At 44.2% G+C, this 288,358-nt stretch overlaps 1 pseudogene; it reads left to right on the top strand.

Annotated features, from left to right (window-relative positions):
• The first annotated feature begins 120,813 nt into the window (after positions 1 to 120,813).
• On the top strand, positions 120,814 to 122,271 carry LOC100348793 (sister chromatid cohesion protein DCC1 pseudogene; annotated as a pseudogene).
• Positions 122,272 to 288,358: the final 166,087 nt, after the last annotated feature.

The following is a 288,358-nucleotide window of genomic DNA, read 5'->3' as shown; positions in this document are numbered from 1 at the left end:
AATTTCTGATGATTCTTTTTATTTCTGTGGTGTCTGTTGTTACGTTTCCTTTTTCATCTCTGATTTTATTGATTTGGGTCTTTTCTTTTTTTTTTTTAGTTAGTTGAGACAATGGGGTGTCAATTTTGTTTATTTTTTTAAAAAACCAGCTCCTCGCTTGGCTGATTTTTTGTAATGTATTTTTGGATTCAATCCTGTTGATTTCTTCTCTGATTTTAATTATTTCTCTTCTCCTACTAGATTTGGGTCTAGTTTGGTGCAGATTTTCTAGATCTTTGAAATGCATTGAAAGCTCATCTATTTGGTGCCTTTCCAATTTCTTGATGTAGGCACCTATTGATATAAACTTTCCTCTTAACACTACTTTTGCTGCGTCCCATAAGTTTTGGTATGTTGTGCTGTTATCCTCATTTACTTCCAGAAAATTTTTGATTTCTCTTTTAATTTCTTCTATGACCCATTGTTCATTCAGGAGCATGTTGTTCAATCTCCATGTGTTTGCGTATGCTCTAGGGATTCCTGAGTTGCTAATTTCCAACTTCATTCCCCCTATGGTCTGAGAAGCTGCATGGTATGATTCTAATTCTTTTGAATTTGCTGAGACTTGCTTTATGGTTTAGTATGTGGTCAATCCTAGAGAAGGTTCCATGTACTGCTGAGAAAAATGTAAATGCTTTCTGTGTAGGATGAAAAGCTCTGTAGATATCTGTTAGATCCATTTAGTCTATAGTGTCATTTAAATCTACTGTCTCCTTGTTGATCTTCTGTCCTGTTGATCTGTCTATTTCTGAGAGTGGAGTATTGAAGACCCCCAGTACTATTGTATTGGGTTCTAAGTCTCCCTTTAAGTCCCTTAACAAATCTTTTAAATAAACCGGTGCCCTGTAATAGGTGCATATACGTTGATAATCGTTATATGTTCCTGTTGAATTGATCCCTTAATCATTATATAGTGCCCCTCTTTGTCTCTCTTAACAGTTTTTGTGGTAAAGTTTATGTTGTCTGATATTAAGATGGCTATACCCGCTCTTTTTTCATTTCTGTTGGTATGGTATATCTTTTTCCAGCCTTTCACTTTCAGTCTGCATGCATCTTTGTTGGAGAGATGTGTTTCTTGTAAGCAGCAAATAGATGGGTTTTGTTCCTTAACCCAATCATCCAATCAGTGTCTTTTAACTGGACAGTTCAGGCCATTAACGTTCAATGTGACTATTGATAAGTAGTAACTTTGCCCTGCCATTTGCCAAAGATATTTTCTAATATATGCTTTGAATTCCCTGTGATCTTTTGCTGTGAGCTTTCCTTCCTTTACCTTCTTTCATATTGATGACCGTGTTTCTGTGTTTCTGTGTGTAACACATCTTTAAGCATCTTTTGCAGGGCTGGACGAGTGGCGACAAATTCTTTCAATTTCTGTTTGCTGTGAAAGGTCTTTAGTTCACCTTCATTCAAAAATGAGAGCTTAGCAGGATATAATATTCTGGGCTGGCAGTTTTTCTCTCCTAGTACCTGGGCTATATCTCGCCATTCCCTCCTAGCTTATAGGGTTTCTGATGAGAAGTCAGCTGTGAGTCTTATTGGAGATCCTCTGAGAGTAATCTGACGTTTCTCTCTTGCCCATTTTAGGATATTTTCTTTATGTTTCACTGTGGTGAGTTTAATTACAACGTGTCGTGGTGAGGACCTCTTTTGGTCATGTTTATTAGGGGTTCTATGAGCTTCCTGTGCTAGGATGTCTCTGTCCTCCAAACCTGGGAGATTTTCTGCTAGTATCTCACTAAAAAGTCCTTCTAAGCCTTTCTCCCTCTCCATACCTTCAGGAACTCCTAGAACCTGAATGCTGGTTTTTTTAATAGTGTCCTGTAGATTCCTGACAATATTTTTGAGATTTCTAATTTCTTCTTCTTTCCTTTGGTTTGACTGTATACTTTCCTGTTCTCTGTCTTCTAAGTCCGATATTCTCTCTTCTGCTTCACCCATTCTGTTTGTAAGGCTCTCTAATGTGTTTGTCATTTGATCTATTGCATTCTTCATTTCATTATGATTTCTCATCACTATCACAGTTTCATGTTCTACTAGTTGTTTCATTTCATTTTGATTCCTCCTTAATATTTCATTTTCATGTGAGAGATTTTCTATCTTGTCTAGTAAGGATTTCTGTAGTTCAAGAATTTTTTTTTAGAACTTCTTAATGTTCTTATCAATTTTTTAGATCCACTTCTTGCATTTCTTTTATCTCATCATCTTCATAATCTTGAATTGGGGTGTCTTTTTCATTTGGGGGTATCATAGTGTCTTCCTTGTTCTTGTTACCTTGGTTTCTGTGTTTGTTTGACATTGTAGAGATATTCTTTGGTTTCTTTGCTGTGGTGCTTTTTCTCATTATACTACAACTCTAGATTAAGTGGACTGTCTGCTTTTGATGGATCCTTAGAGGCTGTGATGGGTGTGGCCAGAGAGCTCTGTTTGGTTCTTCAGGGTTAAGGTTGTGCCAAAGGTGACTCACCCAGATTGTTCTCTCACTCGCTTGCTCTCTCTCTCTCTCTCTTTTTTTTTTTTGACTCAGTTGGGAAGTAATTCTGCACCGCTGAACAGCTGAGTGGAATTGAGGGTAGTTGATGTATGAAATCAGGCCCCTGTGGATATTCATTTGCTCTACCCCTGGGACCACGCAAAGAGTTTATGCAGCCTCAAATTTCTCCACAGTCTCTCAACGGGTTGCCAAGTTTACCGAGTTTGTGTACTCAGTGAATTCTCTCACCCCCCTCAGATTTTCACAGTCTCAGTTCATTAGCTCCACACTTTCACTAGGTCCTAACCTTCTGTTATTTCTCCCCACCAGAGTCAGGTTTTTCTGCTTGGCTAATGGCAGGCGCCGCTTTACATACGTAAAATGGCACCTGCTCTTTGTCTTGCTCGGCTTTGTAAGGTGAGTGGAGAGAGAGGCTAGTGTCCGTGCCAGTTCCCCTTATTTTATTTGTTTTTTTCTCTCCTCCAGTCAGCCTGGTGAACTTTCTCCAGTGGGGCTTCAGGCCTCATTCCCTCTAGGCTCTTTCTGCTTTTCCTGCCAATGTCTTGGGATACTGAGGTTTTTGTCTCACCTCCCCTTCCAGCGCTGGCGTGCAGATTCTGTGGCTGGGCTTCCATGCGGTGGGTGACCTTGCTCTCCCTGTAGGTCCTCTGTGTCACATCCACTAGATCTGGAAGAGTTTCCTCTGCAATTTTTTCCTGAGCCTTTTCCTGAGGCTACAGTAACTCCACTTTTATTGAACTATCTTTTCCCAGACTATCGGTGCGCACCCTCACTATTCTGCCATCTTGGCTAAATCTTAAAAAAAAAAAATAGCCTGCTGTAGCTGTATTGAATTTTAAATTCTGCCTGCAGTTGCATTTGCATGGGCGGACACAGTGGTTTCACATTTGAGGCCTGACATTCCCCAAATGCCCTGCCATAAGGACTGTTTGAAAAATGCAAACTGGGCTCCCACTATCCCCCACCTCACTCCCACCCTTCTGGTTCAAGATGCAAATACCAGCCTCGACACATCCTCCAACCATTGCCAGTGCCATCACCACCTGCCACAGGGCCCTCTCCAGAACTGAGGTGATGCAGCCATCCTGCCCTTAAAACTCCCAAACCATGAGCTAAATAGATCCCTCTTCTTCCAGTAGTACAAGCTCACTAATTTTGAGCAGGTGCTCAGCCTCATAGCTTTGATGCCTGCCTCCCATATCAGAGCTCCTGGATTTAGATCCCCAGCGCTGGCTGCCAACTCCAGCTTCCTGCTAATGCACACTGCGGGAGGTAGCAGTGATGGCTGTGCTAACTGGGCTCCTGCCACTCATGTGGGAGACCTGGACTGAGTCCCCAGCTCCTGGTTCTGGCACTTGAAGGCTTCTGGGGAAAGAACCCAGCAAACGGAAGCTTTCTCCTGCCCCCAACCTCATACACACAAAGCTGACTCATACAAAATCTGAGTTTATGATGTATTTATGTCTTCTTTTTCCCAAAGCGAATCCTGCAAACTGACTGAGCTGCAAGCCTCACACATTCTCCTGCTGGTTTCCCAAATCTTCATTTTAGTAGATGCTGAGCCATGGCACTGGGGGAGGCCCCTTTCAAAGACAGGGAGCCCCAAACCTCTGAGAGGCAGCTCGACATGATGGACTGGAGAAGGCACCTGGAGTCTTCAGCATGTGCATCATCAGCATGCCATACGTGGTACAGCTCCTCTGGCCCTCCACAAGGCAGCCACTGCTCTGGGAACATCCACTTGGCTGGACCAGTCATGTTTCTCCTTCATTTCATTGAAGGGAGAGACTCTTCTCTTTTAATAACACATGTCTACATGTTCCATTCCAGGGACATTTTTGAGCTTAAGAAAAAAAAAACTTTGAAAATGGCTTTCAGAGTTGAATCATGAATCTTTGTACCTCCCCCACAAAATTGAAATACTGTCTCTTTTTGCGAACTACAGAAACATCAGATGTCTTCCCTCGGTCACCTGTCTGACTGACACATTTTAGGGACAGACAGTGACAGTGCTTGATTTATGCCCTGGTATAGTTTAACAAGCTTTGCGCAGTCATTTGGACATGGGAGTTGCCACAGAGCCACGGATGCAGCTCTCCACAGTCTGAGTGTTTGTTCGCAGTCTCAGCACCTGTGGAGGTGCCGTTCCTCTTCCTGCTGCCCATGTTTTGTTTTCTATCTGCTGATTCCCTTCCCACACCACCCTGGTATTAGCTGTGCTCCATATGGGAGCACTCCACGAGCCTGGTCCTCCCTTTAGTATCATGTCTGTCAGGGCTGCACCTGTGCAGGAAGTGCTGCAGCTTGGGCACTGTTGCCATGTAAATGGGTGGCAGGGCCCTGGATTCTGCAAGCTTCAACAGCACAAGTCAACCTCTCTCCACCTTCTAGGGTCTGCTTCCTCCAGCTCTGCTTCCCCTGCTTCCTCACCCAAAGTCAGGGTCCTTCCCTCCCCCACCCCACCACAGACAATGCCAACTCCTCCCTTTGCAAAAGCCACAGCCACTTCTGCAAGCAAAAATCTAATGCATGATTCATAGGACGCTCTTGACCAGAGAGAGTAGGTGCCAGTGGACAGAATTGGGAGGCCCACAGAAGCACTTTGGTGCAGGGAACATTCTTTCATTGATGAATATCTGTGCTGCCTGGAAGTGCATTAGAAAGAATCAGATGTGCTGCCACTTCTAAAGTAGCTTTTATCACTGTGTTGTCTAGCAACTCATCTTTATATCTCACCATTGTATAACGCTAATCTCCAGGATTCCAGTCTTGTTAACTATTCTATTTTCAAATTGCCCAGTGCCAACACATAATAGGTACTCAATAAATAGTTATTGAATGAGTGTGTGCTGGTGTTTGCCTTTCTGTTTTTAAAAAGACTTTTAAATTTGAACCAATTTATACTTATAAGAAGGCTGCAATATCATGTTTCTGTATCCCACTCACCTGCTTACCCTAATGTTAACATTTTATATATCCATGGTGCAATGATCAAAACCAAAAAGCTAACATCAGTACAGAACAATTAACTCAAGCTATTCACACATTTCACCACTTTCTCCATTAATGTTCATTCTCGGTCCAGCATCCTACATCACATTTACTTGATTCTGTAGTTGCCTCCAATCTGTAACAGTTCCTCAGGCTTTCTGTTTTTCATGAACTTGATACTTTGGGGGATTTAAAAGCATTTGATGAGATGACAAATATGAGGGGGCTTCAGAGTTTATGGAAAATGGAATTAAAAGCTGTTTAGTTTGAGGCCAGCACCATGGCTCAATAGGCTAATCCTCCGCCTGCGGCGCTGGCACCCCCGGTTCTAGTCCCGGTTGAGGGCCGGATTCTGTCCTGGTCGCTCCTCTTCCTGTCCAGTTCTCTGCTGTGGCCCAGGAGGGCAGTGGAGGATGGCCCAAGTCCTTGGGCCCTGCACCCACATGGGAGACCAGGAGAAGCACCTGGCTCCTGGCTTTGGATCAGCGTAGTGTGCGCGCCGCAGTGCGCTGGCCACAGCAGCCACTGTGGGGGTGAACCAACAGAAAACGAAGACCTTTCTTTCTGTCTCTCTCTCTCTTTCTCTCTCTCTCTCACTGTCTACTCTGCCTGTCAAAAAAAAGCTGTTTAGTTTGGTTAGTACATAAACATTTTGAAATCTATACAGTTTTTCATGAAACACCTTTTCCATGAACTTGTTGAATATGTCTGATAGTTGACAGGGCAAGCATTGAAAGGTACAGGTCAAAGAACTGAGCACCAGGCCTGAGTCACCACCTCCTGGCCTCTTGGGTTAATTCCTTCCACAGCATTTTGAAAACCCGTCACTGCAATAACTGAAGCCACAGAGAATTGCCAGGCTATGTATCAAATGGCAGAGTGATGAAGTAAGTTACGACCATAGGAATGCAGGAGCCATTAACACTCAGTCACATTACTTTGTCTAGTAAATGGCTTCGGTTCCACTTGTATACTTACCAAGGACTTAAAGAGTTCATCATTCCCAGTGCAATAGTTTTATTGCACTTTATACTCAAATTATCTCAAACATACAATATATTTCAGCAAAACAAAACAAAACTATGGGTTTCTTGTTCTTTCTTGTACAGCGCCATTCTAAGCGGTCATATCGGTTGATGCAGAAAATCTCAAGGTCGGGTGTGAGGGCTGCGAGGGCTGCATTGTGTGCTGGCGTGCTGGGCTAACCGGGAGCTGCATGCACTGCACCTGCTGGCAGATCCTGGTGCACGGATCTATTTAGTAAAGGTTAGACCCACCGCGGTCACTTCACTCAGGACCGCCTAGCAGGAAAGACAGACACAGGGCAGGGCGTGGGGGAGAGGCTTCCGTGCCCTCTGTGGGCATCACACCAGGAGACTAGGGTTTCACTACAAGGGTGGGGAAGCTCATTTCTATAAAAGATCAAAACGCAGACGAGGCACAGGGCAGCGGGGCACAGGGACGCCTCGAGGCAGGCCGGGGTCCCGCAAGCGACCACTGCCCGGGGCGCCCGCCCTTCCCTCCCCCTCGGCCGCCTCCTCGCCTCACTCAGCGGCTCCACAGAGGCCAGGCCGCTCTGGGCGGCTCCGCCCCTGACGCTGCTGCTGCAGGCCTGGCCAGGGCAGGAGAAGGCGCTGAGGGCTCCGCAGCCTGAGCCAATGAAGCCCGCCGACTGGGCCCCGGGGGCTGGACCAGCAGCTGGCGGCGGCTGGAGCTGATGACAGCCTTCCCGCAATGGCGACTTGGCGGCACTGCTCTGATTGCCTGATACACATGCGCCGGGGGAACCCGGGCCACAGCTGAGGAGGCTGGGGCTCTGCACTCCCACCTGCGCTTGGCGTTTGCACCTCATGAGGGCCGCGGTGACCCCTAGAGACCTGGGCTTGTGTCCTCGGCCCTCAGTTCCCGGAGAGGTCAGGACCTGTCCGGAGGACCCGTTCCACAGCCCCTCGCAACCAGCCGGCCTCCTGCCTCAGTGCTGGAACCTATACTCCACGCCCGTCCTCCCTCCCCATGTATAGTGATGAAACTAAACCATAATGATTGAATAATACACATGTTTGCACGTCTTCAGTGAGAAGAATGGAATTTTTAATAGGGGTAACATTTCCTTTCATTGGGATTCAAAACTACTCCTCCGCCTGCAGCGCCAGCGCTCTGGGTTCTAGTCCCAGTTGGGGTGCCGGTTCTGTCCCGGTTGCTCCTCTTCCAGGCCAGCTCTCTGCTGTGGCCCAGGAAGGCAGTGGAGGATGGCCCAAGTCCTTGGGCCCTACACCCCATGGGAGACCAGGAGGAAGCACCTGGCTCCTGGCTTCGAATCAGCACAGTGCGCCGGCCGGAGCGGCCATTTTGGCGGTGAACCAAGGGAAGGAAGACCTTTCTGTCTCTCTCTCTCTCTCACTGTCTAACTCTGCCTGTCAAAGCAAAACAAAAACTACTGCACCCTGCTCGCCAAAATGGATCGCAAAGGTTCATCCGGAACCAAAAGCCAAACACAACTTGAAAAGCAAAGGCAGTTTTGTTCCTGAAGAACAGTTTTGCGAACAGGGAGACTCGGGTTCCGTTTACTGAGGGGAAGCAAAACTGAAGTTTCGTTTAAGAAAATGGGTCGGGGGACTGGGGAGCTGAGCCGCCTTTGGAGATGAACAAGATGGAGTGAGCCGGCTGTTTGGAAACCGGCTCCAATCAAGCGGTTACAAAAGTTGCAAGTCCGCTCAAACATCCGGGAAAGGAACGGACTGTTCTCTCTGGAATCGCCCAAGGTCTGCTGAGTGTTGACAAAATCTGTAAAACTGTTGCCTTTTACGTTCTCAACGCACTATAGAAGCAGCAACCTGTTCCCCCCAGCACATCTGTAAAGGCCCACACAGGGACTCTGGCTTTCCTCTTCAGCATTCTGCACTCGTGCTGACCCCCACCCCCATTGCTCCCTTTTCCTCAAAGGTCTTCATTGAAGACCATGCAGATGAAGTTATGTCAGGAGTCAGTGTTGCCCACTGCTCAGGGGAATCCCCGGCACGTCATTTCCAGGATGCTACATCCCACGGAAGAAAGATTTGGTGATTCTAAGAGGTGTGCAGAAAAAGGTCTTGAGAGAAAATGCCAACGAGCAACGAAGAAACTTATTTGACTGGGGGCGCGCCCACTCTGAAGAGGAATGTCTTGGTTTAGGCATATGTGTAAAATAACAAGCTTCAGTTTTGTTTTATTTTTTTTTCTGGAAAGCATAGTAGTCAATGCAACTTGTTGGGCAATAATAATATAGGCAAAGATTTTGTTCCTAGATAGACAAAAGTCAGAAAGACAGGGAGTACAAGGTATAATGACAACAAAAATTAGAAAGATACAAAGTGAAACTGTCAGAATCCTTGTTCTTTTTTACTGAATAAAGAAGCTTTCTCTTTGAGTAAGCAGCTAAATAAATCATGTTGGTCTGCATGCTTTGTTACTTCTTATAAACAGCGAGCTTCTGGCTGACTCTACCAGTCTGCACTGCCCCAGAAGTGTTGATATAGATGGATTTGATGTCACACACATTTCTCTTTGTTCTAGTAGGAACATAGAGCAATTCTATTATCTCACTACCTGGGCATTAAAGTCTAATGATTTTTGTTGAGCGGCTATATTCTTGATAATATCTGCTGCTATTTCACCAAATTTTTTTCTTTCTGATAATAGCTGTTCTAGCTGGAGTGAGGTAACCTCTCACTGTGATAAATCATTGCATTTCACTGATGGCTAGTGCTATGGAACATTTTTCATTTATTTGTTGCCCATTTGTATGTCTTCTTTTGAGAAATGTCTGTTCAGATCCTTTGCTCCATTTTAAAGTTTATTTGTTGTTATTGCTATATTTTTTGAGTTCCTTACATAGTCCGCAAATTGTTCATCAAGGAATAGTGTGCAAACGTTATTTCCTACTCTGTTGGTTGTCTCTGCATTGTTTCCTCTGCTGTGCAGAAGCTTCTTGGTTGATACAGTCTTGTTTAGTTTTGCTTCTGTTGTCTGTGCTTTTGGAGTGTTAGCCAAAACATTCTTGCCTATACCAATGTTTGGAAGCATTTCCTTCTAGTAGTTTCATGTCTTGCATACAGGTCTTTGATCTGTTTTGAAATGATTTTTGTAAAGATTGAGAGGTAGGATCTAGTTACAATCTTCTGCAGATGGATATACAATTTCCCCCGCACCATTTATTGAAGATATTGTCCTCTCTGTAATTTATGTTTGTGGTGTCTTTGCCAAGGATCAGTTAACTGTAGCTGTGCATATTTATCTCTGGGATATCTATTATGTTCTATTGATCTGTGCATCTGTTTTTAAACCTGATTACTATAGTTATGCAGTGTGTCTTGATACCCAGGTTCTTTTTTTTTTTTTTAAAGATTGATGTGGCTATTTGGGGTATTTCATGCTTCCACATGAATTTCTGTATTTTTTTTCTAGTTTTGTGAAGAATCTTACTGGTATTTTGGTGGGGACTGTTGAATTGGTAAATTGCTCTGGATAATACAGAATTTGATTCTTCCAATCTATGAACAGGTCGTTTCACTTTTTTGTCTAATTTTTCATTGTTTTTATAATTTTCATTGTAGCAGTCTTTGTGCTTGATTGAACTTATTCCAAGATTTTTTAAAAACTTTAAGGTACACAAATTTAATGTATTTAATATATATATAGACTTAGGAACATAGTGATACTTCCCACTGTACCCTCCCTCTCAACCCTGCTCCCACTCCTCTTCCTCCTCCCTCTCCTATTCCTACTGTTAATTTTTATAAAGATATATTTTCAGTTCATATTCATAGAATTAACCCAACACTAAGTAAAAAATTCAACAAATATGAAGAAAAAAAGGACAACACTATTTATAAAAAAAAAAAAAAACACTCGTCATCTCAAAATGTTGCATTTTAAGTACTATTTAGGTACTTCATTAGTTACCACAGGTCAGGGAAAACATATGGTACTTGTCTTTTTGGGATTGGCTTATTTCGCTAAATATAATGGATTCCAGTTGCATCCATTTTGTTGAAAAAGAAAAAACAGGATTTCATTTTTTTTTCACCACTAAGGAGTATTCCATGGTGTTTGCATAACATAATTTCTTTATCCAATCATCAGTTGATGGACACTGGGTTGATTCCATATCTTAGCTATTGTGAATTTTTAAAGTTATTTTTGATATAATTGCTTTTATAACTTTTTCTTTCCTTCTTTCTTTCTCTTTCAAGATCTACTTTATTTATTTGAAAGAGCTACAGAGAGAGGTAGAGACAGAGAGAGCTCTTCCATCTGCTGGTTCACTCCCCAGATGACCACAACAGCCAGGGCTGTGCAGATCCAAAGCCAGGAGCTTCCTCTGGGTTTCCCACATGGGTTCAAGGGCCCAAGGACTTGGGCCATCCTCCATTGCTTTCCCAGACCATAGCAGAGGGCTGGATTGGAAGAGGAGCAGCCGAGACTAGAACCAGCGCCCATATGGAATGCTGGCCCTTAAGGCCAGTGCTTTAGCCCATTGTGCCACAGTGCCGGTCCCTATAATTTCCTTCTCAGCAAGTTCCTTATTGGTTTGTATAAGTGCTACTGATTTATGAAAGTTGATTTTGTTTCCTGAAATATTACTAAATTGGTTTATCAGTGCTGGCAGTCTTTTGGTGGAATCATTACGTTTTTCTGCATGTAGAATCATATCATTTGAAATGAGGATAATTTGAATGATTCATCAACACATATTGGAATATAATTTTTTTGACAGGCAGAGTTAGACAGTGAGAGAGAGATACAGAGAGAAAGGTCTTCCTTTTTCCATTGGTTCACCCCCCAAGTGGCCGTTATGGCCGGCGCATTGCGGCCGGCGTGCTGTGCTGATCCTAAGCCAGGAGCCAGGTGCCTCCTCCTGGTCTCCCATGCAGGTGCAGGGCCCAAGGACCTGGGCCGTCCTCCACTGCCCTCCCGGGCCACAGCAGAGAGCTGGACTGGAAGAGGAGCAACCAGGACAGAATCCGGTGCCCTGACCAGGACTAGAACCTGGGGTGCTGGCGCCGCAGGTGGAGGATTAGCCTAGTGAGCCACGGAGCCAGCCTGGAATATAATTTTTAATCCTTCATTTTGTTGATGGGATTATATTGATTGATTTATGTGTTTTGAACTATCCCTGGGACAAATATCACTTGATGGTGGAAAATGATCTTTGTGATGTCTTGCTAGATTCAATCTGATAATATTTTTTTGAGAAATTTTCTACCTACGTTCATTAGGGATGCTGGTCTGCAGTTTTGTTTACTTGTCATGTCTTTGGTTTTGGTTTTAAGATAATGTTGGTTTTTTAGAGTAAGTTTGGAAAGTTTCCATCCCTTTGAATATATAGGAGTAGTTTCAGAAGAATTGGTGTTCTTCTTTGGAAGATTTGTGTAACAGATTCAATCTCATTGTTATTTATCTGTTCAATATTTTTGTGGTTAAATTTTGACAGATTATATAGGTTTATTTTTATTTATTTATTTATTTTTTTTTTTTGACAGGCAGAGTGGACAGTGAGAGAGAGAGACAGAGAGAAAGGTCTTCCTTTTGCCGTTGGTTCACCCTCCAATGGCTGCCGCAGCTGGCGCACCGCGCTGATCCGATGGCAGGAGCCAGGAGCCAGGTGCTTTTCCTGGTCTCCCATGGGGTGCAGGGCCCAAGCACCTGGGCCATCCTCCACTGCACTCCCTGGCCACAGCAGAGGGCTGGCCTGGAAGAGGGGCAACCGGGACAGAATCCGGCGCCCCAACCGGGACTAGAACCCGGTGTGCCGGCGCCGCTAGGCGGAGGATTAGCCTAGTGAGCCACAGCGCCGGCCAACAGATTATATAGGTTTAGAAATCTATCCATTTCTTCTAGGTTTTCCAATTTGTTGGCATTTACTTGTTCATAATAATGCCTAATCATCTTTTGTGGGATCAAGAACCTAAAGCATTTCTTCATAAAATTTTAACAGCAGAGGAAACATAGATCTTATTATTTAAACATAATTTGGCTTCCAAGTTCCTACATGATTTTTAATGACAAAAATCATAAGTTAATGGTACTACAGACTTGAACTTAATCCAATTACTGTGTTTAGGAGGTAGGCCTAGCCGGAGGTTCTTAGAAAATTGGGGATATGTCCTCAGAAGGCAGTTCTCATGAGAAGGTTGATTTAAAAGCCTTGTTGGCCATAGATAGCCACTGCTTCCTGACTTGTCACGTGACTTTTGTCTGCATACACTCTGTGATTGCCATCTGCTATCCCTACCAGATGCCCAGCCAAAAGGACCACCTGATTTTAGACTTGAACCCCCACAATTGTGAGCTAAATAAACTTTTTCCTTTATAAAATGAGCTGCATGGCTATTTCATTGTAGTAACTGTGCATTAGTAAGCTTTTTGTTACTTTAAATAAACTACCTGAGAGGAGCTACTTAAGATGGAAGGTTTATTTCAATTTACAGTTTTGGAAGTTTACAATCTAACATCAAATTGCCTCATTGGTTTAGGGAGCTAGTGAGGCTGGAGGGTGGTGGATGGATGATCACATGATGAAGCAGAAAGAATACAGAGAACATGCCCTTCACTTATCATTGTCTACATGTTCTTCCCTTACAAAGCAAGCATGATTCAATCATACGTGTCATTCCATCAGTCTAATATGATCACTTTCCAAGGCCCTACTTGTAGATACAATAATTAAGTTCCATCTGTAATCTGTTAACCATTAAGATATTGAGGAAAAATGTCTCTAATAAATGGGCCTTTCAGAGACATCCAAATTACTATCCAAAATAAAACATTCTGTCCCAGCCCACAAAGATTCATGTCCATCTCACAACATCAAATATATTCATTCCACTCCCATTGCAGGAGAAAGGGTGGGCATGGGAATCTCAGGAGACTCCATTGCCATGCCTGTGATTCTAGCTATCCAAGAGTTTCCAATCATCACAGCTGTAGCTCAGTTGGAGAGCTACTGAGAACATTTACAATAGCTTTGCTTTAGAGAAGGTTGTCTCCTACACCTCCCAAGCTCCAGAGCCCAGGATGACAGTCCAACAGCATCCTAAGAAGAAAGCCATTGTCTGAATTCATACTGTTCTAGGGGTCAGAAACCTGTGAATATCCCATTCCTGAGCATCCCCAGATCCGAGACATTCTACCACACAAGTATGGGGGACAACAGCCTTCAAATGCAACTTGGTCCAGAAGAACAGGTGTGACCCCAGGACCCAAGCCTGCACAGAGCCCTTCGTTATGGGAGGCAGGTGGTTCAGCCAGCATGGGGGGTGCTGTGTGAAGATGTGAGACACCAAGGCACTTGTCTTCTGGGACCTGAAGCTTGTTTCCCTTCACTCACCACCACTGCTTCCCACAGCCAGCTGGCCATGGGCCTGGACCATCATTGGGATTGAGAGTGAGTATCGTACGTCCCCCAGTACAACTTCCATCTGAGGCCGCACATTCATGGTTCCATACTACTGCTGGGACTGAGGACATGTACTGAATTCTGCTGCTGCCTCTTCCCAGGACCAGTTGCTTGTGAGGCCTCACTACCACTTGACCTTAGGGTAGATGGTGCACTCCCTGGCCATTACCTCCTTCCATGGCCATCTATTAGTGGGCCCACATCACTTCTGAGACTAGCTGAAGGCATTTAAACACCCCCTCCCTTGGTCACCACCTCCCCCTGTAGCCAGCTACTGCTCATTGGCCCAAACCACTGGGACTGAGAGTGGGCACTGCACTCCACAGCTGCTGCCCCTCCTGTGGCAAGCTTCTCATCGGCCCACACCATGAGAATAATACTGGGACTCAGACTAATGCTGAAGGTCCTTGCCAACAGCACAGTTGACTTACGCTGCCTGAGGAAGCACATACCATTCTTGTGGTATACCCGCTGTTATTGCTACAGTGGCCACACAGCAGGCTCCCAGATCCACTGTTGTGTGCATTACATTGGCCTGGACTGCTACAATGTTGTCCCCACTGTGTGGTCTCCAGAGACAATGAGTCTTCCTGACTTGCCATCAGATGCATCACATCAAAGACCATAGATTGAAGCCCAAAGAGATACAGGTAGACTACACTATGGCACCTAACTGTAAGGAAAGTGAAGGTACCCCATCAAACTGACACCTCAAGGCACCTTCAGGCATTAGCTATTTTCTATTAAAACCAATGTATAAAACTGATCGAAACAGCCATCTACCAGATGTGAAAATCTCAATGTAGTCACAAGAAAAAATGAAAGAAACAAAGAAATATTATGCCTCAAAAGGAATATAATAACTTTCTAGAAACAGAATTGCTATCCCCAAACCACATTGATGAAATGCATGATAATACATTCAAAAGAATGTTTGAAGGAAGCATTGATATTCAAGAGAGTACAGACAAGGGTTAGCATTGTGGTGCAGTAGGTTAGGCTGCTGCTTGCAATGCTGGCATCCCATATTAATGTGCCAATTTGAGTTCAGCTGCTCTGCTTCTGACCCAGCTCTGTGCTGATGCCCTTGGGAAGACAGTGGAGGATGGCCAAAGTGCTTGGGTCCTTGCAACCCATGTGGGAGATGAGGATGGAGTTCACGAATCCTGGCTTTGGCCTGGCCCAGACTGGGCTGTTTTGGCCATTTTGGAATTGAACCAGTGGATGAAAGATCTTTCTCTTCCTCTCAATCTCCTCCCTCCCCCCTCCTCCCCTGTCTCATTCTTTCAAATTAGTTAATTAATTAATTAATTAATAGTTTTAAAAAGAGAGTACAGACAGTGCAACAAAATCATTCATGATATAAGTAACAAGCTCAGCAAAAACACAGCAATGGTAAAGAAGAACCAAACAGAAACCTTGCAAGTGAAGGATTCAGTAACTCAGATACAAAATACATGTGAAAGCCTTAGCAGCAGCTTGGTTCAAGAGAAAAAAATATCTGAACTTGAAGACAGGTCTCATGAAATGTTCTAGTCAGACACACAGAAATAAAGAATAAAGATAGCCTCAGGGATCATCAGCACAGCATTACATGAACTAATATTCTAATTTTGAGGTCCATGAAGGGAAGAAAATGGAGAAGGTGCATGAAATCTATTCAATGAAAGAGTCCTATGAAATTCCCAAATCATGGAAAAGATACTCTTATTCAAGCACAGGAGTCCCATAGGAGCCAAAATAGACATGAGAAAAAAAGATACTCACCCACAGCATGTGACAATCAACCTGTCAAAAGTCCAAGGCAAAGGTAGAACTATAAAAGGAGCAAGAAAAATAATATCAAGTCACATTTGGGGGAACTTCCATCATACTAACAGCAGATTTTTCAGCAATGACATATTTCATATTCTTAAAGAAAATTTCCTGCAAAACTATCCTTTAGAAATAAGGAGAAATAAAGACTTTCCAAGGCAGACAAGCACTGTAGGAATTCATAATCAAAAGCTGGCCTTACAAAAGGTACTAATTCTAGAAGTGAAAGATAACTACCATCATACAAATATGTGTAAATATTAAATCCATAGGAAGAACAGATGCACAAAAGAGAAACAGAAAAGAATAAATCCTTTTCAATAAAGTAAGTGACTAAACCATGAAGATGAACAGCCATAAAACAAGACTAGAACAAAAGATATTTAAAAATAGAAGAAATTTAGGAAAATGATAGGGGTCTTTACATAATTATAACCTTGATACAGACTGAGTGAATGGATATAAAAATAAGACCCATAGATGGTCAATGAACAAAAAACTCACATTACCAGTAAAGACTCAGATTGAAACTGAAGGGTTGAAGGAAGACACTTCATACAATGGAAATCAAACTCAAGTAGGAACAGCCATCCTTCTGTCACTGAGAACAGATTTTAAGACACAAGCTTTAAAAAGAGACAAAGGTGGCCAGCATATCAAGGGATCAGTTTAACAGGAAACTATTATGATGATAAATATAAAATGTACCTAATTCTGGAGCACCCAGTATTTTTAAAAGAACATTATTAGATCTAAAGGCAGAGATAGAATCTAACACAACAATAGTGAGACATTTCAACATCTCACCTTCATTGATGGACAGGTCATCCAGAAAAACTCAGTGAGGAAACATCCGTGATAAACTGCACTATAGCCCAAGTGGAGCTAACATTGACAGACATTTCATTCAACAGCTGCAGCATTTACATAATTTCCATCAGAACATGGAATAGTCCCAAGAAAAAAACATATATTAGGCTACAAAACAAATCTAAACCAACTCAACAGAATCAAAATCATAACATCAATATTTTCTGAGAAAAACTGAGAATCAACACTAGAAATGGTAGAAATTATACACATACATGGAGATTGAACCACATGGCATCGAAGGAACAGTGGGTCATTAAAGAAATTAAACAAGACATTTAAAAAGATCTCAAAACAAAGAAAAATGAAAACAATATACCAAAACTATGGTACAAAATAAGTACTCAAAGAAATGTTTATAAGAATGGATGCCTAAATTAAAAAATAACAATATATCCCAAGGACCAAGAAAAGCAAAACAACAACAATCCCAAAATCAGTAAAGGAAAGAAAGAGCAGAGCAGAAATTAATGAAACAGAAATGAAAAGGCACACAAAGATCAATGAAATAAATGATTCTGGAAAGGCAAAGTTGGCTGGACTTGATACCAGAGAAACTAGGGCTGGGCTGTTGGTCCCTGGACAAGAGTTTACCAGGGAGAAGGAGTTGATACAAAGAAACAGGTTTATGCAGGAGGCTAGCAGTCTTGGGAGAGAAGCAGACAGCTTTGTGTCAATGCTTTTCCTGTCTTGCCAGTTAACAAGAGCACATTTAAAGGAGAAAAGGAGCTGGAGGAAGTGAGAGGGGATAATGGGCAAACTGGGAAGGCCAGTTTGAAAGCAGTTGGAGGTGGTTCGTTTGATGTAGGGCTTGATTGTTTACAAGGGGATGGTGTGGTTCCTTCCTTAGCTGAAGTCCTGTGATTCTAGCCATTTTCCAGTAGTCAGTCTTCAAATTCTTTTTGTTTTAAATTTTTATTTATTAAAAAAGCAATGACAGAAAGATACTGAGGGAAAGAGGGAGGGAGAGAGAGGAAGAAGGAAAGATCTTCCATCTACTGGTTCACTCCCCAAATGGTGGCAATAGCTGGAGCTGGGCTAGGCTGAAGCCAGGAGCCTGGAACACCATCTGGGTCTCCCACGTGGTTAGCAGGTGCTCAAGAACTTGGGCCATCTTCTGGTTCTTTCCCAGGAGCATCAGTAGGCAAATGGACTGGAAGCAGAGCAGTGGGACTCAAACTGGTGCTCGCATGTGGGATGCTGATGTCATGGGTGGCTGCTTAACCTGCTGCGCCACAGCGCCAGCCCCAGTCCCAAAATTCTTAGGAAAGTTGTATTTTTTTTCTGTTGAATTAAACATAGTTTTAATTAGCCACAAGATCAGAAAATTAGCTTTTGGTAAGCAGAATGTGTAAAGAGGAAATAAAATATATTTACTACAGTTACAGACTAGGAAAAAAAAAAAAAAGAAAGTGAAACCAAGCTGCAAAACAGTGCCTTGAATGCAGACTAGATGCCCTCAGGCCCATCTCCTAGCCTGCCTCCCTTAGTTTCAAGTATCCTTGCCATGCCTTTTGAAAGCATTAAAATTAACTTTGACTTGAGAGAGTGGGACAGCTGGCCCCACAGGCTCCAGTGCCTAGATTCACAAGGTCATTTGCCTCTCTACCAGAGGAAACCTGGATGCCCAGTATTACCTGATGAATCTGGCTTTGGGGAATCCCAGGTCCAGGGCAGTCATAGCCACCTGTATGGATAGCAGGTACATACTTCAACATCATAGAAGTTTCCTGAGTAAGACAAAGAACCAACATCACCCTGAATGGGGAAAAGATGAAAACTTCTGGGGCTGGTGCTGTGGCATAGCAGGTAAAACAGCCACCTGCACCCCTGGTATCCCATATGGGTACTGGTTCAAGTCCCAGCCACTCCACTTTTGGTTCAGTTCCCTGCTAATGTGCTTGGGAAAGCAGCAGAAGGCAGCCAATACTTGGGACCTTGTACCAATGTGGGAGACCTGGAAGAATCTCCTGGCTTCTGGTTTCAGATTGGCACAGCTCCACCCATTGTGGCCATTTGGGAGTAAACTAGCAGATGGAACATTTCTCTCTCTCTCCCGCTCTCTCTCTCTCTGCCTTCAAATAAATAAATAAATCTTAAAAACAAAAAGATGAAAACTTTTCTTCTAAAATCTGGAACAAGAAATGAATGTCTGCACTCACCATTCTTATCCAGCACGATAACAGAAGTGTTGGCCAAAGCAATTAAGCTATAGAAAGAAATAAAAGGCACAGAAATATGTCTGGAGGAAATAAAATTATCCTCACTTGCAGATGATTTGACATATAGAAAAATGCAGCCAAAAGACTATTAGAACTAATAAATGAATTCATGCAGGAAACATGCAGGATTTGAAATCATCATACAAAAATAAACAGCATTTTTATACATCAATAACAAACTTGTGGAGGAAGGAGGAAACTATCAAAGTATTTCTACCTGCAATAGCTACCAAAGCAATCAAATGCATAGGACCAAATTTAACCAGGAAAGTGAATGACCTCTATAATAAAAATTTACAAACACTATTGAAAGAAATTGAAGAGGACCCCACACCCCTGGCCCAGAAGAACATTCTCCTGTGTTCATGGATTGGGAGAAAAATGCAGTTAAAATGCCCATACTACAAAAAGCTGTTTACAGATTTAATATAGTCACCATCAAAATATGGATGGCACTCTTAATGAAAATAGAATAAGCAATCCTTTTTCAAAAACATTTATTTGAAAGGCAAAGTTACAGACAGAGGTAGAGACAGAGAGAGAGGTCTTACATCCATTGGTTTACTCCCCAAATGGGTGCAATGACCAGGGCTGGGCTAGGCTGAAGCCAGGAGCCACTAGCTTCTTCTGGGTCTCCCATGTGGGTGCAGGGGCCCATACACTTGGGCAATCCTCCTCTGGTTTCCCAGGTGTATTAGCAGGGAGCTGGATTGGAAGTGGAGCAGCTGGGGCTTGAAGCAGTACCATAGGGGATGCTAGCACTGCAGGCCAGGGCTTTAACCAGCTGCACCACAGCTTTGGACCCAAAATAAACAGTCCTAATAGTCACAGAAGCAAAAGAGACTCTGAGCAGCAAAAGCACTATTGAGCCAAAAGAACAAGGCGGGAGAATCACAATACCTGATCTCAAAGCACACCATACTATACTAAAACAGCATGGTACTGGCATATAAATGAACATATATAGCAGAATGGAGATCCTGGAGATATATCCACACCTCTACAGCTATGTGATGTCATCAGATTTACCTTGGAGAAAAGAGAGTCTTTAATAAATGGCGCTGTTAAAAGTGAACTCACATGCAGAAAATTGAAATTTGACCTCTAGGTTTCACACCATACAAAGATTGACACAAAATGGATTAAAGCCCTAAATGTGAGACCTGAAACTATGAAACTTCTAGAAGAAAACCTAGGGAGAACACTTCAAGATATCAGTACAGGGGCCGGCGCTGTGGCTCACTTGGTTAATCCTCTGCCTGCGGTGCCAGCATCCCATATAGGTGCCGGGTTCTAGTCCTGGTTGCTCCTCTTCCAGTCCAGCTCTCTGCTGTGGCCCGGGAGGGCAGTGGAGGATGGCCCAAGTCCTTGGGCCCTGAACCCGCATGGGAGACCAGGAGAAGCACCTGGCTCCTGGCTTCGGATCAGCACGGTGCGCCAGCCATAGTGGCCATTTGAGGAGTGAACCAATGGAAGGAAGACCTTTCTCTCTGTCTCTTTCACTGTCTATAACTCTACCTGTCAAATAAAAAAAAATTTCTAAAAGAAAAAAAAAAAAAAGATATCAGTGCAGGCAAAAGCATTTTTGAAACTCCTCCAAAGTACAATCAATAAAAGTAAAAAAATAGGCAAATGGAATTATATCAAACTGAAAATCTTCTGAGGTCAAAGGAAACAATAAACATAGTATAGAGACAACCACAAGAATGAGAGAAAACATTGAATACTGTTCTTCTGACAGAGGATTAACATCCAGAATAAAAAATAAAAAAACTCACCACCAACAACAACGGCAAGAAAAAGTACAGGTAAGAAGTAGGTATAGGATCTGAATAAATATTTCTCAAAGCAGAAATAAACTGACCAACAAACATACAGAAAAAATGCTCACTATCACTAACCATTAGGAAAATGGAAATAAAACCCATATGTGGCATCATCTATCTAAAGGGAAGATGGAAATCTGACCTTTGCCCTTTGCTGCTGGGTGGTGGTCTCCTAGAATGTGCTGCCTGCTGGGATCTTTGCCTGGGAGTTTACCCCCTGGCAGTCCACCACTGTGATTTGTGTTGGGGCCTTTGGAACATGCCCAGTCGCTTCCAACCCCTGAGTAACTGGAGACTGAAGGTGTTAGCTCAAACCTTCAGGAGGGGATGGAGACTAAAGGCAGCAGGTGGTCAGCATGTGGTTGAGCCCTAATTAAAACTCTACACCAAAGAAAGCATCAGATGACCTACTCTCCAGAACCTCAGGTGTTGAGCTGAGGTGGGGGTTTCACATTGTATATATTCAAATGCTTCAAGAGCATCTGTTGGAAAGATAGTGGTGACGTAGTGGGTAAAGCTGCCACCTGCAATGCTGGAATCCCATACAGGTGCCAGTTCGAATCCCAGCTGTTCCACTTCCGATCCAGCTCTCTGCTAAGGCCTGGGAAAGCAGTAGAAGATGGCCCAAGTCCCTGGGCCCGCGCACCTGCATGGGAGACTTGGAAGAAGCTCCTGTCTTTGGATCGGCCCAGCTCCGGCTGTTGCAGCCATTTGGGGAGTGAACCCTTGGTTGGAAGCATTCTCGCTCTCTCTCTGCCTCTGCCTCTCTGTAACTCTGCCTTTCAAGTAAATAAATAAATCTTTAAAAAGTAAAAAAAATAAAGAAAGGATAGTCAGAACTGAAGACGTCCATGGGAACTCTTGAACTGTGGGCTAGTTACAGCAGTGAATCAAGTCTTGTGGTGACTGTGTCCTTAACCTGTGATGTTGCACTGCACTCTGGGCAAAAGATTCTTTATATGGGCTACATGTAGAAATATTTACACTATTAGAAATTGAAATCTAAAATTTTAACTGTTTCATTATAACATAACAATATTAAGTTCCTTGCCTAGTAATATGAATGTAATATGGTTTTATGAGCAGTAAGTATATTTTACCAAGGAAAATTTAGTGAGAATTATAATTTTTCTTCCTTTTTAATTAAAGATTTGTTTATTTATTTGAAAGGCAGAGTTACAGAAAGAGGGAGAAAAGGGAGAGAGACACAGAGAGAGCTTCCAACCACTGGTACACCTACCAAATGGTTGTAATGGCTGAGGCTGGGCTATGCCAAAGGCAGAAGCCAAGAGCCAGATGCCAAGAGCTTCAGGTGGGTGGCAGGGATGCAAGCACATAGGCTGTCTTCCACTGCTTTCCCAGGTGCATTGGCAGGGAACTGGATTGGAAGTGGTCTAGAACAGTTCCTCATATGGGATGCTGGTGTTACAGGTGGCAGATTAACCCACTGTACCACAATGCTGGCCCCCAATATTTTTTCAAATCTATTAGAGTTGTAGCTTAATCAAAGATATCTGATAAAAGAAATGAAAGAGGATCCATGTAAAAAGAAAAAAATTCTGTTTATTTTTAAAAAACTGAACATTGTTGAGATATTATTATCCAAAATGATCTATAGATATATTGCAATTCCTGTGAAAATATCAATATTTTATCCAAAAATAGAAAAATCCATGTTAAAATTAACATGGAATCTTGGGGGACTCTGAATATCCAAATATTCTTGAAGACAATTATGAGTTTCACAGTTGCCATTATCAAAACTTACTACAAGCCTAGTGTGATGCTTATAATAGACATATAGACCAATGAAGCAGAACAGAATCACCAGAAACAAGTCTTCACACATATATTAAAATGATACTTTTATGATTTATTTATTTATTTCAAAGGCAGAGTTACAGAGAGAAAGAGAGAAACGGCTTACTCCCCAGATGGCTGCAATGGCCAAGGGCTGGGCCAGGCAGAAGTCAGGAGCCAGGTCTCTCATGTGGGTGACTCTAAACTTGAATCATCTTCCACTGCTTTTCCCAGCCCATTTGCAGGGAGCTGGATCAGAAGTTGAGCAGCTGTGGCCCAAACTGGTATAAATGAACTGCAATACAATGATAGTTGAGGACTTCAACACCACACTTGCAGCAATGGTCAAATCATCTAGACAGAAAATCAACAAAGAATCGGCAGAGTTAAATTGCACTCTGGGTAAATTAGACCTAACTGACAACTACGGAGCATTCCATACAACAGCTGCAGAATACACATTCTTCTCAACTACACGTGGTACATTAACCAGGATAGGTAATATGTGAGCCCACAGAAAAGCCAACAATTTGAAGAAGATTAGATTCATATCAAGTATCTTTCATGACCACAATTATATAACACTAGATCTCATTTACAGTTAGAATTTCAGAAATACACAAAAATATGTATTTCTTTTAAAAAGCCAATGAGTCAATGAAGAACCTAAAAGGAAATTTAAATTTTTCTTAAGATAAATGAAAATACAACATACTGAAAGCTATGGATGCATTGCAGCAAAAGCAATTCTAAAAAAAAAAAAAAAGATAACAGCAATGAATATCTACATCAGAAAAGAACAGAGACCTCTCACAATGTTGCAACTCAAGGAACTATAAGAAAGGAGGAAAAAACTCACACCAGGGGCTGGCGTGTGGTGCAGTGGGTTAGGCAGCCACCTGTAAGGCTGGCATCCCATATGAGCACTGGTTCAAATCCCGGTTGCTCCACCTCTGATCCAACTCCATGCTAACGCACCTGGGAAAGCAGCAGATGACTTTAGTACATTGGCCCCTGTCACTCACGTGGGAGACCTAGATGGGACTCCTGACTTTGGCCTGACCCAACCCTAGCCATTGTGGTCATCTGGGAAGTGAACCAGCAGATGGAAGCTCTCTCTCTCTCTCTTTTTTCACTTACTCTTTCTATAACTTCAAAAAATAAATAAATAAATCTTTAAAAAAATCGCCTTGGGGCCAGTGCTGTGGCATAGTGGGCTAGGCCTTTTCCTGCAGTGCTGATATCCCATGTGGGCACTGGTTCAAGTCCCAGATGTTCCTCTTCTGATCCAGCTCTCTGCTATGGTCTGGGAAAGCAGTTGAAGATGGCCCAAGTGTGTGGGTCCCTGCACCCACGTGGGAGACCCAGAGGAAGCTCCTAGCTTCTGGCTCCTGGCTTCGGATCAGTTCAGCTCTGGCTGTTGTGGCTAACTGGGGCATGAACCAGCAGATGGAGGATCTCTCTCTCTCTCTCTCTCTCAATCTCCTCTGTCTGTAACTCTACGTCTCAATAAATAAAATCTTAAAAAAAAAAAACCACCTTGAACCAAATTATTAGAAGGAAAGGAATAATAAAGATCATGACAAAAACAAATGACTAGAAAAATAAACACTAGAAAAATAGATTTTTTTTGAAAAAAGAAACAATTGGCAAAACTTTAGATAGACTAAGAAAAAAAGAAGACTCAAATAAATAAAATCAGATATGAAAAAGGAGACATTGCATCTAATATGACAGAAATATAAAGAATCATAAGAAACTACTATAGGCTGGTGCCATGGCTCACTTGGTTAATCCTCTGCCTGCAGCACCAGCATCCCATATGGGTGCCGGGTTCTAGTCCTGGTTGCTCCTCTTCCAGTCCAGCTCTCTGCTGTAGCCCAGGAGGGCAGTGGAGGATGGCCCAAGTGCTTGGGCCCCTGCACCCGCATGGGAGACCAGGAAGAAGCACCTGGCTCCTGGCTTCAGATTGGCGCAGTGCTGGCCATAGCAGCCATTTGGGGAGTGAACCAATGGAAGGAAGACCTTTCTCTCTGTCTCTCTCTCTCAATGTCTATAACTCTACCTGTCAAATTAAAAAAAAAAAAACTACTATAACAATCAATGCTAATGAATTGGATAAATCAGAAGAAATGGATGAAATCCTGGATATGTACAACTTGCCAAGATCAAATTATGAAGAAACAGGAAAAATGAACAGATAAATAATGAGTTAGGAAATGAAAATAGTGATTAAAAGTCTCCCATATAAGAAAGTCCAGGATTCTGTGAAACATATTTTTTTTAAAAAAATTTTTATATGTTTATTTGAGAGGCAGAGTTACAGAGAGAGGGAAAGACAGAAAAAGTCTTCCATCTGCTGGTTCACTCCCCAAATGGCTGCAACGGTTGGAGCTGGGCTGATCAGAAGCCAGGAGCTGGGAGCTTCCTCTGGGTCCCCTACATGTGTGAGGGGCCCACTGCTTTCTGAGGCCATTAGCAGGGAGCTGGATCAGAAGTGGAGCAGCTGGGACTGGAACTGGTGCCCTTATGGGATGCCGGCACCGTGAGGCGAAACTTAGCCTCCTATGTCACTTCATGGTCCCCAGTCTATCAAATATTTAAAAGAGAACTAATTTCAATTCTCAAACTGTTAAAAAAAAAGGAAGAGAATGGAATATTCCCAAACTTACTTTATGAAGCTAGCATTACCATGATATCCAAACCAAAGACACAACAAGAATAAAACACAACGTAAATCATAGAATCTGAATCCAGAGGCACATTGACATGATCATTCACCATGATCAAGTGAGATTCACTCCAGGGATGCAAGATTATTTCAACACATACAACTCAATGAATGTAACACATCCCATTAACAGAATGAAGGACAAAACCACACAATTGTTTCAACAGATGCAGAAAAAGCATGTTACAAATGTCAACATCCTTTCATGAAAAAACTCTCAAGAAATTAAGTACAGACAGAATGGATCTCAACATAATAAAAGTCATACAAACATGACAAATCCACAGCCAACATCATTCTGAATGGGGAAAATTTGAAAGTTTTTCTTTTAATTTCATCACTTAAATATTGCACCAGAAGTGAAAGCCAGAGAAATTAGGCAAGAGAAAGAAATAAAAGGTAGCCACATTGAACAGGAAGTTTATTGTCCCTGTTTTCCCAACATGATCATATTACAGAATACTGAAAAGACTCCACCAAGAGCTGTTAGAGCTAATAAATGAATTCAGTAAAGTTGCAAGATACAAAATCAATAACAAAAATGAGCAACACTGCTGTTCACCAACAATGAACTATCTGATGAAGAAATATCAAAAATCCCATTCACAATAACTTAAAAAGTACTTGTGAATAAATTTAACCAAAGAGGTGAAAGATCTCTACATTGAAACTATAAAACAGTGATGAAAAGAAATTGAAGAATGTACAAAAAAAGATATTCTGTATTCATAGATTGGAAGAATTAATACATTAAAATACCCATAATACTCAAAGCACCCAATATATTCAATGCAATATCAATAAAAATATACCTCACATAAATATAAAAAGCAACACAAAAATTTGCAAGGAACCACAACAGACCCCTAGTGTGAAAGTAGTACTGGACAAAAAGAACAAAGTTGAAGGCATCAGTCTACCCAGCTTCAAAATATACTACAAGGCTTGACCGGTGCCACGGCTCACTAGGCTAATCCTCTGCCTTGTGGCGCCAGCACACCAGGTTCTAGTCCTGGTCAGGGTGCCAGATTCTGTCCCGGTTGCCCCTCTCCCAGGCCAGCTCTCTGCTGTGGCCAGGGAGTGCAGTGGAGGATGGCCCAAGTGCTTGGGCCCCGCACCCCATGGGAGAGCAGGAGAAGCACCTGGCTCCTGCCATCAGATCAGCGTGGTGCGCCAGCCGCAGCACTCTGGCTGCAGCGGCCATTGGAGGGTGAACCAATGGCAAAGGAAGACCTTTCTCTCTGTCTCTCTCTCACTGTCCACTCTGCCTGTCAAAATAAATAAATAAAAATATATAACGCAGTAATAACCTAAAACAGTGTAGTATTTATGTGAATACAAACAGAGAAATGGAACAGAATGGATAGCCCAGAAGTAAAACCATGCATTTCTAGTTAACTCATTTTCAACAATTGTGCCAGAAATCCACAATGGAGAAACGATGTTCTCTTTAATCAAATATCTTGGGAAAAATGGATATTCACATTTCAAAGAATGAGATTAGATCCTTAGCTCCCAGTACTGCAGACATTAAGCCAAAATGAATGGAAGACTTTATTCTAAGTCCAGAATTGATAAAACTAGTAGAAGAAAACATATGGAGAAGTTCTATGCCATTGGTCTGGTCAGTGATTGTTTTAGATATGGCCTCATAAGCAAGGCAACTAAAGCAAAAAGACAAAAATGATTCCATCAAGCTAATAAGCTACACACAGCAAAAGAAACAATCTACAGAATGAAGAGAGAATTTACCAAATATGAATAATAAATATTTGTGACTTATGCTTCTGCAAGTGGGTTAGCATATGAATTACACAAGTTACTCCAACAGTTCAATAGCAAGAAAACAAAAAACTCAATTTAGAGGCCGCACCCATCTCAAGCCTCCAAGGCTCCTCCAACAGCAGGCAGTCCACTTAACACGGACACAGCATAAATAAAAAAAAAAAAAAAAAAGAAAAAAAAAACGCACAGTGACGCAAGAAGAATTAACTATGCCGAGTAACAAACACAGAAATAGAGGGAGCAAGATCAACGATGACACTATGATGCCTCCAAATAAGCAAAACACCCCAAGCCAAGAGTATGAAGATGATGAGATAGAAGAAATGCAAGATACGGATTTCAAAAAATTTATGATAAGAACATTTAGAAGTTTTCAAAAGCAAATCCTTGAACTACAGAAATCCTTAATGGACAAGATTGAAAATCTCTCTCGTGAAAACGAAATTTTAAGGAAGAGTCAAAATGAAACTCAGAAACTAGTAGAACAGGAAAGTGTTATAGTGAAGAGAAATCAAAATGAAATGAAGAGCTCAATAGATCAAATGACAAACACATTAGAAAGCCTTAAAAACAGAATGGGTGAAGCAGAAGAGAGAATATCGGACTTAGAAGATAGAGCACAGGAAAACATACAGTCAAACCAAAGAAAAGAAGAGGAAATTAGAAACCTAAAAAATATTGTTGGGAATCTACAGGATACTATTAAAAAAACCAACATTCGAGTTCTAGGAGTTCCTGAAGGCATGGAGAGAGAGAAAGGATTGGAAGGCCTTTTTAGTGAGATACTAGCAGAGAACTTTCCAGGTTTGGAGAAGGACAGAGATATCCTAGTACAGGAAGCTCATAGAACCCCCAATAAACATGACCAAAAGAGATCCTCACCACGACACGTGGTAATTAAACTTACCACAGTGAAACATAAAGAAAAGATCCTAAAATGTGCAAGAGAGAAACGTCAGATTACTCTCAGAGGATCTCCAATCAGACTCACAGCTGACTTCTCATCAGAAACCCTACAAGCTAGGAGGGAATGGCGAGACATAGCACAGGTGCTAAGAGAGAAATATTGCCAGCCCAGAATATTATATCCTGCCAAGCTCTCATTTGTGAATGAAGGTGAAATAAAGACCTTTCATAGCAAACAGAAATTGAAAGACTTTGTGGCCACTCGTCCGGCCCTGCAAAAGATACTTAAAGATGTGCTACACTCAGAAACACAGAAACACGGCCATCAATATGAAAGAAGGGAAAGGAAGAACACCTACCAGTAAAAGAGCATGGGAAGCTCAAAGCATATACTAGAAAATATTTCCGGGAAAATGGCAGGGCAAAGTCACTACGTATCAATAGTCACATTGAACATTAATGGTCTGAATTCTTCAGTTAAAAGACACCGTTTAGCTGACTGGCTCACAGAACACAACCCAACTATTTGTTGCCTACAAGAAACACATCTCTCTAACAAAGAGGCATGCAGACTGAAAGTGAAAGGTTGGAAAAAGATATTCCATGCCAACAGAAACCAAAAAAAAGCAGGTGTAGCCATATTAATATCAGACAAAATAAACTTTAATACAAAAACTGTTAAGAGAGACAAAGAGGGACACTATATAATGATTAAGGGTTCAATTCCACAGGAAGATGTAACTATTATAAATGTATATGCACCTAATTACAGGGCACCGGTCTATTTAAAAGAGATGTTAAGGGACTTAAAGGGAGATTTAGATTCCAATACAATAGTACTGGGGGACTTCAATACTCCACTCTCAGAAATAGACAGATCATCCGGACAGAAGATCAACAAGGAAACAGCAGATTTAATTGACACTATTGCCCAAATGGATCTAACAGATATCTACAGAACTTTCAACCCTACATCTACAGACTTCACATTCTTCTCAGCAGCGCATGGAACCTTCTCTAGGATTGACCACATACTAGGCCATAAAGCAAGTTTCAGCAAATTTAAAAGAATTAGAATCATACCATGCAGCTTCTCAAACCACAGCGGGATGAAGCTGGAAATTAGCAACTCAGGAAACCCCAGAAAGTATGTAAACACATGGAGACTGAACAACATGCTCCTGAATGAACACTGGGTCATTCAAGAAATCAAAAGAGAAATCAAAAACTTTCTGGAAGTAAATGAAGACAACAACACAACATATCAAAACTTATGGGATACAGCAAAAGCAGTATCGAGAGGCAAATTTATAGCAATAGGTGCCTATACCAAGAAATTGGAAAGGTACCAAATAAATGAGCTTTCAGCGCACCTCAAGGACCTAGAAAAACTGCAGCAAACCAAACCCAAATCTAGTAGGAGAAGAGAAATAATTAAAACCAGAGAAGAAATTAATAGGATTGAATCCAAAAAAAACATTACAAAAAATCAGCCAAGCGAGAAGCTGGTTTTTTGAAAAAATAAACAAAATTGACACCCCATTGGCCCAACTAACTAAAAAAAAGAAGAGAAAAGACCCAAATCAATAAAATCAGAGATGAAAAAGGAAACGTAACAACAGACACCACAGAAATAAAAAGAATCATCAGAAATTACTACAAGGACCTGTACGCCAGCAAACAGGAAAACCTATCAGAAATGGATAGATTCCTGGACACATGCAACCTACCTAAATTGAACCAGGAAGACATCGAAAACCTAAATAGACCCATAACTGAAACAGAAATTGAAACAGTAATAAAGGCCCTCCCAACAAAGAAAAGCCCAGGACCAGATGGATTCACTGCTGAATTCTACCAGACATTTAAAGAAGAACTAATCCCATTTCTTCTCAAACTATTCAGAACAATCGAAAAAGAGGGAATCCTCCCAAATTCTTTCTATGAAGCCAGCATCACTTTAATCCCTAAGCCAGAGAAAGATGCAGCACTGAAAGAAAATTACAGACCAATATCCCTGATGAACATAGACGCAAAAATCCTCAATAAAATTCTGGCCAATAGAATACAACAACACATCAGGAAAATCATCCACCCAGATCAAGTGGGATTCATCCCTGGTATGCAGGGATGGTTCAACATTCGCAAATCAATCAATGTGATTCACCACATTAACAGACTGCAGAAGAAAAACCATATGATTATCTCAATTGATGCAGAGAAAGCATTTGATAAAATTCAACACCCTTTCATGATGAAAACTCTAAGCAAATTGGGTATAGAAGGAACATTCCTCAATATAATCAAAGCAATTTATAAAAAACCCACAGCCAGCATCCTATTGAATGGGGAAAAGTTGGAAGCATTTCCACTGAGATCTGGCACCAGGCAGGGATGCCCACTCTCACCACTGCTATTTAACATAGTTCTGGAAGTTTTAGCCAGAGCCATCAGACAAGAAAAAGAAATCAAAGGAATACAAATCAAGAAGGAAGAAGTCAAACTATCCCTCTTTGCAGACGATATGATTCTGTACTTAGAGGATCCAAAGAACTCTACTAAGAGACTATTGGAACTCATAGAGGAGTTTGGCAAAGTGGCAGGATATAAAATCAATGCACAAAAATCAACAGCCTTTGTATACACAAGCAATGCCATGACTGAGAAAGAGCTGCTAAGATCAATCCCATTCACAATAGCTACAAAAACAATCAAATACCTTGGAATAAACTTAACCAAGGACGTTAAAGACCTCTACGATGAAAATTACAAAACCTTAAAGAAAGAAATAGAAGAGGATACCAAAAAATGGAAAAATCTTCCATGCTCGTGGATTGGAAGAATCAACATCATCAAAATGTCCATTCTCCCAAAAGCAATTTATAGATTCAATGCAATCCCAATCAAGATACCAAAGACATTCTTCGCAGATCTAGAAAAAATGATGCTGAAATTCATATGGAGGCACAAGAGACCTCGAATAGCTAAAGCAATCTTGTACAACAAAAACAAAGCTGGAGGCATCACAATACCAGACTTCAAGACATACTACAGGGCAGTTGTAATCAAAACAGCATGGTACTGGTACAGAAACAGATGGATAGACCAATGGAACAGAATTGAAACACCAGAAATCAACCCAAACATCTACAGCCAACTTATATTTGATCAAGGATCTAAAACCAATTCCTGGAGCAAGGACAGTCTATTCAATAAATGGTGCTGGGAAAACTGGATTTCCACGTGCAGAAGCATGAAGCAAGACCCCTACCTTACACCTTACACAAAAATCCACTCAACGTGGATTAAAGACCTAAATCTTCGTCCTGACACCATTAAGTTATTAGAGAACATTGGAGAAACCCTTCAAGATATTGGCACAGGCAAAGAATTTCTGGAAAAGACCCGGGAGGCACAGACAGTCAAAGCCAAAATCAACTATTGGGATTGCATCAAATTGAGAAGTTTCTGTACTGCAAAAGAAACAGTCAGGAGAGTGAAGAGACAACCGACAGAATGGGAAAAAATATTTGCAAACTATGCAACAGATAAAGGGTTAATAACCAGAATCTACAAAGAGATCAAGAAACTCCACAAAAACAAAACCAACAACCCACTTAAGAGATGGGCCAAGGACTTCAATAGACATTTTTCAAAAGAGGAAATCCAAATGGCCAACAGGCACATGAAAAAATGTTCAAGGTCACTAGCAATCAGGGAAATGCAAATCAAAACCACAATGAGGTTTCACCTCACCCCGGTTAGAATGGCTCACATACAGAAATCTACCAACAACAGATGCTGGAGAGGATGTGGGGAAAAAGGGACACTAACCCACTGTTGGTGGGAATGCAAACTGGTCAAGCCACTATGGAAATCAGTCTGGAGATTCCTCAGAAACCTGAATATAACCCTACCATTCGACCCAGCCATCCCACTCCTTGGAATTTACCCAAAGGAGTTTAAATTGATAAACAAAAAAGCAGTCTGCACCCTAATGTTTATTGCAGCACAATTCACAATAGCCAAGACCTGGAACCAACCTAAATGCCCATCAACGGTAGACTGGATAAAGAAATTATGGGATATGTATTCTTTAGAGTACTATACCGCAGTAAGAAACAACGAAATCCAGTCATTTGCAACAAAATGGAGGAATCTGGAACACATCATGCTGAGTGAAGTAAGCCAGTCCCAAAGGGACAAATACCATATGTTCTCCCTGATCGGTGACAACTGACTCAACACCAAAAAGGAAACCTCCTGAAGTGAAATGGACACTATGAGAAATGGTGACTTGATCAGCATAGCCCTGACTGCTAATGGACAACTTAATACATTATCCCTCATAGTATTTTTTTTTGTCTGTTCTACTTAACATGACTGGTTTAATTCTGTAATTATCACACAGTTATTCTTAAGTGTTGAAAATTAACTGAAATGTGATCCCTGTTAAACATAAGAGTGGGAATAAGAGAGGGAAGAGATGTATAATTTGGGACATGCTCGGGCTGACTTGCCCCAATTGGTAGAGTTGGAAACATACCAGGGGATTCCAATTCAATCCCATCAAGGTGGCATGTGCCAATGCCATCTCACTACTCCAAGTGATCAATTTCAGTTCACAATTGATCATAATGAAAGGACTAAGAGTCAAAGGGAGCACATAAACAAGTCTAGTATCTGCTAACACCAACCGATAGAATAAATAAAGGGGAGAGTGATCCAACATGGGAAGTGAGATACTCAGCAGACTCATAGAATGGTGGATGTCCTAAATAGCACTCTGGCCTCAGAATCAGCCCTAAAGGCACTCGGATCTGGCTGAAAAGCCCATGAGAGTATTTCAGGCATGGAAAGCCAAGACACTCTGGCAAAAAGATCTCTGTGAGTGAGATCCCAGTGGAAAGAACAGGTCTTCAAAGAGGGAGGTGCCTTTCTCTGAAGGGAGGAGAGAACCTCCACTTTGACTATGACCGTGTCTAAACAAGATAAGAGTCGGAGAACTCAAGGGGCTTCCATAGCCTTGGAAACTCATAACTGGTGCATAGGGAGATTACTGATGCCATAAACAGGAGTGTCAATTGGTAAAGTCAACAACAGGAGTCACTGTGCACTTACTCCTCATGTAGGATCTCTGTCCTTAATGTGCTGTACACTGAGGCTTAATGCTATAACGAGTACTCAAACAGTATATTTCACTTTGTGTTTCTATGGGGGTGCAAACGACTGAAATCTTTACTTAATGTACACTAAACTGATCTTCTGTAAAAAAAAAAAAAAAGAAAAGAAAGAAAGAAATTATCAATTCCCAACTTGACTCTCACTGGGATTAAACATGACAATAGGTCTGATCTGATTTCATCATCATTTAAAAAAAAATCATCTATTATTTTTCACTTTATGTTTCTGTGTGGGAGCAAACTGTTGAAATACTTACTTAAGGTATACTAAGCTGATCTGTATATTAAGATAATCGAAAATGAATCTTGATGTGAATGGAAGGGGAGAGGGAGTGGGAAAGGGGAGGGTTGTGGGTGGGAGGGACGGTATGGGGGGGGAAGCCATTGTAACCCATGAGTCGTACTTTGGAAATTTATATTCATTAAATAAAAGATAAAAAAAAATCAATTACTTTGAAAAAAAAAAAAAAACAAATAACTCAATTTAAAAATGGACAAAAGTCCTAAACCAACATTTACTAAGGGAAGACATAGAAAATGCCAAAACATAACGAGAAAATGTTCAACTTCACTAATCATAATGGAAATGCAAATCAAAACCGCAATGAGATATCATTTCACTCCTACTGGAGTGGCTATTACCAAGAAGATGAAAGATGGCAAGTGCTGGCAAGGATGTGGAGTAAAGAGAACACTGTACACTGTTGGTGGAAGTGGAAATTAACAAAGCTTTTATGAACAGTATGGCGGTTCCTCAAAATATTAAAAATGGAACTTCCATAGGGTCCAGCCTTGCACTTCTGTGTACATATGCCGAGGAAATGAAACCAGTAGGTTAAAGAGACATCCACACTCTGTTCATTGCTGTACTATTCACAATAACCGAGACATGCAGTCAACTGTCCATCAACAGATGAAGAGATCATTAAAATGTTGCACATATACACAGTAGAATATTATTCAGCTATAAAATGAATGGAATCCAGTTTTGCAACAGCACGGATGAACCTGGGAAATATTACATTAAATAAAATATGGCAGACACGGTAAGACAAATACCTCATGATTGCACTAAGGTGTAAAATCTAAGACATCCGATCTTGTAGAGGACAGAATAGCATGGTGGTTACCAGAGGCTTGTGTGGCCAGTGGGCAGGGGAAAGGTGGGATGTGGGCGCAAAGAAATATAATTACAGTTAGGCAGGAGAGGTAAAAAGCCCAGCAGAGAGAAATCTAGAGAGACACAAACTAGAAAAGTGATTTCTTGGGACTGGGAGTCAGGGTTGGAGAATGGGGAGGGAATAGTTAGCTGAGAGAGCAAGAGAAAGTGGGAATGTCTGCTAGTGGCTATGGAGTTTCTTTATTTTTTCAAGATTTATTTATTTATTTGAAAGGCAAGTGACAGAAAGGAAGAAACACACACAGAGAGCGAGCGAGTGGGGGGGGGGGAGGGGAGGGGAGAGAGAATCTTCTATCTCTGGTTCACTTCTCAAATGGCAACAACAGCCAGGTCTGGGTCTCCATCTAGGTCTCCAAGGGTGCCAGGACCCAAGTACTTGGACCATCTTCCACTGTCTTCCCAGGTACATTAGCAGGAAGGTGAATTGGAAGCAGAGTAGCCATTACTTAAACTGGCATTCATATTGGATTGACTATATAGACATATGGGGACGGGGGGAGGAAGACCGAGCTGCGCCAGCAGAGAGTGAGGCACTGCTTAGCAAGAGTTGGTCCTGCTAGTTACACTCTGCGCCCCCACCCCTGCAGAGGGATGGATAGGTGGGGGAAGGGCTGCTCCCCGACAGGCTAGGGGGCAGGGGAACAGAGAGGGCGATGTGCAAGCCGGAATCAAACGTGGCCGTGTGGGACCTATGAGAAAGATAATACATACCTATTGAGTCAGCGCCGGGACTAGAGCAGGCATGCAGCTCTGCCCGCCCAGGCGGGGGCGCCGTCTCCAAGGCAAGGCACCTCAAGTGGCAGAAATCCCTGCAAATCAGGAAACACGGAGGTTTGGGGCTTTTGTTTTTTTAGTGTTTTTTTGGGGGGGCGGTATCTTCTTTTGTTTGTTTTTGTTTTGTGAGAGGAACCGGGCGGGCGGGGAGAGCGAGCCCGGTTTGCCATGCATACATCCCTTGGATGCTGGAAGCCAGGCTGTGCTCTCCAGTGCCAAGCATCATGCACCGCTAGGGGAGGGGCCACGCGGGCCGGGCCAGGGTCTCGGGCCTTTCTCCGGAGGAGGGGACATAGGCCTGTCTCCAGACCCCAGGCCAGGCTGGGGGCCACTGGGGGAGGAGGGACGGGGACACGCCCCCCCAGTGTCGCCTGGAGGGAAGAAGTCGGCAGAGGCCAGGAGGGGTCCCTGCATCCGGGCTCCCAGGCCCTAGGACACCTCACGCCCCTCGCCGGTCTCCCCTCTCCTGCCAGGAGGGGTGGGGGTGAGGATGGGGCCGGGGTCCCTCACTTAGTGTTTTAGGTGTAGCTCAACTGAAAAACGTGTGGGACCCCTCCTCCCCCAGCCAGCGCCGCCCCGCCCCCTCCCGCCAGAGCCCTGGCGTCGCCCTCTGAGCAGCTCCCAGGGACCCCCGGTTGCGCCCCGCTGGGTGGAGGGGTGAAAGTGGCAATGCTGGCCCCCATCGGGCTGGGGGGGCCCAGGGGGTTCACCGCTCCAGGATGTAAGGCACTGGCGGAGGAGGCTGGGGGAACAAGCCAACTGCTCCGGAACCCACCCCGGCGCTCCAGCAGGACAGGCCGGGCGCCCAGCGCCACCCCTGGGGTCCAATCTCTAGCTTTGGGGGGGGGGCATAGCGATGATTGGAGGTGGCGGGGGGGGGTGAGATGGACGGGGCTGCGCCGTGGCCACTCGGTGTCCCGGGTGACAAAGGTTGAGGTCAGGCACTTAAACCGCATGCTCTGGCGCCCCTTCCCCAGGGGCTACCTGGAGGGGGCAGCCCTCCCCTCCCACGGGCACCTCCCCCTCCCCGCGGCCCGCCCCGCCCCGCCCTGGTAAAGTGCATTTCTTAGTGTGTGCAACGTGGCTCCCTCCCTGGGGCGCCCAGCCGGGCTGGGGTGTCAATTGCATAGACTTCTCCTCCAAGCAGGATGGGCAGGGCGGGAAGACCCCATCCCCAGAGACGGGGAGAGCAAGCAAGTCCCCGGGTGGGGGAGGGGGAGAGGTGCCTGTGCTTTGACGCCCAGTGATGGGCCCCCGCCGCCCACGGTCTCCCCGCGGACCCCCTCTGCCCGACCCCTGCCCTCCACCAAGATCTCGGCTACCCACGGCTGGGGGCCTTGCCGCGCCCCACCCCAAGTGCCCGCCTCCCTCTAGCCAAGGCCATCCAAGGGGAGACGGGGTGTGGGTGGGGGCGGCCGATGTCCATCAGCATCGCTGGGTGTCCTGATGGCCCAGTCCTTGGGCGCGGGCGCTGGGCGGTGCTCACCTGGACCTGGGCAGTAGGGGCCGGGGGAGGGGCAGGCTCGCGTGCTTCAGTCCTGGCCCTATTGGAGCAGCAGGTGCGGAGATGAGACGGCGCCGGCTCCCGCGGGGCAGCACTGCAGTCCAGTGCCTTGGCTTTCTGTCTGCTCAGCTGGGCGGCGTGGGTGGGGTGGGGTTTTCCTGGCCCCTCCCCCATACGTGTCTCGGTTCAGTTTTTCTCTTCCCCCTGGGTGGGTTATGTTTTGTGTTCTCCGCCGGGCTGGGCTTGCTTGGAAGGGGCCGGCTGTGGTGTCCCCTGGGATTGTTGGTGATGGAAGAGGGGCATGGGGCAAGGATCCTTGCTACCCCATGTACCAGGACTGGGCAGCCGAGGGAGACAGAGAGACGCGTGGTCAGGCCCTGGCACCCCCGACCCGGCGGACTAGGCTGCCAGAAACTCCCATCGGGATCCCGGAGGGGCAGTCCTGGGGCTGAGCGGAAGCCACGGGGCAGCACGGGCTCAGGAGCCGGTGCGGCTGGGGGAGACACACAGATGCGTGGGCCGGGCAGGGTGTGTGTTCACTTGCTAACCCTGGAGGAGACATTTCCAAGGAGAAGGGCCAACCAGGGAGCCCTGGACCAGGGTTCCCGCCCTGCCCCCGGGCTCCCCCCCCCATCTTGTGAAGGGAGGGGCTCCTAGCTGGCAGCAGACTTGCCCAAGGCGACCAGTATGCAGATGGTGAGACCCCCACAAGCCCCGAGGAGGTCGGACCACTTAGCCTGGTATCACAGAGGAGCTGATGAGCCTGGGGCTGCCCAGCAGGGGCACAGGAGACCTGGGGGAAGCTCAGGCCCCTCTCCCTAGACCCCAGGGCCAAGCCAGAGGCAGCTTGGGACCCTGTCTCGACTCCAGGGCTGACCAGAGGCAGCTCTGGCCTGTCTCCCTAGACTCATGGGCTGGCAAGTGGGGGACGTAGGCCTGTCTCCTGACCCCAGGGCTGGCCAGGGGCAGCTCGGGCCTGTCTCCCTCTTCTCCAGGGCTGGGGCGAGGGGCAGCCCCGGGCCCAAATCACTAGACCCCAGGACCCACCAGGGGCAGCTGGGTCCAAAATCCCTACACTCCAGGACTGGCCGGTAGGGGGCTTAGGCTTGTCTCCTGACCCCAGGACTGGCCGGGGACAGCTTGGGCCGACTCCCTAGACCCCAGAGCTGGCCAGGGAGCCTGGGCCTGTCTCCTTCTTCTCCAGGGCTGGGGGGTGGTGGTGGCCTGGGCCCGTCTCCCTAGACCCCAGGGCCGGCCTGTGGTGGGCTTAGGCGTTTCTCCTGACCCCAGGGCCAGCCAGGGAACTTGGGGCTGTCTCCCTCTACTCCAGGGCTGGGGGGGGGGGTGGCTTGGGCCTGACTCCATAGACCCAAGGGCTGGTTGGGGGCAGCTCAGGCCCATAACCCTAGACCCCAGGGCTGGCCGGGGACAGCTTGGGCCCGGGTCTCGACTCCAGGGCTGGCTGGGGACAGCTCGGGCCAGTCTCCCTAGAGCCCAGTGCCTGCTAGGGGCAGGTTGGGCCTGTCTCCCTCTTCTCCAGGGCCAGGGGGGTGGCCCAGACCTGTCTCCCTAGACCGCAGAGCTGGCTGGGGGCAGCTCGTGCTCATCTCCCTTGACCCCAGGGCTGGCTGGGGGCAACTTGTGCCTGGTCGTGACCCCAAGTCTGGTGGGGGGGGGCCTGGGCCCATCTCCCTTGACCCCAGGGCTGGCTGGGGGCAGCTCGGGTCCATCTCCCTAGACTCAAGGACTGGCAATTGGGGGACGTAGGCCTGTCTCCTGACCCCAGGGCTGACCAGGGCAGATCAGGCCTGTCTCTCTAGACCCCAGGGCTGTCCAGGGCAGCTTGGGCCAGTCTGCCTAGACCCCAGGGCCGGCCAGGGGCAGCTCGGGCCAGTCTGCCTAGACCCCAGGGCCGGCAGGGGGCACCTCAGGACTGTCTCCCTCTTCTCCAGGGCTGGGGTGGGGACGGCCCAGGCCATCTCCCTAGACTGCAGGGCTGGCCGGGGCAGCTCAGGCCTGTGTCTCGACTCCAGGGCCGGCCAGGGCAGCTTGGGCCTGTCTCCCTCTTCTCCAGGGCCAGGGGGTGGCCCAGGCCCATCTCCCTAGACCCCAGGGCTGGCCGGGGACAGCTTGGGCTCATTTCCCTAGAGCCCAGGGCGAGCCAGGGGCAGCTCGGGCCCGTGTCTCAATTCCAGGGCAGGCCAGGCAGCAGCTCTGGCCCATGTCTCGATTCCAGGGCTGCTTGGGGTCAACTCAGGCCAGTCTTTCTAGACCCCAGGGCTGGCCAGGGGCAGCTCGGGCCAGTCTCCCTAGACCCCAGCGCCAGCTAGGGGCAGCTTGGGCCTCTTCTCCAGGGCCGGGGGGTGGGGGCAGCCTGGGCCCATCTCCCTAGATCACAGGGCTGGCTAGGGGCAGCTCAGTCCCATCTCCCTAGACCCCAGGGCCAGCCTGGGGCAGCTCGGGCCCGTGTCTCGCCTCCAGGGCTGGCTGGGGGCAGCTCAGGCCTGTCTCCCTAGACCCCAGGGCTGGCTGGGAGCAGCTCAGGCCTGTCTCCCTAGACCCCAGGGCCAGCCAGGGGCAGGTTGGGCCTGTCTCCCTCTTCTCCAGGGTGGAGGTCGGGTGGCCTGAGCCCATCTCCCTAGATCCCAGGGCTTGCCAGGGGCGGCTCAGGCCCTTCTCCTGACTCTAGGGCAGCCAGGGGGTGGCCCAGGCCATCTCCCTAGACTCCAGGGCCGGCCAGGTGGCAACTCAGGCCAGTGTTGGACCCCCGGACTGGCCGGAGGCAGCTTGGGCCTGTCTCCATCTTCTCCAGGGCTGTGGAGGTGGCAGCCTGGGCCCATCTCTCTAGATCCCAGGGCTGGCTGGGGTCAGCCTGGGCCTGTGTTTCGACTCCAGAGACGACTGGGGGCATTTCAGGCCTACCTCCCTAGACTCCAGGGTTGGCCTGTGGGGTCTTAGGCCTGTCTCTCTCTCTCTCTCTCTCTCTCTCTCTCTCTTTTTTTTTTTTTTTTTGACAGGCAGAGTGGACAGTGTGTGAGAGAGAGAAAGGTCTTCCTTTTTCCATTGGTCACCTCCCAATGGCCTCTGCAGCTGGCACGCTGCTGCCAGTGCACCACGCTGATCCATAGCCAGGAGCCAGGTGTTTCTCCTGGTCTCCCTTGCGGGTGCAGGGCCCAAGCATTTGGGCCATCCTCCACTGCACTCCAGGGCCACAGCAGAGAGCTGGACTGGAAGAAGAGCAACCGGGAGGCCAGGGGAGCAGGGTCGGGCCCTGGAGGGCGAGGATGGGAGAAGGGCCCAGGCCCTGGAGGGTGAGTGTGGGAGTGAGGCCGGATCCTGGAGGGCGAGGAGGGAAGCAGGGTCCCGCACTGGAGGGCAACAAGGGGAGCAGGGTCCAGCCTGAGAGGGCATGGAAGGGAGCTGGGTCCAGGCCATGGAGGGCGAGGAGGGGATCAGGCCAACCCCTGGAGGGCGAGGAAGGGAGCAGGGCCTGCCCTTGGAGGGCAGTGAGAGGTGGGGGGCCTGGACCTGGAGGTCGAGGAGGGGAACGGGGTCAAGCCCTGGAGGGCAACAGGAACAGGGCCAGACCCTGGAAGGTAGTGAGGAGATCAGGGCCCTGGCCATGGAGAGCATGGAGGTGAGCAGGGCCAGGCCTTGGAGGGTGAGGAGGGGAGTGGGGTCTGGCCCTGGTTGGTGGCAAGGGGATCCGGGCAAGGAAATGGAAGGCAGTGAGTGGAGCAGTGTAAGGCCCTGGAGGGCATGGAGGAAAGCAGGGTCAGGCCCAATAGGGCAGCAAGCGGAGTGGGGCAAGGCCATGCAGGGCGAGGAGGTGAGCAAAGCCCAGCCCTGGGGGGTGAGGAAGGCAGCAGGGTCAGGCCCATTAGGGCAGCGAGCGGAGTGGGGCAAGGCCATGCAGGGTGAGGAGGTGAGCAAAGCCCAGCCCTGGGGGGTGAGGAAGGCAGCAGGGTCAGGCTCTGGAGGGCAGCGAGCAGAGTGGGGCAAGGCCATGCAGGGCGAGGAGGTGAGCAAAGCCCAGCCCTGGAGGCAAGGAGGTGAGCTGGGCCTGGACCTGGATGACAGCAAGAGGTACAGGGCTTGGACCTGGAAGGCATATAGGGGAGGAGGGTCCATGCCCTGGAAGGCGAGGAGGGGAGCAGGGCCTGGCCCTGGAGGGTGAGGAGGGAAATGGGGCACAGGCCCAGGAGGATGAGGAGGGAGGCAGGGCCCATGCCCTGGAGGGCAGTGATGGCAGTGCCCAAGGGGAGTGGGGCCTGACCCTGGAAGGCAAGGAATGGAGTGGGGCCTAGCCCAGGATGGTAAGGAGGGCTGCAGGGCCTGGCCCTGGAGGGCGAAGAGGGGAGCAGGGCTGGGCCCTGAAGCGTGAGTAGCGGAGCGAGGCCCGACCATGGTGGGCATCAAGGTGAGCGGGCCCAGGCCCTGGAGGGCAAGGAGGGGAGCAGGGCCTGGCCCTGGAGGGTGGCAGGTTGAGCAGGGGCCAGCCCTGGAGGGCGGCAAGAGGAGCAAGGCCTGGCCCTAGAGGGCAACACGGGGAGCAGGGTCCATGTCCTGATTGGCAGCGATGCCAGTTTATGAGGGCTGGGCCCTGCTCCCCTCCACACCTCCAGGGCCTGACCCCACTCCCCTCCTCTTTCTCCAGGGCCAGACCTTCCTCCCCTCCTCGCCCTCCAGGGCCTGGGGCCTTGTGCCCTCCTCACCCTCTAGGGCCAGGCCCTGTTCCCCTCAGGCGTGGCCATTGGGCCCTCCAGAGCATGGGCACTGCTCCACTTTCCTCCCTCCATGGCTGGCTGGGCCCCGCTCCCTTTGCTGCCCACCAGGGCCAGGTCCTGCTCCCCTCCTAGCCCTCCATGGCCCTGCCCTGCATACCTCCATGCCCTCTAGGGCAAGGCCCCACTCCCCTCTCTCATGGCCCTCACTTCTGTCCTGGGCATGGGCCACGCTCCCCTCACTGCCTTCCAAGGTCTGACCCTGCTCTCCTCCTTGCACTCCAGGGCCAACCCTGCTGCCTTCCTCACCCTCCAGGGCTAGGCCCCACTCACATGTATGCCCTCCAGGACCTGGGCCCACTCCCCATGATGCCCACCAGGGTCGGGTCTTGCTCTGCTACTCAGGCTCCAGGGCCCAGCCCTGCTCCCCTCCTCACCCTCCAGGGCCAGCCCTGCATCCCTTCTACCATCCCAGGCTAGGCCCCCCTCCCCTCCTCACCCTCCAGGGTCAGGCCCCACTCCCCTCTGGCATGGCCATCACTGCCCTCCAGGGCATGGGCTCTGTTCCCCTCCTCGCCCTCCAGGGCCTGGCCCCGCTCCCCTGCTTGCCATCCATGGTGCTGTCCCCTCCATTCGTTGCCCATCAGGGCTTGACCCCACTCCCGTTCCTACTCTCCAGGGCCTGACCCCGCCCCCCTCACTGCCTTCCAGGGCCTCACCCAAAAATCCTCGCCACCAACCAGGGTCTGACCCTGCTCCCCTATTCGCCCTCCAAGGCCTGGCCCTACTCACCTCCATGCCCTCCATGGACTAAGACCCACTCACCTCACTGCCTTCCAGGGACTGGCCCTATTCCCCTCGCCACCCTCTAGGGCCTGACCCCGTTCCCTCCCTCGTTCCCCAGGGCTGGACCATGTTCCTCTCCTTGCCCTCCAAGGCCTGGGGTCTGGTGCCCTCCTCACCCTCCAGGGCCAGGCCCTGTTACCCTCAGGCATGGCCATCACTGCCATCCAGGACATGGGCCCTGCTCCCCCCTTTGCCCTCCAAGGCCAGGCCGCTCCTCTTGCCTGCCTCCAGGGCAGAGCCCTACTCCCCCACCACCCTACAGTGCAGGACCCCAGTCCCTTCCTTGCCCTCCAGGGCTGCACCTTGCTCCCCAACTCACCCTCTAGGGCCTAGACCCGGCTCCCCTCCTCGCCCTCCAGGGCCAATCCCTGCTCTCCTCATCGCCCTCAAGGGCCTTAGCCCCGCTCCCCTCCTTGCCTTCCATGGCCCTGCCCCACTCCCCTCGCCACCCTCCAGGGCCAGATCCTGCTCCCCTCCTCACCCACCAGGGCCAGGCCCGCTCATCTTGCCACCCTCCAGGGCAGGATTCTGCTCCCCTGCCACCCTCAAGTGCAGGACCCCACTCCCCTCCTTGCCCAGGAGGGCCAGGCCCCACTTCCCTCCTCAACCTCCAGGGCCAGGCCCTGCTCCACTCTGCACTCCACAGCTGGCTGAGCCCAGCTCCCCTTGCCACCCACCAGGGCCCTGCTCCCCCAGCCTCCCTCCAGTGCAGGACTCTGCACCCTTCCTTGCCCTCCAGGGCAAGCCCTGCTCACCTCCTGGCCCTCTAGGGCCTGGACCCTGCTCCCCTCTTAACCCTCCATAGCTCTGTCCTGCATTACTCCATGCCCTCTAGGGTAAGGCCCCATTCCCCTCAGTCTTGGCCATCACTACCCTCCTGGACATGGGCCCTGCTCACCTCACTGCCTTCCAGGGCCTGACCCTGCTGCCTTCCTCGCCCTCCAGGGCCTTCCCTGCTGCCTTCCACAGCCAGGCCCGGTACCCTTCCTTACCATCCGGGCTAGGCCACCCTACCCTCCTCACCCTCCAGGGTCAGGCCCCACTCCCCTCAGGCACGGCCATCACTGCCCTCTAGAGCATAGGCCCTAGTCCCCTCCTTGCCCTCCAGGGCCTGGGCCCCATTCCCGCCTCACCCTCCAGGACCTGACCCTGCTCACCTCCATGCCCTCCAGGGCCTGGGCCCCATTCCCTCCTTACTCCCCAGGGCCTGAGCCCCACTGCCCTCCTCGCCCTCCAGGGCCAGGCCCCACTCCGGCCAAAAAGGGCCAGGCCCTGGTCCCCCTGCCACCCTCCAGTGCAAGACCCTGGTCCCCACCTTGCCCTCCAGATCCAGGGCCTCTCCCCTTGTCACCCTAAAGGGCCAGTCCCTGCTCCCTTCCTCACCCTCCAGGGCCTGGCCCTGCTCCCCTCCTTGCCCTCCATGGCCCTGCCCTGCTCCCCTTGCTTCCCTCGCTTCCCTCCAGGGCCTCACCTTGCTCCCCTCCTCACCCTCCAGGGCCAGGCCCGACTCCCTCCTTGCCCTCTTGGGCTTGGCCACACTCCCCTCAGGAAGGGCAACACTGCCCTTCAGGGCATAGGCCCTGTTCCCCACCTCACGCTCCAGGGCCAGGCCCCACTCCCCTTGCAGCCCACCAAGGCTGGTCCCTGCTCCCCTCCTAGTCATCCAGTGCCTGGCACCTGCTCCTATTGCCCCCGACCAGGGCCAGACCCTGCTTCCCTCCTCACCCTCCAGGGCCTGGGACCACTCCCCTTGATGCCCACCAGGGTCGGGCCTCGCTCCGCTACTCAGGCTCCAGGGCCCAGCCCTGCTCCCCTCTTCATCCTCCAGGGCTGGGCCCTGCACCCCTCCTTACCATCAGGGCTAGGCCCCCCTCCATTCCTTGCCCTCCAGGGTCAGGCCCCACTCCCCTCAGGCACGGCCATCACTGCCCTCCAGGGCATGGGCCCCGCCCCCCTCCTCATCCTCCTGGGCCTGTGCCCCATTTCCCTCCTTGCCCTCCAGGGCCTGGCTCTGCTCAACTCCATGCCCTCCAGGTCCTGACCCACTCCAGCTCCAATCGCTGCCCTGCATGGCCTGACCCAGTTCCCCTCCATGCCCTCCAGGGCCTGACTCCACTCCCCTCCACTCCCTCCAGGGCCTGGCCCGGATCCCCTCGCCATCAACCAGGGCCTGACCCTGCTCCCCTATTCGCCCTCCAAGGCCTGACCCTGCTGCCTTCCTTGCCCTCCAGGGCCAGCCTCCGCTCACCTGCATGCCCTCCAGGGTCCATTACAGGACCCTGCTCCCTTCCTTGCCCATGAGGGCCGAGCCCCACTTCCCTCCTCAACCTCCAGGGCCAGGCCCTGCTCCACTCTCCTTACTCCACGGCTGGCTGGGACCAGCTCCCCTTGCCACCCACTGGGCCCTGCAACCCCCGCCTCCATCCAGTGAAGGATACCACTACCCTCCTTGCCCTCCAGGGCCATGCCCTGCTGCCCTCCTGGCCCTCTAGGAACTGGACCCTGCTGCCCTCCTAGCCCTCCATGGCCTTGCCCTGCATACCTCTACGCCCTCTAGGGCAAGGCGCCATTCCCCTCAGTCATGACCATCACTTCCCTCCTGGACATGGGTCCCGCTCCCCTCACTGCTTTCCAGGGCCTGACCCTGCTGCCTTCCTTGCCCTCCAGGGCCTGGGCCTTCTCCCCTTGATGCCCATCAGGGTCAGGCCTCTACGCTACTCAGGCCCCAGGGCCCAGCCCTGCTCCCCTCCTCACCCTCCAGGGTCGGGCCCCACTCCCCTCAGGCATGGCTATTACTGCCCTCCAGGGCATGGGCCCAACTCCCCTCCTTGCCCTCCAGGGCATGGGCCCCATTCCCTCCTCACCCTCCAGGGCCTGGCACTGCTCACCTCCATGCACTCCAGGGCCTGGGCCTCATTCCCTCTGCACGCTCCAGGTCCTGACCCCACTTCCCTCCTTGCACGGCATGGCCCTGCCCCGATCCACTCGCTGCCCTCCAGGGCCTGATCCCATTCCCCTCCATGCCCTCCAGGGCCTGACCCCGCTGCCCTCCCTGACTTCCAGGGCCTGGCCCAGATCCCCTCACCACCAACTAGGGCCGGCCCCGTTCCCCTACTCGCACTCCAAGGCCTGGCACTGCTCACATCCATGCCCCCCATGGTCTGGGCCCCAATCCCCTCACTTCCTTCCAGGGCCTGGCCCTGTTCCCCTCGACACCCTCCAGGGACTGACCCCGCTGCCCTGCTAGCCCTCTAGGACCTGACCCGCTCCCCTCCTCGTTCCAGCGCCTGGCCCTGCTCACATCCATGCCCTTCATGGCCTGGGCCCTGTTCCTTCCTAGCTCTCCAAAGCCTGGGCCCAGTTCCCTCCTCACTCTCCTGGAACAGACCCTGCTCCCCTCCTCACCTCCAGGCCTAGGCCCTGCTGCCCTCCTCACCTCCAGGGCCAGTCCCTTCTCTCCTCAGCCATCAGTGCCCTCCAGGGCATGGGCCCCACTCCCCTCCTCACCTCCAGGGGCAGGCCTGCTCCTCTTGCCAACCTCCAGGGCAGGACCCTACACCAACCCCGCCTCTCTCCTGTGCAGGACACCACTCCTCTCCTTTCCCCAGAGGGCCGGGCACTGCTCCCCTCCTCGCCCTCTAGAGCCTGGACCCTGCTACCCTCCTTGCTTTCCAGGGAAGGGCCTTGCTCCCCTCCTAGCCCTCCAGTGCTGGGCCCTGCTCCCTTCCACGCCTTCAGGGCCTGGGCCCCGCTCCCCTTACTCCCCAGCAGGGCCTGACCCCGCTCCCCTCCTTGACTCCCAAGGCCTGGCCATGCTTACCTACATACCCTCTATGGACTGGGCCCCGATCCCCTCACTGCCTTCCAGGGCCTGACCCTGCTCGCCTCTTTGCTCTCCAGGACGTGGCCCTTCTCACATCCATGCCCTCCATGGCCTGGGCCCCGTTCCTTCCTAGCTCTCCAGAGTGTGGTCTCAGTTTCCTCCTCACCCTCCAGGACTGGACCCTACTCCTCTCCTCACCTCCAGGGCCTGGGTCCCGCTCCCCTCCCTTACCTTCCAGGGCCTGGCCCAGATCCCCTTGGCACCAACCGGGGCCTGACTCTGCTCCCCTCCTCACCCTCAAGGACCTGGCAATGACACATCCATGCCCTATGTGGCCTGGCCCTGTTGCCTACTCAACCTCCAGGGCCTGGGCCCTGATCCTCTCGCCACCATCCAGGGCCAGGCCCTGCCCCCCGCTTGCACTCCAGGGCTGGGCCCCCTCCGCTAATCGCACCCAAGGACCAGGCACTGCTCCCCTCCTCACCATCCTAGGCAAGGCCCCACTCCTTTTCTTGCCCTCATGGCCCAGGCAGTTTCCCCTCCTTGCCCTCCAGGGCTTGGCCCACATCCCCTCTTGCCCTAAAGGGCCAGGCCACGCTCCCCTCATCGCCCTCCAGGGCCTGACCCAGCTCCCCTCATCGCCCTTCAGAGCTGGGCTCTGCTCCCCTCATCACAGTCCAGGGCTAGGCCCCACTCACCTCGGGAACAGCCATCACTGCCCTCCAGGGCATTGGCCCCGCTCCTCTCCTCGCCCTCCATGGCCATTCCCCGCACCTACTGCCACCCTCCAGTGCCAGGCCCAGCTCCCCTTGCTGCCCACCAGGGCCAGGCCCTGCTCCCCTCCTAGGCCTCCAGGGCCTGGCCATGCTTCCCTCCTCACCCTCCAGGGCCTGGGCCCACTCACCTTGACGCCCACAAGAGTCAGACCTGGCTCCCCTACTTATGCTCCAGGGCCCAGCCCTGCTCCCCTCTTTACCCTCCAGGGCCAGGCCCTGCACCCCTCCTTAAAATCCTGGGCTAGGCCCTCCTACTCTCCTCGCCCTCCAGGATCAGGACCCACTGCCCTCAGGAATGGCCATCACTGGCCTCCAGGGTATGGGAGGCCCCTCGCCCTCCAGGGCCTGTGCCCCATTCCCTCCTCGCCCTCAAGGGCCTGGCCCTGCTGACCTCCCTGCCCTCCAGGGCCTGGGCCTCATTCCCTCCTCACCCTCCATGGCCCTGCCCTACTCTACTCACTGCCCTCCAAAGCCTGACCACACTCCCCTCTTTGCTCTTCAGGGCCTGAACCCGCCCCCCTACTGCCTTTCAGGGCCTGGCCTGGCTCCCCTCCTTGCCCTCCATGGCCTCACCCCTCTCTCCTGCCTAGACCTGCTCACCTCCATGCCCTTCATCGCCTGGGCCCCAATCCCCTCACTGCCTTCTAGGGCCTGGCCCCATTCCCCTCGCCACCCTCCAGTGCTGGATATCACTCCCCTCCTAGCCTTCCAGGACCAGGCCCTGCTCTCCACCTCACCCTCCAGGGCCTTGGCTTTGCTCCCCTTGTCACCCTCCAGGGCAAGGCCCAGTTCCCCTCCTCACCCTCCAGGGTCTGGGACCTGCTCCCCTCCTTTCCTCCAGGGCTGGACCCCGCTCCCCTTGTTGCCCTCCAGGGCGGGACCCTGCTTCCCTCTATGCCTTCCATGGCCCTGCCCTGCTCCCCTTGCCGAGCTCCAGGGGCTTACCCTGCTCACTTCCTTGCCCACTAGGGCCTGGGCCGTGCTCCCCTTGCTGCCCACCTGGGCCACGCCCCGCTCCCCTCCTCGCCCTCCAGGGCCGGGCCCTACTCCCCTCCTCACTATCCTGGGCCAGGCACTACTCCCCTCCTCACCATCCTGGGCCATCCCACTCCCCTCCTCCTCCTCCAAGGCCTGGGACCTGATCCCCTCGCCGCCCTCTAGGGCAAGGCCCTGCCCTCTCCTTGTCCTCCAGGACCAGCCCCCCTCCCCTAATTGCCCTCATGGACCATGCCCTGATCTCCTCCTCACCATCCTGAGCCAGGCCCCCCTCTTCTCCTTGCCCTCATGTGCCAGGCCAAATTCCCCTCCTTGCCCTCCACAGCCCTGCCCTGTTCCTTCCTCGCCCTCCAGGGCCTGGCCCTGCTCCCCTCCTCGCCATCCAGGGCCAGGCCCTGCTCCCATCCTCACCCTCTAGGGCCTGGGGCCTGAACCCTGCTCACCCTCCAGGGCCTGGCCCTGCTCCCCTCCTCGCCTTCCAGGGCCTGGGCACTGCTGCCTTCCTCACCCTCCAAGGCAAGGAGGGGAGCAGGTCTCATATCCTGGAGGGCATGATGGCTGTGCCTGAGGGGAGTAGTTCCTGACCCTGCAGGGCGAGGAGGGGAGCAGGGACAGAACGTGGAGGGCGAGGAGGGGAGCAGGGTCAGGCCCTGCTTGGTGGCAAGTGGAACGGTCCATGAACTGGAAGTGGAGCGAGAATGGGGCACAGGCCCTGGAGAACAAGAAGGGGAGCAGGCCCATGTCCTGGAGGGCAGTGATGGCCGTGCCTGAGGGAAGTGGGGCCTGACCCTGGAGGGCGAGGTGGGGAGGGGGGCCTAGCTTAGGATTTTAAGGAGGGGTGCGGGGCCTGGCCCTGCAGGGCAAAGAGGGAGCAGGGCTGGGCCATGGAATATGAGAGGGGAGTGAGGCCAGACTCTGTGGGCATCAAGGTGAGCAGGCATAGACCCCGGAGAGTGAGCAGGGGAGCATGGCCTGGCCCTGGAGGGTGAGGAGGGGAGCAGGGTCAGGTCCTGGAGGTTGGTGAAGGGAACAGGGACAGGCCCTGGGAGGCAGTGAGAGGAATTGGACCCAAGCCCTGGAGGGCAAGGAGGGGAGCAGGGTCAGTCCCAGGAGGGCAAGGAGGGGCGGGAGTCCCAGGGCCTAGAGGATGAGGATGGGAGGAAGGGCTGACCCTGTAGAGTAATGAGGGGAGCTGACCCTGCCCTAGAAGTCAAGGAGGAGAGCAGGGCCAGACCCTGGAGGGCAAGGAGGGGAGCAGGGCCTGGCCCTGGAGGGCAGTGATGGACATACCTGAGGGAGTGGGGCCAAGCCCTGGACTGAGGAGGGGAGCATGGCCCAGCCCTGAAGGGCTAGGAGGGGAGTTGAGCCCAGGCCATGGAGGGCGAGGAGGGGAGCAGGTCCTGGTTTGGAGGGCGTGGAGGGGAGATGGGTTAGGCCCTGCAGGGTGAGGAGGGCAGCTGGGCCTTGCCCTGGAGGGTGAGGACTGGAGCAACGCCTGGCCCTGGAGGGCGATGAGGGGTCATGCCCAGGCCCTGGAGGGCAAGGATGGGAGCAGGGCCTGACCCTGTAGGGTGAGGAGGGATGCTGGGCCCAATCCTAGAGAGCTTTGAGGGGAGCATGGCCCAGCCCCTTAGGGCAAGGAGGGGATGGGGCCCAGGCCCTGGAGGGTGAGGAGAAGAGCAAGGCCCATACCCTGGAGGGTGATGTTGGCTGTTCCTGAGGGGAAAAGGTTCTGGTCCTGGAGGACGAGGAGGGAACTGGGCCCAGGCTCTGGAGAGCTAGGAAGAAACGGGGCCAGGCCATGGAGGGCATGGATGTGAGCAGGGCCAGGCCCTGGAAGGCGAGGAAGGGAATGGGGTCAGGTCCTCTAGGGCAAGGATGGGAGTGGGGGCAGGTCCTGGAGGCTACAGAGGGGAACAGGGCCAGGTCCTGGAAAGTAGTGGGGGGATTGGGGCCCAGGCCGATGATGGCATGGATGTGAGCAGGGCCAGGTCCTGGAAGGTGAGGTGGGGAGTGGGGCCTATGCTCTGGAGGGCAGTGATGCCCTTCCTGAGGGGAGTGGGCCCTAGCCTGGAAGGCAGTGAGGGGAGCAGGACACAGGCCCTGGAGGGTGAGGAGGGGAGCAGGGCCCCGGCCCAAGAGGGCAAGGAGGGGAGTGGGTCCCAGGCCCTAGAGGGCAAGGATGGGAGCAAGGCCTGACCCTGTGGGCTGATGAGGGGAGCTGGCCCGGCCCAGGAGGTCAAGGAAGGGAGCTGGGCCTGGACTTGAAGGGCAAGTCAGGGAGCGGGACCCAGGTCCTGGAGGGCGAGGAGGGGAGTGGGCTCAGGCCCTGGAGGGTGGCGAGGGGAACAGGGCCAGGCCCTGGAAGGCAGTGAGAGGACCGGGACCCAGGTCCAGGAGGGCGAGGAGGGGAGCAGGGTCAGGTCCTTGAGGGTGAGGAGGGTAGAGGGGGCAGGCCCTGGAGGCTGGCAAGAGGAACTGGGCCAGGCCCTGGAAGGCAGTGAGGGGAGTGGAACCCAGGCCCGATGGGCCAGAAGGGGAGTGGTGTCCTGCACTGGAGGGCAGTGGGGTCAGAAGTGTCCAGCCCTGGAAAGCTGCTAGAGGAGCAGAGCCAGGCCCTAGAGGGTGAGGTGGGGAGCGGGGCCCATGCCCTGAAGGGCAGTGATGTCATTCCTGAGGGGAGTGGTGCCTAGCCCTGGAAGGCAGTCTGGGGAGCAGGACCCAGGTCCTGCAGGGTGAGGAGGGGAGCGGGGTCAGGCCCTGGAGGGTGGCGAGGGGAACGGGGATAGGCCCTGGAAGGCAGTGAGGGGATCAGGGCCCAGTCCAATGAGGGCATGGAGGTGAGCAGGGCCAGCCCTGGAGAGCGAGGAAGGGAGTGGGGTCAGGTCCTGGAGGGTGAGGAGGAAAGCGGGGTCCCAGGTCCTGGAGGCTGAGGAGGGGAGCGGGTTCGGGTCCTGGAGGGCGAGGAGAGGAGAGGGGTCAGGTCCTGAAGGGTGGCGAGGGGAACAGGGCCAGGCCCTGGAAGGCAGTGAGGGGAGCGGGACCCAGGTCCTGGAGGGCAAGGAGGGGAGCAGTGTCCTATACTTGAGGACATCATGGGGAGCAGGGTCCAGCACTTGAAAGTGGCAAAAGGAGTGGAGCCTGGCCCTGGAGGGTGAGGTGGGGAGCAGGGTCCAGGCCCTTAAGGTCAGTGATGCCCTTCCTAAGGGGAGTGGGCCCTAGCCCTGGAAGACAGTACGGAGAGCGAGACCGAGGCCCTGGAGGGTGAGGAGGGGAGCAGGGCCCAGTCCCAAGAGGGCAAGGAGGGGAGCGGGTCCCAGGCCCTGGAGGTCAAGGAGGGGATTGGGGCCTGGCCCTGGAGGGCGAGGAGGGGAGTGGAGCCCATGACCTGGAGGGCAGTGATGGCCATTCCTGAGGGGTGTGGGGCCTGGCGCTGGACTGTGAGGAGGGGAGCAGGGCCCAGCCCTGAAGGGCTAGGAGGGGTGTTGGGCCCAGGCCATGGAGGTTGAGAGGAGTGGGTCCTGGTTTGGAGGGCGTGGAGGGGAGTTGGGTCAAACCCTGTAGGGTGAGGAGGGGAGCAGGGCCTGGCCCTGGAGGGCGATGAGGGATCGTGCCCAGGCCCTGGAGGGCAAGGATGGGAGCAGGGCCTGACCCTGTAGGGTGAGGAGGGGTGCTGGGCCCAGCCCTAGAGGGTGTTGAGGGGCGTGTGGCCCAGCCCCTTAGGGCAAGGAGGGGATGGGGTCCAGGCCCTGGAGGGTGAGGAGGGGAGGCTGGCCTGGCCCTGGTATGCAGCATGGGGAGCAGGATCCAGGCCCTGAAGGCAAGGAAGCAAGCAGGGCCCAGCACTGGAGGGCTAGGAGGGGAGCAAAGCCCTTCCCTGGAAGGCAGGGAGGGTAGCAGGGTCCAGGCCCTAGAGGATGAGGAGGGGAGCACTGCCTGGACCTCTTGGCCAAAGAGGGGAATGGAGTCCTGACTGGAGGGCAGCGGGGGAAGTAGGGCCCTGCCCTGGTGGGCCAAGAGGAGCAGGCCTGGCCCTGGAGGGTGAGGAGGGTTGTGGGGCCCATGCCCTGGAGGTTAGTGTTGGCTGTTCCTGAGGGGAGAAGTGCCTGGCCCTGGAGGGTGAGGAGGGCAGCAGGGCCTAGGCCTGGAGGTGAGGAGGGGAGAAGGTTCCAGTCCTGTAGGGCGAGGAGGGGGCAGGGACTGGCACTTGCAAGGGGATCAGGTCCCAGGCCCTGGAGGCGGAGGTGGGGAGGAGGGCCTGGCCCAGCATGGTGAGGAGGGGAGTAGGGTCCAGCCCTGGGGGGCAAGGAGGGAAGGTGGCTCCTGCACTGGAGGGCAGTGGAGAGAGCTGGGCCTGCCCTGGTGGGCAGAAAAGGAGCAGGGCCCAGGCCCTGGAGGGCAAGGAAGTAAGCAGGGTCAGGCTCTGGAGGGCCGCAAGGGGAGCAGGGCAGGGCCATGGAGGGCATAGAGGGAAGCAGGGTCCCGCACTGGAGGGAAATTAGGGGAGCGGAGTCTGGCCCTGGAGGGTGAGGTTGGGAGCAGGGCCTGACCCTGGAGGGCGGGGAGAGGAACGGGGTCCAGGAGCTAGAGGGCGAGGAGGGAAGCAGAGCCGACCCTCTTGGGCAAGAAGGGGAGTGGGATCTTGCACTGGAGTGGGGCGGGGGGAGTAGGGCCTTGCCCTGGAGGGCAGCAGGAGGAGCAGGCCTTCCCCTGGAGGTGAGGAGGGGAGCAGGGCCCATGCCCTGGAGGGCAGTGTTGGCTGTTCCTGAGGGGAGAAGGTCCTGGCTGTGGAGGGTGAGGAGGGCAGCAGGGCCTAGGAGGGAAGAGGGTCCGGTCTTCGAGGGCGAGGAGGGAACTGGGCCCAGTCTCTGGAGGGCTAGGAAGGAACAGGGCCCAGGCCATTGAGGGCATGGATGTGAGCAGGGCCAGGTCTTGGAGGTCAAGGAGGGGAGACGGGTCAGGTCCTGGAGGGCGAGGAGTGGAAGGGGGCAGGCCCTAGAAGCTGGCTAGGGGAATGCGTCCAGGTCCTGGAAGGCAGTGAGTGGAGTGGGACCCAGGGCATGGAGGGCATGGAGGGGAGCAGCTCCAGGCCCTGGAGGGTGGCGAGGGGAACTGGGCCAGGCCCTGGAAGGCAGTGTCACGCTCAGGGCCCAGTCCATCGAGGGCATGGATGTGAGCAGGGCCAGGCCCTGGAGGGCGAGGAGGGGAGTGGGGTCAGGTCCTGGAGAGTGAGGAGGGGAGAAGCTCCAGGCCCTGGAGGGTGAGGGGAACTGGGCCAGGCCCTGGAAGGCAGTGAGGGTAGCAGGTCCCAGGCCCTGGAGGGCAAGGAGGGGAACAGGGTCCTGCACTGGAGGGCAGCGGGGGAGCAGGTTCCTGCCCCTGGAGGGTGAGGTGGGGATCAGGATCCATGCCCTGGAGGGCAGTGATACCCTTCCTTGGGGAGTGCGGCCTAACCCTGGAAGACAGCGAGAGAAGTGAGCCAGACTCTTGAGGGCGAGAAGGGGAGCAGGGCCCAGGCCCAAGAGGCCAAGGATGGGAGTAGGGCCCTGGCCCTGGAGGGCGAGGATGGGAGAAAGGCCTGACCCTGTAGGGTGAGGAGGGGAGCTGGCCTGGCCCAGGAGGTCAAGGAGGGGAGTGAGGCCTGAGCCTGGAGGGCGAAGAAGGGAGCAGGGCCCATGCCCCGGAGGGCAGTGATCGTCATTTCTGAGGGGAGTGGGCCCCAGCCATGGACTGTGAGGAGGGGAGCAGGGCCCAGCCCTGAAGGGCTAGGAGGGGAGTTGTGCCCAGGCCATGGAGGGTGAGGACGGAAGCAGGTCCTGGTTTGGAGGGCGTGGAGGGGAGATGGGTTAGGCCCTGGAGGGTGAGGAGGGCAGCTGAGCCTTGCCCTGGAGGGTGAGGACTGGAGCAACGCCTGGCCCTGGAGGGCGATGAGGGGTCATGCCCAGGTCCTGGAGGTCAAGGATGGGAGCAGGGCCTGACCCTGTAGGGTGAGGAGGGGTGCTGGGCCCAGCCCTAGAGGGTGTTGAGGGGAGCATGGCCCGGCCCTTTAGGGAAAGGAGCGAATGGGGCCCAGGCCCTGGAGGGTGAGGAGGGGAGGCTGGCCTGGCCCTGGTGGGCAGCAAGGTGAGCAGGGCCCAGGTCCTGTAAATGAGGAATTGAGAAGGGCTCAGCACTGCAGGGCTAGGGGGGAACAAGGCCTGACTCTGCAGTGTGAGGAGGGCTGTTGGGCCCAGCCCTTGATGGTGTTGAGGGAAGCATGACCTGGCTTTTTAGGGCGAGGAGGGGATGGGGGCCAGGCCCAGTGGGCGAGGATGGGAACTCCGCATGGCCCGTAAGGGCAAGGAGAAGAGGGGGGCCTGGCCCAGGACTGGAAGAGGGGGAGCTGGGCCTGGTCCTTGAGGACAATTAGGGGAGGGGGGCCGGCCCTGGAGGGCGAGGAGGCGGTAGGGTCTGGTCCTGGAGAGCTGCAAGGGGATCAGTTCTCAGGCACTAGAGGGGGAGGTGGGGAGGGGTCCTGGCACAGGATGGTGAGGAGAGGAGTAGGGCCTGGCCCTGGAGGGCGAGGAGGGGAGTGGGGCGTGGCCCTGGTGGGCAGCAAGAGGAGCACAGCCCAGGCCCTGGTGGGCAAGGACATGAGAAGGGTAAGCCCCTGGAGCTCGGGGAGGGGAGCAGGGCGGGGCCATGGACGGCATAGAGGGAAGTGGAGTCCTGCACTGGAGGGCAGAAAGGGGAACAGGGCCCAGGCCCTGGAGGGCGAGGATGGGAGCAGGGCCCAACCCTCTAGGATGAGGAGGGGAGTTGGGCCTGGACCTGGAGGGCCAGGAAAGGACCATAGCCAAGGCCCTGGAGGGCCAGGAGGTGAGCGGTGTCCAGCACTGGAGGGTGGTAAGGGGAGCAGGCCTGCCCCTGGAGGGCGAGGAGGGGAGTGGGGCCATGCCCTGGAGGGCAGTGTTGGCTGTTCCTGAGGGGAGAAGGTCCTGGCCGTGGAGGGTGAGGAGGGCAGCAGGGCCTAGGCCCCGGAGGTGAGGAGGGGAGCAGGGTCAGGTCCTGAAGGGCGAGGTGGGGAGTGTTGTCAGGAACTGGAGGGTAAGGAGGGGTGAGGGGGCAGGCCCTGGAGGCTGGCGAAGGGAACAGGGCCAGGCCCTGGAAGGCAGTGAGGGGAGCGGATCCCAGGTCCTGGATGGGAAGGAGGGGAGCTTGGTCAGGCCCTGGAGGCTCGCGAGGGGAGCAGGGCCAGCCCCTGGAAGGCAGTGAGGGGAGCGGGGGCAGGCCCTGGAGGCTGGCAAGGGGAATGGGGTGAGGCCCTGGAAGGCAGTGAGGGGAGCGGGACCCAGGTCCTGGAGGGCGGCGGGCGAAGCAGGGTCCAGCTCTGGAGGGTGGCAAGGGGAGCGGAGCCTGGCCCTGGAGGGCAAGGTAGGGAGCGGGGCTCATGCCCTGGAGGGCAGTGATGACCTTCCTGAGGGGAGTGGACCCTAGCCCTGGAAGGCAGTGAGGGGAGTGAGACCCAGGCCCTGGAGGGCGAGGAGGGGAGCAGGGCCCCGGCCCAAGAGGCCAAGGATGGGAGCGGGTCCCAGGCCCTGGAGGGTGAGGATGGGAGCAAGGCCTGACCCTGGAGGGTGAGGAGGGGAGCAGGGCCCATCCCTGGAGGGCAGTGATGGCCGTTCCTGAGGGACATGGGGCCCGGCGCTGGACTGTGAGGAGGGGAGCAGGGCCCAGTCCTGAGGCCTAGGAGGGGAGCTGGGCACAGGCCATGGAGGGTGAGGAGGTGAGTGGGGCCTGGTTTGGAGGGCATGGAGGGGACCTGGGTTAGGGCCTGGAGGGTGAGGAGGGGAGCTGGGCCCAGACTTGGAGGGCAATGTTGGGAGCAGGGGCCAACACTGGAGGGCGAGGAGGGAACTTGGCCCAGGCTCTGGAGGGCTAGGAAGGAATGGGGGCCAGGCCATGGAGGGCACGGATGTGGAGGGTGAGGAGGGGAGCGGAGACAGTTCCTGGAGGGTGAGGAGGGGAGTGGGGTCAGGTCCTGGAGGGCGAGGAGGGGAATGGAGCCAGGCCCTGGATGTTGGCGAGGGGAACGGTTCTAGGCCCTGGAAGGCAGTGAAGGTATTGGGGCCCAGACCATGGAATGCATGGAGGTGAGCAGTGTCAGGCCTTGGAGGGCGATGCGGGTGGTGTGCCTAGGCCCTGGAGGGCAAGGATGGGAGCAAGGCCTGACCCTGTGGGATGAGGAGTGGTGCTGGGCCCAGCCCTTGAGGGTGTTGAGAGGAGCATGACCTGGCTTTTTAGGGCAAGGTGGGGATGGGGACCAGGCCCTGGAGGGTGACGAAGGGAACTCAGTGGCCCGTGAGGGCAAGGAGAGGATGGGGGCCTGGCCCAGGACTGTGAGGAGGGGAGCTGGGTCTGGTGCTTGAGGGCGATTAGGGGAGGGGGGGTCGGCCCTGGAGGGCAAAGAGGGGGCAGGGCCTGGCCCTGGAGGGCTGGGAGGGGATCAGGTCCTAGGCCCTGTAGGCGGAGGTGGGGAGGAGGGCCTGGCCTGGATGGTGAGGAGGGGAGTAGGGCATAGCCCTTGAGGGCGAGGAGGGGAGCGGGGCGTGGTCCTGGTGGGCAGCAAGAGGAGCACAGCCCAGGCCCTGGTGGGCAAGGAAGTGAGCAGGGTAAGCCCCTGGAGCACAGCAAGGGTATCAGGGCGGGGCAATAGAAGGCATAGAGGGAAGCAGGGTCCTGCACTGGAGGGCAGCAAGGAGAGCGGATCCGGCCCTGGAGGAAAGGAGGGGAGCACGGCCCAGGCCCTGGAGGGCGAGGAGAGGAACCGGTCAGGTCCTGGAGGCTGAGGAGGGGAGCGGGGTCAGGTCCTGTAGCACAAGGATGGGAGTGGGTCCCAGGACCTGGAGGGCGAGGATGGGAGCAAGGCCTGACCCTGTAGGGTGATGAGGGGAGCTGGCCCAGCCCTGGAGGTCAAGGAAGGGAGCAGGGCCTGGGCCTGAGGGTGAGGATTGGAGCGGGGCCCATGCCCTGGAGGGCAAGGAGGGAAACTGGGCCCAGGCCCTGGAGGGCGAGGAGGGGAGCGGGTCAGGTCCTGGAGGGCGGCAAGGAAAGCAGGGCAGGGCCCTGGAGGGTGAAGAGGGGAGCAAGGCAGGGCCCTGGACAGCAAGTAGGGGATCCGGGACTAGGCCCTGGAGGGCAAGGAGGGGAGCAGGGCAGGGCCCTGGAGGGCAAGGAGGGGAGCAGGGCAGGGCTGAGGAGGTGAGGAGGGTAGGGGGCCCAGGCCCTGGAGGCTGTGGTGGTGAGCTGGGCCAGGCCTTCAAGGGTGAGGAGGGGAGCTGGGCCCAGGCCCTAGAGAGCGAGGAGGGGAGCAGGGCCGGGCCCTGGAGGGCAAGGAGGGGAGCGGGGTCCTGCACTGGAGGGCAGCGTGGGGAATGGGGCCCAGGTCCTGGAAGGCAACAGGTGAGCTGGGCCCGGCCCTGGAGGTGAGAGATCTGAGCCTGGATCACGGTTCACCTATTTTAGACTGGGCCTCCATCTTGTTATTTGGGCCTGATAGCCACCCTCCAGGCCAGACACCACTCCCCTCCTCACTCACCAGGGCCTGGGCCCTGCTCCCCTCAGCTCCTTCCAGGGCCAAACCCAGCTCCCCTCCTTGCCCTAAAGGGCCTTGGCCCTGCTCCTCTGCTTGCCCTAAAGGGACTGGGCCCTGCTCCCCTCCTTGCCTTCCAGGGCCAGAAAATGCTCTCCTAAGGTGCAGGCCTCCTCGCCCTCCAGGGCCCGGCCCAGCTCAGCTTGCTGCCTTCCAGGGCTGGAGGATGCTCCCCTCACAGCCCTCCAGGTCCGGACCCCGCTCCCCTCCTCACACTCCAGGGCCTGGGCCTTGCTCCTCTGCTCGCTCTCAAGGGGCTTGGCCCCACTCCCCTTCTTGCCATCCAGGGAATGGGCCCCGCTCATGTCATCACCCTCCAGGGCTGGACCTGCTCCCTTCCTCGCTATCCAGATCCTGGGCCCCGCTCCCCTCCTCACTCTCCAGGGACGGCACCACTCCCACCTCACACTCCAGGGCCGGTGCCGTGCTCCCCTCACCGCCCTCCAGGGCTGGGCCCTTCTCCCCTCTTTGCCCTCCAGGGAGTGGGCCCCGCTTCCTTTCTAGCCCTCCAGGGCCTGTGCCATGGTCCTTTCCTTGCCCTCCAGAGCCCAGCCAGGATCCCCTCCTCACCCTCCAGGGCCTGGGCCCTATTTCCTCCTCACCCTCCAAGGCCTGGGCCCTGTTCTCTCCTCGCCCTCCAGGGCCATACCCTGCTCCCCTCCTCACCCTCCAGGAAATGGGCCCCACTCCCTTCATCGCCCTCCAGGGACTGGACCCCGCTCCCCTCCTCACCCTCCAGGGCCAAACTCTGCTCCTCCTCTAGCCTTCCAGGGATTGGGCCCCGCTCCCCTTGCCACCCTCCAGTGCCGGACCCTGCTCCCCTCCTCGCTCTCCAGGGATGGGTGCCACTCCCCACCTCGCACTCCAGGGCCTGTGCCCTGCTCCCCTAAGCACCCTCCAGGGCTATACCAGGCGCCACTCGCTGCCCTCCATGGCCAGACCCCACTCCATCCTCACCCTGCAGGGCCTGGGCCCTGCCCCACTTCTCTCCCTTCTGGGAGAGACCCCACTCCCCTCCTGGCCCTCAAGGGCCTGGTCCCTGCTCCCCCATCACCCTCCTGGGAGTGGGCCCTGCTCCCCTTGCAGCCCTCCAGGATCAGACCCTGCTCCCCTCCTAACTCTCCAGGGCCTGGGCCCTGCTCCACTCCTGGCCCCCCAGGGCCTGGGCCCTGCTCCACTCCTCGCCTTCTTGCCAAGCTCTGCTGCACTACTCGCCCTTCAGGGCCTGGCCCCGCTCCCCTCCTCACCCTCCAGGGTCTGGGTCCAGCTCCCTTCATCACCTTCCAGGGCCAGACCCCGCTGCCCTCCTTGCCCTCCAGGCACTGGGCCCAGCTCCCATCCTCCCCCTCCAGAGCCGGACTCAGCTCTGCTCCTCATTCTCCGGGCAAAACCCCGCTCCCCTCTGGCCCTCCAGGGCCTGGGCACACTCCCCTCCTTGCCCTCCAGGGACTGGCCCTGCTCCCCTCTGGCCTTCCAGGGCCTGGGCCCTGCTCTACTCATGACCTCCAGGTCTGAAGCCCGCTCCCCTCCTCAGTCTCCAGGGCCTGGGCCCTGCTCTACTCATGACCTCCAGGTCCGAAGCCCGCTCCCCTCCTCGCCCTCCAAGTCCTGGGTCCTGCTCCCCTCCTTGTCCTTTTTCATTTTACCTGCTCTGACTCCCCATACTGAAGGCCTCAATGAACGCCCATGCAAATACAGCCTGTTCAGGCTGCACTGCTTCACTCTGCAGTCTGTTCATCAGGAACTCCATGCAGTCACTGCCATAATTCTCCTGCTTCTTAAAGCTGTTCTGACCCACAGCTGATTTTAATTTCCTCCCACTCTACGTCGTTAATGAGCTCTACCATCTTCCCCCCAGCCCTCCAGGCCACTACTCTCCTAAGATAGAGAATCTGCAACAATCTTGCCTCACTGCCAGCCATTCACATCCTGTCTTCCTACCAGGTGTGAGAAGAGCAATTTTCAACTAGAAAAAATTATATCCCTCTTTTTTTTTTTTTTTTTGACAGGCAGAGTGGACAGTGAGAGAGAGAGAGAGAAAGGTCTTCCTTTTGCCGTTGGTTCACCCTCCAATGGCCGCCGCGGCCGGCACGCTGCAGCCGGCGCACCGCGCTGATCCGATGGCAGGAGCCAGGTGCTTCTCCTGGTCTCTCATGGGGTGCAGGGCCCAAGCACCTGGGCCATCCTCCACTGTACTCCCTGGCCACAGCAGAGAGCTGGCCTGGAAGAGGGGCAACCGGGACAGAATCCAGCGCCCCAATCGGGACTAGAACCCAGTGTGCCGGCGCCGCAAGGTGGAGGATTAGCCTAGTGAGCCGCGGCGCCGGCTGAATTATATCCCTCTTAAAACCTATCACTATTCACGAAATCTATTGATTCAGATGTAAGCAATTATTTTATTTCGCTCTCAACCATTCAGAGAACATACAGATGTATGCACATATGACATTCCTGATGGATGTATCTAAAAATAAATTTCTATTTAATATTAACCTATGAAAACAGATCATAACAATATGCTCCTGAATTATTTGGAAACAGATTCACTAAGTAGTTTCTATACAAGTGTTACCTATTAAATCTCCTTTTTATAATTTCTTTCAGTGCTAGTTGCTTATAGCATTCATAAAAGTATATAATCTTGTGGCCAGCACTGTGATGTAGCAGGTAAACACATCACCTGCAGAACTGGCATCCCATACGGGTGCTGGTTTGAGTCCTGGATGCTCCACTTCTTTTTTTTTTTTTTTAATCTTTTATTTAATGAATATAAATTTCCAAAGTACGACTCATGGGTTACAATGGCTTCCCCCCCCATACCGTCCCTCCCACCCACAACCCTCCCCTTTCCCACTCCCTCTCCCCTTCCATTCACATCAAGATTCATTTTCGATTATCTTAATATACAGAAGATCAGCTTAGTATACATTAAGTAAGGATTTCAACAGCTTGCTCCCACACAGAAACATAAAGTGAAAAATAATAGATGATTTTTTTTTAAATGATGATGAAATCAGATCAGACCTATTGTCATGTTTAATCCCAGTGAGAGTCAAGTTGGGAATTGATAATTTCTTCTTCTTTTTTTTTTTTTTTTTACAGAAGATCAGTTTAGTGTACATTAAGTAAAGATTTCAATCGTTTGCACCCCCATAGAAACACAAAGTGAAATATACTGTTTGAGTACTCAGTGTACAGCACATTAAGGACAGAGATCCTACATGAGGAGTAAGTGCACAGTGACTCCTGTTGTTGACTTTACAAATTGACACTCCTGTTTATGGCCTCAGTAATCTCCCTATGCACCAGTCATGAGTTTCCAAGGCTATGGAAGCCCCTTGAGTTCTCCGACTCTTATCTTGTTTAGACAAGGTCATAGTCAAAGTGGAGGTTCTCTCCTCCCTTCAGAGAAAGGCACCTCCCTCTTTGAAGACCTGTTCTTTCCACTGGGATCTCACTCACTGAGATCTTTTTGCCAGAGTGTCTTGGCTTTCCATGCCTGAAATACTCTCATGGGCTTTTCAGCCAGATCCGAGTGCCTTTAGGGCTGATTCTGAGGCCAGAGTGCTATTTAGGACATCCACCATTCTATGAGTCTGCTGAGTATCTCACTTCCCATGTTGGATCACTCTCCCCTTTATTTATTCTATCGGTTAGTGTTAGCAGATACTAGACTTGTTTATGTGCTCCCTTTGACTCTTAGTCCTTTCATTATGATCAATTGTGAACTGAAATTGATCACTTGGAATAGTGAGATGGCATTGGCACATGCCACCTTGATGGGATTGAATTGGAATCCCCTGGTATGTTTCCAACTCTACCAATTGGGGCAAGTCAGCCCGAGTGGATGCTCCACTTCTGATCCAGATCTCTGCTATGGCCTGGGAAAGAAGTAGAAGATGGCCCAAGTCCTTGGGCTCCTGAACTCCCATGGGAGACCCAGAAGAAGCTCCTGGTTTCTGGCTTTGGATCAGCTCAGCTCCAGCTATTGTGTTCACCTGGGGAGTGAACCAGGAGATGGAAGACCTCTCTTTCTCTTTCTCTTTCTCTTTCTCTTTCTCTTTCTCTTTCTCTTTCTCTTTCTCTTTCTCTTTCTCTTTCTCTTTCTCTTTCTCTTTCTCTTTCTCTGCCGCTGCCGCTGCCTCTGCCTCTCTGTAACTCTGACTTTTAAGTAAATAAATAAATAAATAAATCTTGAAAATATAAATCATCTAATATGGTTTCCTCCTTCTATCATGAATCTGAATAAAATGTGAATGTGAATAAAACATAAGCTGGACAGTGGCCATGGGGTAGGGGATGGAGGGAGAGTTGACGAGGTCAAGGTGGGAAGGCTAGGTTAACACTGTGACTCGCAGGGTTTTATAGTAACAGATTGCTGGTTTACTCACTGTACAGGTCCATCATTTGTGGCAGGGGACTCTGCTCACAGAAGTCATACTATCTTTGTTACCCAGGCGTGCCAAGCAAGCATAGTAGAATCCTGTCCCATGATAGCACAAGGAAAAGGGAACACGGTAACACAAAACCTATCCCTTTCAACTTCTTCCTCACATGGCTCTCCTTAGTCAACACAAGTTAGTCAAGCCTAACCTACACCTGGGAGGGGAAGTGGCTGCTGATCAAGTGTATCTTTTTAAAATTGAATTTATTTCTTTGTATTGCAGATCAAAAGCAACATTGAGAGAAAAAGGGAGAGAGAGATTTTCCAACTGCTGGTTCACACTCCAAATACCTGCAACAGCTGGGACTAGGCTAGGCCAAAGTCAGGATCCAGGAACTCACTCCACAAGGGTGGCAGGAACCCAAAGACTTGGACCATTTTCTGTGTCTCCTGGGCACACTCATAAAAGCTGGAAAAGAAGAGTAGCAGGGACCCAAACTAAGCATTTGATACGGGACATGGGCACTGTAAGTGTTGACTTAACCTACTGTGCCACTACGCTCACCCTAATAAAGTTTATTTGATGAAAGATTCTGTGTGCAGCAAAACTCATGTTCAATTCATATGAATATGAATTATGAGCATGTTCTTAATTTTCTTTGTTGTTTTCACCTGAATCTTTACTGTTTCTGAAGATAAGTTCTTTCTCTCAGTAAAAAAAAAGCTTAAAATTTTAAGAAAAAAAAGGACAAGTGCTAAAACTCTTCCCACATTAACCTACATAAGAATTTAGAATTCTATATCTTCCCACTGAATTGATAACTATATCATTATGAAATCTCTCTGAATATATCTAGTAATAGTTCCTGCATGAAAGTCTGTCTTGTCAGATCTCAGGAGAGTCTTCTATTCAAAATGTGCAGGTATATTTTCAATATTTTTACTCTTAAACATTTAAGGATTGTAGCCTAAATAGCAAATAATTAACTGTTTTTCCATTAAATAAGAAAATTTTGATTTCTAGCTGGATCACTTAGTTAATTTACATTTAAAATTTTGTGATATGTTTTACCTGAATTTAGCATCTTACTTTGTTTCCTGTTTTAGTAGTTTCCTCTTCTCCCTCATTTTGAATCTATACAGTTTGTTACTTAATTTCCTCTCCATTGGTTTGTTGGTTATGTATTCCTTAATTATTTTTGTGGTTACCCTAGCAATTGTCATATTTACTGCTGACTTATCATCAGTATTTCAAATTTACTACTTTTCACAACACTAGAATCATATTTACTGTAATTGTTTCACTTTCATCTTTTTTCCATTATCAGAATTTAAATTATACACATTTTGAACAAGTAAGGTATCCATGTGATTGCTTTCTAAAGTCAATAACTTAAATTTACCCCTACATTTAATCCTTCTGTTGTTTATCATTCCTGCTTATATTGCTTTGCTTTTATCTTAGATTGTTTTTCTTCTGCCAAAAGCAAAACTCTTTTAAGAATCATTTTCATACAAATTTCTTGCCAATGTATTTTTTAAGATTCATTTATTGTCTGAGAGTAAGCAAGACAATGAAACAGATATAGATTTGATAGATAGATAGATATGTAGATAGATATATAGATAGATGGCAGATCATCCGATAGAGATAGAGAAAGAGAGAAAGAGAGAGAGCTCCCAATCTGGTAAGCACTTTAAATGACTACAGTGATTGGGGTTGTGCCAAGCCAAAGCCAGGATCTGAAAGCCTAGTCCAAGTCCCCATATGTGTTGCAGGAACTCAATTACTTGAACCATAACCTGTGCCTCACAGGGTCTGCATTACTAGGAAGCAAGAATCAAAAGCTGTAGGTGGGTATTGAATCCACGTACTCTGGTGTGGAATGTGGGCATCTTTACTGGCCTGTTTAACTGGGAGACCCAACACCTTGCCCCACTGCACTTTATTTGGTACATAAACGTATGTACAAGAGAGGTCTTCAAAAAATTGATGGAAAACGCATATTTTGAAAAAGGTACATGAATTCCAAAGCTACAGCAAAATAACTATTTTTATTACCAGTTCTACACAAAATTTTTGAAGTTCACTGCTATTTTGCCTTCCTTTGTAAAGTTTACTCTTGCTTGTACACTTCTAGGTTCCTCTAGTGCTTTCTTCACCTTCAGTCTGTTGCTCCATGGTTTTTTTGTCTCTGAGAAGCTGACTCTCAGTCTCACTGCTGTACTTCAGAAAGCAACATGAGTTGAGCTTTTCGCTGGTATTAAGAGGATCTCTTAGATTTCAGTTATCAATACTTGTTGTAGCTCATAATGAGATGTGGTTTTCATTGAATATATCCTGTTTACAGTTCACAATAGTTAGTAACAAGCCCTGAGGAGGGCGGATCACTTAGCCTGGTATCAAGAGGAGCTGATGAGCCTGGGGCTGCCCAGCAGGGGCACAGGAGACCTGAGGGAAGCTCAGGCCCCTCTCCCTAGACCCCAGGGCCAAGCCAGAGGCAGCTTGGGACCCTGTTTCGACTCCAGGGCTGACCAGAGGCAGCTCTGGCCTGTCTCCCTAGACTCATGGGCTGGCAAGTGAGGGACGTAGGCCTGTCTCCTGACACCAGGGCTGGCTGGGGGCAGCTTGGTCCAAAATCCCTACACTCCAGGGCTGCACGCTGAGGGGCTTAGGCTTGTCTCCTGACCCCAGGGCTGGCCGGGGTCAGCTTGGGCCTGACTCCCTAGACCCCAGAGCTGGCCAGGGAGCCTGGGCCTGTCTCCCTCTTCTCCAGGGCTGGGAGGGTTGGCCCGGGCACATCTCCCTAGACCCCTGGGCTGGCCTGTGGGGGGCTTAGGCCTTTCTCCTGACCCCAGGGCCAGCCAGGGAGCTTGGGGCTGTCTCCCTCTACTCCAGGGCAGGGGTGGGGGGTTGGCTCAGGCCCGACTCCATAGACTCAAGGGCTGGCTGGGGGCAGTTCAGGCCCATATCCCTAGACCCCAGGGCCAGCCAGGGGCAGCTTGAGCCCGGGTCTCGACTCCAGGGCTGGTTGGGGACTGCTCGGGCCAGTCTCCCTAGAGCCCAGCACCTGCTAGGGGCAGGTTGGGCCTGTCTCCCTCTTCTCCAGGGCTAGGGGGTTGGCCCAGACCCGGTTCCCTAGACCGCAAAGCTGGCCAGGGGTAGCTCGTGCTCATCTCCCTAGACCCCAGGGCTGGCCAGAGGCAACTCATGTCTGTCACGACCCCAGGGCTAGCAGGGTGGGGGGGCGGCCTGGGCCCATTTCCCTCGACCCCAGGGCCAGCCGGGGGCAGCATTGGCCTTTCTCCTCTTCTCCAGGGCCGGGGGAGGGGGTGGCCCGGGCCCCTCTCCCTAGACCCCAGGGCTGTCCGAGGCAGTTCGGACCAGTCTCCCTAGACCCCAGGGCCAGCCAGAGGCAGCTTGGGCCTTTCTCCCTCTTCTCCAGGGCTGGGGGGTGGGCAGCTGGGGCCCATCTCCCTAGACCCCAGGGCTGGCCGGGGGCAGCTCAGGCCAGTCTCCCTAGACCCCAAGGCCAGCCAGGGGCAGCTTGGGCCTGTCACCCTCTTCTCTAGGGCCAGGGGGTGGGCGGCCCTGACCCATCTCCCTAGACCCCAGGGCTGGCCAGGGGCAGCTTGGGCCCGTCTCCCTAGACCCCAGGGGCAGCTCAGACCTGTGTCTTGAACCCAGGGATGGCCGGGAGTGGCACGGGTCCATATCCTGACTCCAGGGCAGGCCAGGGGCAGCTCGGACCTGTGTCTTGACCCCAGGGCTGGCTGGGGGCAGCTCAGGCCCGTCTCCCTAGACCCTAGGGTTGGCCAGGGGTGTGGCTCAGGCTTGTCTCCTTCGATCCCAGGGGCTAGCCAGGGGTAGCTCAGGCTCATGTCTCATCCCCAGGTCTGGCCAGGGGTAGCTTGGGCCAGTCTCCCTAGACCCCAGGGCCAGCAGGGGGCAGCTTGGGACTGTCTCCCTCTTCTCCAGGGCTGGGGTGGGGGACAGCCTGGGCCATCTCCCTAGACCCCATGGCCGGCCAGAGGCTGCTCGGTCCTGTCTCCCTCTTCTCCAGGGCCAGGGGTGGGGGTGGCCCGGTCCCATGTCCCTAGACCCCAGGGCTGGCTAGGGGCAGCTCAGTCCCATCTCCCTAGACCCCAGGGCCAGCCGGGGGGCAGTTAGGGGCTGTGTCTTGTCTTCAGGGCTGGCTGGGGGCAGCTCAGGCCTATGTCTCGCCTCCAGGGCTGTCTGGGGGCAGCTCAGGCCTGTCTCCCTAGACCCCAGGGCCAGCCAGGGGCAGCTCGGGCCTGTTTCCTGTCTCCAAGGCTGTCTGGGGGCAGCTCAGGCCTGTATCCCTAGACCCCAGGGCTGGCCAGAGGCAGCTCAGGCCCAAGTCTCAACCATAGGGCTGGCCAGGTGCAGCTCAGGCCTGTCTTCCTAGACCCAAGAGCTGGCCAGCGGCAGATTGGGCCTGTCTCCCTCTTCTCCAGGGCTGGGGGGGGGGGCGGCCCGGGCTCATCTCTCTAGATCCCAGGGCTGGCCAGGGGTGGCTCGGGCCCTTCTCCTGACTCTAGGACAGCCGGGGGCAGCCCAGGCCTTCTCCCTACACTCCAGGGCCGGCCAGGTGGCAACTCAGGCCAGTGTTGGACTCCCAGGCTAGCTGGGGGCAGCTTGGGCCTGTCTCCCTCTTCTCCAGGGCTGGGGTGCGGGAGGTCCGAGCCCGACTCTCTAGATCCCAGGGCTGCTTGGGGGCAGCTTGGGCCCATCACTCTAGATCCCAGGGCTGGCTGGGGGCAACCTGGGCCCGTGTCTCGACTCCAGGGCCGGCTGGGGGCAGTCCGGGCCCATCTCCCTAGACTCCAGGGTTGGCCAGTGGGGTCTTAGGCCTGTCTCTCTCTCTCTCTCTTTTTTTTTTAATTTTTTTGACAGGCAGAGTGGACAGTGAAAGACAGACAGAGAGAAAGGTCTTCCTTTTTCTGTTGGTTCACCTCCCAGTGGCCACTGTGGCCAGCGCACTGCTGCCGGCACACCATGCTGATCCGTAGCCAGGAGCCAGGTGTTTCTCCTGGTCTCCCTTGCAGGTGCAGGGCCCAAGGACTTGGGCCATCCTCCACTGCACTCCCGGGCCACAGCAGGGAGCTGGACTGGAAGAGGAGCAACCGGGACAGAATCCAGCACCCCGACCGGGACTAGAACCCGGGGTGCAGGCACCGCAGGCAGAAGATCAGCCCATTGAGCCATGGTGCCATAGGCCTGTCTCTTGACCCCAGGGCTGTCCGACAGCAGCTCGGGCCTGTCTCCCTAGACCCCAGGGCCGGCCATGGAGTTTGGGCCTGTCTCCTTCTTCTCCAGGGCTGGGGGTGAGGGGGTGGTTCGGGCCTGACTCCCTAGACCCCAGGCCTGGCCAGGGGCAGCTTGGGCCTGTCTCCCTCTCTCCAGGGCTGGGGAAGGGGCAGGTGGCTGGGGCCCATCTCCCTAGACCCCAGGGCTTGCAGGTGTTTGCTCGGGCCTGTCTCCTGACTCCAGGGCCGGCTGGGGGCATTTCAGGTCCCTCTCCCTAGACCCCAGGTCTGCCAGAGGGCTTCGGCTGTCACCCACCCAGTCACTTATCACTGGTGTCCCTGGGAACCAGGCAATGCAGCAGCCACTGGGCCATCCCAAGGAAGTGGCACCTGAGCTTGCAGCTGCCCACCTCCAGCCATGTTCAAGTTAATCTTGGCCATTACCTCATGTCTGGTTTCCGTTGGCAACCAGACAGACTCTGGGTGTGACCCTCTCCAGTGGACAGCCTCTGCCTCCTGTGGCCTGGCCGCGGCTGCCCACGTGGCTTCTGGCATGTGACCCTGGCCTGCCTTGGGCGCTCCCGGGGCCAGCGGGCAGCTTGGGGCTGGGGTGCCCAGGTGAGCCCAGCTCAGAGGGCTAGGCACATGCTGAGGGTGGGGGTGGAGATCAATGGGTATTGATTGGGGGAGGGGCTGCAGAGGAAGGAGGCTTGGGGGCGGGCAGGGGGCTGAGTGGCACACCACCAATGGGGACAGTGCCGGAATCCGCCCTGAGGCGGCCCAGAGCTGGGCTCTGGCTTCCTGCCCCCTCCCCAGCTGCAGGGAGCAGGCAGCACCTGCCCTCACACCCCCCTCCCAACAGTCACAATCTGTTGCAGTGCCCTGACCCACTGTGGACCCCCCTCCCCTCCCTGCACCCCGGCCCCCCACCCCATCCTTGCAGGGGCCTTGCTTGGCTTGGTTTCCCTCTGCTTTCAGGCATGTGGTGGAGGAAGAGTTAGGACCAGGCCTGAGCCCTATTAGCTTTGGTTTCTGAATCAATTAGGAGCTCAAAGCCCCTACTGGAGGGGGTCTGGGCCCAGAGGGGTGCAGCAGGGTCCAGCCACGGCCTTGGGGACCTCCCCCACATGACCTGGAGCTTCTGGGCTGGCTTCTCTGTGCATCTGAGACCCCTTCCCCAATAACATGGCCAGGGGCAGGGGCTCTGGGGCCCCCTCCTACTGTCTCAGGCCCAGGGTCCCCGAAGGTGGGCAGGCTGGGGGACACGTGGGCCCCGGGGTCACTCACCTCCCTGCTCTGAGCCCCTCCCCGGAGCAGGGTCTCCCCCCAGGCCTTGGGTCTGGGGCACAGGGTGGGGGTGAGGCAAGTTCCAGCCGATGGCTGTGTGACCCTGGGCAGGTCCCCGGCCTCTCTGGGCCTCTCCCCATCTGGACAGATGTTGGGCAGGAGGCAGGAGGGGGAGCCCAGGAGAAGCCAGCCCAGGCTCGCTCGAGGCCCCCGGAGCCCGGGCTGTGGGCAGCGGCGGGGGCGGGCGGGCTCGCCTCTCCTCTCCCTGTGCCCCCCAGGCTGGCCCCTCTGCCCGGCTCCCCGCCCCCCCTCCAGCTGGCCTCTCGGCCCCTACCTGTGCCTGAAAGCTGCCCACAGGATCCCTTGGTCCTAATCCCACAAAGGAAGGCTTTACAGGGAACGTGTTGGGCACAGAGTAGGCTGCAGGGAGGAGAGAGACCAAGAGCCCATTAGCGAGGGGCCAGCCAGGCCCAGAGAGGGTGTCCACTGCCTGGGGTCACACAGCCAGCCCTTTGCACACACTCCCGTGGCACCCTGCGCCCTGCGGTCCTGGGGCCGCCTGTCACCGATGGCATTTGGTAACTTCCAAACTGCTGCGTGGAGCAAGGCAGGGCGGCCGCAGGTCTGCAGGCCTCACTCCCTCACTCTAATCATGCCCAGGGCATTTTGTCAGGGGTTACAGAGGGGGAGGGGAACAGGGGCCTGGCCAGGCCTGGGGGTGGGAGCCCGGGTTTGTGGTCAGAGGCTTCCAGGGAGGGGATCTATGTGCTGTCCACATCTATTAAGTGCCTACTGCATGCCAGGCCCTGGGCACGGCCCCGTTCACCCCCAGGGGAGTCTTCACAGGACACAGTTGCCCTCCCCCACCTCACAGGTGAGTGGGCGGGGAAAGCCGGGGCCTTCAAGCCAGCTGAGGCAGGATTTGAATCTGGGGCCGGCTTCCTGGCAGTTCAAGGGAAGCTGGTTCCTGGCCTGGGTCTGAGAGGGGGTGGGACAGGGCAGGCAGAGGCCACCAAGCTGTGATCCAGGGTTCCCAGCTGGAAAAGTATAGAAGGGGGGTTGGGGGCTTCCAGGGCCAGGCAGGACCCTCGCAAGGCGAGATGTGGCCCATGGCGGGCTGTGCACAATGCCAGCACCCATGGAGCACCGGTTCGAGTCCCCGCCGCTCCACTTCCCATCCGGATCCCCGGCTGAAGGCCCAGGTGCCCAGGCCCCTGCACCTTTGTGGGAGCCATGGATGGAGCTCCTGGCTCTGGCCTGGCCCTGCCCCAGCCATTCCGGGAGTGACCCAGTGGACGAAACACCTCTACCTCTCTCTCTATCTCTCTCTCTCTTTCTCGCCTCTCTTTCCACCCCCCACTCTGCCTTTCAGATAAATTATAAATGTATCCTGAAAACACCCAGAATGGCGCAGGCCGGCCCAGGGCTCCGTCCCCCTGAGCCCCCAGCGCTGTGAAGTCCGGATCCTCGTTCCCGCTGCCCGCCGACGCCTGGGGCCTGAGACCCCTGCGCCCCCGGTGCTGTCCCCCCCTCGGCCCCTCTGGCCCTGACCACGTGGCCCTGGGCTCTCTGGAGGGCAAACCGCGGGTCCCGCAGGGGAGCCCCAATTCCCACCTGCTTCCTGGGAGGCGGCTCCCCCTAGCAGGTGGGGGGAGACGGGGAAGGCCCAGTACGTGCTGGGGGAGGGGGAGGGAGGAGTGGACACGCGCGCCGCCCCTTCTGCTGGACTAGGGCCAGGGCCTGCGGGGAAGGGAGGAGCACTGCCTGCCCCAGCTGAGCAGGGGTGGGGGGCGGCCTCGGAGGGACCAAGATGCCGGCAGGGCTATGGGGGTTGGGCAGGCCCGAGACTGGCTGGAGGTCCAGGGGGCTGGGAACCCTGCACCCTGCCTCCCTGTCTGTTCACAAGGTGCCACCTCGCCAGCCGCTCCCAAATGCAAAGCTCCCAAATGTGAAACCCCGAGGGCAGGACGCGCATCGCTGCGGGGGCCTGGCAGGAGCCAAGGAGGAGGAATCTGCGGCTGCCCGCGGACCCCTGTCCGCGGACCCCTGCCCGCGGCACCGCGCCCCTCCGCCGCTCCGACCCCTGCCCGCGGCGCTACGCCCCCTCCGCCGCCCGTCGGCCACCCCGCACTCACCAATCCAGGCTGCCGGCTGGCCGGGTCGCAGGCCAGCGACACGAGATCTTTGAGCGGGTCCTGAGGGTTGAGATGCGGCGGGTAGCGGATGGCCCTGTGCGGGAAGTAGGTGGACGCCATCTGCTGCAGGATGGACGTGGTGGGGAAGTGCAGGGCGGAGGACGGGTGCGGACTCCCGATGATGCCTACGCGGCGGGGCGGTGAGCGCGGGGCTTGGGCCCAGCGCTCAACCCTGGCCCCGGTCCCGCCCCGCGCCTGTGTGTGCGCTCTGCCCCAAACCCCTGGACCCGGCCCCCGCCTGTGTGTGCGCGCTCTGCCCCTGGCCCCCGCCCAGCCCCGCGCTCACCGCTGTGCACCGCGATCACGGGCCCGGTGGTGCTGCGTGAAGCTGCACAGGCGCAGCGAGTCCTGCGGCGAGGGGCTGTTGAATGGCGACTTGTCCATCCCCGTCTTATTCACGGGCGACGAGATGCCTGCGCGGGACGGGGGCGCCGCTGAGCCGCGAGGAGCCCCAGGCCCCCGCCCGCGTGAACGCACCCTCGGCGCGTCTGCTGCTCACTCCCCAGCCGCCGGCCTCAGCTGGGAGCTCCGCCCCCCGCGGGTCTCCCCGAGGGCGAGGCGACCCCAGCAAGAAGCCGCCCCGGGCCCGCCCTGTGGGGCCCCAGGGTCTGTGCCCCAAGCCCGCCCTGCATGGTCCCTTCTGTCCTTGGCTGCCTCCCCCTCCCCAGGCTGCACGCCGCCCCCCACACCGCCCTCCGCTGGGAGGGGCGTCACTGGGACGTCCCTGGGGCCCAGACCAGCGGGACTAAGGGCTGAGCCACTCCCTGGGATCCCATGGCCCACCTGGTGCCACCTCCCTAGGGTCTGGGGTTCCCTGGGGGGGGACCCCTAGGGGAGAGGAAGCTGGGCTGGCCCTGCAGACTGCGCGTGTGCACCCGTGTGTGCGTGCGTGTACCTGTGTGCACCCGTGTGCATCCGTGTGTGTTCACCCATGTTGCATGTGCACCTGTGCGTGTGTGTGTACCTGTGTGTGTGCATGTATGTGTGCGGACGCTCGCTAACAGGATCTCCCAGCAGAGTTCCCCCGAGTGGAAGCAACGCCAGGAACCCACGGGGCCGGACCGGGGCTGGGGGAGCTGGGTGGAAGGGGGGGGCGAGGAGGGTGGGGCGGGGACGGGGGGGGGGAGGGGAGGCGGGGGCGGGAGCGATCCTGTGGTCCTGAGTTGACCAAGGGGAGTGGCAGGAAATGGCTCCTCTGAACATTCCTGGAACTGCTGGGGGGGCGAGGCTAGCGTCCTGGAGGCCTGGGTGGGATGGCCAGGGGGCCAGGACCAAGGCCCCCTCCCTCCTGCGTTTCTCCCTGGAGCTTCCTGCGCCTTTATTCCCAGTTCCCCCTTCCCCAGTGACCAGGACGCCGGCTAGAATTCTCCTCTCAGGGAGGGCTTCGCCTGCGTCCTGGCTCTGCTCGCCTGGGCCCTGTGCCCTCGTGGGGGACCCTGATGGAGCTCCTGGCTCTTGGGTGCAGCCTGGCCCCGCCCTGGCCATGGTGGCCACCTGGGGAGTGACCCAGTGGGTAGAGGACCCCCCTCTCTCTCTCTCCCTCCCTCTATCGTTATCTCATTAAATAGATAAATAAACCTTAAAAAAAGTGTATATTTGTCATAATCACCAATATCTTTGGACAAGTTTTTAAGTATTGGGAAGCTGTCAAGATTATAATGATGGGTAGGGGCTGGCTCCTTGGCTCACTTGGTTAATCCTCCATCCGCGGTGCCCGCATCCCATATGGGCACCAGGTTCTAGTCCCCGTTGGTTGTTCCTCTTCCAGTCCAACTCTCTGCTGTGGCCCAGGAGGGCAGTGGAGTGCTTGGACCCTGCACTGGCATGGGAGACCAGGAGGAAGCACCTGGCTCCTGGCTTCAGATCCGCGCAGTGCTGGCTGTAGCAGCCATTTGGGGAGTGAACCAACAGAGGGAAGACCTTTCTCTCTGTCTCTCACTGTCTATAACTCTACCAGTCAAATAAATTTAAAAAAAAAGATGGATAAAAATTCTCCAAAAACTCAAACTTTAGCTTTAAAGCTCAAATTTAATCAGTTACAGAATATATTTTCAGTTATTTTATTACATTTTAAAAATTTATCTGAGGGTCAAAGGGTCAGAGAGATTTGGAGAGAGAGAGAAAGAAAGAGAAAGAGAGAGCAGGCTGAAGCTAGACTGGTCCAAAGCCACAAGCCAGGAATTCAGATCTGAGTCCCTCATGTGGATAGCAGGAAGCTAATCATTTCAGTCATCTCCGCTGTCTTTCAGGGTCCTCACTAGCAGGAAGCTGGAGTCAGGAGCCAGAACTGGGTATAGAACTCAGGTACTCTGACACAGCATATGGGTATCTTAACTGGCATCTTAACCACTGGGCCAAAAGTCGACCCCTTGGTTATTTTTCTTGATGTTTTATATCACACTTCATTTATTTCCCAGAAATTGTCTTGAGATATCCAAACCCAAATACCAGTGTTCATCAGTTTTTCTTACAATTGACAATGTTTCATAAAAAAGAAATACCTATCTCTTGCCACTCACAGAATCTGTTGTTCTTGGTAGCTTTGGGAGCCACAAGGAGGGAAGGCCTACACTTCTGGAGAAGAAAAGTCCTTGTCAAGGTCCCCGCAGGTGCCTAAAGGTCAACCAATGAGGATCAGACCCGCCTCAACCTTTAACCCCCATGCCCCAAATCTATAAAAGGAGCACTCCCAATCTCTGACGCGAGACTTTCCGGGCCCCTGCTCTGTTGCTCTGTTGGGACCATGGAACTTCACCCGGGAGTGGAACCCCAATAAAAGCATGTGAATTAATTGAGTCATCTGCCTGGGAAGATTTGTTATGCGCCAGACACCTTGCAGTTCTCAAGACAACCAACATGTCTATGTACAACATAAGTGCTTTATGAGGGCTTGTTCTACATTTTTTTCTGTTGTTATTGTGAATGTGTGCGGGAAATAGCATTATGAGCAATAATACAATTTTGTGGCACTGCCGAGCTGAAGATCAGCAGGTGTCTTTATCCACCATTGCTTTTGAACCATCACTGTAAGTGTTATCACAGTGGGAAAGGCAAATTACACCTTGGTATTGTTAAAAAAAAAAAAAAAAAAGAGCATTTTTACCTCCTGAGCCCTGTCAAAAAGTCTCAGGGATTCTCAGGGGCTCAGGGACCATATTTTGAGAACTTTTGCTCTAGTCTTTTTTTTTTTTTTTTTTTTTTTTTTTTTTTTACTTGAGACGTAGAGTTACAGAGAAAGGGGGTGACAAAGAGAAAGGTCTTCCATCCACTGGTTCACTCCCCAAGTGACTGTAATGGCTGGAGCTGGGCAGATCTGATGCCAGGAGCCAGGAGCTTCTTCAGAGTCTCCTATATGGGTACAGTGGCCCAAGAACTCAGGCCATCTTCTACTGTTTTCCCAAGCCATAGCAGAGAGCTGGATTGGAAGTGGAGCAGCTGGGACTTGAACCAGCACCCATGTGGGATGCTGGTGCCACAGGCGGCAGCTTTACCTGCTCTGGCACAGTGCTGGCTCCTCAACCAGTCTCTTAACTGCAAAGCCAAAAGGTCCAAGTTACCAAGAGAGAGGGAGAGATAGAGATATTCTGTCTGCTGCTCCACTCCCCAGATGATCACATAGGCAGGGGCTGGGATGCTGGCATTGCAGGTGGCGGCTTTTCCTGCTATGCCACAATGCTGGTGTCCTGCAATTCATTTATAACTGGGTTTTGAAATACACACCAACCAATGTCTGGTTTTCAAACTAGACTTGGACAGATGTGCCAAAATATACAGAAACAGATACTCTTGAATTTGTAGTAACTTACATTCTTAGTGAATAAGAAGTTAGGGAGCAACCTTTTCCCAGTAATTTAAATGTTTATTACCAGTTGTAATTCAATGACTAGAAGTTACTGTGATGCCCAACATCAGCAAATCTTTGTATAGTCTATGCTAGAGTAAACCATGCCATAGAACAGAATGTTATCTATAGAAGAGAACCCATCTAATGTTCGGGAAAATGAGAGAACTTACATATTCTAAAGGGTAGCCAATTTTCGGAGTAGATCCAGGGAAGAGACCACCACACAGAGCCGTTTTTTGGTTTAGTTAATTTTTCTTTTTTATGTTACCCATATATATTTCCTCTTAAAATAAGCCTCCTAGTCTTCATATCTTTGTGCTATTGTTCTCAAAAGTAGGGCAGCAGGGCCATCTCAGGCGGTCCTGCTGGGAAATCAGCACACAGGACTCCCTTGTATCCTCCCCACCTTTTTTGCAACTGTTGCAAACACAGGAAATGGTGATTTGGTCCACAAGTGTGGCCAGTAGGAAGAACACCAGCTTTGGGACCAGTTCAGACCTGCTGGACCTCTGGGCAAGTAAGTTCCTTTGGCTTTCTGTGTCTTTTTTTCCTCCTGGCAGATAGCAATGAAAATCTGTCCACCTCAGGGCTCCTAGGAGCACTAAACGAGGTAAAGCACAAGGCGCTGGGCACAATGCTGGATGCATAGTGGGTGCTTTGTGAGAATTATCATTATGTTAGTTCAGTGTCCAAGGGACTCCTTTATATTCAATAATCTCTGTCTTTCTAATTCTCCTTCAGTTGTTGTACTCTAATGCCCAGACTCCCCTGGTAAGCTGTTCTGGAAAGATAAGCAATTATGCAGGCTTCTTGGTTAGTTTAGCATGGATTAAAACAAAAGTCTCTAGTTTCTCATGACTGTAGAGTCCTTTAATGAAGAGTGAGTGCTCTTTGTCCTCTTGATTTCAAAAAGGAAGTTACCTTCCCTAGAATGCTTTTGTGTTATGGTTACATGCATTACCACGTATCTTGAATGTATATTATTTATTATGTAGAAGCCTCTGTAGCAAGACAGCTACAACTCAAAACAGGTCCGTGGTGTTATAAAGCAGGAATGTAACCTTTGTAAGAACATTTTTAAAGACTTTATTTCTTCATTTTCAGTTCTTTCTGCCTGACATGGCAGAAAAACCAACATGTATGCCTACAAAGAAACCTAATGATGAAGAAACAGTTAAGTATATCTTCCCAATAGAACTCTCTGGGCTTTAGTAAGATTGGAAACTATTGACTGAGTACACTGGTGTAGACCCAGATGTCAAAGGCTTGCTTTTTATGGTTGCATATGAATTAACTTTTCTTAACTTTTATATTCCTTGCAGTTAAATATCAATGACAGTTTAAATCATGATTACATTTTTGAGTCTCCTGATATTGTAATTCAGAAGACTATTCCTATTTAACAGCAAAGGAAAACATATTAAAATTCCAGAACTTATCAATAGGTGAGAAGAAAAATGCTATCTTGAGGAGTATATTTGTACAGTTTATGTACCAAAAGTGAATACCTTTTATTTTTAAAGTTTTATTTTATTTATCTGAAAGAATGGCATAAGGAGAAAAAAAGGAAATGAGAGAAAAAAGAGGGAGAGATTTTGCTCATAGCTGGTTCACTCCCCAAATGAACACAACAGCCAGACCTGGGCCAGGCCAAAATCAGGAGCCAGGAATTCCATCTCCCCACTTGGGTGGTAGGGACCCAGGGACTTAAGCTACTACTTGATGCCTTACCAGGTGCATTAGCAGGAAGCTGGATCTGAAAAAGTGCTGTAAGGAGTCGGGGAGGGGGAGGAGAGAGGTTACCTGGTTGAGTGGAGAGATTACACCTGGGCAGGCAGGTCAGGTGGGCGGCTCAGCAGAGAGGCAGAGGGCTGAGCACACCCCATCCAGTTGAGGCGGGGGTGGGGTGGTTTAAGGAGATGGGTCTTTGTCTTCACACATCTCTTCCTGAAACAAAGGATTTTATGGATGTAAATATTAAGAAGCTCCTGTCTGAGTTTTCCCCTGAAGGTATCAGACAGGAGGAAGCCTAGCTGGTGCTGTCCTGAGTTTAGAGGAAAGGTGAGCAAGACCCCCTGGAGAATCAGGATCCAGAGCAGGGTATTTGAAATGCAGATACTGGGCTTCATCTGGAAGGTTATCAGGCAGAAGGGGTGGGGACCCCCACCTGGCAGGTTATAGGATAGGAGGGAGCAGGGCAAGATGCAGATACTGGGCTGCCCCTGAAACATTATCAGGATGACTTTGAGATGCAGATGCATATCCTGGACATAGACATCTTCTCTGTAGGCCTTTGTCACACACACATAAGCTCATATCTAACTTTCTACCTAACAGTTATCCCACATGAAGTGCCTACATTTGATTCTCAGTTTTGGCTCCCAGCTACAGCTTCCTGGAATCCAGACCCTAGAAGTCAGCTCTGATGGCTCAAATGATTGGGCTCCTGCCACTCAGCTGGAAGACTTAGATTATATCCCTGGATCCTAGCTCCAGTCCTGGCCACTGCAGGCATTTGGAGAATGAACCAGCAGATAGAGTGCTCTCCCCCTCCCACTTTCTCCTTCTCAAATGAATAATAAAAAATTCTTAAATTTACAAATTAAGTGTGTCCACTTAAGCCTTAAATTCACATAGGAAAGGAATGAAAAACAGGCATTGTCACTAATGATGAGAGTGTATCTTGGCATAGTATTGACAATGATTACACAATTTTATACATTTTCTTACCCAACAGTTCCATTTATAAGAAAATAGCACAAAATATACATGAAAAGATAGGTATTTTCAGTGCTGCAGCATTATAAGAAATAGGGAAAATATCATCTTACAACTACCCAGAGGGGACTGGCTACTGAAGAACAAGACATCTATGCACTGAGAAAGTACAGGAGTGTTAAAAGGAATAGGTTGACTTGTATTTGCTGATACAAAAAGGAATCCAAAGATTAGTCATTGCTGGAAAAAGCTGAGTTAAAAAGATGTTTTCTCCCTCCTATTTTTTAAAATTCTTTAGTAATGTGAGAATGGTATTTTTTAATACTTAAGAATAAGTTGTCCAGTTGTAAAAGCATTCAATAAACAGTTGGAAGATTACTCGCTGCTGTGGTCCAAAATGTTGAGTTCCCCCAAAAATTTGTATGCTGAATGGCAATCACCAAAGCAGTAGTGTCAAGGAGTAAGCCACTGGGAGGGGATTAGGCTGTGAGAGTTCTGCCCTCATGAAAAAAGCTTAATGGAAGCTGTTCCTTCTGCTGTGTGAGAATGGGCCATCTTTGAAGCAGGGAGCGAGCCCTCTCCAGGCACCCAATCTTCTGGTGCCTCGATCTTGCACATCTTAGCCTCCAGGCCCATGGCCAATGTTTCTTCTGCAGATACTGTACATCTAAGCTATTTTGATAGCGCAGCCCTAGGGGCCTAAGACAGAAATTAGGACCAAGAACTCAGAGAGGTGCCTTTTGGAACTGGGTAATGAGTAGAGGTGGAAGATTTTTGAAGTGATGGCTAGAACAAGCCCATATGGCCATGACAAGAGCATTAAGCTGATTCTGGTGAGGGTTTAGAAGAAGTAGGCTATAAAGTGGGGCCTCAGTGATCTTAGACAATACCTAAGTGGAATAATCGGAATGTAGAGATATATCCATGTCATATGAACAAGGAGTGTGCACCTGTCTGGAGAGGTGCCCATCTGTTCTTACAGATGTCCTTTTCCCTAATAAACTTTGTTACTTTACTTTCCACTACTCTGTCTCATGCCTGAATTCTTTCTTGTGTGAAGACAAGAACCCTGCCATTCACCGGTAACATAACCACTAGGCTAAATGCTCATTCCTCCACCACTATTCAATTACTGAATGACTTTATGATAAAGTCCCTTTCATATGTTATAGAAAATTAGTTCTTTGGAACTTGCTCTCCTTTTGCCATTCTTTTGGGCATCCCACAATAAATGTAATATCTTTTCCATATGATGATCTTTATGCATTTTCAGGCTTTATTCCTCTAAAACGCTTGTTTTACTCACTCTCCAAGTCTTGAGTTTGGATATACAAAGTTCTGTTATGCAGCTAAGCACTCCACTTTGGGTTCTTTCCATCATTTTCCCTGTCCCTCCTCCCTCTTCCTCTTCTTCTTTTCCTTTCTTCCTCCCTTGCAACCTTTCTTCTTGGTTATTTAATAAACAACACTGTATCAGGAACTCTGCAAAATATGGGATGACAGCAGTGTTCCAGTGTGCCCCTTAGAGTTGAACATGAATTTCCTAAAATTTTGACCAGCAGAGACAAGTTCAGCTGGTTGCATCCTTTTATCTTGTTATATGGGCTATCATAGTTTTTTGAAATTGTTTTATATATATATATATATATATATTTACAGGCAGAGTGGACAGTGGGAGAGAGAGACAGAGAGAAAGGTTTTCCTTTTGCCGTTGGTTCACCCTCCAATGGCCGCCGTGGCCAGCGTGCTGCGGCCAGCGCACCGTGCTGATCCAATGGCAGGAGCCAGGTACTTCTCCTGGTCTCCCATGGGGTGCAGGGCCCAAGGACTTGGGCCATCCTCCACTGCACTCCCTGGCCACAGCAGAGAGCTGGCCTGGAAGAGGGGCAACCAGGACAGAATCCAGTGCCCCAACCGGGACTAGAACCCGGTGTGCTGGCACCACAAGGCGGAGGATTAGCCTAGTGAGCCGCGGCGCTGGTGAGGAGTTTTTCATCAGCGATATTGGCTTCTTAGTTTCTTGTGATTTCTTTCATTTATCAGTGTAGTTAGAAAATGAATTGGGGAGTGTGCCAGGTTATATTTATTGGAAAGGTTTGTGAGGAATTGACATTTCCCTCTTTAAAAATTTTGTTGAATTTAGTGGGGAAACTGCTCATCTCTTTGTGTATGATTTTTTAAAATTCTAACTCACTCCTTCACTTGTTACAGTTTATTATCTGTGTTTTTTGACTCAGTTTGGTAGTCCTTATCTTCTAAACTTTTTTCGTTACCTCTATGCTGTATAATTTTTTGAAGTAAGATTTTTGAGCATATTCCTGTATAATCCCTTTTATTCATGTAAAGTTGATAATGATATCTGTTTCATTTAAATTCTACTAAATTGTGAATTCTCTTTTTATCCTATCAGTTTTATTGATTTTTGAAGGCTTTGAAAAAGAGTCTGATATTCCAGTGTTTGTATCTATTCTATAGTTCATTACCTTCTACTTAAATCTTTATTATTCCCTTCCTACTATTTTCAGATTTGGTTTGATTTTCTTTTTGTAGTATCTTAAAGTGAATGGTTAGATTACTTACTTGAGATCTTGTTTCTTCTTTATACAAGCATTTTTAGCTATAAATTTTCCCCTAAGCATCGCTTTGTACATATACTTTAAGTTTTTGTGTCTTTTGCCTTTATTTCTATTAATCTTGGTGTATTTATGTTCTCCGTTCTGTTTTTTGGGGTTCAGATATTTAGACTGTTGTTTAATTTTCACATATTTGTGAGTTTGGACAGGGCACAGTGGCCATCTTGTGGACCAAGGACTTCTTGGCGAGTGGCGCCCGGCCTCCCTTGTTGCTGGCCGCCAGACCCTTCCTCTTGGCGACAGCCATGGGTCCGGCCTTGGGCGCGGCCGTGCGGGACTCAGGCCGGGTCCTTGGGTCCTTGCGCGCAGGGGCCACGTCCTCCGGTGGCTGGGCCGACTTGGGCCAGGGGGATGGGGTGACCTCCTTGGCTGACACTGCAGTGCCCGTGCCCCCAACCCTGGCCCAGGATGCCCCTGGGAGAGCAGACACGTCCCAGCCCAGCACCCGGATGCGTGGGCATGGGGAGCCACAGCGCCCACCCTGCGACCCCCTCACGGACACCATCGGCAGTTCTGGCCCCTCTCTGACACTGCTCAATGGAGGCTGCCTGTCAGCCATGGGGTTGCCACCAGGGCCAGGCCTGGAAGCCCTGGAAAAGACCCTGGTCATCCAGGAGTCAGAGAGGAGGAAGAAGCTCCGGTTCCACCCCTGGCAGCTGTACCTGCTGGTGAAGAAGGGGGAGCTGCAGAAGGTGATCCTGATGCTGCTGGACAGTCTGGACCCCAACATCCAGAGCGACAGCAGAGCAAGCGCACGCCGCTGCATGCAGCCGCCCAGAAGGGCTCCCTGGAGATCTGCCACGTGCTGCTGCAGGCTGGAGCCAACAGCAATGTGGTGGATATTATTATGTCTCATAAGTTATGTCTAAGAGCTCACAAAAGAGGTATCATCCTTAGGGTCTTCTTTAAAGACAATTAAGTTTTGAAAAGGAAAGGAGGGAGAGGAAGGAAGGGAAAAGAGAAAGGGGAAAAAAAGTGCAAACACCTTAGAGAAGCAATAACATAGAACAGCCCTTGTCTAGACTACTGAGGAAGAGTTCTGATAGTTTTTTATTCGATTTTTTTCTTTCTCTTTTCTTTCTTTTTCTTTCTCACACAAAACAGGAGAGGGAGGAGGAGCAGGTGGAAGGACAGGTACAGAAGAATTACTGTATTCCTAATGTTATATTTATGAGATGCATACAAATCAAATAAAGAAAATTCAATTAACTTCAACTGAACACAGAAATAACTTTATTCTCTGATAGATGGAAGTAATTTCAACTATCAAACATGTCTTTCAACTGAAATGTAAACCACATGAAATTAAAAATGTGATAGAAGACATCAACTGCAGGAGAGATGAAACATAAGAAAGAATCGGCTACATTGAAGATAGGTTATGAGAATACACAGTAAGAGAAGGGAAAAATAAAAATTAGCCCAAAGGAATGAGGAAAGTTCCTGAGAACCTTGTGACAGTGTGGAAAGAGCAATGGTTTCAGTGATTTGTCTTCAAGAAGGGCTTGAAAATGCAAAGGGGTGGAAAGTGTATTTGATAATACACTTTGTGTACAATTTGTAATACAGGGAGATAGACTCCACTAAATAATATTAGGGGACTTAACAGCCCACTTTCATAAGTGGGCAGATCAGCCAGACAGAAAATAAGCAAAGAAACAGCAAAGTTTATTGCAACCTGGATCAGCTGGATCTACGAGGCATCTGTAGAACATTCCATTTAGCTGCAGAGTGCACATTCGTCTTAACACATGGAAATTCTCCTGGATGGAGCACATGATAGGTCACAAAACAGTTGTCAGCAAGGTTTTAAAACGAATCCATATCAAGTATCTTCGCTAAAAACACTACAATAAAAGTAGACAAAATAACAAAACACTTTGGAAACTTAATAAAACTTCAGAAACTAAATAATGTATTCATGAACAAACAATTGATCAAGGAAGAAATTAAGAAGGAAGTTAAAAATTTCTTGAAATGAATTAAAATATTGGGGCCGGTGCCGTGGTTCAGTTGGTTATTCCTCTGCCTTTGGCACCGGCATCCCATGTGGGTACCAGTTCTAGTCCCGGCTGCTCCTCTTCCAGTCCGGCTGTCTGCTGTGGACTGGGAAGGCAGTGGAGGTTGGCCTGGGTGCTTGGACCCCTGCACCTGTATGGGAAACCGGAGGAAGCACTAGGCTACTGGCTTCAGATTGGCGCAGTTCTAGCCATAGCGGCCATTTGGGGGGGGGGGTGAACCAATGGAAGGAAGACCTTTCTCTCTGTTTCTCTCTCTCACTCTCTATAACTCTACCTGTCAAATAATAATAAAAAATAAATTAAAATATAACATGCCACGACCTGTGTAATACAGGTATAGCAGTGCTGATAAGGACATTTAGAGCAATTAGTGCGGCATAACAAACAGAAATATCTTAAGTAAACAACTTACCACCTCACTTTACAGAACTAGAAAAACAAGAAAAAAAATCAAACCCAAAAGTAGTAGAAGAAAAGATGTAATAAAACTTATAGTAGAAATAAGGCCAATAGAGGCTAAGAAAACATAGCAAAAAGTTAACAGCTGTATCTTTGTTTCTTTTTAAGGATTTATTTTATTTATTTGAAAGACAGAGTTACAAAGAGACAGAAGGAGAGGCAGAGAGAGAGAGAGAGGTCTTCCATCCACTCATCCACTGGTCCACTCCCCAGCTGGCTGCAACAGCCGGAGCTGTGCCGATCCAAAACCAGGAGCCAGGAGCTTCCTCCGGGTCTTCCCATGAGGGTGCAGAGGCCCAAGGACAGCAGAGAGCTGGACTGGAAGTGGAGCAGCTGGTCTCAAACCAGCATCCATATGGGATGCCGCCGGCACTGCAGGCAGCGATTTACCCACTACATCACAGCACTGGCCCAAAAGCTGTCTCTTTGAAAAGTTAGAACTTCAAAAGCTCTTATATAAGCTAAGTAAAAAAAAGGCATCTCAAATAAATAAAAATCAGATATTAAGAGACACATTGCCTCTGTATTACATAATACAAAAAATTAATGGAGATAATTGTGAACAATTAAATTGCAAAATATGATAATCCAGAAGAAATTGGCAAATTCTTAGAAGTACATGCCTTACTAAGATTGATTCATGAAGAAATAGAATGCCTAAGAGACCAGTAAGGACTAGGGAGACTGAATTGGCAGAGTTAAGTTAGCTTGTCAGCAAGATTTTGTCTTTTTCTCTCTAACTCTACCTGTAGGAGCTCAATTATAGGGAATACTTACAAGGAATAGTTTTTTATCATGACCAATTATTTGAATAAGAAATGTTAATTATTCAGTATTGCCATAGTACTTGATAATTTTGCATTTAGACATTTCCTTTATAACAGCTTCTATTCAGGTGGACAAATACACATAAGTTCATATTGATCTTGAGCATATTTTAAATATTCCTTTACATCTTGTCCAAAACGTACTTTTACCTTCTATTTTCTTTTTCACTTTGACCATCATCTTCTCAAATATCCCTTTGATTAGCACTTTTGAGACATCCCCAGCCTGGAGAACCTCTCTGTCATGAGCCATAGAGACCCCATTTTGCTCTAAATTGCAGTTCAAATTTCCACTAACATCCAGAACCATACAACTATATCCACAGTCAATATAGTTCTTGAAGGCTTAGCCAGAGACATTAGAGAAGAAAAAGAAATCAAAGGAATACAAAATGGAAAGAGGAATTCAAATTATCACATGATCCTATGTGTAGGGGAACCAAAATTCTCTACTATTCAATATAAAAAAGTCCACTAATAAAAAGAGAGCTTGGTAATGTTGCATGATATAAAATCAACACACAAAAATCAATCACATATATATGGTAATAACATATATATATATATATATATATATTTATACAAACAATGCCATGACTGAGAAAGAACTTGTAAAATGAGTCCCAGTCACAATAACTATAAAAATTCAAATACCTTGGTATAAATGAAACCAAGGATGTAAAAAATATCCACAATGAAAAATTTAAAAAAAAAATTAACAAAAGAAATAACAGAGAAAACTAAAGCAAAAATATGCCCTATGTTCATGGATTGGGAGAATTAATATCATGAAAATATTCATAGTACTCACTATGGTCCCAATCAAAATGCCAGTGACGTTCTTCTCTGACTTAGGAAAAAATGTTTCTAGAATTCATATGAAACAGAGAAGATTCCAAATAGCTGAAACAATTTTTTTAAAGATTTTATTTAATTTATTTGAGCAGTAGAGTTACAGACAGACAGAGAGAGAGACAAGGAGAAAGGTCTTCCTTCATTGGTTCACACCAAAATGGCTGCAACAGCCAGAGCTGTGCTGAACTGAAGCCAGGAGCCAGGTGATTCTTCCTGGTCTTCCATGTGGGTGCAGGGGCCCTAGGAGTTGAGCCATCTTCTACTGTTTCCCCAGGCCACAGCAGAGAACTGGATTGGAAGAGGAGCAGCCAGGACTAGAACCGGCACCCATATGGGATGCCAGCACCGCAAGTGGAGGATTAACCTAAAGCGCCACAGTGCCAACCCCTGAAGCAATCCTAAACAGCAAAAACAAACCCAGAGACATCAAAATATCAGAGGATTTCAAGTCATACTACAGGACAGTTATAATCAAAACAGCCTGGTACTGGCACAAAAATAGACATAGAGATCAATGGAACAGAACAGAGACCCCAGAAATCAATCCATGCATCTATAACCAATCTTTGATAAGGGAGTTAAAATCAATCTCTGGAGAAAATATATAATATATTCTCTTCAACAAATGATGCCAGGAAAATTGGATCTCAACATGAAGAAGCATGAAACAAGACTCCTGACATACATCTTATGCAAAATCAATGAAAATGGATCAAGGATCCAAATCAATGACCCAATACCTTCAAATTACTAAAGGAAAGTGTTGAGAAAACTACAAGACAATGGTACAGGCAAATCATTATTGTAAAAGACTCTAGAAGCCCAGGCAATAAACATAAATATAGAGAAAATGGGATTGCATCAATCTAAGGATCTTCTGAATTTCAAAGATAACACTCAAGAAAATGAAGAGACAATCCACAGAATGTGAGAAAGTATTTGCAAGCTATACAACTGATAAAGGAATAATATCCAGGCTATATATTTTTCAAAGATTTATTTTATTTATTTGAAATACAGAGTTACATACAGTAGTAGAGCTGGGATGGGGAGGTCGGTCTTCAATCCACTGGGTCACTCCCCAAATGACCACAATGGCCAGAGCTGAGCTGTTCTGAAGCCAGGAGCCAAGAGTTTCTTCCAGGTCTCCCATGTGGGTGCAGAGGCCCAAGGACCTGAGTCATCTTCCACTCCTTTCCCAGGCCACAGCGGAGAGCTGAATCAGAAGTGGAGCAGCCGGGACTTGAACTGGTGCCCATATGGGATGCCGGTGCTGCAGGCTGGGCTCTAGCCCACTGTGCCACAGCACTGGCTTCAATGTCCAGGATATATTAAGAGCTCAAGAAACTCAACAACCACAAAAGAGTCAAACAATCCAGTTAATAACTGGATTGGGCAAAGGACATGAACATGAATTTTTCAAATGATGAAATTCAAGTGGCCAACAGACACATGAAAAGAATCCCAGGGTAATTTTCCATCTTAGGAATGTAAATAAAAGCACAAAGACATATCACCTTGTAATGGTTATCATACAGAAATAAAAAAAATAAATTCTGGAGAGGATGTGGCCAAAAATGTACCATGATTGACGGTTGCAGGGAATGCCAATTAGTTCAACCATTATGGAACAGAGTATGTTGATTCCTCAGGAATGTGAAAATAAATCATCCATATGACCCAGCCATCCCACTCCTTGGAATTTACTCAAACAAAATGAAAATGAAAACGACATATGAAAGAATTATTTGTATCTCCATGTTTATGACAGGTCAGCTAACAATAGTTAAGACATGGAATCAATTCAACTGATGAATGGAAAAATAAAATATGATACACACATGTTAGGAAATGCTACTCAGCCATAGAAACAATGAAATCCTGGCTTTTATAACAAAATGGATGCGGATGCAACTGGAAACCATTGTGTTTAGGGAAATTAGCAATCTCAAAAAGGCAAATATCAGATTTTTCCTGATCTTTGCAACTAAGATAGAATACAAAAAAATATGTAGGAATGAGATGGACACTTTGTGATATAATTGCCATTTTTAGTACTGTTCATACTATTAATGTCGTTAGTCTTCTCACTTTTTATTGTTGAATATTATGGCTAGCCATAAATGAAGCCTGTGAATATAGAATGGTTTAAAATTATGTCTTTGCAAAAGCTGATGTAAGAAGAGAGGGGAAGGAGGGAGGAGTTTGATGGAAAACAAGGGAGGGCAGTGTGGTATTCTACTTTTTTACTTGAACATGGTAAATGCATGACATCTGTTTTGTTAATATCCAGAGGAAACACCATTGAATTGTCACAAGGCTTCAATTTTGATTTCATAAACCAATCATTATCTGTTCATAATCACTTGGGATATCCCCAGACACCATTGGTGGCATAATACTTTGTGGTGTCAATCAATTGTCATGTCATAAAAAATATTATGATGTCATAAACCAACATTTATATATCATGAGCCTACCCTTTTGTTGTATTTTGAGAACATTTGTGTTTTCCTAAACAATTTTTAAATCAACAATCTATTGGAATGTTCTTCATTTATGTTGTAATGATCAATAGCAACATTATAAACCACCACTTTGGTGCCATCAATCGTGGTGTTATTAAACTGTTGTGATTTTGTAACCAATTTTGATGTCATAAATATATATTTAGATGTCATAAACAAACATTGTGATGTCATGAAATATCTCTGTGGTGTCATAATCAATTATGATGCCATAAACCTTTGTTGTGGTGTCATGTTCAACTGTGATGTCATAGACCACATTGCAATGACAATAAATCATGATAACAAAAAACATTGTGTTGTCATTAACCACCATTGTGATCTCATAAGACATCCATTAAGGTGTCATAACCAAAACATTTTATTATTAAAAATAGCTATTAAGTCATAAATCCACATCCTGTTACTATAAATCAAATAGTGCTGACATTGTCAATTGTGATGATATTAACTACCATTATTATACTAACATTTTATCACTGTGATGTCAGAAACCGACTTATGTGTTGTCATAGTCAATTATGATGTCCTAAACCACCATTGTATCATTATCATGTCAATTGTGACATCCTAAACCTAATGTGATATTATTGACCACCATTATGATGTCATAAAGCTACTGTCATGTTATCTCAATCAACTGTGATGTCCTGCTCAAGCTGACTTACCTCAAACGGTAGAGTTAGAAACATACCAGGGGATTCCAATTCAATCCCATCAAAGTGGCATGTACCAATGCCATTTCACTAGTCCCAGTGATCAATTTCTGTTCACAATTGATCATAATGATAGGACTAAGAACCAAAGGGATCACACAAACAAGAATAGTGTCTGCAAATACTAGCTGATAGAATAAAAAAGGGAGAGAACGATCCAACATGGGAAGTGAGATACACAGCAGACCCATAGAATGGCAGATGTCCTAAACAGCACTCTGGCCTCATAATCAGCCCTTAAGGCATGCGGATCTGGCTGAAGAGCCCATGAGAGTATTTCAGGCATGGAAAGCTAAGACACTCTGGGGAAAGAAAAAAAAAAAAACTAAATGAAAGATCTCTGCGAGTGAGATCCCAGTGGAAAGAACGGGTCATCAAAGAAGGAGGTACCTTTCTCTGAAGGGAGGAGAGAACTTCCACTTTGACCATGGCCTTGTCTAAATATGATCAGAGTCAGTGAAATCAGCGGGCTTCCATAGCCTTGGCAGCTCATGACAAAAGCCTAGGATGATTACTGAGTCCATAAACAAGAGTGTCAATTTGTTAAGTCAACAACAGGAGTCACTGTGCACTTACTCCTCATGTAGGATCTCTGTCCTTAATGTGCTGTACATTGAGATTTAATGCTATAACTAGTACTCAAACAGTATTTTTCACTTTATGATTCTGTGTGGGAGCAAACTGTTGAAATCTTTACTTAATGTATGCTAAACTGATCTTCTGTATATAAAGAGAATCAAAAATGAACCTTGATGTGAATGGAAGGGGAGAGGGAGTGGGAAAGGGGAGGGTTGCGGGTGGGAGGGACGTTATGGGGGGGAAGCCATTGTAATCCATAAGCCGTGTTTTGGAAATTTATATTCATTAAATAAAAGTTAAAAAAAACCTGTGATGTCTAAAACATCCATTGTGATATCATAATGAATTATGATTCCTTAAAAGCAATTGTGATATCATATTCAATGTGAGTGATAAAATCCATTGTGATGTCAAAGTTTATCATTGTTATATTCTAAATCTGGCATGGTTGTGACTTAATCAATTGTGCTGACATAAAACATCATTGTGATAATATAACTGTCATGAATCTTCCATCATTATGACATGAAAACAATTATGATGTCACAATTGTGATATCCCGATAACCACTGTGATGTCTTAATTCTACCGTTTAATGGGCAAAATCAATTGTGAAGTTATGAAATCCATTGTAATATTTATAAAGCCAGCATTCTGATAGTATGATCTAGTGTTTAAACTGGCATCATGTCATAATAAGTGATTGTGATGCTGTAAACCAATATTGTGATGCCATAAACCTACGTTGTGATTTCATACACCAACCATTGTGTTCTCACAATAAATTGTGAATATAAACAATGACTGAGATGCCATAAACCACCATAGTTACAATTAGTTACAATTAGTGTGATGTCATATACAACCCTGTTGTTTCTCATAATAAATGTTGATGTACTAAGACATGGTTTTGATGTCATCAACCTACATTGTACATGACAATAAATTATTATGTAGGAAACCACGTTTGTGATGCCATAATCTGAAATAGTGATGTCATAGTCACTTGTGATATTAATAAGACCATTTTAGTATTACAAACAGAAATTTTGAGATCACAAATCTAGAAATGTGATGTCAACATCAATTGTGAAGTCATAAAATGAACTGTGATGACATGAAGTAACCATTGTTGGGACAGAATCAGTTGTGCAGACATATAATTCACTGTGATCTCATAAATCTACCATAGTTATGTCACAATCATTTGGAATGTCATAAACAACTATTGTGGTTTCATAATTAATTATGATGCCATAAAACTTTTTGATGTCATACATAGACCATTGCAATGTGATAAAACAATCTTTGTTTTCATAATTAATTGTGGTGTCATACACTACAATTGTGATATTTAAGCAATTGTGAAACCTTAAAAATATTATGTCAAACCTTTTGTCATGTCAGTGAGCAATGATATGTTATAATCACTTGTGATGTCACAAAAGATTACAATGCCAAAATCTATTGTGATGCCATAAACTAACACTGTGGTGTCATAATCAATTGTGAATTCAAAAATATCCATTGTGATGTCATAAGCAATGTGAACTCATGAAATGTTATGTCATGGGGCTGGCGCTGTGGCTCACTTGGTTAATCCTCTGCCTCCGGTGCCAGCATCCCATATGGACACCGGGTTCTAGTCCCAGTTGCTCCTCTTCCAGTCCAACTCTCTGCTGTGGCCCGGGAAGGCAGTGGAGGATGGCCCAAGTGCTTGGGCGTCTGCACCCATGTGGGAGCCCAGGAAGAAGCACCTGGTTCCTGGCTTCAGATTGGTGTAGCTCCGGCCATAGCGGCCATTCGGGGAGTGAACCAATGGAAGGAAGACCTTTCTCTCTGTCTCTCTAAATGTCTAACTCTGTCAAATAAATAAATTAAAAAATAAGCAATGCGAAGTCATAAAATGTTATGTCATAAACCTAATATTGTTATATATCCACCCTTATTTTGTCATATTCAATTTCGATGCCATTAACAAAATTGTGATATTATAAACTACCATTGTGATAACAAAACTTAATTTTCAGCTCCAAAATCCATTGTGATGTCATAAACAATTGGTTTATAACATGTCACCATTGTGAAAACAAAAACCTATCTCTGTCATGTCATAACCAATTCTGAGGTTATTTGTCTGCATTTGTGACTTCATGATCAATAATAATCACATAAAACAGCATCATGATGTCATAATCATGTGTCATGTCATGAAACATTTCTATGACATAAATCTACCATTTGATGTCATAAATCAATCATTTTGTCATCAATTGGCTTTTCATAACTAATATTATGATGTCAGAAGCCACTATTGTGTTATAATAAATCATGATGTCCTAAAATCACTGTGATATTTTCATGCATTGTCATGTAAAATAAAACATACTGTTGTCATAAACATCAATTATGTGGTCACAAAAACAATTTTGATGCCCGTATCAATTGTAACATCATGATAAGCCAGTGTGATATAAAGCTAATATTGTGGTGTCAAAATCTATTTTAATTTCATAAAAATGTTTGATGTCATTATTAATTTGGATGTGATAAACAACCATTGTGATATTATAAATGTACCAAGTGATATACTCACTACTGATGTCATAAAGCATTATTGTGATGTCATAATCAATTGTGATAACTTTCTGATAATCATCCCATTGTAATGTAATGAAATGGTGTTATAAACCAATTTTATGCCATAAACCTTCCATCATGATGTGATGATCAATTGTGATGAATACAAAATTCACTCTGATGTCAAAATCAATGATGTCATGAAAACACTATGATATGATAATCAATTGAGAATGCAAAAATCTGTGTGACATAATATACTATCATTGTGATGACATAACCAATAGGGTGTCAGGAAAAACCATTATGATGTCATAAACAACAACATGGAGAAGACATAAAACTAAAAGTCCAATATAATAAACACCATGGTGTTTCAATAATCAACTTTGATGTTATGAAAACATTGTTATGTCATATACTAATAAGTGATCACATAAACTTATCACTGTGATATAATAAGCAAACCATGGTCATGATATATTTTTCTGTTGTAAATGTTTAGATGTCATCAAACCATTCTGATGTCATAAAACATCACTGTAATGTCACATCCAAGTGTATATCATAAACCACTATTGTGATATCATCATAAATTTTGAGGTCATACGTCACTATTATGATGTAATAATCAACTTTGATGCCATATACTATCATTGTTATGCCATAAAACCACACCACAATTATGATGTTGTAAATCAACCATTATGTCAACATAAAGAATTTTGATATCATAAACCACCTTTGTGTGGTCATAAAACAATATGATCATTTCACCATTCTGATATCAAATAGCTACCATCCTGATATACTCCTCTGTGATATAATAAACTAATCATTATATCATCATTAGGAATGGTAATGTCATACACCAACCATTGTATTGTCACAAAAACATAGTGATATCATAAACCTTTCTCATATTGTAAATATAACTTTATTGTGTCAGTATCCCTCTGAGGTCATGAATCAAGCAATTTGCCATCAAAATCAATTTTGACGTCATATCATTATTTTATTTTTATAAGATCATTGTATTGTAGTATTGATTTTTGATAGTATTTGTGATAGTATTGATTTGTGATAAACCACAGTCACCATACATTTGTGATAAATATATCATACTAAGAGGGGGCCATCAAAGAAGGAGGTACCTTTCTCTGGAGTGAGGAGAGAACTTCCACTTTGATTATGGCCCTGTCTAAATAATGTCAGTTTGTGGAATCTAAAGGCTTCCATAGCCTTAGCAGATCATGACAAAAGCCTCGGGTGATCACTGATGTCATAAATAAGTGTGTCAATTGTTAAATCAACAACAGGAATCACTGTGCACTTGTTCCCCATATAAGACCTCTGTCCTTAGTGAGTTGTACTATGAAAATCAATGGTAAAACTAGTTTTCAAATAGTACTTTATACTTTCTGTGTCTGTGTGGGTGCAAACTGTTGAAATGTTTACTAAGAGCTGATCTTCTGTATATAAAGGTAATTAAAGGGGCCAGCACGGTGGCATAGTGGGTAAAGCTGCCACCTGCAATGCCAGCATCCCACATGGGCACCAGTTCAAGTCCCGGCTGCTCTACTTCCAATCCAGCTCTCTGGTGTAGCCTTGTCATGAGTTGCCAAGGCTATGGAAACATTTTGAATTTGCCAACTCTGATCTTATTTAGGCAAAGTCATAGTCAAAGTGGAAGTTCTCTCCTCCCTTAAGAGAAAGGAACTTCCTTCTTTGATGGCCCATTCTTTCCACTGGGATCTCACTCACAGAGATCTTTCATTTAGGTTTTGCTTTTTTTTTTGCCAGAGTGTCTTGGCTTTCCATGCCTAAAATACTCCCATAGGCTCTTCAGCCAGATCTGAATGCCTTAAGGGCTAATTCTGAGGCCAGAGTCTGTTTAGGGCATCTGCCATTCTATGAGTCTGCTGTGTATCCGCTTCCCATGTTGGATCTAAACTCCCTTTCTGATTTAAGCTTACCATTGTGCTGTCATAATCAATTGTGATATCATACATCAAAATGTGCTATCATAATCAAAATTATATTGTCATAATACAACATTGTACTGCCATAATTACATAGTGATGACATTTTGGTCATTGTGATATCATAGTCAAGTGTGTTGTCAAAAACCATCTATTATGCCATCCTAACCAATTGTCCTGTCATAGACCACCATAAAATATTTCAGAAGTGTGATGTCCTAATCAATATATGCTATGCCACTATTGTGATATAATAAACTTACTGGTGTGCCATCACAAATAGTTATGATGACATAAAACTACTGTGTGCCATCATAATTTTGATGTCATAAACTGACATTTAATATCATAACATTGAGATATCATAATCTATTTTCTGATAAACCACATTTTTATATCATAAACATACCATTGTGATGTCATTATCAATTGTGATGTCATACATAAACTATGTCATCATAACCAATTTTGATAAACATACATAACCATTGTATTGTGATAAAAACATAATCCATGTTCTGTGATAAACTGCCATTCTGATACTATAATGCTATAACTGTGATGTCAAAACTAATTCTGATGTAATATACCAATTGTTAAGATGTCATCATAGGGGCTGGCAATGTGGCATAGCAGGTAAAGCTGCTTCCTGCAGTGCCAGCATCCCATATGGGCACTGGTTCAAGTCCTATCTGCTCCACTTCCCATCCAGCTCTCTGCTATGGCCTCAGAAAGCAGTGGAAGTTGCCCCAAGTCCTCAGGCTCCTGCACCCATGTGGGAGACCTGGAAAAATCTCCTAGCTCCTGCTTCAGATCAGTGTTGCTTGGGCCATTGCGGCCAATTGGGAAGTGAACCAGAGGATGGAAGACCTCTCTCTTTCTCTCTCCCTCTCTGCCTCTCCTTCTTTCTTTGTGTAACTATGACTTTCAAATAAATCTATAAATAAATAAATAAATAAACAACCAAACAAATCTTTAAAAAGAGATGTCATCATAAATGTTGGTGTTATAAGTCATCCAATGTGATATCATAGTCAATTGTGATGTCAAAAATTAACTGTTTTGTCACAAAAATTGTGATATCATAATCAATTGGTATCTAACAGCCATTCTGCAATTATAAATCTACCAATGTGATACCCTATAGTTTGTGATGTCATAAACTAAACAATGTCCCATCATAATCAATTTTAATAAAATAAAACATCATTATATTGACCTAGAAATCTGTTGTGAAAAGCATTTTGTGGGGCTGTCATTGTGTCATAGTGGGTAAAGTTGCCTCTTGAAGTGTTGGCATTCTGCATGGGTGCCAGTTTGAGTCCTGGTTGCTCCACTTCTGATCCAGCTCTCTGTTATGGCCTGGGAAAGCACTAAAACATGACCCAAGTCCTTGGGCCCTTGCACCTGCATCAGAGACCTGGAAGAAGCTCTTTGTTCCTGCTTTGAATTGGCCCAGCTCTGGCTGTTGCAGCCATTTGGAGAGTGAACCAGTGGATGGAAGATCCCCTCCAGTAACTCTGCCTTTCAAATAATAAATAAATGAATCTTATTTTAAAAAAATCAATTGATCAGCCCTTGTCCTGACTGTCGAGGAATAACTTAATACTTTATTCTTTTTAGTATTTTTTTTGTTTTAATAATATCATTGGTTGAACACTTTAATTAACACAAAATTATTCTTAGGTATTTAACTTTAACTGAAAAGTGATTCCTGTTAAATATAAGAGTGGGAGCCGGCGCCACAGCTCACTAGGCTAATCCTCCGTCTTGCGGCCCTGGCACACCGGGTTCTAGTCCCAGTCGGGGCACTAGATTCTGTCCCGGTTGCCCCTCTTCCAGGCCAGTTCTCTGCTGTGGCCAGGGAGTGCAGTGGAGGATGGCCCAAGTACTTAGGCCCTGCACCCCATGGGAGACCAGGATAAGCACCTGGCTCCTGCCATCGGATCAACGTGGTGCACTGGCCGCAGCATGCCAGCCACGGTGGCCATTGGAGGGTGAACCAATGGCAAAGGAAGACCTTTCTCTCTGTCTCTCTCTCTCACTGTCCACTCTGCCTGTCAAAAAAATGTATAAGAGTGGGAATAAGAGGAGGAGATGTACAGTTCAGCACATGCCAAATTGGACTTGCCCCTAATGGTAGAGTTAGAAACGTGCAAGGGATTCCAATTCAATCCTATCAAGGTGGCATGTACCAATGCCATGTCACTAGTCAAAATGATCAGTTTCAGTTCATAATTGATCACAATAATAGGATTAAAAGTCAAAGGGACCACATAAACAAGACTAGTGTCTGCTAAAACTGATAGAATTAAAAAGGAGAGAACAATCCAACATGGGATGCGGGATACACAGCAGACTCATAGAATGGCAGATGTCCTAAATAGCACTCTGGCCTCAGAATCAGCCCTTAAGGCATTGAGAGCTAGCTAAAAAGCAGATGAGAGTATTTCAGACATGGAAAGCCAAGGCACTATGGCAAAAGAAATGACCTAAATGAAAGATCTCTGTGAGTGAGATCCCAGTGGAAAGAACGGGCCATCAAAGAAGGAGGTACTTTTCTCTGAAGGGAGGAGAGAACTTCCACTTTGACTATGCCCTTGTCTAAATAAATTGGAGTTGCTGAACTCAAGAGGCTTTCCTAGCCTTGGCAGCTCATGACAAGAGCCTCGGGTGATTACTGACATCATAAATGTGTCAATTGTTAAATCAACAATAGGAGTCTCTGTGCACTTACTCCTCATGTAGGATCTCTGTCCTTAATGTGTTGTTCTATGTGAATTAATGGTATAACTAGTGCTCAAACAGTACTTTATACTTTGTTTTTCTGTGTGGGTGAAAATTGTTGAAATCTTTACTTCGTATATACTAAGTTGATCTTCTGTATATAAAGGTAATTAAAAATGAATCTTGAGGAAGAATGGGATGGGAGAGGGAGTCAGAGATGGGATGGTTTGTGGGTGGGAGGTTGGTTATGGGGGGGGGAAGCAGCTATAATCCAAAAGTTCACTTTGAAAATTTATATTCATTAAATAAAACTTAATAAAAAGCAATTGGTATGTGATAAATGATTCTGGTATGATAGATGAGCATTGTGCTGTCATAATCAATTGTGATATCATAGTCCTACCATTGTGCCATCATAACCCATCATCATACTGTCATAAAACACACTATGATATCATAATAAATTTTCAAATATGAACCACCATTCTGATAACATAAGAATTCCCTTTTGCCAATATAATCAATTCTGATGTAAAAGCCTGCTGTTGCTGTAATAAAGTACCATGATGCAATCAGCCAGAGCATTATGACATCAGAATTAATTTTGATGCTGTTAATCACAATTGTTATCATAAGAAATTTTCATGTTATAATCAATTGCTATGTGGTAAACCATGATTCTGATATAAAATACCATTGTGATGTCAATTGCTATGTCATTAACCTACCATTGTGCCATCCTAAAAATTGTGATGTTATAAACCAATCATCTTGCTACATCTACCAATTTTGATGTCATAAACCACTGTTGTATTTTCATTTGACACATTGGAAGATTATAATGTTTGTTATGTTAAACCTCATTTCTGTTATCATGATCCTGTCATTGATATCATAATCAATGGTGTTATCATAATGAAAACAATATGCCATCATAAGAAATTGTGATGTCATAGATCAACCTTATATTTTCATAATAACATTGTAGTATAATCAAATGGTCTGAGTAAAACACCATTCTGATATCATAAACCTACATTTGTGATATCATCATCAAAAGTGATATAATCTTTTCTGCCTTCATACCAATTTTGATGTCATGTACCACCTTTATTGTCATAAAACATCATGATATAATCTATTGGTTTGTGATAAGCTATCATTCTGATACCATAATTTTACATTTGTGATTGTGATGTCAACAAATCTGTTGTCATATCTCGTATATTGTGATGTCATAATTAATGAATTCATAAATCTACTACTGTGATATGATTCTGATATGGTTGTGATGTCATAATAAATTTTGATATTATAAACTTACCATTTAGGTGTCCTAAATGATTGTGATTTGATAATCCACATTGTGAAATCATAGTTAATTTTGATGTTATAATTGATTGGTTTCTGATAAACATTCATTCTGATATCATAAACCTACCATTGTGAAGTCCTAATAATTTGTGATGTCATAATCCAAATTTTATGACATCATAATGAGTTTTGAAATAATAAATTGCCATTGTATTATCAAAAAACATTATGCTAAACTGATCTGTATATAAAGAGAATCAAAAATGAATCTTGATATGATTGGAAGGGGAGAGGGAGTGGGAAAGGGGAGGGTTGCAGGTGGGAGGCATGTTATGGGTGGTGAAGCCATTGTAACATTGTAATCCATAAGCCGTACTTTGGAAATTTATATTCATTAAATAAAAGTTAAAAAAATGTTTCTGATGCCATAATTAGTTGTGATGTCATAAACATTATACCATATAATCAATTTGGATGTAATAAACCCCTTTATATTGCCATAATAATATAGTATCATACATTCTGGTATCAGAAACATACCCTTAATATGTCATTGTCATAACATCGCTCTGTCATAATCAATTTTGATGTAATAAAGCTACCATTTTTCTTTCATAATTTTTTTGTTAAATCATCACACACTGTGTCATAATCAAATTTGATGTCAGAAATACCCTTGCTTTGTCAAAAAATGTAATGTTGAAATAAAATGTTAAGTGATAAAACACCATTCTGGGGGCAGGCGCTATGACACAGTATGTTAATCATCTTCCTGTGGTGCCAGCATCCCATATGGGTGCCCATTGGAATCCTGGCTGCTCCTCTTCCAATCCAGCTCTCTGCTATGGCTTGGGAAGGCAGTGGAAGATGGCTCAAGTCCTTGGGCCCCTGCACCCACATGGGAGACTGGAAGAAGCTCCTGTCTTCTGGCTTCAGATCAGCTGGAGTTGCAGTCATTTGGGGAGTGAACCAGTGGATGGAAGACCTTTCTCTCTGTCTCTCCCTCTCACTGTCTGTAACTCTACCTCTCAAATATTTAAAATCTTTAAAAAAAAAACACCATTCTTCTATCATAAAACTGTCTTTGTGAATCAGTTGTGATTTTATAAACAGTGTTCCATAATAACTAATTTTGGTGGCATATACTTTCTTTGCATTATCGTAGAAAAAATTGTGGAGGCAGGCATTGTAGCATAATGGATTAAATTGCCATGTGCCAAAACAACATCTCATATGGGCACTGGTTCAAATCCTGGCTGCCCCAGTTCCAATCTGTCTCCCTGCTAATGAGCTTGGGAAGGCAGCAGAGGACAGTCCAAGTCCTCGGTCCCTGTTCCCATGTGAGAGACCTGGATAAATCTCCTGGCTCCTGTCTTTGAACTGGTACAGCTTTGGCCATTTTAGCCACTTGGGGAAATGAATATCCTTCTCTACTTCTGCCTTTCAAAAATTAAAGAAATATTTTTTAAAATTGTGATATCAGTCTATTAGTTTGGATAAGCCACCCTTCTAATATCATAAACCTACCTTTTTGTTGCCATATTCAAATTGTGATGACATAAAACTACCTCATGCCATCATAATCAATTTTGATGTCATAAATGACCATTATATTGTCATAAAACACTGTAATGTGATTCTTCCAACCTTACCCTCCCTCACACCCACATTCTCACACTTCTTCCTCCTCTCTCTCCTATTCTTATTCTTATTTTTACAAAGATCTATTTTCAATTAACTTTGTGTTTTAAAAATTTTATTTATTTGAGAGATAGAGTTACAAACAGTTTGTGGGAGAAACAGAAAGAAAGGTCTTCTGTCCACTGGTTCACTCCCCAAATGGCTGCAATGATCAGAGCTGGACCAATCCGAAGCCCCAGGCCATAGCCATAGCAGAGACACTGGATTGGAAAAAGGAGCAGCTGGGACTAGAACTGGTGCCCATAGGGGATGCTGGTGCTGCAGGTGGAGGATTAGCATACTGCACCACAGCACCAGCCCCTCAACTTTATACTCATAAGATTAACCCTACAATATATAAGAGTTCTACAGATAGTATGAAAAAATTATCCCTTAACAATTGTGACAAGAGCTGTTTAAAACCATTGCATCTAAAAGTGGCAACTTCACTTCTATAGATTACCTTTTAGGTACTCTATTAGTTTCCACAGATCAGGGAGAAAATATGGTATTTGTCCTCTTGTGGCTGGCTTATTTCATTAAGTATAATGGTTTCCAGTTTCATCCATTTTGTTGCATTTTATTTCAAATCACTGTATAGTATTCCATAGTGTATATAAAAATAATTTATCTAGTCTTTAGTTGATGGACACCTGTGTTGATTCCATATCTTAGCTATTATGAACTGAGCTACAAATGACCAAACACTGCCATCACAATCAATGTGGTTGTCATAAACCATTGATAGTCTGTGTAGCCATATCAATTGTTATGTGATAAAACATTATAATATCATAAACCATTGTGCCATCTTTGTCAATTGTGCTGCCATAAAAATAATATCATGCCCTATTGTGCCATCACAATATGTTGTGATGTCATAAACCAAGGAACCATCATGAAATCATCAATATTGATGTCATTAAACACAATTGGATTATAATAAAAATTTTGATGTGAAAATCATTTTGTGATAAACCACCATTCTGATGACATAAAACTACCTCTGTGATGTCATAATGTATTGTGTTGTCATAAAAACCATTTTGGCATCATAATCAATTTTGATACCATAACCATTGTGGGGAACAATCCGGACTGGACTGAGTTGCTGGAATTGGGACTTGTTCTATGCGTCTGCTCTCCCACAATATGGCGCTGGGAGAGAAGAAAACAGCTTCTGCACAGCTGCCTCCAGTTCAGCCGGTGAACTGTAGGACTTGCTCCTGATTGGAGAGCAGCGTGCTCGGCGTGTGGGCAGCCGAGTTGGGATTGGCAGAGGAGGACTATAAAGGAGGAGAGAGACGGCATGCACCAGGAACATCTAAGGGGAACATCTAAGGGGAACACCTGTGCAGCCCCCGAGAGAGCCGGCCGGCGGTGTGCCGCTCCCCTGCGGAAGTGGGGAATGTGGCCAGGGGGAACTGCCCTTCCACGGAGGTGGAAGGGACAGTAGCCAACCCGGGAAGAACCAGCAGCAAACCCGGGGAAGGCCGAGCAGACGAAAGAACAGCGCAGGGTCCTGTGTCGTTCCTCCACGAAGAGGGGGAGCGACATAATGGTGCCGTTACTCGGATATGAAGCCTAGGCAGGACTTAGTGTCGTTCCTCCATGAAGAGGGGGAGCGACATAATGGTGCCGTGACTCGGATAGGAAACCTAGGACGGATAGGAAACCTAGGAGCGAAGAAATGGGAAGAAATGGGAAAATATTGGAGAGAGAGACTAGCAAACAGCCTAGGGAAAAGCCGGATGAAAAAGGTGCCGGAAGAAGCTATTGAAAGCCTAGGCATAGACTCAGATACGGACTACGGTGGGAAGCTGGGAGAAATCTCTAAGGTCGAAAGCGAAAGTGAAAGCTAGAACAAACAGACTCGGATGCGGACTGTGGGGAGAGGCCAGGAGAAATGAGGGAGGAGTATTGTTGGAGGAAAGCTTGGGGAAACATACCGGGTAGAGAAAAATGTTAGGGAAATTGAAGCCGCAGGGATAAGAGAAACAGAAGTTTAGAAGTAAAATGAGAGCGGGAAGCCGCAGGGATAAGAGAAACAGAAGTTTAGAAGTAAAATGAGAGAAATAGGAATGCTGGTAGATAGAAGTAAAATAGGAGAAATAGGAATGCCCGGAGATAGAGAAATAGAGAAAGGCCTCCCCACAACACTGCAATGAGAAGGCTTGGATTCGGTCTGCCTGATTAGTGAGGCGATGAGCACCTGCGGGCGGCTAGCAGCTTATGCACCGCAGGTCACCGAAGACAGGCACGAATTAACATCAATAAGGCCTCCCCACAACATGGCAATGAGAGAGCTTGGATTCGGTCTGCCTGATTAAGGCGGTAAGCATCAGCAGGCGGCTCGACCAGAGTATGAGCCGCAGGTCACCGAAGACAGGCACGCACCAGCGCCTAAAAACCTCCTCACAACATGGCGAAGAGAGGACCCGGATTCGGTTTGCCTGATTGATAGGACTTGTAAGAACCTGTGGCAACTCTAGCAAGCAGAGCAGAGTGTGTGCCACGGGGCACCGAAGACAGGCACGTATCAACACCAAAAATAAAAAGAAAGGGGGATCTGTGGGGAGCAATCTGGACTGGACTGAGTTGCTGGAATTGGGACTTGTTCTATGCGTCTGCTCTCCCACAATATGGCGCTGGGAGAGAAGAAAGCAGCTTCTGCACAGCTGCCTCCAGTTCAGCCGGTGAACTGTAGGACTTGCTCCTGATTGGAGAGCAGCGTGCTCGGCGTGTGGGCAGCCGAGTTGGGATTGGCAGAGGAGGACTATAAAGGAGGAGAGAGACGGCATGCACCAGGAACATCTAAGGGGAACATCTAAGGGGAACACCTGTGCAGCCCCCGAGAGAGCCGGCCGGCGGTGTGCCGCTCCCCTGCGGAAGTGGGGAATGTGGCCAGGGGGAACTGCCCTTCCACGGAGGTGGAAGGGACAGTAGCCAACCCGGGAAGAACCAGCAGCAAACCCGGGGAAGGCCGAGCAGACGAAAGAACAGCGCAGGGTCCTGTGTCGTTCCTCCACGAAGAGGGGGAGCGACAAACCATCATTGCAATATCAAAGTCAATTGTGGTGCCATAATACCATTGTGATGTCCTATTCAATTGTGATGTCATGGTACATTGTTGTCATAAACTAATGTTGAGATGCCACAAATTATCATTCTCATAAACCAACCATTGTAATATCATAATCAAATTTGAAGTAAAAAATGTTGACACAATCAATTTTGATGTATTAACCATCATTGTGATATTTTAGCCAATTGTGATGATAGAAAACCATTGTGATACCATACTCAATGTGAAGTCATAAACATTTTTGATGTCATAAACTAATATTTAGATGCAATATACAAAACTTTGTCATATAATAAACCATTTATTGTGAACACACAAAAGAACTGACATCATAAACTTATCATTGACATAAACTGAGCACTGTGATGACCTCAACCTTAAACGACACTACAGCCCAAATGCATCTAACAGATATCTATGGTACTTTTCATCCTACACTTAAAGAATTTACATTTTTCTCAGCAGCACATGGAACCTTCTCTAGGATTCACCACATACTAGGCCATAAAGCAAGTCTCAGCAAATTCAAAAGAATTAGAATCATACCATGCAGCTTCTCAGACCATAGGGGAATGAAGTTGGAAATTAGCAACTCAGGAATCCCTAGAGCATACACAAACACATGGAGATTGAACAACATGCTCCTGAATGAACAATGGGTCATAGAAGAAATCAAAAGAGAAATCAAAAACCTTTTGGAAGTAAATGAGGATAACAGCACAACATACCAAAACTTATGGAATACAGCAAAAGCAGTGTTAAGAGGAAAGTTTATATCAAGAAATTGGAAAGGCACCAAGTAGATGAGCTTTCAATGCATCTCAAGGATCTAGAAAAACTGCAGCAAACCAGACCCAAATCTAGTAGGAGAAGAGAAATAATTAAAATCAGAGAAGAAATCAACAGGATTGAATCCAAAAAAAAAAATTGCAAAAAATCAGCCAAACGAGGAGTTGGTTTTTGAAAAAATAAACAAAATTGACACCCCATTGGCCCAACTAACTAAAAAAGAAAAGACCCAAATCAATAAAATCAGAGATGAAAAAGGAAATGTACCAACAGTCACCACAGAAATACAAAAAATCATCAGAAATTACTACAAGGACTTGTATGCCAGCAAACAGGGAAACCTATCAGAAATAGATAGATTCCTGGACACATGCAACCTACCTAAATTGAACCAGGAAGACATAGAAAACCTAAACAGACCCATAACTGAGACAGAAATTGAAACAGTAATAAAGGCCCTCCCAACAAAGAAAAGCCCAGGACCAGATGGATTCACTGCTGAATTCTACCAGACATTTAAAGAAGAACTGACTCCAATTCTTCTCAAACTATTCAGAACAATTGAAAAAGAGGGAATCCTTTCAAATTCTTTCTATGAAGCCAGCATCTCCTTAATTCCTGAGCTGGAAAAAGATGCAGCATTGAAAGAGAATTACAGACCAATATCCCTGATGAACATAGATGCAAAAATCCTCAATAAAATTCTGGCCAATAGAATGCAACAACACATCAGAAAGATCATCCACCCAGACCAAGTGGGATTTACCCCTGGTATGCAGGGATGGTTCAATGTTCACATTAACAGACTGCAGAAGAAAAACCATATGATTATCTCAATAGACACAGAGAAAGCATTTGATAAAATACAACACACTTTCATGATGAAAACTCTAAGCAAACTGGGTTTGGAAGGAACATTCCTCAATACAATCAAAGCAATTTATGAAAAAACCACGGCCAACATCCTATTGATTGGGGAAAAGTTGGAAGCATTTCCACGGAGATCTGGTACCAGACAGGGATGCCCACTCTCACCACTGCTATTCAATGTAGTTCTGGAAGTTCTAGCCAGAGCTATTAGGCAAGAAAAAGAAATTAAAGGAATACAAATTGGGAAGGAAGAACTCAAACTATCCCTCTTTGCAGATGATATGATTCTTTATTTAGGGGACCCAAAGAACTCTACTAAGAGACTATTGGAACTCAGAAAAGAGTTTGGCAAAGTAGCAGGATATAAAATCAATGCACAAAAATCAACAACCTTTGTATACAAAGGAAATGCCATGGCTGAGAAAGAACAGCAAATATCAATCCCATTCACAATAGCTACAAAAACAATCAACTACCTTGGAATAAACTTAACCAAGGATGTTAATGATCTCTATGATGAAAATTATAAAACTTTAAAGAAAGAAATAGAAGAGTATACCAAGAAATGGAAAAATCTTCCATGCTCATGAATTGGAAGAATCAATATCATCAAAATGTCCATTCTCCTAAAAGCAATTTATAGATTCAATGTGATACCAATCAAATTACCAAAGACATTCTTCTCAGATTTAGAAAAAATGATGCTGAAATTCATATGGAGTCACAGGAGACCTAGAATAGTTAAATCATTCTTATACAACAAATACAAAGCCAGAGGCATCACAATACCAGATTTCAGGACATACTACAGGGCAGTTGTTATCAAAACAGCATGGTAGTAGGGGAGGCAAGATGGCGGAATAGGAAGGGAGCACACTGATAGTCCGGGGAGAGACAGTTTAATAAAAGTGGAGATACTGCAGGTTCAAGGAAGAGTAGGGGAGGAAACAGCAGAAGAAACTCTTCCGGAAGACGTGATTCACAGTGGACCTGCGTGGAGAGCGTGGGAGCCCACAGTTCGGGACACCAGTGGCAGACTCAACACACCAGCGCTGGAATGCGAGGTGAGCTGAACCTCAATAGCCCAAGACACCAGCAGGCAAGTGGAGAGAGGAGACTAGAGGGACCGACCCCCGGGGGGAAAAGTTCACCAAGCTAACTGGAAGAGAGAGAGAGAGAGAAAAAAAAAGGTGACTGGTATGGACATGGGTTTCTCTCTCTCCACTCACCTCTCAAGGGCGAGCAACACAAAGAGCAGGCGCCATCTTGGACATACGTCATAAGCAGAGCAACCTCAGGTCTGCACCGGCCCTGAGCCTAGCAGAAAAACCTGACTCTGGGCAGGGCGAATTAACAGGAGATTAGGACCTAGTAAATTTGTGGTGCTACTGAACTGAGACTGTGAAAAAAGAGACGGTGGGGGAGAGAACTCACAGAATTCACGTGAGTACTCTTCAGAGACGCTACAATTCCTAAACTTTGGCAACCCAGTGGGAGACTGAAGGAGAATCTGAGCCCACCCTGAGGGCAGAGCAGATTCCCTGTGTGGTCCTTGGGAAAGAGCTTCCGATCTCTGGCTCCTGTGGGTATATCACATGCCTGCTAACTACCTCCAACTTCGTTCAGCTGTGTGGAATTACTTCCCTTTTGAATCAAAAAAAGAAAGAGAGAGAGATCTACCATGCCTAACCTGGGAGTGTCACCTTTGGCACACCAAACAGACCTCTCAGGCCACACCCATCTCAAGCCTCTAAGGCTCCATCAAAAACAGACAGTCCACTTAATCTAGAGTCATAGTATAACAAGAAAAAGCACCACAGTGAAGAAACCAAATATCTCCAATATGCCAAATAACAAACACAAAAACTGAGATAATAGAAACAAGGAAGACACCATGACGACCGCAAATGAAAAAGACACCCCAATTCAAGATTATGAAGATGATGAGATAGAAGAAATGCAAGAAGCAGATCTCAAAAAATTGATAAGAACATTAAGAAGTTCTCAAAACCAAATTCTTGAACTACAGAAATCCTTAATGGACAAGATAGAAAATCTCTCTCGTGAAAATGAAATATTAAGGAGGAATCAAAATGAAATGAAACAACTAGTACAACAGGAAACTGTGATAGTGACGAGAAATCATAATGAAGTGAAGAATTCAATAGATCAAATGAAAAACACAATAGAGAGCCTTAAAAACAGAATGGGTGAAGCAGAAGAGAGAATATCAGACTTAGAAGACAGAGAACAGGAAAGGATACAATCAGACCAAAGAAAAGAAGAGGAAATTAGAAATCTAAAACATATTGTCAGGAATGTGCAGGATACTATTAAAAAACCCAACTTTCAGGTTCTAGGAGTTCCTGAAGGCATGGAGAGGGAGAAAGGCTTAGAAGGCCTTTTTAGTGAGATATTAGCAGAAAATTTCCCAGGTTTGGAGAAGGACAGAGAAATCCTAGTACAGGAAGCTCACAGAACCCCTAATAAACACGACCAAAAGAGATCCTCATCACGACACGTTGTAATTAAACTCTCCACAGTGAAACATAAAGAAAAGATCCTAAAATGTGCAAGAGAGAAACGTCAAATTACTCTCAGAGGATCTCCAATCAGACTCAGAGCAGACTTCTCATCAGAAACCCTACAAGCTAGGAGGGAATGGCGAGATATAGCCCAGGTACTAAGAGAGAAAAACTGCCAGTCCAGAATATTATATCCTGCAAAGCTATCATTTGTGAATGACGGTGAAATAAAGACTTTTCATAGCAAACAGAAATTGAAAGAATTTGTTGCCACTCGTCCAGCCCTGCAAAAGATGCTAAAAGATGTGTTACACGCAGAAACACAGAAATACGGTCATCAATATGAAAGAAGGTAAAGGAAGGAAACCTCACAGCAAAAGATCACAGGGAATTCAAAGCATATATTAGAACTTATCTTTGGCAAATGGCAGGGCAAAGTTACCACTTATCATTAGTCACATTGAACGTTAATGGCCTGAACTGTCCAGTTAAAAGACACCGATTGGCTGATTGGGTTAAGGAACAAAACCCATCTATTTGCTGCTTACAAGAAACGCATCTTTCCAACAAAGATACATACAGACTGAAAGTGAAAGGCTGGAAAAAGATATACCATGCCAACAGAAATGAAAAAAGAGCCGGCGTAGCCATCTTAATATTGGACAACATAAACTTTACCACAAAAACTGTTAAGAGTGACAAAGAGGGACACTATATAATGATTAAGGGATCAATACAACAAGAAGATATAACAATTATCAATGTATATGCACTTAACTACAGGGCACTGGTTTATCTCAAAGATTTGTTAACGGACTTAACGGGAGACTTAGATCCCAATACAATAGTACTGGGGGACTTCAATACTCCACTCTCAGAAATAGACAGATCAACAGGACAGAAGATCAACAAGGATACAGTAGATTTAAATGACACTATAGCCCAAATGGATCTAACAGATATATACAGAACTTTCAATCCTACAGCTAAAGATTTTACATTCTTCTCAGCAGTACATGGAACCTTCTCTAGGATTGACCACATACTAGGCCATAAAGCAAGTCTCAGCAAATTCAAAAGAATTAGAATCATACCATGCAGCTTCACAGACCATAGGGAAATGAAGTTGGAAATTAGCAACTCAGGAATCCCTAGAGCATCCACAAACACATGAAGATTGAACAACATGCTCCTGAATGAACAATGGGTCATAGAAGAAATCAAAAGAGAAATCAAAAACCTTTTGGAAGTAAATGAGGATAACAGCACAACATACCAAAACTTATGGGACGCAGCAAAAGCAGTGTTAAGAGGGAAGTTTATATCAATAAGTGCCTACATCAAGAAATTGGAAAGGCACCAAATAGATGAGCTTTCAATGCATCTCAAGGATCTAGAAAAACTGCAGCAAACCAGACCCAAATCTAGTAGGAGAAGAGAAATAATTAAAATCAGAGAAGAAATCAACAGGATTGAATCCAGAAAAACATTCCAAAAAATCAGCCAAACGAGGAGCTGGTTTTTGAAAAAATAAACAAAATTGACACCCCATTGGCCCAACTAACTAAAAAAAAAGAGAAAAGACCCAAATCAATAAAATCAGAGATGAAAAAGGAAATGTAACAACAGACACCACAGAAATAATAAGAATGATCAGAAATTACTACAAGGACTTGTATGCCAGCAAACAGGGAAACCTATCAGAAATAGATAGATTCCTGGACACATGCAACCTACCTAAATTGAACCAGGAAGACATCGAAAACCTAAACAGACCCATAACTGAGACAGAAATTGAAACAGTAATAAAGGCCCTCCCAACAAAGAAAAGCCCAGGACCAGATGGATTCACTGCTGAATTCTACCAGACATTTAAATAACTAACTCCAATTCTTCTCAAACTGTTCTGAAAAATCGAAAAAGAGGGAATCCTTTCAAATTCTTTCTATGAAGCCAGCATCACCGTAATCCCTAAGCCGGAAAAAGATGCAGCATTGAAAGAGAATTACAGACCAATATCCCTGATGAACATAGATGCAAAAATCCTCAATAAAATTCTGGCCAATAGAATGCAACAACACATCAGAAAGATCATCCACCCAGACCAAGTGGGATTTACCCCTGGTATGCAGGGATGGTTCAATGTGCACAAAACAATCAATGTGATACACCACATTAACAGACTGCAGAAGAAAAACCATATGATTATCTCAATAGACGCTGAGAAAGCTTTTGATAAAATACAACACCCGTTCATGATGAAAACTCTAAGCAAACTGGGTTTGGAAGGAACATTCCTCAATACAATCCAAGCAATTTATGAAAAACCCACGGCCAACATCCTCTTGAATGGGGAAAAGTTGGAAGCATTTCATTTCCACTGAGATCTGGTACCAGACAGGGATGCCCACTCTCACCACTGCTATTCAATGTAGTTCTGGAAGTTCTAGCCAGAGCTATTAGGCAAGAAAAAGAAATTAAAGGGATACAAATTGGGAAGGAAGAACTCAAACTATCCCTCTTTGCAGATGATATGATTCTTTATTTAGGGGACCCAAAGAACTCTACTAAGAGACTATTGGAACTCAGAAAAGAGTTTGGCAAAGTAGCAGGGTATAAACTCAATGCACAAAAATCAACAACCTTTGTATACAAAGGAAATGCCATGGCTGAGAAAGAACAGCAAATATCAATCCCATTCACAATAGCTACAAAAACAATCAACTACCTTGGAATAAACTTAACCAAGGAAGTTAAAGATCTCTACGATGAGAATTACAAAACCTTAAAGAAAGAAATAGAAGACGATACCAAGAAATGGAAAAATCTTCCATGCCCATGGATTGGAAGAATCAATATCATCAAAATGTCCATTCTCCCAAAAAGCAATTTATAGTTTCAATGCAATACCAATAAAGATACTGAAGACCTTCTTCTCAGATCTGGAAAAAATGATGCTGAAATTTATATGGAGGCACAAGAGACCTTGAATAGCTAAAGCAATCTTGTACAACAAAAACAAAGCTGGAGGCATCACAATACCAGATTTCAGGACATACTACAGGGCAGTTGTAATCAAAACAGCATGGTACTGGTACAGAAACAGATGGATAGACCAATGGAACAGAATTGAAACACCAGAAATCAATCCAAACATCTACAACCAACTTATATTTGATCAAGGATCTAAAACCAATTCCTGGAGCAAGGACAGTCTATTCAATAAATGGTGCTGGGAAAACTGGATTCCCACGTGCAGAACCATGAAGCAAGACCCCTACCTTTCACCTTACACAAAAATTCACTCAAAATGGATTAAAGACCTAAATCTACGACCTGACACCATCAAGTTATTAGAGAATATTGGAGAAACCCTTCAAGATATTGGCACAGGAAAGAGTTTCTGGAAAAGACCCGGGAGGCACAGGCTGTCAAAGCCAAAATCAACCATTGGGATTGCATCAAATTGAGAAGTTTCTGTACTTCAAAAGAAACAGTCAGGAAAATGAAGAGACAACCGACAGAATGGGAAAAAATATTTGCAAACTATGCAACAGATAAAGGGTTGATAACCAGAATCTACAAAGAAATCAAGAAACTCCACAACATCAAAATAAACAACCCACTTAAGAGATGGGCCAAGGACCTCAATAGACAGTTTTCAAAAGAGGAAATCCAAATGGACAACAGACCATGAAAAAATGTTCAAGGTCACTAGCAATCAGGGAAATGCAAATCAAAACCACAATGAGGTTTCACCTCACCCCAGTTAGAATGGCTCACATTCAGAAATCTACCAACAATAGATGCTGGAGAGGATGTGGGGAAAAAGGGACACTAACCCACTGTTGGTGGGAATGCAAACTGGTCAAGCCACTATGGAAGTCAGTCTGGAGATCCCTCAGAAACCTGAAGATAACCCTACCGTTCGACCCAGCCATCCCACTCCTTGGAATTTACCCAAAGGAATTTAAATTGGCAAACAAAAAAGCGGTCTGCACCCTAATGTTTATTGCAGCACAATTCACAATAGCCAAGACCTGGGACCAACCCAAATGCCCATCAACGGTAGACTGCATAAAGAAATTATGGGATATGTACTCTTTAGAATACTATACCGCTGTAAGAAACAATGAAATCCAGTCATTTGCAACATAATGGAGGAATCTGGAACACATCATGCTGAGTGAAATAAGCCAGTCCCAAAGGGACAAATACCATATGTTCTCCCTGATCGGTGACAACTGACTGGACACCAAAAAGGAAACCTGTTGAAGTGAAATTGACACTATGAGAAATGGTGACTTGATCAGCATTGCCCTGACTGTTAATGAACAACTTAATACATTATCCCTCTTAGTAGTTTTTTTGCCTGTTCTACTTAATATGACTGGTTTAATTCTGTAATTAATACACAGTTATTCTTAAGTGTTGAAATTTAACTGAAATGTGATCCCTGTTAAACATAAGAGTGGGGATAAGAGAGGGAAGAGATGTACAATTTGGGACATGCTCAGGCTGACTTGCCCCAAATGGTAGAGTTAGAAACATACCAGGGGACTCCAATTTAATCCCATCAAGGTGGCATGTACCAAGGCCATCTCACTAGTTCAAGTGATCAATTTCAGTTCACAATTGATCATAATGAAAGGACTAAGAGTCAAAGGAAGCACACAAGCAAGTCTAGTACCTGCTAATACTAACCGATAGAATAAAGGGGAGAGTGATCCAACATGGGAAGCGAGATACTCAGCAGACTCATAGAATGGCGGATGTCCTAAACAGCACTCTGGCCTCAGAATCAGCCCTAAAGGCATTCCGATCTGGCTGAAAAGCCCATGAGAGTATTTCAGGCATGGAAAGCCAAGACAATCTGGGGAAAAAAAAAAACCTAAATGAAAGATCTCTGTGAGTGAGATCCCAGTGGAAAGAACAGGTCTTCAAAGAAGGAGTTACCTTTCTCTGAAGGGAGGAGAGAACCTCCACTTTGACTATGACCTTGTCTAAAGAAGATAAGAGTCGGAGAACTCAAGGGGCTTCCATAGCCTTGGAAACTCATGACTGGTGCTTGGGGAGATTACTGTTGTCATATACAGGAGTGTCAATTTGTAAAGTCAACAACAGGAGTCACTGTGCAGTTACTCCTCATGTAGGATCTCTGTCCTTAATGTGCTGTACATTGAGGTTAATGGTATAACGAGTACTCACACAGTATATTTCACTTTGTGTTTCTATGGGGGTGCAAACTGTTGAAATCTTTACTTAATGTATACTAAACTGATCTTCTGTTAAAAAAAAAAAGAAGAAATTATCAATTCCCAACTTGACTCTCACTGGGATTAAACATGACAATAGGTCTGATCTGATTTCATCATCATTTAAAAAATCATCTATTATTTTTCACTTTATGCTTCTGTGTGGGAGCAAACTGTTGAAATCCTTACTTAATGTATGCTAAACTGATCTTCTGTATATAAAGAGAATTGAAAATGAATCTTGATGTGAATGGAAGGGGAGAGGGAATGGGGAAGGGGAGGGTTGCGGGTGGGAGGGACGTTATGGGGGGGAAGCCATTGTAATCCATAAGCCGTACTTTGGAAATTTATATTCATTAAATAGAAGTTAAAAAAAATTAAAAAAAGAAAAAGAAAAGAGGAAGCCCAAATGTTCAATAATTACATTAAAAATACTTAATTTCATTTGTAATGAAAATAAAGTAAAGTAGAATGGTGGAAAAAAAAAGCAGCATGGTACTGATACAGAAACAGATGGATAGATCAATGGAACAGAATAGAAACACCAGAAATCAATCCAAACATCTACAACCAACTTATTTTTGAACAAGGATCCAAAACCAATCCCTGGAGTAAGGACAGTCTATTCAATAAATGGTGCTGGGAAAATTGAATTTCCACGTGCAGAACCATGAAGCAAGACCCCTACCTTTCACCTTACACAAAAATTCACTCAACATGGATTAAAGACTTAAATCTATGACCCGACACCATCAAATTATTAGGGAGCATTGGAGAAACTCTGCAAGATATAGGTACTGGCAAAGACTTCTTGGAAAATACCCCAGAAGCACAGGCAGTCAAAGCCAAAATTAACATTTGGTTTGCATCAAATTGAGAAGTTTCTGTACTTCAAAAGAAACAGTCAGGAAAGTGAAGAGGCAACGAACAGAATGGGAAAAAATATTTGCAAACTATGCAACAGATAAAGGGTTGATAACCAGAATCTACAAAGAAATCAAGAAACTCCACAACATCAAAATAAACAACCCACTTAAGAGATGGGCCAAGGACCTCAATAGACAGTTTTCAAAAGAGGAAATCCAAATGGCCAACAGACCATGAAAAAATGTTCAAGGTCACTAGCAATCAGGGAAATGCAAATCAAAACCACAATGAGGTTTCACCTCACCCCTGTTAGAATGGCTCACATTCAGAAATCTACCAACAATAGATGCTGGAGAGGATGTGGGGAAAAAGGGACACTAACCCACTGTTGGTGGGAATGCAAACTGGTCAAGCCACTATGGAAGTCAGTCTGGAGATCCCTCAGAAACCTGAAGATAACCCTACCGTTCGACCCAGCCATCCCACTCCTTGGAATTTACCCAAAGGAAATTAAATTGGCAAACAAAAAAGCTGTCTACACATTAATATTTAATGCAGCTCAATTCACAATAGCTAAGACCTGGAATCAACCCAAATGCCCATCAACAGTAGACTAGATAAAGAAATTATGGGACATGTACCCTATAGAATACCGCAGTCTAAAACAATGAAACCCAGTCATTTGCAAGAAGATGGAGGAATCTGGAAAACATTATGCTGAGTGAATTAAGCCAGTCCCAAAGGGACAAATATCACATATTCTCCCTGATCAGCGACAACTAAGTGAGCACCAAAGGGGAAACCTGTTGAAGTGAAATGGACACTATGAGAAAAAATGACTTGATAAGCTCTTGTCCTGACTGTTGATGTACCATGTAATACCATATCCATTTCAGTATTTTCTCTTTGATTTGTTCTAGTACTATTGGTTGAACTCTGTAATTAACACACAATTATTCTTAGGTGTTTAAATTTTAACTGAAAAGTGATCCCTGTTAAATGTAAGAGTGGGAATAAGAGAGGGAGGAGATGTACAATTTGGGACATGCTCAATCAGACTTGCCCCAAAGAGTGGAGTTAGAATTATGTCAGGGGATTCCAATACAATCCCATCAAGGTGGCATGTACCAATGCCATCTCAAGTCCAAGTGATCAATTTCAGTTCACTATTCATCACACTGATATGTCTAAGAGTCAAAGGGATCACACAAACAAGTCTAGTGTTTGCTAATACTAGCTGATAGAATCAAAAAGGTAGAGAACGATCCATCATGGGAAGTGAGATACACAGTAGACTCATAGAATGGCAGATGTCCTAAATAGCACTCTGGCCTCAGAATCAGCCCTTAAGGCATGCGGATCTGGCTGAAGAGCCCATGAGAGTATTTTAGGCATGGAAAGCCAAGACACCCTGGAAAAAAAAAGAAGACCTAAATGGAAGATCTCTGCGAGTGAGATCTCAGTGGAAAGAACAGGGACATCAAAGAAGTAGGTACCTTTCTCTGAAGGGAGGAGAGAACTTCCACTTTGACTATGACCCTGTCAGAATTAGATTGAAGTCGGCGAACTCAAAAGGCTTCCATAGCCTTGGCAACGCATGACTAGAGCCTAGGGAGATTACTGACACCGTAAACAAGAGTGTCAAATTGGTAAGTCAACAACAGGAGTCACTGTGTACTTACTTCTCATGTGGGATCTGTCCTTAGTGTGTTGTCCAATGTGAAGTAATGCTATAACTAGTACTGAAACAGTATTTTACACTTTGTGTTTCTGTGTGGGTGCAAACTGATGAAATATTTCCTTAATATATACTGAATTGATCATCTGTATATAAAGATAATTGAAAATGAATCTTGATGTGAATGGAATAGGAGAAGTGGGAGATGGGAGGGGTGTGAGTGGGAGGAAAATTATGGGGGGGGAAGTCATTGTAATCCATTAACTGTACTTTGAAAATTTATATTTACTAAATAAAAAAAAAACAAAAAATTTATACTGAATTGATCTTCTGTATATAAATATAATTGAAAATGAATCTTGATGTGAATGGAATGGGAGAGGGAGTGGGAGATGGGAGGGGTGTGAGTGGGAGGGAAATTATAGGGGGGAAAGCCATTGTAATCCATTTACTGTACTTTGAAAATTTATATTTACTAAATAAAAAATAAAAAGAGGGTAAAAAAAAGACTCCAGAAAACAGTTATGCTCCACTTCAAAAAATGAATAAGGCCGGCACCGCGGCTCACTAGGCTAATCCTCTGCCTAGCGGCGCCGGCACACCGGGTTCTAGTCCCGGTCGGGGCGCCGGATTCTGTCCCGGTTGCCCCTCTTCCAGGCCAGCTCTCTGCTGTGGCCAGGGAGTGCAGTGGAGGATGGCCCAGGTGTTTGGGCCCTGCACCCCATGGGAGACCAGGAAAAGCACCTGGCTCCTGGCTCCTGCCATCGGATCATCGCGGTGTGCCGGCCGCAACGTGCTGGCTGCGGCGGCCATTGGAGGGTGAACCAACGGCAAAGGAAGACCTTTCTCTCTGTCTCTCTCTCTCACTGTCCACTCTGCCTGTCAAAAAAAAATCAAATTGTTCCTCTACCAACTACAATTTGTGTTACTTTAGGCAAAATATAAAACCATGATAAGTGCCCTTCTAATGTAAAATGAAGACGATTATTTTACTTCATAGGCAGGTTGGATCAAGCAAACTGACATATAGACAGCACATATCTAGTAGTAGTGTTAGTATTATTGTCAGATATTATTTATATATATTATATTATTTGATTTGATATTTTATACTACTTGTCTAGATAGAATCAAAACATTGATTCTAAAGAAACATTCTTCCTTCTGTTAAAGGTAAAAAGACTGTGCATACATTTGTTTTAATTCTTAGATTGAAATTAAAGTTTGTGTATATCACATACATAAAATAATCATACATTCTAACAATACTGTTCAATGACTTTTGGTAAATGTATACCGGTGGGAAACCATCACCACAATCCAGCTTTAGGGAAGTCCCATCACTCCAAAAGTTCTTACAAGCATTTTTGAAGTCTTTCTCCAATTATACCAATTTTACCCGGCAGACCCATGTAAGTCATAAACTGCTATCTCTCCATATATATTTGCCTCTTCTGTATAAATGGAATTATAGACTATGCAAAAAAAAAAGACTTTGGTAGAATGAGGTGTGTGGTTGAAGAAGGCTTGGAGGGGCAGTGGTTTTATGCTGTGCAGTGCTCCAATGAAGAGCAAAATCAGTAGAATTTCAACTTATTCTTTCCTCCATTTTGGAATCTCCCAAACCCACAGTCAATAAAACCATGAGATTGCAACCATTCTATTATTTTCACAGCAACATGTTGTAAGCAATGACCAGAATCACAAAACCATCTTTGAGAATTGTGGTATTTACTTTGAAACATGAAAGGAAAATATTCCATAATGCAGTTCCAAGGATACAAAATAACAGTTAATGTCAATTAACTGACATGAAAGACCTAGAACATATTTTAAGTACAAAAGCCATCATACATTTTAAATAGAAATCTATTATGCTCCTTGCTTCATTCAGTAATCCTATAAACTCCTAAAGTACAGGACTGAATTCATAGACTACACTTGTTACACTACAGGCATGGACAGACACACATATTTTCAATAAATTCCTTCTGAGTTTATGAGTGAACTTTACCAAGAAGCTAAGAAAACACAGTTTTCTGATTATATCAAGCATTGAGAAATCTGATTGGGATGATTTGCGTGATGCACCTGGCCTTACATGACAGTATTACTCTTTCTTGAGAGGTATAGAAATTTTCCATAGCAGCTCTCTAATGAAAATTGCAAGTGAGGTGGAATCCAGTGTTAATTCTAAGAAACAGTAAAACAGCTTTGTAGGATCAACATTAGAATGGAGTCCTATTGCCGCAACACGTGTGTCACATTATATTGTGATTGTCAAGAAAAACAGAGAGAGTATATTCATTCTAAAACTAGTAAGAAAACATATAAATGAGCTATTTAGCCAGCATACTTTCCAATAATTCATTTTGCAAAAGTTTCTCCATTCCTTCTGGTTCCCCTCTGCCTCTGGGTTTATGTTGCCCCATATTCAGTCCATCCCAATCTTGCTTTACATGTGAAAATAGAATGAGGATCTTTCTAATGTAATTGGACCTAGATATTTACATATTAAAATATATTATTCATTAAACACTTACTGTTTACCTATTTTAAATCACCATTTGAGATGTGTAGGATAAATGAATAAAACTGATACAAATCAGTGGATTTGTAAACCTTACATTGTATGAGAACCACAGTTTGTCAGACACTGAATTGTATGAGAACCACAGTTTGTCAGACAATGAACCATTTTGTTTTTATTTAAAAGGCAAAGTAAAAGATAAAGAAGGAGGTAGAAAGAGATGGGGGAGAGTGTGATGAGGGAGAATAGAGGGAGAAAGCATCCAACCACTGGATCAATCATCAAGTGCCCATCTTTAAGACTGAATCAGTCCAAAGTCAAGAGCCAGGAACTCCATCCAAACCTCCCAGAGGTGTGGCAGGACTCAAGCCCTTGCACCATCCTCTACTGCTTTCCCAAGTACATCAATAGCTAGCTGAATGGTGGTTGCTAGCATTCAAAGCAGCACTCCAATATGAGATGTGAGCATTCCAAGCTGTAGCTTAACCTGCTGAGATGCAATGCCTACCACACACTGAATTATTTTACACAAGTTACATATCCCTCACAACAAGGAGACAGGTGCCTTTATCATCCACACTTTATAAGAAGTTGTAATAAATGTTTAAATGCATGGCTACATGTCCAGTTTTACACACACAGGAATGATTCCAATCCATGCATCTAACTCCAGAGCATACAGACATTTTTTGTTTAATTCTTTTTTTTACTTTTATTTAATGAATATAAATTTCCAAAGTACGGCTTATGGATTACAATGGCTTCCCCCCCATAATGTCCCTCCCACCCGCAACCCTCCCCTTTCCCACTCCCTCTCCCCTTCCATTCACATCAAGATTCATTTTCGATTCTCTTTATATACAGATCAGTTTAGCATACATTAAGTAAAGATTTCAACAGTTTGCTCCCACACAGAAGCATAAAGTGAAAAATAATAGATGAGTTTTTAAATGATGATGAAATCAGATCAGACCTATTGTCATGTTTAATCCCAGTGAGAGTCAAGTTGGGAATTGATAATTTCTTTTTTTCTTTTTACAGAAGATCAGTTTAGTATACATTAAGTAAAGATTTCAACAGTTTGCACCCCCATAGAAACACAAAGTGAAATATACTGTTTGAGTACCTTTCTCTGAAGGGAGGAGAGAACCTCCACTTTGACTATGACCTTGTCTAAACAAGATAAGAGTTGGAGAACTCAAAAGGCTTCCATAGCCTTGGAAACTCATGACTGGAGCATAGGGAGATTACTGATGCCATAAACAGGAGTGTCAATTTGTAAATTCAACAACAGGAGTCACTGTGCACTTACTCCTCATGTAGGATCTCTGTCCTTGATGTGCTGTACATTGAAATTTAATGCAATAACGAGTACTCAGAGCATACAGACTTAATCATGACAAAACCCCACACTTTATGAAATGCTGGTAGCACACAAATATGTAGAAAGAGAGGCACACTATACAATTATTCCCTAGCATGCTAATTTGTAATTGTCCTAATTATGTTTACTTCCCACAAGAAAGCATGTTTTATGAGCCAAGCAGGCCTTAGCATACAGGAGTTAAGGGCACACCTTCCTGTTTATTGTCCAGCTGCTTGGCCTCTTTTGGTCTCAGTTTCCTTATGGATAAAAAAAACCCATAATGTCCAACTCACAGAGTAGCAGAGAGAATGAAAAACAAATGTGTGCAGAATGCTTGGCTCACAAGAAGCACAATAAATTGCTGCTGCTATCAGTATTCCTAGACACAGCACTGGCTCCCACAGCATGAAGCCAAAGCTGGACATACAGTAAATCACTGAAAAAATATAGGTTTTGGGGTTTTTCTCATATCTTCCAGGTTCCTTGGATATTTCTACCCATTCAACAAACATTTGAGCAGTTTCTATTCCATGTCAGGCTGTTCAAAGGGTTAAACCAAACAGGAAAGTTGTCTACTACTCACTACATAATGCTATGGTTGTCACCCCTAACTTGCCTTCCTTTCTAATACAAAATTAGAAGGCAGGCACTCTCTCTAGGCAAATTTACCAACATATTAAACATCTAACTCTAATATCACTAGAATTATTTTATCACATTCTTGCAAATCAATGCAGTCTGAAAATGATTTCTTTGTTTAACCTGTAAAAATAGGCTGGTTGGAATTATGGTTGTGAGGCAGGATGTTAAGCTTCCACCTGCGATAAGTTACAAATACAAATTTCAAACCACATGCTTCCATTATGTGGTGATTAACTGAGGCAAATTCTACTATGGCCTTGCTTGAGTGTTGATGCTGCAGAGGGGCTTGGGGAAATGTACAGGCTCTTCATCAGCATATCTCACCTGTACAAAGCATTAGGCATGGTGGAGAAGAGATATTCCAGACTGTCCATGCCAACCAAGGATGAGAAATGGTAAATGAGAAGTGGGGAGAAACAATACCAGCGTTCATGGTAAAAGGAAGAGTCCCGCCTTAATATGTTGACCATGCAGGTATACTAAGGACTTGTCCTCCTTTTTGCCAATGACCCAGCAGGCTGGTTCACCACACTGATGAAGTAATACCTGATTCAGTGCCCACAGGTCACAATTATCTAGGCTATGAGCCCAGTAAACAGATGAGTGTCACCCACAGAAGTGCCTGTGGGGTGCATGAACTACTGTGCCAAGGGACCTGCTATGGAGACTAGCTTGGGGGATGAGCCACATCAGTGCTGAGGAGTGTCTGAAGCAACACATGAAGTTCATCTGAAAGGAGACAACTTGGGATCCCCCTTCAACACAGCATCTAATAGTCACCACTTTGATGTGGATGGCCAGATGTGGTATCAGCTTGTGGAAAGTGGATGAAGAGGTGTCAGGCAGAATAGCACCTGACGGCACACCTTTAGCTTCATAGTTCTGAGTGACAAGCACAGCAGGAAGCTGCTGCTGTGAACACTCCATTGCGTGGATGTACTTGGGTATTTTCTAGAGTGTTGAGGGTCTGCACAGCTTAACTTCAGGGGCTATGACCATCAGGGCCAGGAGAGTTGGTTTGGACTGTTGTAGGACTCCTCTTAAAATAACAGAGGGGTGAGCATTGGGGAACAGCATGTAAGATGGCTCTTTCGAGACCCACATCCTATATTAGAGTGTGTGGGTTTGAGTCCCACTCCACATCCAATCCAGCTTCCTACTAAAGTGCATCCTAGGAGGCAGCATATAATAGCTCAGATACTTGGGTCTGTGCCACCCACACCGAGTTCTGGGATTTTCACTTCATAAAACCTGATGTTTTCACATCACAACCTGGCTGAATTCCAGCTATTGTGAATATCTGGAGAGAACAGTGGATGAGAGATCGCTGTGCCTTTAATGTGAATAAAATTAATTTTCAAAATTTAAATAAACCTCCTGCATCCATGTGGTCAGACTGGGACTATTCCAGTTGGGCCCCTTCCCTGTGATGTTGGCAGCAGCATAGGCTAATTGAAAAAATGCCTGAATACCTCAGTGGCCTCCTTTTCTCAGTTGTGCATCATTGTTTGACATACAAAGTTCATGATGGAGTGTTATTTTCCAGATCACCAACACACATTGCAGCAAAGGAACACCTCATGTTCATCCACTCTGCATGGAGGACCCCATCAGCTCTGCTTCTCAGATGATATGAGTCTCTCATGTGGGTTACAGGGACCCACATACTTCAGCCATCACTCCCTCCAAAAGTGCATATTAGCATAAAGCTGGAATTGAGAGTTGTGACTGTAACCTAGGCATGCCAATATAGGATGTGGACATACTAAGCAGGGTTGTAACACATGCCAAATGTCAATCCCTCAGTGAATTTTTGAAGTGCCTCTGTATATCCAAGGCTTTCAGAGAAAGGAGACAGAGCCTTCTGGGCCCTGCCCCTTTACTACATAGTTTCTGCTTCTCCCCAACATTGCACACTGCTTCATGTGTCTCTCTCTGTGCATGCTCACTTCTGAGGTCTATTCATGTAGACAGGGAAGAGCAGCAGAGCACAGAAGAGTGGGTCTGGGAGACAAGGCAGATTAGGGAAAAACTGGACTGTGACAGTTTCTGCCTGGATCCTGCCACTTAGTGTTTAGTGACCACATCTGAAGCAGAGGAACATTGGACATCTACATGCCAAAAACTGAAGTATAATATCTTTATATTACCCAGGCATGAAAGTCAAATCAAAATGAATTGAAGGCTTACATAAAAGGGCTGAGAATATAAAACCCCTTACAAATGGAAGCAAATTAATTGATATTAGTCTCAACAATGATTGTTTAGATATGACACTAAACGCATAGGTGACAAAAGCAAAGACTGAAAAAAATCTAAGAAGTATTCTGCATGTGATAGGAAAAACAGAACAGATAAAGCAAGAAATGAAGAAAACATTGGACAACCTGAGTTTGAACACAAACAACTCAAAAACAAATATTGTAATAAAAATTGCACAAAGGATTGATCAGTTTTCCATTGAATATATACAAGTAGCTAACAGGTAACTTAAAAGGGGTTCAGAAACAGCTAATGAAGACTACAATGCTAATTAAGACCACAGTGATTATCATCTCATATGTGTTAAAACAATTATCCAAAAGTAAAAAGATAACATTGGCCCAGGGTGGAATAAAGGAATATAAAAATTGTTGCTGAGAAAGTAAATTGGTACATACAATATAGAAAACATTATGTAGGTCTTCAATCAAAATTAAACATAGAACATATGACAAAGCAATCTCACAACAGCGTGTATATCCAAAGGAAACCAAATCAGTATCTCAAATAGATACCTTTATCTCCACATTACTGGCAGCATTATCTACAAGAACAAGATATGGAGACAACCCCACTGTCAACGTATGAATAAAGAAAATGTGATAAACACACATACACAGGAATCGCAGACAACCTTAATAAGGAAATTCTTCCATTTTGTCAGGATGTGGATCCAAAAATATGAATGTGGACATTAGGCTATTTGAAATAAGCACAGAAAGATAAATGCCACACAATATCACTCATATGTGTAATCTAAGAAAGTCGCACTTAATCACAGAATAGAATGGTGGTTGTCATGGGCTGAGAGTGAAGGACATGGGAAAATGTTAGCTGAACACACATTTGCAGCTATGAGATAAATTAACAAAATTAACACTTCAAGACCTTAATATTCAACACAGTAAATAGTTGATTATGATATCACATACTCACAACTTGCTAATATCTTCCATATTCTTTAATAACATAGGGATGTAATGTGATGGATATGTTAGATTGTCTTAATCATTTCATAATGTATATGTACAAGAGATTTCCAGAAAGTTTATGAAAAAATGTAATCAAAAGATAACGTGAGGCGTCTCGCGGGTCCTTTCTGTCCTCCGGTTGTTACAGGACTCCCTGAGCAGACGCTGCCATGAAGAGAACCCGCAATGAGGTGGACGCCACGCTGCAGATCACCAAGGTGAATGCGGCCGAGCTGCTGCCTGCCGTGTACTGCTTAAGCTTCAGCCCCGGGGCCGGCGGCGGCGACTTCTGCCTGCTGGAGCTGGAGCCCGCGCTCTGCCAGCAGCTGGAGGCCAGGCACAGTTTTGTGATTTGTGGTGATAAAGATGAACAAGCAGTGCTGTGCAGTAAAGACAAAACATATGACTTGAAAATAGCAGATACTTCAAATATGTTGCTTTTCATTCCCAGTTGTAAAACTCCTGATCAGCTGAAGAAGGAAGAAACACACTGTAACATTATTCACACTGAGATCTTTGGTTTTTCTAATAATTATTGGGAGTTAAGAAGATGTAGACCTAAATTAAAGAAGCTAAAGAAACTTTTGATGGAAAATACCTATGAAGGACCTGACAGTCAAAAAGAAAAGGATTCAAATCATTCAAAATATACGACTGATGATTTGCTTGATCAAATTCAGGCAAGTGAGGATGAAATAATGACCCAGTTGCAAGTTCTAAATGCCTGTGAGATTGGAGGTTATTGGAGAATTCTTGAATTTGACTATGAGATGAAACTTCTGAATCATGTAACTCAGCTTGTGGATTCTGAATCTTGGTCGCTTAATAAAGTTCCTTTGAGTACATGTATTCAGGAACTTGGACCATTGGAGCCAGAGGAAATGATAGAACACTGTCTTAAATGTTATGGAAAGAAATACATAGACGAAGGTGAAGTTTATTTTGAACTGAGTGCTGATAAAATATGCAGAGCAACAGCACAGATGCTTCTTCAGAATGCAGTGAAATTCAATCTTGCTGAGTTTCAATAAGTGTGGCAACAGAGTGTCCCTGAAGGAATGATAACTAGGCTTGATCAGCTTAAGGGTTTAGCATTGGTTGATAGAAATTCAAGGCCAGAAATCATATTTTTGCTGAAAGTTGATGACTTACCTGAAGGTGATCAGGAACGTTTTAATAGTCTGTTCTCTATAAGAGAGAAGTGGACAGAAGAAGATATTGCTCCATATATTCAAGATTTATGCGGAGAAAAGCAAACCATAGGTGCATTACTCACTAAATATTCTTGTTCTTCAATGCAGAATGGTGTCAAAGTTTATAATTCAAGAAGACCCATTTCTTAAAGGAACAACAGTCTTTTCTTTGGGACTAAAGTTGCTTTGTAAAAATCCTGGATATTAAAGGACAAAAATATCCTCTTCTGCATTTTATTTCTGACTTTGAAAACTTAGTCTCTTGTGGCATTTTTTTCCTTAAGCATTTTGAAACTAGTACTCTTCTTTATTAAGTTTAATATATTATTTTTGCACACACACACACACACACACAAACATGAATTTGTCGCTCCCCCTCTTCATGGAGGAATGACACTAAACCCTGCCTAGGTTTCCTATCCGAGTCACGGCACCATTATGTCGCTCCCCGTCTTCGTGGAGGAATGACACAGGACCCTGCGCTGTTCTTTTGTCTGCTCGGCCCTCCCCAGGTTTGCTGCTGGTTCTTCCCGGGTTGGCTACAGTCCCTTCCACCTCCGTGGAAGGGCAGTTCCCCCTGCCACTTTCCCCACTTCCGTGGGGGAGTGGCACACCGCCGGCCGGCTCTCTCGGGGACTGCTCAGGTGTTCCTCAGGTGTTCCTTCAGATGTTCCTGGTGCATGTTGTCTCTCTCCTCCTTTATAGTCCTCTTCCACCAATCCCAACTCTGCTACCCACACGCCGAGTATGCTGCTCTCCTCCAATCAGGAGCAGGTCCTGCTGCTTATTGGTTGAACTGGAGGCAGCTGTGTAGAAGCTGTTTACTCCTCTCCCAGCGCCATATTGTGGGAGAGCAGATGCATAGAATAAGTCTTAATTCCAATAACTTAGTCTAGTCCGAGTTGCTCCCCACAGAATTGTCCATAACTTTTTAACGTCCCTCACATAGCAAAACATCAGTTTTCATACCTTGATGATACACAAATTGTGTCAGTCATACTCTGACAATCTTGAAAAAAATTAAAACAAGCAAAACTAAACAGGCTCCTATATTAAAATATAAATCCAAAATAACTTAGTAAACTAGACATATCTATAGGATTTGGAAGACTTACATGCAAGAAAAATCATTTTTAAAACACACATAAATTTGAGTGGTCAAAATTTCTATTTTGAAAGTGCAAATAGAGATGGCACCCTGTACAGAGAAAGTGTAAGTGCTAAGACAATGCCCAAGTACCAAATTACAGGGTCTTTCTGCTTCTCTAAAACCTGGGTGAAAACCCCAAGCCAAATAAAACTTCTGTTTCTACCTTACTCAGTCTATGTTACTGTGATATTGGAAACATATGAAAGAGTGAGACATCCTAGAAACAGCTGTGTAAAGAGGTCAATGCCCTGGAAAGTACCCTGCAGGCCACATATTGAGAAAACTCGGGGGAACCAGGTCCCTGTGGGGAGGGAAGGAGGAACCTACAGCGCCTGTCCCACATGAACCACATACACAGAGCCCACATTCTCCCTAGAGACCACCCAGTCCACACTGCACAGTTGGGGGAGACGTGGAGCTACTGCCACACAGCTGGCCTGCTATGGCTCTGGGCTGAGAAGTCTCACCCAAGCAGGGAAGGGGCAGGACCTCGGGGGTGCTGGGTGCCGGTAAAACCCCAAACCCACGGGTCTGAGGGGACCGAGGGGAAGCCCTGTGCCAGCACTAATATGGAGCCCACAGATGCCGGAGGCCTGTGTCCTCCTGGCCTTCGGCTCCGTTTTCCCCTCTCGGTACAACCAGGTCCACACACTCACCATGTCATGGTTGTCAGCTTCCTAGGTGCCCAGCGTCCCCGGTGAGTGAAGGTGGAGAGCTGCAGAGGTCGACTTGCTTGGGAGCCTCCTGGCGGCGGAGCTGTCTCCCAGGAGTTCACTCTGCAGGCAAAATTCTGAGAAGATTGTGACGTCCAGGCCCCGCGTGCTGATGCACTGTGGACGTCACCTTGCCTGATTGGACAGTTTGCCAGCCTTGAGTGCACGGAATGTCACAAAGCACGGAGCCAATCAGCGTCCCCCATAGCAAGGACCCCTAACTTCAAGTTGTCCTGGATGGGAACAGCGAGAGACAGACATGGGTTCAGGTCTGAAATGGCCGCCCCTGGGCTCCGCCTCCCCGCGGCTGGAGGGCTCTCACCTCTGAGCTCCTGCTACCCACTGGCCTCGCCCTGGGTCCCCGTCCTTCTCCCTGCGGATGCTGCCTGGAGCTGGCGGTAACCTGTTGCAGTGAGTTACAGTTCTGTTTATCCGCTTCCGGCGCTTTCGTTTTCCTTGTATTTCTGCTCATTCTGTTGGGTCGTTTGTATTACTTATTGATTTGAATAACACTTAGATGTAACATAATTTACTCTTTTTTTTTTCTTTTCTTCTGTTTTCTACTCTGCCTATTGATCTTTTATATTTTCTAGTTATTTCTTGCTGGCACTTGGTAATCTAATGGATTTTTAAAACATTGATCTTTCCCACAACATTAAATTCATTTATCAGTTTATTTGTTTTTAGATTTTATGGATTCTCCCTAAATAAATATCTCCAATATATTGGCAATTTATTGTTAAGAAATTGATCTTTACATCTTATTTTATTTCTTTTTGCTCTCCCCCTCGCCCCCAACTACTCCTCCAATAAGAAGTTGGCACTAGTGGAGACTTCCTGGTCTAGGTTTACTTCCAGGGTAAAAGCTCTCAATGATTCTGTATTAATTGTGGTTTTCGTTGTAGGATCCTTTTAAAAAATTTTGATCTGAATAAGAAAGCCATTGCTCTTTTTTACTATACTGCAAGCAGTTTTTAAAAATTACATGCTGATTTTTAAATGTTTTTGAACATTAAATTGTCATGTGATTTTCTCCTTGAATTTGTCACCTACCTGGAAAATTTACATGACTTGTTAAGAAATGTTAACCACCTCTTGTATTTTTTATTATATGTGACTTGTTATTCATTATATTTTCATATGTGATTTCATTTATTATAAAAATACTAAGGATTTATGCATCTGTATATGAAAGAGAGTTTATACTTAATTTATATTGAAAGTTCTAGTCAACCTTGCATCATTATCAATGTAATGCTGGCTTTCTAAAAGAAATCTGAAAATATGCTTTGCTTATTTATACTTTGATACATCTGAGAAATATAGGTGTTTTTTATTTCTTAAATGTTTGAAATATTTTGTGTTTCTATAACTGAAGTTTTGTTTCTCTAACTGTTTTATTGGCTGGTGGCCTTCAAATTGGGATTCAACTTCCTTGTTTTAATTTGGAGTTTTCCTATTTTATACTTCTTATATTGGATTTTAGGAATTTATATTTGTGTTTGGGAATTTGACTTTCAAAGTATAGTGGATTTTTATCTCTAGTCAAGTTTTTACCCCAAGAGGTTTTTTTGTTTGTTTGTTTGTTTTGTTTTGTTTTGACATGCAGAGTTAGATGGTTAGAGAGACAGAGAGAAAGGTCTTCCTTCCATTGGTTGACCCCCCAAATGGCCGCTATGGCCAGAGATACACCGTTCCAAAGCCAGGAGCCAGGTGCTTCCTCTTGGTCTCCCATATGGGTGCAGGACCCAAGGACCTGGGCCATCCTCCCCTGCCTTCCTGGGCTACAGCAGAAAGCTGGACTGGAAGAGGAGCAACCAGGACAGAATCCGGTGCCCCAACCAGGGCTAGAACTCTGGGTACTGGTGCTGCAGGCGGAGGATTAGCCTAGTGGGCTGTGGCGCCAGCCTTACCCCTAAGAGTTTTGCAATATTTTTTTCTAAACTTGACAAAGTTCTTTTCTCTGTAAACAATTGTTTTAATACATGAAAATGGACACTAGTGTTACTTTTCCCTGTGTTTCCTCAATTACTTTTACTCATAGTTTATTAACTTTGTTAAAATTAAAAAGTATATCCTGGGACTGATGCTATGGCATAGTGGGTAAAGCCACCACCTGCACTGCTGGCATCTCATATGGGTCCCAGTTCAAGTCCCAGGTGCTCCCCTTCATATCTAGCACTTTGCTATGGCCTGGGAAAGCAGTAGAAGATGGCCCAAGTCCTTGGGCCCCTGCACCCATGTGAGAGACCTAGAAGAAGCTCTTGAATTCAGATAAGGGCAGCTCTTGCTGTTGCAGCCATCTGGAGAGTGAACCAGTAGATGGAAGACCTTTTTCTCTCTCTGCCTCTGCCTCTCTGTAACTCTGCCTTTCAAATATATAAATAAATCTTAAAAAATATTTCCAGAAATGAATGAAAAATCTGTCCCAATTGCTCCTCCTCCAGTCCAGCTCTCTGCTGTGGCCCAGGAAGGCAGTGGAGGGCGGCCCAAGTGCTTGGGCCCTGCACCTGCATGGGAGACCAGGAGGAAGCACCAGGCTCCTGACTTCAAATTGGCTCAGCTTGCCGGCCATGGGGGCCATTTGGGGGTTGAACCAATGGAAGAAAGACCTTTCTCTCTGTCTCTCCCTCTCACTGTCTAACTCTGCCTGTCAAAAAAATAAATAAATCTATGTGTGTGTGTGTATATATATATACACATATATATGCATATATTATTATATTATATATATTACATAGTTATATAACATAGTTATATAGTTACATAACATATATAATAAACATAATTATATAATTTATAACATATAATTATATATTAGAATATATCACATTAGACTATATATTATATATCTTAAATATAATATATAATAACTATGTATAATATATATATATAATTATCAGCAAACTCAGTAAGAAGTTTATTTAAAAATTGAATAAATACAAATTAAAGTATGTGTTTTTCATCAGATTCAAAACAATTATTGCAACTGTTGACATTTTGACATATATGAGGCAATGGCCATTGAATAGAATGTGAATTTGCAAAAGAAATCGGTGATGTGTACCAAAAGTCTTAGCAATACAGATTATGTTTATTATATACTCTTGTCCCAAATAAGCACTTCCTAAAAAAATCTTTCTTTGGAAAAAATAGGTTTCAGAAGTGTCTATGGAAACTTTTTCTTAGGGAAACTTGAGGATAGAAAAGTAAATATCTAACAGTACAGCATTCATTTAATAGTATATGATAAATCCATATGAAGAAACATACTGTTTAGCTATAAAATATATTTACATTATTAAGCAAAAAAAAAAAAACCCTTGCAGAGCAGGATGTATTATATATATAATCCACTATTTTTCAAAAACATGCTTATTTATTTTTTAAATATTGATTTATTTATTTGAAAGAGTTACACAGAGAGAGCAGAGGCAGAGAGAGAGAGAGAGAGAGAGAGAGGTCTTCCACCCACTGGTTCACTCCCCAATTGGCCGCAATGGCCAGAGCTGTGCCGATCCCAAGCCAGCAGCCAGGAGCTTCCTCTGGGTCTCCCACAGGGGTGCAGCACTTGGGCCATCTTCCACTGCTTTCCCAGGCCATAGCAGAGAGCTGGGTCGGAAGTGGAGCAGCCAGGTCTTGAACTGGTGGCCATATGGGATGCCAGCGTTTCAGGCCAGGGCGTTAACCTGCTGCACCACAGCACCAGCCCCAAAAACATGTTTATACAGATATATTTCCTCAAGCCTTGTGTTATGTGAGCGAAGCCATCTGTTTGACTCACATAAGCGTACCTTAAAAAGATTGTGGAAATGGAATTAAAAGTTAAATTTATTTTGGTTCAAAACATGTTGAAATTTATATATACATGGGTTATTTAAAAAGTTCATGGAAAACATGTATTATGAGAAATACATATTTCAAATGTTATGTACCAACATAAACTTATCTTCTATTTCCCATGAAATTTTGAAATCCATCAGAAAAACATGGTGTTCCTGGGAAATATCTGGCAATTATTTAATATACTGTAGAGATGCTAAATCTGCCTGAAGTTACTAAGAAAGAATGTGGTCGTGATTAGACACTTTTTCATTTAACCTCTCTGCGTTGTAACCAATCGTCACATTTAAAGAAACTATTTCCAGGTGTTGTGCAATCTGTGATACCGAAATCAGAGCAGAGAGTGTCTTCTTGACGCGGCGGCTCACCGGCCAGAGCCCTAGGGCCAGTTGAAGGGGCTGCCCGCCAGCAGCGAGTCCCGGGTGAGCGTCTGGGCAGGCGTCTTGCCCACCAGGCGCAGCAAGTGGAGCTGCTTGCTCAATGAGGGGCGCCTGGAGCACGCGCAGGACCGGGCGCGCTGGGACTGGGACGGGTACTGGGCGCGCAATACTCCATGAGAGCCACCTGCGCCTGCTCCTGCAGCCTCTCAGCGCGCGCAGAGGCCGAGAGCGCCATGACCTTGAGGCAGCCGGACTCCACCGAGTCCGCCTGCAGGCGGCCCAGCTCGTCCACCTGCTCCTGGTCCAGGAAGGCCACGCGCGCTCGGCCGGCGGTGGCGCCCTGGCAGGCAGGGGCAGCGCTAAGAGCAGCCGCGCCGCCAGCGCTCTTCACCTGGTCCATGCCCAGCGCCGCGCCGCCGACCCCCGCACCTGCCACACCCGCAGCTGTGCCATCAGCTCCCACACAGGTTGCTCGGGAATGAGTCTCCGCCTCCGCACCTGCCGCGCCCCCAGCTGCACCGGGAACAAGCCTCTGTCCGCCGCCGCGCCAGCACCCAGCCTGGAGGGCTGCCGGAGGAGGCGGCCAGCGCTGCCAGGCAGTGATTGAGGGATGCGGCCGCGCTGCAGCGCTGCGGGGCGGCAGGAGGGAGAGAGAGAAGGGCAGGGAGAAGACAGCCAGAGCGAGGCTCTCTCAGAGTCCCCCCACCCCAGCTCCAGGAGAGCCCGGGTGTCGGGAGGGGGCCTGGGGTCTTCCCCAGGTGGGACTGGGAGCTGGGGCCTCGCCCGCAGCAAGCAGGTGAGGTGGGAGGAGGGAAACCGAGGCAGGGAGGGCTGGCTGCCAGACAGAGCAAATTAAGGAGCTTTAATGAGCCCGCCCACCTGGCCTGATCGAATCCATGAGCTCCAGCCCTAGGCCAGCCTCACGCAGGGCACATTACCAGCCCTGGAGAGGACTCGGGGCTGGAGGTGGGGCTGAGTCCTGCGGGGGTGGGAGTCAGCTGTCCAGTAGGAGTAGCCAAATGGGGCCCAAAAGTGCTGCCCTGGTTATAAGCCCCGCCTGCACCACTCCCCCACCATCCTACCCCAGGGCCTTTGCACCTGCTCACCCCCCCTTCTTCAAACCCCCACCCCAACTCTTCCTCCTCCAGCCCAGGCTGGGGCGTGGGGTTCAAATCCCACCCACAACTCCCTTTTTAATACTAACCCCTGAATTAACAAATCTGCTTTAGAGCAGTATTGGCCATGGAGGAAGGGCTACCCTGGTGGCAACTGAAGCCATGGGCTATTTACTGAGGGCCAACTGTATGCAGGGACCCTGGGGCACAACAGTGCACAAGACAAAGAGAGTCCCTGGAGAAGTCATTGGGTTCCAAAGCAAAGTAAGGGGTTGTGAGCCGTGAGGGTGGGAGGCCGCGCATGGGGTGGGGGGTGCAGCACGTGGCTGTAGTCGCGCCAACCTGAGGGCCGGGCCAGCGGGATTTCAGATCAGCCACGTGAGAAGAGGGGCACAGGTGAACCCCCCAAGCTGAAGGGAGTGGCTTTTCCAAGGGGCTCTGAGCCGACTTTATCAGCTTCCCTCACAGACGCAGTGAGTGGGGAGGACTTCGAAAGCGTGAGAGACTGGAGTCAGACCCTGGGAGGAACCGGCAGACAGAAAGCAGGTATGGGGTGCGCATTTATCCTGAGGCTGGAACCCCCTCTACCCCTACACCGAGACCACCACCCCCCCTCCCCGTGTGGAGCCTGGAGAAACTGCAGGGCATTGGAGTTTAGGGCCGCACTGCTTGGACTCTGTCTGCCCTGGGCCAGGCTGGGGCTTCTGGGGAGGGAACAAGAGTGGGGTCCCCATGAGCTCAGGCTGCCCGGCTCCTGCCTTAAGCAAACAGAGGCAGGGGTGGGAGCAACAGAAACCAAATAAATGTGTGTATGTGCGTGTGTGTTTGTGCATGTGTGTGCATGTATGTGTGTGTCTGTGTGTATGTCTGTTTATTTCTTCAGGACGCAGTGGCCAGGCCTGGGCAGGGGGACCGGGCCCTGGCCACAGCTGTAATTGGATTCCTGCGCCAGTACAGGGTGCAATGGCCCTGGTCTTGTGGTTAGCAGGTGCCAACCCCAGGCCCCACCGGCCGACTGCAGGGAGGATGGGGGCCGCTCACCCTCCTTCCGCAGGCAGCGGGGCTGGGGTGCCATTCACCCACCTACCGCACGCCCCCACCAGGCTGCAGCGGGGCTGGGGGCCACTCACTCTCCTTCTGCACAACCCCCCTAGAAGCACTTCTTGAGCCGGCAGGACTGGCACTGGTCACGCTGATGTTGGTCCATCTGACAGTCCCAATTGGACCTGCAGGGGTAGCAGTGTTAGGAGCTGATTGTCTAATGAATATACAGGGTGTGTGTTTTTAAAGCCTGATAATTTTAGACATAACTTTCTCCACGTTTTATATTTCTATATTTTAGTTTTCATGTATCCATTTGAAAGGCAGAGAGTAATTCTACTGTGTGTGTGTGTGGCAGGAACCCAATTCCTTGAGCCCTCCTGTGCTGCCTCCCAGCGTCTGCATTAGCAGGAAGTTAAGACAGAAATGGAAACAACACTCAGAAGCCCTCATTCCATTGTAGCAAGGTTGTCTCAAGGGGATTCTTAACCACTTGGCCAAATGCTCCCTCCTGCTTACTACTTTTTAAACACCACTCTCTTACATTACATAGGCCCAGGATCACAAAAATTACCAATTCCAATGTTGGCAAAGCCAATGAAAATGGAGCTCTCACAAAAAAAATGAAAGCCAAGCAAATTATTTAATTAGAAGTATTAGCTTGAATAAAATAATACTTTGAGTTTCATGTTTCATCAGGTTAGATAAGTGATAGATTTTCAATAGCAATATACACTGAACATAAAAAAGATGTAAAAATATTTTCAACCATCAGTATTACACATTTGCAAAAGCAATGGATGCTTGAATAGTTCTACAAAAATGTGTTCCAAAATCATGTGATTAGTCTTTAAATAAAGGAATGAATGTTTATCTCAATGAACCATTTCCAAAAGGGCAGAAATACAAAATAAAGCCCCTAACATGAACTGGATATGACAATAACTATCTTTGAAAATTCATTTTGTTTTAAGAACTGTTTCTGAAAACTATTTTTTAAAAAGTAAACAATATTTTAATGGGGAATTACTAACCATGATATAATAAAATATTTTCTGGAATTCTTGATCACAGTTTGAAGCCAGATTTAATTTAAAAAGTTACTAAAGGTGGGAAATAAGGCATACAAGAAAAACTTTTTAATTTTTAAATGTATCTATATCTTTAAGCATATCAAATGTCAAAATGAGATTATTGAGAAAACACATGGTAATAGAGAATTATTAGATTTATTTCAAAAATTCTTATTGAATTTTTATAGGCTCTCAAAACTTGATGTAGCAATCTATTTTTTCTGGGACCACGTTTGTTCCTTTGTCCAGGCCTGTTAGCATTATTTGGCAAAGGGTGAACGTTGAGGTACACGTGAGAGAATTATTACTCAATTTTCCTGGCCAGTTTTAGGTAAGAAATCAGGAAACAACCACAACCACCACAACAAACACCACTTTCTCAAGAGCATTTGCAGATCAGTTCTGCAGACTTCAAACGTTTTCAGGTTTGGAATGTTTAGACTACCACTCTCATGCTAAATTCTCAGTGGCTTTCTTTCTATTTCTGAATTGCTTTTTACAAAAAGAATGCAGCATAAGGAACTGACAGCAAAATACACTGTTCCCCAGATGGTTCCAATAATAACTATGCCAATTGTTTGTATTTATATTGCAAACATCATATTTTCACCTAAGTATCACTTACCTCAAATGTTAACTGAATAGTTTTATAGAATTGTTTTTTAAGATTTATTTTCTTTGAGAGGCAGAGTTATTCTACAAAAAGAAATAGATATCTTCAATACAAGCATAATTTTAATTCCTTCAAGTGATTGATAGAAAGGCATATTTTGTACCTTTAATTTGAACAGGCTCTCCCCAAAATTAAATTAGATATATTGTTTACCAGTGTGATAAAATGTATCTCACAAAGAGAAAATATGATACAAAAATATAATTTACTTTATTTCTTGAATACTCATATATGTCTTGCTAGACTAAGTTAAAATAGAATCAATATATTTTTGTCAATCTAATTCTGAAACAAAATCAAATAATGAGTAATTTGGAAATGTTTATGAATTATTTTTCTGTTTATTTCTATGGAGGAAGGAGGAATGATGGTAATGTTTCCAAATTCTTCTGGTTAAATGTGGAACAGTTAAAAAATAACATGATATAGTAGTAAGTAGGTCTTAGGCATCCAATGCATGTGCAACCATGCATGACACGAAATGTATTAAGTTAATACACTCATTGACTTTTTTTTTTTTTTTTGACAGGCAGAGTAGACAGTGAGGGAGAGACAGAGAGAAAGGTCTTCCTTTTTCCATTGGTTCACCCCCACAATGGCCAGGATCCAGGTGCTTCTCCTGGTCTCCTAGGCAGGTGCAGGGCCCAAGCACTTGGGGCATCCTCCACTGCCTTCCCGGGCCATAGCAGAGAGCTGGACAGGAAGAGGAACAACCGGGACAGAACCAGCACTCCAACTGGGACTAGAACCCCATGTGCCGGCACCACGGGTGGAGGATTAGCCTATTGAGCCGCGGCGCCGGCCTATAATCATTGTCTTCTGATACCTGTGGTGTCCATTCCAATGAAGATTCTGATTGGCTAGCTCAAGGACTCTGGTTGGTGTGACTTTAAAACAACTATTGGATTGATTCACATATGTTAAACATAAATTTTAAAATATATGACTACTTATTAGTCATGGCAGTTAGTGTTATCTTTTCTCTTTGCTTTGTAAAACACACAAAAACATTAATTTGCCATATTCTTCAAATTAAGAAAATGGTTTACTGTATGATGATGTTTGGATTCTCTTTGATCACCCAAAGATTGCTTTTTTTTCTTGCCATAATAAATCTACAAATGAAAAACTGATTCATTAATGATCTTGATTTGAATTAGAGCAGTTGAGTCTGGGGCACTCTTAGATATGAATATTAAAATCTATAGAAATTAATGAAATCACAATGGGGAGACCAAAATTATTTATAAAGGATCATTTATTAAACATTTTTCACAAAATACAAAGATGGTTGTTCTGCAAGAATACATCACATATTAAAAAATAATGTGTTTTTACTGAATTTAATTTGAAGACATTCAGAATTGTTTTGTCTATCCCCTTGGGGAGCCCATTTGGCTTTGCTCCTTGTCTGACACCATTTCTAAGAAGGAAGAAACATTTTCTTGTTAATTAAGTCATATTCATAACAGCTTTAATTTTATAGAAATAAAATCAGACAGTGTCTGCCACAACAAAGCTCTCTCCACAAAGTAACTGATTTGCCTATGGTCCTATTTTTTTTTTTCAAGCTACAAGATAGGATAAATCAAGGAGGAGCTAGGTAAGTTGTATAATAACTTATTAGCAGCAGTTGATAGTAAATGCAACATAATGTTTGTTTTGTCTGTGGTACAAGAATATGTCATATCAGACTATCTACTGTATTTTTCTCTACTTGTACACAAGTAAGCACATACGGATTGTCTCAGAATGACACATGCATAAAAAGGCAGGAAGCTGGCCTGGCTGGCATTATCAGTGCCTATTTTCATCAGCTGAGAGTTTAAAGCAAGTTCATCTTCAACAATTTCACTCTGGAGGCATCTCGTGTAGAAATGTGTCATAATTTGTTCTTGGTACCCATTTAATTTTTCAGTGCAAGCAAAGGCAAACATACCTGCTCACTGTCATACATACAACCAAACATCTCTGACTATTCAAAGAAAATTCACCTTCTGATTTTCATCATGGAAGCATCTTTGATAAGTGGCACTTTGTATAAATCCTCTATAAATCATGCAAAACAGACCCATGATGCCTGAATTTGATAATATTAAAAATCATGGCCATGGCCATCTCTCTGTGAAAACTCTGTTGGGTAAGACTTACCATCACGGTGCTTCTTTCCTGAGGATGGAGTTGGTCCTGTCTGTGTGGATCATAAGTGTGCATGCTCTGAGCTGTGGTCGCTGTTGTGGCTGTCTTCATTGTCCGGAGAGTCCCCTGTTTGCTGGAGCATGGCTGCACCGATCCCTGATATCTCTGAAGGGAACAGGGTTCCTTTCTTCACGTTCACCAGTTCCTTTTCTCAGGCAGCAGTGCCCAGCTGGCCCAATTTTACCCTCTTCCACTTCATCCTCCTGTTCTGGAACCACACTTTCACCTTGGACAAAGAAAGGAAACACACGAAGCAAACAGAACATTAAATTCAAGTGCTTTCTCCTTTTGATCCGCCTAGGAGAACTAGATTCTCAAAGGCTTACACGAAGACACCATGGAAGAGGAGTAAATATAAAAATAATCCCACCCTGAGTTTAATCAGGTTGCATGTTCATGATAATAATTTATAAACATTCAGAAGATGCACACAAATGATTACATTTCATATTTAACAACAAAGAGAATTCATTGTAGTATTACCTCCCAGTTTTTGCTTTGTGGATTTAAAAATTAAAAATTACAATAATAAAGAGAAGTAGACAAGAAAGGGCTTATCATTCAAGATGTCTCCAAGGTATTTGGTTCTGCTCTTGCATGATAAACCTGTGATGGGACCTATGTGGATACGTAGCCAGGAGCTTCATCAATAGATTGAATGTTATGTGAATGTTCATCTTAACACACTAATGTGAAAAAAAAAACTGTTTTCCAAGGTTGTATCAGTTTAGTTTTCTTATTCTTTCCAGGGCATAAAAGTTCAAGTTCACCCAAATCTTTGCTGCCATTTGGATTTACCAGCTTCAACTTTTTTTACAACACAATGACAATAAATGTTATCTCACTGTGCTTTTATTTTGCCTTTCCTGTTTTCTAATGGAGTCAAGTATCTTTTTTTTTTTGATAGTAATGGTTTTATTTTCTTTTTTTTTAACTTTTATTTAATGCATATAAATTTCCAAAGTACGACTTATGGATTACAATGGCTTCCCCCACATACCGTCCCTCCCACCCACAACCCTCCCCTTTCCCACTCCCTCTCCCCTTCCATTCACATCAAGATTCATTTTTGATTATCTTAATATACAGAAGATCAGCTTAGTATACATCAAGTATGGATTTCAACAGTTTGCTCCCACACAGAAACATAAAGTGAAAAATAATAGATGATTTTTTTTAAAATGATGATGAAATCAGAGCAGACCTATTGTCATGTTTAATCCCAGTGAGAGTCAAGTTGGGAATTGATAATTTCTTTTTTTCTTTTTTTTTTTTTACAGAGGATCAGTTTAGTATGCATTAAGTAAGGATTTCAACAGTTTGCACCCCCATAGAAACACAAAGTGAAATATATTGTTTGAGTACTCGTTATAGCATTAAATCTCAATGTACAGCACATTAAGGATAGAGATCCTACATGAGGAGTAAGTGCACAGTGACTCCTGTTGTTGACTTTACCAATTGACACTCCTGTCTATGGCATCAGTAATCTCCCTATGCTCCAGTCATGAGTTTCCAAGGCTATGGAAGCCCTCTGAGTTCTCCGGGAGTCAAGTATCTTTGAAGAGTTTAGGATCCAGAGTTGGTGCCCATGTCCCATGTTGTAGCACCAGGAGTCCTGGCTGCTCTGTGTCCAATTCAATCCCTGTTGCTGCACCTGGAAAGTGCTGCCATTTGGGGAGTGAGCCGATGTATGGAAGGCCTCTCTCTCTCATTTCTCATAGATAAATTAACGTTCTTTTTTAAAAAAATAATGGCCCACTGTAGTGCTTCTATGAAATACCTCCCTGTATCTGGTATGAATTCTTTTTAAAATTAATCTTGCTCTTTATGGACTTTGAAATGCCTGAGTCCTAATTTAATACCTTCAGTTGTATGGAAGCTACTATCTTCTCTGTTTTGTGCCCTCCCCTTTTCTTGGAGTATTTGTTGATGATCAGAAGCTCTTAATGTATTTATATTTACACACTGTTTCTTTAATGGTTAGAGCTATTGAAGGATACTCTCTGCTGAGGCCACAAATGTATTCTACATTTTCAAAGAGTTTAAGGTTTGCATTTCAAATTGAACCTGTCAAACCAGGAAGTATTGATTTTAGTATACAGAGGAAAGCAAATGCTTCCATTTATTCTGTGTGAATAACAAGTTATTCTTGGGGCCAGTGCTGTGGTGCAGTGGGTTAACGCCCTGGCCTGAAGTACCAGCATCCCATATGGTGCCAGTTCGAGACCTGGCTGCTCCACTTTTGATCCAGCTCTCTGCTGTGGCCTGCAAAAGCAGTAGAAGATGGCCCAAGTCTTTGGGCCCCTGTACCCATGGAGAAGATTGGGAAGAAGCTCCTGGCTCCTGGCTCCTGGATTCGAATCAGTGCAGCTCCAGCCATTGCAGCTAAATGGGAAGTGAACCAGTGGATGGAAGAGCGCTCTCTCTCTCTCTCTCTCTCTCTCTCTCTCTCTGCCTCCCCTCTCTCTGTGTAACTCTTTCAAATAAATATTTAAAAAGAACAAGTTGTTCTAGGTAGCTTTTTATGAAAGTCACCATTTTCTCAGTGATCACTGTTTCAATTCCATCATCAATAAAGCTTCCATGTAGAAAGTGGCTTCAAAAAGCTCACAGAAAATGGAATTAAATGATAACTTCTTGTGTTCCAAGAGGTTTCTGAGGGTTTTTTTTTTCAAGATTTATTTTATTTATTTGAAAGTTATGCTAATGGAGACAGAGAGAGAAATAGAGAAAGAGAAAAATCTTCCATCTGTTGGTTCACTCCCCCAAACAGTCAGATGAGCCCACAACCACGTCTGGGTCTCCCATGTGGGTGGCAGGGAGTAAGTACTCAGGGCATTGTCTGCTGCTCTCCCAGGTGCATTAGAAGGGAGTTGAATCTGAAGCAGAGCAGCCAGAACTCAGACTGGTGCTCCACATGGCATGCTGGTGTTACAAACAGAGGCTCAATGCCCTGCACAACAGCACTGGCCCGATCCATGAGCTTTTCAAGGCCCCTCCTATGCACAGCTTTCTGCTCTACTCTGTTCTGTCCCTGGGTCAGTTTTTACCTGTGAGAACATAATATTTTCATTCTTGCTGTAATTTTATACCAGATCTTTGTATCTGATAGGGACAGGTCTGTTTCACCACCAAATATATTTCATTCTTTACACCAAATATATTTTGAATGTTCTGCATTTTCATATTTGAAATAATCTCAATTTCTGTGAATACACAGTGACAATGGGAATGTGATGAGAAATAACTCAAATTTCCAAAGACATATTTATGTCTGTAACTTTCAAATCACATGATTCATAAAAGTATAAATTCCTTAGACATTTACACAATTAAATACTGAAATTGAGATGATTCTTAACTAGGGATTGTCACTGCTTTCACTGCTGGGTTCAATTAACATCATGTCTCATTTATTACCTATCTATACACTAGTCCATTTGATAAAAATAATACAATATAGTAAAAATTTGATTTAAAGTTCAGTGGTGAGGGGTCAGCACAATGGCATAGCATGTAAAGCTGCCACCTGAAGTGCCAATATCCCAAATGGGTGCCAGTTCAAGTCCTGGTCACTCCACTTACAATTCAGCTCTCTGCTATGGCCTGAGAAAGCAGTGGAAGATGGCCCAAGTTGTTGGGCCCTGCACCCATGTGGGAGACCCAGAAGAAGATCCAGACTCCTGGCTTCAGATTGGCTCAGCTCTGGCCATTGCTGCCATTTGGGGAGTGAAATAGCAGATGGAAGACCTCTCTCTCTCTCTCTCCCTTTTTCTCTCTCTCTCCCTCTTTCTCTCTCTCTCTGCCTCTGCCTCTCTGTAACTCTCTGCCTTTCAAATAAATAAAGATTTAAAAATATTTGATGAGAACTGACATATTATTACTGCTTACTACTCATAAGGATCACTGCATGCATCATGTTACAGCATATGTGCTACCTGTGCTTTATTTCTAATACACTTTCCCCTCATGTTGTGAACATTATTTCTATGTTATAAATGAGACAATTGAGGTAAAGTTTACATGAACATGACACAGATGGAAACTCTAACCCCAGGATTTAATCTAACAGCAGGATTTAAACACCTACGTCTTTATCTGGCTCCAGAATTGGGGTTTGGTTTTTTTATTTGAATTCTATCTCAAACTCCTGTTTTTAGAGCATTCAGGATAAGAAGGTAAAGTACAGGATTGTGCAATGCATGAGCACCATCCATATGGTGACTCTCATTCACGTAATTCCTCTACTTGCTGTGACTGGGTTGGTAAATGGGGCGCTATTTTCCTGCCCTGTACTTTAGGTAATTACACTACTCAACCTAATCACCGTGTGAGCTTGACAGTGCAGGTTGCATTAGATCTGTTGCACATGAGCTGGGTACTACTCTTGGCTTCACTTCTGAGTTTTTGTGTGAATTTGGGAAAACCACACTTTTCTCTGTCTCAATTTTCATATTTGTGATATTGGAATAATGAGGCTTTCAAGATTCTCCATAGGGATATTTTCTCCATTGACCATTCCAGATGGAAACAAAAAACAACACGTAAGTCATCATCATAATCACTGTCACCAAGACTGAAATGTTCATGCAAAATAATCTTGACAGGAAACAAAAAACGGGAGGAACAGAATTATTGAAATCCATGTTTATGTTCTTCTCTAGGAGAGGAGGTACAGTAATTCTGCAATACCAGCATCCATCTGTCATATGCAATTTCACATGAGAAAATACTAAGAAGAAGGTACGGATTTTAGGAATACAACTTTGTATTTAAAAGAAAGTATGTCCGTTGGTTTTCTTTCTCACCATATGACATTTTACCATTTAATTTTTAAAAATTATTTGTTTTTACTCATTTGAAAGGCAGAATGAGAGAGTGAGAGTGAAAGAGATTATCTTCCATCTCTTGGTTCACTCCCCATAACCACAGGAGCCAGGAGTGGGCCATACCATTGTCAAGAGCCAAGAAGTCCACCTGGGTCTCCCACCTGGGTGGTAGGGACCCAAGTAATTCAGCCATCAACTGATGCCTCCCAGGGTGAGCCTTAGCAGGAAGTTGTATAGGAAGTGGAGGTGTTATTGGAATCCAGGCACTTTGCACATTTGCATTTAATGTGTATAATATCTGGTCTCCTAGGTTTACATTAGATTAGAGAAGAAAACAAATTATATATGAATCTATAGTGTCTCATAATTTCCTAAGGTGGCCACAGTGAATTAGGTTAATGGGAAGCTGAATCTATATAATGTCATAATCCATATTTATATTGTACCATAAATGTATGACTTTTGTAGAAACAAGCAACCATAACACCAAACATCTGGATGAAATCTGAAAATTTCAGTGACATATCCAGATATCTCTACACATCTGGAATTTTTAGATTTAATGTTCCAACTGCTTCCATTTTTGTCTGGGCACTTGAAACACTGTAGACACTGTCTAACAAATATTTATTCACATCATAAAGATGTGAAAACATGCAAAGAATCATTGTATAAATACAATTTTCAGATTTAATCATATTCCAGTGACTAAAGTGGCTCTGGCAGTTAATGTAGACAACCCAATGTCAACAGGCCCTGCAGACTTAACCAAGTAGTTCAGCGGCAAAGTGGGGAGTTGAAGTGAAGAATTCAAACCAAGAATGCTTTAAGGTAAGAATGAAAAAGAAAGAAAAGAAAGCTTCTCCACTTCTCCTGCCTGCAAGGATAGACATATGTCTGCCTGCCAGTGGGGTCCCTCAGCTAGTTCCAAGCCACCAGTGAACTCTGCTCTGCAGATCTGCAGCTGTGCGTTGAGGTTGGGGGTGCTTGATGGAAGGGGTATAGGGATAGAATACATTGCATGACTAACAACTGAAACCCTATTTATTGGGCTGCCTCTTGCCTTTATCATTGATTTTAGCACAAAGCTGGTGATGATGAATCATTTTTCTGTCTCTATAGTTTTCAGGTCTGAAACTTGTTTTTCCCCTTTACAAATCAATCTTGTAAAACAGGCTCTTTGTTGTAGTCATACAAGTTTTACTATCCCACTTTTTTTTTGCATCTTTATTTATTGCAAACACACACATATGGAGAGGGCAACAAAGAGGGATCTCCCACCCAGTGGATCATTCTCCAAATGCTAGCTACTGCCAAGGCTGGGACAGGTCGAACCAGGAACAAAGAATTCAGTCAGTATATCCCAAATGTGTGGCAGAGACCCAACAACTTGAGATTTCACCTGCTACCTCCCAGGATGTGCATTAACCAGGAAACTGGAATCAGGAATGGAGGTAGGACTTGAACCCAGTCACTCTAATTTGAGATTGCAGGTGTCCCAAGCAGAGTCTTAATTTCTACACCAAATGCCTCCCCCCACATGTTTTTAAGAAAACTGAATACTCAACAGCTATTGTGAGCCATGGATAAATAACATGTTGAACAATAAATAACTCTTGTTGTGACAAATAAAATTTGATGTAAGAAATGTTAATCTCTTGATATTATTAAAACTAATCTTATGAAATCTCATTCTTCTTTCCAAAAGTGAACCAAAGTAATAATTCATGTGATGAGCAAAGTTGTTAGAAGTTTCATTCCTTTTAACTTGATCTTTTTGAAATGTCACAGCCGTAATAAATGCTAATAATTTCTTCTTACCTGATGAAGTTCAATGAAAATTACTTATTTCATTAACATTTAATTACAATGGAAACACACTACTTCGAATAACCAAATTTCCATACAAGGTGAAAAAATACATACTGCTTTTAGTTATTCAAAGTGAAATATCATTTACTTAGTACATCATATGGGACTTTAGCAAATTGAGTGAAAATATCAAAACTAAGTTACTTGTTTTTTTCCTTTACTTTGCTATAAAATTCCTAGCTGGTATTAACTGAAGATATGAATTTTTTGTATTCAAAGTAATTACTTTACTTCTTTTTCTTTTTTTAACTTTAACATAATAAATATAAATTTCCAAAGTACAGCTTATGGATTACAATGGCTTTTTCCACTCATAACTTCCCTCCCACCCACAACCCTCCCATCTCCCACTCCCTCTCCCATTCCATTCACATCAAGACTCATTTTCAATTATCTTTATATGCAGAAGATCAATTTAGTATGTATTAAGTTAAGATTTCAACGGTTTGCACCCACACAGAAACACAAAGTAGAAAGTACTGTTTGAGTACTAGTTATAGCATTAATTCACATTTCTGTCTTTTTCAAACTAACAAGACCAACTAGAATGACAGCTTTTTTTTCTCTTATCATCTTGCCTAATCTCTCAATGGTGTTTAAAAACAATTAGAAATATCACTATCAATATACATTATTATAATTAACAACTTCTGCTTTCCCCATCATCTCAGGCATATCTATCAAATGTATTCAGTTAAAACAGTGAATCTCACCAAATTTATGAGTAAAGAACCGTAGGACATTATCAACTTATTATGTCTGAGTCTAATTGATAATACTGATATGTTCTGGTTGTTATCAGCATATATGTGAGCTCTCACTGATCATTCATTTACTAATTTAGAGACTACTCCCTTATATCTAAAATCATTATAAGAATTCACAAAGATTATCATTACTATTGTATGAGTACACATTGATTCTTTTCCGCAAAATAGTAATTTCAATAACTGGAAGAAAGCAAAAAACTAAAAAGTATATATTATGCATAAAAATTGGGAGTGATAAAATGATTTAAAGTATAACATTTACTTTAAATTGAATGTATCTCTGAGTTTTTCATAAGTTATGGGTATATGGAGATCAAATAGCACAGTCTTTTATAGACAAAGTCTCCAGAAATAGTTCTCTTTGGCCTGAGTTCATTACCTTTTAGAACAACTCTTGTTGAAATTAAAGATGTCAACACAAAACTTTCACTGGCTTTTCAAACTTTCTAGAATTTTCTCATGAAATAAAAAAATGCATGCAAGGCTAGTGTGAAAAGAAGTGCAGGAAGTGTCCTCTCACAGCCAAATCTCCTTCCGTAGCATCACACATAAACCATGACATTTGGCTGTGATCCGCAATAGCCATCAGAATGTAACTGCTGACTTGTTGATTAAGTGCAAATTAATGTTTTAACTGCTTATTGAAGAAATTCAGGAGCCAAGTATGGAAAATTCTTAGACAATGCTGTCTTCGATGATGTTGTCCTTTCATTGTACTAAGTTGATGACTGCTCATGCTAGCAAAAAGTACAACAAATTTCAATTGTTTAAAACTCATTTTTATGTATATGTACACATATATATGAACACATATACACAGATATGTAGGTCTGTGTGTGTGCTCAGAAATATTTCTTCAACTTTATAGCTGTGTGTCTATCATCTATCTATCTACCTCTCTATTATCTATGCAGGGAAAGAATAGCACTTTTAAAGAAAAAAAGACCATTCTCAAGGGCAGTAGTTAGGATATGACCTTATTTTTCAGACTTTTTGTCTTTATCATTTCAACTTTGAATATTATGGTTATGAACCAGTTACTTATTTCTCAGTCTTCTACTTCATATAGGCAATATTTTTGAAAATCAGTGTATGGAAGGTTTGAAATATTGGTCGCTGTATAGATCTGTCTTTTTTTTTTAACAGGAAGAGTGGACAGTGAGAGAGAGACAGAGAGAAAGGTCTTCCTTTTGCCTTTGGTTCACCCTCCAATGGCCGCCATGGCCAGCGTACCATGCTGATCCGAAGGCAGGAGCCAGGTGCTACTCCTGGTCTCCCATGGGGTGCAGGGCCCAAGCACTTGGGCCATCCTCCACTGCCCTCCCGGGCCACAGCAGAGAGCTGGCTTGGAAGAGGGGCAACCGGGACAGAATCCGGCGCCCCGATCGGGACTAGAACCCGGTGTGCTGGTGCCGCTAGGTGGAGGATTAGCCTATTGAGCCATGGCGCCAGCCAGATCTGTCTTTAATGTTACTATTTCTTAAATGATTTTTTTACTTACCATAAGCTTTTTGTGTATGTGGAACCTACACAAAAGAAGCAACTGACTTTTACTCCAGGTAAGTGTTAAATACTGATCCAAAGAAAGAAGCACTATTATAAAATCATTGGTAAGAAAGGCCATCTCAGAACAGTTGAACAGACAATATGGTGGCTCACAGAAATGAAATCGATTAAACTAAGTGTTTTCATAGTAATTTACATAAATAAATTAGAATGGGAAAAATTCTGTTAAAAATGTGCAAAAGACAAACCCACTGTTTATGTGGTGTACAAAATTATTTCCTTTTTTATACTCATCCAAAAAAAAGTGGATGGCTATGTTGAAAATACTTGGCATTGAGCCATTGAATGATTTATGAGTAGCAAACGAAACATAATCCTTCTTATTACTGCTAATGGAGTATAATCCAACAAGGTGGGGATTTTCCATTTATCTTGGCAGAGGTATTGAGTTCTCAGTATGTTTATTCCACTCATTTTAGCTGCTTTAAAAATCCACAATATTGCACCTTTGATTAGCACTGTGGAAAAGATTTTGTGAAATGGCAGGATCTCCCACTACTTCTACATTTGGCAGCCTTCACTCTGTAAAAATGTGCTTTTTACCACTCCCTGTTAAATTCCCATGCAGCTGTTTTCTCTTTCTTCCCCCTGTAAGATACCAGATATCTGGCAGGAGACTTCTCCAAGCTTATCTGGATGAAAAAAAAAAGCCAGAATAAGCTCATCAGACGTGAAAATACCTTGGCACAGGAGGATCTTTAGACCGACTGGCTCTTCAAAATATTCTAAGTGGCCCTGCCAATTGAAGATTATTAGCCGTGGCTCTTGGGGATGTGGGAGGATAGGTCATAAACTGGAAGCCTTGAGTTAGAAGCTGGAGAGTGACTGCAGTGATAACTGCTCCACAACACAGCTTTAGAATTAAAAGACTTGAACCTCATCTTTGCTCTAAGGTTAGCATTTTTAGTGGAGCTGGTTTTCAATATGAGCCTCTTGTTTTCTTCCTGGTTGACCAGGTGGATTATGGAAGAAGACACCATTTAAGAGTCTGCCTTCTTTGAGAAATTTCACAACCACTATTTTTTTTAACTTTTATTTAATGAATATAAATTTCCAAAGTACAGCTTATGGATTACAATGGCTTCCCCCCCATAACGTCCCTCCCACCCGCAACCCTCCCCTTTCCCACTCCCTCTCCTTTCCATTCACATGAGGATACATTTTTGATTCTCTTTATATACAGAAGATCAGTTTAGCATACATTAAGATTTCAACAGTTTGCTCCCACACAGAAACATAAAGTGAAAAATAATAGATGATTTTTTTAAATGATGATGAAATCAGATCAGACCTATTGTCATGTTTAATCCCAGTGAGACTCAAGTTGGGAATTGATAATTTCTTCTTCTTTTTTTTTTTTTTTTTTACAGAAGATCAGTTTAGTATACATTAAGTAAAGATTTCAACAGTTTGCACCCCCATAGAAACACAGTGAAATATACTATTTGAGTACTTGTTATAGCATTAAGTCTCAATGTATAGCACATTAAGGACAGAGATCCTACATGAGGAGTAAGTGCACAGTGACTCCTGTTGTTGACTTTACAAATTGACACTCCTGTCTATGGCATCAGTAATCTCCCTATGCACCAGTCACGAGTTTCCAAGGTTATGGAAGCCCCTTGAGTTCTCCGACTCTTATCTTGTTTAGACAAGGTCATACTCAAAGTGGAGGTTCTCTCCTCCCTTCAGAGAAAGGTACCTCCTTCTTTGAAGACCTGTTCTTTCCACTGGGATCTCACTCACAGAGATCTTTCATTTAGGTTTTGTGGTTTTTTTTGTTTGTTTTGTTTTGTTTTGTTTTGTTTTGTTTTGTTTTTGTCAGAGTGTCTTGGCTTTCCATGCCTGAAATACTCTCATGGGCTTTTCAGCCAGATCCGAATGCCTTTAGGGCTGATTCTGAGGCCAGAGTGCTGTTTAGGACATCCGCCATTCTATGAGTCTGCTGAGTATCTCGCTTCACATGTTGGATCACTCTCCCCTTTATTTATTCTATCGGTTAGTGTTAGCAGGTACTAGACTTGTTTATGTGCTCCCTTTGACTCTTAGTCCTTTCATTATGATTAATTGTGAACTAAAATTGATCACTTGAACTAGTGAGATGACATTGGTACATGTCACCTTGATGGGCTTAAATTGGAGTCCCCTGGTATGTTTCTAACTCTACCATTTGGGGCAAGTCAGCTTGAGCATGTCCAAAATTGTACATCTTAGGTTTTTTTCTAAAATGAGACCCAAGGATTGCAAGCCTTCAAGATGACATGCATAAGGCTTATTATGAAATGCATTCAATAAATAAGGTAGAGGTAGCTAAAAATGACATCAGTTATAGAAATGGATGTTTCATAGGTAATCACAATAAATTTATGTATGAAAACCTGTCAAAGACTAGTTTTGATTTTAAAGTCAGTTGTCATTTAAGAGAAAATTATTTCTCTTACACAATCCTACCATGGAGCTAGATGAGTTAACACTTACTGTTTTTCCCATTTGCAGGATAGAATTTCATTGTACTTCAATCTTGAAAAGCTTTGGCAAAGTCAAGACAGGCATTTGTTAGATTTAGAGATTTAAAGGCAGAGAGAGAGAGAGAGAGGAGAGAGAGAGAGAAGTAGAGAGAGATAGGGTGATCTTCCATCTGCTGGTTCACTCTCCAAATGGTCACAACTGCCTCAGGCTGGTCCAGACAGGCATTTGTTAGATTTAGAGGATCCTATTTAAGTGAAGGAAAACACTGATCAGTATGAGGTTTGATACAATATTCCTTTGTGAGTATGTGTAAGTTCCTGTACTAAATCATAGTATTTCAAAGTGTGCATTGAAGAATGCAAATGACGAGAATGCATATATGTATTTAGATTTTTTAAAGATTTGTTAATTTATTTGAAACTCAGAGTTATGGAGAAGCAAAGAGAGGGAGAGATCTTGCACCCTTTAGTTAGAGCATTTAAAATGTGGAAATCCTGCAAAACAGTATCACTCAAGAACAAGATGACGATTACATGATAAGCATGTATGGCATTAGTGAAAAATTAAAGTAATTGAATATCTATACTGTAGTTTGAACATTTGTACCTTCCAAAACCCAAATGTTAGAATCCTGTCTGTGAAGGTGACCACATTAAAAGTGAGGTCTGAGACCCACACACTGGTGCAGTGGGCTAAGTATCTGCCTGCAACACTGTCATCCCATATGAGCTCCAGTTCAAATCCCAGCTGCTCTACTTCCAATTCAGCTCCCTGCTGAAGGGCCTGGGAAAGCAGCAGAAGATGGCCCAAGTTCTTGGGCTCTGCCACCCACCCACACAGGAGACCTAAATGGAGTCCTGGACTCCTCGCTTCAGTGTGGACCAGCCTGAGGCAGTTGTGACCATTTGGAGAGTGAACCAGCAGATGGAAGATCACCCTATCTCTCTCTACTTCTCTCTCTCCCTCTCTCTCCCTCTCTCTCTCTCTGCCTTTCAAAAAATTATTTTTGAAAAAATAAGGACTTTTGAGAGTGATTAGCTCATGTGGGCAGAGCGCTTGTGATTGGGCTGGGTGCCTTGTAGAACAGGCCCCAGAGAGCTCAGTCAAACCTCTCACCCATGTGAGATGGTTGCTGTCCAGGAAGAAGCAGGCTCTCACCAGACAGGAACTCTGCTGGTGTCTTAACCTTGATCCCAGTCTTCAGCTGTGAGCAACTAGTTTATGCTGTCTGTAAACTACCCAGTCTATGGGATTTTGCTCTGGTAACCCCAATTGACTAGGAAAGGCAACTTCCCAATTTAGGAAGGTAGGATTCTGTGTATAACTCTATGTCTATAACTTTAAGAGCCCAATCTTCAGAAAATAAATTGAAAATATTTTACTGGATGAAACCCAGGCATTTTGGAGAAATATATATTTGGGTTACTAATGATAGAAAAATTGATTGTTCAAACCTACAATATTTCTTCTGATAAGTTCAGCACAGTAAAATTCAGCCCAGAGAATAAAAATAAAGCCTTTAGAATCTGAAGATGCTGTACAGGTGCAGAAGGATAAGAATAAATTTATATTTGATGAAACCAGGAACATATTCGTATACAATCCTGTCATTCTTCTCTTGTGACATTCAATGCTGACCACAGTGTTGTTACTAGTTCAGTTTTTGCCTCTTCTATGTGTTCAGGAAGTTACTTTTCTAGCTTAGTGTAACAATATTTTACATCTAATACCTGGCTCAATGTATATTTGTATTATAAAATAATTAGTTGACATGTATATCAAAGATTTTCCTCCTGTGGTTGATGGTTAGGTTTTGTACTTTATGCTAAACACTCTTTCATATGCATTATAACATAGACTTCTAAGGAAAAGAAACAGCATGCAATTTTAATCTCCATGTTGTGTCTTGAAAAGATTGTTACTTACCTAACAATACACAATTCTAAATGGCAAATCTCAGAATTCTAATCAGAGTTCTGCATAACAATTCAATTCTTTCTGAGGAACCCTGAGGACTTACTTTTAATTGGGAATTTACATTCCACCCACATTCATCTCCTTTTCATGTTATCTTGCAAAACTGCACCTAAATATTTGTGGAATAAATATAATCTGCATAATATCAACTGTTCAGTTCTTTGAAAACATAATTATTACTCAAGTGTTTTGCTGTTTGTTTTTTCCACCAAGGCCATGCTTAGATTATTCTAGGAATGTCTGGCAATGACATAATCTCCTTCTCCTGTCCACACTGAGTTTGATTGTATGACTTTCTCTGGACAATGAAACTAAATTAGCCAATATGATTCAAGCAAAACTTGAGAAACCTTGCATGTTGCAGCTTTCCCCCTCAGAGCTCCTAGAAATGCTTCTACAACCACCTGAAGATTGGGATTCCAGCCTATCTTGGTAGAAGATGGAAACACACACAACAGAAATGCGTTGTTTTAGTGGAGGCCCAGCCAGCTCATAGTCAACCCACCAGCCAAGTGCAGATTAATGAGGAAGCCAGGTACTGCTGGCAATAAAACTGGCCAAGTAATTCCAGTCCAAATCTGATGCACAAGATTGTGAGTGAATTACAGCTTGGTATCCATTAAGATCCAGCAATGTGTAGAGTGGTTTGTTATACAGCATTGGCTTAACATCATGGCATTGAAAAGAGACTTCAAAGAAGTAAATAAAGTTGTGTGTGCATGTATGTGACATATGTAGATATATCATATTTACATATAATTATTTTTCAATAGTGTTAAGTCATTTAGGAAAAAAAAATATCCAAATACCTTCAAAACCTCTCAAACTAGGCTTATAGAATTACTTTTCAAAAGGAATTACGCTCAGACAAAAGTGAAACCTCTGTTGAAAGCCTAGATAGCTGGGGAAAACCAAGATCCCCAGGTTAGTAAACACAGAGTTTCTACTTTGTTCTTCACTGAAGGCTCAGTATTACAGCCATCATTACATACACTGGAAGCAAACTCCAATTTCCAACTTCCTCATGTATTATATAAAACACAGTTAGCTTTCCTGGAGTTCACTGTCTCTCTATAATGACAGAAATTTGTGGTTCTCCCTGCCTATTGTCCTGTTCCCAGTTAAAAAAATAATTAAACAAGAGCAAAACACAGGATAGGCTTTAGTCTAGCAGTTATGATGTTGGTTGGTTGCATTCCATATTGGGTTCAGCTCACCTCCTGGCTCCAGATTCCTGCTAACATAGATCCTGGGATGCCACTGTGGTAGCCTCAGTCAACGACTTCCTTACTACTCACAGGGGAGACCTGGATTGGATTCCTGGCTCCCAGCTTCAGCCTCCAGCCGAGGATCATCATGTACACTTGGGGTATGAGCAAGCAATAGTTGTATCCCCTCTCTCTCTCACTCTCTGCTCTCAAATAAGTAAATAAATAATAATTTTTTAGAAATTAAAAAACAATAAAACAAATGCCCCCTCTCTTTCTCTCTGACTCTCAAATAAGTATATAAATTTTTAAGTAAACAATTTTTTAGAAATGAAAACATAGTGAAACTATTGTTTGATGATATAGATTTTGGAACAGGCTTTCTTGCATGCCATAAGCTGTACACTTATAGATGGAACTTTGTGAAGTTCAAGGGAAGGAAATGTTATGCTCCATAAGTTAGGTACTAGTCATGATTAATAAAACACAAACTGACAATGTATAAAAACACATGAAAGTGTTCCTGTATGCATTTTCCCCACCCAGAAGTAACCTAACAGGCTTGAGATGTAATATTAACAGAGGAAAGATGATTTAAGAAATTAGATGAACAGTTTTCTCACCTAAGATATGCATTCAAATGTCTGCACCCTGTTGATATTTCCTTGGTTCCAGTGGGATCCTGGAGGAGGTGTGTACAGTGAAAGAGGAAATGAGAGTCCAGCCCTCCAAGTGCCGATAATAACTGCACTGTCCATAAAGATCTTTGCATTTGACTTTCAGGAATGTTTATCAAAAGCTGAACAACTGGTAACTGTAAGTCGGTTAGATTCTCCCAGGGCAAGTCACAGCCCTTACAAAGAGTGTGCTGGGAACATCATAAGAGGAGACCATTTGTCATCCAAATAAAATTCAAGAAGGGGATCTAGGAAGTAATTAATACAAAATTAATGTAATAGTACTCTTTAGGTCTTACTATTTGAGATCCACAAATTTTTAATAATTCCAAAGTATTTTCTGAGTTTGTAGCAGAAATTTGCATTACCAAGACCAGCACAATTTCAAAAATATTTGGAGTAATGGGACAAAAATATTCATGAATGGTCTACATGCCCTTGTATTCCATCATTTCCTTTACGTTGCACCATTTGATGATTTCTGAACCTGAAACATTAATGTGGGTCATGGCCCATGCAAGCATTCAAGGGCCAGTGTATGAACTCGCAATGACTTCTCACCTTCTGTGGTTCCCAATGACATCATAAGTGGAGATGCCAGAGAGCCAACATGCTGGGAGTTTTTATTTGGAAGCTGGACTTAGGAGACTCAGTATGGAGAGTGAGCAAATGAGCATTTTTGTATCATGCCATTGAGGCTCGGAAGCTAATGTGTTAGCGCAACATAACATACCCTATTCTGACCAATACAGGAAACTACTCAGGGGTTGTCGACTTTCTAACATGCCAAATAGGAGATTTTGAAAGGATACAAAATTCCTCACCACATTCCATCATTATGTCAAATAAATATTTTCACACACACCTCCCCACCACCAACAAATACAGAAAGAATGTTATTGCAGAACACAGAATTCTTCTTTAAACTCAATAAATGTAGGGTTTTTCCCCCATAAAATCACTCACCGATTTTTAATTTTTTCATTTTGCTGGGTAAAAATACTTAATCATTAAATAGCACACCTTTCTTCCTTTTGATAATTAAGAACAATGATTCGGATATTTAAAAAATGGTACAAGAGGGTTATTGAACCAAAGCAATGAAAACAATCCCTGGCAATGCCCAGCTTTACCTGTCTTTTGGTGAGATCCAGATTCTCTGCTATCTTGTATCTCCTCAGTCTAGTCACATAGTTGTGATGGGCAAATTCTGCTTCTAGTCCTTGGATTTGCTCTTGGTAAATGCTGTCCTTTCCTTCCTGGGCTTGCTGTTGACTTCAGACTTGTAATTTCCTTCTTGGGATCTGAAAAAAATTAGTACCAACTCATTCATTCAAATATATGTAATCATGTGATTTACTGTATTCATCATGGCTGAGTTACTGCTTTCCCAAGTGCTGTGCTAGTCTTGGGACAAATGGAGAGCAGAAGCAGTAAAATACTCTCACCTCCATCATGGGCAACACATTCCTTGGTTTTCCAATCTGCCTTCAAACAACTGATGACCTAATTGGAGATGTGTCAAATTTTCTCCTTACAAAACATGAACTGTATATAACCACTCATCATACGATATTATAATAAGATGGACAAAATCCTCTCTAGAAGACAATTTTAGATATGAAATTAGTAAGTTCTTAACATGCAGGCTTGAGGTCTAAGTATGAACAGAATGATTCTCCATTTTTAAGCATTATTTATTTAGTTGAAAGGCAGAGCAAGTGATAAAGTGAGAGGGAGAGACAGACAGAGAGAGAGATCCTCCACCCACTGGTTCACTCCCCAAATGACCACAAAGGTCTTGAGCTGGGTCAACCAAAGCCAAGAGCCAGGAACTCCATCTGCATTCTTCTGCTACTTTCCCAATAGAATTAGCAGGGAGCTTGTTGGGAAGCAGAAGAGCCAAGAACTTGGGTCCCTGCCGCCATGTGGGAGACCCAGCTGGAGATCGGGCTTGTTGATTCAGCCTGGCTCAGCCCTGGCCATTGTGGCCATTCAAGGATTGAACCTGTGGATGGAAGATCCTTTTTCTAGTTTCTCTCCCTCTCTATAGAGCTCTGCCTTTCAAATAAATAAATCTTTGAAATTAAAAACAGAAGAATTAGAAAATACCTCTATTTAATTATGATACTAAGTATTGCTATGATAACTAAGACACACAAGCAGACTCTTGGTTACCCAAGAAGCCACATTCATCTGATGTTAAGAGCACAACCTCTGCCACTCACCTGCTTATTCAACCCTACTTCCTTCATTTCCTGACGTTTAACCCAGAATTCATGTGAAGATGGTTAAATTAAGTAAATAATTTAGATAAATGCCCGCATATTGTAGGGATTCAATGATTAATTGTAAACTCTAACCTTTAAGAGAGGACTGTAGCCTAAGGCCTTAGTATTTGGAAATAATACATTTAATACAATGAAGAATTAGAAAACATTTTAAAAAAATAGGAAAAGTTTGTTCTTAAAATGGAGCTCAGTCTAAAATGTAAAAGTTTAGAATTCACACAATGGGGCCGGTGCCACGGCTCACTAGGCTAATCCTCCACCTTGCAGCACCAGCACACCGGGTTCTAGTCCCAGTCGGGGCGCCGGATTCTGTCCCGGTAGCCCTTCTTCCAGGCCAGCTCTCTGCTATGGCCCAGGAGTGCAGTGGAGGATGGCCCAAGTGCTTGGGCCCTGCACCCCATGGGAGACCAGAAGTACCTGGCTCCTGCCATTGGATCAGCGTGGTGCATCGGCCACAGTGCGCCAGCCATGGTGGCCATTGGAGGGTGAACCAACAGCAAAGGAAGACCTTTCTCTCTGTCTCTCTCTCTCTCACTGTCCACTCTGCCTGTCAAAAAAAAAAAAAAAAGAATTCACACAATGGATAAGTGCGTTCTAATTCACAGTGAAAAATAGCTGAGCTCCTACAAGGAGCTGTATGTTATTTTCTGCCAGCCCACAATGAAACAGAAGGTGTAGCTATGATTTCCAAGGCCCAGTGGCATCCAGAGATGAATTTATTTCCCTCGGAAAGGTTTTTTTGGAATGTTTGATGAAATATAACTAATCCTAGCCTGCCCAATTAACTAGAATCAGATAGTATAATTGTGTGTGACTAAGTATGAGTGAGTGTGTGTATGGGTGAGTGTGTGTATGAGTGAGTGTGTATGTGTGACTGTGAGTGTATACATGTGATATATGTGTGACTGTGTAAGTATGGGTGAGCATGTATGAGTGTGTGCCTGAGGGTGTGTGTGTGTAAGTGTGTAAGTATGAGTGACTGTGTATATGAGTGTGTATGAGTGTGAGAGTATGTGTGTCAGGATGTGTGTGTGTGTTTCTTCTCCTTTAAAGAGTCCCAGTAAACAGATACATGGATTTACTAAGAAGAATCACATCATGCCTAACTGTTAGAACATACAAAATACTATAACTTGTACTCTTAAATGATTTTAATCAAGACAAAATTTACTAAAAACATTCCTTAGCCCATTCTTTAAAATATTATGCCTTTATTATTTACTAGGATGTATAATTTTCTTCATTTGGAGGGTTTGAGAAGCAAATAGCTCACGTATTTTTTTATTTCTGGATGATTAAAAGTCAATAATCTACCTATTTATTTCACTTGCCTTCACAGTAGAAACTGTAAATTATAAAAATAAACAATACATAAAAGTAATGATATAAAATAATCTTAAAATCTGAGACAACCTGAGTTTCCAGCTCATGTATTATACAGCAGTTTGCTTGTATCTGCTGCTGGAAAGAAATGTCTTGTGATCATTCCCTATTGCAGTCGCACTGGCAAGAAAGATCATAGTCTTTGGGTGAATCTTCTGCAACACATTTCTGACTGCTTTTCTAAAAGGACTTCCCCAATATGAGAAGTCAAAAATCATAGAAGTTCCATTTGTAGGACACTGCTTAAATACCCTTCACAGATAGAATTCTGTTCACATTGACTAAGTAGTACTTGCTTTCCAAAAAAGTAAAATCAGCCAAAGAGAAAATCAGTGCTCTGCAATAAAGTCAACTTGTTGTACAACATAATGATTTCCTCAAATAACAGGGAAGCTCTGATGTAAACATGTTTAAGCAAAATAACATGCAAATGACAAAGAAAGGCTTCCTCTTCCCAAACTGTGTAAATCATATCTCCATTGTCTTCTTCATCATTATTACTATTACTTTATATAGGGAGAGGCTGTGTGCAGGAGGGAGGAGAGAGAGAGAGAAGAAAACATTAAGTGACATTTACTTAGAAAACATACTGAGGCCAGCGCTGCGGCTCACTAGGCTAATCCTCTGCCTGTGGTTCTGGCACCCCAGGTTCTAGTCCCAGTTGGGGTGCCGGATTCTGTCCTGGTTGCTCCTCTTCCAGTCCAGCTCTCTGCTGTGGCCCGGGAAGGCAGTGGAGGATGGCCCAAGTCCTTGGGCTCTGTACCCACATGGGAAACTAGGAGGAAGTACCTGGCTCCTGGCTTTAGATAGGTGCAGTGTGCCGGCCATAGCAGCTATCTAGGTGGTGAACCAATGGAAAGAAGACCTTTCTCTCTCTCTCTCTTTCTCTCTGTCTAACTCTGCCTATCAAAAGAAAACATACTGAATGTGAGATCCTATGAGAGGAATGAAATGAACATCAAAAAATTTCTGAGTGTAAAATGTGAAGAATTGCTGGCCTAGCCTGTGCAGAGTACACAAGCAAAGAAGGTTGGTAACAAGACTGGTGAAGGCAGAATGGATACAGTAGCAATGATTATGAATAACAGCAGAAGAGGCTTGCCTGTGGTGCATAAATGCCTTTCTAGAAGAGGAAGAAGAAGGTGAGGTCAGAGGCACTGATCCTAGTGCATTTCTTGAACAAAGGAGGCTATGAAAGGCAGTGAGTGTAGGATTGGCTTATGTGTGTGGAGAAGGGGGAATGGGGAATTGACTATCTTGCTGAAATAGGAAACTCAAAAATAAAGTATCTTTTAAATACCATTTGATACTATTGTCCCTTTTAGAAATGTGTACACATAGCGTATACCCTATGGTGAAAGTGTGATATGTGACGTATGTGACATGTGACAATCACGAGTAGCTTGCTGTACAATATACTATGAAATACACAGATTAATATGATATACTACCTATCCAGAAGTACCTTACAATCAAGTTTTGGATAGAAGTGACTTAAAATTAACCATAAATAATTATAAATAGTAGTCCTTGGGGTACTATCAAGCTATCATGTGTTAAGGGTTAATACTTTGGGATACATAACCTTTTTCTTTGCTAAATCAATTTATGGGAAATAGCAATGATAATACCATGAAGTGGGTATTTTGTTAAGCAGTTAAGAAGCTGCTTGGGACACCCACATTGCATATTGGAGGGCTTGAGTTCAAGACCTGGTGCTGCCTCCAATTTCAGCTTCTTCTGACTCCTATGCTGGGAGGCAGCCCCATGTGCTTGGGGCCCTGTCTCCTAAATGGGAGATGGAGTTTAAATTCCTAGCTTGAGGCTTTGGTTTGATCCAGCCATGCCTACTGTAGGCATTTGTAAGTGTATCAACAAATGGTAAGTCTCTCTCTTTCTCTTTACCTTTCAAATAAACAAATAAATAAAGATTTTAAAAAGGAATTTTAATTCTGTTATTATGTATGCATTTCAGAGACTAACCTAAATGTTATGTTAAGCAAATTTTCCTAGGAGAGTAGCTTTAACTGAAATCCGATATATTTTTTAAAAGCCAAATTTTAGATTAGATACAAAAAAATTTCTACACCTACTTCTAATTTCTCCCAAATGGCATATGAGTAAGTTTATGTGAATGTAAATAAGTTTATGTGAATCTGAAGATTTCACCTTGCAGATAATCCAAGGGTACTGATTGTGTATTGGATCAAGGCACTCCATCCAAACCCATACTTTGATATTTTTTCATATGTCATATATCATGGCTCATAACTTTTGAAATATTTAATAAGTTTTTAGAATTATATACTAGATAGAAGATAGCATTTCATTACACGGAGGGGGGAAATGAACTGGGATTGTACATTTTTCTTGTACTTAACATGTAAGCTGCCACTCTCAAAAACGGACATGATTTGTTCCTAAATGTTATTTATTTACCAGCATCCCTACCCTTGCATACACACAGCACACAGAAACACGAGTGAAGCACATCATTTGTTTCATATGGCAATAACTGTCAGAGTAGAAAATAAATCTTAGTAGCCGCACATGTTTTTAAAGTTTTGCACTGATTAACCGGAACTCTGGTTAAAATTAGTTTGTAATGGGCATATTTTTGCTTAAAACATTTACAGATTCAGAAAAGAAGAATGACTTGGGGAAAATTGCAGAAGGTTTGACACCTGAAGACTTGAGTTGAAAATCATTGCAATTTGCCACTTCCATGGTCTTCTAAGCCAATTCTCTTTTCAAGTTCAGATTCCTAATCTATAGAATCCATGCATGATTGTTGCAAACAGAAAATTGAGAGAATTTAAAGTACAGATGTGGGAGATAGAAAATAAGTTTAGTAATAATACTATTGATAATATCAAATAAAATATACCATGAGTGAGATTTAATTAACTGAAAACAATTTTTAAGGATTTACCTTAGTTTTTTTGAAAGGTAGAGTGACATAAGAGAGGGAAAGATAAGGAAAAAGACATCTTCCATCTGCTGATTCACTCAGGAAATGGTTCACTCCCCTCAGTGGTTGGGCCAGGCCAAAGCTAAGAGCCTGGAACTCCATCCAAGTTTCCCACGTGGGGAGGAGGCAGGACCCAAGGACTTGGACCATCTTCTGCTGTTTTCTAAGGCACATTAGCAGGGAGCTGGACTGGAAGAAGAGCAGCCATGACTCGAACTGGGGTTCAAATGGAATGCAGGCTTTGCAGGTGGCAGCCTAACCTGTCGCACCAAAATGCTGGCCCCTCAACTGAAATTTTTACTGACACATTTACTGGTATTTTAATTCCACTTAAATCACTTCACTGTCACTTGACATGTAGCATTTAGTAAAATGCATCTTTCTTTTCTTAAAAAATGAAATTCATTTTATAAAGGAGGTGATGCTCTTTCTACTAATACATATTTTTAAAAACGTGGCTGTGCTCACAATTCCTTTGGCCCGTCAGTTAGGGTTAAGTATGCTTGCTTTTAAGAAATAAAAGTGTTTTAGCAGGTCTGAGTGCTTTTATTTCTCTCATACTATCTTTTTATAGCTCTGTTACTAAAAACTCCTCAAACTGAAGCATAAGTCAGTTTTTAAACATAATTTAATGACATTGTCATCTACTTTCAAAGTAAGTCAAACTAAAAAATGTTTATATATATTTTATGTATGTGTGCAAATAATTCAGGGAAAATGAAATTAAAAATTAAAAAATAAGTTTCTGGGGTTGTGACACAGTCTCCTTCTGCAGCACCAGCATCCCAAAACACCAGTTCATGTCCCAGCTGCTCCACTTCCGAACAAGCTCTGTGGCCTGGGAAGGCAGCAGGAGATGGCCCAAGTGCTCTCCATGCACTTGCATGGGAGACCTGGAAGAAGCTCCTGGCTTTGGATCTGCCCATCTCCAGCCATTGCAGGCATTTGGGGAGTGAACCAGCAATGGAAGACCTCTCTCTCTCTGTAACTCTGCTTCTCAAGTAAATATATAAATCTTTTAAAAAAGTAAAAGCATAATCTGAAGAAGTACTTTTTCTATGTAATTTATTTGCAATAGCATTTATTTTAAATGCATGACAACTTCCTAATCTGAAGAAAGTAAGCCTACATTTGAAACTCACTATATTTAAAATATCTTTCTGAGCAGCCTTAGCTATAGAGAAATATGAAGAGAAATTTTGTTGTTAATCATTGTATACAAAATAAACTTGAATGTTTATAATTGCTACCTAGAGTAATTTAAATATATTGATATAATCACCTCTACCTCTCAAATAAATGTTTTTAAAAAAGATAAGTTTATGTCAGTGTGAAGAGCTTTTAAAACTATATACACTTATTAAATAATATGCAATTTTCATGAACTTTAAAGATTTCTAATATGCATAGCTCCAAATCTTTTGTACCCCAAAATAAAATTACACTTTAATTCCATTTTCCATGAACCTTTTGAAATCCTCTCAGATTTATAGTTTAAATATTTTAAATGTTTTAAATTGAATCATCATTTATCACAGATGAATTTAGTCAAATGTATGCAAGTTTTTTGGTACATATATAAAAACACGTCTAGAATTTTGATCATCACTCACTAAAGAAATTTCAGAATCCTCTTTATTTAAAACTAATTTGTGTGGTGCAGAATGGGGAAATTGCTCTGACTTGTACAATTGGCCACGTTCCATGGGACATGTTCCCTGCACACAGGGAATTTCAAAGCTGAAAGCTAAGATGACATCAAGCAGCTCTTGAACTCCTGGAAATTTTCACAACTGGCTACCTGAAGCCCCTATTAACCTGTTCCATCACACTCAAGACTGCCACACTTTACTATTTCAAAAAAATGAAATCCTGGTGTTCAAAAGCTGTCATACAATGTTGGATAGTGAGAACACGTTAAGAGAGAAGTTTGATGAGTCTAAGAGGATAGGGTTACTTCTTTCACAAGTGATGCTAATGATCAGACACTAGTATTTAGAGTGGTATTCTATTTTTTTTTTTTTTTTTACATTTTAAGCTTTTATTTAGTGTGAAAGATACATAGGAGAGTGAGGGCTTTATTTATAGGAGAGAGATAGATCTGCGTTCATACCAAGTACCAGGAACCAGCCACGTGGAAGAGATTCCAGGCCAGGAAGCATAGGGCAGGTTGGCCTGAAGGCCATGTGCCCTGAAGGCACAGGGCTACAGCCAGCCCCCTACTGGCAAGAGGCCAGGGTGACAAAAAGGAATAAAAGGGGGGATAGACACACTGTGTCAAAGATTTTTAATCCATTATCAAAGGGGAGTGGCTAATTAACCTGATTGGCCAGTGGGTGCTCAGATGTGGCCAGGTAGGGGCATGAGGTCACACAGGGGCGTGGCAAAGGCATGGTCTTCCAGCTCACAAGCCTAATCAGTTTTAACTTATATGCCTGTCTACTTCATTTCCCCCTTAGAGACTTCATCCCTTAATCCTAAGGGAAGTTGATAGGTGTAGAATTATCTCTTCTGTAAATGCTTCCTGCTTATGGGGGCATAGTGCAGGCCCTGCCTATGGGTCTGGAATTCTCTGCATAGCCTATCTAACAGATTCACTTTGTGAGCGGGAGCAATCTTGGTCATTGCCAATGTCTGTGTTCCCTGCATGGTCAATTACTCCCAGAAGTTGAGTTCTGAAACATATAAGTTTGCTGATTAGCATAAACAAAACTGGAACAAAACCAATTATAAGTGGGGTGCCCCTTAAGATGAAAACAATGTATTTTTCAGATTCCCAGATAGTGGGTAGTGATAGGTTACCCTTATGTAGATTATAACCCATTTAGCTTGAGTATAGAGAAATATAATAGAAATAACTCATTAGGTCGCTTTAGTATCAATAACAGTTCCCAGAGATAATGAAGAAATGCAGGTACAGCATTTTTGCCTTAAGGTACAGCAGCCTTGATGTGACAAAGGCAAAACTTTACTTATCCTTATTGCTTTGAAGAGGTACTAAGGTCTCTGATTGGCTTACAGGAATAATCAAGCATGTCTTTTGCATTCACCTGTGAATATGTAAGAGGCAGAAGTTTAATCCTAATTTAACGGAGGTAGTCATGCTCAATATCACCTGGTAAGGTCCCTTTCACTTAAGCTGAAACTGATCTGAAGAGAATCTTATGAATGGTTTGCTCAGGAATTGTTAATGTTGGAGTTTTTGTTAAAAACGCCTTGATTCCTTGGAACAGCTTTTGTAGCTCCCATGCCCAGCACATTGTGTCTATGTCAGAGGCTTTTTAAGCAAACACACAGCTTAGAATCCAAATCCTGGAATCCATAACAACTTTTGTTGCTATATTTTTCAGTACAGAGTCTGCATCAGGGCCTCTTTAAAGCTATATACAAAAGCATGGAATCCAAATCTTGGAATCCAAATTCCATAGAATCCTGTCATCAGCAGTTCCCAATACCGGAGCTTTTAGTTAGACGCTCCTTAGTTCTCTGGAACAACTTTAGCAGCTACACTTTTCAGTACAGAGTCTGCATCAGGGCCTCTTTAAAGCTATATACAAAAGCTTGGAATTCAAATCTTGGAATCCAAATTCCACAGAATTTTGTCATTCTCAGGAATCTCCTCAGCTGCCTTTAAATAGCTGACCCTATGTTAAAACATATGAGATAGAAATTTCACAGAGAGACATGTATCCAAGATTTTACATTTGAGGCACTTAATAAACTTTAAATAAATACCTAAGAATACAGGCATTGGAGCTTGACACTTAGCCACAGCTAGAACTTATGATGCATAATATCACACAATAGCACAAAGTAAATCTTTGGAGTTAAGTTTTACCATTAATGTTAATACTGTAGCTCTTTTGAGAACAGAGGTCCTACATGGGAAGTTAGTACACAGTGACTCCTGTTGTTAATTTAACAATTAACACTCTTATGTGTGACATCAGTGATCACCCGAGGCTCTTGACATAAGCTGCCTAGGCCATGGAAGCCTTTTGAGTTCCACAAACTCCATCAGTATTCAGACAAGGCCATAAGCAAAGTGGAAGTCCTCTCCTCCCTCTGGAGAAAAGTACATTCTACTTTGATGACCACTCCTTTCCACTGGGGTCTCACCCAGGGAGGTTCTCCACATAGGGAAACTTTTTCCATGAGTGCCCTGGATTTCCATGCCTAAAATGCTCTTGTGGGCTTTCTAACCAGACCAGAATGCCTTCAGGGGTGATTTTGAGGTCACTGAGTGTTACTTAAGGAGATTGCCACTCTGTGAGTCTGCTGCAAGGACTCCCTCCCATATTGGAGCATTCACTCCTCTTTAATTTTATTTACTATTAGCAGTTCATACTTAATCCTATAGACAGGATCACTTTAAAACTTAAGATGTTAACATTACCATCTAGCCCAAGGGGATTTGCGATCCCATATCAAGTTTTAAACTGTACCCTTAGAAGTAAGTCTGTAGGAATGTATGCAGAGCTATACAGCTTTACAGTCTCTGTAGGACCTGAGAAAATAAAAACAGACACAGGTCTTCATGAGCTTAATTATTCTTAAGCATTTTACATGGATACATTGCATTAGCTATAATTTCTTAATCCTTCTAGTCGAAGGGCCTCCCAATTATTAAGTGTAGATCTGTCATGGAGTCTCCAAAGGAGCAGATGTAGAACTATCCAGTTAAATCACCTTGTGGGGCCAGCGCTGTGGTGCACTAGGCTAATCCTCTGCCTGAAGAGCCAGCATCCCATATGGACACCGGGTCTAGTCCTGGTTGCTCCTCTTCCAGTCCAGCTCTCTGCTGTGGCCCAGAAAAAGCAATGCAGGATGGCCCAGGTGCTTGGGCCCTTGCACTGCATGGGAGACCAGGAGGAGGCACCTGACTCCTGGCTTTGGATCAGCGTAGCTCCAGCTGCTGTGGCCATTTGGGAGGTGAACCATTGGATGGAAGACCATTCTGTCTGTCTCTCTCACTGTTTGTAACTCTACCTGTCAAATAAATAAATAAATTCTTTTAAAATCACCTTGTAACCTGGGGAGACAGGAGGTAAATAGGGCTAAGCTTTGGCCCAGTTATATCTCTGATCATCTTCCTTAACACTTAATCTGACATCTCAGAGCTACTATACCTATTATAGAGCTTAATGTATAAAATCACACTCAGAGAGAAAAATAAGGAAATAACATTGTAAAATCTCATTCAGAGGTGAAAATAACAAACTAACATAATAAAATCCAGCTCAGAGGTGAGAGTAACAAGCTAATATAATAAAATATGATTTAATATACATTGCTCTATTAATCAGCCATGTAGTATGTGGTTGGTCATGGGGGCCACCACCTTGGGGCGGAGTCTGTTGCCCATCTTACTATGAGGGTGGAAGTTCCCATGGTGGGTCTCCATCTTGGGGCATAAGTCGCACCGTCCACATAGAGTGGTATTCTAAAGTTCAACTGTAATGCTCAGAGCATTTTTCTGATTCATTATTTATATTTCATGCTGTGTTGATCTGACAAAGAACCCATTGAAATATATAAATTGCTCTGCTGAAGCCATGGTATACAAAGAAAATCCTCAGCACTATTGTACATAGTGAAATACATTTCTTTTCAATCATATGTAACACAAGTGTACATGCATTAACAATTGCTACTCATAGATTATTGGGATATCCAGCAATGATCACCACATCCAAATGTTTTGTTCTTTAAATTAAATAACAGATATGTCCATCCCAAAGCATAGAAAAAATTATAGCACAAAGAACTTTCCTTTGAGATCTCAATATTAGAATGTAAAAGTAGAGAAATGGTTTTACACCAGTGGGAAGAAACTACACATTTCTCCTGGTTGTAAGAACATATTTCTTTCAGGATAGATATTGGAATCATTTATAATAATTCTACACTGGTGTTACTTGAGGGATTGGCAACTCAGCTTTGGAAGTAATAGAGAATCCAAATTGGCAAGACTCAACTCAAAAGAAGCCTTGCTCAAATCTCACTTGACCACACTTTGAAGCACTGTACAATGTACCTGAAGCGTACAAGTACCTGCTCTCTAGAAAAGAGCTGTCTTACATGGGGTGAACAGAAGGGAAGTTGCCACAGGAATACACAAACACATCTTGTCTTCTGGGTAGTGTGCATGGGTATTTTTGAGTAGTCAAGTTTTGTGTGTTTCTACGCATGTACTGTGGCATTCCTAAAGATAAGTTTTCCTACTTTATACCTAATATTAATTACAATATCAAGGGGAATCTTCCCTACATGGGCACTTACTGCAAAACACTAAACATGAATAAGAATGTTTTTATGATTAAACTCCCCATTAGTAGCCACACAGCATAATTAATCTGCCCTGCAGCTCTATTGTGTGGTGATAGCTATGGGAATGTAAATGGCAACAGCCTTGTCATTTTGTTTGCTACCTAACAGTTGTAATCCCTCTATTTTCTATATATTGCCAGCTTCCTAGATTCCTTAAATGGCCAAATGTGATAATATCCAGGAAATCACTTTACAAGCTGTCCCATAAATAAGTATGGAATGTCATCCGAGAAGTGACTATGGCATATTGAAAACATATTTTCACAACACGGTTGTACTTTATTCCAACTCTTATATTAGATTAAGTGACATCCGTTCTCTATTCTCATCTCTCTCATATACTTACACAACCAACTCCTTCTACTCTGGAATATACTATCCCTCAATTGAGGGAGAGGCTCCTCTACAACACAGAAGACTTAAGTGTGAGGAGGTATGTCAAACTTGGTAAAGTTCATGCCAGTGAAGGCCTGGAGTGTTAGAGATACTGTTCCTTACTTGATTATATTTTAATGCCTTTATTTTGAAAGAGCTCTGTCATATACTTAGCTATAAAACAATGTCACATGAAAAAAGAGTACTGCATGGAACATGATAAGGTTTCTATAATGAAGAGTTGTATAATTCAAAATTATATCTAATAACAAATTTGGCAAGGTTGCCAGGATTTTTCACTTAAAAAAATCACACTGACATACAACTAAAGTCCAGAGTATCAAAAAATGATGAACGAGTTAGCAAATCTGTGTCCATCCTTCCTTTTGAAGGTAGTGATTTATTTCAATGGTGTTTTCTCTTTATATTCCATTATTATCTTTTTTTTTTCTATTTTTTTTATTTATTTATTTTTTATTTATTTTTTTTTATCTTTTATTTAATGAATATAAATTTCCAAAGTACGACTCATGGGTTACAATGGCTTCCCCCCCCATACCGTCCCTCCCACCCACAACCCTCCCCTTTCCCACTCCCTCTCCCCTTCCATTCACATCAAGATTCATTTTCGATTATCTTAATATACAGAAGATCAGCTTAGTATACCTTAAGTAAGTATTTCAACAGTTTGCTCCCACACAGAAACATAAAGTGAAAAATAATAGATGATTTTTTTAAAATGATGATGAAATCAGATCAGACCTATTGTCATGTTTAATCCCAGTGAGAGTCAAGTTGGGAATTGAAAATTTCTTTCTTTTTTTTTTTTTTTTTTTTTTTTTACAGAAGATCAGTTTAGTGTACATTAAGTAAAGATTTCAGTCGTTTGCACCCCCATAAAAACACAAAGTGAAATATACTGTTTGAGTACTCGTTATAGCATTAAGCCTCAGTGTACAGCACGTTAAGGACCGAGATCCTACATGAGGAGTAAGTGCACAGTGACTCCTGTTGTTGACTTTACCAATTGACACTCCTGTTTATGGCATCAGTAATCTCCCTATGCACCAGTTATGAGTTTCCAAGGCTATGGAAGCCCCTTGAGTTCTCCGACTCTTATCTTGTTTAGACACGGTCATAGTCAAAGTGGAGGTTCTCTCCTCCCTTCAGAGAAAGGCACCTCCCTCTTTGAAGACCTGTTCTTTCCACTGGGATCTCACTCACAGAGATCTTTTTGCCAGAGTGTCTTGGCTTTCCATGCCTGAAATACTCTCATGGGCTTTTCAGCCAGATCCGAGTGCCTTTAGGGCTGATTCTGAGGCCAGAGTGCTATTTAGGACATCCGCCATTCTATGAGTCTGCTGAGTATCTCACTTCCCATGTTGGATCACTCTCCCCTTTATTTATTCTGTCGGTTGGTGTTAGCAGATACTAGACTTGTTTATGTGCTCCCTTTGACTCTTAGTCCTTTCATTATGATCAATTGTGAACTGAAATTGATCACTTGGAGTAGTGAGATGGCATTGGCACATGCCACCTTGATGGGATTGAATTGGAATCCCCTGGTATTGTTAAACATAAGAGTGGGAATAAGAGAGGGAAGAGATGTATAATTTGGGGCATGCTCGGGCTGACTTGCCCCAATTGGTAGAGTTGGAAACATACCAGGGGATTCCAATTCAATTCCATTATTATCAATTACTATATTCACTGTGTTCAAGTGCTTACTTCAAAATGTATTTGCCACATTAAATGAAATTCTTACATAGTATTATCCATGTATCCAGTGGGTTTAAATGCATATGCACTGAAAAATAAATATAGCGTATGTATTTATCACAATAAATAAATCATAGGTAAAGCTTACACTTTAATATTCACAAATGAAATTCAATATTTCAGGGGAAAGCCTTAATATAGGTATTTAATTTGTTCTAAGAAAAAAGGTTTTTTTTCAAATTAGGATAAACATAGATTTCTGTTCAGAAAAATGAATAATCATGCAATTCTCATAAATCTTTAACACTCAAACATACACAGAGTGGGTGTTGGAAGAACATTCTCAATGAGAATATTTACCTATAATGTAAGTTTGCCTCATGAGCTCATCAGGACAGTGTCTCAAAGACATCCTGTACTTTCAAGATTAATGGTAAGGCTGGCACCATGGCTCACTAGGCTAATCCTCCTCCTGTGGTGCCGGCACCCCAGGTTCTAGTCCCAGTTGGGGCACCGCTTTCTAGTCCCAGTTGCTCCTCTTCCAGTCCAGCTCTCTGCTGTGGTCCAGGAAGGCAGTGGAGGATGTCCCAAGTGCTTGGGCCCTGCACCTGCATGGGAGACCAGGAGGAAGCACCTGGCTCCAGGCTTTGGATCAGCACAGTGCGCCAGCCAGAGCAGCCATTTGGGGGGATGAACCAATGGAAGTTAGACCTTTCTCTCTGTCTCTCTCTCTCACTTTCTAACTCTGCCTGTCAAAAATTAAAAAAAAAAAATTTAATTGGTAAGATAGTCCAGACATGCAGGTCATAAACAGATTTTAGTAAATTCTACAGCTAAGCTCAAAAGGCAAGGGTCTACTTTGATGGTACTATTTCTTTGTCTCCTCATGTTACACTATTTCCTTTCCTTAGCAATCTTACGTACTCATGGAAATTCTCAAGGATCATATTCTAGGTTCCAAAAGGTAAAGAGAGGAAGCTCAATTTTATGGAACATGAAACTAAAGCTTCTGTGAACAGTCCCTACATATTAGCGGAACTTTCTAACTGTAGGAGCCAACAACAAGTTATGAAAAATTTCATTACAGCAACTTTCCCAAAATGTCTAGAATGTAAATTTCTCATTTTAAGAGATAACCATTTAATACAACATAAGACTTTGAAATTTTAATCAACTTTAAGAAAATAATCAATTTTCCTAGGATTACCATGAGTGCATTAGCTCATCTTATAAAGAAATGACTTCAGAATTCTTTTATTTTTGAACTTCTCATTTTACACACTGTTTTGAAGGGCTCATAAGACAAACTCAACTAACGGAAGCAGAATAATTTCAGAAGAATGTCTTTTACTCACTTGTTGAAGTAAGGGAATCTAGTCTTCAAAATTATGACTATTACTTTGTTGATTGCATCAGGCTAGAGATACTCCTGTGGCATTCAAATCCTTCCTTAATGATGTCTGCTATTTATTTTAAAAATTAATTAATATTAATTTAATTATGTCATGATATAATATTATATTTATATATCAATATGATTGTAATATTTAAGAAGCCATTAGGACTTAGTGTAATACTTGCTTCTCTGAATTATTATTAACTGCATAACTAATGAGTATTCATATAAAAAACAGCTACTTTGAAAAAGAAAGCTGTATTAGCATTCTTTAGTTGAATAAAAAGACAAGTTTGAGCGGTGCACTCCAGATGTGGGGATCACTTTGTTTCTTTAAAATGGAGCCAGCTACACAGGGACAATAATTGGAGAAAGAAGGAGAAATCACATCACCAGCCTTTGCAGGAGGGACTGTGCTTGGGAGGCTCAGAGGCCCCCCCCCTTTTTTTTTGGAAGCTGCATCATCCTTGCTGGGACAGAGGCAGGCAGGTCAGGCTAGAGAACTGATCTGGGTCCTTCACTGTCACTCTCAAAGTCTTACATAAAATTATCTCCACATTCCATAGAAATGCCATGGTTTTTCAGGAAAAATACAGACCTGAGACAATAGTTTATTTTGGCTGGAACTACAGTTCCCAAACTGAAGAGTTACTGCCAGAAATAGAAATGAGTTTGGCAAAAAGTTTCTCTGAACTGAGATGCAGGAAAGTGCTCCTGCATTAATTCTCTGGTGCTCTGGGACCCCAATCAAGGGTCCTTTGTTAAGAACCTCTCAAAGTGATGAGTCACTCACAGGAAGTGGGAAGCTTTGGGTCTGCAGTCTACTTTCCAAGGGAATTCCCTTTTCCTCGGGCACCCCCTTGCCAGCAGAGGTATAAAAAAGCAACAGCAAGGCCTACCTGGTGATGATGAGGCATTGCCCAAGTGTGGGCAGCCAGGTCACTCACTCACTAAGGCACAACCACCCTGGGCTCTGGGCAGGGCTCTCACAACTCCTTGAGTCCCCCAAGCACCTGCTGCTCCTGGGCTTCCCCATCTTTGTTTCCCTGTACTCTTTCCTTAAGCATGGCAACTTCTCCCTGGGCTGATCTCCTCTAGGACTCATCCCCATGTCTTCCACAACTCGCCATTGTCAACATGTTACTTACCATGTGACTTCCACTCAACCCATATTTATTGAATATTTGCAGTGGGAGGTATTCTGTTCCTCACTAGGAAACTGATGAGTAAATAATATACCATGTGATTTAATTAAGTAGCTTATGGAAGTAGTGGGCTTGTGTTGGGTGGAAGGTGGGGTGTTGGGGGTATGGGGAGTGGGGGGGGTACAGGAGGGCAAATCATGAACAAGAATAAAAATAAGTTCATAAATATCTAGTAACATCAAAGTACTGATTGAGTGACTGAAGAGAGATGCAAACATCCATTGGTCATCAAAGAAGAAAAAGGCACATGCAACTGGGGAACCATGAAAAGCTTTCATGAGCAGATCAGGTGTACCACAGCTCTTAAAGAAAGGACAGAGCCTCTACAGTGGCAGAAAAGGGCTTTCCAGGTGACAAGAAAAATAAAAGCAAAAAACATGAGCAGGAGGCATAAAACAGTATCTGGAGTACAAAATACAGAAGGGAGCGATGAGAAACTGATTGCAGAATGATAGGTTAAGGCCATGCAGGGCCTTGAATGAATGACAAGCTGAGAGAGGCAGTTGTTTGTGGGCTGAAAAAGTGTTGTCACAACAGAGAGGAAGGGGGATGGCAAAAGTACAGGCATCCGATCTAGGGGACCATAGGGCCCTGAAGACTAGACAGGGACATGGTGATGCTGACAAGCCATCATGAAGTCAGGAACGAGCTGAAGTCCAGCAGAGAGTCCAACATTCCGGGAAGAGTAGGGATAAATTTCACTCACCTAAAAAGACTAAAATGTTTTCCTGCCCCTTTTTTCTACACTGCCAATAAAACTTAACTGCAAATTATATTTGGTTTGGATTTTTTTTTCTGTTCCAAAACCTCTAACAAACAATGAGTTGCCTATACACTTATTTGTTTTGTTTAATGCTGTACTATATATACATATTTCTTTCCTGGGCTTCTAAAATATCCTGAATCTAATCATTAACATTTTTCTACATTTCCATACTTTTAATAAGCAATCTCAACTCATATATTCTAACATAATTGCACCCAGGGATATCTTTGCTAATGTTCAGTAGTAATAATGCCTTTTCCACCACACAAGGCTTACAGAGCAATCCTCAATTAATTCCCAACTAATCTTTATTTTAAAAAATTCACAAGTGAATAGTCCTCCTGCTTCTCACATCCTCATGCCCTTTGTTGGGGCAGCTTCATTGCACAATGTATGGCTGGAAACCCAGCAGGCCCAGATGTTTTCATGGGAGAGATGCTGCACCCCCTCAAAATTCTCTACGTCGACTCTCCACAAATCCAAGATGAACGCTTTATCCCCACTGTCCTGCTAAAAGTGCTTCAAATCTCCTTTAGGAACTCCTTCTGCTTGTCAGCTACCTGATTGGCGATTCTGGAATTCAGACTGGAAATTCGAAAAGACTGAATCTTTCGTGAGGCTTTAAAAGTTAATGTTTCTATGTTGTTAATTGCCACTGTCTGATTCTATTAAGCTTTCTTACTTTTCCCCTGGAAATGCTAGCCTAGTTTCTGGCATGTTCCCTAACCTTTCCCAGAAAAATGGTCTCCTCCCTGTTCCTCTAGGGGCCTGGAACTCTCCCTAGTTGACCTTACATTTTTGAATATGTTTTATTGTTTGCCTTCTCACTTTCACAATACCATTCTCTGACACTCATATCCATTGTCATGGTGCATTTGACTGTATTTTAATTGTGGAGCTACAACTTACTGATCTAACATCTCAGTATCTCTGAGTCCATTTGTCTTTTGATAACTGCCCAAATTCGATGTTTATACATTGTCCTCAATTAAGAATGACTTTAAGATACATATTTGTCCTCAAATCTATGCTTGCATTTTCTTCTAAAAAACAGCTGGTTGATGCAAGTGTCTATTTTTAAAAAGTTTTTTGTAAAATCATGCTCTTTTATGTTTCACTTTTAAAGATGCTTCATTTTTTATCATATTTAGTTTCTCTTGGTGTTGGAGTTCTCATAATCTCTTGTTCTGTTGAGAAGGTCCCTCTTTCAGCAGCTGAAGATTAAGAAGGTTGGTCCTTATGTCTAAACCAACAGGACACTTTAGTGGAAGGAAGGGTTCTGCACTTGCATTATCCCATACATTAGCCACACACAGCTATGGTGTGCATGGAATGTGGTTCATTGAATCAACAGATTGCATTTTTAAGTTTACCTAATTAAAATTTAAAAAGCCTTAAGTGGCTATCAGTTCCCTTACTACACAGCATGAAAGAGTATTATAATGGAACAGGCAGGAATGTTTGTGTCCCATGTGGATTGAGCACCTGGTTTTCAGTCACTGTTGCAGTCCTGGCTTCACTTCCAATTCCAGCTTCCTGCTAATGTATTGGGAGGCAGCAGGTAATGAATGAAAAACTTAAGTCAGGGCCACCTGTGGGGAGCAACTCGGACTAGACTAAGTTACTGGAATTAAGACTTATTCTATGCATCTGCTCTCCCACAATATGGTGCTGGGAGAGGAGGAAAAACAACTTTTACACAGCTGCCTCCAGTTTGACCAGTAACCTGCAGGAGCTGATCCTGCTCCTGATTGGAGGAGAGCAGCGTACTCGGCGTGTGGGTAGCAGAGTTGGGATCGGTGGAAGAGGACTATAAAGGAGGAGAGAGCCAACATGCACTGGGAACATCTATCTGAAGGAACACCTGAGCAGCCCCCGAGAGAGCCAGCTGGCGGTGTGCCGCTCCCCCGCGGAAGTGGGGAAAGTGGCAGGGGGCACTGCCCTTCCACCTCCGGTAGCCAAGCCGGGAAGAATCAGCAGCAAACCCGGGAAGGGCTGAGCAGACAAAAGAACAGTGCAGGGTCCTGTGTCGTTCCTCCGTGAAGAGGGGGAGCGACAGCCACCCACACAGGAGACCTGGATGGAGTTCCAGGCTTCTGGCTTTGCCCTGGCCCAACCCCAGCTGTGGCAGCCATTTGCAGAATGAATCAGCAAATAAGAGATCGCTTTCTGCCTGTGTCTGTCTCTCTGTTCCTCTGACTTTCAAAAAAATAAAACAAATATTTTTATAAAAGGGAATATTACAATTATCATTGATAACCACAGATACAGCTGTGCATTGTAGTAAATCTGTAATGCCTTGTTGGGCAGACATGTCTGAAAAGAATGACATCCAGAGGACAAGTGCTTGTGTCTTAGGACTTCTCATTGAGAAAAGAGACTCTTCTTGTCTTGGAATTCTCAACCCTGATGGTGTGTAAGAATCACCTGGGGACTTTTTGTAGGCTGACAGTGTCCCGATGAAATGATGAGACACTTGGGTCTTGCACCAAATTACTGGGAAAAATGAGAACAGAGACTAGGATGGCAGAAATGAGCTGTCATTTGTCACATGCTGAGGAACACTGAACAGGACGTGCACATGTCCCATACTCCATTCTCCCATTTCATGCTATGATTTCCATGGATTGTCAAATTTAACACATGGCAGCTCCACTCTAGATGAACTTAATTATAATCCAAGAGGCTTCTGTATCTTTGGAAAAGGCTTGTATTACTCCAGTGCTCACAAAGTTTGAGAATCACTGGTTTATGAAGAAGTCCTGCTGCACAGAGAATATGAACTATCTTTCCTTAAGATCCTCAAAGATCAGGAAAAAGGAATCAATTTAATAAACAATATTTATTAAAAGAAAACACTCATCAAGGAGCAGGCTTTGTGGCATGGCTGGTTAAGCCACTGCTGGTGACATTGGCATCCCATATCAGAGTGCAGGTTTGAGTCCCAACTGCTCTGCTTCTAATCCAGCCTCCTATTAATGCACCTGATTGTCCAAGTACCTGGGCTCCTGCTACCCATGTGGCAGACTAGAAAGGAATTCCTGGCTCCTGGTTGCTGGCTTTTGCCTGGCCCAGCCCTGGCTGCTTTGGGTATTTGGGAAGTGAAGCAGTACATGGAAAACCTCTCTGTCTTTCTTTCTCTGTCACTCTGCCTTTCAAATTAGTAGATAAATAATCTTTTTATAAAAAGAAATGAAAAGACTGACCAAAATGCATTACCATGTGCATTATGTTAACTCCCTTACAGAAAATAATGGTAACTGTGTTGCACAAGTAGATTTGCCACCAACTTTCCTTTCTAGGTGGTTTATGGAACCTATCTCAGAAGATTCCATGGGAAGATTACTGATGGTCTGCCCGCCCTCCCCTTCCTTGTACTTTATTCACTGGCCAGGCCACCCATGTGGTCATCAGTGTCTCAGATCCATGGTTCTAATCCTGTAGCACTGTTTGACAAGGGTTAACAATAATCCTCTGCAAAGTGGATCATACAGACACAGACATCCTGAACTGAAGCAGCATCATTCTATCAAGGTCCTCATAAAAGGGATTTTTAATCTATTTTTTAAAGCCAGTGAATTTAAAAAATTTGAAAGCAGTTTATTTTTCTTTAACTCACCAATGTTTGTGCCACTATCAAATAGTACAATGCAGCTTGCTTAATAGTCCTTATTTTACCCAAATGTCCAATAATTTCAAGTTTTATTAGTACTTGGCATTTTAAAAAAGATGAGCTGACTATATATAATGTTCAACAATGTATAAATGTATAAAATGCATAAAGCTCAACAATGCATAATGTGGGGAGCAATTCGGACTAGACTAAGTTACTGGAATTAAGACTTATTCTATGCATCTGCTCTCCCACAATATGGCGCTGGGAGAGAAGAAAACAGCTTCTGCACAGCTGCCTCCAGTTCAGCCAATAAACTGTAGGACTTGCTCCTGATTGGAGGAGAGCAGCGTGTTCGGCGTGTGGGCAGCCGAGTTAGGATTGGCGGAGGAGGACTATAAAGGAGGAGAGAGACGGCATGCACCAGGAACATCTAAGGGGAACACCTGTGCAGCCCCTGAGAGAGCCGGCCGGCGGTGTGCCGCTCCCCTGCGGAAGTGGGGAATGTGGCCAGGGGGAACTGCCCTTCCACGGAGGTGGAAGGGATAGTAGCCAACCCGGGAAGAACCAGCAGCAAACCCTGGGAGGGCCGAGCAGATGAAAGAACAGCGCAGGGTCCTGTGTCGTTCCTCCACGAAGAGGGGGAGCGACAGCATAACTCTGCAGAGATGGCTATAGCATCTCATGTCTCATCTAAAAGTAATGCCACAGGATATTCATACATATTGGTTAACAGGAAATTGGATTTCATAGTTACCAGATTATTAAAAGTATAGACACCTTATATTTTAAAATACACATTTTTAGCTTGGTATGATAAACTTTTTAATAAATGTGCACTTATTTTTCCATACTTAATAAAAAATGGTAAATATATAACATATAACCAAAGGTATTAGATGTTAGAAAGCATCCATTGATATCAACCATTCACAAACACAATGAGACTTTAGTGACTGTTCATCTACTTTTCCTGTGGGTTGAGCAAACATTTTCCAGGTTCACCCTACTACTGAAAACGTGGGTCTGGGAGCCTCAGAAAATCTCAACCATGAAGGATTCATTCATCTTCAGAGCAGCAGTTTCTATACGAGAAGTAAGATTTGCCAAACATATAGGATTTACCTGACTCTATGCAAGTAATAGTCTTTACTACCAGCGGAAAATGTGATGAGTAATTAGGGGGTATGCATCTGACAAGGTGTCATGCAGATTTTAATAAAAACAATGCATGCAGATTGGCAAAAAGATACTGCAGTCTGTGGGTTAAAAATAAATGAATCTGGTGGGTTAAAAATAAATGAATCTGATAGGCAACAAGAGCTAAACACACACACACAGAGCATGTAAAACTAGTGAAATCTGGGTAATGTTGATGGATTGTATCAAAATGAATTTTCTGGTTGTGCTATTATATTGCAATTATTCAAGTTACTGCTGTTGGGGGAAGCTAGGTAAAGGATTTATAGGATACCTCTACATTATTTCTTTAAACACTGCTTGTGAATTTACACTTGTTCAAAATAGAGTTTTTGTAGTGAAGTGCTAAGCAGAAACAAGTCTATTGGACAAATATTTGTTAAAACCAAACAAAATCAATTATCAGTGCAAAAGTAATCAACTGTTCAATAAACGCTTTAATGATTGGGTTAAGAAATTCTAGATGAAAGCCTATGAATAGATACTCCAAAATTCTTATCAAAGGAAATCAGATAGTGAATACAGTATTGCAATTCACTAGGGGTTCTTGGCTAAATGATGGATGCAGAACACCTTCTGGAAAATTTCCTGAATGAATCCTTCACAGTGAGTTCTAGGTACTCACATCATGAAGTAAAAGAACACTGTCTTGAATGCTAATGATGTATAATTGTGCTCTAAAGAATAATTTTGCCAGAAAAACACTGCACTCAATAAAACAAGATTACACTCAAGAGCCAGTCCAAGCAAAGTTACATAGTGTGTCAGCAATGGATATCAGGCACTTTGTGTGTCATATGCATCAAACTTTATGATTAAACATTTGTATAACAAGTGTGGAATAGCTTCAGGTTAATGCAGAATTCTAAGAAGATAAATGATCGAGTCAATATATTACTGTGTGGTATAGTAAAGAAATCCTACAAGATCCCACTAGGGAAGAATAAAAACAGATAAAAATGCTCAGAGGACAGTTAACTTAGGAGTTCTGTGGGGAGGGGAATACATTAAATTCCAGAGACACAAAGTGCCAGTAGGAATAAAATAAAGGATGATGTCAAATAGGATGAATTTGGTCCATGCTGAGTAGAATAAAGCCATGGCACTGAGAATCAAATGTAAGTGTAGATGAGAAGGAGAAGTCATCAATGGAGATCATTAACGTGAAGACATTTGGAAAGCAAATTAAAATTAGTTATGTAAAGCAGGGAATTTTATGTGTGTGTTTGGGATTAGAGTCATGATTGACCAAAAAAAAAAAGTGGAAAAATCAACCCTATTTTCCACACTTGATTTTGTTTTGAGAGTCTTGAAAACAGAAGGATCTGGGATAACCATGAGAGGTCAGAGTTAGGGTCTTTGCAGAGTTCAGTGATTATTGGAGGAGGAAGGAACAGGTACATCTGGTGTGCACAGGTGAGGGGAAGATGATGTGGACCAGAGAGGGGGAGAAAGAAGGAAAGCATGTCTGCTTAGTGCAAACAAAATGGTCAGTCATGGATATTTTTGAGCAGCTGCTGGAAAAGATGACCATTCAATTTAAGAAACCAGCAGTTATCTAAGAATGAAGAGAGAAAGTTAAGCACTTGAGACAAGGAAGGGTTGCTTGGTATAATTGGAGCTATTTTATTTTATTACTTTATCTGGACAAAAAGACAAGTAAAACTATAGGTAAAATTCAATTTCACAAAATTGCTTTAAAATAAAAAAAATTGAAGAGGAAATAGATTCTTCAATTCATCAATGGTTATCCAAAATATTATTCTATTTATGGAAAGTATCTCTAATTTATAATAGATCTCATGTGTACATGACCAGATATGACACATTAAAAGGCTATGAGGTGTCAAAAATATTCAGGCACTTTGTTAGCAGGAGCTACATCACTGGAATGTTCAAAATCTGAAGCTAAGAAAATGTATCGGTGTTTACATTCATAAAACAAGGATGAAAAATGACTTAGGTAATCATAAAACCTGATTCAGAGAATGGTATCTTATACCCAAGTAAAGCGTTTTGTCAAATTTCATTGTGTTCACTCAATGGCAGTAGCCAACATTTTAAATGATGCTGAGATTTATTTTTATTGGGAAGGCTAAAACTTAAGGTTTCAATAGGGGCACCGGTTTGAGTCCTGGCTGCTCCACTTCCGATCCAGCTCTCTGCTATGGCATAGGAAAGCAGTAGAAGACAGCTCAAGTCCTTGGGCCCCTGCACCCACGTGGGAGACCTGGAGGAGGCTCCTGGCTCCTGGCTTCGATATACTTCCAGTGTTGTGATAAAAGCCAATGTTTTCAAGCACAGAGGGAGGAGGGGTAACGAACAAAACATGTTTTTTTTTTTTTTAATTTATTTTATTTTTTTTTTACAGGCAGAGTGGACAGTGAGAGAGACAGACAGAGAGAAAGGTCTTCCTTTGCCGTTGGTTCACCCTCCAATGGCCGCCGCGGCCGGCGTGCTGCAGCCGGTGCACCGCGCTGATCCGATGGCAGGAGCCAAGAGCCAGGTGCTTTTCCTGGTCTCCCATGGGGTGCAGGGCCCAAGCACCTGGGCCATCCTCCACTGCACTCCCTGGCTTTTTAAGTTTAAGAGTAGAAATCAGCTTACAGGGTGTCAACATAATGGCCTCCATTCATAGTTACTATTAAATAAAGATTAAATGTTAAATATTTAGCATCAAATTTCTAATCTGAGGGAAAACTTATATATTGTCATATCTTGCACTTAATGGTTTTCCTTTTCAAATATTTTAGAGACGTACACAGAACTGGAAAATATTCCCATTTTTATTTACATTCTTCCTTTCATTCACTGATGACTTTCAACAATAAAGCATCTTCATTTCGAAGAGTTCTTACCCCAAAATTAATCTACTACTCCAAGAAAAAGATTCTATAGTTTTGAGACTTTTAAATTGTTCAACATTATCCTTAATCTTTGAGATCCAACAGAGTATTTTTTTTCTACTCTAAAGCAAATACTAAAATACACAACTCAGTAACAGAAATGAAGAGTAAAACACAATGATGGAATATCTAGGAAAAATTACAATATGATGCACAATCAGTTTGAGCAAGATGTAACTTTGGTTTTAACTTTCAATTTATTAAGTGCACTGTGTACCTGTCATTCTACAATGCCAAGCATATAGACAAACACTGTTCCACAACAAATGTTTTATGAGTTGGTAGCTATAAATAAAATATTTGCCATTCTACAAAAATCTAATATAATGCAACATCTAATAAAATTCATGTCCCCAAATCATGTGCTGTTTTGGATTAAGTTCCGATTTTTAGGAAATACATACTTTTTTTTTAAGATTTATTTATTTGAAAGAGTCACAGAGAGGTAGAAACAGAGAGAGAGGGAGAGGTCTTCCATCGGCGAGTTAACTTCTCAAATGGCCCCAATGGCTGGAACAGAGCCGATCCGGAGTCAGGAGCTTATTCCAGGTCGCCCACACAGGTACAGGGGCCCAAGGACCTGGGCCATCCTCCTCTGCTTTCCCAGGAGCATTAGCAGGGAGATTAAAAATAGAGCATAAGCCGGCGCAGCGGCTCACTAGGGTAATCCCCCGCCTTGCGGTGCCGGCACACCGGGTTCTAGTCCCGGTCGGGGCGCTGGATTCTGTCCCGGTTGCCCCTCTTCCAGGCCAGCTCTCTGCTGTGACCAGGGAGTGCAGTGGAGGATGGCCCAAGTGATTGGGCCCTGCACCCCATGGGAGGCCAGGAGAAGCACCTGGCTCCTGGCTTTGGATCAGCGCGGTGCGCCGGGCGCAGCACGCTGGACGCGGCGGCCATTGGGGGGTGAACCAACAGCAAAGGAAGACCTTTCTCTCTCTCTCTCTCACTGTCCATTCTGCCTGTCAAAAAAAAAAAAAAAAAAAAAAAAAAAAGAGCATCTTGGACTCAAACCGGTGCCCATGTGGGATGCTGCTGCTGCACACTGGGACTTTAACCTGCTGCGCCACAGCTCCAACCCCAGTACATCAGTATTTTTTTTAAAAGTTGATAATTGCAGCCAGGGTCAAGAGGTGTCGTCATGTTTTTAGCTTTCGTTGGCTGGTAGGAATCTGCTCTAGAACCTCCCCCAGGGAACGCCACCGACACAGGTTCACAGAGAAGATGACTTCTTTTCTCCATTGAGGTCACTGCCACACACAAGGCCTCGCTGTGCTGTCCTTCTACCCGGGGTCAGTCCTCTCAAGGGTGTAGTCTGCTCTTTAAGCTCTCGGGCTCCTGAAGGACTTCCCACTTGAGACAGGGCAGTAGTCACGGATCCTGGGACGTGCAAATCCATGTCGGCTGGTTTCCCAGAGCCCACCTCAGCCCACCTGTGCTGCAGGGCAGCCCCGCATCAGCTTCGCAGCTGAGCTCACGAGGCTTCGCCTTCTCGTTGTTTCTGTGTCCTCTGGATTACCCTTCCCAGGCTTTTTTTTTTTTTTTCTATATATACAGAAGATCAGTTTAGTATACATTAAGATTTCAACAGTTTGCACCCACATAGAAACACAAAGTGAAAAATACTGTTATACTCGTTATAGCATTAAATCTTAATGTACAGCACATTAAGGACAGAGATCCTACATGAGGAGTAAGTGCACAGTGACTCCTGTTGTTGACTTTACAAATTGACACTCCTGTTTATGGCATCAGTAATCTCCCTATGCACCAGTCATGAGTTTCCAAGGCTATGGAAGCCTTTTGAGTTCACCAACTCTTATTTTATTTAGACAAGGTCATAGTCAAAGTGGAAGTTCTCTCCTCCCTTCAGAGAAAGGTACCTCCTTCTTTGAAGACCTGTTCTTTCCACTGGGATCTCACTCACAGAGATCTTTCATTTAGGTCTTTTTTTTTTACCAGAGTGTCTTGGCGGAAATACATACTTATATTCACTAATTTGAAAGAACATACTTACAATATATATTGTATATCCCCCACAAAAAAAATAGCATTACACCAATTAATCAATTTTAGTTATTTTAACTGAAAGTGGGCAGTTTATACCCTGTTCCCACACTGCTTGGAGAACAATCAAATGTAATGGAAGCCAAGCAATTGACACTATTTATAGACATTCTCAGAACCACCTACTTGGTACTGATTGTTTTAAGCACCATTGTAAACTTTCGATTTTTAAGAGTCCCTTTGAAGATGTAGCAGACGTCGGCTTGCTAATCGTGCTGGAAAGCATAGTGGGTTCAAAGTTACAAAAATGTTAACACATATAAATTAGTATTAAACTTGGTTATTTTCAATTGTTAATAAAATAAACTATAATGAAGGCCTAAAGTCCATAAATATTTGTTTCTGAACACTTAAGCTTCTATGATTTGTACGTGTGTGCATTCATGTGTGTTTGTGAAAGGGAAATGCATATAAATGCGTACTGGGAAATGTTACACATTGTACTTTTAGCATCATTACTATGGATACAGATGTGAGGTTTATAAATATTTGTGGTGCTTTTCAATATTTCTAGTGATTCAAATGCTGTTAGAATTTAGCATGGTCATTAACACTACATGTACAGTTCGGTGTTAGATTTAGGCGTTCAGACTTTACCATAGTTGTATGCATCATGTTCACTCTCCACTATAACTAGACAGTGATTATAAACTTTATGACCAAATGCACATGATCTCCCGATGCATGATCTGCATTTTACTTAACACAATTTCAATTTTCCAGAGTTCAGAAATCAACTTTATTGTAGGTTTTAGAAATGTTAGAGGGAGCAGGGTCAGGCCCTGGAGGGCATGGAGGGAAGTGGGGTCCCGCACTGGAGAGAGGCTAGGGGAGCAGGGTCGGGCCCTGGAGGGCGAGAATGGGAGAAGGGCCCAGGCCCTGGAGGGCGAGTGTGGGAGTGGGGCCGGATCCTGGAGGGCGAGGAGGGAAGCGGGGTCCTGCACTGGAGGGCAACAAGGGGAGCAGGGTCCAGCCTGAGAGGGTGAGGAGGGGAGCTGGGCCCAGGCCCTGGAGGGCAAGGAAGCCAGAGGGTCAGGCCCTGAGGGCGGTGAAAGGAGGGGAGACTGGTCCAGGATGGTGAGGAGGGGAGCAGGGCCTGGCCCTGGCGGGTGAGGAGGTAAGCTGGGCCTGGACCTGGATGGCAAGGAGGGCACCGGGGCCTGGCCCTGGAGGGCATGGAAGGGAGCTGGGCCCAGGCCACGGAGGGCGAGGAGGGGATCAGGCCAACCCCTGGAGGGTGAGGAAGGGAGCAGGGCCTGCCCCTCGAGGGCAGTGAGAAGTGGGGGGCCTGGACCTGGAGGTCGAGGAGGGGAGTGGGGTCAAGCCCTGGAGGGCAACAGGAACAGGGCCAGACCCTGGAAGGTAGTGAGGAGATCAGGGCCCAGGCCATGGAGGGCATGGAGGTGAGCAGGGCCAGGCCTTGGAGGGTGAGGAGGGGAGTGGGGTCTGGCCCTGGTTGGTGGCAAGGGGATCCGGGCAAGGAAATGGAAGGCAGTGAGTGGAGCAGTATAAGGCCCTGGAGGGCATGGAGGAAAGCAGGGTCAGGCCCAGTAGGGCAGCGAGCGGAGTGGGGCAAGGCCATGCAGGGCGAGGAGGTGAGCAAAGCCCAGCCCTGGTGGCAAGGAGGTGAGCTGGGCCTGGACCTGGATGGCGAGGAGGGCACCGGGGCCTGGCCCTGGAGGGCATGGAAGGGAGCTGGGCCCAGGCCATGGAGGGTGAGGAGGGTATCAGGGCCAATCCCTGGAGGGTGAGGAGGGGAGAAGGGCCCAGGCTCTGGAGGCGAGGAGGTGAGCAGGGCCTGCCCCTGGAGGGCAAGGAGGGGAGCAGGGCCCGACCCCAGAGGGTGGCTGGGGGAGCAGGGCCTGGCCCTGGATGACAGCAAGAGGTACAGGGCTTGGACCTGGAAGGCATATAGGGGAGGAGGGTCCATGCCCTGGAAGGCAAGGAGGGGAGTAGGGCCTGGCACTGGAGGGTAAGGAGAGCAGGGTCCAATCCCTAGAGGGTGAGGAGGGGAATGGGGCCTGGCCCTGGAGGGCAAGGAGTAGAGGAGAGCCCAGCCCTGGAGGGCAAGGAGGGGAGAGGGGTCAGGCCCTAGAGTGTGGCAAGGGGAATGGGGCCAGGTCCTGGAAGGCAGTGAGGGGAGCAGGGTAAGGCCCTGGAGGGCGTGGAGTGGAGCGGGGTCAGGCTCTGTAGGGCAGCGAGTGGAGCGGGGCAGGGCCATGGAAGGCAAGGAGGGGAGCGGGGCCAGGCTCTGGAGGGTGAGGAGGGGAGCAGGGCCTGGCCCTGGAGGGTGAGGAGGGGAATGGGGCCAGGCCCTGGAGGGTGAGGAGGGGAATGGGGCACAGGCCCTGGAGGATGAGGAGGGAGGCAGGGCCCATGCCCTGGAGGGCAGTGATGGCAGTGCCCAAGGTGAGTGGGACCTGACCCTGGAAGGCAAGGAATGGAGTGGGGCCTAGCCCAGGATGGTAAGGAGGGCTGCAGGGCCTGGCCCTGGAGGGCGAAGAGGGGAGCAGGGCTGGGCCCTGAAGCGTGAGTAGCGGAGCGAGGCCCGACCATGGTGGGCATCAAGGTGAGCAGGCCCAGGCCCTGGAGGGCAAGGAGGGGAGCAGGGCCTGGCCCTGGAGGGTGGCAGGTTGAGCAGGGGCCAGCCCTGGAGGGCGGCAAGAGGAGCAAGGCTGGGCCCTTAGAGGGCAACATGGGGAGCGGGGTCCATGTCCTGATGGGCAGCGATGACTGTTTATGAGGGCTGGACCCTGCTCCCCTCCTCACCTCCAGGGCCTGACCCCACTCCCCTCCTCTTTCTCCAGGGCCGGACCTTCCTACCCTCCTCGCCCTCCAAGGCCTGGGGCCTTGTGCCCTCCTCACCCTCTAGGGCCAGGCCCTGTTCCCCTCAGGCGTGGCCATCGGGCCCTGCAGGGCATGGGCACTGCTCCCCACTTCACCCTCCAGGTCCAGGCCCGCTCTTCATGCCGCCCTCCAAGGCTGGACTCTGCTCCCATTCTCACCCTCAGGGCCAGGCCCTGCCCCTTTCAGACATGGCCATCACTGCCCTCCAAGGCTTGAGCCCCACTCCCCTCCTCACCCTCCAGGGCCAGGCCCGCTCATCTTGCCGCCCTCCAGAGCAGGGCCCTGCTGCCCCAGTGCCCTCAAGTGCAGGACCCCACTCCCCTTCTTGCCCAAGAAGGCCAGGCCCCACTTCCCTCCTTGCCCTCCAGGGCCAGGCCCTGCTCCACTTTCCTCCCTCCACGGCTGGCTGGGCCCCGCTCCCTGTGCTGCCCACCAGGGCCAGGTCCTGCTCCCCTCCCAGCCCTCCATGGCCCTGCCCTGCATACCTCCATGCCCTCTAGGGCAAGGCCCCACTCCCCTCTCTCATGGCCCTCACTTCCGTCCTGGGCATGGGCCACACTCCCCTCACTGCCTTCCAGGGTCTGACCCTGCTCTCCTCTTTGCACGCCAGGGCCAACCCTGCTGCCTTCCTCACCCTCCAGGGCTAGGCCCCACTCACATGTATGCCCTCCAGGACCTGGGCCCACTCCCCATGATGCCCACCAGGGTCGGGCCTTGCTCTGCTACTCAGGCTCCAGGGCCCAGCCCTGCTCCCCTCCTCACCCTCCAGGGCCAGCTCTGCATCCCTTCTACCATCCCAGGCTAGGCCCCCCTCCCCTCCTCGCCCTCCAGGGTCAGGCCCCACTCCCCTCTGGCATGGCCATCACTGCCCTCCAGGGCATGGGCTCTGCTCCCCTCCTCGCCCTCCAGGGCCTGGCCCCGCTCCCCTGCTTGCCATCCATGGTGCTGTCCCCTCCATTCGTTGCCCATCAGGGCTTGACCCCACTCCTGTTCGTACTCTCCAGGGCCTGACCCCACCCCCCTCACTGCCTTCCAGGGCCTCACCCAGAAATCCTCGCCACCAACCAGGGTCTGACCCTGCTCCCCTATTCGCCCACCAAGGCCTGGCCCTACTCACCTCCATGCCCTCCATGGACTAAGACCCACTCACCTCACTGCCTTCCAGGGACTGGCCCTATTCCCCTCGCCACCCTCTAGGGCCTGACCCCGCTCCCTCCCTCATTCCCCAGGACTGGACCATGCTCCTCTCCTTGCCCTCCAAGGCCTGGGGCCTGGTGCCCTCCTCACCCTCCAGAGCCTGGGGCCTGGTGCCCTCCTCACCCTCCAGGGCCAGGCCATGTTACCCTCAGGCATGGCCATCACTGCCATCCAGGACATGGGCCCTGCTCCCCCCTTTGCCCTCCAAGGCCGGGCCCGCTCCTCTTGCCTGCCTCCAGGGCAGAGCCCTGCTCCCCCACCATCCTACAGTGCAGGACCCCAGTCCCTTCCTTGCCCTCCAGGGCTGCACCTTGCTCCCCAACTCACCCTCTAGGGCCTAGACCGGCTCCCCTCCTTGCCCTCCAGGGCCACGCCCTGCTCTCCTTATCTTCCTCAAGGGCCTTAGCCCCGCTCCCCTCCTTGCCTTCCATGGCCCTGCCCCACTCCCCTCGCCACCCTCCAGGGCCAGATCCTGCTCCCCTCCTCACCCACCAGGGCCAGGCCCGCTCATCTTGCCGCCCTCCAGGGCAGGATTCTGCTCCCCTGCCGCCCTCAAGTGCAGGACCCCACTCCCCTCCTTGCCCAGGAGGGCCAGGCCCCACTTCCCTCCTCGCCCTCCAGGGCCAGGCCCTGCTCCACTCTGCACTCCACAGCTGGCTGAGCCCAGCTCCCCTTGCCACCCACCAGGGCCCTGCTCCCCAGCCTCCCTCCAGTGCAGGACTCTGCACCCTTCCTTGCCCTCCAGGGCAAGCCCTGCTCACCTCCTGGCCCTCTAGGGCCTGGACCCTGCTCCCCTCTTAACCCTCCATAGCCCTGCCCTGCATTACTCCATGCCCTCTAGGGTAAGGCCCCATTCCCCTCAGTCTTGGCCATCACTACCCTCCTGGACATGGGCCCTGTTCACCTCACTGCCTTCTAGGGCCTGACCCTGCTCCCCTCCTCGCCCTCCAGGGCCTTCCCTGCTGCCTTCCTCGACCTCCAGGTCCAGGCCCGGCACCCCTCCTTACCATCCGGGCTAGGCCCCCCTACCCTCCTCACCCTCCAGGGTCAGGCCCCACTCCCCTAAGGCATGGCCATCACTGCCCTCTAGAGCATAGGCCCTAGTCCCCTCCTCGCCCTCCAGGGCCTGTGCCCCATTCCCTCCTCACCCTCCAGGGTCTGATCCTGCTCACCTCCATGCCCTCCAGGGCCTGTGCCCCATTCCCACCTCACCCTCCAGGGCCTGAGCCCCGCTGCCCTCCTCGCCCTCCAGGGCCAGGCCCCACTCCGGCCAAAAAGGGCCGGGCCCTGGTCCCACTGCCACCCTCCAGTGCAAGACCCTGGTCCCCACCTTGCCCTCCAGAGCCAGGGCCTCTCCCCTCCTCACCCTAAAGGGCCAGTCCCTGCTCCCCTCCTCACCCTCCAGGGCCTGGCCCTGCTCCCCTCGCTTCCCTCCAGGGCCTCACCTTGCTCCCCTCCTCACCCTCCAGGGCCAGGCCCAACTCCCTCCTTGCCCTCCTGGGCTTGGCCACACTCCCCTCAGGAAGGGCGACACTGCCCTTCAGGGCATAGGCCCTGTTCCCCACCTCACCCTCCAGGGCCAGGCCCCACTCCCCTTGCAGCAGGCTGGTCCCTGCTCCCCTCCTAGTCGTCCAGTGCCTGGCCCCTGCTCCAATTGCCCCCGACCAGGGCCAGACCCTGCTTCCCTCCTTACCCTCCAGGACCTGGGACCACTCCCCTTGATGCCCACCAGGGTCGGGCCTCGCTCCGCTACTCAGGCTCCAGGGCCCAGCCCTGCTCCCCTCTTCACCCTCCAGGGCCAGGCCCTGCAGCCCTCCTTACCATCCTGGGCTAGGCCCCCCTCCATTCCTTGCCTTCCAGGGTCAGGCCCCACTCCCCTCAGGCACTGCCATCACTGCCCTCCAGGGCATGGGCCCTGCCTCCCTCCTCATCCTCCAGGGCCTGTGCCCCATTCCCTCCTCGCCCTCCAGGGCCTGGCTCTGCTCAACTCCATGCCCTCCAGGTCCTGCCCCGCTCCAGCTCCACTCGCTGCCCTGCATGGCCTGACCTAGTTCCCCTCCATGCCCTCCAGGGCCTGACCCCGCTCCCCTCCACTCCCTCCAGGGCCTGGCCCGGATCCCCTCGCCATCAACCAGGGCCTGACCAGGCTCCCCTATTCACCCTCCAAGGCCTGACCCTGCTGCCTTCCTTGCCCAAGAGGGCCGGGCCCCACTTCCCTCCTTGCCCTCCAGGACCAGGCCCTGCTCCACTCTCCGTACTCCACAGCTGGCTGGGCCCAGCTCCCCTTGCCACGCACTGGGCCCTGCAACCCCTGCCTCCCTCCAGTGAAGGACCCCACTACCCTCCTTGCCCTCCAGGGCCACGCCCTGCTACCCTCCTGGCCCTCTAGGACCTGGACCCTGCTGCCCTCCTAGCCCTCCATGGCCTTGCCCTGCATACCTCTACGCCCTCTAGGGCAAGGCCCCACTCCCCTCAGTCATGACAATCACTTCCCTCCTGGACATGGGTCCCACTCCCCTCACTGCTTTCCAGGGTCTGACCCTGCTGCCTTCCTTGCCCTCCAGGGCCTGGGCCCTCTCCCCTTGATGCCCATCAGGGTCAGGCCTTGCTACGCTACTCAGGCTCCAGGGCCCAGCCCTGCTCCCCTCCTCACCCTCCAGGGTCAGGCCCCACTCCCCTCAGGCATGGCTATCACTGCCCTCCAGGGCCTGGGCCCCACTCCCCTCCTTGCCCTGCAGGGCCTGTGCCCCATTCCCTCCTCACCCTCCAGGGCCTGGCACTGCTCACCTCCATGCACTCCAGGGCCTGGGCCTCATTCCCTCCGCACGCTCCAGGTCCTGACCCCGCTTCCCTCCTTGCACTGCATGGCCCTGCCCCGATCCACTCACTGCCCTCCAGGGCCTGATGCCATTCCCCTCCATGCCCTCCAGGGCCTGACCCTGCTGCCCTCCCTGCCTTCCAGGGCCTGGCCCAGATCCCCTCGCCACCAACCAGGGCCGGCCCTGCTCCCCTGCTCGCGCTCCAAGGCCTGGCACTGCTCACATCCATGCCCTCCATGGCCTGGGCCCCAATCCCCTCACTTCCTTCCAGGGCCTGGCCCTGTTCCCCTCAACACCCTCCAAGGACTGACCCCGCTGCCCTGCTAGCCCTCTAGGACCTAACCCGCTCCCCTCCTCGTTCCAGCCCCTGGCCCTGTTCACATCCATGCCCTCCGTGGCCTGGCCCTGTTCCTTCCTAGCCCTCCAAAGCCTAGGCCCAGTTCCCTCCTCACCCTCCTGGAACAGACCCTGCTCCCCTCCTCACCTCTAGGGCCTAGACCCTGATGCCCTCCTCACCTCCAGGGCCAGTCCCCTCTCTCCTCAGGAACAGCCATCACTGCCCTCCAGGCATGGGCCCCACTCCCCTCCTCTCCTCCAGGGGCAGACCCGCTCCTCTTGCCAACCTCCAGGGCAGGACCCTACACCACCCCAGCCTCTCTCCTGTGCAGGACGCCACTCCTCTCCTTTCCCCAGAGGGCCGGGCACTGTTCCCCTCCTCGCCCTCTAGGGCCTGGACCCTGCTACCCTCCTTGCTTTCCAGGGAAGGGCCTTGCTCCCCTCCTAGCCCTCCAGTGCTGGGCCCTGCTCCCTTCCACGCCTTCAGGGCCTGGGCCCCACTCCCCTTACTGCCCAGCAGGGCCTGACCCAGCTCCCCTCCTTGACCCCCAAGGCCTGGCCATGCTCACCTACATACCCTCCATGGACTGAGCCCCGATCCCCTCACTGCCTTCCAGGGCCTGACCCCGCTCCTCTCCTTGACCCCCAAGGCCTGGCCATGCTCACCTACATACCCTCCATGGACTGAGCCCCGCTCCCCTCACTACCTTCCAGGGTCTGACCCTGCTCTCCTCTTTGCTCTCCAGGATGTGGCCCTTCTCACATCCATGCCCTCCATGGCCTGGGCCCCGTTCCTTCCTAGCTCTCCAGAGCCTGGTCTCAGTTCCCTCCTCGCCCTCCAGGACTGGACCCTACTCCTCTCCTCACCTCCAGGGCCTGGGTCCTGCTCCCCTCCCTTACCTTCCAGGGCCTAGCCCAGATCCCCTTGCCACCAACCAGGGCCTGACCCTGCTCCCCTCCTCACCCTCAAGGACCTGGCAATGACACATCCATGCCCTCTATGGCCTGGCCCTGTTCCCTACTCACCCTCCAGGGCCTGGGCCCTGATCCTCTCGCCACCCTCCAGGGCCAGGCCCTGCCCCCTCCTTGCACTCCAGGGCTGGGCCCCCTCCGCTAATCACACCCAAGGACCAGGCACTGCTCCCCTCCTCACCATCCTAGGCAAGACCCCACTCCACTTCTTGCCCTCATGGCTCAGGCAATTTCCCCTCCTTGCCCTCCAGGGCTTGGCCCCCATCCCCTCTCACCCTAAAGGGCAGGGCCACACTCCCCTCATCACCCTCCAGGGCCTGACCCCAGCTCCCTTCTACGCCCTCCAGGACCAGGCCTCACTCCCCTCCTCGCCCTCAACAGCCTGTATCTAGCTCCCCTCCTCGCCCTTCAGGGCTGGGCTCTGCTCCCCTCCTCACAGTCCAGGGCCGGGCCCCACTCACCTCAGGAACATCACTGCCCTCCAGGGCATTGGTCCCGCTCCTCTCCTCGCCCTCCATGGCCAGTCCCCGCACCTACTGCCACCCTCCAGGGCCAGGCCCAGCTGCCCTTGCTGCCCACCAGGGTCAGGCCCTGCTCCCCTCCTAGGCCTCCAGGGCCAGGCCCTGCTCCCCTCCTCACCCTCCAGGGCCTGGGCCCACTCACCTTAATGCCCACAAGAGTCAGACCTGGCTCCCCTACTTATGCTCCAGGGCCCAGCCCTGTTCTCCTCTTCACCCTCCATGGCCAGACCCTGCACCCCTCCTTAAAATCCTGGGCTAGGCCCCCCTACTCTCCTCGCCCTCCAGGGTCAGGACCCACTGCCCTCAGGAATGGCCATCACTGGCCTCCAGGGTATGGGTCATGTTCCCCTTGCCCTCCAGGGCCTGGCCTCATTCCCTCCTCACCCTCCATGGCCCTGCCCTACTCCACTCGCTGCCCCCCAAGGCCTGACCACACTCCCCTCTTTGCCCTTCAGGGCCTGAACCCGCCCCCCTACTGCCTTTCAGGGCCTGGCCTGGCTCCCCTCCTTGCCCTCCATGGCCTCACCCCTCTCTCCTGCCTAGACCTGCTCACCTCCATGCCCTTCATCGCCTGGGCCCCAATCCCCTCACTGCCTTCCAGGGCCTGGCTCCATTCCCCTCACCATCCTCCAGTGCTGGATACCACTCCCCTCCTAGCCTTCCAGGACCAGGCGCTGCTCCCCACCTCACCCCCCAGGGCCTTGGCTATGATCCCCGTTGTTGCCCTCCAGAGCAAGGCCCAGTTCCCCTCCTCACCCTCCAGGGTCTGGGCCCTGCTCCCCTCCTTTCCTCCAGGGCTGGACCCTGCTCCCCTTGTTGCCCTCCAGGGCGGGACCCTGCTTCCCTCTATGCCTTCCATGGCCCTGCCCTGCTCCCCTCGCCGAGCTCCAGGGGCTTACCCTGCTCACTTCCTTGCCCACCAGGGCCTGGGCTGTGCTCCCCTTGCTGCCCACCTGGGCCACGCCCCACTCCCCTCCTCACCCTCCAGGGCCAGGCCCTACTCCCCTCCTCACCATCCTGGGCCAGGCCCCACTCCCCCCTCCTCCTCCAGGGCCTGGGACCTGATCCCCTCACCGCCCTCTAGGACCAGGCCCTGCCCTCTCCTTGTCCTCCAGGACCGGCCCCCCTCCCCTAATCGCCCTCATGGACCAGGCCCTGATCTCCTCCTCACCATCCTGAGCCAGGCCCCCCTCTTCTCCTTGCCCTCATGTGCCAGGCCAAATTCCCCTCCTTGCCCTCCATGGCCCTACCCTGCTCCCTCACTGCCCTCCAGGGCCTCACCGTGATCCCCTCCTCGCCATCCAGGGTCAGGCCCTACTCCCATCCTCACCCTCTAGGACCTGGGGCCTGAACCCTCCTCGCCCTCCAGGGCCTGGCCCTGCCCCCTCCAAGGCAAGGAGGGTGAGGAGGGAATGGGACCCATGCCCTGGAGGATGAGGAGGGGGGTGGGGCCCATGCCCTGGAGGGCAGTGATGGCCGTGCCTGAGGGGATTGGGGCCTGACCCTGGAGGGCGAGGAGAGTAGGGGGACCTAGCTTAGGATTTTAAGGAGGGGTGCGGGGCCTGGCCCTGCAGGGCAAAGAGGGGAGCAGGGCTGGGCCATGGAATATGAGAGGGGAGCGAGGCCAGACTCTGTGGGCATCAAGGGGAGCAGACATAGACCCTGAAGAGAGAGCAGGGGAGCATGACCTGGCCCTGGAGGGTGAGGAGGGTGCTGGGCCCAATCCTAGAGGGAGTTGAGGGGAGTGTGGCCCAGCCCCTTAGGGCAAGGAGGGGATGGGGCCCAGGCCCTGGAGGGTGAGGAGGGGAGCAGGGTCAGGTCCTGGAGGTTGGTGAGGGGAACAGGGACAGGCCCTGGGAGGCAGTGAGAGGAACTGGACCCAGGCCCTGGAGGGCAAGGAGGGGAGCAGGGTCAGTCCCAGGAGGGCAAGGAGGGGCGGGAGTCCCAGGGCCTAGAGGGTGAGGATGGGAGGAAGGGCTGACCCTGTAGAGTAATGAGGGGAGCTGACCCGGCCCTAGAAGTCAAGGAGGAGAGCAGGGCCAGACCCTGGAGGGCAAGGAGGGGAGCAGGGCCTGGCCCTGGAGGGCAGTGATGGACATACCTGAGGGAGTGGGGCCAAGCCCTGGACTGTGAGGAGGGGAGCAGGGCTCAGCCCTGAAGGGCTAGGAGTTGTGCCCAGGCCATGGAGGGTGAGGAGGGGAGCAGGTCCTAGTTTGGAGGGCGTGGAAGGGAGATGGGTTAGGCCCTGTAGGGTGAGGAGGGCAGCTGGGCCTTGCCCTGGAGGGTGAGGACTGGAGCAACGCCTGGCCCTGGAGGGCGATGAGGCATCGTGCCCAGGCCCTGGAGGGCAAGGATGGGAGCAGGGCCTGACCCTGTAGGGTGAGGAGGGGTGCTGGGCCCAATCCTAGAGGGCATTGAGGGGAGTGTGGCCCAGCCCCTTAGGGCAAGGAGGGGATGGGGCCCAGGCCCTGGAGGGTGAGGTGGGGAGTGAGGCCCATACCCTGGAGGGCAGTGTTGGCTGTTCCTGAGGGGAGAAGGTTCCGGTCCTGGAGGACGAGGAGGGAACTGGGCCCAGGCTCTGGAGGGCTAGGAAGAAACGGGGCCCAGGCCATGGAGGGCGTGGATGTGAGCAGGGCCAGGCTCTGGAAGGCGAGGAAGGGAACGGAACGGGGTCAGGTCGTCTAGGGCAAGGATGGGAGTGGAGGCAGGTCCTGGAGGCTACAGAGGGGAACAGGGCCAGGTCCTGGAAAGCAATGAGGGGATTGGGGCCCAGGCCGATGATGGCATGGATGTGCACAGGGCCAGGTCCTGGAAGGCGAGGTGGGAAGTGGGGCCTATGCTCTGGAGGGCAGTGATGCCCTTCCTGAGGGGAGTGGGCCCTAGCCTGGAAGGCAGTGAGGGGTGGGACACAGGCCCTGGAGGGTGAGGAGGGGAGCAGGGCCCCGGCCCAAGAGGGCAAGGAGGGGAGCGGGTCCCAGGCCCTGGAGGGCAAGGATGGGAGCAAGGCCTGACCCTGTGGGGTGATGAGGGGAGCTGGCCCGGCCCAGGAGGTCAAGGAAGGGAGCTGGGCCTGGAGCTGAAGGGCGAGTTGGGGAGCAGGACCCAGGTCCTGGAGGGCGAGGAGGGGAGCGGGGTCAGGCCCAGGAGGGTGGCAAGGGGAACAGGGCCAGGCCCTGGAAGGAAGTGAGGGGAGTGGAACCCAGGTCCAGGAGGGCGAGGAGGGGAGCGGGCTCAGGTCCTGGAGGGTGGTGAGGGGAACAGGGCCAGGCCCTGGAAGGCAGTGAGGGGAGTGGGACCCAGGTCCTGGAGGGCGAGGAGGGGAGCGGGCTCAGGTCCTGGAGGGTGGTGAGGGGAACTGGGCCAGGCCTTGGAAGGCAGTGAGGGGAGCAGGACCCAGGTCCTGGAGGGCAAGGAGGGGAGAGGGTCCCAGGCCCTGGAGGGTGAGGATGGGAGAAAGGCCTGACCCTGTAGGGTGATGAGAGGAGCTGGCCTGGCCCAGGAAGTCAAGGAAGGGAGCTGGGCCTGGACCTGAAGGGCAAGTTGGGGAGTGGGGCCCAGGTCCTGGAGGGCGTGGAGGGGAGCGGGGTCAGGTCCTGGAGGGTGGTGAGGGGAATGGGGCCAGGCCCTGGAAGGCAGTGAGAGGAGTGGGACCCAGGTCCAGGAAGGCGAGGAGGGGTGAGGGGGCAGGCCCTGGAGGCTGGCAAGAGGAACTGGGCCAGGCCCTGGAAGGCAGTGAGGGGAGTGGAACCCAGGCCCGATGGGTCAGAAGGGGAGTGGATGCTGCACTGGAGGGCAGCGGGGTCAGAAGTGTCCAGCCCTGGAAAGCTGCTAGAGGAGCAGAGCCAGGCCATGGAGGGTGAGGTGGGGAGCAGGGCCCATGCCCTGAAGGGCAGTGATGTCATTCCTGAGGGGAGTGGTGCCTAGCCCTGGAAGGCAGTCTGGGGAGCAGGACCCAGGTCCTACAGGGTGAGGAGGGGAGCGGGGTCAGGCCCTGGAGGGTGGAGAGGGGAACGGAGCCAGGCCCTGGAAGGCAGTGAGGGGATCAGGGCCCAGTCCAATGAGGGCATGGAGGTGAGCAGGGCCAGGCCCTGGAGGGCGAGGAAGGGAGTGGGGTCAGGTCCTGGAGGGTGAGGAGGGGAGTGGGGTCAGGTCCTGGAGGCCCAGGAGGGGAGCGGGTTCAGGTCCTGGAGGGCGAGGAGAGGAGAGGGGGCAGACCCTGGAGGCTGGCAAGGGGAATGGGGTGAGGCCCTGGAAGGCAGTGAGGGGAGCGGACCCAGGTCCTGGAGGGCAAGGAAGGAAGCAGGGTCCTGCACTGGAGGGCGGCGGGGGAAGCAGGGTCCGGCTCTGGAGGGTGGCAAGGGGAGCAGAGCCAGGCCCTGGAGGGTGAGGTGGGGAGTGGGGCTCATGCCCTGGAGGGCAGTGATGCCCTTCCTGAGGGGAGTGGACCCTAGCCCTGGAAGGCAGTGAGAGGAGTGAGACCCAGGCCCTGGAGGGTGAGGATGGGAGCAAGGCCTGACCTGGAGGGTGAGGAGGGGAGCAGGGCCCATCCCTGGAGGGCAGTGATGGCCGTTCATGAGGGGCATGGGGCCCGGCGCTGGACTGTGAGGAGGGGAGCAGGGCCCAGTCCTGAAGGCCTAGGAGGGGAGCTGGACCCAGGCCATGGAGGGCGAGGAGGTGAGCGGGGCCTGGTTTGGAGGGCATGGAGGGGACCTGGGTTAGGGCCTGGAGGGTGAGGAGGGGAGCTGGGCCCAGACTTGGAGGGCAAGGTTGGGAGCAGGGCAAAACCCTGGAGGGCGAGGAGGGAACTTGGCCCAGGCTCTGGAGGGCTAGGAAGGAATGGGGGCCAGGCCATGGAGGGTGTGGATGTGGAGGGCGAGGAGGGGAGCGGGGACAGTTCCTGGAGGGTGAGCAGGGGAGTGGGGTCAGGTCCTGGAGGGCGAGGAGGGGAATGGAGCCAGGGCCTGGATGTTGGCGAGGGGAACGGTTCTAGGCCCTGGAAGACAGTGAAGGTATCGGGGACCAGACCTTGGAATGCATGGAGATGAGCAGTGTCAGGCCTTGGAGGGCGATGCAGGTGGCGTGCCTAGGCCCTGGAGGGCAAGGATGGGAGCAAGGCCTGACCTGTGGGATGAGTGGTGCTGGGCCCAGCCCTTGAGGGGAGCATGACCTGGCTTTTTAGGGCAAGGTGGGGATGGGGACCAGGCCCTGGAGGGTGACGAAGGGAACTCAGTGGCCGGTGAGGGCAAGGAGAGGAATGGGGCCTGGCCCAGGACTGTGAGGAGGGGAGCTGGGCCTGGTCCTTGAGGGCGATTAGGGGAGGGGAGGCAGGCCCTGGAGGGCAAAGAGGGGGCAGGGCCTGGCCCTGGAGGGTGGCGAGGGGATCAGGACCTAGGCCCTGTAGGCGGAGGTGGGGAGGAGGGCCTGGCCTGGATGGTGAGGAGGGGAGTAGGGCGTAGCCCTGGAGGGCGAGGAGGGGAGCGGGGCACGGCCCTGGTGGGCAGCAAGAGGAGCACAGCCCAGGCCCTGGTGGGCAAGGAAGTGAGCAGGGTAAGCCCCTGGAGCACAGCAAGGGTATCAGGGCGGGGCAATGGAAGGCATAGAGGGAAGCAGCGTCCTGCACTGGAGGGCAGCAAGGGGAGCGGGTCTGGCCCTGGAGGAAAGGAGGGGAGCAGGGCCCAGGCCCTGGAGGGCAAGGAGAGGAACCGGTCAGGTCCTGGAGGGTGAGGAGGGGAGCGGGGTCAGGCCCCGTAAGGCAGTGAGGGGAGCAGGACCCATGCCTTGGAGGGTAAGGAGGGAAGCGGGTTCAGGTCCTGTAGCACAAGGAGGGGAGCAGGTTCCAGGACCTGGAGGGCGAGGATGGGAGCAAGGCCTGACCCTGTAGGGTGATGAGGGGAGCTGGCCCAGCCCTGAGGTCAAGGAAGGGAGCGGGGCCTGGGCCTGGAGGGTGAGGATTGGAGCAGGGCCCATGCCCTGGAGGGCAAGGAGGGAAACTGGGCCCAGGCCCTGGAGGGCGAGGAGGGGAGCGGGTCAGGTCCTGGAGGGCAAGGAGGGGAGCGGGGTCCTGCACTGGAGGGCAGTGTGGGGAACGGGGCCCAGGTCCTGGAAGGCAACAGGTGAGCTGGGCCCGGCCCTGGAGGTGAGAGATCTGAGCCTGGATCACGGTTCACTTATTTTAGACTGGGCCTCCATCTTGTTATTTGGGCCTGATAGCCACCCTCCAGGCCAGACACCACTCCCCTCCTCACTCACCAGGGCCTGGGCCCTGCTCCCCTCAGCGCCTTCCAGGGCCAAACCCAGCTCCCCTCCTTGCCCTAAAGGGCCTTGGCCCAGCTCCTCTGCTTGCCCTAAAGGGACTGGGCCCTGCTCCCCTCCTTGCCTTCCAGGGCCAGAAAATGCTCTCCTAAGGTGCAGGCCTCCTCGCCCTCCAGGGCCCGGCCCAGCTCAGCTTGCTGCCTTCCAGGGCTGGAGGATGCTCCCCTCAGCCCTCCAAGTCCGGACCCCGCTACCCTCCTCACACTCCAGGGCCTGGGCCTTGCTCCTCTGCTCGCTCTCAAGGGGCTTGGCCCCACTCCCCTTTTTGCCATCCAGGGAATGGGCCCCGCTCATGTCATCACCCTCCAGGGCTGGACCCCGCTCCCTTCCTCGCTATCCACAGCCTGGGCCCCGCTCCCCTCCTCACTCTCCAGGGACGGCACCACTCCCACCTCACACTCCAGGGCCGGTGCCGTGCTCCCCTCACCGCCCTCCAGGGCTGGGCCCTTCTCCCCTCTTTGCCCTCCAGGGAGTGGGCCCCGCTTCCTTTCTAGCCCTCCAGGGCCTGTGCCATGGTCCTTTGCTCGCCCTCCAGGCACTGGGTCCTGCTCCCCTCCTTGCCCTCCAGAGCCCAGCCGGGATCCCCTCCTCACCCTCCAGGGCCTGGGCCCTGTTCCCTCCTCACCCTCCAAGGCCTGGGCCCTGTTCCCTCCTCGCCCTCCAGGGCCATACCCTGCTCCCCTCCTCACCCTCCAGGGCCATACCCTGCTCCCCTTCTCACCCTCCAGGAAATGGGCCCCACTCCCTTCATCGCCCTCCAGGGACTGGACCCCGCTCCCCTCCTCACCCTCCAGGGCCAAACTCTGCTCCTCCTCTAGCCTTCCAGGGACTGGGCCCCACTCCCCTTGCCACCCTCCAGTGCCGGACCCTGCTCCCCTCCTCGCTCTCCAGGGATGGGTGCCACTCCCCACCTCGCACTCCAGGGCCTGGGCCCTGCTCCACTCCTCGCCCTCCAGGGCCTGGGCCCTGCTCCACTCCTCACCCTCTTGCCAAGCTCTGCTGCACTACTCGCCCTTCAGGGCCTGGCCCTGCTCCCCTCCTCACCCTCCAGGGTCTGGGTCCAGCTCCCTTCATCGCCTTCCAGGGCCAGACCCCGCTGCCCTCCTCGCCCTCCAAGTCCTGGGCCTTGCTCCCCTCCTTGCCCTTTTTCCTTTTACCTGCTCTGACTCCCCATACTGAAGGCCTCAATGAACACCCATGCAAATACAGCCTGTTCAGGCTGCACTGCTTCACTCTGCAATCTGTTCATCAGGAACTCCATGCAGTCACTGCCACAATTCTCCTGCTTCTTAAAGCTGTTCTGACCCACAGCTGATTTTAATTTCCTCCCACTCTACCTTGTTAATGAGCTCTACCCTCTCCCTGCCAGCCCTCCAGCCCACTACTCTCCTAAGATAGAGAATCTGCAACAATCTTGCCTCACTGCCAGCCATTCCTACCAGGTGTGAGAAGAGCAATTTTCAACTACAAAAAATTATATCCCTCTTAAAACCTATCACTATTCACCAAATCTATCGATTCAGATGTAAGCAATTATTTTATTTTGCTCTCAACCATTCAGAGAACATACAGATGTATGCACATATGACATTCCTGATGGATGTATCTAAAAATAAATTTCTATTTAATATTAACCTATGAAAACAGATCATAACAATATGCTCCTGAATTATTTGGAAACAGAGTCACTAAGTAGTTTCTATACAAGTGTTACCTATTAAATCTCCTTTTTATAATTTCTTTCAGTGCTAGTTGCTTATAGCATTCATAAAAGTATATAATCTTGTGGCCAGCACTGTGATGTAGCAGGTAAACACATCACCTGCAGTACTAGCATCCCATACGGGTGCTGGTTTGAGTCCTGGGTGCTCCACTTCTGATCCAGCTCTCTGCTATGGCCTGGGAAAGAAGTAGAAGATGGCCCAAGTCCTTGGGCTCCTGAACTCCCATGGGAGACCCAGAAGAAGCTCCTGGTTTCTGGCTTTGGATCAGCACAGCTCCAGCTATTGTGTTCATCTGGGGAGTGAACCAGAAGATGGAAGACCTCTCTTTCTCTTTCTCTTTCTCTTTCTCTTTCTCTTTCTCTTTCTCTTTCTCTTTCTCTTTCTTTCTCTTTCTTTCTCTTTCTTTCTCTTTCTTTCTCTTTCTTTCTCTTTCTTTCTCTTTCTCTTTCTCTTTCTCTTCCTCTTTTTCTCTGCCTCTGCCTCTCTGTAACTCTGACTTTTAAATAAATAAATAAATCTTGAAAATATAAATCATCTAATATGGTTTCCTCCTCCTATCATGAATCTGAATAAAATGTGAATGTGAATAAAACATAAGCTGGACAGTGGCCATGGGGTAGGGGATGGAGGGAGAGTTGACTAGGTCAAGGTGGGAAGGCTAGGTTAACACTGTGACTCGCAGGGTTTTATAGTAACAGATTGCTGGTTTACTCACTGTACAGGTCCATCATTTGTGGCAGGGGACTCTGCTCACAGAAGTCATACTATCTTTGTTACCCAGGCGTGCCAAGCAAGCATAGTAGAATCCTGTAGCATGACAGCACAAGGAAAAGGGAACATGGTAACACAAAACCTATCCCTTTCAACTTCTGCCTCACATGGCTCTCATTAGTCAACACAAGTTAGTCAAGCCTAACCTACACCTGGGAGGGGAAGTGGCTGCTGATCAAGTGTATCTTTTTAAAATTGAATTTATTTCTTTGTATTGCAGATCAAAAGCAACATTGAGAGAAAAAAGGGAGAGAGAGATTTTCCAACTGCTGGTTCACACTCCAAATACCCGCAACAGCTGGGACTAGGCTAGGCCAAAGTCAGGAACCAGGAACTCACTCCACAAGGGTGGCAGGAACTCAAAGACTTGGACCATTTTCTGTGTCTCCTGGGCACATTCATAAAAGCCGGAAAAGAAGAGTAGCAGGGACTCAAACTAAGCATTTGATACGGGACATGGGCACTGTAAGTGTTGACTTAACCTACTGTGCCACTACGCTCACCCTAATAAAGTTTATTTGATGAAAGATTCTATGTGCAGCAAAACTCATGTTCAATTCATATGAATATGAATTATGAGCATGTTCTTAATTTTCGTTGTTGTTTTCACCTGAATCTTTACTGTTTCTGAAGGTAAGTTCTTTCTCTCACTAAATAAAAAGCTTAAAATTTTAAGAAAAAAAAAAAGACAAGTGCTAAAACTCTTCCCATATTAACCTACATAAGCATTTAGAATTCTATATCTTCCCACTGAATTGATAACTATATCATTATGAAATCTCTCTGAATATATCTAGTAATAGTTCCTGCATGAAAGTCTGTCTTGTCAGATCTCAAGAGAGTCTTCTATTCAAAATGTGTAGGTATATTTTCAACATTTTTACTCTTAAACATTTAAGGATTGTATCCTAAATAGCAAATAATTAACTGGTTTTCCATTAAATAAGAAAATTTTGATTTCTAGCTGGATCACTTAGTTAATTTACATTTAAAATTTTGTGATATGTTTTACCTGAATTTAGCATCTTACTTTGTTTCCTGTTTTAGTAGTTTCCTCTTCTCCCTCATTTTGAATCTATATAGTTTGTTACTTAATTTCCTCTCCATTGGTTTGTTTTTTTTTTCTTTTTTTTAACTTTTATTTAATGAATATAAATTTCCAAAGTACAGCTTATGGATTACAATGGCTTCCCCCCATAACGTCCCTCCCACCCGCAACCCTCCCCTCTCCCACTCCCTCTCCCCTTCCACTCACATCAAGATTCATTTTTGATTCTCTTTATCTACAGAAGATCAGTTTAGCATACATTAAGTAAAGATTTCAACAGTTTGTTCCCACACAGAAACATAAAGTGAAAAATAATAGATGATTTTTTAAATGATGATGAAATCAGATCAGACCTATTGTCATGTTTAATCCCAGTGAGAGTCAAGTTCGGAATTGATAATTTCTTCTTCTTCTTTTTTTTTTTTTTTTTTTTTTTTTTTTTACAGAAGATCAGTTTAGTATACATTAAGTAAAGCTTTCAACAGTTTGCACCCCCATGGAAACACAGAGTGAAATACACTGTTTGAGTACTCATAGCATTAAGTCTCAATGTACAGCACGCTAAGGACACAGATCCTACATGAGGAGTAAGTGCACAGTGACTCCTGTTGTTGACTTTACAAATTGACACTCTTATTTATGGCTTCAGTAATCTCTCTATGCACCAGTCATGAGTTTCCAAGGCTATGGAAGCCCCTTGAGTTCTTCGACTCTTATCTTGTTTAGACAAGGTCATAGTCAAAGTGGAGGTTCTATCCTCCCTTCAGAGAAAGGTACCTCCTTCTTTGAAGACCTGTTCTTTCCAATGGGATCTCACTCACAGAGATCTTTCATTTAGGTTTTTTCTCTTTTTTTGCCTGAGTGTTTTGGCTTTCCATGCCTGAAATACTCTCATGGGCTTTTCAGCCAGATCCGAATGCCTTTAGGGCTGATTCTGAGGCCAGAGTGCTGTTTAGGACATCCGCCATTCTATGAGTCTGCTGAGTATCTCGCTTCCCATGTTGGATCACTCTCCCCTTTATTTATTCTATCGGTTAGTATTAGCAGGTACTAGACTTGTTTATGTGCTCCCTTTGACTCTTAGTCCTTTCATTATGATCAATTGTGAACTGAAATTGATCACTTGGACTAGTGAGATGGCATTGGTACAAGCCACCTTGATTGGATTGAATTGGAGTCCCCTGGTTTGTTTCTAACTCTACCATTTGGGGCAAGTCAGCCTGAGCATGTCCCAAATTGTACGTCTCTTCCCTCTCTTATTCCCACTCTTATGTCTAACAGGGATCACATTTCAGTTAATTTTCAACACTTAAGAATAACTGTGTGATAATTACAGAATTAAACCAGTCATATTAAGTAGAGCAGACAAAGAAAACTACTAAGAGGGATAATATATTAAGTTGTTCATTAACAGTCAGGGCTATGCTGATCACCATTTCTCATAGTGTCCATTCCACTTCAGGAGGTTTCCTTTTTGGTGTTCAGTCAGTTGTCACCAATCAGGGAGAACATATGGTATTTGTCCCTTTGGGACTGGCTTATTTCACTCAGCATGATGTGTTCCAGATTCCTCCATTTTGTTGCAAATGACTGGATTTCGTTGTTTCTTACTGCGGTATAGTATTCTAAAGAGTCATATCCCATAATTTCTTTATCCAGTCTACCGTTGATGGGCTTTTAGGTTGGTTCCAGGTCTTAGCTATTGTGAATTGAGCTGCAATAAACATTAGAGTGCAGACTGCTTTTTTGTTTGCCAATTTAAATTCCTTTGGGTAAATCCCAAGGAGTGGGATGGCTGGGTCAAACGGTAGGGTTATATTCAGGTTTCTGAGGAATCTCCAGACTGACTTCCATAGTGGCTTGACCAGTTTGCATTCCCACCAACAGTGGGTTAGTGTCCCTTTTTCCCCACATCCTCGCCAGCATCTGTTGTTGGTAGATTTCTGTATGTGAGCCATTCTAACCGGGGTGAGGTGAAACCTCATTGTGCTTTTGATTTGCATTTCCCTGATTGCTAGTGACCTTGAACATTTTTTCATGTGCCTGTTGGCCATTTGGATGTCCTCTTTTGAAAAATGTCTATTGTGGTCCTTGGCCCATCTCTTAAGTGGGTTGTTGGTTTTGTTTTTGTGGAGTTTCTTGATATCTTTGTAGATTCTGGTTATTAACCCTTTGTCTGTTGCATAGTTGGCAAATATTTTTTTCCCATTCTGTCGGTTATCTCTTCACTCTCCTGACTGTTTCTTTTGCAGTACAGAAACTTCTCAATTTGATGCAATCCCAATAGTTGATTTTGGCTTTGACTGCCTGTGCCTCCTGGGTCTTTTCCAGAAATTCTTTGCCTGTGCCAATATCTTGAAGGGTTTCTCCAATGTTCTCTAATAACGTGATGGTGTCAGGTCATAGATTTAGGTCTTTAATCCACGTTGAGTGGATTTTTGTGTAAGGTGGAAGGTAGGGGTCTTGCTTCATGCTTCTGCATGTGGAAATCCAGTTTTCCCAGCACCATTTATTGAATAGACTGTCCTTGCTCCAGGAATTGGTTTTAGATCCTTGATCAAATATAAGTTGGCTGTAGATGTTTGGGTTGATTTCTGGTGTTTCAATTCTGTTCCATTGGTCTATCCATCTGTTTCTGTACCAGTACCATGCTGTTTTGATTACAACTGCCCTGTAGTATGTCCTGAAATCTGGTATTGTGATGCCTCCGGCTTTGTTTTTGTTGTACAAGATTGCTTTAGCTATTTGAGGTCTCTTGTGCCTCCATATGAATTTCAGCATCATTTTTTCTAGATCTGAGAAGAAGGTCTTTGGTATCTTGATTGGGATTGCATTGAATCTATAAATTGCTTTTGGGAGAATGGACATTTTGATGATGTTGATTCTTCCAATCCATGAGCATGGAAGATTTTTCCATTTTTTGGTATCCTCTTCTATTTCTTTCTTTAAGATTTTGTAATTCTCATCGTAGAGACCTTGAACGTCCTTGGTTAAGTTTATTCCAAGGTATTTGATTGTTTTTGTAGCTATTGTGAATGGGATTGATCTTAGCAGTTCTTTCTTAGCCATGTCATTGCTTGTGTATACAAAGGCTGTTGATTTTTGTGCATTGATTTTATATCCTGCCACTTTGCCAAAATCCTCTATGAGTTCCAATAGTCTCTTAGTAGAGTTCTTTGGATCCCCTAAGTACAGAATCATATCATCTGCAAAGAGAGATAGCTTGATTTCTTCCTTCTCAATTTGTATTCCTTTAAGACCTAGAGAAGGTTCCATGCACTGCTGAGAAGAATATGAAGTCTGTAGATGTAGGGTTGAAAGTTCTGTAGATATCTGTTAGATCCATTTGGGCAATAGTGTCGATTAAATCTGCTGTTTCCTTGTTGATCTTCTGTCTGGATGATCTATCTATTTCTGAGGGTGGAGTATTGAAGTCCCCCAGTACTATTGTATTGGAATCTAAGTCTCCCATTAAGTCCCTTAACATATCTTTTATATAGACTGGTGCTCCGTAATTAGGTGCATATGCATTTATAATAGTTACATCTTCCTGTTGAATGGAACCCTTAATCATTATATAGTGCCCCTCTTTGTCTCTCTTAACAGTTTTTGTATTAAAGTTTATTTTGTCTGATATTAATATGGCTACACCTGCTTTTTTTTTGGTTTCTGTTGGCATGGAATATCTTTTTCCAACCTTTCACTTTCAGTCTGCATGCCTCTTTGTTAGAGAGATGTGTTTCTTGTAGGCAACAAATAGTTGGGTGTTGTTCCTTAAGCCAGTCAGCCAGCCTGTGTCTTTTAACTGGACAGTTCAGGCCATTCACATTTAATGTGACTATTGATACATAGTGACTTTGCACTGCCATTTTCCCGGAGATATTTTCTAGTATATGCTTTGAGCTTCCTATGCTCATTTTACTGGTAGGTGTTCTTCCTTTCCCTTCTTTCATATTGATGGCCGTGTTTCTGTGTTTCTGAGTGTAGCACATCTTTAAGTATCTTTTGCAGGGCCGGACGAGTGGCCACAAAGTCTTTCAATTTCTGTTTGCTATGAAAGGTCTTTATTTCACCTTCATTCACAAAGGAGAGCTTAGCAGGATATAATATTCTGGGCTGGCAATTTTTTTCTCTTAGTACCTGTGCTATGTCTCGCCATTCCCTCCTAGCCTGTAGTGTTTCTGATGAGAAGTCTGCTGTGAGTCTGATTGGAGATCCTCTGAGAGTAATCTGACGTTTCTCTCTTGCACATTTTAGGATCTTTTCTTTATGTTTCACTGTGGTGAGTTTAATTACAATGTGTCATGGTGAGGATCTCTTTTGGTCATATTTACTGGGGGTTCTGTGAGTTTCCTGTACTAGGATGTCTCTGTCCTTCTCCAAACCCGGAAAGTTCTCTGCTAGTATCTCACTAAAAATGCCTTCTAATCCTTTCTCTCTCTCCATGCCTTCAGGAACTCCTAGAACCCGAATGTTCGTTTTTTAAATAGTATCCTGTAGATTCCCAACAATATTTTTTAGATTTCTAATTTCCTCTTCTTTTCTTTGGTTTGACTGTATGTTTTCCTGTGCTCTGTCTTCTAAGTCCGATATTCTCTCTTCTGCTTCACCCATTCTGTTTTTAAGGCTCTCTAATGTGTTTGTCATTTGATCTATTGAGCTCTTCATTTCATTTTGATTTCTCTTCACTATCACACTTTCCTACTCTACTAGTTTCTGCGTTTCATTTTGATTCTTCCTTAAAATTTCATTTTCACGAGAGAGATATTCAATCCTGTCCAATAAGGATTTCTGTAGTTCAAGGATTTGCTTTTGAAAACTTCTAAATGTTCTTATCATAAATTTTTTGAAATCTGTACCTTGCATTTCTTCTATCTCATCATCTTCATAATCTTGGCTTGGGGTGTTTTGTTTATTTGGAGGTGTCATAGTGTCATCGTTGATCTTGTTCCCTCGATTTCTGTGTTTGTTGCTTGGCATGGTTAATTCTGTTTCCCTCACTGTGAGGTTTTTTTTTTTGTTTATACTGTGTCCGCATTAAGTGGACTGCCTGCTGTTGGAGGAGCCTTGGAGGCTTGAGATGGGTGTGGCCTGAGAGCTCTGCTTGGTTCTTCAGGGTTACAGGTGTGCAAAGGTGACACCCTCAGGTTATGTGTGGTAAATCTCTATTTATTTATTTATTTATTCTTTTATTTTATTTTTTGTTCAGGAGGTAAGTAATATTGCAAGGCTGAGCAGAATGGATGGTATTTAGCTTCCGCTGGCTTCTACCCAAAGAGTGTGTGCAGGCTTCCTTTCTCCTGCGGACTCCCACTGGGTTGCCTAGGCTACTGAATTGTAGCCTTAACTCTCCCCTTTTATTATGTATATCCCAGCTCTTTGTCTCTTGCTTGCCTTTGCAAGGTTGGCTGAGAGTGGAATTTGTCTGCACCAGTATGCCCCCACCTTTTTATTTATTTATTTATTTATTTTTCCTTCTCTCCTGTGGTCAGTCTGTTGAACTTTCCCGCTTCAATGCCCGCTTCCCTCTAAAATTCTGTCCACCATTTCCCCACCAATGTCTCCAGTTACTGAGCTCACCTCCTCTTCCAGTGCCGATGTGTGGACTCGGAGCCCTGGGTGTCCCTCCTCTCCCCGCTGGTGTCTCTGTCACATCGACTCCCCTTCCCGCACTGGCTCTCAGACTCTGCAGCTCCCGCAGTTTGGTTTCCACATGGTGGGCGACCCTGCTCTCCCAGTAGGTCCTCTGAGTCACAGTGAACAGCTCCAGAAGAGTTTCCTCTGCAATTTTTTCCTGATCCTTTTTCTGAGGCTACCGTAACTCAGCTTTTATTAAACTAAATTTTCCCAGACTATCAGTGCGCGCCCTCACTATTCCACCATCTTGGCTCTGCTGAGGAATTCCTTTCTAGTCTGCCACATGGGTAGCAGGAGCCCAGGTACTTGGACCATCAGGTGCATTAACAGAAGGCTGGATTAGAAGCAGAGCAGTTGGGACTCAAACCTGCACTCTGATACAGGATGCCGATGTCACCAGCAGTGGCTTAACCAGCCATGCCACAAAGCCTGCTCCTTGATGAGTGTTTTTTTTTTTTTTTTGACAGGCAGGAGTGGACAGTGAGAGAGAGAGACAGAGAGAAAGGTCTTCCTTTGTCATTGGTTCACCCTCCAATGGCCGCCATGGCGGGCGCGCTGCAAGCAGCGCACCGCGCCGATCCGATGGCAGGAGCCAGGTACTTCTCCTGGTCTCCCATGGGGTGCAGGGCCCAAGGACTTGGGCCATCCTCCACTGCACTCCCTGGCCACAGCAGAGAGCTGGCCTGGAAGAGGGGCAACCGGGACAGAATCTGGCACCCCGACCAGGACTAGAACCAGGTGTGCCAGCGCCGCAATGCGGAGGATTAGCCTAGTGAGCTGCGGCGCTGGCCTGTTTTTTTTTTTTAATAAATATTGTTTATTAAATTGATTACTTTTTCCTGATCTTTGAGGATCTTAAGGAAAGATAGTTCATATTCTCTGTGCATCAGGACTTCTTCATAAACCAGTGATTCTCAAACTTTGTGAGCACTGGAGTAATACAAGCCTTTTCCAAAGATACAGAAGCCTCTTGGATTACATTAAGTTCATCTAGAGTGGAGCTGCCATGTGTTAAATTTGACAATCCATGGAAATCATAGCATGAAATGGGAGAATGGGGTAGGGGATATGTGCACGTCCTGTTCAGTGTTCCTCAGCACATGACAAATGACAGCTCATTTCTGCCATCCTAGTCTCTGTTCTCATTTTTCCCAGTGATTTGGTGCAAGTCCCAAGTGTCTCATCATTTCATCGGGACACTGTCAGCCTACAAAAAGTCCCCAGGTGATTCTTACACACCATCAGGGTTGAGAATTCCAAGACAAGAAGAGTCTCTTTTCTCAATGAGAGGACAAGCACTTGTCCTCTGGATGTCATTCTTTTCAGACATGTCTGCCCAACAAGGCATTACAGATTTACTACAATGCACGGTTTGTATCTGTGGTTATCAGAGATAATTGTAATATTCCCTTTTATAAAAATATTTGTTTTATTTTATTTATTTGAAAGTCAGAGGAACAGAGAGACAGACACAGGCAGAAAGTGATCTCTTATTTACATCTGATTCATTCTGCAAATGGCTGCCACAGCTGGGGTTGGGCCAGGGCAAAGCCAGAAGCCTGGAACTCAATCCAGGTCTCCTGTGTGGGTGGCCCTGTCTTAAGTTTTTCATTCATTACCTGCTGCCTCCCAATACATTAGCAGGAAGCTGGAATTGGAAGTGAAGCCAGGACTGCAACAGTGACTGCAAACCAGGTGCTCAATCCACATGGGACACAAACATTCCTGCCTGTTCCATTATAATGCTCTTTCATGCTGTGTAGTAAGGGAACCGATAGCCACTTAAGGCTTTTTAAATTTTAATTAGGTAAACTTAAAAATGCAATCCGTTGATTCAGTGAACCACATTCCATGCACACCATATCTGTGTGTGGCTAATGTATGGGATAATGCAAGTGCAGAACCCTTCCTTCCACTAAAGTGTCCTGTGGGTTTAGACATAAGGACCAACCTTCTTAATCTTCAGCTGCTGAAAGAGGGACCTTCTCAATAGAACAAGAAATTATGAGAACTACAACACCAAGAGAAACTAAATATGATAAAAAAATGAAGCATCTTTAAAAGTGAAACATAAAAGAGCATGATTTTACAAAAGAACTTTTTAAAAATAAACACATCAACCAGCTATTTTTTAGAAGAAAATGCAAGCATAGATTTGAGGACAAATATGCATCTTAAAGTCATTCTTAATTGGCGACAATGTATAAACATCGAATTTGGGCAGTTATCAAAAGACAAATGGACTCAGAGATACTGAGATTTTAGATCAGTAAGTTGTAGATCCACAATTAAAATACAGTCAAATGCACCATAACAATGGATATGAGTGTCAGAGAATGGTATTGTGGAAGTGAGAAGGCAAACAAAAAAACATATTCAAAAATGTAAGGTCAACTAGGAAGAGTTCCAGGCCCCTAGAGGAACAGGGAGGAGACCATTTTTACTGGGCAAGGTTGGGGAACATGCCAGAAACTAGGCTAGAATTTCTAGGGGAAAAGTAAGAAAGCTTAATAGAATCAGGCAGTGGCAATTAACAACATAGAAACACTGACTTTTAAAGCCTCACGAAAGATTCAGTCTTTTCGAATTTCCAGTCTGAATTCCAGAACTTCCAGTCAGGTAGCTGACAAGCAGAAGGAGTTCCTAAAGGAGATTTGAAGCACTTTTAGCAGTACAGTGGGGATAAAGCGTTCATCTTGGATTTGTGGAGAGTCGACGTAGAGAATTTTGAGGGGGTGCAGCGTCTCTCCCATGAAAACATCTGGGCCTGCTGGGTTTCCAGCCATACATTGTGCAGTGAAGCTGCCCCAACAAAGGGCATGAGGATGTGGGAAGCAGGAGGACTATTCACTTGTGAATTTTTTAAAATAAAGATTAGTTGGGAATTAATTGAGGATTGCTCTGTAAGCCTTGTGTGGTGGAAAAGGCATTATTACTACTGAACATTAGCAAAGATATCCCTGGGTGCAATTATGTTAGAATATATGAGTTGAGATTGCTTATTAAAAGTATGGAAATGTAGAAAAATGTTAATGATTAGATTCAGGATATTTTAGAAGCCCAGGAAAGCAATATGTATAAATAGTACAGCACTAAACAAAACAAATAAGTGTATAGGCAACTCATTGTTTGTTAGAGGTTTTGGAATAGAAAAAAAAAATCCAAAGCAAATATAATATGCAGTTAAGTTTTATTGGCAGTGTAGAAAAAAGGGGCAGGAAAACATTTTAGTCTTTTTAGGTGAGTGAAATTTATCCCTACTCTTCCCGGAATGTTGGACTCTCTGCTGGACTTCAGCTCGTTCCTGACTTCATGATAGCTTGTCAGCATCACCATGTCCCTGTTTAGTCTTCAGGGCCCATGGTTCCCTAGATTGGATGCCTGTACTTTTGCCATCCCCCTTCCTCTCTGTTGTGACAACACTTTTTCAGCCCACAAACAACTGCCTCTCTCAGCTTGTCATTCATTCAAGGCCCCGCATGGCCTTAACCTATCATTCTGGAATCTGTTTCTCATCGCTCCCATCTGTATTTTGTACTCCAGATACTGTTTTATGCCTCCTGCTCATGTTTTTTGCTTTTATATTTCTTGTCACCTGGAAACCCTTTTCTACAACTGTAGAGGCTCTGTCCTCTCTTTAAGAGCCATGGTACACCTGATCTGCTCATGAAAGCTTTTCATGGTTCCCCAGTTGCATGTGCCTTTTTCTTCTTTGATGACCAATGGATGTTTGCATCTCTCTTCAGTCACTCAATCAGTACTTTGATGTTACTAGATATTTATGAACTTATTTTTATTCTTGTTCATGATTTGCCCTCCTGTACCACCCCCACTTCCCATACCCCCAACACCCCACCTTCCACCCAACACAAGCCCACTACTTCTATAAGCTACTTAATTAAATCACATGGTATATTATTTACTCATCAGTTTCCTAGTGAGGAACAGAATACCTCCCACTGCAAATATTCAATAAATATGGGTTGAGTGGAAGTCACTTGGTAAGTAACATGTTGACAATGGCGAATTGTGGAAGACATGGGATGAATCCTAGAGGAGATCAGCCTGAGGTTAGTTGCCATGCTTAAGGAAAGAGTACAGGGAAACAAAGATGTGGATGCCCAGGAGCAGCAGGTGCTTGGTGGACTCAAGGAATTGAGAGCCCTGCCCAGAGCCCAGGGCGGTTGTACCTTAGTGAGTGAATGACCTGGCTGCCCACACTTGGGCAATGCTTCATCATCACCAGGTAGGCCTTGCTGCTGCCTTTTTATACCTCTGCTGGCAAGGGGGTGCCCGAGGAAAAGGGAATTCCCTTGGTAAGTAGACTGCAGACCCAAAGCTTCCCACTTCCTGTGAGTGACTCATCACTTTGAGAGGTTCTTAACAAAGGACCCTTGATTGGGGTCCCAGAGCACCAGAGAATTAATGCAGGAGCACTTTCCTGCATCTCAGTTCAGAGAAACTTTTTGCCAAACTCATTTCTATTTCTGGCAGTAACTCTTCAGTTTGGGAACTGTAGTTCCAGCCAAAATAAACTATTGTCTCAGGTCTGTATTTTTCCTGAAAAACCATGGCATTTCTATGGAATGTGGGGACAATTTTATGTAAGATTTTGAGAGTGACAGTGAAGGACCCAGATCAGTTCTCTAGCCTGACCTGCCTGCCTCTGTCCCAGCAAGGATGATGCAGCTTCCAAAAAAAAAAAAAGGTGGGGGGGCATCTGAGCCTCCCAAGCACAGTCCCTCCTGCAAAGGCTGGTGATGTGATTTCTCCTTCTTTCTCCAATTATTGTCCCTGTGTAGCTGGCTCCATTTTAAAGAAACAAAGTGATCCCCACATCTGGAGTGCACCGCTCAAACTTGTCTTTTTATTCAACTAAAGAATGCTAATACAGCTTTCTTTTTCAAAGTAGCTGTTTTTTATATGAATACTCATTAGTTATGCAGTTAATAATAATTCAGAGAAGCAAGTATTACACTAAGTCTTAATGGCTTCTTAAATATTACAATCATATTGATATATAAATATAATGATATCATATCATGACATAATTAAATTAATATTAATTAGTTTTTAAAATAAATAGCGGACATCATTAAGGAAGGATTTGAATGCCACAGGAGTATCTCTAGCCTGATGCAATCAACAAAGTAATAGTCATAATTTTGAAGACTAGATTCCCTTACTTCAACAAGTGAGTAAAAGACATTCTTCTGAAATTATTCTGCTTCCATTAGTTGAGTTTGTCTTATGAGCCCTTCAAAACAGTGTGTAAAATGAGAAGTTCAAAAATAAAAGAATTCTGAAGTCATTTCTTTATAAGATGAGCTAATGCACTCATGGTAATCCTAGGAAAATTGATTATTTTCTTAAAGTTGATCAAAATTTCAAAGTCTTATGTTGTATTAAATGGTTATCTCTTAAAATGAGAAATTTACATTCTAGACATTTTGGGAAAGTTGCTGTAATGAAATTTTTCATAACTTGTTGTTGGCTCCTACAGTTAGAAAGTTCCGCTAATATGTAGGGACTGTTCACAGAAGCTTTAGTTTCATGTTCCATAAAATTGAGCTTCCTCTCTTTACCTTTTGGAACCTAGAATATGATCCTTGAGAATTTCCATGAGTACGTAAGATTGCTAAGGAAAGGAAATAGTGTAACATGAGGAGACAAAGAAATAGTACCATCAAAGTAGACCCTTGCCTTTTGTTGTAGAATTTACTAAAATCTGTTTATGACCTGCATGTCTGGACTATCTTACCAATTAATTTTTTTTTAATTTTTGACAGGCAGAGTTAGAAAGTGAGAGAGAGAGACAGAGAGAAAGGTCTAACTTCCATTGGTTCATCCCCCCAAATGGCTGCTCTGGCTGGCGCACTGTGCTGATCCAAAGCCAGGAGCCAGATGCTTCCTCCTGGTTTCCCATGCAGGTGCAGGGCCCAAGCACTTGTGACATCCTCCACTGCCTTCCCGGACCACAGCAGAGAGCTGGACTGGAAGAGGAGCAACTGGGACTAGAAAGCGGTGCCCCAACTGGGACTAGAACCTGGGGTGCCGGCACCACAGGAGGAGGATTAGCCTAGTGAGCCATGGTGCCAGCCTTACCATTAATCTTGAAAGTACAGGATGTCTTTGAGACACTGTCCTGATGAGCTCATGAGGCAAACTTACATTATAAGTAAATATTATCATTGAGAATGTTCTTCTAACACCCACTCTGTATGTTTGAGTGTTAAAGATTTATGAGAATTGCATGATTATTCATTTTTCTGAACAGAAATCTCAATGTTTCTCCTAATTTGAAAAAAAAAAACTTTTTTCTTAGAACAAATTAAATACCTATATTAAGGCTTTCCCCTGAAATATTGAATTTCATTTGTGAATATTAAAGTGTAAGCTTTACCTATGATTTATTTATTGTGATAAATACATATGCTATATTTATTTTTCAGTGCATATGCATTTAAACCCACTGGATACATGGATAATACTATGTAAGAATTTCATTTAATGTGGCAAATACATTTTGAAGTAAGCACTTGAACAAAGTGAATATAGAAATTGATAATAATGGAATATAAAGAGAAAATGACATTGAAATAAATTACTACCTTCAAAAGGAAGGATGGACACAGATTTGCTAACTCGTTCTTCATTTTTTGATACTCTGGACTTTAGTTGTATGTCAGTGTGATTTTTTTAAGTGAAAAATCCTGGCAACCTTGCCAAATTTGTTATTAGATATAATTTTGAATTATACAACTCTTCATTATAGAAACCTTATCATGTTCCATGCAGTACTCTTTTTTCATATGACATTGTTTTATAGCTAAGTATATGACAGAGCTCTTTCAAAATAAAGGCATTAAATATAATCAAGTAAGGAACAGTATCTCTAACACTCCAGGCCTTCACTGCCATGAACTTTACCAAGTTTGACATACCTCCTCACACTTAAGTCTTCTGTGTTGTAGAGGAGCCTCTCCCTCAATTGAGGGATAGTATATTCCAGAGTAGAAGGAGTTGGTTGTGTAAGTATATGAGAGAGATGAGAATAGAGAACGGATGTCACTTAATCTAATATAAGAGTTGGAATAAAGTACAACCGTGTTGTGAAAATATGTTTTCAATATGCCATAGTCACTTCTCGGATGACATTCCATATTTATTTATGGGACAGCTTGTAAAGTGATTTCCTGGATATTATCACATTTGGCCATTTAAGGAATCTAGGAAGCTGGCAATATATAGAAAATAGAGGGATTACAACTGTTAGGTAGCAAACAAAATGACAAGGCTGTTGCCATTTACATTCCCATAGCTATCACCACACAATAGAGCTGCAGGGCAGATTAATTATGCTGTGTGGCTACTAATGGGGAGTTTAATCATAAAAACATTCTTATTCATGTTTAGTGTTTTGCAGTAAGTGCCCATGTAGGGAAGATTCCCCTTGATATTGTAATTAATATTAGGTATAAAGTAGGAAAACTTATCTTTAGGAATGCCACAGTACATGCGTAGAAACACACAAAACTTGACTACTCAAAAATACCCATGCACACTAGCCAGAAGACAAGATGTGTTTGTGTATTCCTGTGGCAACTTCCCTTCTGTTCACCCCATTTAAGACAGCTCTTTTCTAGAGAGCAGGTACTTCTATGCTTCAGCTTCATTGTACAGTGCTTCCAAATGTGGTCAAGTGAGATTTGAGCAAGGCTTCTTTTGAGTTGAGTCTTGCCAATTTGGATTCTCTATTACTTCCAAAGCTGAGTTGCCAATCCCTCAAGTAACACCAGTGTAGAATTATTATAAATGATTCCAATATCTATCCTGAAAGAAACATGTTCTTACAACCAGGAGAAATGTGTAGTTTCTTCCCACTGGTGTGAAACCATTTCTCTACTTTTACATTCTAATATTGAGATCTCAAAGGGAAGTTCTTTGTGCTATAATTTTTTCTGTGCTTTGGGATGGACATATCTATTATTTAATTTAAAGAACAAAACATTTGGATGTGGTGATCATTGCTGGATATCCCAATAATCTATGAGTAGCAATTGTTAATGCATGTACACTTGTGTTACGTATGATTAAAAGAAATATATTTCACTATGTACAACAGTGCTGAGGATTTTCTTTGTATACCATGGCTTCAGCAGAGCAATTTATATATTTCAATGGGTTCTTTGTCAGATCAACACAGCAAGGAGTATAAATAATGACTCAGAAAAATGTTCTGAGCATTACAGTTGAACTTTAGAATACCACTCTATGTGGACGGTGGGACTTATGCCCCAAGATGGAGACCCACCATGGGAACTTCCACCCTCATAGTAAAATGGGCAACAGACTCCGCCCCAAGGTGGTGGCCCCCATGACCAACCACATGCTACATGGCTGATTAATAGAGCAATGTATATTAAATCATATTTTATTATGTTAGCTTGTTACTTTCACCTCTGAGCTGGATTTTATTATGTTAGTTTGTTATTTTCACCTCTGAATGAGATTTTACAATGTTATTTCCTTATTTTTCTCTCTGAGTGTGATTTTATACATTAAGCTCTATAATAGGTATAGTAGCTCTGAGATGTCAGATTAAGTGTTAAGGTAGATGATCAGAGATATAACTGGGCCAAAGCTTAGCCCTATTTACCTCCTGTCTCCCCAGGTTACAAGGTGATTTTAAAAGAATTTATTTATTTATTTGACAGGTAGAGTTACAAACAGTGAGAGAGACAGACAGAATGGTCTTCCATCCAATGGTTCACCTCCCAAATGGCCACAACAGCTGGAGCTATGCTGATCCAAAGCCAGGAGTCAGGTGCCTCCTCCTGGTCTCCCATGCAGTGCAAGGGCCCAAGCACCTGGGCCATCCTCCATTGTTTTTTCTGGGCCACAGCAGAGAGCTGGACTGGAAGAGGAGCAACCAGGACTACAATCCGGTGTCCATATGGGATGCTGGCTCTTCTGGCAGAGGATTAGCCTAGTGCACCACAGCACTGGCCCCACAAGGTGATTTAGCTATGGATAGTTCTACATCTGCTCCTTTGGAGACTCCATGACAGATCTACACTTAATAATTGGGAGGCCCTTTGACTAGAAGGATTAAAAAATTATAGCAAATGCAATGTATCCATGTAAAATGCTCAAGAATAATTAAGCTCATGAAGACCTGTGTCTGTTTTTATTTTCTCAGGTCCTACAGAGACTGTAAAGCTGTATAGCTCTGCATACATTCCTACAGACCTACTTCTAAGAGTACAGTTTAAAACTTGATATGGGATCGCAAATCCCCTTGGGCTAGATGGTAATGTTAACATCTTAAGTTTTAAAGTGATCCTGTCTATAGGATTAAGTATTAACTGCTAATAGTAAATAAAATTAAAGAGGAGTGAATGCTCCAATATGGGAGGGAGTCCTTACAGCAGACTCACAGAGTGGCAATCTCCTTAAGTAACACTCAGTGACCTCAAAATCACCCCTGAAGGCATTCTGGTCTGGCTAGAAAGCCCACAAGAGCATTTCAGGCATGGAAACCCAGGGCACTTGTGGAAAGTGTCCCTATATGGAGAACCTCCCTGGGTGAGACCCCAGTGGAAAGGAGTGGTCATCAAAGTAGAATGTACTTTTCTCCAGAGGGAGGAGAGGACTTCCACTTTGCTTATGGCCTTGTCTGAATACTGATGGAGTTTGTGGAACTCAAAAGGCTTCCATGGCCTAGGCAGCTTATGTCAAGAGCCTCGGGTGATCACTGATGTCACACATAAGAGTGTTAATTGTTAAATTAACAACAGGAGTCACTGTGTACTAACTTCCCATGTAGGACCTCTGTTCTCAAAAGAGCTACAGTATTAACATTAATGGTAAAACTTAACTCCAAAAATTTACTTTGTGCTATTGTGTGATATTATGCATGATAAGTTCTAGCTGTGGCTAAGCGTCAGGCTCCATTGCCTGTATTCTTAGGTATTTTTTTAAAGTTTATTAAGTGCCTCAAATGTAAAATCTTGGATACATGTCTCTGTGAAATTTCTGTCTCATGTTTTAACATAGGGTCAGCTATTTAAAAGCAGCTGAGGAGATTTCTGAGAATGACAAAATTCTGTGGAATTTGGATTCCAAGATTTGAATTCCAAGCTTTTGTATACAGCTTTAAAGAGGCCCTGATGCAGACTCTGTACTGAAAAGTGTAGCTGCTAAAGTTGTTCCAGAGAACTAAGGAGCGTCTAACTAAAAGCTCCGGTATTGGGAACTGCTGATGACAGGATTCTATGGAATTTGGATTCCAAGATTTGGATTCCATGCTTTTGTATATAGCTTTAAAGAGGCCCTGATGCAGACTCTGTACTGAAAAATATAGCAACAAAAGTTGTTATGGATTCCAGGATTTGGATTCTAAGCTGTGCTTGCTTAAAAAGCCTCTGACATAGACACAATGTGCTGGGCATGGGAGCTGCAAAAGCTGTTCCAAGGAATCAAGGCATTTTTAACAAAAACTCCAACATTAACAATTCCTGAGCAAACCATTCATAAGAAGATTCTCTTCAGATCAGTTTCAGCTTAAATGAAAGGGACCTTACCAGGTGATATTGAGCATGACTACCTCCGTTAAATTAGGATTAAACTTCTGCCTCATAAATATTCACAGGTGAATGCAAAAGACATGCTTGATTATTCCTGTAAGCCAATCAGAGACCTTAGTACCTCTTCAAAGCTATAAGGATAAATAAAGTTTTGCCATTGTCACATCAAGGCTGCTGTACCTTAAGGCAAAAATGCTGTACCTGCATTTCTTCATTATCTCTGGGAACTGTTATTGAGAATAAAGCTACCTAATGAGTTATTTCTATTATATTTCTCTATACTCAAGCTAAATGGGTTATAATCTACATAAGGGTAACCTATCACTACCCAGTATCTGGGAATCTGAAAAATACATTGTTTTCATCTTAAGGGGCACCCCACTTATAATTGGTTTTGTTCCAGTTTTGTTTATGCTAATCAGCAAACTTATATGTTTCAGAACTCAACTTCTGGTAGTAATTGACCATGCAGGGAGCACAGACATTGGCAATGACCAAGACTGCTCCCGCTCACAAAGCGAATTTGTTAGATAGGCTATGCAGAGAATTCCAGACCCATAGGCAGGGCCTGCACTATGCCCCCATAAGCAGGAAGCATTTACAGAAGAGATAATTCTACACCTATCAACTTCCCTTAGGATTAAGGGATGAAGTCTCTAAGGGGGAAATGAAGTAGACAGGCATATAAGTTAAAACTGATTAGGCTTGTGAGCTGGAAGACCATGCCTTTGCCACGCCCCTGTGTGACCTCATGCCCCTACCTGGCCACATCTGAGCACCCACTGGCCAATCAGGTTAATTAGCCACTCCCCTTTGATAATGGATTAAAAATCTTTGACACAGTGTGTCTATCCCCCCTTTTATTCCTTTTTGTCACCCTGGCCTCTTGCCAGTAGGGGGCTGGCTGTAGCCCTGTGCCTTCAGGGCACATGGCCTTTGGGCCAACCTGCCCTATGCTTCCTGGCCTGGATGCTCTTCCACGTGGCTGGTTCCTGGTACTTGGTATGAACGCAGATCTCTCTCCTATAAATAAAGCCTTCACTCTCCTTTGTATCTTTCACACTAAATAAAAGCTTAAAATGTAAAAAAAAAAAAAAAAATAGAATACCACTCTAAATACTAGTGTCTGATCATTAGCATCACTTGTGAAAGAAGTAATCCTATCCTCTTAGACTCATCAAACTTCTCTCTTAACGTGTTCTCACTATCCAACATTGTATAACAGCTTTTGAACACCAGGATTTCATTTTTTTGAAATAGTAATGTGTGGCAGTCTTGAGTGTGATGGAACAGGTTAATAGGGGCTTCAGGTAGCCAGTTGTTAAATTTTCCAGAAGTTCAAGAGCTGCTTGATGTCATCTTAGCTTTCAGCTTTGAAATTCCCTCTGTGCAGGGAACATGTCCCTTGGAACGTGGCCAACTGTACAAGTCAGAGCAATTTCCCCATTCTGCACCACACAAATTAGTTTTAAATAAAGAGGATTCTGAAATTTCTTTAGTGAGTGATGATCAAAATTCTAGAAGTGTTTTTATATATGTACCAAAAAACTTGCATACATTTGACTAAATTCATCTGTGATAAATGATGATTCAATTTAAAACATTTAAAATATTTAAACTATAAATCTGAGAGGATTTCAAAAGGTTCATGGAAAATGGAATTAAAGTGTAATTTTATTTTGGGGTACAAAATATTTGGAGCTATGCATATTAGAAATCTTTAAATTCATGAAAATTGCATATTATTTAATAAGTGTATATAGTTTTAAAAGCTCTTCACACTGACATAAACTTATCTTTTTTAAAAACATTTATTTGAGAGGTAGAGGTGATTATATCAATATATTTAAATTACTCTAGGTAGCAATTATAAACATTCAAGTTTATTTTGTATACAATGATTAACAACAAAATTTCTCTTCATATTTCTCTATAGCTAAGGCTGCTCAGAAAGATGTTTTAAATATAGTGAGTTTCAAATGTAGGCTTACTTTCTTCAGATTAGGAAGTTATCATGCATTTAAAATAAATGCTATTGCAAATAAATTACATAGAAAAAGTACTTTTTCAGATTATACTTTTACTTTTTTAAAAGATTTATATATTTACTTGAGAAGCAGAGTTACAGACAGAGAGAGAGAGGTCTTCCATTGCTGGTTCACTCCCCAAATGCCTGCAATGGCTGGAGATGGGCAGATCCAAAGCCAGGAGCTTCTTCCAGGTCTCCCATGCAAGTGCATGGAGAGCACTTGGGCCATCTCCTGCTGCCTTCCCAGGCCACAGAGCTTGTTTGGAAGTGGAGCAGCTGGGACATGAACTGGTGTTTTGGGATGCTGGTGCTGCAGAAGGAGACTGTGTCACAACCCCAGAAACTTATCTTTTAATTTCATTTTCCCTGAATTATTTGCACACATACATAAAATATATATAAACATTTTTTAGTTTGACTTACTTTGAAAGTAGATGACAATGTCATTAAATTATGTTTAAAAACTGACTTATGCTTCAGTTTGAGGAGTTTTTAGCAACAGAGCTATAAAAAGATAGTATGAGAGAAATAAAAGCACTCAGACCTGCTAAAACACTTTTATTTCTTAAAAGCAAGCATACTTAACCCTAACTGATGGGCCAAAGGAATTGTGAGCACAGCCAAGTTTTTAAAAATATGTATTAGTAGAAAGAGCATCACCTCCTTTATAAAATGAATTTCATTTTTTAAGAAAAGAAAGATGCATTTTACTAAATGCTACATGTCAAGTAACAGTGAAGTAATTTAAGTGGAATTAAAATACCAGTAAATGTGTCAGTAAAAATTTCAGTTGAGGGGCCAGCATTTTGGTGTGACAGGTTAGGCTTCCACCTGCAAAGCCTGCATTCCATTTGAACCCCAGTTCGAGTCATGGCTGCTCTTCTTCTAGTCCAGTTCCCTGCTAATGTGCCTTAGAAAACAGCAGAAGATGGTCCAAGTCCTTGGGTCCCACCTGCTCCCCACATGGGAAACTTGGATGGAGTTCCAGGCTCTTAGCTTTGGCCTGGCCCAACCATTGAGGGGAGTGAACCATTTCCTGAGTGAATCAGCAGATGGAAGATGTCTTTTTCCTTATCTTTCCCTCTCTCTATGTCACTCTACCTTTCAAAAAAACTAAGGTAAATCCTTAAAAAATGTTTGCAGTTAATTAAATCTCACTCATGGTACATTTTATTTGATATTATCAATAGTAAGTATTATTACTAAACTTATTTTCTATCTCCCACATCTGTACTTTAAATTCTCTCAATTTTCTGTTTGCAACAATCATGCATGGATTCTATAGATTAGGAATCTGAACTTGAAAAGAGAATTGGCTTAGAAGACCATGGAAGCGGCAAATTGCAATGATTTTCAACTCAAGTCTTCAGGTGTCAAACCTTCTGCTATTTCCCCCAAGTCATTCTTCTTTTCTGAATCTGTAAATGTTTTAAGCAAAAATATGCCCATTACAAACTGATTTTAACCAGAGTTCTGGTTAATCAGCGCAAAACTTTAAAAACATGTACGGCTACTAAGATTTATTTTCTACTCTGACAGTTATTGCCATGTGAAACAAATGATGTGCTTCACTTGTGTTTCTGTGTGCTGTGTGTATGCAAGGGTAGGGATGCTGGTAAATAAATAACATTTAGGAACAAATCATGTCCGTTTTTGAGAGTGGCAGCTTACATGTTAAGTACAAGAAAAATGTACAATCCCAGTTCATTTCCCCCCTCAGTGTAATGAAATGCTATCTTCTATCTAGTATATAATTCTAAAAACTTATTAAATATTTCAAATGTTATGAGCCATGATATATGACATATGAAAAAATATCAAAGTATGGGTTTGGATGGAGTGCCTTGATCCAATACACAATTAGTACCCTTGGATTATCTGCAAGGTAAAATCTTCAGATTCACATAAACTTACTTACATTCACATAAACTTACTCATATGCCATTTGGGAGAAATTAGAAGTAGGTGTAGAAATTTTTTTTGTATCTAATCTAAAATTTGGCTTTTAAAAAATATATCAGATTTCAGTTAAAGCTACTGTCCTAGGAAAATTTGTTTAACATAATATTCAGGTTAGTCTCTGAAATGCATACATAATAACAGAATTAAAATTCCTGTTTAAAATTTTTATTTATTTGTTTATTTGAAAGGTAAAGAGAAAGAGAGAGACTTACCATTTTTTGATACACTTACAAATGCCTACAGTAGCCATGGCTGGATCAAACCAAAGCCTCAAGCTAGGAATTTAAACTCCATCTCCCATGTAGGAGACAGGGCCCCAAGCACGTGGGGATGCCTCCCAGCATAGGAGTCAGAAGAAGCTGAAATTGGAGGCAGCGCCAGGTCTTGAACTCAAGCCCCCCAATATGCAATGTGGGTGTCCCAAGCAGCTTCTTAACTGCTTAACAAAATACCCAATGCATGGTATTATCATTGCTATTTCCCATAAATTGATTTAGCAAAGAAAAAGGTTATGTATCCCAAAGTATTAACCCTTAATGCATGATAGCTTGATAGTACCCCAAGGACTACTATTTATAATTATTTATGGTTAATTTTAAGTCACTTCTATCCAAAACTTGATTGTAAGGTACTTCTAGATAGGTAGTATATCATATTAATCAGTGTATTTCATAGTACATTGCACAGCAAACTACTCGTGATTGTCACATGTCACATACGTCACATATCACACTTTCACCATAGGGTATACGTTATGTGTACAGATTTCTAAAAGGGATGATAGTATCAAAGGGTATTTAAAAGATACTTTATTTTTGAGTTTCCTATTTCAGCAAGATAGTCAATTCCCCATTCCCCCTTCTCCACACACATAAGCCAATCCTACACTCACTGCCTTTCATAGCCTCCTTTGTTCAAGAAATGCACTAGGATCAGCGCCTCTGACCTCACCTTCTTCTTCCGCTTCTAGAAAGGCATTTATGCACCACAGGCAAGCCTCTTCTGCTGTTATTCATAATCATTGCTACTGTATCCATTCTGCCTTCACCAGTCTTGTTACCAATCTTCTTTGCTTGTGTACTCTGCACAGGCTAGGCCAGCAATTCTTCACATTTTACACTCAGAAATTTTTTGATGTTCATTTCATTCCTCTCATAGGATCTCACATTCAGTATAGTGTTTTTTTTTTTTTTTTTGGATAGGCAGAGTTAGAGAGAGACAGAGAGAAAGAGAGAGAGAGAGAAAGGTCTTCTTTCCATTGGTTCACCACCTAGATGGCTGCTATGGCCGGCATGCTGCACCTATCTAAAGCCAGGAGCAAGGTACTTCCTCCTAGTCTCCCATGTAGGTCCAGGGCCCAAGGACTTGGGCCATCCTCCACTGCCTTCCCGGGCCACAGCAGAGAGCTGGACTGGAAGAGGAGCAACCAGGACAGAATCCAGCACCCCAACCGGGACTAGAACCCTGGGTGCTGGCACCGCAGGCAGAGGATTAGCCTAGTGAGCCACGACGCTGGCCTCAGTATGTTTTCTAAGTAAATGTCACTTAATGTTTTCTTCTCTCTCTCTCTCCTCCCTCCTGCACACAGCCTCTCCCTATATAAAGTAATAGTAAGAATGATGAAGAAGACAATGGAGATATGATTTACACAGTTTGGGAAGAGGAAGCCTTTCTTTGTCATTTGCATGTTATTTTGCTCAAACATGTTTACATCAGAGCTTCCCTGTTATTTGAGGAAATCATTATGTTACACAACAAATTGACTTTATTAGAGAGCACTGATTTTCTCTTTGGCTGATTTTACTTTTTTGGAAAGCAAGTACTACTTAGTCAATGTGAACAGGATTCTATCTGTGAAGGGTATTTAAGCAGTGTCCTACAAATGGAACTTCTATGATTTTTGACTTCTCATATTGGGGAAGTCCTTTTAGAAAAGCAGTCAGAAATGTGTTGCAGAAGATTCACCGAAAGACTATGATCTTTCTTGCCAGTGCGACTGCAATAGGGAATGATCACAAGGCATTTCTTTCCAGCAGCAGATGCAAGCAAACTGCTGTATAATACATGAGCTGGAAACTCAGGTTGTCTCAGATTTTAAGATTATTTTTATATCATTACTTTTATGTATTGTTTATTTTTATAATTTACAGTTTCTACTGTGAAGGCAAGTGAAATAAATAGGTAGATTATTGACTTTTAATCATCCAGAAATAAAAAAGAAATACCTGAGCTATTTGCTTCTCAAACCCTCCAAATGAAGAAAATTATACATCCTAGTAAATAATAAAGGCATAATATTTTAAAGAATGAGCTAAGGAATGTTTTTAGTAAATTTTGTCTTGATGAAAATCATTTAAGAGTACAAGTTATAGTATTTTGTATGTTCTAACAGTTAGGCATGATGTGATTCTTCTTAGTAAATCCATGTATCTGTTTACTGGGACTCTTTAAAGGAGAAGAAACACACACACACATCCTGACATACATACTCTCACACTCATACACATTCATATACACAGTCACCCATACTTACACACTTACACACACACACCCTCACACACACACTCATATACATGCTCACCCATACTTACACAGTCACACACATATCACACGCGTACTCTCACAGTCACACATACACACTCACTCATACACACACTCACCCATACACACACTCACTCATACTTAGTCACTCACACACAATTATACTATCGGATATTAGTTAATTGGGCAGACTAGGATTAGTTATATTTCATCAAACTTTCCAAAAAAACCTTTCAGAGGGAAAAAAATTCATCTCTGGATGCCACTGGGCCTTGGAAATCATAGCTACACCTTCTGTTTCATTGTGGGCTGGCAGAAAATAACATACAGCTCCTTGTAGGAGCTCAGCTATTTTTCACTGTGAATTAGAACACACTTATCCATTGTGTGAATTCTTTTTTTTTGACAGGCAGAGTGGACAGTGAGAGAGAGAGAGACAGAGAGAAAGGTCTTCCTTTGCTGTTGGTTCACCCTCCAATGGCCACCATGGCTGGCATGCTGCAGCTGGTGCACCATGCTGATCCGATGGCAGGAGCCAGGTATTTCTCCTGGTCTCCCATGGGGTGCAGGGCCCAAGGACTTGGGCCATCCTCCACTGCACTCCCAGGCCACAGCAGAGAGCTGGCCTGGAAGAGGGGCAACTGGGACAGAATCCAGCACCCTGATCAGGACTAGAACCCGGTATGCTGGCCCCGCAAGGTGGAGGATTAGCCTAGTGAGCCGCGGCGCCGGCCCCATTGTGTGAATTCTAAACTTCTTACATTTTAGACTGAGCTCCATTTTAAGAACAAACTTTTCCTATTTTTTTAAATGTTTTCTAATTCTTCATTGTATTAAATGTATTATTTCCAAATACTAAGGCCTTAGGCTACAGTCCTCTCTTAAAGGTTAGAGTTTACAATTAATTATTGAATCCTACAATATGTGGGCATTTATTTAAATTATTTACTTAATTTAACCATCTTCACATGAATTCTGGGTTAAAGGTCAGGAAACGAAAGAAGTAGGGTTGAATAAGCAGGTGAGCGGCAGAGGTTGTGCTCTTAACATCAGATGAATGTGGCTTCTTGGGTAACCAAGAGTCTGCTTGTGTGTCTTAGTTATCATAGCAATACTTAAGTTATCATAAAAATACTTAGTATCATAATTAAATAGAGGTATTTTCTAATTCTTCTATTTTTAATTTCAGAGATTTATTTATTTATTTGAAGGGCAGAGCTATATAGAGAGGGAGAGAAACTAGAAAAAGGATCTTCCATCCACAGGTTTAATCCTTGAATGGCCACAATGGCCAGGGCTGAGCCAGGCTGAATTAAGAAGCCTGATCTCCATCTGGGTCTCCCACATGGCGGCAGGGACCCAAGTTCTTGGCTCTACTGCTTTCCAACAAGCTCCCTGCTAATTCTATTGGGAAAGTAGCAGAAGAATGCAGATGGAGTTCCTGGCTCTTGGCTTTGGTTGACCCAGCCTAAGACCTTTGTGGTCATTTAGGGAGTGAACCAGGGGGTAGAGGATTTCTCTCTCTGTCTCTCCTTCTCACTTTATCACTTGCTCTGCCTTTCAAATAAATAAATAATGCTTAAAAAATGGAGAATCATTCTGTTCATACTTAGACCTCGAGCCTGTGTGTTAAGAACTTACTAAATTTCATATCTAAAATTGTTTTCTAGAGAGGATTTTGTCCATCTTATTATAATATCATATGATGAGTGGTTATATACAGTTCATGTTTTGTACGGAGAAAATTTGACACATCTCCAATTAGGTCATCAGTTGTTTGAAGGCAGATTGGAAAACCAAGGAATGTGTTGCGCATGATGGAGGTGAGAGTATTTTACTGCTTCTGCTCTCCATTTGTCCCAAGACTAGCACAGCACTTGGGAAAGCAGTAACTCAGCCATGATGAATACAGTAAATCACATGATTACATATATTTGAATGAATGAGTTGGTACTAATTTTTTTCAGATCCCAAGAAGGAAATTACAAGTCTGAAGTCAACAGCAAACCCAGGAAGGAAAGGACAGCATTTACCAAGAGCAAATCCAAGGACTAGGAGCAGAATTTGCCCATCACAACTATGTGACTAGACTGAGGAGATACAAGATAGCAGAGAATCTGGATCTCACCAAAAGACAGGTAAAGCTGGGCATTGCCAGGGATTGTTTTCATTGCTTTGGTTCAATAACCCTCTTGTACCATTTTTTAAATATCTGTAATCATTGTTCTTAATTATCAAAAGGAAGAAAGGTGTGCTATTTAATGATTAAGTATTTTTACCCAGCAAAATGAAAAAATCAAAAATCAGTGAGTGATTTTATGGGGGAAAAAAACCCTACATTTATTGAGTTTAAAGAAGAATTCTGTGTTCTGCAATAACATTCTTTCTGTATTCGTTGGTGGTGAGGAGGTGTGTGTGAAAATATTTGACATAATGATGGAATGTGGTGAGGAATTTTGTATCCTTTCAAAATCTCCTATTTGGCATGTTAGAAAGTTGACAACCCCCGAGTAGTTTCCTGTATTGGTCAGAATAGGGTATGTTATGTTGCGCTAACACATTAGCTTCCAAGCCTCAATGGCATGATACAAAAATGCTCATTTGCTCACTCTCCATACTGAGTCTTCTAAGTCCAGGCTTCCAAATAAACACTCCCAGCATGGTGGCTCTCTAGCATCTCCACATACAATGTCATTGGGAACCACGGAAGGTGAGAAGTCGTTGCGAGTTCACGCACTGGCCCTTGAATGCTTGCATGGGCCATGACCTGCATTAATGTTTTAGGTTCAGAAATCATCAAATGGTGCAACGTAAAGGAAATGATGGAATACAAGGGCACGTAGACCACTCATGAATATTTTTGTCCCATTACTCCAAATATTTTTGAAATTGTGCTGGTCAATCCTTGAATAGCCACATTTCCTTCCCTGGAACTTCACAAAGTTCCATCTATAAGTGTACAGCTTCTGGCATGCAAGAAAGCCTGTTCCAAAATCTACATCATCAGACAATAGTTTCACTATGTTTTAATTTCTAAAAAATTGTTTACTTAAAAATTTATATACTTATTTGAGAGGCAGAGAGAAAGAGAGGGGGCATTTGTTTTATTGTTTTTTAATTTCTAAAAAATTATTATTTGTTTACTTATTTGAGAGCAGAGAGTGAGAGAGAGAGGGGATACAACTATTGCTTGCTCATACCCCAAGTGTACATGATGATCCTTGGCTGGGGGCTGAAGCTGGGAGCAAAGAATCCAATCCAGGTCTCCCCTGTGAGTAGTAAGGAACTCATTGACTGAGGCTACCACAGTGGCATCCCAGGATCTATGTTAGCAGGAAGCTGGAGCCAGGAGCTGAGCTGAACCCAACATGGAATGCAACCAACCAACATCATAACTGCTAGACTAAAGCCTATCCTGTGTTTTGCTCTTGTTTAATTATTTCTTCAACTGGGAACAGGACAATAGGCAGGGGGAACCACAAATTTCTGTCATTATAGAGAGACAGTGAACTCCAGGAAAGCTAACTGTGTTTTATATAATACATGAAGGAAGTCGGAAATTGGAGTTTGCTTCCAGTGTTCATAATGATGGCTGTAATACTGAGCCTCCAGTGAAGAACAAAGTAGAAACTCTGTGTTTACTAACCTGGGGATCTTGGTTTTCCCAGCTATCTAGGCATTCAACAGAGGTTTCACTTTTGTATGAGCGTAATTCCTTTTGAAAAGTAATTCTATAAGCCTAGTTTGAGAGGTTTTGAAGGTATTTGGATATTTTTTCTTTTTTTTTTTTCCTAAATGACTTAACACTATTGAAAAATAATGATATGTAAATATGATATATCTACATATGTCACATACATGCACACACAACTTTCTTCACTTCTTTGAAGTCCCTTTTCAATGCCATGACATTAAGGCAATGCTGTATAACAAACCACTCCACACATTGCTGGATCTTAATGGATACCGAGCTGTAATTCACTTGTGCATTAGATTTGGACTGGAATTACTTGGCCAGTTTTATTGCCAGCAGTACCTGGCTTCCTCATGAATCTGCACTTGGCTGGTGGGTTGACTATGAGCTGGCTGGGCCTCCACTAAAACAACACATTTCTGTTGCGTGTGTTTCCATCTTCTACCAGGATAGCCTGGAATCCCAATCTTCAGGTGGTTGTAGAAGCATTTCCAGGAGCTCTGAGAGGGAAAACTGCAACATGCAAGGTTTCTCAAGTCTTTGCTTGGATCATATTTGTTAATTTAGTTTCATTGTCCAGAGAAAGTCATACAATCAAACTCAGTGTGGACAGGAGAAGATTATGTCATTACCAGACATTCCTAGAATAATCTAAGCACGGCCTTGGTGGAAAAAAACAAACAGCAAAACACTTGAGTAATAATTGTGTTTTCAAAGAACTGAACAGTTGATATTATGCAGATTATATTTATTCCACAAATATTTAGGTGCAGTTTTGCAAGATAACATGAAAAGGAGATGAATGTGTGTGGAATGTAAATTCCTAAGTAAAAGTAAGTCCTCAGGGTTCCTCAGAAAGAATTGAATTGTTATGCAAAACTCTGATTAGAATTCTGAGATTTGCCATTCAGAATTGTGTTTTGTTAGGTAAGTAACAATCTTTTCAAGACACAACATGGAGATTAAAATTGCATGCTCTTTCTTTTCCTTAGAAGTCTATATTATAATGAATATGAAAGAGTGTTTAGCATAAAGTACAAAACCTAACCATCAACCACAGGAGGAAAATCTTTGATATACATGTCAACTAATTATTTTATAATACCAATATACATTGAGCCAGGTGTTAGATGTAAAATATTGTTACATTAAGCTAGAAAAGTAACTTTCTGAACACACAGAAGAGGCAAAAACTGAACTAGTAACAACACTGTGGTCAGCATTGAATGTCACAAGAGAAGAATGACAGGATTGTATACGAATATGTTCCTGGTTTTATCAAATGTTTATTTATTCTTATCCTTCTGCACCTGTACAGCATCTTCAGATTCTAAAGGCTTTATTTTTATTCTCTGGGCTGAATTTTACTGTGCTGAACTTATCAGAAGAAATATTGTAGATTTCAACCATCAATTTTTCTATTATTAGTGACCCAAAGACGTATTTCTCCAAAATGCCAGGGCTTTCATCCAGTAAAATATTTTCAATTTATTTTCTGAAGATTGGGCTCTTAAAGTTATAGAGTTATACACAGAATCCTACCTTCTTAAATTGGGAAGCTGCCTGTCCTAGTCAATTGGGGTTGCCAGAGCAAAATCCCATAGACTGGGTAGTTTACAGACAGCATGAACTAGTTGATCACAGCTGAAGACTGGGATCAAGGTTAAGACACCAGCAGAGTTCCTGTCTGGTGAGAGCCTGCTTCTTCCTGGACAGCAACTGTCTCACATGGGTGAGAGGTTTGGCTGAGCTCTCTGGGGCCTGTTCTACAAGGCACCCAGCCCAATCACAAGCGCTCTGCCCACATGAGCTAATCACTCTCAAAAGTCCTTATTTTTTCAAAAATAATTTTTTGAAAGGCAGAGAGAGAGAGAGAGGGAGAGAGAGGAGAGAGAGAAGTAGAGAGAAATAGGGTGATCTTCCATTTGCTGGTTCACTCTCCAAATGGTCACAACTGCCTCAGGCTGGTCCAGACTGAAGCGAGGAGTCCAGGACTCCATTTAGGTCTCCTGTGTGGGTGGGTGGCAGAGCCCAAGAACTTGAGCCATCTTCTGCTGCTTTCCCAGGCCCTTCAGCAGGGAGCTGAATTGGAAGTAGAGCAGCTGGGATTTGAACTGGAGCTCATATGGGATGACAGTGTTGCAGGCAGATACTTAGCCCACTGCACCAGTGTGTGGGTCTCAGACCTCACTTTTAATGTGGTCACCTTCACAGACAGGATTCTAACATTTGGATTTTGGAAGGTACAAATGTTCAAACTACAGTATAGCTATTCAATTACTTTAATTTTTCACTAATGCCATACATGCTTATCATGTAATCCTCATCTTGTTCTTGAGTGATACTGTTTTGCAGGATTTCCACATATTAAATGCTCTAACTAAAGGGTGCAAGATCTCTCTCTCTCTCTCTCTCTCTCTCTCTCTCTCTCTCTCTTTCCTTCTCCATAACTCTGACTTTCAAATAAATTAACAAATCTTTAAACAATCTAACTACATATATGCATTCTTTTCATTTGCATTCTTCAATGCACACTTTGAAATACTGTGATTTAGTACAGGAACTTACACATACTCACAAAGGAATATTGTATCAAACCTCATACTGATCAATGTTTTCCGTCACTTAAATAGGATCCTCTAAATCTAACAAATGCTTGTTTTGACTTTGCCAAAGCTTTTCAAGATTTAAGTACAAAGAAATTTTATCCTGCAAATGGGAAAAACAATAAGTGTTAACTCATCTAGCTCCATGGTAGGATTGTTTAAGAGAAATAATTTTCTCTTAAATGACAACTGACTTTAAAATCAAAACTAGTCTTTGACAGGTTTTCATACATAAATTTATTGTGATTACTAAGTGCCACTTATCAAAGATGCTTCCATGATGAAAATCAGAAGGTGAATTTGCTTTGAATAGTCCAGAGATGTTTGGTTGTGTGTATGACAGTGAGCAGGTATTTTCCTTTGCTTGCACTGAAAAATTAAATGGGGACCAAGAACAAATTATGACACATTTCTACACGAGATGCCTCCAGAGTGAAAACATTGAAGATGAACTTGCTTTAAATTCTCAAATGTACGAGTTCATGTTTATGACAGTGGGCAGGTATTTGCTTTTGCTTGCACTGAGAAATCGCCTTCAAGAATAAAACATAAGACATTTTATCCTGAACAGCCAAAGTGCCTGAGATCACTCAAATAGATTTTTAAAAGGATGTAGTTTAACTCTGTATATATTTTCCTTAAGTCATTTTCCTGTCTTCACTAATTTTAGCTATTCATTCATATTAGCTGATGAAAATAGGCACTGATAATGCCAGCCAGGCCAGCTTCCTGCCTTTTTATGCATGTGTCATTCTGAAACAATCCGTATGTGCTTTCTTGTGTACAAGTAGAGAAAAATACAGTAGATAGAATCTGATATGACATATTCTTGTACCACAGACAAAACAAACATTATGCTGCATTTACTATCAACTGCTGCTAATACGTTATTATACAAGTTACCTAGCTCCTCCTTGATTTGTCCTATCTTGTAGCTTGAAAAAAAAAATAGGATCATAGGCAAATCAGTTACTTTGTGGAGAGAGCTTTGTTGTGGCAGACACTGTCTGATTTTATTTCTATAAAATTAAAGCTGTTATGAATATGACTTAATTAACAAGAAAATGTTTCTTCCTTCTTAAAATGGTGTCAGACAAGGAGCAAAGCCAAATGGGCTCCCCAAGGGGATAGACAAAACAATTCTGAATGTCTTCAAATTAAATTCAGTAAAAACACATTATTTTTTAATATGTGATGTATTCTTGCAGAACAACCATCTTTGTATTTTGTGAAAAATGTTTAATAAATGATCCTTTATAAATAATTTTAGTCTCCCCATTGTGATTTCCTTAATTTCTATAGATTTTAATATTCATATCTAAGAGTGCCCCAGACTCATCTGCTCTGTGCTAATTCAGATCAAGATCATTAATGAATCACAGGTTTTCATTTGTAGATTTATTATGGCAAGAAAAAAAATCAATCCTTGGGTGATCAAAGAGAATCTAAACATCATCATACAGTAAACCATTTTCTTAATTTGAAGAATATGGCAAATGAATGTTTTTGTGTGTTTTACAAAGCAAAGATAAAAGGGAAAAGGTAACACTAACTGCCATGACTACTAAGTAAAGTAGTCATATATTTTAAAATTTATGTTTAACATATGTGAATCAATCCAATAGTTGTTTTAAAGTCACACCAACCAGAGTCCTTGATGTTACCATGAGCTAGGAAATCAGAATCTTCATTGGAATGGACACCACAGGTATCAGAAGTCAATGATTATAGGCCTGTGCCATGGCTCAATAGGCTAACCCTCCACCTGTGGTGCCTGCACACAGGGTTCTAGTCCCAGTCAGGGTGCTAGATTCTGTCCCGGTTGCCCCTCTTCCAGACCAGCTCTCTGCCATGGCCCAGGAAAGCAGTGGAGGATGGCCCAAGTGCTTGGGCCCTGCACCCGCCTAGGAGACCAGGAGAAGCACCTGAATCCTGGCCATTGTGGGGGTGAACCAATGGCAAAAGGAAGACCTTTCTCTCTGTCTCTCTCTCTCACTGTCCACTCTGCCTGTTAAAAAAAAAAGTCAAAGATTGTATTAACTTAATACATTTCGTGTCATGCATGGTTGCACATGCATTGGATGCCTAAGACCTACTTACAACTATATCATGCTATTTTTTAACTGTTCCACACTTAACCAGAATAATTTGGAAACATTACCATCATTCTTCCTTCCTCCATAGAAATAAACAGAAAAATAATTCATAAACATTTTCAAATTACTCATCATTTGATTTTGTTTCAGAATGATTAGATTGACAAAAACATGTTGATTCTATTCTAACTTAGTCTAGCAAGACATATATGAATATTCAAGAAATAAAGTAAATTATATTTTTGTATCATATTTTCTCTTTGTGAGATATATTTTATCACACTGGTAAACAATGTATCTAATTTAATTTTGGGGAGATCCTGTTCAAATTGAAGATACAAAACATACTTTTCTATCAGTCACTTGAAGGAATAAAAATTATGCTTGTATTGATGATATCTACTTCTTTTTGTAGAATAACTCTGACTTTCAAAGAAAATAAATCTTAAAAAACAATTCTATAAAACTATTTAGTTAACATTTGAGGTAAGTGATACTTAGGTGAAAATATGATGTTTGCAATATAAATACAAACAATTGGCATAGTTATTATTTGAACCATCTGGGGAACAGTGTATTTTGCTGTCAGTTCCTTATGCTGCATTCTTTTTGTAAAAAGCAATTCAGAAATAAAAAGAAAGCCACAGAGAATTTAGCATGAGAGCGGTAGTCTAAACATTCCAAACCTGAAAACGTTTGAAGTCTGCAGAACTGATCTGCAAATGCTCTTGAGAAAGTGGTGTTTGTTGTGGTGGTTGTGGTTGTTTCCTGATTTCTTACCTAAAACTGGCCAGGAAAATTGAGTAATAATTCTCTCACGTGTACCTCAATGTTCAACTTTTGCCAAATAATGCTAACAGGAATGGACAAAGGAACAAACGTGGTCCCAGAAAAAATAGATTGCTACATCAAGTTTTGAGAGCCTATAAAAATTCAATAAGAATTTTGGAAATAAATCTAATAATTCTCTATTACCATGTGTTTTCTCAATAATCTCATTTTGGCATTTGATATGCTTAAAGATATAGATACATTTAAAAATTAAAAATAGTTTTTCTTGTATGCCTTATTTCCCACCTTTAGTAACTTTTTAAATTAAATCTGGCTTCAAACTGTGATAAAAAATTCCAGAAAATATTTTATTATATCATGGTTAGTTATTCCCCATTAAAATATTGTTTACTTTTTTAAAAATACAGTTTTCAGAAACAGTTCTTAAAACAAAATGAATTTTCGGTGGAGCCAAGATGGCGGAATAGTGAGGGTGCACACCGATAGTCTGGGAAAATTTAGTTTAATAAAAGTGGAGTTACGGTAGCCTCAGAAAAAGGATCAGGAAAAAATTGCAGAGGAAACTCTTCTGGATCTAGTGGCTGTGACTCGGAGGACCTACTGGGAGAACAAGGTCACCCACCACGTGGAAGCCAAGCCGCGGGAGCCGCAGGGTCTGCACTCCAGTGCAGGAAGGGGAGTGGATGTCACACAGACACCAGCAGGGAGAGTTGGGATGCCCAGGGCTCCGAGTCCACACATTGGCGCTGGAAGGGGAGGTGAGCTCAGTAACCCGAGACATTGGCGGGGAAACGGCAGTCAGAATCTAGAGGGGAGCGGGAAAGTGCACCAGACTGACTACAGGAAAGAAGGAAAAAAGGTGGGGGGTTTCTCTCTCCATCAACCTTGCAAAGGTTCCAAGGCTGCAAGGTTTGCAAGAGTTTGCAAGAGTTTTCAAGAGACAAAGAGCAGGCCCCCACTCTGGATTTACATAACAACAGGAGAGAGCTAAGGAACTGAGTCACTACAATTCAGTAGCCTAGGCAACCCAGTGGGAGTCCAGAGGAGAAACAGAGCCTGCACAGACTCTTTGGGTAGAAGCCAGAGACTGGAAGCTAAATACCATCAATTCTGCACAGCCGTGCAGTGCGGTATTACTTACCTCCTGAAAAAATGAATAAAATAAATAAATAAATAAATAAATGAATAAAGAGAGAGAGAGAGAGAGATTTACCACGCATAACCTGAGGGTGTCACCTTTGCACACCCGTAACCGGAAGAACCAAGCAGAGCTCTCAGGCCACACACATCTCAAGCCTCCAAGGCACCTCCAACAGCAGGCAGTCCACTTAACACAGACATAGTATAAAAAAAAGCACAGTGACGAAAGAAGAATTAACTATGCCAAGCAACAAACACAGAAATTGAGGGAACAAGATCAACGATGACACTATGACACCTCCAAATAAACAAAACACCCCAAGCCAAGATTATGAAGATGATAAGAGAGAAGAAATGCAAGGTACGGATTTCAAAAAATTTATGATAAGAACATTTAGAAGTTTTCAAAAGCAAATCCTTGAACTACAGAAATCCTTATTGGATAGGATTGAAAATCTCTCTCGTGAAAATGAAATTTTAAGGAAGAATCAAAATGAAACTCAGAAACTAGTAGAGTAGGAAAGTGTGATAGTGAAGAGAAATCAAAATGAAATGAAGATCTCAATAGATCAAATGACAAACACATTAGAGAGCCTTAAAAACAGAATGGGTGAAGCAGAAGAGAGAATATCGGACTTAGAAGACAGAGCACAGGAAAACATACAGTCAAACCAAAGGAAAGAAGGGGAAGTTAGAAATCTAAAAAATATTGTTGGGAATCTACAGGATACTATTTAAAAAATGAACATTCGGGTTCTAGGAGTTCCTGAAGGCATGGAGAGAGAGAAAGTATTAGAAGGCCTTTTTAGTGAGATACTAGCAGAGAACTTCCCAGGTTTGGAGAAGGACAGAGACATCCTAGTACAGGAAACTCACAGAACCCCCAGTAAACATGACCAAAAGAGATCCTCACCACGACACATTGTAATTAAACTCACCACAGTGAAACATAAAGAAAAGATCCTAAAATGTGCAAGAGAGAAACGTCAGATTACTCTCAGAGGATCTCAAATTAGACTCACAGCGGACTTCTCATCAGAAACACTACAGGCTAGGAGGGAATGGTGAGACATAGCACAGGTGCTAAGAGAGAAAAATTGCCAGCCCAGAGTATTATATCCTGCTAAGCTCTCCTTTGTGAATGAAGGTGAAATAAAGACCTTTCATAGCAAACAGAAATAGAAATACTTTGCCGCCACTCATCCGGCCCTGCAAAAGATACTTAAAGATGTGCTACACTCAGAAACACGGCCATCAATATGAAAGAAGGTAAAGGAAGAAAAACCACCAGTAAAAGAGCATGGGAAGCTCAAAGCATATACTAGAAAATATCTCCGGGAAAATGGCAGGGCAAAGTCACGATGTATCAATAGTCACATTAAACATTAATGGTCTTAACTCTTCAGTTAAAAGACACTGATTGGCTGATTGGCTCAAGGAACACAACCCAACTATTTGTTGCCTACAAGAAACACATCTCTCTAACAAAGATACATGCAGACTGAAAGTGAAAGGTTGGAAAAAGATATTCCATGCCAACAGAAACCAAAAAAATGCAGGTGTAAGCATATTAATATCAGACAAAATAAACTTTAATACAAAAACTGTTAAGAGAGACAAAAAGGGACACTATATAATGAATAAGGGTTCAATTCAGCAGGAAGATGTAACTATTATAAATGTATATGCACCTAATTACAGGGCACCGGTCTATTTAAAAGATATGTTAAGGGACTTAAAGGGAGATTTAGATTCCAATACAATAGTACTGGGGGACTTCAACACTCCACTCTCAGAAACAGACAGATCATCTGGACAGAAGATCAACAAGGAAACAGCAGATTTAATTGACACTATTGCCCAAATAGAAACCCCAGAAAGTATGCAAACACATGGAGACTGAACAACATGCTCCTGAATGAACACTGGGTCATTCAAGAAATCAAAAGAGAAATCAAAAACTTTCTGGAAGTAAATGAGGATAACAACACAACATATCAAAACTTATGGGATACAGCAAAAGCAGTACTGAGAGGCAAGTTTATAGCAATAGGTGCCTGCATCAAGAAATTGGAAAAGTACCAAATAAATGAACTTTCAGCGCATCTCAAGGACCTAGAAAAACTGCAGCAAACCAAACCCAAATCTAGTAGGAGAAGAGAAATAATTAAAATCAGAGAAGAAATTAACAGGATTGAATCAAAAACACATTACAAAAAATCACCCAAACGAGGAACTGGTTTTTTGAAAAAATAAACAAAATTGACACCACATTGGCCCAACTAACTAAAAAAAGAAAAGACCCAAATCAATAAAAATCAGAGATGAAAAAGAAAACATAACAATAGACACTACAGAAATAAAAAGAATCATCAGAAATTACTACAAGGACTTGTATGCCAGCAAACAGGGAAATCTATCAGAAATGGATACATTCCTGGACACATGCAATCTACCAAAATTGAACCAGGAAGACATCGAAAACCTAAACAGACCCATAACTGAGACAGAAATTGAAACAGTAATAAAGGCCCTCCCAACAAAGAAAAGCCCAGGACCAATGGATTCACTGCTTAATTCTACCAGACATTTAAAGAAGAACTAATCCCATTTCTTCTCAAACTATTCAGAACAATCAAAAAAGAGGGAATCCTCCCAAATTCTTTCTATGAAGCCAGAATCACCTTAATTCCTAAGCCGGAAAAAGATGCAGCATTGAAAGAGAATTACAGACCAATATCCCTGATGAACATAGATGCAAAAGTCCTCAATAAAATTCTGGCCAATAGAATACAACAACACATCAGAAAGATCATCCACCCAGACCAAGTGGGATTTATCCCTAGTATGCAGGGATGGTTCAACATTTTCAAATCAATCAATGTGATTCACCACATTAACAGACTGTAAAAGAAAAACCATATGATTATCTCAATAAACACAGAGAAAGCATTCGATAAAATTCAACACCCTTTCATGATGAAAACTGTAAGCAAAATGGATATAGAAGGAACATTCCTCAATACATTCAAAGCAATTTATGAAAAACCCACGGCCAGCATCCTATTGAATGGGGAAAAGTTGGAAGCATTTCCACTGAGATCTGGCACCAGACAGGGATGCCCACTCTCACCACTGCTATTCAATATAGTTCTGGAAGTTCTAGCCAGAGCCATCAGACAAGAAAAAGAAATCAAAGGAATACAAATTGAGAAGGAAGAAGTCAAACTATCCCTCTTTGCAGATGATATGATTCTTTACTTAGGGGATCCAAAGAACTCTACTAAGAGACTATTGGAACTCATAGAGGAGTTTGGCAAAGTGGCAGGATATAAAATCAGTGCACAAAAATCTACAGCCTTTGTATACACAAGCAATGCCGTGGCTGAGAAAGAGCTGCTAAAATCAATCCCATTCACAATAGCTACAAAAACAATCAAATACCTTGGAATAAACTTAACCAAGGACGTTAAAGATCTCTATGATGAAAATTACAAAACCTTAAAGAAAGAAATAGAAGAGTATACCAAGAAATGGAAAAATCTTCCATGCTCATGGATTGGAAGAATCAACATCATCAAAATGTCCATTCTCCCAAAAGCAATTTATAGATTCAATGCAATTCCAATCAAAATACCAAAGACATTCTTCTCAGATCTAGAAAAAATGATGCTGAAATTCATATGGAGGCACAAGAGACCTCGAATAGCTAAAGCAATCTTGTACAACAAAAACAACGCCGGAGGCATCACAATACCAGACCTCAGGACATACTACAGGGCAGTTGTAATCAAAACAGCATGGTACTGGTACAGAAACAGATGGATAGACCAATGGAACAACCCAGAACATCTACAGCCAACTTATATTTGATCAAGGATCTAAAACCAATTCCTGGAGCAAGGACAATCTATTCAATAAATGGTGCTAGGAAAACTGGATTTCCACGTGCAGAAGCATGAAGCAAGACCCCTACCTTACACCTTACACAAAAATCCACTCAACATGGATTAAAGACCTAAATCTATGACCTGACACCATCAAGTTATTAGAGAACATTGGAGAAACCCTTCAAGATATTGGCACAGGCAAAGAGTTTCTGGAAAAGTCCTGGGAGGCACAGGCAGTCAAAGCCAAACTCAACTATTGGGATTGCATCAAATTGAGAAGTTTCTGTACTGCAAAAGAAACAGGAGAGTGAAGAGATAACCGACAGAATGGGAAAAAATATTTGCAAACTATGCAACAGATAAAGGGTTAATAACCAGAATCTACAAAGAGATCAAGAAACTCCACAAAAACAAAACCAACAACCCACTTAAGAGATGGGCCAAGGACCTCAATAGACATTTTTCAAAAGAGGAAATCCAAATGGCCAACAGGCACATGAAAAAATGTTCAAGATCACTAGCATTCAGGGAAATGCAAATCAAAAGCACAATGAGGTTTCACCTCACCCCGGTTAGAATGGCTCACATACAGAAATCTACCAACAACAGATGCTGGCGAGGATGTGGGGAAAAAGGGACACTAACCCACTGTTGGTGGGAATGCAAACTGGTCAAGCCACTATGGAAGTCAGTCTGGAGATTCCTCAGAAACCTTAATATAGCCCTACCATTCGACCCAGCCATCCCACTCCTTGGAATTTACCCAAAGGGATTTAAATTGGCAAACAAAAAAGCGGTCTGCACTCTAATGTTTATTGCAGCACAATTCACAATAGCCAAGACCTGGAACCAACCTAAATGCCCATCAACGGTAGACTGGACAAAGAAATTATGGGATATGTACTCTTTAGAATACTATACCGTAGTAAGAAACAACGAAATCCAGTCATTTGCAACAAAATGGAGGAATCTGGAACACACCATGCTGAGTGAAATAAGCCAGTCCCAAAGGGACAAATACCATATGTTCTCCCTGATCGGTGACAACTAGCTGAACACCAAAAAGGAAACCTGTTGAAGTGAAATGGACACTATGAGAAATGGTGACTTGATCAGCATAGCCCTGACTGTTAATGAACAACTTAATACATTATCCCTCTTAGTAGTTTTTTTGTGTGTTCTACTTAATACTACTGGTTTAATTCTGTAATTAATACACAGTTATTCTTAAGTGTAGAAATTTAACTGAAATGTGATCCCTGTTAAACATAAGAGTGGGAATAAGAGAGGGAAGAGACGTACAATTTGGGACATGCTCAGGCTGACTTGTCCCAAATGGTAGAGTTAGAAACATGCCAGGGGACTCCAATTCATTCCCATCAAGGTGGCATGTACCAATGCCATCTCACTAGTCCAAGAGATCAATTTCAGTTCACAGTTGATCACAATGAAAGGACTAAGAGTCAAAGGGAGCACATAAACAAGTCTAGTACCTGCTAATACTAACCGATAGAATAAATAAAGGGGAGAGTGATCCAACATGGGAAGCAAGATACTCAGCACTCATAGAATGGCAGATGTCCTAAACAGCACTCTGGCCTCAGAATCAGCCCTAAAGGCATTCGGATCTGGCTGAAGAGCCCATGAGAGTATTTCAGGCATGGAAAGCCAAGACACTCTGAGAAAAAAAAAAAAAAAAAAACCTAAATGAAAGATCTCTGTGAGTGAGATCCCAGTGGAAAGAACAGGTCTTCAAAGAAGAAGGTACCTTTCTCTGAAGGGAGGAGAGAACCTCCTCTTTGACTATGACCTTGTCTAAATAAGATAAGAGTCAGAGAACTCAAAAGGCTTCCATAGCCTTGGAAACTCATGACTGGAGCATAGGGAGATTACTGATGCCATAAACAGTAGTGTCAATTTGTAAAGTCAACAACAGGAATCACTGTGCACTTACTCCTCATGTAGGATCTCTGTCCTTAATGTGCTGTACATTGAGATTTAATGCTATAACGAGTACTCAAACAGTATATTTAACTTTGTGTTTCTATGTGGGTGCAAACTGTTGAAATCTTTACTTAATGTATACTAAACTGATCTTCTGTTATAAAGAGAATGGAACATGAATATTGATGTGAATGGAAGAGAAGCGGGAGTGGGAAAGGGGAGGGTTGCAGGTGGGAGGGACGTTATGGGGGGGGAAGCCATTGTAATCCATAAGCCGTACTTTGGAAATTTATATTCATTAAATAAAAGTTTAAAAAAATGAATTTTCAAAGATAATTATTGTCATATCCAGTTCATGTTAGGGGCTTTATTTTGTATTTCTGCCCTTTTGGAAATGGTTCATTGAGATAAACATTCATTTCCTTTATTTAAAGACTAATCACATGATTTTGGAACACATTTTTGTAGAACTATTCAAGCATCCACTGCTTTTGCAAATGTGTAATATTGATGGTTGAAAATATTTTTACATCTTTTTTATGTTCAGTGTATATTGATATTGAAAATCCATCACTTATCTAACCTGATGAAACATTAAACTCAAACTATTATTTTATTCAAGCTAATACTTCTAATTAAATAATTCGCTTGGCTTTCATTTACTTTTTTTTTTTTTTTTGACAGGCAGAGTGGACAGTGAGAGAGAGAGACAGAGAGAAAGGTCTTCCTTTGCCATTGGTTCACCCTCCAATGGCCGCCACGGCCGGCGTGCTGCGTCTGGCGCACCGCGCTGATCCGATGGCAGGAGCCAGGAGCCAGGTGCTTTTCCTGGTCTCCCATGGGGTGCAGGGCCCAAGCACCTGGGCCATCCTCCACTGCACTCCCTGGCCACAGCAGAGGGCTGGCCAGGAAGAGGGGCAACCGGGACAGAATCCGGCGCCCCGACTGGGACTAGAACCCGGTGTGCCGGCGCCGCTAGGCGGAGGATTAGCCTAGTGAGCCGCGGCACCGGCGGCTTTCATTTACTTTGTGAGAGCTCCATTTTCATTGGCTTTGCCAACATTGGAATTGGTAATTTTTGTGATCCTGGGCCTATGTAATGTAACAGAGTGGTGTTTATAAAGTAGTAAGCAGGAGTGAGCATTTGGCCAAGTGGTTAAGAATCCCCTTGAGACAACCTTGCTACAATGGAATGAGGGCGTCTGAATGTTGTTTCCATTTCTGTCTTCAACTTCCTGCTAACGCAGACGCTGGGAGGCAGCACAGGAGGGCTCAAGGAATTGGGTTCCTGCCACACACACACACACAGTAGAATTACTCTCTTCCTTTCAAATGGATACATGAAAACTAAAATATAGAAATATAAAACGTGGAGAAAGTTATGTCTAAAATTATCAGGCTTTAAAAACACACACCCTGTATATTCATTAGACAATCAGCTCCTAACACTGCTACACCTGCAGGTCCAATTGGGACTGTCAGATGGACCAACATCAGTGTAACCAGTGCCAGTCCTGCCGGCTCAAGAAGTGCTTCCAAGGGGGTTGTGCAGAAGGAGGGTGAGTGGCACCCAGCCCCGCTACAGCGTGGCGGGGGCATGTGGTAGGTGGGTGAATGGCACCCCAGCCCCACTGCAGCCATGAGGGAGGCCTGCGGAAGGAGGGTGAGCGGCCCCCATCCTCCCTGCAGTCAGCTGGTGGGGACCGGGGTTGGCACCTGCTAACCACAAGACCAGGGCCATTGCACCCTGTACTGGCACAGGAATCCAATTACGGCTGTGGCCAGGGCCTGGTCCGCTGCCCAGGCCTGGCCACTGCGTCCTGAAGAAATACACAGACACACACATACACAGACACACACATACATGGACACACACATACATGCACACACACGCACACACACACATACACACATTTATTTGGTTTCCATTGCCCCCGCACCTGCCTCTGTTTACTTAAGGCAGGAGCCAGGCAGCCGAGCCCATGGGGGGAACCCACTCTTGTTCCCTCCCCAGAAGCCCCAGCCTGGCCCAGGGCAGACAGAGTCCAAGCAGCGTGGCCCTAAACGCCAATGCCCTGCAGTTTCTCGAGGCTCCACACCGGGGGGGGGGGAGCAGCGGTGGTCTCGGGGTGGGGGTGGGGATTCCAGCCTCAGGATAAATGCACACCCCATACCTGCTTTCTGTCTGCCGGTTCTTCCCAGGGTCTGACTCCAGTCTCTCGCGCTTTCGAAGTCGTCCCCCCTCACTGGGTCTGTGAAGGAAGCTGATAAAGTTGGCTCAGAGCCCCTTGGAAAAGCCACTCCCTTCAGTTTGGGGGGGTTCACCTGTGCCCCTCTTCTCACGTGGTTGATCTGAAATCCTGCTGGCCCGGCCCTCAGGTGGGCGCGCCTACAGCCACGTGCTGCATCCCCCACCCCATGCGCGGCCTCCCACCATCACAGCTCACAACCCCTTACTTTGCTTTGGAACCCAATGACTTCTCCAGGGACTCTCTTTGTCTTGTGCACTGTTGTGCCCCAGGGTCCCTGCATACAGTTGGCCCTCAGTAAATAGCCCATGGCTTCAGTTGCCACCAGGGTAGCCCTTCCTCCATGGCCAATACTGCTCTAAAGCAGATTTGTTAATTCGGGGGTTGGTGTTAAAGAGGGAGTTGTGGGTGGGATTTGAACCCCATGCCCTAGCCTGGGCTGGAAGAGGAAGAGTTGGGGGTGGGGTTTGACGAACGGGGGGTGAGCAGGTGCAAAGGCTCTGGGGTAGGATGGGGGGGGAGGAGTGGTGCAGGCGGGGCTTATAACCAGGGCAGTACTTTTGGGCCCCATTTGACCACTCCTACTGCACAGCTAACCCCCACCCCCGCAGGACTCAGCCCCACCTCCAGCCCGAGGCCCCTCCAGGGCTGGTAATGTGCCCTGCGTGAGGCTGGCCTAGGGCTGGAGCTCATGGATTCGATCAGGCCAGGTGGGCGGGCTCATTAAGGCTCCTTAATTTGCCCTGCCTGGCAGCCAGCCCTCCCTGCCTCGGTTTCCCTCCTCCCACCTCACCTGCTTGCTGCAGGCGAGGCCCCAGCTCCCAGTCCCACCTGGGGAAGACCCCAGGCCCCCTCCCCACCCGGGCTCTCCTGGAGCTGGGTGGGGGGGGACTCTGAGAGAGCCTAGCTCTGGCTGTCTTCTCCCTGCCCTTCTCTCTCTCTCTCCCTCCTGCCGCTGCAGTGCAGCCGCATCCTGCAATCACTGCCCGGCAGCGCTGGCCGCCTCCTCCGGCAGCCCTCCTGGCTGGGCGCTGGCGCGGCGACGGACAGAGGCTTGTTCCCGGTGCAGCTGCGGGCGCGGCAGGTGCAGGCGGCGGCGGCGCGGCACTGGGCATGGACCAGGTGAGAACGCTTGTGGCGCGGCTGATTAGTGCTGCCCCTGCCTGCACAGGGCGCCACCGTTGGCGGAGCGTGCGTGGCCTTCCTGGACCAGGAGCAGGTGGAGGAGCTGGGCCGCCTGCAGGGCGACTCGGTGGAGTCCTGTGCCTCAAAGTCATGGCGCTCTCGGCCTCTGCGCGCGCTGAGAGGCTGCAGGAGCAGGCGCAGGTGGCTCTCATGGAGTATTGCGTGCCCAGTACCTGTCAGAGCCCCAGCGCGCCTGGCCCTGCGCGCGCTCCAGGCGCTCCTCATTGCGCAGCTCCACTTCCTGCGCCTGGTGGGCAAGACGCCCTCCAAGATGCTCACCCGGGACTCGCTGCTGGCGGGCAGCCCTTCAACTGGCCCTAGGGCTCCGGCCGGTGAGCCACCGCGTCAAGAAGACACTCTCTGCTCTGATTTCGGCATCACAGATTGCACAACACCTGGAAATAGTTTCTTTAAATGTGACTATCGGTTACAACGCAGAGAGGTTAAATGAAAAAGTGCCTAATCACGACCACATTCTTTCTTAGTAACTTCAGGCAGATTTAGCATCTCTACAATATATTAAATAATGGCCAGATATTTCCCAGGAACACCATGTTTTTCTGATGGATTTCAAAATTTCATGGGAAATAGAAGTGGAAGATAAGTTTATGTTGGTGCATAACATTTGAAATATGTATTTCTCATAATACATGTTTTCCATGAACTTTTTAAATAACCCATGTATATATAAATTTCAACATGTTTTGAACCAAAATAAATTTAACTTTTAATTCCATTTCCACAATCTTTTTAAGGTACGCTTATGTGAGTCAAACAGATGGCTTCGCTCACGTAACACAGGCTTGAGGAAATGTATCTGTATAAACATGTTTTGGGGGCTGGTGCTGTGGTGCAGCAGGTTAACGCCCTGGCCTGAAACGCTGGCATCCCATATGGCCACCAGTTCAAGACCTGGCTGCTCCACTTCCGACCCAGCTCTCTGCTATGGCCTGGGAAAGCAGTGGAAGATGGCCTAAGTGCTGCACCCGTGTGGGAGACCTACAGGAAGCTCCTGGCTCCTGGCTTGGGATCGGCGCAGCTCTGGCTGTTGCGGCCAATTGGGGAGTGAACCAGTGGGTGGAAGACTCTCTCTCTCTCTCTCTCTCTCTCTCTCTCTCTCTCTTTCTCTCTGCCTCTGCTCTCTCTGTGTAACTGTTTCAAATAAATAAATCAATATTTAAAAAATAAATAAGCATGTTTTTGAAAAATAGTGGATATATATATCATACATTCTGCTCTGCAAGGGTTTTTTTTGCTTAATAATGTAAATATATTTTATAGCTAAACAGTATGTTTCTTCATATGGATTTATCATATACTATTTAATGAATACTGTACTGTTAGATATTTACTTTTCTATCCTGAAGTTTCCCTAAGAAAAAGTTTCCATAGGCCCTTCTGAAACCTATTTTTTCCATAGAAAGATTTTTTTTTAGGAAGTGCTTATTTGGGACAAGAGTATATAATAAACATAATCTGTATTGCTAAGACTTTTGGTACACATCACCAATTTCTTTTGCAAATTCACATTCTGTTCAATGGCCATTGCCTCATATATGTCAAAATGTCAACAGTTGCAATAGTTGTTCTGAATCTGATGAAAAACACATACTTTAATTTGTATTTATTCAATTTCTAAATAAATTAAACATCTTACTGAGTTTGCTGATAATTATATATTATACATAGTTATTATTATATTGTATATTATATTATATTTAAGATATATAATATATAGCATAATGTAATATATAATTATATGTTATTATAAATTATATAATTACATTTATTATATATGTTATGTAACTATATAACTTATGTATTATATAACTATAATATATATAATATAATAATATATGCATATATGTGTGTATATACATATATATACACACACACTCATAGATTTATTTATTTATTTTTTTGACAGGCAGAGTTAGTGAGAGAGAGAGACAGAAAGAAAGATCTTCCTTCCATTGGTTCAACCCCAAAATGGCCGCCATGGCCGGCACGCTGAGCCGATTCGAAGTCAGGAGCCAGGTTCTTTCTCCTGGTCTCCAATGCGGGTGCAGGGCCCAAGCACTTGGGCTGTCCTCCACTGCCTTCCTGGGCCACAGCAGAGAGCTGGACTGGAAGAGGAGCAACCGGGACAGATTTTGGTGCCCTGACAGAAGCTAGAACCTAGGGTGCCTGCGCTGCAGGCAGAGGATTAGCCTAGTGAGCCATGGCACCAGCCACGAAGATTTATTTATTGTATTTGAAAGGCAGAGTTACAGAGAGAAGAGATCTTCCATTCATTGGTTCACTTCCCAAATGGTGGCAACAGCCAGGGCCATGACGAAGCCAGGAGCCAGGGTATTCTTCTGAGTCTCCACATGGATGCAGGGGCCCAAGCACTTGGCCATCCTCTGCTGCTTTCCCAGGTGCATTAGCAGGGAGCTGGATGGGAAATGCAGCAGCAGGGTCTCCAACAGCGTCTCAAGTGGAGGCTTAACCAGCTACTCCACAAAGCTGCCCCCAGTGCTAAGCATTTTACAGTCATGAACTACAGTTCCACGAAGGCCCATTCTTCAGGCAGCAGCTCAACCCACTAAGCCACAGTGCTGACCTTTCATAATTGTATTTTAAATTTTTTTTTTAATTTTTTCATTTATTTATTTTGACAGGCAGAGTGGACAGTGAGAGAGACAGAGAGAAAGGTCTTTTTTTTCTGTTGGTTCACCCCCTATTGGCTGCTATGGCCAGCGCGCTGCACTGATCCAAAGCCAGGAGCCAGGTGCTTCTCCTGGTCTCCCATGCAGGTGCAGGGCCCAAGCACTTGGGCCATCTTCCACTGCCTTCCCGGGCCACAGCAGAAAGCTGGACTGGAAGAGGAGCAACCAGAACAGAATCCAGTGCCCCAACCAGGACTAGAACCTGGAGTACCAGTGCCACAGGTGCAGGATTAGCCTACTGAGCCGCAGCGAAGGCCGATAATTGTATTTTAAACATCATTGATCATATCCTTAATTTTTTTTCAGTTGGAATGTTCAGATTTCTTAGATAATAAGTTTTAAAATATCACATATATTTACTATTTACTTGTTATATATTACACATTTGTAAAATTATAATGTTAAAAATGATCAACTTCCTACTTTGACAAAAAAACTAGGAAAGTACTTAGTTGCATTTTTGTTTAGATGGATAACAGGTCATTGAAAAGTCCACAAAAAATGCTGATTTTTTTTATTTAGTAAATATAAATTTCCAAAGTACAGTTTATGGATTACAATGGCTTTTTCCCCCCAAAACTTCCCCCCCAACCCCACCCCTCCCATCTCCTGCTCCCTCTCCGATTCCATTCACATCAAGATTCATTTTCAATTATCTTTATATACAGAAGATTGATTTAGTATATATTAAGTAAAGATTTCATCAGTTTGCATCCACACAGAACATAAAGTGTAAAATACTCTTTCAATACTAGAAATAGCATTAATTTGCATTGAACAACACATTAAGGACAGAGATCCTACACAAGGAGTAAGTACACAGTGACTCCTGTTGTTGACTTAACAATTTGACACTCTTGTTTATGGCGTCAGTAATCTCCCTAGGCTCTAGTCATGAGTTTCCAGGGCTATGGAAGCCTTTTGAGTTCGCCGACTTTGATCTTATTTAGACAAGGTCATAGTCAAAGTGGAAGTTCTCTCCTCCCTTCAGAGAAAGGTACCTCCTTCTTTGATGGCCCATTCTTTCCACTGGGATCTCACTCACAGAGATCTTTCATTTAGGTCCTTTTTTTTTTTTTGGTCAAAGGGATCACATAAATAAGACTAGTGTCTGCTAATACTAACTGATAGGATAAAAAAGGGAGAAAACGATCCAACATGGGAAGCGAGATACACAGCACACTCATAGAAGGGCAGATGTCCTAAACAGCACTCTGGCCTCAGAATCAGTCCTTAAGGCATTCGTATCTGGCTGAAGAGGCCATGAGAGGATTTTAGGCATGGAAAGCCAAGACACTCTGGCAAAAAAAAAAAAAAAAGACCTAAATGATTATCTTTTTTATAAAAACATGATTTATTTGAAACGTAACTATGCTTCAGTTATTTACAGTAGTACATGAACACATGTTTATTATCCTATTATGTGAAATGTTATTAGATAATACATTGTCTCTTATAAATAATTTTAAGCAATTTGAGTTGTCTGTATTAATCTTTCTAACCAATAATATAATTGTATAAAATAATTTAATAATGACTTAAGGACTCTCAAAATTTTTTTTTTATTTGAGAGAAGACAGAGAGAGGGAGGGAGAAATTAACCATCTGCTGGTGTACTCTCCAAATTCCTCAACACTCAGAGTTGGGCCAGGCTGAAGGCAGGAGTCAGAACTCAGTCTTGGTCTCCCATACGGTTGACAAGGTCCCAAGAGCTTGGGCTATTACCTGCTGACTTCCAGGGTGCAAACTGGCAGGGAGCTGGAATCTGGATCCACAGCCAGAAATTGAATATGAATTGAACTGAATTAAGACACACCTTAACTGGGGTATTAAGTGCTAGGCTAAATGCTCACCCTTGTCCAAGATAATTTTTAATGAAGATGTTCAAAATTAAAGGAAGGTCTTCTGGAGCTGCCATCATAATGCAGTGTGTTAAGCTGCCACTTGCATGCTAGCAACCCATGGAAGACTGCCTGCTGGAGTCCTGGCTGCTCTGCTTTGGATCCATCTTCCTGCCAATGTGCCTGGGAGGGCAGCAGGGCATGGATTTAAGTACAATGGACCTTACCAACCAAGTGGGAGACCAAGATGGGTTCCTGGCTCCTGGCCTTGGCCTGGCCATGCCCTCGATTTTGTGGCCATTTGGGGAGTAAACCAGCATATAGAAGATCTCTTTGTTTCTCCCCGTTGACCCCATCCCATTCTGTCTAAAGCTCAACCTTTCAAATAAACATGGAAACCTTTAAATAAAAGAGAAAGCTTGTCTTCAGTTTAAAAAACAAAGTAAGAATAAACCTGTATGGACCAGAACTGGAGTTTCTATGGGGATACTTGGGCAGGAGGACACAGGAACCCTGTGGCCCTGGAGCAACCTTTAGGGAAAACCAGAGAAGCCAGCTGTTCCTCCTGCTCTCCAGGCCTCTCTTGCTGTGTGTAGTCAGTCCTTCACATTATTAAGTAGCTTGTGGTGACTTTAGCAAATTTAAAATTTACACATTTGGGCCTGTGCCATGGCCCAATAGGCTAATCCTCCACCTGCGGCGTGGGCACACCTGGTTCTAGTCCTGGTTGTGGTGCCAGATTTTGTCCCGGTTGCCCCTCTTCCTGTCCAGCTCCCTGATGTGGCCCAGGAGTACAGTGGAGGATGGCCCAAGTGCTTGGGCCCTGCACCCGCATTGGAGACCAGGAGAAGCACCTGGTTCTTGGCTTCAGATCAGTACAGTGCGCCATTCGCAGCGCACTGGCCGCAGTGGCCATTGGGGAGTGAACCAACGGAAAAGGAAGACCTTTCTCTGTCTCTCTCTCTCTCACTGTCCACTCTGCCTGTCAAAAAAAATTACACATTTGTTCACCTGTTGGCCAAGACAGAGCATTTCGTGGCCCTTCCTTTGCCTATAAATCCCAATAGTGTAGAATAATCTCCAGATGTTTACCTGGGCTTCAAGATGCTATCAAATGGTTACACCCTGGTCACACATCTTTTCTACACAAAAGTTTTGAAAGCCATATGTAGAAGGATCACCGACAAGTTCATGGAAAATGTATGCAATGAACAAACTGCATGGATTTCAACTTTTTTTTCTCCAAAGCAGTCACTTCTTAATTGCTTTTTCTATGAACCTTTTTTTAAACTTTTATTTAATGAATATAAATTTCCAAAGTACGGCTTATGGATTACAATGGCTTCCCCCCATAACATCCCTCCTACCCGCATCCCTCCCCTTTCCTACTCTCTCTCCCCTTCCATTCACATGAGGATTCATTTTTGATTCTCTTTATATACAGAAGATCAGTTTAGCATACATTAAGTAAAGATTTCAGCAGTTTGCTCCCACACAAACATAAAGTGAAAAATAATAGATGATTTTTTAAAATGATGATGAAATCAGATCAGACCTATTGTCATGTTTAATCCCAGTGAGAGTCAAGTTGGGAATTGCTAATTTCTTCTTTTTTTTACAGAAGATCAGTTTAGTATACATTAAGTAAAGATTTCAACAGTTTGCACCCCCATAGAAACACAAAGTGAAATATACTGTTTGAGTACTCGTTATAACATTAAGTCTCAATGTACAGCACATTAAGGACAGAGATCCTACATGAGGAGTAAGTGCACAGTGACTCCTGTTGTTGACTTTACCAATTGACACTCCTGTTTATGGCATCAGTAATCTCCCTATGCACCAGTCATGAGTTTCCAAGGCTGTGGAAGCCCCTTGAGTTCTCCGACTCTTATCTTGTTTATACAAGGTCATAGTCAAAGTGGAGGTTCTCTCCTCCCTTCAGAGAAAGGTACCTCCTTCTTTGAAGACCTGTTCTTTCCATGAACCTTTTGAAGTGCCCTAGTGCAACCATTGACTGTACTTGAGAGTTTGCAGTGATCAGTAAACATTTTTGAATAAATACATGAATGAAAAGGTGTGAGATCATCCAAGGAAATTAGTTTAAATCCCTGTTAATATAGTTGAAAAATGGAGTGCTACAACATTTTAAATGGGCAGTGTTATAGGCATCACTAAATTTAAACAAAAATGTGGTTATGAGCACAAATTGCAGTAATAATGCACTAAGAAGAGAAGAAATAGAAAAGTGAAGAACAGGTTTTAGCATATGTTCATATGCAATTTGGAAGAGAAGGAACATTTTCCTTCCACTCCTATGTCTGTCTTGAAATTCTCACAATTTTTGCCGATGATTTGGTTGGTTTCCAACTCCATCATTGCTTGTCTGGTATGAAGAATGCCATCTGTGCCATGTGGATGTGCCTTTGTAAAAAATGCACTACTAATTATGCTCTGGGAAGGAGCTGTTTAAGTGAAATCAGGTGTCAAGCTTACAATTGCCTAAAATGACTATGCTATGCTGAGAAAGAATGACACACCATATTGTAAAATGGAATTTAAGCATGGTGTGCAAACATTCCATTTTTGGTGTGCTGCAAAAGTCAGATTGAAGAGGAAAGTTGTAAAGATTGCAAATGACTTTTCACCATCAACAGTGTAAGCAAGCTTTACTTTCAACCAAGGATAGACACAAGATCAATGTTGTACTTCCCTCATTAAAAAATCTTTCCAAGAATGGGCCATCAAAGAATGAGGTACCTTTCTCTGAAGGGAGAACTTCCACTTTTGACTATGCCCTTGTCTAAATAAGATCAGAGTTGGCAAACTCAAGAGGTTTCCATAGCCTTGGCAGCTCATGACAAGAGCCTCTGGTGACTACTGATGTCATAAATAAGAGGGTCAATTGTTAAATCAACAATAGGAGTCACTGTGCACCTGCTCACCATGTAGGATCTCTGTCCTTAATGTGCTGTACTATGTGAATTAATGGTAAAACTACTACTCAAATAGTAATTTATACTTTGTGTGTCTGTGTGGGTGCAAACTGTTGAAATCTTAACTTAGTATATACTAAGTTTGATCTTCTGTATATAAAGATAATTGAAAATGAATCTTGATGTGAATGGAATGGGAGAGGGAGTGGGAGATGGGATGGTTGTGGGTGGGAGGCAGATGATGGGGGAAAGCCACTATAATCCAAAAGTTGTACCTTGGAAATTTATATTTATTAAATAAAAGTTGAAAAAATCTTTTCAATTATATGTATATTTTTTCTGAAAATGTGAAGGAGAAATAGTGAGCTGAAAAGCATGGCAAAGGATTCCAAAATCCATGAATTAATTTTGAAAAAAGTCAAAATCAGTCCCATTGTTACCAATTCGAATTCATTATATAATTTTAGTATATAGGCTTCAATGGACCAAGAATATTTAGTTCCTTTCAGGACAAAATGAACAATTTACTTTCTTTAAGTACATTATTAGCAGTATTGCAGATTTTGCCATGATGATTCATTTGACACTGTTCTAATTCATATAAAGCAAGGTACATAAAGTTTAATTATAAATATTGCCACAATGATAAATCACTCATTATCATTATATGTATTTAACTTTGCTACTGCAAAGTTATGTTTGATCTATTGCTATTTGTATTTTGATTAATGCATTAATCACTTGATCCTTACAGAAGCTGTGCTAGTTAGATCTGCTAGCTAGGTCTTCAGGTCATCCCAGGCTTGTAAGTTAAAGCATGTTCCATGCTAGTAATCAACAGAGTTGGGACATAAGTCTGCACTGTTGAATCTTGAATCCTGTGTTTTACTATTCCAAAGTTGACGTCTTCCCATAACAAGTATATTAGGTAGAGGCTTTCTCCTCATTAGTCATATAACATTAAGAGTGTATAAAATAATGAATCCTGGAGCACAGAGAAGATAGAACATTCTACATGTAACTCATGAAGTTGGATATAGGAGAGCATTTCAGGCAAAGTGAAAACATTGCCAGGACTTATATGAGAGAGAGGATAGGGGTGGACATTTGGCCTGGCAGTTATGAAACCTTGAACCATATTCGAGTACCTGGGTTGGATAACTGCCTTCTGACTCCAGGTTCTCACTAATTTAGATCTCGGGAGGCAGTGTTGATGGTTCAAATAATTGAGTTCTTGATACTTATTGTATGTGAACTGAATTGAGTTCCGGATCCCTGCTGGCTGGCTCTGGGGCAGTAAACCACAGAATGAGACATCACCTATATCTTTCATGTAAATTGCTGATTTTTTCTTAAAATATTCAATTAGGTTGGAATTAGTCTTAACTGTTAAGAGAACCACATCCCATACTGGGGTGTACCTGTTTGTGCTCTGAATTACAGATTCCTGCTAATGCAGGTAACTGGGTGCAGTAGTGATGAACCAGGTAGTTCAGTTCCTGTTTCCCAAATGGGGTATGTGGATTGAGTTCTTGCTTCCTAGTTTCAGCATCAGTTGAGGACCGAAATGCAGGCATTTTTGAAATGAACTAGCAGATAGGAGTTTTCTTTTTCTCACTCTCAAACTCACTCTCTCTTCTTCTATCCCTCTCAAGCAAGTATATACTAAAGACTCAATTAAAAGTCTGGCGCCATGGCTCAATAGGCTAATCCTCCACCTGTAGCACCAGCAACCCGGATTCTAGTCCCAGTTGGGGCACCAGATTCTGTCCTGGTTGCTCCTCCTCCTGTCCAGCTCTCTGCTGTGGCCTGGGAGTACAGTGGAGGATGGCCCAAGTGCTTGGGCCCTGCACCCCATGGGAGACCAGGAGAAATACCTGGCTCCTGGCTTTGGATCAGCGCAGTGCACCAGCCACAGCATGCTGGCTGCAGCCATTGGGGGTGACCCAAAGGTGAAGACCTTTCTCTCTGTCTCTCTCTCTCACTGTCCACTCTGTCAAAAAAAAACCCTCAATTAAAAGATGAAGCATTTCCAAGATAAATAAATATTTATACTTAAGTGAATTTACTGTTATTTTATAAAATACTGATATTCATGTTTGCATATAATAGGTTGATATAATTATTTACAGTCATTTTCTAATCACAAATATATTATGCTTATTTTACCACTGTTAATATAGTATTACTACACTATTCTTCAGCAGAGGATATACCATATTTTTACACTTAAAATAGTGTATTTGTTATCCTTTTGCATATATGAGTTTGCTAAAAAATTCAGTAGTTAATTTTTTTGGTATAGGTAACTAAAGGATTAATTTTCCAAGAAATTTGCCTTTATTCTTGTTTAAAATTGAGGTTGCTCAAGAATTCAAAAATTTATCTGTGATAGTATCTAAATAATAAATTTTCAATAATTTTTACTTTATTTTTTAAAAAGAAGCTGAACACTTATAGGTATATATTTGTTTAGTAAAAAAACAAAAACAAAAAGCAAAAAGTAATAACTATACATAAGAAATATTGACTAACACACAAACCAGTAAATATAACTGTTGATGGGAATAAAGTATGTTTCCTTTCTTCGTAGTGTAGATTGAGATTAAATTAAATCAATGCAATTTAATGACTATCATTTTAAAGTTTCATTGTGGTTTTTGAAATATTTATTTATTTGAAAGGCAGAGTTACACAGAGGCAGAGAGAGAGAGAGAGAGAGAGAGAGAGAGAGAGAGAGAGAGAGAGAGGTCTTCCATCACTGGTTCACTCCCCAATTGGCTGCAATGACCAGAGCTGCACGGATCCAAAGCCAGGAGCCAAGTGCTTCTTCCCCATCTCCTATGTGGGTGCAGGGGCCCAAGGACTTGGGCCATCTTTTACTGCTTTCCCAGGCTATAGCTTAGAGTTGGGTCAAAAGTTGGGCAGATGGGAATTGAATCGGCACCCATCTGGGATGCTGGCACTGCAGGCTGCAGCTTTACTTGCTATGCCACAGCACTGGCCCCAATTACTATCATATTTTGTCTCAGAATTTTTGTCTGATTATAGAAGAAATAGGTATAGGTGTATTTTTGTAAGAATTTTCATGTAACATAATTATAGCACACATTTTGTTAACATATTTTCAATAAATGAATCATAGCAGAGAAAATGTACATTTAAGCAATCATCAGAACTCAAAATGTCCATTTCACTCCAAGACATTGGATTTTAAGTTCTCTTTTAGATTGTTTACAACCATTGTCTCTACTGGTGAGGAACAATTTTTTCTTTCTTCATTCTATTTGTTGAATTCAGTGTAGGGTTAATCTTATGAGTAAAAAGTACACTGAAAATAGATTTTTGCAAAAATTGAGAGTGGGAATATGAGAGGGAGGAGTAAGTGTTGGAGCATGGTCAGGAGGGAGGATAGTGTGAATTATCACTGTATTCCTAAATCTATATATATGAAGCACATGAAATCTGTATACCTTAAAAATATAGATTTAATTTTTTTATAATGTGACTTTTGTTACATGTCATGTAGAATTCATATATCTATATTTGGTTTTCATTATATCTGAAGATCCCTTGTTTGTTTTTTAAGGATTTACTTACTTAAAGGCATAATAACAAGAAAGTAGAGACAGAAGCAGATATATATTTTAGATGCTGTTTCACCCCCTGAAATGCCTGTAACAACTATGGCTGTGTGAGGCTGAAGCCAGGAGCCAGAAACTCCATTCAAATCTGAGTAGGTAGGGAGGAACCCAAAAATATGAGCTACTCTCTGTTGCCTTTCATGTCCATTTGCAGGAAACCATCAGAGAAATGGCATCTCTAGGACTGAAATCAGGCACAAGGGTATATGATACAGGTGTCCCAAGCACTAGCTTAAAACGTTGCACCATCATGCCCACCCCATGAGGATCACTTAATCTTAATGCATAAATTAATATATTCAGGATTATAAGCTTATTTCTTTGTATACCTTGTTTTATTTGAGTTACTTTTGTTCCCTATTTTTTGATGAATTACAGTTCTCTCCTATTTTCTTTCTGTATTTTTGGTTTGTTTGTTTACATTATTTCAAGCTACGATCCTCTATTGAATTATTATATTCATTGATTTGGTTATTAAAAAGAAAATACGGTAATGACATATTTTACACATTTATTAAATTATAAGCTCAAGAATGATACACTTTAATACTAATGCTGCTCTGTTAGTTTACACTGGTATTTTTTATTACAACTCATGTATATTTTTTAGCATTTACATACTTCTTCATCTTTCTCTTCATGAATTTTGTCTTATATTTTTCCTTTCCTCTACCATAAAAATTATTGACATTAATAATGGAAAATTAGTCTCTCAAATTCATTCCTTACATTTATTGAATTTCCAATATGTTCTTTTAGATGTTGACATATATATATATACATATATATATATTGCTTCCTTTAAGTTGAATATTTTCAGAAGCTCTATAAGAAGTACAACCCTAGTTCTTCATAATTCTTATATTAAACTTTCTTTTGATATGGATGATTGTTCCTATGAACCTCCTTCCTGGACCTGAGTTTACCATACTGAATTTCCAATCTTATGTCTTAAGATGATTTTGAATATCTTTTTATATGGTTGGCCTGGTCACTGGGGACACTGGTGGTATTGGTTCACTTTGGGTGGCTAGCCTATACAACATCATTCCTGACCTCTACTTGACTACAAAACATCTTGGAGATGGGTCTTCCATGGGACTGCAGTTGCTATGGACATTTGGAGGTCTTCTGTCCAAAAGTATTCAGCTCTGAAAAGTCTGGAATATTTCATCAGGGAAACAGCCATAAGTATGATAGGAGCTTTCTGAAGACAAAGGGAATAACAGACTGGAGAGTGGAATAAGGGAATTATGAATATGAGTCATTTCTCCAGATGCAGAAATGCAATTGAAATTATATAAGTATTTCCAAACTTTGGATATTAAATTTATATGTATGCTCATATACATGTGTTTATATGTTGATATATAAATACATGAATGTTTACAAGAGTATACACATATATATATATATTTGTTTTCTTATGTACTATTCTCTTATGTAACACAAATTACATCAAATTTAAATGTCTTTAAATGTTACTAACTTAGGAAGCCAACGCCATGGCTCACTTGGTTAATCCTCCGCCTGCAGTGCTGGCATCCCATATGGGCACCAGGTTCCAGTCCTGGTTGCTCCTCTTCCAGTCCAGCTCTCTGCAGTGGCCCGGGAGGGCAGTGGAGGATAGCCCAATTCCTTGGGCTCCTGCACCTGCGTGGGAGACCAAGCAGAAGCACCTGGCTCCTGGTTTTGGATCAGTGCAGCACCAGCCATAGCGGCCATTTGGGGAGTAAACCAACAGAAGGAAGACCTTTCTCTCTCTCTCTCTGTCTATAACTCTACCTGTCAAATAATAATAAAAAAGTTACTAACTTAAAACAACTATACATATTTATATTGCACCATGTTTTTTCCTAAAGTATCAATCTCTTCAAATATTTGTGATTTCTTATGAGCAAAACACTCTATTTTTTAAGAAAAAATAGATGGTACATTATCATCACCATACTCACCCTACTCTATCATTCAAGGGAACACCAGAACTTCTTCCTCTTACATATAGCTGTTTCTTAAGATGTATTTATTTATTTGAAAGGCAAAGTTACAGATATAGAGGGAGAGAAAGAGAGAGAGGTCTTCCATTTCCTGGTTCACTCCCCACATGGCAGCAACAGCAGGGGGTTGGAGCTTCCTTTAGGTATCCCAAGTGGGAAGAGGGGCTCAAACACTTGGGTCATCTGCTGCTGCTTTCCCAGGCACATTAGCATGTGGAGCATGCAGGACATAAGCCTGCACTCATATGGGATGCTGGTGCTGCAACTGGTGGCTTTACCTGCTACCCTATAGTGCTGGCCCACCTAGTACCTGTTAAACAACTTTTCCCAAACAATTTCTCATTCCTACTCTTCCCTGTTTCTGTTATCCACCATCATACTCTTAGCATCTATGAGAAGCACTTTGTTAGAGTCCACATATGACTGAGACTATGTCACTCATGTCTTTTTGGGTTTGTCATATTTTTCATATGATATGGAGTCTCACATCCATATTGTTGTAAATGATAAATGTGTCCTCCATTTCCATCAAATAGTTTTCCTTTGTGTGCATGCACATTTTCTTTTTCCATTCATCATTTTGTAGACACTTAGTTTTTTTTTCCATTTCTCGAATATAAAGATGGTATGCCAAATTAATTTTCTTTAGATATATATACCCAGGAGTGGGACTGCTAGATTGCATAATGTTTCTATTGCAGGGGTAGTAAGGGGTATAAAGGAGCAAAAAGAAATTATAAATTATAAAGATCAATTTCTAAGTCATAAAATATGAATATATTGGATGATTATATACAAAGGTAATCCATAAAAACAAATACAACTGGTAAAAGACATTACTATAAATACCAATCATAGACATATATATATTCATAGTCTTAATTACTAAGTACAAGCAAGAAACAAAGACAATATTAAAGCACAGTAGTCAGACTAGAAAAAAAATTTGCAAGAGAAATGGGAAAAAAGGATTAAATTATGAGATATCTTTATTCATTCTTTAAATTCATAATAAAAAAGAACACAGAGGACTCAACATAAAAATGTGTTCCACATATGAATAAGCATGGCTCTGAGCCAATAAACAGCCATTAAATTGTAACTGACCTGAAGGAGGTTCCTGCAACACCCAATAGGATCTTTTCCAGAAAGAGGTGGGAGGGAGTCCAGCAGTTTGCAGGACCAGGGAGGAGAAACTCCCTCCCACTACAGGGAGGCTGGAGCCAAAGAGGACGCAGTGTTGCAAATGAACCTGACTCCTCTTATTTTTTCCATCTGGCACGACCTGAACTCGTGTGTCAGCGCTATGGAGGATTCTGATTGGCTGCGTCTTTTAGACGTTGTGCACACACACGGCAATGCAAGCTGTTCAGTCAGATGCGGTGGCGTAAATGCTACATAATCCCGCAGGATCTTGATGCCAAAGTAGTCTTCCAGTTCTGAGGTGGAGGGAGGTTCTAGGAGTGGGCTCTGTTGTTGGGAATCTCTAAAGGCAGTCAGCGTTTGCTGCTCTCTGTCCGCTGTTTTCTGACCGTCTTCCATTGAAGGACGCCACCCACCTCGGACACTGGAAATGGTGAGTGTGTGGGGCGGGGCTTGAGGAGAGGGGAAGGCAGACTTCGTGGAAGTTATCAGAAAAGGCTGATGGGTTGCCGGCTTCACAGAGGTCATCTCTAGTCCGTAGGCCCCATCTCGCTGCTGGAATGACACTTCCCTTGGCCCTCTCTGGTCTGCAGTGTGGGGACTTCAGGTGTCCTGTCCGTTTCTTGCTCACAGCCTAGGGGCCATCTCTGGACAGCTGCTGGCAGCAGCCCCCTGCCTTCCCCATTTATGCAGTGGGGACGGGGTGGTCATTATGGGGAATGTGGGCTGTGTGTGGAGGGTTCATGCAGTGAGGAGCTGTTGTTTAAGGGGTCTTCAGTTGCTCTTTTTACTCCAGGGGTGACATGAATCCACAAGTTTTCTGAATATGTCGGAAGCAGGTCTTAATTCACGGACCCTGATCTGTCAGCATAGCCCATTCTGGAGGTCTGACCTCATTTTCTGTTGAAAATAACAGTGTCATAGACAGTAAGTTAAAAACAAAGTAGTTTTATTTCACTCAGTGTTGTGGTTCAGGTTTTAGGGGGACAGGAGCACACTGTAATTTGGTACTCAGGTGTCATCTTTGCCCTTACACGTTCCCTTGGTAGGCTGTTTGCTGTCTTTGACCTTTCAAAATAGAAAGTTTAGCTCATTACATTTATGGGTGTTTTAAAAACTATTTCTGTTCCGTGACAACCTTCCCAACCTCAAAAATATAAGCCTAGATTTCTAAGTTTTAATTTTTATTTTGATATAGGGTGATTTTTCAAGGTTATTGGGATAAAATTGACAAAATTTGTGTATATTCAAGGCCTGCAATCTGATGTTATTTGAGGTGTTTTTAAGTCCACGGGAAATTCACTTTATCATTTAATCTAGTTTTTCACTAAATTTTTGGAATTCCCTTTTACATATTTATTATGAGATGATTAAGACAAACTAACATATCCATATCACCTTGCATAGTCTTTAAAATAATACTTAAGATCTTAATAAGTTGTGAGTATTGAATAGTGTATTGATATTATTTCTGTCCTGTATATTAGGTCTCAAGGAGTTAATTTATCTCTTAACATCTTCACACTTCCTCCACTCTCAGCCCCTAGAAACCACTATTCTGTTCTGTGATTAAGTTTGATTTTCTTCAATTCCACAAATTCAGGAGATTATGTGGTATTTATCTTTCTGTGTCATACTTCATGCAGCCTGATGTGCACATTAATTTATTTGGATCCATGTTGTGATAAAATGCTAGAATTTCTCTTTTATTGTTGGATGTGATTCGATTGTGTGCATGTGTATCATGTTTTTCTCTATTCATCTATTGACCATGTTATTTCCATTTCTTGTTCTTGTGAATAATGCTCATATGAACATGGATGTGCCAGTGTACCTTTGAGATAGTGATTTTATTTCCTTTGTATACACATCCAGTAGTGGGATTACTTTGTCATGTGTTCCGTTTTTAATTTTATTTGGGATGCTTCCATAGTGTTTTTCTTTTTCTTTCTCTCCCTTTCTTTCTTTCTTTCTTTCTTTCTTTCTTTCTTTCTTTCTTTCTTTCTTTCTTTCTTTCTTTCTTTCTTTTTGACAGAGTGGACAGTGAGAGAGAGGGAGAGACAGAGAGAAAGGTCTTCCTTTGCCGTTGGTTCATCTTCCAATGGCCGCCCCAGCAGGCACGCTGCAGCTGGCGCACCACACTGATCCGATGGCAGGAGCCAGGTGCTTCTCCTGGTCTCCCATGGGGTGCAGGGCCCAAGCACTTGGGCCATCCTCCACTGCACTCCCTGGCCACAGCAGAGAGCTGGCCTGGAAGAGGGGCAACCGGGACAGAATCCGGCACCCCGACCAGGACTAGAACCTGGTGTGCCGGCGCCGCAAGGCGGAGGATTAGCCTGTTGAGCTGCGGCGCCGGCCCCATAGTGTTTTTCATAGTAATTTACCAATTTACATTCCCTCAGACAATTTATGTGTTATTTTTTTAAAGATCTGATTCAGTACTTGTTATATTTTTAGTTTTTGATAATAGCCATTTCTACATATGTGAGGTGATACTATTGTGGTATTGGTTAGCAGTGCGGCCCCTTTTAAAATACCTGTTGGGTGCTTTCATATCTTGATTGGAAAAACTATCTGATTCTTTGTCCAATTTTATTTATACTTATGAGTTTATTTCTTCGTATTACTCCCTTAATCATACTATGTTTGCCAACTTTTTCTCCCCTTCTTTGTTTTCTCTGTTTAGTTTTCCTTTTAGTACACAGATTTTTTTTTTGTCTTTTAGTTTTTTGTAGTCTTACTTCCTTTTGTCACCTGTGCATTTGATGTCATATCTGAATCATTGTTGAGGTACGATATATCCAAAGCTGTTTTAGGCATTTGTGATGGGAATATTCTCAGTGGAAGGGAATATTCTCTTTCCCTGTCTGTGTGTATGTGTGTTTGTCTTTTTTTCTTTCAAACTAATTAATTAAGAAGCTTGTAAAAACTACTTGGAGTGCTTGGTACCAAATCAGAGTTAGATTATAGGATTAAGGTCTTAGTATTACATAGAATAGTGGGGTGACCATAGTTTACAGTAATACATTCATTATTTTATGAGCAAATAGAAGGAAGATATTCCAAGGCTCTGATTATGAGGTGTAATGTCATAGAAGGGAAAATGTATCTTGATTTGATCATTACTCATTTTATATGTGATTAAAATTTCACACTGTTACCTGTAGATATGTCTAATTATTGTCAACAAAATATGAACCCAGAACAGCATCTTACTGGGTGTATAATATTAAGGAATATCAAAATATTTAAATTAGTGTCATAACTACTATTAGTATCTTTGGAAATATTTTATTAAGACAAAGATAATCTGAAAATAACTGAATTGGTATTTTCCCAGGAAAAGTGGAGCAATTAGGAGGCAGTATTTTAGCTTAAATTTGTAATTAATAATCTTTTGAATTGTTTCACATAAGCAAAATGAAGTGGTTCTCTAAGTGTGTATGGTATTAATTTGAATTAGGACAATATCAAACAAGAAATAATGAACTAAATAGCAGATTAATTTTGGTGAAGAATTCCTTGAAACATGCATATTATTTCATTCTAAACATTGTCTATGAATTGTAAGGCTCCTCATATTTATGGTTTTAAGTAGTTTTGAACCAAAGTGAGTATATTAATTTCATGTTCCACAAAATAGGTGAAACTCTCCCATATTTGTTGGTATTCAGTTTCTTCTGTGAAGCCCAAACTTAAGAGTTTATCTGCTCAGTCCTAACTGTCCCTTGATTTAGGTGAATGTTCTTTGCTTTGTACTGTACTGGCAGTATACATAATCATAACCATATTATAATATTAACATGTTTTCATTAATCCCACAATTCTTCATATTTCTTACAGTAAAGTTTCATTTACCATCAGCCCCAGACAGGCACTAATCTGAAGTCTATCTCCAGAGAATGGCCTTTTATGGACATATCCTATAATTGAAATTGTATAATCTTGCAGTATGTGGGGTTTTGGTTTTAATTTCTTCTCTTGAGTTTTTACTGTTGTAGTTGGTAATTTGTTAATTAATTTTTATTGCCAGATAGTGTACCATTATAAAAGATATGTTACACACTGTTATTCTTACATTCAGTATTTGAGTTGATTTCACATTTGGCTTTCATAAATACTGCTGCAGTGAGCAGACATGAGCAAGTGGATTTTTTATCTTTTGGCATACAGGAGAGAAACTGCTGAGTTAAGAAATAATCCTATGTAGAACTTGCTAAGAAACCGCAAATTATTTTTCACAATGGTTGCACTATTTTACTGAAAGTGTATGAGGGTTCCATGTTCTCCATCTATCTCAGTCAGCATTTATCTATGGCTGAATCAGAATCATCCTACTGAATATTAAGTGATATCTTTAGGTTTTGTTTGCATTTACCCAATGACTAATAGTAATCATATCTTTTTGCATTATTAAATGTCTTATTGAAGTAACTGATTTTAAAAATTATATGTTCCTATAATTTTTATTTTTCCATTACAAAATTCAGTGTTTTTATTCTTAAATTTCTTAGTGGTATTTTCACTTTGATGCTATCTTGAATGTTAATGTTAATTATATTTTCATAATGTTCATTGCTACTATACAGAAATGTAATTGATATTTGTATCTTTATTCTATATTCTGCTACATTGTGAATTTTTGTTTTTTTTTTGTGAATTCCTTAGGATATGTTTCAATTACAATATTATGCTTTTTTTTTCAAATAAAAACACTTTGTTCTTCAAAATTTAAAAAAATTAAAGACTTTTAAAAATTTATTTGAAAGGCAGAGTTACAGAGAGCGAGAGGGCGAGAGAGCGAGTGAGTGAGAGAGAAACTTTGCATGCATTGGTTCAATGCCCATATGGCCTCAATGGCTGGGGCTATGCCAGGCTAAAGCCAGGAATCAGGAGCTTGGAGCTGCTTAGGTTTTTCAAGTGTATCTGTTTTTATGCTAATACTACAGTTTTTGATTACTTTTGCTTTTCAATTAAGGGAATGTGAAACATCCCACTTTGATCTTATTTTTAATAATAATTTGGATATTTGGTTCTTTGACATGCCATAGAGTTTTCTGTATATTCTATTTTATTTTCTACAAAAATAACTATTGGAGTGTTATAAAGAATCATTTCAATCTCTAAATCACTTAGGATCATATTGATTTATTGTATATACTTTATAATCCATGAACACAGTATTTATTTCCATTTATTTGTATGAGCATTGATTCCTTTCAGTAATCCTTTATTGTTCTCAGATTTGAGATATTTTATTCCCTTGGTTACATTTTTTTTCTAAGTGCTTTATTCTTTTTGTTTCTATTTAAAATCCAATTATTCTATAAAATTTTTCATAAGGTGAAAATTTCTTGTGTTTCATATATACAGACTTAGGAGCATGATACTTCTCACCCTACCACTCACCTATCCATAGTCCCAACATTTTACCCTCTATCCTTTTTTATGTTCCTTTTAACTTCTACAATAACATACTTTCATTTTATGTTATAATCACAAGTTTAATAACAAGTTTCCACCAAGTAAAAATTCAACAATTGATAAATAGAAAAAAATACCATAAGAATACTATGCCTCAAGAATATAGACAAGGGCTGTAACAGTAATCAAATCTCAAAATGTCAGTTTTATTCATATACATTTTATTTTTGTACTCTGTATATTAGTTACCAGAAATCAGGGAAAACATAGGTATGTGTCTTTTTTGGGGAGTAGCTTATTTCATTGAGTATAATGATTTTTAGTTTGATGCATTTTATTGCCAAAGATAGGTTTTCATTATTTTTTTAAGGTCCAGTACTGTTCAATAGTGTATATATAACTTGTATCACATGATCAGTTGATTGACATCTAGTTTGATTCCACATATTAGCTTTTGTAAAGAGAGCTGCAATAAATATGTGGATACAGATAACACTTTCATGTGCTGATTTCATTTCCCTTGCTTAAATTTCCAGGAGTGGATATCTGTGTCATAAGGTAGATATATTGTCAGATTGCTGAGGAATCTACATATTGTCTCCAATAATGGTTGTGCTACTTTACATTCCCATAAATAGTGTATTATTGTGTATTTTCCTCTACATACTCATCAGCACTTACCTTTTCTTGACTTTTGGATGATATAGTCTCAAACTACGATGAGGCAAATCCTCATTGTTCTTTTTTGTAAATATTTATTTATTTGAAAGGCAGAATTACAGAGAGGCAGAGGCAGAGGCAGAGAGAGAGAGAAAGAGAGAAAGTCTTCCATTTACTAGTTCACTTTCCAGAGAGAGAGAGAAAGAAAGAAGTCTTCATCTACTAGTTCACTTTCCAGATGGCCACAATGGCCAGAGCTGCACCAATCTGAAACCATGATTCAGGAGCTTCTTCCAGGTCTCCCACATGGGTGAAGGGGCTCAAGGACTTGGGCCATCTTCTGCTGCTTCCCCAGGCCATAACAGACAGCTGGATCAGAAGTGGAGCTTCTGAGACTCGAACTGGTGCCCATATAGGATGCTAGCACTGCAAGTGGCAGCTCTACCTACTATGCCACAGCACTGGCTCCCTATTGTAGTTATTTTTAAAGATTTATTTTAAAGCCAGGATTACATTGAAGGAAGAGAAGAAGCAGAGGGAGAGTCTTCCATCTATTTGTTCACTCCCCAAATAGTTCCAATGGTCAGGACTGGGACAGGTCAAAGGCAGGAGCTGGGGGCTTCATGTGGACCTTCCACATAATATAAAGGTTCAAGGACATAAGAGAGCTTCCATTGCTTTCCCAGGTACATTAGCAGGGAGCTGGATCAGAAATGCACCAATGGGGATTCAAAGTGGTGACCATAGGGATGCTCACTTTGCAGGCAGTGGCTTTACACACTGTTACAGTGCTACCCTTTCATTGTGGTTTTTATTTGCATTTCCCTGATGGCTAGTGATCCTGAGCATTTTTTTCATCATTGGCCATTTCATCCTTGGAAAAGTAACTGTTTATGTCCTTTGGCCATTTCTTATCTGGATTTTTTGTTTTGTTGTTGAGTTTCTTGGGTTCTTAATAAATTCTGGATATTGGTCTTTTATTGCATAATTTCAAAAAATTTTTCCCATTCTGTCAGTTGTCTTTCATGTGTTTTGAGTGTTTGCTTTGCAGTGCAGAAACTTCCTAGCTTAATGTAATCTCATTTTTCTATATTTTTGCTTTTACTGACTGTGCTTCTGAGGCTTTTTTCATGAAGTTTTTGCTTATGCCAATGCATTGAAGAGTTTCACCAATATTTTCCTCTAGTAATGTGGTGGTATCAGGTCCTAGATTTAGGTCTTTGGTCCATTTTGAGTTAATTTTTGTATAAGGTGTAAGGTAGGGTCTTGTTTCACACTTCTATATGTGTAGATCTAATGTTTTCAGCACCATTTGGTGAATAGACTGTCTTTTCTCCAGGGGCTAATTTTAGCTCATTTGTGAAAGATTAGTTGGTTGTAGATGTGTGGGTTAGTTTCTTGTATTTTTATTCTTTTTCATTTGTCAACATTTCTATTTTTGTTCTAGTACCAGGCTGTTTTGGTTATAACTACCCTGTATATTCTGTATTGAAATCTGGTATTTTGATGCCACCAGTCTTGTTTTAGTTGTTTAAGCTACCCAGGTCTCTGTTGTTTAAATATGAATTTTAGCATCATTATTCTACATATGAGAAGAATGACATTGTACTGAGCTTATAAGTTGCAATGGATATAGTGGACATTTGATATTAATTATTCCAATCCATGAGCATGGAAGAGTGTTCCATTTTTGTGGCATCTTCTATTTCTTTCTTTATTGATTTGTAATTTTGATTGTAGAGATCTTTCCTATATTTGATTAAATTTATTCCAGAGTATTTAAGTTTGTTGGAACTACTGTGAATAGTAATGATCTTACAAGTTTTCCTCAGCCATGGCATTGTGTATACAAGGGATATTGATTTTGTGCATTGGTTTTATATTCTGCAACACTGTCAAACTCTGTGATGAGTTCCAGTAGTCTCCTGGTGGAGTCATTTGGTTTAATATATATATAAATATATATAATTCTCTCTATATATATATAATTATGCCATCTTGCAAACAGTAACAATTTGACTTCCTCCTTTCCCTTTGATTTTTTTTTTTGCCTTATGCCTCTGGCTAAAACATTCAGAACTATATTAAATAGCAATGGTGAGAGTGGACATCCTTGTCAGGTTCTGGATCTTGGTGGAAATGCTTCCAGCTTTTCCCCATTCAGTATGAGGCTTGCTGTGTGTTTGTCATATATTGCCTTGGTGGTGGTAAGAAATAAGGGTTTTTATCATGAGATGATGTTGTCTTTCATCAAATGACTTTCTACATCTATTGACATAATCATATGGTTTTATTCTACTTGTTTGTTAATGTGATGTGTCATTTATATTGATATCCATATGTTGAACCTTTTCTGTGTACTGGCGATAAATCCCACTTGTTCCAGGTGAACAATATTTCTGAAGTTTTGTTTGATTCAATTATGTGATATTTTGTTGAATGTTTTTGCTCTGTTCATCATGGATAAATGTCAGTGATTATCAGTCTTTGTTGTATCTTTTTCTGGCTTTTGGAATTAAGGTGATGCTGTCCTCATATAATCAATTTGAGAGGATTTTCTCCCTGTTAATTGTTTTGAATACTTTGAGAAGAACTGAGATTAGGGAATTAGTTCCTCTTTATTTTTTTAAACTTTTATTTAATGAATATAAATTTCCAAAGTACAGAATATTGATTACAATGGCTTCCCCCACATAACGTCCCTCCCACCTGCAACCCTCCCCTTTCCCACTCCCTCTCCCCTTCCATTCACATCAAGATTCATTTTTGTTTCTCTTTACATACAGAAGATCAGTTTAGCATACATTAAGTGAAGATTTCAACAGTTTGCTTCCACACAGAAACATAAAGTGAAAAATACTGTTTGAGTACTAGTTATAGCATTAAATCTCAATGCACAGCACACTAACGACAAAGATCCTACATGAGGAGTAAGTGCACAGTGACTCCTGTTGTTGACTTAACAAATTGACACTCCTGTCTATGGCATCAGTAATCAACCTAGGCTCTTGTCATGAGCTGCCAAGGCTATGGAAGCCCCCTGAGTTCACTGACTCTGATCATATTTAGACAAGGCCATGGTCAAAGTGGAAGTTCTTTCCTCCCTTCAGAGAAAGGTACCTCCTTCTTTGATGACCCGTTCTTTCCACTGGGATCTCACTTGCGGAGATCTTTCATTTAGTTTTTTTTTTTTTTCCCCAGAGTGTCTTGGCTTTCCATGCCTGAAATACTCTCATGGGCTTTTCATGTGGAGCCACATGCCTTAAAGGCTGATTCTGAGGCCAGAGTGCTGTTTAGGACATCTGCCATTCTATGGGTCTGCTGTGTATCTCAGTTCCCATGTTGGATCATTCTCTCCCTTTTTGATTCTATCAGCTAGTATTTGCAGACACTATTCTTGTTTATGTGATCCCTTTGGTTCTTAGTCCTATCATTATGATCAATTGTGAACAGAAATTGATCACTGGGACTAGTGAGATGGCATTGGTACATGCCACCTTGATGGGATTGAATTGGAATCCCCTGGTATGTTTCTAACTCTACCGTTTGAGGTAAGTCAGCTTGAGCATGTCCCGAATTGCACATCTCTTCCCTCTCTTATTCCCACTCTTATATTTAATAGCAATCACTTTTCAGTTAAGTTTCAGCACTTAAGAAGAATTGTGTATTGATTACAGTATTCAACCAAAAGTATTAAGTGGAACAAACAAAAAAATACTAAGAGGGATAACATATCAAGTTGCTCATCAACAGTCAGTGTGAGGGCTGATCAAGTCACCGTTTCTCATAGTGTTCATTTCACTTTAACAGGTTTCCTTTTTGGTGCTCAGTTAGTTGTCACCCATCAAGGAGAACAAGTGGTATTTGTCCCTTTGGGATTGGCTTATTTCACTCAGCATAATGTTTTCCAAATTCCTAACAGGGATCACTTTTCAGTTAAAATTTAAACACCTAAGAATAATTGTGTGTTAATTACAGAGTTCAACCAACAGTACTAGAACAAAAAAAAATACTAAAATGGATAAAGTATTACATTGTACATCAACCATCAGGACAAGAGCTGATCAAGTCACTGTTTCTCATAGTGCCCATTTCATTTCAACAAGTTTCCCCTTTGGTGCTCAGTTAGTTGTCGCCGATCTGGGAGAACATATGATATTTGTCCCTTTGGGACTGGCTTAATTCACTCAGCATGATGTTTTCCAAATTCCTCCATCTTGTTTCAAATGACCGGGTTTCGTTGTTTTTGACTGCTGTATAGTATTCCATAGAGTACATGTCCCATAATTTCTTTATCCAGTCTACTGTTGATGGGCATTTGGGTTGGTTCCAGGTCTTAGCTATTGTGAATTGAGCTGCAATAAACATTAATGTGCAGACAGCTTGTTTGTTTGCCAATTTAATTTCCTTTGGGTAATTTCCAAGTAGTGGGATGGCTGAGTTGAATGGTAGGGTTATATTCAGGTTTCTGAGGAATCTCCAGACTGACTTCCATAGTGGCTTAACCAGTTTGCATTCCCACCAACAGTGGGTTAGTGTCCCTTTTTCCCCACATCCTCTCCAGCATCTATTGTTGGTAGATTTCTGAATGTGAGCCATTCTAACTGGGGTGAGGTGAAACCTCATTGTGGCTTTGATTTGCATTTCCCTGATTGCTAGTGATCTTGAACATTTTTTCATGTGTCTGTTGGCCATTTGGATTTCCTCTTTTGAAAAATGTCTATTGAGGTCCTTGGCCCATCCCTTAAGTGGGTTGTTTGTTTTGATGTTGTGGAGTTTCTTGATTTTGTTGTAGATTCTTGTTATCAACCCTTTATCAGTTGCATAGTTTGCAAATATATTTTCCCATTCTGTCGGTTGTCTCTTCACTTTCCTGACTGTTTCTTTTGCAGTACAGAAACTTCTCAATTTGATGCATCCCAAATGTTAATTGTGGCCTTGACTGCCTGTACTTCTGGGGTGTTTTCCAAGAAGTCATTGCCGGTACCTATATCTTGCAGGGTTTTTCCAATGCTCTCTAATAATTTGATGGTGTCAGGTCAAAGATTTAAGTCTTTAATCCATGTTGAGTGAATTTTTGTGTAAGGTGAAAGGTAGGGGTCTTGCTTCATGATTCTGCACTTTTATTTAATGAATAAAAATTTCCAAAGTACGATTTATGGATTACAATGGCTTCCCCCACATACCGTCCCTCCCACCCACAGCCCTCCACTTTCCCACTCACTCTCCCCTTCCATTCACATCAAGATTCATTTTCAATTATCTTAATATACAGAAGATCAGCTTAGTATACATTAAGTAAGGATTTCAACCGTTTGCTCCCACACAGAAACATAAAGTGAGGAATAATAGATGATTTTTTTAAATGATGATGAAATCAGATCAGACCTATTGTCATGTTTAATCCCAGTGAGAGTCAAGTTGGGAGTTGATAATTTTTTTTTTTTTACAGAGGATCAGTTTAGTATGCATTAAGTAAAGATTTCAACAGTTTGCACCCCCATAGAAACACAAAGTGAAATATATTATTTGAGTACTCATTATAGCATTAAATCTCAATGTACAGCACATTAATGACAGAGATCCTACATGAGGAGTAAGTGCACAGTGACTCCTGTTGTTGACTTTACCAATTGACACTCCTGTCTATGGCATCAGTAATCTCCCTATGCTCCAGTCATGAGTTCCCAAGGCTATGGAAGCCCTCTGAGTTCTCCGATTCTTATCTTGTTTATACAAGGTCATAGTCAAAGTGGAGGTTCTCTCCTCCCTTCAGAGAAAGGTACCTCCTTCTTTGAAGACCTGTTCTTTCCACTGAGATCTCACTCACAGAGATCTTTTGCCAGAGTGTCTTGGCTGTCCATGCCTGAAATACTCTCATGGGCTTTTCAGCCAGATCCGAATGCCTTAAGGACTGATTCTGAGGCCAGAGTGCTATTTAGGACATCTGCCATTCTATGAGTCTGCTGAGTATCTCACTTCCCATGTTGGATCACTCTCCCCTTTATTTATTCTATTGGTTAGTGTTAGCAGGTACTAGACTTGTTTATGTGCTCCCTTTGACTCTTAGTCCTTTCATTATGATCAATTGTGAACTGAAATTGATCACTTGGACTAGTGAGATGGCATTGGTACATGCCACCTTGATGGGATTAAATTGGAGTCCCCTGGTATGTTTCTAACTCTACCATTTGGGGCAAGTCAGCTTGAGCATGTCCCAAATTATATATCTCTTCCCTCTCTTATTCCTACTCTTATGTTTAACAGGTATCACATTTCAGTTAAATTTCAACACTTAAGAATAACTGTGTATTAATTACAGAATTAAACCAGTCATACTAAGTAGAACAGGCAAAAAAACTACTAAGAGGGAAAATGTATTAAGTTGTTCATTAACAGTCAGGGCTATGCTGATCAAATCACCGTTTCCCATAGTGTCCATTCCACTTCAGGATGTTTCCTTTTTGGTGTTCAGTCAGTTGTCACTGATCAGGGAGAACATATGGTATTTGTCCCTTTGGGACTGGCTTATTTCACTCAGCATGATGTGTTCCAGATTCCTCCATTTTGTTGCAAATGACTGGATTTTGTTGTTTCTTACTGCGGTATAGTATTCTAAAGAGTACATATCCCATAATTTCTTTATCCAGTCTACCGTTGATGGGCATTTAGGTTGGTTCCAGGTCTTGGCTATTGTGAATTGAGCTGCAATAAACATTAGAGTGCAGACTGCTTTTTTGTTTGCCAATTTAAATTCCTTTGGGTAAATTCCAAGGAGTGGGATGGCTGGGTCAAACGGTAGGGTTATATTCAGGTTTCTGAGGAATCTCCAGACTGACTTCCATAGTGGCTTGACCAGTTTGCATTCCCACCAACAGTGGGTTAGTGTCCCTTTTTCCCCACATCCTCGCCAGCATCTGTTGTTGGTAGATTTCTGAATGTGAGCCATTCTAACTGGGGTGAGGTGGAACCTCATTGTGGTTTTGATTTGCATTTCCCTGATTGCTAATGACCTTGAACATTTTTTCATGTGTCTGTTGGCCATTTGGATTTCCTCTTTTGAAAAATGTCTATTGAGGTCCTTGGCCCATCTCTTGAGTGGGTTGTTGGTTTTGTTTTTGTGGAGTTTCTTGATCTCTTTGTAGATTCTGGTTATTAACCCTTTATCTGTTGCATAGTTTGCAAATATTTTTTCCCATTCTGTCGGTTGTCTTTTCACTCTCCTGACTGTTTCTTTTGCAGTACAGAAACTTCTCAATTTGATGCAATCCCAATAGTTGTTTTTGGCTTTGACTGCCTGTGCCTCCTGGGTCTTTTCCAGAAATTCTTTGCCTGTGCCAATATCTTGAAGGGTTTCTCCAATGTTCTCTAGTAACTTGATGGTGTCAGGTCATAGATTTAGGTCTTTAATCCATGTTGAGTGGATTTTTGTGTAAGGTGTAAGGGGTCTTGCTTCATGCTTCTGCACGTGGAAATCCAATTTTCCCAGCACCATTTATTGAATAGACTGTCCTTGCTCCAGGAATTAGTTTTAGATCCTTGATCAAATATAAGTTGGCTGTAGATGTTTGGGTTGATTTCTGGTGTTTCAATTCTGTTCCATTGGTCTATCCATCTGTTTCTGTACCAGTACCATGCTGTTTTGATTACAACTACCCTGTAGTATGTCCTGAAATCTGGTATTGTGATGCCTCCGGCTTTGTTTTTGTTGTACAAGATTGCTTTAGCTATTCGAGGTCTCTTGTGCCTGCATATAAATTTCAGCACCAAATTTTCCAGATCTGAGAAGAAGGTCTTCGGTTTCTTGATTGGTATTGCATTGAATTTATAAATTGCTTTTGGGAGAATGGACATTTTGATGATATTGATTCTTCCAATCCATGAGCATGGAAGATTTTTCCATTCTTTGGTATCCTCTTCTATTTCTTTCTTTAAGGTTTTGTAATTTTCATCGCAGAGATCTTTAACGTCCTTGGTTAAGTTTATTCCAAGGTATTTGATTGTTTTGTAGCTATTGTGAATGGGATTGATCTTAGAAGTTCTTCCTCAGCCATGGCATTGCCTGTGTATACAAAGGCTGTTCATTTTTGTGCATTGATTTATACCCTGCTACTTTGCCAAAATCTTCTATGAGTTCCAATAGTCTCTTAGTAGAGTTCTTTGTGTCCCCTAAGTAAAGAATCATATCATCTGCAAAGAGGGATAGTTTGAGTTCTTCCTTCCCAATTTGTATCCCTTTAATTTCTTTTTCTTGCCTAACAGCTCTGGCTAGAACTTCCTGAACTATATTGAATAGCAGTGGTGAGAGTGGGCATCCCTGTCTGGTACCAGATCTCACTGAGAATGCTTCCAACTTCTCCCCATTCAATAGGATGTTGGCTGTGGGTTTTTCATATATTGCTTTGATTGTATTGAGGAATGTTCCTTCCAAACCCAGTTTGCTTAGAGTTTTCATCATGAAAGGGTGTTGTATTTTATCAAATGCTTTCTCGGCATCTATTGAGATAATCATATGGTTTTTCTTCTACTGTCTGTTAATGTGGTGTATCACATTGATTGTTTTGCACACATTAAACCTTCCCTGCATACAAGGGATAAATCCCACTTGGTCTGGGTGGATGATCTTTCTGATGTGTTGTTGTATTCTATTGGCCAGAATTTTATTGAGGATTTTTGTATCTATGTTCATCAGGGATATTGGTCTGTAATTCTCTTTCAATGGTGCATCTTTTTCCGGCTTAGGAATTAAGGTGATTCTGGCTTCATAGAAAGAATTTGGGAGGATTCCCTCTTTTTTGATTGTTCTGAATAGTTTGAGAAGAAATGGGATTAGTTCTTCTTTAAATGTCTGGTAGAATTCAGCAGTGAATCCATCTGGTCCTGGGCTTTTCTTTGTTGGGAGGGCCTTTATTACTGTATCAATTTCTGTTTCATTTATGGGTCTGTTTAGGTTTTCGATGTCTTCCTGGTTCAATTTAGGTAGGTTGCATGTGTCCAGGAATCTATCCATTTCTGATAGGTTTCCCTGTTTGCTGGCATACAAGTCCTTGTAGTAATTTCTGATGATTCTTTTTATTTCTGTGGTGTCTGTTGTTACGTTTCCTTTTTCATCTCTGATTTTATTGATTTGGGTCTTTTCTCTTCTTTTTTTAGTTAGTTGAGACAATGGGGTGTCAATTTTGCTTATTTTTTCAAAAAACCAGCTCCTCGTTTGGCTGATTTTTTGTATTTTTTTTTTTTTGGATCAGTCCTGTTGATTTCTTCTCTGATTTTAATTATTTCTCTTCTCCTACTAGATTTGGGTCTGGTTTGCTGTAGGTTTTCTAAATCCTTGAGGTGAATTGAAAGCTCATCTATTTGGTGCCTTTCCAATGTCTTGATGTAGGCACCTATTGCTATAAACTTTCATCTTAACACTGCTTTTGCTGTATCTCTTAAGTTTTGGTATGTTGTGCTGTTATCCTCATTTACTTCCAGAAAATTTTTGATTTCTCGTTCATTATGATTTCTCATCACTATCACAGTTTCCTGTTGTACTAGTTGTTTCATTTCATTTTGATTCCTCCTTAATATTTCATTTTCACAAGAGAGATGTTCTATCTGTCCATTAAGGATTTCTGTAGTTCAAGAATTTGTTTTTGAGAACTTCTTGATGTTCTTATCAATTTTTTGAGATCCACTTCTTGCATTTCTTCTATCTCATCATCTTCATAATCTTGAATTGGGGTGTCTTTTTCATTTGCGGTCGTCATGGTGTCTTCCTTGTTTCTATTATCTCAGTTTTTGCGTTTGTTATTTGGCATATTGGAGATATTTGGTTTCTTCACTGTGGTGCTTTTTCTTGTTATACTATGACTCTAGATTAAGTGGACTGTCTGTTTTTGATGGAGCCTTAGAGGCTTGATATGGGTGTGGCCTGAGAGCTCTGTTTGGTGTGCCAAAAGTGACATTCCCAGGTTAGGCGTGGTAGCTCTCTCTCTCTTTCTTTTTTTTGATTCAAAAGGGAAGTAATTCCACACAGCTGAATGAAGTTGAAGGTAGTTATCAGGCAAATGATATACCCACAGGTATATACATTTGGGGGTATTAATTCCTCCAGTAGTTGAAACATGGATTTTTTTTGTTTCTTTTTTTTATATCTTCTGTTTCTTTCACTAATGTTTTAGAATCTTCATTGTAGAGATCTTTCACATTCCTTATTAAATTTATCACTATTTTGGTAGTTTTTGTGAGTGAGGTTTTTTTTTTATTTATTTATTTTTATTTTTTGACAGGCAGAGTGGATAGTGAGAGAGAGAGACAGATTGAAAGGTCTTTCTTTTTGCCGTTGGTTCACCCTCCAATGGCCAAGTGGCTGGCCCATCACGCTGATCCGAAGCCCAGAGCCAGGTGCTTCTCCTGGTCTCCCATGCGGGTGCAGGGCCCAAGCACTTGGGCCATCCTCCACTGCCTTCCCCGGCCACAGCAGAGAGCTGGCCTGGAAGAGGGGCAACTGGGACAGAATCTGGTGCCCTGGCCAGGACTAGAACCTGGTGTGCCGGTGCCACAAGGTGGAGGATTAGCCTAGTGAGCCGTGGTGCTGGCCAGTGAGGTGGTTTTTGTAAGTCCTTTTTCAGGTAGTTGTTGGCATGTATGAATATTATTTTTTGTGTTGATTTTGCATCCTGAAGCTACTGAATTCTCTTATAATTCTGATAGTCTCTTATGGGGGATCTTTTTGTCTCCTAATATAATATTCACATGCCATGATACTTGTATTTCTGACTTTCCATTTGCATGACTTTAATTTCTTTTTCTTGCCTTAGCACTCTAAATAAAACTTTCAGAACTATTGAACAAAAGTGGTAACAGTGGAAAACCTTGTCTGGTGCCAGATGTCAGTCAAAATACTTTCAGCTTTTTTATTCCATGATGCTGGCTGTGGGCTTGTCATATACTCCCTCTATTGTTTTGAGGTATGTGCCTTCTGTACCCAATTTTTATGCTTTTTCTATCAGAAAATTACATTTCATCAAATGTTTTCTCTGTATCTATTGAGAAAATCATATGGATGTAATCTTTATTTTACTGATGTTATGCATCACATTTATTTATCTTTGTATGCCAGAACAGCCATGAAATTCCATTTGGTCTGAGTGAATGATATTTTAATATGTTGTTGAATTCAGTTTGCTTGTATTGTGTCAAGTATTTTTGCATCAACATTCATCAGGAATAATCATTTGTAGTTCTTTTTACTGTTGTATCCTTATTTGGTTTTGTCTTAATGTAAATCCAGTCTCATAGACTAAATTTGGAATGGTTTGCTCTCTATAAATTTAGGTGAGTATTTTAAGAAGAATTGATGATAGTTCATCCTTAAAAGATTGATAGAGGGGCTGGCACTGTGGCATAGTGGGTAAAGCTGCTGCTTGCAGTGCCAGCATCCCATACAGACACTGGTTTATGTCCCAGCTACTTCACTTTGGATCCAACTCTCTGCTATAGCCTGGGAAAGCAATGGAAGATGGTTCAAATTGTTGGGCCCCTGCACCCATGTGGGAGAGCTAGAGGAAGCTCTTGCCTTCTGGCTGCCAATTGGTGCAGCTCTGGGCATTGTGGCCATCTGGGGAGTGAACCAGCACATGGATGACCTCTCTCTGTCTCTCTGCCTCTACCTTTCAAATAAATAAACCTTTGAAAAAAATTTGATATAACTCATTAGTGAAGCCATCAATCACTGAGATTATTTTTGTGGGAAGATTTTACTGGTGACTCCATCTCAACCTTGTTTATTGGTCTACTTAGATTTTCAATGTGTTCATGCGTCAGTTTTGGTGTATATTTTATAAGGAACTGAATGAGAGGAGCTACTACTGTAAGTAAAGTTGTGGGGAGGTAGAGAGGCTGATTGCTTGCTTTGATCAATTCACATTGTGTTTATGCATAGAAATATTGCACTGTATCCCATAAAGGTTTGTGATTGAATAAAAAAAAATACTTTGCTAAAAAAAGAGTTTTTATTGAGGTTTTAATGAGAAGCAATGAAAACACCAGGATAAATACACTATGGAGGTCTAGGAATGGCTCTTTATAGTAAGTCACATGTAAGTCTAGAATATAGAGGCTAGGTGTTCCAGATTTTCTGTCACCTGGCTTTGGAGGACTTTAGCAGAGGAATGGGGGACTGAAATTTGAAAGCCCTATATAGAAGGAAGTGGGTGCTTTGGACTCTGAATTGTTGAGTTTGCCAACAAAGCTGCACTCACAGACCAGTCCATTGCCAACTCAATGAATCAGCTAACCATGAGAACAGCTCCTTCCTGGGAAACATGGTCTCAGATATTAATTTATGTCTTAAGTTTGTCTATTTCATGTAAGTTGTCACTTTTGCAGAAAAGTGTTCATCATATTACCTTATATTATCCCTCTCCCTATGTTTAGGGGTGATATCTGTTTTACTCTCTGACACACTTGAATTATGTCAACCATGTCCTTTCTTCACGTACCGTGTCATGTTCAGTGATCCAATTTGTTGATGTTCTTACAGGCAGATTTCCATATCTTTAGATTTCTATATCATTTTCTGTTTTCTATTTCATTACTTTCACAAGTGATTCATATAATTTCCTTTCTCCTATTTACATTGTGTTTAATTTGTTTTCTTCTTTATATTTTAAGGTTGATGGACACATTTTCAATTTTAAAACATTGATTTTTCAAATGGTTGAATTGAAAATTTTATCTTTAGTCAAAGATCCCTTCAACAAAGTGACTATTTTATTGTTTTACCCAGAAACCTTTTATTTAAGGAATAAAAACTTCATTTCATAAATCCAACTTTAGGAACATAGTGATTCTTATCACCCAGCCGCCCTCCCACCCATTTTTTTGCCTTTCTTTTTCCTCCTCCCTCTCCTATTCCCATTCTTATTGTTTAAATAACATTCATTTTCAATTAACTTAATCACATAAGATTAACTCTATACTAAGAAAGGAGTTCAATAAATAGTATGAAGAAAAAAATCTTCCTCAACAGTTGAGACAAGGGCTCCTCAAAGTGATCACATCTTAAAGTGTAAATTTCACTTCTAAAGATTAACTTTTAGGTGCTCTACTTGTTACCACAAATCAGGGAAAACATACGCTATTTGTCCTTTTGAGATTGGCTTATTTCATTAAGTATAATGTTTTCCAATTTCATCCATTGTTGCAAATGACAGGATTTCATTTTTTTACTGCTCTGTAATACTTTGTTGTGTACATATTGAATGGGTAAAAGTTCAAAGCATTCCCACTAAGATCTGGAACAAGACAAGGATGCTCACTCTCACCATTGCTATTCAGGATGAGGGTCAAGGTTAGTGTTAAGAGTTCATTCTGGAATTAATGTAAAGATTAGGATTAGTGCAAGGATGAAAGCTAGGAAGAGGGTAAGGATTTGTTTTAGAATAAGAGTTATAGGGGCTGGCATTGTGGCTCATTTGGCTAATCCTCTGCCTACGGTGTTGGCAGCCCATATGAGTGCCAGATTCTAGTCCTTGTTGCTCCTCTTCCAGTCCAGCTCTCTGCTGTGGCCCAGGAAGGTAGTGGAGGATGGCCCAAGTGCTTGGGTGCCTGCACCCACGTGGGAGACCAGGAGGAAGCACCTGGCTCCTGGCTTTGGATCAGCATAGCTCCTGCTGTAGCGGCCATTTGGGGCTGAACCACTGGAAGGAAGACCTTTCTATCTCTCTCTCACTGTCTAACTTTGCCTGTCAAATAAAAAAAAGAATAAGAGTTATGAATATGGTTATGGTTAGGGATAGGGACAGAGCAGGATCAGGGTTAAAATTAGGTTTTGGTCTGTGGTTAAGATAGATGTTAGGCCGGCACCGTGGCTCACTAGGCTAATCCTCCATCTTGCGGCACCGGCACACTGGGTTCTAGTCCCGGTCGGGGTGCCAGATTCTGTCCCGGTTGCCCCTCTTCCAGGCCAGCTCTCTGCTGTGGCCAGGGAGTGCAGTGGAGGATGGCCCAAGTGCTTGGGCCCTGCACCCCATGGGAGACCAGGATAAGTACCTGACTCCTGCCATTGGATCAGCATGGTGTGCTGGCTGCAGCACACTGGCCGCGGCGGCCATTGGAGGGTGAACCAATGGCAAAGGAAGACCTTTCTCTCTGTCTCTCTCTCTCTTACTGTCCACTCTGCCTGTTCAAAAAAAAAAGATAGATGTTAAAGTTATTAACATTTGGATTAAGTTTAGGATGAGTATTAGTGCTAGGTTTTTAGTTTAGTTTTAGCATTATGGGTTAGATTTATTACTGTGGTAGCCTGGGCCAGGTTTGAATGAGATTTTGGTTTCTAGATAGATCTAGGGTAGGTGCTATGGTTTGGGTTAGGGTTAAACCTAACACTAATGCTAGGGTTTGCTTATATTTAGGGTTAGGGTTATAAGTAGGACTAGATTTATGCATAGTACTGGGGTTAGGGTTAGAGCTCGGTTTAGGTTGAATATGAGGGTTATGGCTAGAAGTAGGTTTTGTTGGAGGCTAGGGATATGACTGTCTTTAGTGTTAGGGTTAGTGTTAGTATCACATTAGGTATAAATTTAGATTTGGGCTTAATGCTATGGCTATGGCTAGACCTAGTACTAGGTTTAGAGTCATTGTGAAAGCTAGGTCTAAGGTTAGGTCTAGGCTTTAGGATGAGGATTATTATTGGAAATAGGGTAGACTTTAGAGTTGTGTATAGGGCTAGGACTGGGGTAAAGCTTAGGGATCAAGATAGGGTTAGCATTACTCCTAGGATTAGATTTACAACTATGGTTAGGACTGGTGATAGTTGTAGGCATCAAGCTAGGGTCAGAGGGCTAGGGTTAGTTTTATTAGCATTATGGGTAGAGGGAAGATAAATACTACTATTGGGTTTAGGATTTGGTTTAGTGTTGGCATTATGGCTAAGGTTAGGATTATGCCTACTATAACCCTATGAGTAGGTTTAGGAGTTGGGTTAAAGCCACTGATAAGGTTAGGTTTATGCTTTGCAACAGGTGTAGCATTGAAATTGAATCCATGATTATAATTAGGGCTAAGGCTACAGTTAGGGTTAGGGTTACTGTTCCAGCTATTGTAAATTCAAAACTAGTGATTAGAGTTAGGGTTGGGGCTAGAAATTAGCACTATGCTCTGACTTTGGTGAGGTTCCGGGCTAGAGACAATGTTATGATTATGGTTAGAATTACAGTTAGGGTCATTATTTGAAATGCAATTCAGATTATGTTTTGGGTCAGTGCTAAGGCTGTGGATAGGGGGCTGGCACTGTGGCATAGCAGGTAAAGCCATCACCTGCAGTGCTGGCATCCCATATGGGCACTGATTCTAGTCCTGGATGCTCCATTTATGATCCAGCTCTCTGCTCTGGCCTGGGAAAGCAGTAGAAGATGGCCCAAGTACTTAGGCCCCTGCACCCATGTAGGAGAGAGACCTGAAAGAAGCTCCTGGCTCCTGGCTTCAGATTGCCACATCTCTGGCCATTGCAGCCAATTTGGGAGTGAACCAGTGGATGGAAGATCTCTCTCTTTCTCTCTGCACCTCCTTCTCTCTCTGTGTATCTCTGACTTTCAAATAAGTAAATAAGAATCTTTTCTTTAAAAAAAAGGCTGTGGTTAGGGTTTGGGTAAAGGTTAAGTATACATTTAGGGTTAGAGCTAGAGATCTGATTATAGCTAGAGTTGGGGTTGCAATGGAAATACAATTTGAAATACATTTAGTTTTAGAGTTAGGAATAGGTTAACACTGTGGTAAGTAATAGGATTACAATTGCAGTTAGGTTAAGGTAGGGCTAGTGTTAGATTAATGACTAGTGCTACGGTTAGGTTAGGGAGTAGGATTAGTTTTATGGATAGTGGGTTGGATAGAGTTCTGTTATATATTATAACCTGTTATTGCTAGGATTTGGCCTACAACTAAGATTATATCTATTGCTATGGTGGTGTTAGAGTTAGTATTAGGTTTGGAGATAGGATTGGAGTTAAGATTAGAGTTAGGTGGCAACACTGTCGTGTAGCAGGTAAAAGCTGTTGCCTGCAGTGCTGACATCTCATATAGGCACTGTTTTGCGTCCCAGCTGCTCCACTTTCTGATCCAGCTCTCTGTTGTGGTCTAGGAAAGCAGTAAAAAATGGTCCAGGTCCTTTGGCCCCTGCACTCATGTGGAAGACCCAGAATTGAAGAGGCTCATGCCTCCTGGATTCAGATCGGCCCAGCTCTGACCATTGCAGCCATTCAGGGAGTGAGCCAGCATACGGAATATTTCTCTCTCTCTCTCTCTCTCTCTCTCTCTCTCTCTCTCTCTCTCTCCCTGCCCCTGCTTCCCTGTAACTCTATCTTTCAAATAAATAGATAACAAAAAATTAGAGTGGTGCCGGTGCTATGGCTCACTTGGCTAATCCTCCGCCTGCAGCACTGGCATCCCATATGGGCACCAGGTTCTAGTCCCGGTTGCTCCTCTTCCAGTCTAGCTCTCTGCAGTGGCCTGGGAAGGCAGTGGAGGATGGCCCAAGTGCTTGGGTGCCTGTACCCACATGGGAGACCAGGGAGAAGCACCTGGCTCCTGGCTTCGAATCGGCATAGCTCCGGGCATAGCAGCCATTTGGGGTGTGAACCAATGGAAGGAAGACCTTTCTCTCTCTAACTGTCAAATAAATTTAAAAAAAAGATTAGAGTAAGTATTTGGGTTAAGACTAGGTTTGGGGCTAGGGATAGGCTTTGGCTTAGTGTTGTTGCTAGTGTTAGAGTTAGGGACATGATTCATGTCAAGGCTAGGGTAATGTTTAGGATAGAACTATTCTTAACAATACCAGTGAAACTTGTGTTACAATTATTTATGGTTATGGTTTCCACTGCTTCAAACACCATAACTGTTGTGCCTTAAGTACTTTCAAAAAGTAGAGTTAGTTTCTCATTTAGATCAGCAATGCCACAATGAATTTTCTGTTGATTGATTGCTTTAGGTACTGAGGCCTTCACAGGCAACACTGTGCTTAGTATGTAGATGTTTAATGTTTCAAATATCATGTACATGAGCCACATTACAAGACCTATTGTGCCTGATGTCACTTCAAAGAATATTATTACTCAATAAGAACATTGTTGCTATACTGAGATTTCTGTATATGTTCATGGTTACTTTAGGTATATAGGCTGCATTTAACAATACATATATCAACAATAAGTATATGAATGTTTCTAAAAATGCTGATTTTGTTGAAGATCTCTCTAGGTCTGGAGTTTATATCTAGTTTATTACACGATTACAATATTAGTCTTCATTTTGTCTTAACACTAGCTGCACTGAGTAAGCAATGTGATTCCAGTGCTTCAAATAGCATAAACATAAATTGTAATATATATATAATATATATATAATAGATATAGCTATTGTGCCTGAATTTATTTCAATGAATAGAATTAACTACTCACATAGACTTTTATTGCTCCATTGATTTCTGTCTGTATTTGCTTTAGTTACACAGACCCTCAAATGCAGTAAATTTATACAGTTAACCATAGAGGAGAATTGAATGCTAATGGAAAGGAGTGTTTTCCCTCAATTTTTGTCAAGGAATGGAATTTATGCCAGTGTAGTAGGAGGGTTCATGAATTTCCCTTGCCAACTCATGAGAAAGCTCAACAATAAATGTCCTTAGTAAGCAATGTGCTGTCCAGTAAAGAAATGTAATGTACATGTGTTATACCAGAAAGATATGCTAAGTTTAAAGGTACTACAAAGAATGCAGTTAAATATACATTATGCCAGGCTTACAATTTTTGTTTTCCTAAAAATATTAAATAAATTCCCTACTTTAAGTACATAGGCATCAATAATAAAACATTTTCAATGTTTCAAATGCAGAGTAGTTGAATCATACTTGAAAGAGTAGTGGTACCTGAAGTTACCAGAATTTATGTCTCAATTGGAACCCACTAGCAACACTGAGATTTCTTTGTGGGTTCTTTGATCTCTCTCTCTCTCCCTCCCTCCCTCCCTCTCTCCCTCCCTCCCTCTCTCCTTTCTCTCTATATTCATAAGCAATAATTGTACAAATGTCAGAATGCGGTTCATGTGAGTGTTGATTCAAAGGAGTGTTTTGCCTGAACTACTCTCAAGAAGTGGAGTGTATACCCTGTTTACACCTTGTTTAATATAAGCTTACAAGGTTTGGTTTCAATGCCAATTTAAGGGAATTCTTTCCTTAACCATATGAACACTTCAAATATGAAGACACACACACATGTGGAATACTTGAAAGATGTGGTGTGGATGAAATTGGCATAATGGATTTGCAGTGCACATCAGGACACACTTACAAAATCATTTTTCTTGAAAAAGATTAACTGAATTCTCTTCTTTCACTACACAGTAGTTAATCAATAACACGTTTTCCATTATTCAAACATTGGTTAAATAAATCATGCTTGAAAGTTCTGTTGTGCCTTAAGTTATAATAGCAACAGGATTAGTTTCTCAATTTGAATACAGTAGGTATATTCATTATTTTTGAATATTCATTAATTGGCTTATAAATGAATATAAATTTTTATATGTGACAAGAACACAAAGAATTAAGAGGAAATGAGTATTACTGGAAAACAGTGTTTTGCTTGAAGTTATTTAAAGGAATGAAGATTCTCCCCAGTGTAATACAAGCTGACACCATTATAATGCACCATTAGTATTTCACGCTGAAGTAAGGGAATGCTTAACACTGCATGTACTTAGCATTGGGCTTTCCATATGAAAATACACTGTATGTAATACATTAAAGACACGTTATATGAACTTGGCACTGGAAGGCAGTTGCAATACACACCCAAGAAAGTTGCCTTTCCTGGATAAGATAACTTTAATCTCTGTTATCTGCACAGGCCTTCATATTCAAAATATTTTAATGTGTTTTTAATGATTGAAACATAAAGTAGATGAATTGTACATAAAAGAGTTATTGTGCCTGCAGTTATAAAAGAAATAGAGTTGATTTCTCAAATAGAGTATCGTTGCTGCATTGTGTTTTCTCTGTTCCTTGTGTGCTTTACTAACAGATACCTTCATAAGCAAATACACCCACTAATATGAGAATGTAAGCAAAATGAATGTTACTGGAAAAGGCTATAATTCCTTGAATTTATCTGAAGAAAAGGGATTTGTACAGATTTTATTATATGCTTGCTTTATACTTCCAGGAAATCATAATTGAATTCCTGACTCAGCTCTAGTTTGTTTAATAATCACTGTTTTTCAAGAATGAGAATATCATATATTTGTGCACTACCTGAAGGAACTCTTACATTTGAATCTGGGTCAAGGAATGGATTTGAGATACACATTAGTACAGAATTACAATGCTGATCTTGCTAGTAATGTTAACTACATTCCTTTAATACTATATGTTGTAATCAGCAATCCATTTTTAATTCTTCAAACATGGAAGAATTATACTTCAAAGAACAGTGGTGCTAGAAGGTATCAACAGGACAAGACTTCATGTCTAAACCAGAATATTTGAATATTCTGTTTCTATATATATATATACATATATATATATATATAGTGTGTATATATGTATGTTGTCGCTCCCCCTCTTCGCGGAGGAATGACACTAAACCCTGCGTTGTTCTTTTGTCTGCTCGGCCCTCCCCGGGTTTGCTGCTGGTTCTTCCCGGGTTGGCTACTGTCCCTTCCACCTCCGTGGAAGGGCGGTTCCCCCTGCCACTTTCCCCACTTCCGCGGGGGAGTGGCACACCGCCGGCCGGCTCTCTCAGGGGCTGCTCAGGTGTTCCTTCAGATAGATGTTCCTGGTGCATGTTGTCTCTCTCCTCCTTTATAGTCCTCTTCCACCAATCCCAACTCTGCTACCCACACGCCGAGTACGCTGCTCTCCTCCAACCAGGAGCAGCTCCTGCAGCTTGTCAAGTTGGTGAAAGGCAGCTGTGTAGAAGCTGTTTGCTCCTCTCCCAGCGCCATATTGTGGGAGAGCAGATGCATAGAATAAGTCTTAATTTCAGTAACAGTCTAGTCCGAGTTGCTCCCCACAAATGTGTATATATGTATATATACACATACATATATATATATTCAGGATATACAAATTTCATGTTTTTCATATATACAGACATAGAAACATGCTACTTGTCACCCTATGTCTCTTCTTGCCTTGCTGTCACCCTTGTTCTTCATCCCTCTCCTATTCCCACTCTTAATATTTACAAAGATCTATTTTCAATTCACTTTATTCTCATAAGATTAACCCTACACTAAAGAATTCAACAAAGTATGATGAAAAAAGCACTGTTCCTCAACAGTAGAGACAAAGGATACAAATAGTCCTTAAATCTCAAAATGTGCATTTCTCTGCAATACATTACATTTTAGATAGTCTGTTAGTTACTACAGATCAGGCAAAACATATGATACCTGTCTTTTGGAGACTGGCTTATTTCACTAAGTATGATGGTTTCCAGTTGCATCCATTTTTTTTTTTTTGGTAGCAGGATTGCATTGTTTTTATGGCTGATTAGTATTCCATAGTCTCTCATATGTATATATATGATATATATGTATATATATGATTTATATATACATATATTTATATGGTATATATGATATATATAATATAAATTTCATAATTTCTTTATCCATTCATCAACTGATGGATATCTGAGTTGATTCCATATCTTAGCTATTGTGAATTGTGCTACAATGAACATGCAGGTACAGATAATTTTTTCATATCCTGATTTCATTTTGTTTGGATAATTCCCAAGTGTGGAATTGCCAGGTCATATGGTAGATCTACTTTCAGATTTCTGAGGTAACTCCATACTGTGTTTTACCATGGCTGCAGTAGTTTACATTCCCACCAATAGGGGATTATTGTACCTTCTCCCCACATTCTCTCCAGCATTTATGGTTTGTTAATAGATATCTGAGAGTCATTCTTACTGTGGTGAGGTGGAACCTCTTGGTGGCTTTGATTTGCATTTCCTTGTTGGCTAGTAATCCTGGGCATTTTTTAAAAATGTATCTGTCGGCCATTTGAATTTCATCTCTTGAAAAATGCCTGTTCAAGTCTTTTGCCCATTTTGTTTTTTTTAAATATTTAATTATTTTTATTTGAAAGTCATAGTTACACAGAGAAAAAAGGAGAGGCTGAGAGAGAGAGAGAGAGGTCCTCCATCCACTGGTTCATTCCCCAATCAGCCACAACAACTGGAGCTGCATTGATCTAAATCCAGGAGCTTCCTCCAGGGACCTCATGTGGGTTCAGGGGCCCAAGGACTTGGACCATTCTCCACTGCCATCCCAGGCCACGGCAGAGAGCTGGACTGAAAGTGGAGCAGCCAGGACCCAAACCAAACCAACATGGGGTGCTGGCACTATAGGCAGTGGCCCCACCTGTCATGCCACAGTGCTTGCTCCTGCCCATTTCTTTGCTATATAGTTTGTTTTGTTGCTGTTGAGTTTCTTGACTTCTTTATAGATTCTGGATAATAATCTTTTATTAGTTTCATAGTTTGCAATTATTTTCTTCCATTCTGTCAGCTGCATATTCACATTACTAAATGTTTCTTCTGCAGTTCAGAAGCCTCACAACTTGATGTAATCTCATTTGTCAATATTGGTTTTGATTGTCTGTGCTTCTTGGGTCTTTTCCAAGAAGACTTTGCTTATGCAAATATCTTGCAGCAGTTCCCAATGTTCTCCCATAATTTCATGGTTTTGGTTCATAGATTTAGGTCTTTGATCCATGTTGGGTTCATTCTGATCTAAGGTATAATGTAGTAGTCTTGTTTCATACTTCTACATGTGGAGATACAGTTTTCCAGGCACCACTTATTGAAGATATTTTCCTTTCTCCAGGGACTGATTTTAATTCCTTTGTCAAAGGTAAGTTGGCTGTAGATCTTTTAATTGAGTTTCTATTCTGTCCTGTTGTTCTACATGTCTATTTCTTGCAAGTACCAGGCTGTCTAGATTATAAGTGTCTTGTAGTATGTCTTGAAATCTCGTATTGTGATACCTCCAGTTTTGTTTTTGTTATTATGTGTCTAGTGTTTCCATATAAATTTCAGCTTTTTTGTCTTAGAATAGTGTCATTGGTATTTTAATTAGGATAACATTGAATCTGCAATTTGATTTTGGTAGTATGAACATTTTGAAGATATGATATTAATTCTGCCAATTCATGAACATGGATGATTTTTTTTCTATTTGTTTTGACTGCTGTATCTTTCTTTAGTGCTTTATAATTTTAATCATATAGATCTTTGAATTCCTTGGTTTAATTTATTTTGAGGTATTTAATGTTTTGCAGTTATTGTGAGTGGAATGGATCTTAGAAGTTCATTTTCAGCCAAAACATTGTCCATGTAAACATAGGCTATTGCTTTTTGTGTGTCAGTGTTATATCCTGTCAGTTTACCAAACTCCTTTATGAAGTCCAATAGTCTCATAGTGGAGTCTTTTGGTTTCCCTTAGGTAGCATCATGTCATCTGCAAATAGGGATAGTTTGATTTCCTCCATCCCAATTTGTAACATTTGATTTCTTTTTCTGGCCTAATGACTCTGGCTAAACTTCTTGACTATAATGAATAGCAGTGGTGAGAGTGGCCATCCTTTTCTGGTTCTGGATCTTTGTTGGAATGCCTCCAACTACTTTCTGCGTTCAATAAGATGCTATCTGTGGGTTTGAAATAAATTGCCGAGATTGATGATAAATGTTGATTCTATAGCCAGTTTGCTTAAGGTTTTCATCATGAGAGGATGTTTTGTTTTATCAAATGCTGTCTTGCATCTATTGAAATAATCATATGATTTTTATTGTTTGTTAATCTGATTTATCACATTTTTGATTTTCAAATTTTGAACCATTACTGCATACAGACATTACTCCCACTTTCTTAAGGTGAATGCTATTTCTGATGTGCTGTTAGATTCACTTAGCTGGTATTTTTGCTTCTATGTTCATCAGTGATACCAGACTATAGTTCTCTTTCTCTGTTGTATCTTTTCCTGGTTTAGGAATTAGGGTGATGTTGGCTTCATAGAAATAGTTTGAGATAATTCTCTCCCTTTCAATTGTTTTGAATAACTTGAGAAAACATTGTAATTAGTTCATTAAATGTGTGGTAGAATTCAGTATGGAAGCCATTCCTGGACTTTTCTTTGTTGTGAGAGCCTTTATGACTAATTCAATCTCTGTCTGGATATTGGCTTGTTTAGGTTTCCTAATTCTTCATGACTCAGTTTATTAGATTGTTTGTGTCCAGAAATCTATCTGTTTATCCTAGATTTTCCAATTTGTTGGCATATAGTTCTTTATAAGTGATAACTGATGATCATTTTTATTTCTGTGATATCTCTTGTTACATTTCCTTTTTCATCTCTTAGTCTACTGATTTGGGTCTATCCCTCCCCCCTGTTTTGGTTAGTTTGCCCAATGATGCATCAACTTTTCTTTTCAAGTAAATAACTCTTCATTTCATTGTTTTTATATTGCTTTTTGGTTTGAATTTTGCTTACTTCTCTAATTTTTATTTTTTCCTCCTATTAATTTTGGGTTTGGTTTGTTGTTTTTTTACATCCTTAGATGCATTGATAGCTTATTTAATTAGTGCCTTCCCAATTTGGAGGTAGGCACCAATTGCTGTAATGTTTCCTCTTAACACTGCTTTTACTGTGTCCAGTATTGTTGATATGCTGTATTGCTATCCTCATTTGTTTATAGCATTTTTGTTTCTCTTTTATTTATTTTTTATTTTATATATTTTTAAAAGATTTATTTATTCACTTTTTTGAAAGGAAGAGTTACAGAGCAGCAGAGGGAGGGAGGGAGAGGGAGAGGGAGAGGGAGAGGGAGAGAGAGAGAGAGAGAGAGAGAGAGAGAGAGAGAGAGAGAAGGCTTCCATTCAATGGTTCACTCCCCCAAATGGCCACGATGGCCAGAGTTGGACTGGTGTAAAGCCAGGATCCATCCAGGAGCTTCTTCCGGGTCTTCCACATGGGTGCAGGGTCCCAAGCACTTCAACCATCCTCATTGATCTCCTTGGCTATTGTAGAGAGCTGGATCAGAAGTGGAAAAGCCAGGACTTGAACCAGCACCCACATAGGATGCTGACACTGCACACTATGCCATGGTGATGACCTGCTGTTTCTTTTTTGATTTCTTCTATGACCCACTGTTCTTTCCAGAGCATGTTGTTCAGTCTTCATGTGTTTATGTATGTTCTTGATATTCTTGAGATTTTAATTTCCAGTTTCATTCAGTTGTGGTCAGAAAAGTTTCATGATTTGTTTGATCATTTTGAATTTGCTGAGATTTACTTTATGGCCTAGCATATGATCTATCCTGGAGAAAGTTGCATGCACTGATGAACATAATGTATATTCTGTACTATCTAATGAAATTTTCTATAGATACCAGTTCGGTCTTTTGGTCTACAGTGTAGATTAGCTCTGTTGTTTTTGTTGATTTTCTGTCTAGTTGATCTGTACATTGAAGGAGGTGGGGTGTTGAATTTCTTCATTATTATTGTATTGGAGTCCATGTCTCCCTTTAGATCAATTAACATTTGTGGTAAATAGCCAGATACCCTGTAATTGGGTAGATTTACATTTATTATACTCACATCTTCCTGTTGATTTGATTTCTTAATCATTACATATTGCCTTTGTTTGTCTCTTTTACCCATTTTTATGTTGTCTATTTTAATTGATATTAAGATACCTACAGCTGTTTGTTTCTACTTTCCATTAACATGTGATATCTCTTTCCTTCCTTTCACTTTCAGTTTGTGTGTATCTTTGTTTGTGGGGCATGTTTCTTGTAGGCACCAAGCACAAGGTTGTGTTAACACAATATGCACATAGTAAGCATTGTGCTTTCAAATACAAAAACACCCTGTACATGTAGAATACCTGAAAGGTATGTTATTGATGTAATTGGCAGAAAAAAGATATGGAGTACACAGTAGGACAAACTTAAAACCTTGCTTTCCTGGGAAATATTACTTGAACTCTCTGATTTAGTTACAGAGGCCCAATTGAAAATATATTCCTGATGCTTCAAGCATCAATTGTGTGTGTGTGTGTATATGTGTATACATATATATGTATACATATACATATACATATATGTATACATATATACATATATACATACATATATACACACACACACACAAACACACACATTACTTTAAAGAGATACTGGGTTTGACATCATAATAAAAAATAGTTCTAGTGTGTCATTGAGACATGTTGCTATATACAGTTTTCCATGTATTTTCATGTGTTGGTTCATATACATAGGCCTTAGTATGCAAAAAGTATACAAGCATGATGTTGCTGCAGAAATGAACTACTGTAAAGGAGTATTTTGCATAAATTTTATATAGGAATGGAATTTCTATATAGTTTAGTATGAACTTATAAAATTAGGTTTTCTTCCAAGGAATGGTTGTATTAAAACTCTGCACTTAGTAAGCATGTGCTTTCCAATAAAGAAACACACTCTACATAGATAATGAAAAATATATTATGTTTCAAGCTGGTACAGATTAGATTAGGCTGACAATTTTTTCCTGAGAGAGATTAATTGAATTTTCTACTTTTACAACCAAGGCCATAATAAACAATGTATTATTAATGTTTCAAATATCATGTTGGTGCCTGAAGTTATTTGAAGGAATTGAACTGGCTTCTCAATTAGAACACACTGGCTGCATTGAGTTTTCTCTGTGTGTACAATTGATTGCTTGATATACATATGACTTAATACATTATAAGTATACAATATGAAAATGTAGTGGAAGAGTACGGTTTAAAAGGGATATTTTGTTTCAATTTCCCTCAAGGAAGTGAATTTATATCCAGCTCAGTATGAGCTTAAGCATTAGGTTTCCTGGAAACTTGAGATAATATTTCTTTTACACTGTATGCACTTAGTAAGCATTACGCTATACATGTGTAATATCTGAAAGATATGATATGCCTGAGGTTGGTACACAGAACACAATTGTAGTACACACTAGGACTGGCTTAAAATGTTGCTTTTCCTGAGAAGATAATAATCTAATAAATGAATTCCTGGCTTTTCCTAATTTGCATAGCAAGCATTTTTATTTCAAGCATGAGAACACACTGTGCATTAGCAAACCTCAAAAGAGCTGCTAAATCTGAAGTTCAGAGAAGGAAGGGGATTCAGACTCAAATAAGTCCAGGCTGACAACATGGATTTTCCTCAGACAGTTAAGCATATTGTCTGCAATAACTACAATGCCCTTAAAAAGCAATGCAGCTTCAATGCTTCCAACATAGAAATTATTTGTACTTGAAACAGTAGGTGTGCCTGAAGTACCAGAAGAACTAGAGATAGAATATCAAATAGAAGCCTCTTGCAGCATTTCATTTTCTAACCCTAACCATTACTCTAAATCTAACTCTAATCCTAAAGGCTATCTTCATTCCAAATTCTAACATTAACCCTAGCCTTATCCCTAATGCAAGTCTCAAAGACAGTGTTATCCATAGTCCAAGTACAAAACCTAGTGCTATCCCTAGCATTAAACTTGTCCATAGCCCTAATAATGGCTTGAAAAATAACCCTAGCCCTCACCATCAACCTAAACTCAGCCCTAACCACAGTTGTAACCCTAAGTCTAACCCAGTCACAAACCTAGCCCTAACCTAACTCCAACCATAACTGAGGCAAAGCCTTACTCATAAACCTAACACTAACCCCTTCCCTAACACTAATCTAATCTCTAATTCTAACCCTAACATTAATTGTAACCCTAAGCCTATCTTATCCCTAAATATAACCTAACCTGAAACTTAGGCTGGGCCCCAAACCTACTCAACATTATAACCCTAAATCTACACTCAATTTTAACCCTAGGTTTACCCAAGCCCAGGACCTAACCCAAAAAATAACAAAAACAAACACTGGCAAGAATTTTCTAATGTTTACTCTAGCCCTACCACTAATGCTACCCATTCTCATAAATATAACCATAGCCATAGCTCTACTCCAAAGTTAACAATAGACTTGGTGATTTCAATAGTTCTAACCATAATTAGAAACAACCCTAATCCAAGCTCTAACTCTAGCCTTGGCCATGGCTCTAATGCTAAATATATATCTAATAATAAACCTAGTCCTATCCTCATACTAACAGTACTATAAACAAAGCCCTAGACCAAAACCTATCCATAGTTTACACCCTATCCCTAAAGGTAATGCTTGCTCTACCACTGATCCTAGTCTATGTCCTCTATGTAATTTAAGCCCTAAATTTAAGCCAACCATAGCCCTAAATGTAGCTATTGACCTAGCACTCAAACTAATCCAAGCCACAATATAATACTAACCAAATTTAACTCTAACTCTAACCCTAGCCCAGGTCCTAATGTTAACACTAACTCTAAGACAAATCCTGATTCTAATCTTTAACGTAACCCTAACCCTAGTCATAACACTAACCATAAGCCTAAATGTAAACCTAGTACTACCCCAACCCTAACACTAAACCTAACCATAGCCCTAGCCCTAATCCTAACTGTAGCTCTAGACATGAGTCTAGCCCCAAATATAATCAACCTAACCCCAACACAATTTTGACCATAAAACAATAACCCTAACACTAAACCTAGCAGAGCTTTGAACCTATCCCTCTGCCTAATCCTAACCCTACCCAAATGCCATGCCTAGTTCAAAAACTAGACCTAACCATAACCCAACCCTAACCCTTACTCAAATCTTAGCACTTAAACCTAACCCTGGCTCTATCCCTATTCTAGCAATAAACCTAAACATAGCTTTAGCCAGAACCTTAGCAATGACAGGAAGAATACTCTTTTTTAATTTTTTTTATTTTTTTATTTTTGAAAGGCAGAGTGGACAGTGAGAGAGAGAGACAGAGAGAAAGGTCTTCCTTTACCATTGGTTCACCCTCCAATGGCTGCTGTGGCCAGCACGCTGCAGCCGATGCACTGTGCTGATCCGAAGCCAGGAGCCAGGTCCTTCTCCTGGTCTCCCATGCGGGTACAGGACCCAAGGACTTGGGCCATCCTCCACTGCACTCCTGGACCATAGCAGAGAGCTGGCCTGGAAGACGGGCAACCGGAACAGAATCCAGCACCCCAACCAGGACTAGAACCCAGGGTGCTGGCACCACAGGCAGAGGATTAGCCTATTAAGCCACGGCGCCAGCCAGGAAGACTACTCTTACTCCTTCCCTGGCCCTAACATTAAGCTTAACCCTACATCTAATTTTGACCCTAGTACTCTTCCTAATTTTAGTACTAACCCTAACCCTAACCCTAATTTAAACATTAATTCTAGCATTAACTCTATCCCTAGCACCTAAACCTAAATATAAACATAGCTCTAAACCTCACTGTAATAAACACTATAACCCAAGATCTAGTCTGAGCTTTAACACTAAGCAGAGTCCAACTATTACCCATAGATTTAGTCATAGTCCTATCACTAACCCAAAATGTAAATGTAACCATATTTTTATGCATGATGATATCCCTAATTAAGTCCATAATAATAAACTTTTCTGTAGCTTTAAACCACATAAAAGCCCTAAACTTATGGCTTTTTCTAGCAATAGCCCTAACTGGAACCTAACCTTAGACCAGACCCTCAACCTAGCTCTAAAGTTAACCTTAGCCATAGCCATCATACAATCTCTAAGCCTAACCCTTGCTGTGTTAGAGCCCAGTCCTTAACAATAGTACCAACACTAAACCTAGAGCTAAGTTTAACTATAAACCTAACCCTATTATAGTCCTAAGCATAATCTTTCAGTAATCCATAACTTAAGCCTTAGCTTAGAGCTTGTTCTAATCCTAACATTAGCCTGAATCCCAAACCCTTTAGCCAAACCATAGTCCTAGATGTAACACTAAACATAGATAAATACCTAAAATGAGCCCTGATGCAACCATAACATTATTCCTAAGAATAGCTCTAACCCTACCTCTAACTCTGTCTTTATTCATAACTCTAACCCTCACTCTAGAACTAATCCTAATCCTAACCCTAAATCTGATAGTAGCTCTATCCATTCCTTTAAACATATAAAAAAAAAACCCTAATGCTATCCCTATACCTAAATGTAAACCTAGACCTAACTCTAGGCCTAATCCCAACCATAGGTCAAAATTGAAACCAAAATATAGCCTTAATCAAAATATAGTCCTGGCTCTACAGCTAACATTAGACCCTATCACAGCCCTGGCCCCAACTCTTAAACTAATAATCACCCTAACCTTACACATAATGGTAAAGCTAACCCTAGATGCAGC

Source organism: Oryctolagus cuniculus, chromosome 19, assembly GCF_051225735.1.
Source record: "Oryctolagus cuniculus isolate XC-2025 breed Fujian yellow rabbit chromosome 19, ASM5122573v1, whole genome shotgun sequence".
Taxonomy (NCBI): domain Eukaryota; kingdom Metazoa; phylum Chordata; class Mammalia; order Lagomorpha; family Leporidae; genus Oryctolagus; species Oryctolagus cuniculus.
The sequence above is the reverse complement of the archived record's forward strand: the minus strand, read 5'-3'. Positions and strand labels throughout refer to the sequence as shown.